Source organism: Onychomys torridus, chromosome 15 (genome assembly GCF_903995425.1).
Source record: "Onychomys torridus chromosome 15, mOncTor1.1, whole genome shotgun sequence".
Lineage (NCBI taxonomy): Eukaryota > Metazoa > Chordata > Mammalia > Rodentia > Cricetidae > Onychomys > Onychomys torridus.
Genome location: NC_050457.1, coordinates 66,444,312 through 66,732,669, shown reverse-complemented (window position 1 = coordinate 66,732,669; position 288,358 = coordinate 66,444,312). Strand labels below are relative to the sequence as shown.

At 39.4% G+C, this 288,358-nt stretch overlaps 1 protein-coding gene and 1 non-coding gene across 2 annotated transcripts; one reads left to right on the top strand and one right to left on the bottom strand.

Moving 5' to 3' along the window:
- Positions 1–55,378: 55,378 nt before the first annotated feature.
- Dnah5 (dynein axonemal heavy chain 5) lies at positions 55,379–287,537 on the bottom strand. The gene is given in 80 exon segments (XM_036206930.1): positions 55,379–57,080; positions 66,392–66,623; positions 67,037–67,189; positions 72,356–72,568; positions 74,088–74,303; positions 76,241–76,444; positions 77,033–77,238; positions 78,978–79,197; positions 80,226–80,471; positions 85,462–85,611; positions 87,541–87,662; positions 94,888–95,078; positions 95,548–95,662; positions 96,603–96,846; positions 106,006–106,188; positions 107,001–107,156; positions 107,745–108,061; positions 108,631–108,766; positions 112,811–112,948; positions 114,337–114,516; positions 118,807–119,010; positions 123,276–123,452; positions 123,601–123,715; positions 125,542–125,773; positions 130,085–130,352; positions 130,821–130,974; positions 135,632–135,762; positions 142,944–143,116; positions 144,271–144,469; positions 147,114–147,337; positions 148,686–148,899; positions 149,437–149,559; positions 160,096–160,230; positions 160,939–161,081; positions 162,558–162,759; positions 163,313–163,489; positions 167,751–167,992; positions 170,805–170,853; positions 170,855–170,952; positions 174,473–174,626; positions 176,745–176,852; positions 178,578–178,712; positions 188,686–188,880; positions 189,217–189,404; positions 190,088–190,266; positions 199,538–199,710; positions 201,040–201,264; positions 202,003–202,215; positions 205,797–205,953; positions 210,573–210,736; positions 212,910–213,063; positions 214,606–214,805; positions 216,274–216,514; positions 217,597–217,835; positions 218,128–218,190; positions 219,291–219,509; positions 222,578–222,813; positions 223,545–223,746; positions 226,052–226,185; positions 232,829–232,916; positions 233,007–233,197; positions 235,604–235,833; positions 236,494–236,675; positions 240,547–240,692; positions 245,026–245,197; positions 249,390–249,596; positions 250,804–251,125; positions 251,647–251,732; positions 255,389–255,496; positions 258,098–258,313; positions 258,931–259,053; positions 261,199–261,306; positions 262,085–262,198; positions 263,486–263,662; positions 264,722–264,859; positions 267,182–267,403; positions 268,152–268,312; positions 275,262–275,346; positions 277,903–278,037; positions 287,295–287,537. Coding segments are annotated over 80 exon segments (14,067 nt in total). The 3' UTR covers positions 55,379–56,928.
- On the top strand, positions 271,880–271,986 carry LOC118596605. Its single transcript, XR_004946715.1, has one exon. It is a non-coding gene; the product is annotated as a U6 spliceosomal RNA (small nuclear RNA).
- Positions 287,538–288,358: the final 821 nt, after the last annotated feature.

The window sequence follows — 288,358 nt, the reverse complement described above, 5'->3', positions numbered from 1 at the left end:
GAAACAATCAATCAATGGGACCTGTTGAAACTGAGAAGCTTTTGTAGAGCAAAGGACATGTTCAACAAGACAAAGCGACAGCCTACAGAATGGGAAAAGGTCTTCACCAACCTCACATCTGACAGAGGGCTGATATCCAGAATATATAAAGAACTCAAGAAATTAGACATCAAAATGCTTAACAGTCCAATTAAGAAATGGGCTATAGAACTAAACAGAGAATTCTCCATAGAGGAAGTTCAAATGGCTGAAAGACATTTAAGGAATTGCTCAACATCCCTAATTATCCAGGAAATGCAAATCAAAACGACTCTGAGATTCTACCTTACACCTGTCAGAGTGGCTAAGATCAAAAACAGAGAGATCCATCTGCCTCTGCCTCCCCAGTGCTGGGATTACAGGCATGCACCACCACTGCCCAGCAACCAAGCCCATCTTTAAATCACAGATATCAACCTGAATCTTCCCCGCAAGTGCTGGGATTGAAGGCTTGTGTCACCAAGCCTAAGTAAGGACTTGGGGATTAGTTCATTTTGACTGGGGTCCCTTACCCTTTGATCTGTCAGCACAAACAATTCAAAACCAGATGCTGGAGAGGATGTGGAGCAAGGGGAACTCTCCTCCACTGCTGGTGGGAATGCAAGCTTGTACAGCCACTTTGGAAATCAATATGGCACTTCCTTAGAAAATTGGGAACCCATCTCCCCCAAGACCCAGCTGTGGCACTCTTGGGCATATACCCAAGGAATGCTCAATCATACCACAAGGGCATTTGCTCAGCTATGTTCATATCAGCTTTGTTTGTAATAGCCAGAACCTGGAAACAACCTAGATGCCCTTCTACTGAAGAATGGATAAATAAAATATGGTACATATACACAATGGAGTACTACTCAGCAGAGAAAAACAATGACATCATGAGGTTTGCAGGCAAATGGATGGATCTAGAAAAAAATCATCCTGAGTGAGGTAACCCAGACTCAGAAGGACAAACATGGTATGTACTCACTCATAGGAGGATACTACATGTAAAACAAAGATGACTAGACTGCTACACAACTCCAGGGAGGCTACCTAGAAAACGGGACCCTAGGAAAGACACAGGGATCACCCTATGACAGAGAAATGGATGAGATCTACATGAACAACCTGGACGACAGTGGTAGTAATTGAAGGGCAAGTTTTGAGGGAAAGAAAGCTAAGGGGAGCAGGAGATCCCAGCTGGATCAAGAACAGAAAGGGAGAATGAGGAATAACAGACCATGATAAATGAAGAGCACATGAGAACAGGAATAGGCAGAGTGCTGGAGAGGTCCCCACAGAAATCCACAATGATACATCCTCTGTAGTCTGCTGGCAGTGGTCGAGAGAAAGCCTGATCTGACCTAGTCTGGTGATCAGATGACTAAACACCCTCACAGTCGTCTTGGAACTCTCATCCAATAACTGATGGAAGTAGATGCAGAGATCCTCAGCCAGGCTCCAGGCGGAGCTCCAGGTGTCCAACTGTCGAGAAAGAGGAGGGACTACAAGAGTGTGAATTGTTGAATCCAAGTCTGCAAAAAGCACAGGGACAAATAGCCAATCGAATGGAAGCACATGAATTATGAACTAACAGCTGAGGAGCCCCCAGCTAGAACAGGCCCTCTGGATAAGTGAGACAATTGAATAGCTTGATCTGTTTGGGAGGCACCCAGTCTGTGGGACTGGGACCTGTCCTTAGTGCATGAGCTGGCTGTTTGAAACCTTGGGCTTACACAGGGACACTTTGCTCAGTCTGGAAGGAGGGGACTGGACCTGCCTGTACTGAATCCACCAGGTTTAAATGAATCCCCAGGGGTGCCTTGATCCTGAAGGAGATGGGAATGGAGGGGAGGGGCTGGGGGGAAGGTAGGGCTGGGGGTGAGAGGGGGGAGGACAGGCAAACCCATGGCTGATATATAAAATTAAAACACATAATAATAACAAAAAAGAGAGGAAAAAAAAGAGAGAGAAGGTAAGGAATCATGGGGCCAGCCACTCAGGGTACATGGCAAGCCATGGAGTAAGAAGTAAAGAAAGGTCTATAGGATATAGATAAAAGCCTACAGGCAAAAGATAGATGGCATAATGAAGAAAAGCTGGCAAGAAACAAGCCAACCTAAGGCTGAAAATTTATAAGTAAGAATCAGCCTCAATGTGATCTATTTGAGAGCTGGGAGGAGGCCCAGAATAGCCAAAAGAGCCGGAAGAGTGAAAATCAACAACTACAAAGCACAGTAAAGAATAGCAATGATTCTGACCTAGAAATCGTCCCTCAGTTCCACCATCTGGTTTTGAATTGTTCATGCTGACAGATCAAAGGGTAAGGGACCCCAGTCAAAATGAACTAATCCCCAAGTCCTTACTTAGGCTTGGTGACACAAGCCTTCAATCCCAGCACTTGGGGGGAAGATTCAGGTTGATATCTGTGATTTAAAGATGGGCTTGGTTGCTGGGCAGTGGTGGTGCATGCCTGTAATCCCAGCACTGGGGAGGCAGAGGCAGATGGATCTCTGTGAGTTCAAGGCCAACCTGGTCCACAGAGCTAGTCTAGGACAGGCTCCAAAGCTAAAGAGAAACCCTGTCCCAAAAAACCAAAAAAAAAAAAAAAAAGATGGGCTTTGTCTATGTAGGGAGTTCTAGGCCAGTCAGGGCTACACAATAAGATCCTGTGTCAAAATAATTGAGCTAATTAATTAATTAATTAATTAATTAAAAATAAAGTATTATGGCTTGTGGGAGCATGATGAAACAGAAAATAACCTGAGGAAGAACTTCCAATATGTGAGACTCTAGGTAAGCTGGAAAACTCCCTATCTCTTTGAAGAATGTATTCAGGCACTATAAATCTCTAGGATTTTTTTTTTTTTTTTTTTTTTTTTTGCACAGAACAACCTATGAGAGAGTTCCCAACTTACTTCTTCCCCAAGCAGGAGAATAGTTTCCTACTTCATGCTATGATTTTAGCCACAAAGTAAAACTCAGCAGTGAGTTTTCCTAGTTCTAAATTGCTGTAACAATTCTTAGTGGTTTTTAAAGTACATAAACCTGATTGATTTTTATTTCATTAAGTCATTTGGGTAACATCCATATCTTTTCTCTCATCCTGGAATATAATTCTCTCAGAGCAAATATAACTCTTTGTATCTCCCAGCAACCTTGGCAAAGCACTTGTCAAAATTAGACTACCCTAGAAAGAAAGCCCATGGAAACCAAAGTCTCTTCTGTAGAGGTTAAGAGCCTGGGACAGTTTTCAGCTACTCACTGCCAAGAGGACTGAAAATTCAGGAAAAAAAATGTATGAACTGTCTTGGATTCAAACATCACAATGAATTTTAAATCCAAGAAGCCATCCTATTTTCATTTTTATTTCAAAACAGAGCTCGCAAAGCACTTGCAGAATTGAATAGACTTTTATTTATTTACCTTTTCACATTGTTGAATGAAATGTGAATTTTTAGTGGTGGCTTTTATTGATTTCTGTCAAGCCAGACAATGATTTGTAGAGTTGGTCTATCATTTCAGGAAGAACGGAAAGAAGGCTGCTATATCAACACGTCTTCTTTTCAACAAGACATCTGGAAAGAAATCACTCTGCATTGACTTCTAAAAAGGATATGGTCTACATTTTGGAATATAAGCAACACAGATCAGCTCCCTGGTCATTTCTAACATGCTACAAAGCAGAAAAATAAAGGCTGTCACATGTCACATATTTACAGTTCCCTAGTGGCTTGCATTGATGGTAGTCTAGAATGACAGTCTCTCCACCAACCAAAGCCAGAGAACTATGCAGTTTATGCTCAGTCACTCAGCCCATGGCCCATCATCTCTCAATGTTCCCCTCACAGAAGACTAACATCCGAATATGAACTGACAAGCTGGTGTCAACAGAAGGACACAAGCCACCAGCAAATAGGGAGCTCAGAACAAGTTTCCAGACTCAGGTCTTGGTACCACCTCTTCCAAAGAAGAAAATGCAAAGATAATAAGGTATTTGAACACACTCATTATAGTGTTTGAAGGATTTAATAAGTGAAGCTGAGATGAAAATTATTCCTGGGCACTGTATAACATTTTTGAAAAAAAAAAAATCATGCAACCCACACCTGATCTCAGCTAAAGGGCCTTGTGGGGATCATGAACTTTTGGAAGAATTTAGTCAGGTCAGGAGCCAAAGCCCTTGCATAGATAATGAATCTGGACAAGTGTTTCTAGGGTAGAGACAAAGGAATGTTTCCTATCCTGTTCGGATGCTGTACATCTACTAAAATCAGTGCAGTACACATTAACAGGAAGAAAAGCCATTACAGTTACTATGTACACAAGAGACTCACATGAAAGTGATTGCCCAATACACCAATGAGATTCAGAAAATGACATACTCCTCTTCAAAAAGGAGAGGATAGTAGACATATTCAAGACCCAAAGGATAGGCAGATGTTTGTAAAGGAGTCTCTCTGGATGTTGAGTGGGTGCAAAGAACAGGAAACAGCTTGTGCTATAGTCTGTACTGAGTCAGTTCTATTCTTCAGTTCTCTTTCCTGGTCATGAATATAGTCTCACCTGGTTAGTGACATTTGGGGCAAGGACTGAATGCAAGAGGATTCCTTTGGAGAAAAGCTTAACATGGGAGCTTCCAAGAGTGGCACTATGCTTAGGTTTGAAACAGCAAAGATTTCAAAGCTCTTCCTCATCTGCCTGGGGACAATATCTCCTAGATATCTCCTTTAAATATTTGTCTGTAATTCTATTTTCTAACAAACTGAGAGTATTTAATTTAAGAATTTTGGACTGAAGCATAAGTTAGAGCAAGTACCCGCCAACTGTACCAGATCCATGGGGAAATATGGAGATGCTGATAAAATTTATTAATTTTAAGTTAGGAGAATGTTCTTAGGAATGTCTTTAACTTCCTTCTTCAAGAACTCAAAATAACGAGGATAAAAATGATATTCCAAAAATAGATATGGCTACAACCAAAGGCCACAAATCCCAGAAGGGGAGAACCTCAGAACATCATCAAAAGTTCATATTCATCATTTCATTTACTTCATAAAAATGAATGTAGTAGAGGTAACAGGTGAAATTCCCATTACAGTGAACTTTATGTCCTATACAAATTGATTTTTTCTGCCTCAAAACGTGTACATTTCCGGAATTCACTCAAGGCACTAGACATGAAATTTTATGTCCAAACTCTGCAAAATGAATTAGCTAATATAAATGACTACTTTAAATGCAGTTCAGAAAAATAATAGACATGACAAATTCTCTAAACGTGTGAATCTTTGTGTAAATTGTGTCATTTCTTTTGAAAACAGATCAGGATGTTTTAGAAGGATGGGGAGGATGATAATCAAATGTGTAATAATGTGGGCCACAGGAATTTAGTGATGAATAATAATTGGTCCTTACTCTTGATGTAGCCAGTCTGATAGAAGAACAGATACATAACAATTATTTGATAGGATAATAACCTACCATTAGGGAGCTAGCAGATAGTGTGTTGTAAGAGCATGTTTCTTGGTTCACAGATGGCATCTTCCCACTGTGTCTTCCCATGCTAGAAGGTGAAGGCAGTTCTTTGGAATGTCACTTAAGAGATCACTAATTCAGTTGGTGAGGGCCCTGTCCATATGAGCTAACTGTTCCTCCTCCTAATACTGCAATGATGGTGATTAACTGAATGTGAGAGGAATACAAACATTAGACAAACATTAGTGGTGCATGCATGTAGACAAACATAGTAGTGCATGCATAAGAGACACAGGAAGATTTCCTTCATTTCTCAATATTTAGAAAGAACATTTTGTAGTAAATAACTTTGGACATTATGGACAATAGCAAAGGAAGGGCATTTCCAGCAGACAGGGATAATCCTTCTGATTGAAGATTGCCTCAGAAAGATCTTGCCTTGCCCTAGAGTAAGATGAGATCCTTCTGCCCTCCATGTTTACTGTTTGCAATGCAAACATACACCTGAATTTTCCTAGTGCCTTCCTTTTTTCCTATGTTTTTGGTTCTTTTGTGAAGTCATCTTAACCAACTTTATTCACTATGACAGTGTCTCTTAATTTTCAGTTGGAAAGTTCTGGGCCATTAAACAAAACATAACAAAAAGGGCTCTTTTAAAAAATATTATTTTACAGAGCTATTTGCTGCATTTATTTTATACACAGCATGATGATTACTTCTCCAGGCTTTTCCCCTTGTTTTTGCTTAGAGATAACTAGATGAACAATTTTTAGGAGATAGTCACATTACTAAATGCTGAGCACATTTGGGGAAACTTCAAGACCATTTGTAACACCACTGAAGACATTTTCAATAACTTACACAATTTAGAAATGGAAATTGCTCTTGATGTTAAATTTTAGAAGCAATTTTGTTTAGAAATATTAGTGCATTTTGCAAAGAAACATCAAATAATACAGTGAAGAGGACAGCAGGCTTTACTGACTGAGAGTTCTCATTCTGCACCTATCATAGGTTGTTTATTTTTTAGAACTAAGATCAGAATATGTGGTTTTATGTACAGGTAGGTATGTAGATATTTGGGTTTATGTAAGTGTATATAAATATTTTCATTGATTACATGACATAAAAACATTAAAAATTTTAATCAAGGCACACTCAGAAGTTGAAAATATATAGAGGGTGAGTTCATTTTTAGGCTATTTAGAAATTAGGAATAAAGAAATTTAACTAAGACTAAATAATTCATTGCACCAAGGCTCAGACCTTTCTCTCACTGCCCGGTCACTGCTCTCCCTTATCAGGCAGTGGCCTTACACTTACAAAGAAGCTTCTGCTGTCATGAACCACACCCAGACTATGACCCAAGTCACTGTAAAGCCTTATAGAGGAGTAGGATAACAATTCAACTTTTTGAAGCATGCTACTTAAATTTAAATAGGGGAAATCCTGAACTGAAATGGGGGAAAAGATGTGAATAAAATATTAGAGAGGCTTCTAATTGGATGGAATGGTCCTGCTCTACCATTAGAAATAGCCTTTTGATATCATAGATAGAAAACAAAAATGCACTCACTGTGTTACTAATGTGATTAAATAATAGCATTTTTGTTATCGTATAAGCATAAGTCAATGCTAAAACAAGCACAAAGTATTACAGAAGTAGCAATGCAGATATTTCTTATACAGATGATTCTTAAGATTGACTCAATCTTAGATGTTCCTTGTTCTTCATGTTTTATTTGGTTCCTTTCCCTCTGTATTACAATAAAAGTAAACTGCCTACAAGAAAAGAAATACTTATATAAGACAAAAGCAGCACTATACCTTTCTGCCACCTAAAAACAAGACAACCGAATTGGCAAGGGCACAGTGTAACTCACAAACTCATAAACACTTCCCATCTCACCATTTACTCACCACTCACCAAGAGGAAATAGGCATCCTGCAACATGTGAAGAAATGGAGCTTGGGTAAGGACCTATAGTCTCACGGCCAAATGAGACATATAGCTTATAAGGACAAAGTGCGGCTTAAACCCAGACACTTAGGCACTGCTAACTCGCAAGCTACACTCTTAAATAAAAATGTCCAGCCTGCCTTCTAGGACCTAACTGTAGACCAAGCAATAGAAATTATATGAGGACTTAAGTGGTCATGTAAATGTAAGGTAAACTTTTAATATAAGGGTCCCAGGATGGAACAAAACATCCTAAGCTAATGAATTCATATCCAAGACATTTGGTGAAAAGTCACATGACTGAGTGTACAAAATAATTGAGAAAGAGAAGAAAAAGAGCTTTGCCTATTTCCTAATACTCCTGACATTGTGACATTGTGTCTCACCATGAGTAATAAAGAGTCCTGAGAGAGCAAGGCGGCGGTGGTGGCGCACGCCTTTAATCCCAGCACTCATGAGGTAAAGCCAAGTGGATCTCTGTGAATTCCAGGCCAGCTTGGTCTATACAGCGAGATCCAAGATAGGCACCAAAACTACATGGAGAAACCCTGTCTCAAAAAAAAAAAAAAAAAAAAAAAAATAGTCCTCCCCACTCTAATGCCCTGAATAAAGTATACAATGGAAAGTATAACTTATAAGTCCTGTCATATAAACTCAGATTATAAATTTGATATTTGGGCTTACTTCATGCTCTAAGTTAAGTATAAACCACACAGCACATTGCCTGGTAGCTCCTAGGAAATTTTCCCTTGTTCACTGCAATAAACAATTGTGTTGCAACGATGATAACCAATTACACAATCTTGAATCTTGGTTTATTCTGCCAGTTAGAAAACAAACACCACAGAGGTAAGCTTTGATTACTATTTTCTGTTAACTTCGAAACCTTAAACTGTGTTCCATATTTTTTCTTATTTACTCACAAGTCACAAGATAATTATGAGAAATACATAGAATTGTTGAAAATCATTGTACATTAATGTAAAGAATCGTGATTTTTGATAATTATTTTGAAACCTGAATGATTTGATAGCCAGAGAATAGAAGTCATATATTTTAAAAACTTTTTCTTTCTTTTCACTGGTGGTATGTGAGGTTTTAGGGAAATGGTTTCTTTGAACTCTTTTCTAGAGCCTTCTTAACCCATCAAAGCAATTACCTTCACTCACCATTACCTAGGCCAGCAAGAACCCTCTGTAGAAAGTTGTGGAGTATCTGGTGATACAAATCAAAAGCCACCATGTAAGGTGACAAAAGCGGACTCTTCCAGGTGCAAATCCTTTATCCTTGCCTAAGTGTTTCCCCTCCCTCTGTGTGTGACTCCTGGGTAGCAAAACACTCACAAGAAAGCAGATTACTTCTAACATTAACTATTGAAAGAATGCAATGTATGTGGTGGTTTAAATGATAATGACCCCATATGCACATATTTGGAATGCTAGGCCCCCAGTTGGTGGAACTGTTGGGGAAGGATCAGGAGGTATGCCTTGTTGGAGGAGGTGTCATGGCCTTTGAGATTTAAAAAGACTCCTGAAATTCCCAGTGCTACCTCAGCCTCCCAGTTGTTGATCACAATGTGAGTGCCCAGCAGTTCCTGCTGCCATGCCTATGCTCTGCCATCATACCCTCTAAACTTCCGGAACCAGAAGCCCGAATTTAACACTTTCTAATATTGTAAGTGCCTTATCACAGCAAAGTAAAAGTAACTAAGGTAATATAAGTTTATTTTTGAGAGCTAAAATATTTATTACATTAAAAATAAAGTAAGGATTATGCAGAACTTATTTAAACATTAGCTCCATGTCAGTGCTGTATGAAGGGCTTTGCTACAATTAGAAAGACAGAGTGAGGCTCACAGCTGCCTCTACAGTGTATTTATGAAGAACCAGCTTATTAGGAAGTAGGATTGATTTTAGTAAGGTATTGGACGATGAATATGGGGTTTCTTAGAAGCTAAGAAAGCTCCTATTCGGTTTTCTGCACTAGTCTAGTGACCACTGATTAAATAGAAGTGAAAGACACTTTTCCTAACAGTGGGCCCCTTCCTAACACACTTAAGACAGAATTCCTAGTGAGACAGGACAAAAGTCCACCACTCACAAGGAAATACTTACAAAGCTGACATTCTCTCTTGATCTCTGGATGCCGCTGAGCCACTCACGATAGTACCACAGAGCACTTTACTCTCTTAGCAATCTCCCAAACACTTAATCTGAAGACTTTTTAAAAAGTTATCACACAATTCAAATATCTCTTAGATGTTTATGTTTGTTTGTACCTGAATAATATGTAGATATTCCATACTACACATGTAATTAGTGAAATATTAATAAAAGAGTTGCACAATTTATAATTGTTAGTTTTTGCTGCTTATGTTCAGCAGACACAAGTCTTCTTCTCTCCACCTTGAAGTTTCATTGAATTTGTTCGGCTCTTATATTAGTCAATATCATGATCACAGTGGACACCATCATGACTGGTAACTAAGAGTTCATCAATGCCAAATTTTGAGTGGAATACAAGTGTCTCACCAGGTCTTACAATATCCCCATAGGATATCTGCCAGCATATACCACACTTAACAGATGAGAAAGCTGAACATTAACTACTTTATTCTTCTAAATGACAATTAAAATGTTCAAGAATGATGATTTGTTTTTCCAGATGACAAGATTTCTAAAGCTCAAGTTTCCAACTTGTGTGACACTATTCCAGGGAGATGTTAATAAATTTCTATTCACCTGAGATAGGGAACCAAAAAGAGACCAAAGTAATGAAACTACCACAGTCCTACTTAGAAGAGTATGGGAGAAGTGTTGCTTACAAAAACAGAAGTGACTCAAAGATAAAGATAACCAAAAGTCCATGCCAGCATGGGTGACAGCTCAAGAAATCTGAAAATATGGAGCTCTCTGTACAACTTGTAGGCAGTTCAGCAGCTTAGACAATGTATACTCAGGTGGCTAGGCTGTTCCTCTAAGCAGCGCAGCTTCTCTGAGAGTGTCTTTCATCAGTCCTGACTACTTAAGAGCTTAGCATATATGGTCAGTTTCAGGGATTTCCTGAAGCCCTGTGCATAATGAGCCTCCCTGCAAGATGGCTGGAATTGTTCATGGCTCTCTAGAATATCCTGTCTCTTGATGAGCTTCCTTCCAAGAGGGAGGATTATCTTGCAGGAAATTGTGACATTACAGAGCTCTAGACCTCTCTGCTTTGCTAGACCTTGAAGCACATGGAAAGAGCTGGAAATAGTAAGACCTCTTACTAAGATTATGCATCAGGGTTGAGGAGAAAGGACAAATATTTCTCTTCCAGATGTACCCTGCAGTCCATATTGATAAGTATTGTCAGTTTCCTGGCATGAGTGCTTAGAGTCGACTGTGACCCTTGTCCTAGAGACCTTTGACTGGATCATGTTTATACACCAAGCTAAATGTCAAATGAGTTGTTGGGGAGTGCTTCTAGGCCTTGGACATAAATTTTATGTATATTTTATGTACAACACAGGACACTGCACAAAGAGAAGTCTAAAGCAACTTTCAGTTGAGGGATAAGGTGGAATCGTGATCAGAAGACAGATGTCCTGCTCTCACAAATTCCAATTCCCTCCTTCAAACTCTACTTATCCTCTCCAACTGTGATGGTATTTTATGCACTTCTACATCTTGCTTGACCATGGACACCTCATCATTCTTCCATATCTGCTTCACCACTTACCAAAACCTAGGAAAGGCTGACCATCTGCTTTTGCTTATGTCCACCCCACTTCTGAGCTCGTAGAAATTATAACAAAAGAAGTAAAGCTACACCAGGTGGCTGGACTATAAACTCCCATTATCTGATTCACCCAAGACTTCCATCCCGATCAGTAGCAAATTTTGTCCAGTTCAGTATCATTTCCACTCCCCAACATGCTGAGGTCGTGGAATTTTCCCTGTCATGCTGTCCTTCATCTCTTCTCCTGCATTCCTATGCAGAATGGCTTACCTGCATCCTGTTCTTTCTTGAAGACTGAAACAGTAAGATTTGAGTTTTTTCCATTTTCTTCTTTCCCATCACAAACTCTCTGATCTCTCACATCTGAAAACACTCATTCCCACATCTCTTCATTTAATCGCAACAATTACAGCTCATTACACTCTTTACTTCTTGTAGTCCCAAACTCTCTTGCTTCATCCTTTATCATTTTTGCTTTTGAAAATATGAGTAACCAACCTTAGTTGTACTTTCAAATTTGGCTACCATCTGCCACGTAAACCAAACAAAAGGTTTTCGTATGCTCTCTTTTCAAATTAGAGCTTAATATTCTTCCCCATATTACATTTGGTCAGTCAATTCCTTATCATGATTCATTCATTCAGCAAATGTTTGTGCACTCTAAGTATCTAGCCCCAGTCTACTAGATATAATGGACAAAATACCTACCATGTAATATTTACACCTCAGTGGGGAAACAGGCAATAAAATGTATTGAGAAGTGAAATATTCGAATCTTACAACATTAAAGTGATAAAATTAAAGCTATGAAGGATAAAACAAAGCATTGAGGAACAGGATACTGAAGAGACAGAACAGGCAGCAGCATCCAATGTATCCCTTGAGAAGACATTCTCATAAGCAACCTCTCAATGCATGCTTTTTCAATATCATGGATTGGTCCTATTTAAAATAAGAGACAAAATATAGGTGAGGTATTTGTCTAAGTACATTGATATCCCCACACATTCTGAGCCAATTTTTAGGGAAAGAAGAATGGTAAAGGAATAGTGACATATACTTTTTTTTTAACTTTTAACCCAAAAATTATGAAGTTGGGTACATTTAAAAGTGGAAACCTGAGTTTAGTGGTTATTTTTAAATGTATTAAAAATAAACAAGTAGACTAATTTTTGAGACAGGGCCCATAATGAGTATTTTAGCAGTGGGAAAATGCTTATGAAAATTTTAAGTTTCTTATTTGTGCTGTGGGAATACAACAAAAAACATGACTGCCCAAGAAAATAGTCAGGAGCCATGTATCTACTCTATATGTATGACCACAGGCAAAGTATTTCAGTTATGGAAAATGATTCCTCAAGATTCATACCAAATTTGTATCCCCTGAAAATCAAGTATCCATAAATACACAAGAAAGGACTTGGGCACAATGCTCTCAACTTTAAATACTATATACATGTTCCAGTCTCATTCAGAAGTCATGAAGAAAACAGATACAAGACATATACTAAGCTCTCATAGAATTAAACTGTTAAGGAAATATTAAGAGAAAAGCAGGATCTCTCTGCTGGCCTGATATGTGGCAGACAAAATGGGCTACATGTGCAATTTCAAATCATTCTTAGACAAGAAAACTCATAGCTTCTTATCCCTGAGATAATCTCTTGTGACCATAAAATCCCTTGAAGCCCATGGCATTACTATTTCTGGGCATGATTTATTTTGTGAAATATTTCCAGTTCCTGTAAGGTAGGTTTTTCCCCCCTATAACCAAACAACCTTCTCCCATTCAGAGAAGTTTTGCCAGTATCTCCAGGACGCTGTAACCCAGAGTCATTCTCTGTAGGCACTGAGTGAACATTAATTAATGATGACTGGAGGATACTTTACCATCTGCTCTGCACTAATTCAAGACACACTGTTGTTACTTAATTGGATTATTTTTAGTTTTGTAGTTTCAGCTGGATGAACACTGGTGGCTGCCACTCTGAGATGCCCTGGCAAATACCAACTGATGGCTGTCACTGTGAGATGCTCTGGCAAATCCCAACTCCTTGCTCTCCCTCCTTGTCTGGAGGGGTGGCTGCATTGAGTGACAAGCACATCCAAAGAACAATGAAAGCTCTGTTTTGACATTTTATTTTCTTAAAGTCATTAAGCCTTCTTCAGGATAATCATTCAAGTCGGGAACATCAACTGATAGCCTGGAGGATGGAGAGTCAAAGAAAAAAACATAAAGAACTATATTTTTAATTAAAATATAATTATATTATTTTCCCTCCCCTTTCCTTGATACAAAGCCCCCATGTCTCTCCCTTCAAATCCCCTAACATGGCTCCCTTACTCCCTCTCAAATCCACAACCCTTTTTCTTTTTTCCATATATATGCAAAATCTATAAATAAAATCTGCTAAGTCCTTTTAGTGTGTACTTGTAAGCTCTTTTAGGGGTGTATGCATGTGCGTGTGCTTCTGTGTGTGTGTGTGTGTGTGTGTGTGTGTGTGCGCGCGCACATATATGGGCACACACATGCATGTATAGAAGAAATTTATCTTTTTTAAAAAAAGGTAAAAGTTGGAATTTGCATATGTGAAAACTAGTCCTCTTTGTCTTTAAACCACCGTTTCCTCTTCACACATACTGTTAGACCATGTGATCTCCTGCAGCTGTGGGGTTTTTTTTGTTCGTTTGTTTGTTTTTTGCTTTATTATTATGTGTTTTAAATTTTATACATCAGCCATGGGTTTCCCTGTCCTCCCCCCTCCCGCCCCCCCCCCCACCTTCCCCCCAGCCCCTCTCCTCCATTCCCATGTCCTCCAGGATCAAGGCACCCCTGGGGATTCATTTAAACCTGGTGGATTCAGTACAGGCAGGTCCTGTCACCTCCTTCCAGGCTGAGCATGTGTCCCTGTGTAAGCTCAAGGTTTCAAACAGCCAGCTCATGCACTAAGGACAGATCCTGTTCCCACAGACTGGGTGCCTCCCAAACAGATCAAGCTATTCAATTGTCTCACTTATCCAGAGGGCCTGATCCAGCTGGGGGCTCCACAGCCTTTGGTTCATAATTCATGTGCTTCTATTCGTTTGGCTATTTGTCCCTGTGTTTTTTGCAATCTTGGATTCAACAATTCACACTCTTGCAGACCCTCCCCTTTCTCGACAGTTGGACACCTGAAACTCCACCTGGGGCCTGGCTGAGGATCTCTGCAACCACTTATATCAGTTATTGGATGAGAGTTCCAAGACAACTGTGAGGGTGTTTAGCCATCTGATCACCAGACTAGGTCAGATCAGGCTTTCTCTTGACCATTACCAGCAGACTACAGAGGATATATCATTATAGATTTCTGGGGACCTCTCGAGCACTCTGCCTATTCCTGATCTCATGTGGTCTTCATTTATCATGGTCTGTTATTCCTTGTTCTCCCTTTCTGTTCTTGATCCAGCTGGGATCTCCTGCTCCCCTAAGCTTTCTTTCCCTCAAATCTTGCCCTTCATTACTCCCACTGTCGTCCAGGTTGTTCATGTAGATCTCATCCATTTCTCTGTCATAGGGTGATCCCTGTGTCTTTCCTAGGGTCCCGTTTTCTAGGTAGCCTCCCTGGAGTTGTGTAGCAGTCTAGTCATCTTTGTTTTACATGTAGTATCCTCCTATGAGTGAGTACATACCATGTTTGTCCTTCTGAGTCTGGGTTACCTCACTCAGGATGATTTTTTCTAGATCCATCCATTTGCCTGCAAACCTCATGATGTCATTGTTTTTCTCTGCTGAGTAGTACTCCATTGTGTATATGTACCATAGTTTCTTTATCCATTCTTCAGTTGAAGGGCATCTAGGTTGTTTCCAGATTCTGGCTATTACAAACAAAGCTGATATGAACATAGCTGAGCAAATGCCTTTGTGGTATGACTGAGCATTCCTTGGGTATATGCCCAAGAGTACTACAGCTGGGTCTTGGGGGAGATGGTTTCCCAATTTTCTAAGGAAGCACCATATTGATTTCCAAAGTGGCTGTACAAGCTTGCATTCCCACCAGCAGTGGAGGAGAGTTCCCCTTGCTCCACATCCTCTCCACCATAAGCTGTCTTCTGTGCTTTTGATCTTAGCCATTCTGACAGGTGTAAGGTGGTATCTTAGAGTCATTTTGATTTGCATTCCCTGGATAATTAGGGATGTTGAGCAATTCCTTAAATGTCTTTCAGCCATTTGAACTTCCTCTGTTGAGAATTCTCTGTTTAGTTCTATAGCCCATTTCTTAATTGGACTGTTAAGCATTTTGATGTCTAATTTCTTGAGTTCTTTATATATTCTGGATATCAGCCCTCTGTCAGAAGTGAGGTTGGTGAAGACCTTTTCCCATTCTGTAGGCTGTCGCTTTGTCTTGTTGAACGTGTCCTTTGCTCTACAAAAGCTTCTCAGTTTCAACAGGTCCCATTGATTGATTGTTTCTCTCAGTGTCTGTGCTACTGGTGTTATATTTAAAAAATGATCTCTGGTGCCAATGTGTTCAAGACTACTTCCTACTTTCTCTTCTATCAGGTTCAGAGTAACTGGATTTATGTTGAGGTGTTTGATCCAGTTGGACTTAAGTTTTGTGCATGGTGACAGATATGGATCTATTTGTAGCCTTCTACACATTGACATCCAGTTATGCCAGAACCATTTGTTGAAGATGCTTTCTTTTTTCCATTGTACATTCACACATACTGTTAGACCATATGATCTACTGGAGCTGTGTTCTGATATGCACAGTAAGCAGCAATCCAGCTTAGTCATTTCAAGCTCATAACACAGATATTTCTTTGTGAAACAGTCATCAGATAGTTTCCAGTTACCTAAAACAAAACATTCTGAGAAGCTACATCCACTTTTCAAGCACTTAAATTAGGATTATGCATAAGAAGTAAATACATTCAGGTCTGGCTGGTGATTTATGGTTCAAATTCAGTGCCTTGTTTTCAAACTCTACGGTCATTGTTCTAAAGCTGTGGTTCTCAAACCCCATTTAGGAGTCAAACCACCCTTTCCCCTGCTTATAAGATCTGTACATTATAATTCATAACAGTAGCATAACTATAGTTATAAAGTTGCAACAAAAATAATTTTATTATTGGGGGTCACCACAACATGAGGAACTGTACTAAAGGGTTGCAGCATTAGGAAGTTTGAGAACCACTGTGCAAGTGTGATTTATTATCAATATCACTGAATACTATGGGCCCACAAAAGATTTAGTGTGACTTTTGCCTTAACTTCCTTGATCTGCTTTGGCAAAACATAACCATCTGAGGTATTTGTTAGCATCATATTTAAAAACTATGTAGAGCACACACCTAAGAGGCATATTCTTGTTAGCAGAGTAAATGGCAAGAGGTGATTTCTGGCTTTCAAATCCCAGTTCCATTCAGATCAGGTGTGTGCCTTTGGCCAAGCTGCTTAGCATCTAGACACCGCAATACTCTCAGAATAAAAATGAATATTTTAACAAAATTGACATCATGAAATTGCCTTCAGCATCACAATCAAAATTCATACAAGGTATTTTATACACTATCTGGATCTCTGTGTCAGTTTTCCCCAGGGAAAAAGAACCATTATAATATATATAAATATAAAAAACAACAACAACAACAATGCAACATGGGAAACAGGCTCATGAGATTATGCTATCTATGAAGTCCTAAAGTCTGCAGTCAGCAAACTAGAAGCATGGGAAATCAAATGCTATTGTTCTTGTGTAAGCCCAAAGGCATAAAAGTAAGAATGCCAATGACATACTATGTCCAAGTCCAAGGTCTTGAGAAGCCAGATCACCAATATCCTTAGCAGGCAGATGAATGCACCAGCTCAAGAAGAGAGAGCAGATTTGGCTTTCTCCTGTGTTTTGACCTTACCAAGGCCCTCTACTGATTGGAGTACCCCCCATGCACATTGCTGAAACTTATTCTGTACTTGGTGTATCAATGCAATTGTTCATCTCTCCCAGAAATGTCCTCAGAGATACACATATAATAACAACATATTAGTATATACTATATTATAATGACATAGTATATAATAATTTGATATAATAACATAATATCTTGTATATGCACATATTATATAATCATATAACCAACTAATATCATTAATGTATTACATAATTATAATTAATTTTTATTATGGAACAAATGTTTATTCTCTACAAATACTTTGCTAACCAATTAGGGTATATTATTAGTTTTAATCTGATGAAAGAATGAAGTGAGCATTATCCACATTTCTATACATACATATTATATAATTAATTAATATTGTAATTTATGTAAAATATACTATATTTAGTAATATGATATATGATCATGTAATTAATAATACTGTACAATTGTAGCTAATATATTGTTTTATATAATAACAATATATTACTATTGTATGTATATCTATAAAGACATTTCTGGGAGAGATAAACAATTGCATTGGTACAACAATTGTATTACCTCCAAGTACAGGATAAGCTCCCTGCAATGTGTGTGGGGGATGCCCCCCCAATCAGCAGGGGGACACAGACAAAGGCTGAATCTGCTCTCTCCTCTTGAGCTGGTGCACCCATCTGTCTGCTAAGGATACTGGCTTCTCAAGACCTTGGACTTGGATGAAGTATGTCACTGGCATTCCTAGCTCTATGCTTGGGGCTTACACAGGAGCAACACTTGACTTCCCATGCCTCTAATTACTATATATAATAACATAGACACATATAAAAACACCTCATAAGGTACCTGAGAATTCTTTAACCTAGTCAAGTTGAAATATAAAATTAACCATCATTTTTTATATACTTAGCATGTTTTCTATAAATCTGCATTACACCTAGTCAGCTGAAATTGTTCTCAATCATTTGAGCTAAAGACTCCCCATTATTCTATAACTCCACGGCATAGTCACCTCCTTAACTAATGGACTCATTCTTTCCTGAACTCAAATGTTTTTTACTTCTTTTTTTTCTGGACTCAGAGTTATGCTAGCATGAGAATACTGGCTTATCCTAGCAATGAGGTTTCTTTTTTTTTTTTCTAGTTTCCCATACTTGCCTCATGTATAAGAGTATACACACCACCACCACCACCACCACCACCACCACCACCACCACCACCAGCAGACTGAGTCCATTTTTGTTGTTTGTAGCCATCTGGTTTCAAGGCTGGCCACTCTGCAGGGCAAGGGGTGAGAGTGCTCATACCTGCAAGAGGCTCATTCCCCTCCCAGCCGTCATTAGTTCTAGGAACCATTTTTGTAAAAGATTGGAAAACTTTTTAATAAAAAGTGGTAAGTATGAGAGACCAGAATAAAACCTCTGCACTCCCACTGTATAAGCCTGAACTGAACACCAGCAGAGCCACTGTCTTGTGAGCCTGCTGTAATTTCTTAGTAAAGTGTTGCTGTGAAATGTTATATATTAATTTTGTAACTCTCTAAGAGTAATTTAATAACTTTAATTCCCAATTTCTTGGGGCTTACCTTATTAAAAAACCACCTACTGCCCATAAGTAATAAAGAGATACATATTTTCCGATGTTACAGGTGAAAATTGAAGCTCAGAGAAATTAAATGACTTTCCCGAAGCTTGCAACAAAAATTGGAGAAGGTCACACTAGGGCCCATGAAAACCCAAAGTCTGTGTTGTTTCTTAAATGTCTACACTTAAAAAAACTGATGTGAGCATTCTCTCAAAGCTGGGAATAGCAATCAGTGGAAAAAAACACAGCAAAGTTTGATTTTTTTTTTCTCCTTCCTTTAGGAAGCAATTGGAAGTTCATTGAGTTGTCCCAGAGAACTATGGTTTATTCTTTTCACAATACACCTTCAATGGATGGACTAGATTGATGCATCTCTAATTCCTCTTTTTTCCTAAAATCACTACCAAACCTTCTCATTCTAGTGCAAATGACTCTCCTATGGTGATATTTCATTTGTGCTGAAATGTGATTTTATTTGTATATTAATAAATAAAGTTGCCTGGGTGTCAGAGCTAATAGCAAGCCATAGCAGAAGTCTGGCAGTGGTAGCACATGCCCTTAATCCAAACACATGGTCGGCAGAGTCTGTGTATTCAAGGACATAGCCAGCTTGGAGACACATGCCTTTAATCTCAATACCAACCAAAGAGACCTGGAGGTCCATATAGACAGGCAGTGACAAGGAAGACATGTGGTTGGGTTTAGAACCAATGAGAAGGCAGAACAGAAAGTCAATAAAAAAAATACAGACACACAGGAAGTAGGCTTCTTTCTCAGGGGAAGGACAGCAGTGGCAGCAAGGGGTAAGAAGGTGGTCTTGGTCTCAGCTCTTGGCTACTGCTCTCTGATCTCTGGGCTTTTAACTCTGAATTTGGCTCCGTGTTTCTTATTTCATAATACCGTTCAGAATTACATCTATACTCTCCTTTGAAACCATATAAATATAGCAAATATAAACTCAAGCCATGAATCAGTTGTAGTTCTTCAAGTACTTACTATGTTATTCCACTTTCTGGATATGTCTTCTGATAAATCAAAAGCATTCTTGAAGGTAGGAGTTGTGTCTCAAGCAGTTTTGTATTTTCAGCAACTGCAACAATGTATCCAGCTCCTGAAAGATGCTCTGGAGATGATAATTGTGAAGCAATGAATGAATGAACAAGAAACCCACAAATGAATGTGATGACCTACCATGTGTCACTACTAGAACAATAATAATAAAATACCAAGGACAGAATTCCCCCAGATAGATTCCTCTTTTGTTCAGCTAAACCAGTCAGCAACTCAAAATACTGATTCCAATTCTGAAATACCTATAACTTTAAAAATTAAATATTAACTTTTTAATTTATGGAACAAATACTTATTCTCTACAAATACTTTGGTACATTATTAGTATTAGATACATTATTAGTTTTAACCTGACAAAAGAATGAAGTGTTATCCTCATTTCTTTCCCTATTAACTGATGCAATCTAAATACACTGAAATAAAGTCACACTGTTAGCCCACACCATCAATAGGATCTAGACCCAGTGTGCCTGATTCTAAAGTTCATGCTCTTCCCTAACTGTCAACAGCTCCTTTTAAAACATTACTAAATAAATCAAGCTCTGGGGTAATTCAGTGTGGAATAAAAGAATAAAAACAGATCCCAACACTTAGTGTTTTGTTTCAGTTCCCAGCACCATTTGTTTGGTTGCTTGAGGGTGTGTAGACCTGTAATGGCAATTTTATTAGGGACACTTAAAATGGCACTGCAGAGGATGTCTTTTATCACAGTGGCGCCTCAGTTTGGCACTGCTTCCAGTGTCTCTGATGAAGCTGTTTCATCTGAGATTTCTTTGCATTTATTGTGTGTGTGTGTGTGTGTTTTCCACTGTGTCCAGCCATTCGGGTGGTAGCATATGGTTAGTTTTGTTAATTGGACTTTCTCTTATGCTGTGTCTGCACAGTGTCTAGTAATTTATATTCAAATGTTAGTCATGCCCATGAAGTCTGCTCCAGGATGCCTATGTTTGCTTTGTGGTCCATGACTATAGCATGTATTCTGTATTCTGGCAGAGAATTTGAAGATTTCCTGATGTGTGCTGGCTTTGTATTGCAGTGTAATTCCTGCTGTTTCCTTGACCAGACACCAGAGTTATCACAGGGAAGGAGTAGATAAGGGGAAGGATCATCTTTTAGCCAATTCGAGGAAACAAACTAGAAGAAAGTAGTTTTGTTTATCAAAGGCAGAGTGCTAGAGGATTCATGTAGCATTAAACATTTATGAAAGCTTAAAGTGTGACAAGCACAGGCTGTGATCAAGGCTCAGAAGATGTAAACAATGAATATAGAGAGGCCAACAAGAGCTAAACTCAGCCCAGATTCTTAAATGCAAGTTAACTGAATTCAACAAGGTGAGTTCGGTATTCACCGTGTGATTGACACTGGGCAAGGGACTGCAACTCTCTGTGTATCTGTTTCCCACTCTCTTTAGTGAGGGTGATGATTATTTCAGGCCTGGGGGCAGATAAATGAGCTATTGTTTATAAGGAATTTATAACAGTGGACATAATATCACTTCTGGTGAGGAAGACCACAGGAGCAACTTGATGAAACAATAAGCTCTTAACCATGTTTCTAATTACTTAATATCAAATTCTTGGAAATTGGTATGAAATGGCAATTGTGCAATTAAGCAATTAAGTGATAAAAAGCAGAGGGAGGGAGGGACGGAGGGAGAGAGAGAGGGAGAGAGAGAGAGAGAGAGAGAGAGAGAGAGAGAGAGAATCCTTAAAGCAATGCAATGTCACCACTAGAGACAAGATCCTGTGGTATTTGAAGTATATTATCTTTTGATAAAATGATGACATTTCTCAGGAAAGCCCAAGAGCATCCAAATCCCACAATAAAAAGGACATAAAACCCATGCAGGATTCTGAAGCCTTCTGGGACTCTCATGCTGCTCATCTGAAATCCTGAAGAGAATTTTTCTTCTCCATTTCTACTTAGAGGAAGTGCAACATTTGTTTATTTCTTTATCCTGTAGTTTGCCATGTGCTTCTGTGGATGGAGGAAAGTTAGGAAAGAAAGGGGAAAGAGGGAGCCTAAAGGAATAAATTAAAAGTAGACAAAAATCAACATGTCTGATAGATATCATTATATGAAAACACAATCTCACCACCAATGAACCCATACTTTTCTTTCAAAACAGAAGTTGGTGTGGAAATACTTTGGCACCTTTCAGTGTCAAACGCTTAGGCCTTTGTATACCGTGTTAGGCATGAAGAGAACCTGGTGAACCTGACAAACACAGTTCCATAGCTGCCCTCACAGGGACAACCATGCGTTTTCACGCACAGATCTGAGCTGAGCTGGAAGGAGTGACAGAGGAGAAGGGAAGTAAGTGGCAGCTAAGAATTGGAGGAATGGGTAGAAATGAACTAAAGTAGTATGGGAGGGAGAAGTAAACAGAAGAGAGAGAGACAAACAGACAGACAGAATGACAGACTGGTTGCTGGGAACGAAATCTGGGCTTTGTACATGCTATGTAAACACCCAACAACTTAGTTAAAACCACCTCCCTTAAGAAGCACCCATCAAATTCAACTGTTTTAGGTGTTGGGGCAAATCGATAGCAAGGGCACACATAGGATGCAGAGGGAACAGGAGGGATGTTGTGGTATTGTGTTCCCCAAAGTATTGTGCACCCTAGTAAAATTGTCTGGGGTCAGAGAATAGAACAGCCACAATATTAAACATAGAGGTTAGGCAGTGGTAGCACATGCCTTTAATCTCAGCACTCAGGAGGCAAAGCCAGGTGGATCTCTGTGAGTTTAAGGCCACACTGGAAACAGCCAAGCATGGTGACACATGCCTTTAATCCCAGGATGAGATGGCAGAAAGCAAAAAGGTATATAAGGTGTGAGGACCAGGAACTAAGTTAGTTAAGCATTTGGCTGGTTAAGCTTTTAGGATTTGAGCAGTACAGTTCAGCTAAGATTCATTCTGGATGAGTACTCAGAGGCCTCCAGTCTGAGGAAACAGGATCAGCTGAGGAACTGTGGAGGTGAGGAAGCTGTGGCTTGTTCTGCTTCTCTGATCTTCCAGAATTCACCCCAATAACTGGCCCCAGGTTTGATTTTGTTAATAAGTACATTTAAGGTTCATGCTACAGAAGGGCATGCACTCAAGAGTCTGTGCTATAAATGTGGAGGGGTGGAGTAGAGAGCAATGATCATAAAAGGGGATTTCTGTTCACTCTTTTTAAAGAGGGAGGAAACTAGGTGTGTAAATAGTGTTGAGGAAAACTAGTAGAGAGAAACAAAAACCTAGAACATCAAGTAATGTCTCCTAGGACACAGAAAGTATGAGAGTGAAGAATCTGGAGCTAGATAGGGATTGATTTTTGTAATCATATGAAATACCATAGGTGTATCCATATCTGTGTAAGCCCTTTCTTATTCCGTGGGCTTTTAAATATCCTTTATAAAAGTGTCTAGAGTGAGTTCCATGTGAGCAGGAACTATGTCTCTCTTCCTTATCAGTGCCTTCATTGATGCCCATGGTATATGATGCGATGGTATATATTAATGGGGAGTTAGATATGCTGGAAGACTTTATGTATTCATAAATACAGGACAAAAGAAAGTGGACCTGGTTTAGGAAGGCTAAAAGATGACATTTCAAGGCCAAATGTGTCAAACAGCAGTAGCTCACAAGCATCCTTTTACAATTCAAATCTCCGGGCTCTATCAAGAGGCAGAATGGTTCGTACATAATTAATATGCCTCCTTCAGAACCCTCAATTCTGAGTTTGACTGAGATCTTCAAGTCCTCTAAATCTAAGTTTCCTAACTAGCAGAAGGCAAGAAAATAGACTTGATGGAGGACATGCCTATGGAGAAGAAACATCTATAAATTACCAAAATTGAAAATTGAGAACCAAGGGCTGTATATCTTATCACCCACAGATTTTCACACTCAGAACAGTGAGACCTAACAGAGCCATACCAAATAGGTATTTGTGTTTATCTTACTTATTTATACTAAAAATGATTTCCAAAAATGTTTTTACATGTATTGTTTAAATCTGTCTTTGAACAACTTCACATTTCTATCCAATTTCAATAATGCTTTTTGGTTAGAATTGAAAATGTAGTTAAGGCTACAGTGGAACATTTGGTTTTGTGATATGACTCGGGTTTATTCATAGTAAACCACCTATTATCATATGGGTAACAGGTAACAAAGATAGGTCTCAAATTCGTATCTAAATGAAATGGGAAGTCTTCCTAAGCGCCAATTAGGAAAAGGCTAAATATTAAAAAGTTGTGGGGCAAGAGACTAAAGAAAGACTGGGCAAAAGAGATAATAGATCCTAATAAATGTATTAAGTGGCAATATATTAATATGTATTAATACATATTTCTCCATATCTTTAGAGAGAGAGCAGAAGGAAGACAAAGAGAAGATACCAAGTTGAGAGAGAATGTGGGAGAGGATGCTCAGGACTTGGAGGGAGAACCACAGGTGTAAAGGGTAGATATTACTTAAATCAATTCTATTTATATATGAAATTACCAGAGAATAATTTTTCAAATAAAGTAAAAATTTTCAGGAATTGAAGAAAAAAATCATTATTTCTTTAAGTGAAAGAGACATAAAAAGCACATACAGCCTGGTGATGGTGGCAAATCCTTTAATCCCAGCACTCGGGAGGGAGAGCCAGGTGGATCCCTGTGAGTTCGAAACCAGCCTGGTCTACAGAGCAAGATCCAGGTCAGGCACCAAAACAACATAGAGAAACCATGTCTTCCCCCCCCCCCAAAAAAACCCAAAAGTACATACATACATTTGTGTTTTGTAATGTGTTTAAAACATATGAAAAATGATTCATGGTTATAGGACTCAGAATAGTGAACCATTAATCAGACTTTTGTCATGGTGACACATCACAGAAACTGTTTAAGGCAGGAAAGATTTATTTGGGCTTATGATTTCAGAGACTTTAGTCGATGGTTGGCTGGTTCCCTTGTTCAGGGCCAGAGGTAAAGTTGAATATGGTGGTGGGGACCTGTAGAGAAGGCTGCTCACCTCAATGCAGCCAGGAGGAAGAGGGAGAGAACACTTGTCCTAGCTTGCCTCCTGCTCATTCCTGTTTCATTTGCTGCCTGCATACCCAGCCAGAGGGATGGTGTTGCCGACATTCAGGGTGAGGCTCTGTTAGTTAATGATCCCCCAGAAGAACCCTTACAGACACAGAGTATGTGACTAATCTCATAGATATCAGTCATCACAAATGGGCGTCATAGTAAAGGGTAATGGGAGCATTAAGCCCTTCTTGATCTAAGTGGGGTTTACACATTGTGCTGATATGATGATGTCATAAGCCAGAGACTGCCAAGAACACACCTCTTCTGAACTCTTTTTTTTTTTTAAGGTTTATTTATTTATTATGTTATGTACACAGTATTCTGCCTGCATGTGTCCCTACAGGCCAGAAGAGGGCACCAGATCTCATTATAGATGGTTGCAAGCCACCATGTGGTTGCTGGGAATTGAACTCAGGACCTCTAGAAGAGCAGTCAGTGCTCTTAACCGCTGAGCCATCTCTCCAGCCCTTCTGAACTCTTCTTATACTTGGGGCAACCTGTAGGGAAGCTTGTTTTTCTGATTCATTTCCCTTTCACAGTCCAGCTGTGAAATTATATCTTTACCACTGGGAAGATATTTATTGTATATTTGTATATTTGTTGAGTTTTACATTGATAATGCACGTATTTTACTGACCTACATCATACCTCAGTAAGAAAATTAAAAACCAAAAAGAAACAATTTTCTGCATTTCCACTTGGCTGTTCTCTGCCTCTTCCCTGATGCCTATCCACTTTCCCACTGAGCAGCTGTTCCATAAACCCCAAGACACTGGCTTCCTCCAAGAATTGCCTTCAGAATGTTGCTGCCACTGATTCTATAATGTTCTTTGGGAAACAAGCTTCTCTTTTCTCTCCTGATATCCTGTCTGTCTCCTTCCTCAAAGAAACCATCTAAGTGCATGAGGTCTTTCCTAACACACTTTCAGGACAGGAGAAGCAGCACGGAGGGGCATCCCTGGTGCTGGTTCTTCACATCACATACCCTTTGGTTGCCCTCTGCAACTCCATACATTTCACAGAGATAGGGTTGTATTTGTGACTATTCCATGTGTTTCAGGAACTTTCCAGCTAAAATATCATCATCTGTATATCTCAGACGTTAACAGACAAATATACACACACCCACATATTCCTTAAACCTGCACACATCATGTCTTCTGTAAGCACATTTTAGGTACACCCAGTCCTCTGTCTTAGTACGATTTGAAACCAGGCTGTTTCCATATATGATGTTTCAGAATATAATTTTTATTACATATGAAAGAAAACAGTTTATTGTTTCATTTCATTTGGGCATCAGGAAGTTTCTTTTTCCTGTTCTTCCTTTCTTAATATCTTCCTCTGTAAATAGAAAAGTTCTTATCTTTTCCACTAGGTCATCATAAAGCTCATAGAAGAAGGCCCCTGCTCTGTGATTACATTTAAGGTTACTTTGCTGACACCTACTGGATAGGATCTTTTATACAAATATGTAACCAAGGCGGGGCACAATTCTTTTCCAGCTATGATGTACCAATATTTTTAAGATGAAATAAACTGGATTGGCCAAATTTAATCTTCTTGTGTTTTGTAAATAGACTTGTTTCCTTCCTTCCCTCCTCTGTTCTTTTTTTAATAAGTAGGGAAAATATAAAGGCTCAACATTTCAATATTTTGGGCTTGAAAACTAGAGTATTAACTTTTGAGCTTGAAAACTAGAGTATTAACTTTTCTCTAAAACAGTAATGGAAGAGAAAATTGGTGTATACTCAAGAGGCTGCATCACATTGTTATCTTCCTGCTGATACATCTCCCAGCTTAACAAAACAGATGAGATGAAAAATATTATGTAAATGAATCAGCTGGCTTCTACTGAGAAGTTAATGTGCTCTTCTCAGTCACCAAGAAAGGCCATTATAACCCCAGCCAGGCACTTAGGAGCATCAGAAAGCCCAAAACAAGTAAAGGGCTTATTTAATAGCTAACTAGAGGTGATGACATTATTACTCTGAGTTGTAACTCTAATGCTACAGAAAATGTACACCTATAATAGAACTTAACATTTTTCTGGCTCAAGATCTTCATTGTTAGGTTGTACAAGTAGATGTTTCTAATAATGAGAATGTCATAAAATGCCTGAGTTAGTTCTTAGTTTACAACCTAAACAGCAGGCCAACAATTCTCCCAGTTGCCACTACACACTTGGTCTTTAGGTGGTGACTTAACTATTTATATCTCCATAGCAACTCCTGAAATTACATGAGGGATTAAGATCTGTAGATGAATTTCTAAATGGTCTTATTAAATAAAAAACACAGAGCCAAATATAGGTGTCAAAGCCTTAGATCAGGGAAATAGGGAAAACCACCAGCCAACCTTAACTTACCAACTCTGCAGCTTCCAAATGCGAGTTACTTCCTGTCTACCCACACCTTTATTGCCTTGCTGTTCTGTCCTCTCATTGTCTATCTTAGCCCACCTACCCCACTTCCCTTTCCTACACAGTTCTGTCAGTTTCTGTCTGTCTGTACAGACCTCCAGGCCTCTATGGTTGGTACTGGGATTAAAGGCATATGTCACCATGCTTGGCTGTGTTCCTTAGTGTGGCCTTAAATCACAGAGATCCTGCCTGCTAAAGGATTAAGGGTGTGTGCTGACTGACTTCTTGGTTTACTTAAAATGGCTGGCCTTTTCCCCTGATCTCCAGGCAAGCTTTATTTACTAACATACAAATAAAATATTACCACATTTCAGCACACATTAAATATCAGCACAAAGATCAATTGTCACCTCAACTCACAGCTTGTACTAATGACAGAGCACATGACCTGGTGAGAAATTTGGTAAATATGCAAATATGCATGTAAATTGAATAACATTTTATAATTTTTATATATATTTATTACATAGATACTAATTTATTGCTGTAAGTCATCTAATATTTAGCAATTTCTGTATGTAATTGTAGCAGGAATCTTAAAGAGTCTTGTTAATAAAATCAAACCTGAGGCAGTTATTGGGGTGAATGCTGGAAGGTCAGAGAAGCAGAACAAGCCACAGTTTCCTCACCTCGCCAGTTCCTCAGCTGCTCTTGTTTCCTCAGACTGGAAGCCTCTGAGTCCTCATCCAAATGGCTCTCAGCTGAACTGCTGCTTGAAAGCCTGAATGCTTAACCAGCCAAATGCTTCTAATTTCTGGTCTTCACGCCTTATATAATCTTTCTCTTTCTGCCCTGACTCCCTGGGATTAAAGGCATATGTCACCATGCCTGGCTGTTTCCAATGTGACCTTGAACTCACAGAGATCTGCCTGGCTCTGCCTCCCAAGTGCTGGAATTAAAGGTGTGCACCACCACCGCCCAGCTTCTGCTATGGCTTCCTCTAATCCATTTTCTAGCCACCATTTTTGGCTCTGTATCTAGTGGCTGTCTGTTCTCTGACCCCAGATAAATTTATTAGGGTGCACAATATTTTGGGAACATAATATCACCACATGTAATATCTACAGCTGCTGTGCCTCTGAAATTTAAGCACAGCGTGGCTAGGACCTCTGCTTCCAAGTTCCACAGAACTCAAATAACTATGCTGGCTGGGGCTGTAGTCTTCTTATCTGACCCCATCAAGTCTCAGCTTGGGAATCATCTGTGTCCAGGCTCTCTGAGATTGCCAGACTCATTTTCTCAGCGCTTCAGAATGGGGCTCTACTTTCTGCACGTTGTGTGTCTAAGACTGACTCAGCAACATGAGCTCCTAGCTGTGTGAGCATACCAGCAGGGTTACTCATCTCCTGTTTCTTTGTCAAAGCCAACAGGAAAGAGACTCCATCTAGACAGGGTTACGCTTTTGTGGACCACAGTCACATTATGCCATCCATATAATCAAATAATGCCTTTGCTAAATTCTACATAGGAGCAGATGAAAGATTACATCCACATGAAAACCTGAATACCAGAGCTGGGAACACTGGGAACCAACCTTGACTCTTTACTTGACAACACAGTTTCAAAATTACCAAACTCATTTTCATGTGAAAGACATGAAGTGAGTTTGTCTTGGAAGTGCTGTGTGTATATTAATTTAATTGACAACATTCAAGTGATTCTGGGTCCTTTCCAGAGATGAAACAGCTCCAGTGAAATGCGTGAGGCCAAGGAAACCCCTGGCCAGCATCAAAAACTGCAGGAGATGGTGCAGATGTAGTCAGAGTAGTAGAGTTGCCTATCAATGCCATAGCATTGATCCTTAGTCTACTATAAGAAACACTACTTCTTGGATTATGTGTGCCTTTCAGGGACAGAATACGTATGTGTCTAAAGAAAATTTATCTCAGTAAAGCTACAAAATAGGCAAAAAGATGAAAATAGATCTGTTGGTATGGCTCAGTGATAGAGAATTGTGTAGCGTGCATGTGACCCTAGGTTTCATCCCCAGTACAGCAAAAGCCAAAATCATAAAGGAACCAAGTAGACCATTTTACATAAGCCTTACAGCCGGATAGCTATTTTAGTTTTTAAAATCACACTTTCCAACAACTACAGTCAAAAATGTTCATTGCTGATAGGATGCCACATATTTCAACACCTATTTCAATGGTCTTGAGTGTATTTTAAAAATAGCACACATTTGAAAAGCTCCCACAACAAGCCAGGCACTCACAATCTTGCCAACCTATTTGTCCTCCATTAATTCTTGAAATTCATAGCCATGGATGTAAGCAGAACTACAAACAATGCTGGAACAAATGTTGGGAATGTTTTATTAACATGAATAAGCAATGGTAAATTGTTTCCTCTATTTAGAGAGCTGGGCTATGATGATATGGGAGAGATGTTTTGTAGATTTAAAGGTGAGTTGCAGCCAACTTAACATCAACTCATCAATGCAAGAACACTGCCAGGTTGATAATGAATGCTAAATAGTCTGATTAAATCTTCAAGGTAACCTTGCAAGCCACAGTAATACCCTTACATTTAAAAGAGGTAACTTAGGCAAGTAGCCCACGTAGATAAAGGAATACATTGCATGAATGTATCCTTGATTTCAAAACACTGACACATCAGTGTTCTGTGGAAAGGAAAGGACACTAGGTAGGTTTGTGGCTATTGGGAACCCAGATTCTTGGGCCTGGCCTGTACAAGACCCAGAAAGCTGTTTAACTGCCCTACAGAAACCTTCCCTATTTCCATGGAAAAAGAAAACTTCCCATATGTTCCAGAAACTTTTAATATTTCCTTTCTGTAGCTCAGTTCTTATGGTACATCATTCCAGCTCTCCAGTTCATATTTTTTATTATGACCAAATTCTATCCAGGTCACATCTTTCAGAACACTTTTCTTATATATAGATAGGCACAGAACCAGAATAGATGAGGGCATTTTTGTAATTGTCCAGAGAAAGATAGATTCTCCTGCAAGGTTCTGGGACTTTAATATCCTGAACATCTGAATGTGTTAAAGGAGGGAAAAGTCAGAGTAGAGGAAAATATATGTAGTGATAACAAGGAAAGTAATGAGAGATAGGTGTAGCACACCTTTTAAATAAATTATTTTAGTCTTGAGGTGATGTTTGAGCCCCAAATTCCTTTGAATTCTGAAAAAGAAAAGAGTAATAAATTTTAAAAAGCTGGGGCTCCTTAAGTGACTATGCTCAACCTTGTGATTTTGAAAGTCCATCCACATTCAGGCAGAAGAAAAAGTTATCTAGTGATGGCAATCGAAATTAAATTCATTAAGAAAATAAGTCATGCGTGTATATTTTCTATTTTATTGTGTTTTATGCAGGATTCCAGCTATGAATCCTTTTTTATTTCCCTCTGTCAACCTCTATTGAAGTCTGTAGAGTTTAAGGGAGCCTACAGATAAGGAGGCTATAAGGTTTTATTCAGAAAACCTCCGTGATCAGAGCAACCAAGAGCTTATATTAGCATAAAATTCTCAGCAGCACCTTCTATGTTTACCAAAATGCATACAAAATGATGTCAACTAATTTGTACTTAATCCATTGTTGGAATAATTTATTTATGAAAGTAAACTTGAATAACATTGTAATCAGTGTGAGAACAGAGGAAAGTGAAGGCATAAACAGCTTAAATAAGTAATGGAGTGAAATAAATAGAGGAATAAGACCATCATTTCCCACTTAAAAGCACAATAGACCTGTATGTCTTCACCCCGTAAAGAAAGCGAGTACCAATGCTCTTTCCTGCAGATGTCACTAAAAGTAGAAAGGGAGGACTCCTTGGTCTTAGAGAATGGTTTTATCTTATCTTGAGTAAATCCTGCCTACAAATACGCTCTGTCTGTTTTACTTTCCCTGTCTTTTGCAGATACTCACAGGTCATGTCATCGTTTTCTAGTCACTTCCAGGTCCTGGCTGCTTTCAAACGCCATCACTTGGAGACCACTCATACTCCCACACAGAAAAGCATGCAGTAAGAAGGACCATACCACTCTTTGTTTTACTTTTCTTGCTACTTCTAAGCCGCAGTTGTTCAGCTCTGCCTGGGACTCAGTGAGTGATTAATTCCTGGAGTCAGACTTTAACAAAGTCATGTACATTACAGTAGAAGTCTCATTCTGCAAATAATGTTGACCTTAAGTTGAAATAGCCCTATATTTACATTTTCCCTCTGGCCCATTTTTGTTTATAAGATTTTAAGATTTATTTTTATGTTATGTATATGAGCCTTCTACCTGCATCTATATATGGACACTGCATGCATGTCTAGTGCCCAAGAAGGTCAGTAGAGGCTGTCAGATCCTCTGGAACTAGAGCTATAGATAGCTGTGAGACACCATGTAGATTCTGGGACCCAAAAGTGGGTCCTCTGCAAGAGTAGCAAGTACTTTTAATGGCTGAGCCATCTCTCCAGCCCTTCTGGCAAACTATTGGTTTATTCAGAACAGAATCAGACAAGAAAGAAGGATATTATCCCCTGAGTCTTGATGTAATCTATATGTATTGTCAGTCACTAGGTATGTGATGAGTCACTGCAGGTAACTTGAAACATTCCCTTGTTCTTGGAGCTGGCCTGACCCTCTGTCCACATGCCAACAGTGAGGAGAGAAGCCAGGCCCATTCTTTTACATACTCTTTCCTCTCCTGTTCAATAGAGGGTCTTCCCTTCCCAACTCCAAGCAAGGTACCTACTTCCCTTCCTCACTCTCTAGCATTCCTCATCCCATTCAGCTGCTCTCCCATGACGGTTCTTTCAGGATGGCTCCAGCCCAGTCTTCCACCAACAGACGCAGTATGGTAGCCACACTCATAACATTGAAACCTGAGTCTTATATCCACTATCCAAGTAAAGCACCTTGTAAAGTACCAGAATTATATACAATAGAATATTTATAAATCCAATAATATATAAAATCATGAAGCACAGCAATGTCCATGAACACTGTGTAGTTACAGTGGAAGGTCAGACTAGGCTCTCAGGGTTCTCTTTTTCAAAGCAGTCTCACTGTTTTATATTGTGGTGCCTCTTACTGCAACCCCTATTTCAATATCTCCCCTTTATCAGGGATTCCCTCCATCAAGTCACTATTCTCCTGCTCATATGGAATAGATGGATAAAAGTATAACTATCAAAAGGTGAGTTCAGTTACCTCTCAGTAAGTCCCAGGCTGGACAAAAATGGATATTCTCTTTGTGTTAGAAACTATTCAGTAACAACTTCAATACACCTCAGATATTGTAGACAATAATTAAGGAATTATTAATGGAGTTTGTGATAGAAAAGTCTTACATACCATGAGTGAATAAGACATCTCAGCCAATAAGAGTTGGTTAAACCACGCTTCATTACAGAAGCAGGCTTTTAGCTTGAAAGGCCATCACTGTAGGACCTTGATAATCTCACTTAACTGTTTATAACTGCTTGGCCCTCACTGTCACCTGCTTCTCTGTCTCCATACAGAAGAAACAGCCTCTGTTCCTTGACTGAAACTTGGTGAACTCTCAGAGCAAGTGACCCTCAAAGGCCCTTGCATGCATTGCTATTTTAGCCTCTAACCATAATTTCCATGGGTACTTTAACCATGTTACACTTCAAGACTACAAGCTTCTGAGAAGCAGGGACCAGTGGTCTGTCTTGCCCAAACACAGTACCTGGAAATTATGTAAAATAAAATTCTGTCAACTATGTCAAATGCATGTATTTTAGAATTGATCATGAGAGAAAATGGTTAACTTTGTTTGGTGCATTAGCTATAAGCTATTTCAGGGTGGAAAGAAGGATTAAGGATAATAAAGAAACTATCCTGCATTCAAAAAATGTCCAAGAGATGTTTGGGGAAAGAATAAGAACAAAAGAATGGAGTGAACAGCTCAAAGAACAGAGAAGGGAGGCTGAAGGTTGAGGGCAGAAGATAATCAATAAAAATGCAACAAGTGTTCTAGAATGGTTAGAAATGGGGTCTAGTGTGTCCACAACAACAGCTTAATTAAGCATACACACAAACTTAAATGCCATAAAAGTATTCACAGCAAATAGAAAAACGTATTAAAAAACTTCTTCTAAATGTCAGTGGGAACAGTGACAGTTTGTAGCATTTGAATCAGTCTTCTCCCATTCCACCCCAGTCTCCCAGTCTGTGTCATAGATTCACCACACCACAGTAACTATAACTTGCTGGGGTGGCCCCTACCCAGCCAGCTGCATATATGAGGTTGTGGCTTCACCCCCGTTATGTCCAGCAACAGCTCTATTCCCAGTGGCACGGTGTAGAGACTTTTGCCTATCTGAAGTGCAGTGACTCAAGAATATTGAGACCCTATCATGTCTTCTCAAATGTGCACATAAAGAAAAGATTCTTACACCAGGAAAGCAAGAAGAGAATATGAGATGTCATCAGAACCTCCCACTAGTACCCTCGGAGACAGCAGAGGGTGGCACTGTTTCTTCCCAGAGAAAGAAGCAGAGCAGAATGTAGACTTATGGACAGAGAATTCCACTGTTCCATCTGAGGGAACTGACTTGTTTTGAAACACAATAGTAAGAACATCATGTGCCTAAACCCTTGCAGACAGTAGAGTTAACAGTTAAGGGGGACAAGGAGTTCTCTGGTGTTTATATGTCAAACAGAAGAACAATAGGATTTTAGAGAGGGACATGGGAGAAGGTATAGCAAAGAGCCTTCCAGAAGTCACAGGAAAACTGTGTAAGCAACAGACTCCCCCATTCAAGAACAATCTGAGCAGGGTGGCTGCATCTTGCTCCCTATGTACCCTCCTACACATATGGCATTACTAGTAAATCAAGAAGCCTTCCTGGCTTAAAGGACTTAGTAATCATATCTAACAATAATTGTAAACTTAGCTGTTCTGTCCTATGAACAGTTTCTAGAAAAAGAAAAGCCCTATTTTAAAAAATCATATACTTACCTAAAGGCCTGGAGGATTGTACACAAGTTCAAAAATCACAGCTCTTTAGGAAATGACTAGAGATGAAATTTTTCAAGCTACGATCCTTGAGTGAATGTAGAATAAACTACCAAAACTCTTAGAACAGCTTGTAAGCCATATATTCAACCACTACTAATTGATACAAGTCTAACAGGTGTGGTGCAAAGTGCTTCATTTGGCCCATCAGTGGCTTATGTTGATTCAGGAGGTACTCCAACATGCTAGGTGAGAAGACAAGAGAAGACAAATTGCAGGAACATTGGAGGCTACATGGTGCCTGGAGAATTGATTCAGTCACATCTTCAATCAAGTAAGTAATAGAAGCAAATAACAGATATAAGTCCCATGGAAGACATGCACTAAGGACAGGAAATGTAACATAAATCCAGAAAAAAATTAATTTTTAGAGTATCAGATGTTGGACTTAATATACATTGTTCATGAGACAGATGATATGAATGAAAACACAGAAATGATGAAAGTGAATCTTTTAGATGTTCTTGAGTTGCAAAGTACAGCAACAAAATTATTAAAGGGACATACATCAGTCTGTTTGTTCTTACTACATGCTAAGACACCACAAACTGGGCATCTTAAACAGCAGAGCTTTATGATCTCATGTTCTTCAAAACCAAAAGTCTCAAATCATGTTGTCATTGGTATCTTCCTTATTGTCTCTCTCTCTCATGTACCTCATTTTTAGATGCTGATAGCTTGCTGTCAATCTAGAATATTCCTTGATTTCTACTGTCATCTCAGTGACTACCTTCATCTCCACATGTCATTCTCTTTGTGAGAACCAGGGTCAAAATCTCCCCCTTTGATAATGACAATGGTCATAGTTGATTCAATGTCCACTCTATTCCAAGATGACCTCATCTTAAATAATTATAGTCTTTTAAGTATTTTACTTATTCTTTGAAATTTTCATATGTGTAGGCAACATATCTTTATCATTTCCACTCCTCGATCTCTTCCTCCCACTTCCCTCATAAGAAAAAACAAACAAACAAACAAAAACAACAACAACAAAAACCCACCTCCCTCACAACTTCATATACCACTGGTTCCAAGTAGTGCTGCCTGGACAGACGTTTGTGGGTCCCACCACTGGATGCTTTGGGATAATCCTCTTGTACACTGTAAAGATGTGTCAGTCTAATTGATTTAATAAAACACTGAATGGCCAGTAGCCAGGCAGAAAGTATGGGCAGGGTGAGCAAACTAAGAGTGCTGGGAAGAGGAAGAGCGGAGTCATTAGTCACTAGCCAGATGCAGAGGAAGGAAAATGAGAATGCCAAATTGAGAAAAGGTACCAAGCCATGTGGCTACATGTAGATTAATAATTATGGGTTCATTTAAGTGTAAGAGCTAGTTAGTAATAAGCCTGAGCTAATGGCCGAGCAGTTATAATTAATGTAAGCTTCTGTGTGTTCATTTGGGAAGCAGCTACTGGGTATTTGGGAGTTGTCAGTGGAACAGAAACTTCTACTAACAACCGGTAGACTGCATCCCCAGGGAAAAGTGACGCTACCTTTCCCAAAATTAATAGCTGCCAATGGCTCCTCAGCCAAAGATAGGAACTTGGGGTCCCCTCCCCATCTATGCTTAGGTTTAAACTGCCTTGACCCTGTGAAGGTCATATGCACTTTATTACAGCTTCTATGCCTTCCTGTGTCCAGCAGCCATCATGTCCAGAAGACAGCATTTCACAGTACTCCTCAGCAACTCTATATTAAAATAAGATCACACTGTATGGCATAGTGTTACCAGTAGTCTGCATTTGGGGCAGTATCTCTAGATTCTCATCCTATTTAAGAAGGAAATAAAAGCCCATACATATTGCAAAGTAAGGAAACTTTACTTAAAACAAAGCAATGTGTCAGACCAGTGGGCCCCAAGAGTGACAATACACAAAGGCCTGGGACTTCTTTATATGGAGTTCTGAAAGACAAAAGGGATCATTACTAAGGGGTATAGTTTGGGTGATTTTATATTTTTATTAATAACCTAAATCACATAATCATTTTTCTTATGTTCATGTTCATAATGCTTCTGATTTTTAATCATATGCATGCCTAGATATGCAGAGACATAAGATGGTAAATAGGGCATGCTCCCTAAAACTTCATGAGTAAAAGTTTATGAGAGGACATAGTTCCACTTGATAATATATGCACACAAAACCAGTCTAGGCCAGACTGGTATTTTTGGTCTCATACTGGGCTTGAAGAGAATAAGACTAAACAGAAAAACCTCAGTTTGATAGTTGTCAGGGGCAAGAGACTTCTATTACATTTTGGGGAGCAGGGTATACATGTAGCCCAGTGCACATGGGTGTTCCAGGTGGCTAACAGGTTGTTAGGTATGTTGTTTGCAGCGTAGTACATTCACAAAGTACATTCAAGTAAGGGACCTAGGCTGCCAAGTGGGGGTGTGTGCCTAGCCCAAACTAAGTGGAGTCATTGGTTGCTGAACTATTTCCTGTATCTGCCTGCCTCGGCAGAACTTTTACACATCAATTTGGGGGTGGTAGAGTGAGGCTCATCATGGAGTACAAATACAGAGGCAGAGGAGAAGATCTTCAGACTTAAAGGTAAGTCCACATCGGCAGTAGAATCTAGAGTCAATAAGGTCGATGGTAGATCATTAGAGAAAACAGACGCTAAAGCTGATCAACAGAGGTTGTGGGGTCCGAAGAACAGAGAAGAGCATTTAGAAAAATCAGCAGAGCCTCAGAAGACTTGAAACCATGACTTTTATAAACCCACATGCCCACAGTGAAGAGAATGAATGGAAAACAGAAAAAGTATCCTAAGAGAAATATTGTCTGAAAACTAGTTAAGGTTGAAAGGATCGAGGTGAGAAGAGAAGAACAAGGAAACAAGTGAAAAAATTGGAAATAATTAAAATAGAAAGGTGGCTAGAAATGTGTAATGGCAATGTCTGTTCCATTTTAGATTTTATATGCGGTTACTTAATTTCATCACCATATCAGCCAGCTGTTCAAAAAATATCTGCTATACTCCACACAGTCGTATGTGATTAGTTCTGGGAGAAATTAAGAAAGGAAATCACTGAGATGAAGAAGAAAGCCATGAGCATAAAGAGAGAAACAGAAGAAAGATGGAGAAATCAGAGCCACAGCTGACTGAACAGAAAGTAATCAAAAGTCTCCTGATAAATGGCCAAACGTGTTGGCTTTTGCAACATGCTTAAGATGGAGTTTTGGCAAATCTTAATTGAATCTTCAAGGACAATGAAAATCCAGCCACATTGATTTTGATTATAACTATTATAAGTTAAAAAATAGAGAATGCAGTAATTGTCTAAGTGGTACTGGAGACTTAATAAGGAAGACCTAAAGTCACTACTTATCTTTAGCATGTGCCCAAGCATTAAATTGTAGAGCAAGAATCCATGTTTCCATCCTGCTTCACATAAGTGAGTATGTGTTCTATTTCCTTTTAAATGTATTTAATTCACATCATTTCTTTGTATACCTATAGGAATGGGATTAAATCAAACTTGCAACTGTCATTCCTTCCATGTGGTCATTCCCCATCTTTCTGTGTGAATCTTCACCAGTAGGAAGTACCTACAAGTGACTGTGAGGCTGGCATACCTTACAGTATATTAAAGCCTCAGGTGTACCTCAGCAGCAAGCCACTCCAGAATAGTAGACTACCATTCACATCATCATAAAGCTCCTTAAAAGCTGGGCACTGAGTTTGTTCAAGTTGAATCCTTATGCATAAATGATCAAAAATCTCATAATAAAGTCTTTATCCATTTATTCTGAAACTTGGCTTGGAGACAAACACCTGCAGTTGCTCCATGTTAGGACTGAAGTAATTTGGGACTGCTAAATGAACATATGTTAACAAACACAAGAGTGAAACAAACAAATAGAATTTGATTTCTGTGGTTTATGGGAATGCCATCATTGGGTGGTTTATGATGTCATAGACTTGTATGTGCTGCTGTCCTGGTGGCCTTGTTACCCGAGACTAGAATCCTTTTTCCTGAGAAGCACTAACTGTATTATTATCCTCTGCCTTGGCATAGATATTTTTTTATAGAGCTAATGAGCAACCAGTGTCTGAGATTCAGCAAACCCAAAGCACAGCAGAGAAACTGGCAGCACAGTTCTGTAACCATTAGCTAACCTGAAGGTCAAGGAGCTACTGCAGGTGTTTGTCTCCAAGCTGAGTTTCAGGATAAATGGAAAGACTAGTTAAGATTAGTGCAGGGAACACCAAACTGAATCTGGGACACTTGATAAATGAACATAAATTCCTCAGCCAAGCATTCTACACTTTTTTTTCCTACCTTTAACTTTGGCTTCTGTCCAGGTTAATACTTTTGAGCTAAAATTTTCTTATATATAAAATGAATACAACTTTTACCACATGAGGCTGTTCTGGAATGTAAGACATGATGGGTATACACCAAAACTGCAAATGCTGAATCTTTGCTTCTGCCATGCCAGCTTGTAAAGTAGGTCACAAACAAAATCTGTGAAAATGAGGGACTTGGCGGGATGTAAGTTTTTGAAAGGAAGGGTGTTTTTACCTATAAGAAACCCAATCTGTCAATGGGGAGGGGCTAGGCTCTCCTTCAACTTGGACTTTGTTGACTACCATGGGAGGCCTTACCCACTCTAAGGAGTGGATGGGGGTAGAGTGTGAGGGAGGTGAGGAGGTGGGAGAAGGGGAGGGAGGGGGAACTGGGGTTGATATGTAAAATGAAAAAAAAATTTAATAAATAAATATATTTAAATACAAAAAAAGAAACCCAATCTGAAGCATCTGTGAATAAAAGCATTTAGAATAAAAGGGGGCTTAGGCCAGCCTGGTCTACAGAGCAAGATCCAGGACAGGCACCAAAATGACACAGTGAAACCCTGTCTTGAAAAAAAAAAAAGACAAGAAAGAATATCTGTTTCATAAGACTATCATGCCTGATAGTAAGTCCTAGGAAATTAATTAATTCAATGGTCAGATGTTAAATGGAAGACAGAAAATTACAGAACTCTTGTGGCCACTTCCACAGAAAGTAAGTTGTGTATGCCATCTTGCAATTCAGAATCCACCTGTCAAAATTCTTATCTATGTAGATGAATAAAAGGCAGGCCGAAGGGATCACACTTATTTTATAGTTCTAATTGCCAGTTTGTTTGTTTTTTTAAATATGTCATGTAACATAAAAGCCATTTCATTAACCTACATTCAAGCAATTGACTGATCACTTTAGCAGAGACATTAGTGAGAATGTATGTAATATAGAAATGCTGGTTTGGAGAAGTCCTATAAGACTGGTAATGAATAACTGAACACCTCATTGAAGCTTACAGTAAACTAAAAACACCTGAAACTTAAGAGAGATGCTGGGAACTGGATTCCGTGTTCTGCCTGCAGAGGGGTGTTATCATTTGCCACGTGAAGAAGCAGAACACCTAATAGCACAATCTAGAAAGCTGTGGATTCTGAACCCATCTGGTGCTAATGGCGTGTCTTTGAGCAAGTTACCCAAACTCAGAGGACTACGGCCTGAAAATAACTACACTATACAACTGTGAGGGCTAAATAAAAGTTGTTACTGCAAAGGGTTTTCTCAAAATTGAATTTTTAACACTGTAGTGGGGTCCTAAGCAAAACATTCTTGTGGAAGAAGTACCATATAGGACCCGGAGTTCTGCAATTCTAACAATCTCCTAGATAACTTCAGGGCTACGGGTCCTCAGATCAACTTTTCAATAATGGAAAGTTCAAAATTACCTCAGTCCTGGCATAATGTAAATTATTTATAAACGTTAGCCCCTAAATCCAAGAATTCCACGTTAACTTCTTTTTTTTAATTTTGCGAAATTCATTTGACTTTCTAGTGACCCACAGGAGTAGTGCCTCTTAAGAAAATTTTGCTTTTGGTAAGGTAACACTAGCATTGCAGTATACTGAATAAGGGTTACCCAGAGCTATCAGGACCTAAATCCCAAAGACATGCCATTTTTAAGGAAAAGTGATAGTTTCAAGATATGATTAAGTTTGAAGTTTTGAGATTAGGTTATCCAAGACCATTTAGGATGCCCTGAAATGTCCTCACAGTGTCTTTAAGTGATAAAGACAGGCGGAGATTAGATGTACACATACGAAGGAAGGTGATGGGGTGCTGCTAGCAGCTGTCTTAAGCTGGAAGAGGCTGACAGGATCTGCCCTGTTAGGTTGGTGGGAGAAAGAGGAGAGGGTACTGAGACAAATGAAATCATCCTTCAGGGAAGAGATTTATTAACACCAGAGCAAGAAATAGAGCAGGAAGCTGAAGTGAGAAGCTTCCATCTGGTTACACAAAGCAGTGGTTGTTCTCAAAGGTTCCCAAAAAAAAGTCGAGGTCCTGCATTACTAGGAAACAGGCTTAGTTAAGCCATGAATCATACCAAGAAGTACCAGGTGGAACATTATATGAATGAAACAGAATACCTTATATGATAACAAAGGAGTGAAATCATCATGAAGATGGAATAGTTGATGTAACGACAGAGCTTCATACTACACACAGAGTTATTATGTGGTGACTTGAAGTCAGTGTTGGGACAACTCAGGAACATTCTAGAAATACCAAGTTACAAGTTCCACTCCTGACCTGAAGATTAAGGTCAGATAAATTATGAATCCACATTTGTAACAAGATGTGTGACTCCAATGCTGGTTAAAAACCAAAGGCACTGAAATAGTCTTCTGTGGCATTCTACACCAACATGGGGCATGTTGTCATTGCAGTTTAAAAGAGCCAGCCCTATGATTTTATAAGGCAATAGAATTCAGAAAAAAAAAATTGGTAATGTAGATTTGGGAAATAGGAAATGCATAAAATATGTTATCTTTAAATATTTTAAAGATATTTAATTGTTGTAATTATTTCAAATTGCTCATGCTTGTGTGTATGCTCACATGAGTGCAGGTGCCTGGACAGTCCAGAAGAGGGTGCCAGATTCCCTGAAACTGGATTAACAAGCAGTTGTGATTCATCTGATGGGGTACTGAGCACTAAATTCAGGTCCTCTGCAAAAGCAGTTTATGCTCTTAATCTCTGAGCATATCTCCAGGCCCACAGATTATTTATATAAGAAAAATTCCAACATTACTCTTTAACCTGTGAGTTTTACCACAGAAATACCTCTTAACTATGTGATTGCTCTAGATTTTGCAATCACAAAACTGCGTTTCTATTCAACATTCATTCATCATGAATGAATGGCTTTTATTGTGGTATTTTCATACATCCCTATAAAGTGCTTTAATGATACCCACAATTATATTTTGGAAATAACACCACCCCCAATTCCCAAATAATTCCCTGTCAATAGATCAGCTACTATCATGACATCTTCCTTAAAATTCAAGAAAACTCATGAATAAAACAAGACAATTACCAGAAATTCCACAAGGATGAAATTTAAAATCAAAGGAAAAAAATCTAAATTCTGCATATGAAACAAAACAGAATATTTAGCTTTTTAAATTCTAGCTTATATTGCCTATGACATTTGTTTATGCAAATGACATATTTTGTTATTCATTATGGCTGAATAATACTCCATTGTGTGTATGTTATGTTTTCTTTGTCCACTCACTGATGAACACCTAAATTGACTCTTTAATTACTAATGTTTATTGACAATAGCATATCAGTAAAAATAGGTATCTCTAATAGAGGCTAACCTGGATTCCTCTACCTGGGTGTGGTAGAACAGGATCATATGATAATTTTATGTTTAGTTGCTTAAGGAAATTCCACAATGACTTCCAAAATAACTGAACTATCTACAACCCTACACTAGTATGCTCTCAGTAGCCTCACCAACATTTGTTGTTTTCTTGATAAAGACCATTATGACTAGGATGAGACACAGTCACAATGTAATTTTGATTTTTATTTCAAATGCCTTAATGGCTAAAGATGATGAACATTTTTATGTATTTATTAGCCATTTGTGTCTTTTGAGAAATGTCCAATTCATTTACCCATTTACCGATCAGATTCCTTTTTGTTGCTGTATAGTTTTTAGCTTTTTTTTTTTTTTTTTAAATACAGCTCTTGTCAGATGAGCAGCTAGCAGATTTTCCTCCTTCTGTGAGTTGTTTTCCTTTGTTGTGCAGAAGCTTTTAAAGCTCAGGTGATCTCACTTGTCAGTTGTTGCTGTTATTTCCTGAAAAACCAGAATCCTTTTCAGAAACCCCTTGCCTACTCCTCTGTCTTTGTTTACCGTTTTCTTCTAGCAGTATAAAGTTTTTAAAGGTGTTTAATCAATTTTGAAATGATTTCTAGTACATTTCCACACCATATTCCCCTTTCTTCTTTTAGAAAGGGATTGATTAAGACCAATAACAATTTGTAACCAACACCCTAAACAAAGACACACATCCATAATCCATTTTTTGGGAAAGTGGGAATAGTTTTCTAGGCTACTTCCTGCTGAATGGGGGTGTTGGTAGTCTTATGGGGACCCAAAGAAAATTTAGGATTATGGTCAAGTCCAAATTGGAGTAGTTTGGAAAGCTGGATCATCTCAGCCAGCAGCCTTGAACCTGTTCTGGATGCAGAACTCTGAGGAAAGTGCAACAGGTATGAGTAAGGCAGAAGCCACTCCAGTTTCCTCCCAGAGTGTGCTGGTATTTTGTGTTCATCTTTTCACTTTCAGTCCCTATATGTCTTTACAAGAGAATTGTGTTTCCTGCACACAGCAAAAGGAGTTGGTTTAATAATTATTTGTTTTGTTCTTTCTCTTACCCATCCAGGAACTTTCTGGTGCACTGAGTTGAACATGTCTGATGCTTCCGTAATTTACATTTGTTCAGATATTCATCTCTTGATATGTACTCCTTTCTGAGTTCTCCTGTTTTTTTGACCACATCTCATCCTATCTGTGTATAAGATTATTTGAAATGCTTTCTGCATTCCTGGCTTTATGATCATGAATTGCTTTATCTTAGAAGATTTTATTTCTCAATCAATTTTAATAATAGCTTTCTGCTTCTTGGTTGGCAAGTATTTATTCTCATGGACTGAATATATAGTTGCATCTTTTTCTAGCTTTGGTCATTGCTACTGAGAAGTCTGGAATTCTTCTGAGTCCTAAAGACATTTATGGCTTTTTTATTAATGCTTTAAATATTTTTTCTGAGATCTTATTTTACTATAATTTTAAAAGAAGAAGTTCTTTTCAAGTTATATGTATTTGGGGTTGTAAACGGTTCCTGCATTTTGAAGTCCATATCGTTCACAAGATTTAGAGATGTTTCTGCTACAATTTTCTTGAATATGTTTACTCTGCTTTTATCTTGACTTTCAGTTCCTTTTACACCACGGATTCTTAGTTTTAGAATCTTGCTCATGTCCTACAGTTGTGAAAACTCTGTGGTCATTCTTGGGGTTTTTTGTTTGTTTGTTTTTGTTGGTTTTTTTGTTTGTTTGTTTTTATCTTCAGGAGTCCCTGGTATTGTTTCTTCATCATAAACTAGTTTATTGGCAATGCTCCCCCCTGATAATTCAAATTTTACTTATTGTTTTTAATGTATGCGATTTCTTTTTGTCTTACTTGTTGTTTATTTATTTTATTATAACAGAATCTTAATTTCCTTCTGGGATTTTTCATTGTACTTTTGAATCTATCTCCTCACTCCACTCATCCATTTGAATACTTTTGAATTCATTGATAATTTTTACTGCTGCACTTTTGAATTGTTTTTCCATAATTTAACCAGTTCATTTTCTTTGGACTCAGTTATTGAGGAGCTATGAAAATCTGGAGTGCAATATTGCTTTGCTTGTTCATATTGCTTGTGTCTCTAAATTAAAACTTACATATTTGTTAGGATTATCATCATTTCTGTTAATTGTTTTCAAATGAGAACCTTTATATGGGACAACCTCTCTTGGGATCATGATCTACCACTCACTCAAAAGGAAGGATGAAAATAGAAGACGAAAAAAATTAAAAATAACTTGGTATTTAAGTGGAGTAAAAGGTAATTGGAAACATTAATTATACCCCAAATAAAGTGAGAAAAGAAAGTACTATAATACTTAAAGAATGAATTAGAAGTTTGAAAATTACTAAATAAAAAATAATAGAAAGAATATAGATGACTTAAGGAGGTAAAGAAAAAGAATCCACAAAATTAAACACAAAACATTAAGAAAAATCCTAACAAGTAGAAAACAAATGCAAAAAAAACATAAGCAAACAGATAAAATAATTAAAGGAAAACACCATTCATTATGTCTTTCTTGCTGAGGAGAAAAGAATGAATTCTCCTCCAAACTTCTTTTTGAAGTTCACTTGGGAAAAGAGCAGTAAATGGCTATGCTACTTTTTTAATATGTTGCTTCATTAAAAAGAAGGAAAAAATACTCTCTTTAGAGTCAAAAAAAAAAATGTGCCAGAAGTTGCTGTCTGCAGGATGATCCCATTCTGCCTTCCCTGCTGAGCTGAATTCTCCTCAGTGTTCTTCTGTATACCGACCTACTATTTCAGGAAACTGGGGGGCCACTCTCAAACTTCTCTTGTCAGCAGAGCCCTGGGAACTCTTAATTATATTATCTTCTCACACAGAGGGTCTTTATTTGTGTAAATTTAGTGTGAGGAAGTCCCAGGCAGCAGCGGCTTCATTCCACCAAGTTTTTCTGAGGTCTTCTATATAAAAAGCAGTCTATCCTGTCCTGGCAAGGCACAATGTTCAGTGGGTATGCCCTGGACTCAGTTCTCTGCCCTAGCCCTCGTATGTGCCTCTCTATGAAGTCATTCATCTGCTGTTTTGTTTCAGATATAGAGATTCAGGAAAGAGCTAGATTAATCTACCTATTCCCTACTTGATGAATGTTTTTAGTAGTATTAATTAGTACAATAGTATTAATTAGTACAAACTTTAAATCAGTAACTCAATCCTGGCTGCTGTAACAGATGATCCGACTGCTCTTTCCACAGAGTTTGGTTTAATTAGACTATGGAAGGATCTTGTTAACGATATCTTTTAAAGGTCATTCAAATTACTATAATTCACAGCTCCAATTAAGAACCATTACTTTTTTCAATTAGCATTTTATAATAAAATATCAGAGTATTTTACATCACCTTTTCAACAAGTCTTGTGTATTACTATTAGTTTGTGAATGCAATGATCTTCACTAATTTAGGTGAGCAAAAAGTTACCTCTGGATTAACATTAGCATCAGATATCAGCGTTGAATGCCATAGTCTTATAATGCTGAGTGTATTTACATACTATACATCCTAACTATAGATGGTTGTCTTAGACAGGGTTCCTGTTGTTATGAAGAGATGCCATGACCAAGGCAACTCTTACAAAGAAAAACATTAGAGGTGGCAGCTTACAGTTTCAGAGGTTTAGTCCATTATCATTATGAGAGGAAGCAAAGCAGCATGCAGGCAGACATGGTAATAGAGAAAGAGCTAAGAGTTCTTTCCTCCTGACTCACAGGCAACAAGAAGTGGTCTGTCTCACTGGGTGTGGCTTGAGCATATATAAGTTTTCAAAAACCTGTCTCCACATTGACACACTTCCTCCAACAAGATGGCACCTATTCCAACAAGGCCACACCTCCTAACAGTGTCATTCCCTTTGGAGGCCATTTTCTTTCAAACCACCACAAATGGTTCAGATTGTTCTTTACAATTTACTCCACTCAAAACAGTGCAGACAAAAGGAAGCTTGGGCAATCAGTTTGCATTCAAAATCATAAGTAAGACTATCATTGGTGGAGATGAGACTGGGATTGGTATGCAGACTGTAGTAGAAAGACTATACTCACAAGACTTAGTCCATTCAAACTGCTGAAACAAAGTACTTTAGCTCAAGTGTCTTATTCAATATAACTTTCTCTCCTAGAGCTTGGGGGTTAGAAAGTCTAAGATCACAGTGACAGATGTGCTGTCTGGGAGGACTTCCCTTGCCAGTTCACAAATGGCCACTTCCCTGTGTCCTCACAGAGAAATAGCAGTAGGTCTTTTCCAGGAGTTCATTCATCTGTTACATGCAAGATCTATCTGTATGTCCTAACCACTTTGGGAGTGCCCTACTGCGGGTACCATCGCATTGGGAATTAGGTTCAACATGTGATTTCAGGATACAAACGTTCAGACAATAGCATTCTTGGTCATCAAAGGGTGCCTCCTAAAGACACATCATCATACCAAATGAAGGAAGTTTGTCCCCTATCTCTTCCATATGCAAATAGACTTGTAACAAGAAGCATGAAAGGAATTTACTTTGAGGAGGCACTCCTCTGTCCTGGGCCTTCATTGCTTAAACGTTGGGGGATGCCTAGAGTGCCTACATTTTCTAGGAAGCCACCATGTCACTGAACCTAAGAAAGAAATAGAAGTAGAGGAATTAGCAACTCCCCCAGAGCAGAGCTGGAAAGGCTTGAAGTAGGAGTGCAAATGGGAATATTAGTGTCACAATCTACAAGCACCTGTGTCTTTCTTTGCCTATAGAAAATCAGTAACTGTGTTACTTCTCTACCCCTGTATTATTGTCATGATTGCTTATAGAAGTGCTCAAAATTAACAGAGCCATATTTAGTGGGTTGGGAGAAGAAAAAAATAATGGGATCAATACAGTGAATAAATTGGCCTGGAAATTCCTGGTTGACAGTGCACTTTCCTGTGGTGGAGCTCAGTTTTGCTGTTCTTGCACTTTGTAGCAACATTTGACTAAATACAGTTTCTAGCCTAGGAGGAATGGAAACTATACTTTCTGTCCTGATCTTTCTGATGGTGAATCCTAGTTATCAGCTCGACTGCATCTGGAATTAACTGTAACTGAAGGTCCTGGGAGGAACTTTCTTAATCAGATTATTTGGAAGAGGAAGACCCACCCTAAATCTGGGTAGTACCTTCTGGTGGCAGCACACAGAAAAAAATTTGAAAAAAGGTAATTGCTTCCACCTTCTTGTCCTCATACTCTGTGGCAGTCCACTCATCCCATCACTGTGACATGTCTTCACTAATATCAGAACCAATTTCCTTGGAATTCTAACACAGACTAAAGACCAGCAGTGCTCTAGATATACTCTAGACCTTCAGCCCCAGATTGAGACTGCTGAGACATTCACCCTTATAGACTGAACAACTACTAGATACTCATCCTCTCCATTGCGAGACAGCTGTGATTGGGCTGATCAGACCACAATCTAATCAATCCTTTTAATATATATTTATTCTATAAGATCTGTTCTGTTAGAGAATCTTGAGTAATATAGTCTCACATGTGATGTGACTTAAAAATCATATCAGCTCTATGATTTTTTAATTTTTTTGTCAGCGTCAGAGAGGGGCCTTAAAACTCATAAAGACCCACCTGTCTCTGCCTGCTGAGTTCCAGTATTAAAAACCTGTACTACCATGCCCAGCCAGAGCTCTCCTTCTAACCTGTGGCTAAACTTCAAAGGTAACCTTTAATAGGCATTTTGGATTAACCATCTTCTACACTATGATGATGCTTTGGTGAACATTCTGACAGTTTTCTAGAGGACAGATGAATAGTGTAGGCCAATGACATTGGGTCACAGGTTTCTTCAAATCCAGATGTCTATCTAAATTCAGAATATTCCTTCCAGAGGCTATCATCTTAAACCTTTAGTGTTCAGGATTACCTGAGATGACAATGAGGAAGAAAAAAAAAAGAATATTTATGGAAAGATGCATGAGAAATCTTTAACCTGGAAAGGCTTGTTGGAATCTGTATACTACCCAACATGCAAAGGTTTACTAGGATCTATATGATCCTAAAAAGCACCCTAAGATTTAGCTGAGAGTCTAGAGATAACCCAATCCCAAGATTCACCTTTAAAGTCTCTCCAAGAGCAGTGATCCATGAGCCCCATTCCAGGAGAGCTGCTGTGATAACACTGCTTCAAGGTCACACACTGTAGGCTATGTGCAAGTCTCTGGTCTAATTTCTTCTATGAGAAGTACTGTTTCAATTACTAATTGGCTGTCATGGAACCATATTGCTAAGTCTATTTAATTGCCAAATGATGTTCCATTCTTTTCTACCATTCTCTTGAGGAACTCTTCATGATTTAAAAATGAAAATTTTTCTTTTTAAAGCTAAGCTAACTGGCTTGTGTGTGCATGTAAGACACTGATTTTAGCAACTTTTTTTTTTTAGCAATATCATGCTTACATATAACTACAAGCATACCAACATTAGCAGACATCAAAAGAAATGTATTTTCAACAATTCTGTGAAAGTTACTCGGAATCAAAATGGAGCTCTTGTATCAACACCAACAAAACCAAATGAAGTTAAGTTATAAAAGGTTCTTATTCTTTGTTGTCCATGACTACTATTATTATTTCTACAGAAGACTCTGACAAAAACTTAACCTTACAAAAGGCCACCATAACCTCATACAAATTTAATTCAGAAAGGGCATCTGTCCAGCAGCTCTCTGCCAATTCTTAGACTAATTTTACTCTTCTTATTAATGATTCTGCTCAAGGACTGATGTCTCAAAATATTTTACATACTCCAGCTCATTTTTGCCTTTTCAAAATTGCCTTGCCTCAAATTTTTAAATGTAATCTGCTGATAACTGTTGATAATTCACTATGTTACAATGCAATCACTCTTTGATTATTAGCTTGACAATCCATACTGCTACAACTTAGAAAACCTCTCACTATTCCACATCTATCTCAAATTTATCAGTGAAATCCTTATCCATGTAATATCAATATGAGTCAATAGTATATTCCCTTGGCTCTCAGCATGGGGAAAAAGGGTTAATAAAACAAATAATGAGTAAAAATAAAGTTAAAGAAAAATAGATGTACATATTAGTTATTGCCCCAGTTAGTGCTCACATTTCTGATTCCTAATACCATTTACAGAATTTTTTTTTGTTTTCTTAGAATATCATTCAATTTAACACTGATAATCTTTTTAAATCCCCTTACTTGTATCATTTATGAATCTTCAGTATCAGTTGTGCAATGGATCAGGAGGTTTGAAATGTGAACAAGTAATTTACCATGTTCCCAAACTACTAAAAACATTTTCAATACTCGCTAGAAGAGCAAAAAGTGTCACCGGTGCATGCAAATACTTTGCAAATGCTAAAACACTAAGATGTTTCAAAAGGTCTTTTCCTAAAAATCTCCAGGGATTTGCTTTATATATTTGCATAAATAAAGTATAAATGGATACATCACAGCTGACTGCACTGAGCAAGGTGAAATTCAGAAATGAATATTAAACTATCCTTGGCCACAAAGAGGAATGTTCACTATCCATTCCCAGCACAGGTCTTGATTCATAATCTTTCCTGGTCTCTTTACTCTGGTATTTTCCAGGTGTTCTCTTTGGTGTCTTTCATCACATTTAATCTTCCTTTCTCAGCTACTCAGAATGCACACTCCATGTGGCCTTATTAAAAGTGATTCCTGAACAAAGTGTTAGAGGAAACTTAATTGGCTTTCCAAGTAGGTCTGTTTGGAATAACATTTGATATGAATTCTGTGCATATTAGCCTAAGCAAAGAAATAAATAAAGAACAATATTACAGCAATCATAAAGCATTAGCAGAGCAGAGCAAGCATCAGGCTGCACAATGTGCCTTAGTTTTGCCCACGAGATGCATGGTGAGGTGCAATGATGTATTGCTCAATGAAAAATACCATTTGGCATGCTAATTAAAGAGCGGACAAGGCACTTGGTTCTGCATCCACCCAACATAAACTTTGACTTGGAAACAATTAAGCATACTTATAAATCCAGAACCCTGGAAAACTAAATGGAGCCCTAAATCAGAGAGGCCCTAAAGACTACAGTGAAAGCATAATTATTAGCCAGATCCAAAGTGTGTGTCTGGTTATTCCAAAAGGAAAGGATAGTAACAGTCTAATAATGATTTCAGATTAAATACTTTAAGGCATTGAACTTGCAATATCATATCACAGAACTTCATCATTTGAAAATACCATGTTCCAGAAGGTTAGATGCCCCCTGCTTTATTTGTACTTGCTAGTCAGTCATTCTGCCGTGACCTGGAGACACAGCTCCTGAAAGCCATTTTCCAGAGGATCATTTGAGGAGTTATGAAATCAGCCTCCGTGTCTCCATCTGCCAGATATACAGTTACATGCTTAACAAGAGAACTCCATGTCTAAGGAGAAGAAGCATCAAAGTCCCTGCTCCATTGTTGGCACTCACACAGGACATGCGCTTCCCCACAGCCGGTTCCTTCTTCCCCACATCATCTTCATTTCCTTTCTTTTCTGTGTAAATTAAAGGAGGATAGGACTCTGTCTATGCCACTGCCCACCTGTCCTCTTAGATTCCTGGCTTCCCAGATCAGAACCAGTGAACTCTCACAGGTACAGATTATAAACAACACACTCTACCTTTGTATCAGTCAAGGTAAGTTTGTGCAACTGAAAGCAGTCTCGCCATTGAAGATGGCTGAAAATATGTTTACAGGCTCTCTTTCTTATGTCAAATGATGTATCTGATTCTAAAGCTGACCTTGAACCATCTACTACCCTCTTCCTTTTGAGTTATTTATGGATAGATGATGACACTACCTACTAGACACACTCTCTGTTAATCAATAGAATACAATGCATGGAACTCAAGAGTGTGGCCTGACCTCTTCCTGTTTTCAAAGCCTACTTATTTGTTGGGTTTTTTTCCCAACCATTTATCCAATCTGGAGGATCATATTGTGAATATAAATATACCATTGTTTGCCATTAAAGACATTATTCTAATGTGTTGGTTGTGACTAGTAACAAAAGGTAAGTAGTTACACAATATATTTTGAAGTCACTCCTGCAAAACAATGCCTGCAAAAGAACTATTTAAATTGTAAATGTTGTCATGTGCCTCATGAGGAGCATTTCAGAAAGAAAAAAAAAAAAAAAAGACCACATTGCAGATTTTTGGGAAGTAGTCATTTTGAGAATGTTGCTCACAAGCATATATGTTATAGCTTTCCTAAAAATTTTCATGTCACTAAATCTTTATGTCATTATGTACTCACATTTAATTTTATATTACATTTAAACTTCAAATAAATGTTCATTGATGATAACATTTTTAGTGCTGTGTGGTTTTGGACTAAATCTTAAATCTGCTAAAGTATAGAATGTTTGGCTTTCTCATTAAGTTTCATGTTCTTTTTCAAGAGCTGATTCTATTGCAAACAATTTCTAATACTCTTCATCCCAATTTCCTAGAAACCTGATTCCCATCAGCTACACATCTGTCTCTGTACCTGCCAAAACAAGGTATGGCCTACCATTGACAAAGCAGCCTTCTGTATCCCTGCACACCAAGCCAGATGTTCCTATTGGTCTTCCTCCTTCCCCAGATTCACACTCCTTTTAGAGAGTTAGCTTTTCTGTTGTCAGAGGGAAACCAGGGCTGGATCTCAGGGCAGGAGCCTGGAGAGAATAACTGAAGTATAGACCCTGCTCACTGGCTTTCTTTTCACACCTGGCTCAGTTTCTTACGTGTCCCAGGCCCACCAGCCCAGAGGTGGAACCACCTACAGTGGGCTAGACTCTACCACATCAATGATTGTTCAAGAAAATCTTTGCATAGGCACGTCCACAGGCCAACCTGACAAAGGTGTTTTCTCAGTTAAGATTCCCTCTACACAGCTCTAGTTAGCTTGTGTCCAGGCAACAACAACAAAAAAAAAAGCAACCAGCCCAGGAGCAAGAGGACAGTCCCAGTACATGTGGGTCTGAGCTGCTTTCATTTCTCCTTGAGATCAAAATGTAGATGTCACCTCCTTAAACCTATCCTTGCTATCTGCCTCAGTTCTCTTTTTTATTGCTGTGATGTGACACTATGATGGTAACAACTTACAAAAGAGTTCACTTGGCTCTTACAGTCCACAACCTCTTACTCCTTTATGACTCTAAACCACGTGGCTTATGCTGCCACTTGGGGTTGGAACCTGGCACCTTCCTTGAATTATATTTGCATAGAGTTTGCTCGGCTGTTGCTCTTTAGGAACAGATAATTCCTTAGACTTTTTTTAAGAAGTTGCAGGACTACCTAGGTGGGGGGGTCTGCCCTTGAGCAATTTCCCTTTATTCCAATTTGCATCAAACCTCTTGGTCTTTCTTTCTTTCGTCACAAGCCTTGGCTCCAACATTACATTTTCTGATGTTCTTTCTCTCTTTAAATTGCTTATTTTGTATTTCTTTTGGCACAGCTCACTCTTTTTCATTGTAGACCTGAATGAGCATGATTACTAACAACCAAGCAACAGAGTTAATATTTGGTTTTCTTGAAATCTACTCAGCCAGTGACATTAGGCAAACTACTTCAATTTAGCCCCTGGTAGATTTTAAGTACCAAGGAAGAAAGCAACCACATCCTTCGCCAAAACATCACAAGAATTATATCTAGCCTGATTACTGGCATTGTTCCTTTTTGAAAGTCCTTGAGCTGGGCCTCTATAGTCCATAATTCCCAGCACTACTGTTTTCCTGGCACCTACTAGGGTGGCTTGTTAAGGCCTGCTTATAGCATTAAACCACTTTCCTAGTCCATAGTCCTGAAGTGTTCACATTCCTCATACAAAAATGAATAGATAGATAGATAGATAGATAGATAGATAGATAGATAGATAGATTAGACAGACAGATAGAACAGTCAGGCCTGTCATAGCAACAGCCCACTCCATGGTTCCCATGTCTGTCTTAGTTACTTACTTATCACTGTGCTAAGACTCCATGGCCAAAGCAACTGACAGAAGCAAGCAGATAGCAGGAATCTTAAAGAGTCTTATTAATAAAAATCAAACCCAAGGCTATTTATTGGAGTGAATTCTGGAAGATCAGAGAAGCAGAACAAGTCACAGCTACCTCACCTTACCAGTTTCTCAGCTGATCCTATTTCCTATGGAAACCTCTGTGTCCTCATCCGGAATGAATCTCAGCTGAACTGCTGATCAAAGCCTGAATGCTTAACCAGCCAAAAGCTTAACCAGCCAAATGCTTCTAGTTTCTGGTTCTCATGCCTTATATACCCTTCTGCTTTTTTTACCATCACTCCCTGGGATTAAAGGCACCGTGCTAGGCTGTATCCTTGAACAGATGGATCTCTGCCTCTGGAATGCTAGGATTAAAGGCGTTTGCTACCACTGCCTAACCTCTGTTTAATATCGTGACTGTTCTGTCTCTGACCCCAGATAAGTTTATTAGGGTGCACAATATTTTGGGGAACATAATACCATCACATTTCCCCTTTTTTGTCTAAAATTTTAAAAAGCTTATAACTAACACAAGAAAAACTACCCAATAAGTATATACAATATATACAGTCAAGAATTACATTAACAATGTCTAGTCCATTAACACAAGTATTTACTGAGGACTTACAGTTTCAGAGGGTTAGAGACCATGACCATCATAGCAGGGAACATGGCAGCTGGCAGGCACGGAGACAGGATTCTAGAGCCATAACTGAGAGCTTATACCCTGATTCACAAACAGGAAGCAGAGAAAGAGCCAGCTTGGAATGACATGGATTTTGAATCCTCAAAGCCCACCCTCAGCAACACATCTTCCAATAAGATCTTACCACTTAATGCAACCATGTGGTTCTCCCTCAGATATCTGATTCAGACTGCTGAGCACTTTCCCATTAGTAGGAAGAGATGGGATGGAAACAGATTAGTCACGCTCATACTGACTTCAGGACTATATTATGTTCATTTCAAACGTTTTATAGTTGTATAGTGTCCTTTTCTATTACACATCCAAACTAACAGCTTGTATCATAAAGTTATATGAGTTACAAAATTTCAAATTTGATTAAAATACAGTTTTGAAACTATTTTTCCAGGTACTTAATAGCAATCATCCTCTTTCAGAAAACAGTTCTAGCACCTGGGGAACAAGTATTTATATACGAGTCTATGGGGGCCATTCTTATTCAAACCACCACATGGCCCAATGATAAAATGTCACTTGAAGCCAGGCATTGGTGGCACACACCTTTAATCCCAGCACTCGGGAGGCAGAGGCAAGCAGATCTCTGTGAGTTCGAGGCCAGCCTGATCTACAAAGTGAGTTCCAGGAAAGGTGCAAAGCTACACAGAGAAACCCTGTCTCTGAAAAAAAAATGTCACTTGAGGCAAATAGCATCCAGGGTGTAGATGATGTTTAAGAACACGTAACTCTCCTTTGTCACATAATGGGGACATGCTCTTCCTAATTCTGGATTGATTTACTTTTCATCAATATCCCCTATACCTCAGTGGGTGGGGTAGATTTGCACATCAGACAGGCAAAAGCACACAGCCGTTGTCCAGTTTACAGGAGTACTTCAGTTATGTTCTATACACTTAGTAAAAAACAAATGTTAAGAGTATGAGGTTGCAACTCAATGAAGATCACTTGCCTAGCATACCTAAGACATTGAGTTCAAACCAGCAACACAAAACTTACTGATCCATGACATAATGTGAATTCTGCCAACCTTTGCTATTTGTATGTTTGGCATCCAGTGTTTTCCTTCATAGTCCTTAACTCATAATCTTGGCGTCACTTTCTATACATCCCACATATGTCATGCTATCCGCTCTAAAATTGAGATGCCTAAAAATTGCTTGTTTTCAGCATTTATACCACTTAGGCCCATTGTATCACCAGAAAAGCAGAGGGCCTCACACATATGCCCTATGAAATAAATACATTTTTAAAAACTCAGTAATGATACAGATGAAAAAGATGGCTCTATCACTCTGCGACAATGCTGGTCCCATGAAGTACTTCATACTACATCCTAAGCTGTCAGTAGACTCAACCATGTGGTTCTCCCTCAGATATCTGATTCAGACTGCTGAGCACTTTCCCATTAGTGGGAAGAGATGGGATGGAAACAGATTAGTCACGCTCATACTGACTTCAGGACTATATTGTGTTCATTTCAAACATTTTATAATTGTATAGTGTCCTTTTCTCTTTTGGGTCTCTGGAACTTACACATCCAAACTAACAGCTTGTATCATAAAATTATATGAGTTACAAAATTTCAAATTTGATTAAAATACAGTTTTGAAACTATTTTTCCAGGTACTTAATAGCAATCATCCTCTTTCAGAAAATAATAAACAATTTTGCCATTTACTAATTCTTTTATTAACTTGTATCACATTCTAATTTTTATTATCTGTTCTTAAAAATAAAATCAGTAAGTCACAATTCTCCAGCATCAGCTGATCTATGAATCCACACAAAAGAAGCTGTTCAAACAGAAGTAATATCACCCACTATCAGTGGGAGTCACACAGACTACACAGTATAATGAGCGGAAAATAATGGTGCTGATCACAGATCTGCACCTGGTAGGGAACAGACACTTTCTGCACCCACTACACACACAGGAAACCCATCTCCTCAGAAGAGACTGCAGTTAATCAGACCTAGAGCTAAACTACAATTCGAAGTATAATCCTGATCAAGTTTCTTAATCAATACACAATAGGTGAAGCAGAAGGTCATTAACAGCCAGAACTTAAAGCAAAAATAAATGAAGAGTTCCTTGGAGAACATTTTTCCTAATTAATAAAAGCCACTCTGGATTCCCCACATACATTTTAGGGCTCTAACCCTCCAATATTCTTCTTCTAAGCGTTACATTTTTAAAAGTACTGCTATATTTATTATGCCATCACACCTGGTTTTAGTTTTCTGTGTTGTTATCTAATTTTTTGTCCACATTCAAACTCATTCCGTAGCTGTAATCATGAGATCATAGTTTGTAAGTGTGTCTTTCGTTTTTTACTATGCTTGACATTTTCTTCTCATGAGCTCTCCAATACTGCATTTCACAGCTGTTCAGTCTCTCCTGTTATTGTTAGCATAGCTTTACTGCTGAACATTTGGAGCAGGTCCATTTATTTCCTTTATTAAATACAACTTTATATATAAAATTTGCCTTCAGCTGGTTTAACCCCTTGGTATAGAGCACTAAGAATCAAAGTGTTTAAATGTTTTTATGCTTCTCTGTTTAACTTATTTTACAGAAATTTTGGATCAATTTACATTGTTCTAACAATCCATGAGCATATCAGCAGTATGGACACCACACTTTTTGGGTAAACATCAATCAGTACCTCGTTACTAATTATAAATGAGATTGAGCATTTCTCTATGTGTTTGCACTCCAGGCTCACCTGAGCTGTCTATTTGCAATCTGAATCAATCTTCTATTTCATATTATTTTATAAAAAGATCTTTTAATTATCTGCTTGAAGCCTAGGAAACAAGTCTCCTGACCTGGCCAAAAGGCAAAAGGCAATAGAAACAAAATTGTCACAAGCTTCCCATGTTACCGTAGGGAACCTGGTTGCTACCAGAACCACATTAACAGACCAGTAATTCCTTAGAGGAAATAGCTTAACATAAACTTCAGATGGAAAGAAGAAGAAAATACATGATTGGAGATTTGATGCCCACAATTCATTAGGAGGTTGTTAATGACGCTTTTAAATCAATAAGTATTTTTCAAAACAAGAGCAAGGGTCGATTGCCAATGACAAGACAAGAAAATACAATTAAGCATCTAAGGAAGTATGCAGGGCAGTGTCACCTCATTAATTAGACACAGCCTGATTTATGCATGTCCAGCCGTGACAGAGAAATAAAGATTAAAATAATTTAGACTATGCATTTCTGTTACTTGACATCACAGAGAAGGGCAACCCCACGGAGAACCCAGTGTTCGGGGGCCTGGGCTGTCTTGAGGTCCACAGCAGCAATGTAGTTCAAGTCTGTTCGAACTGGCTTCTTGTAGATGGGGCAAGAGTACAACCGGGAATCTCTTGCAGCTACAAAACACAATTCATAGCAGAAAGGAATTTGATTAATTTCTAAGTGAATTTATGCATTTCAGAGCATAGAGCCAAGCTTCTATATTCTGGAAGTCATTCCAAAGATGGACAAGGTTAATAGAATGAAGAACCACCTTTTGAGATGGTAGGATCCCTGCATATGGCGGATACTATCATGTCAGCTACAGCAAGACAGTCAGTCAGCCTCATGTTGGCCTTATTAGTCTCTCATCCATGACCTTGACAACAACTTCCACTCACATTCTTTCCCTTTCTCTCCACATATGAATCTGGTATTCCTTTCCACTCCTTCCTCTTGACCTCAACTACTCAAGTATTGGGCACCTACTTCCTCTTCCTTCACCATCATGCCTTGTGTTTGGCACAAGGATCCATTCACTTTTAATCACATTGCATAGCATTTACTTTATCATTATCAGTTATCTACAACCTTTTTTCAACCTTCTACACTGTAGTTTTCATCATATTTAAATTACAGGAGATGGAATACCTCCAGCCAAGCAAAGTGTTGTGAATTTCCTTTATAAGCAAAGGACTAAAAATAGCTGGGAAATGGAAAGACAGCCATGGCCGTGAGATTCAATTCTCCCCAGAGAGAATTGGGAAACAAAGAAACAGCACAGTCTGAGAGATTCAATTCTCCCTTCTTTAGAGTACAGTGCTAAATGTTACTTCCAAAAACAACCAGTACATATGAAGTCCTAGTACATACATAAATCCTTTAAAAGTCCTCCATAAATCATCCACAGGCTCTCTTGTTCTCCATCCAGCCTTGGACACCCCAAGTCTGAGGAGCACTAAATTTACACAAGTTATGCCAGCCCTCTTTAAAGAAAAGTGTGAAATTTACAAATACTAATTAGACCTGGGAGCAGCCTGGGAATTGAAGCTGTGTTAGCTTTTTTTTAAAAATCCACTCTGCCCACAGCAGTTTGTCTTCATGTCTGTCTAACCTCCACCTCGGCAAGTAGCATGTTCTTCTGTGTACTCTTTTAGACTGTAAATCCTTTGCAAACAAAGGTTTTCACCCACTCCAATCCCTGTACTGCTCTGGAAGGCACATGGAGCATTATGCACAACCCCATGTGACTACTGAGAGGTTACCACGTGTCATTAAGCATGCAACTTGACTTAATGCGTTAATTTAATGAGGCTGGCACTGAAATAGTTATCACCTCCCTCACAAACTACAAAAGCAAGGTACTAGCAAAAGTTAAAATCCCATTATTTAACACAATAGAAACTTCATCTAGCTGTTTTTAAATATCCACCATAAATTACCTTGAAGGGTTATTAATATTTTATTATATTTTATGTATGTCTCAATACAATATAAGTATTCTGAAGTAATGACTCAGAACCAGAGGTGATCCTACCCTTAGTGGGCAAACAAGACATTTAGGGTTATCATAACTGCTTAGTATCTAGTGAGTAGATGCTGGGATACTGCAACATCCTATAATTCTTAGAATAAGACCCTGTGATGGAGTTATCCACACCAAAAGCGTATGTGGTGTCAAGGCTGACAACTTTGTGCAGAACAACAAAGTCATTTGTGTTATAGTGTTTAAAAGCCCTTCATGGACTTAATTTCATGAAAGTCATTATTACAAATAGTCAAAAGTAATATAATATCTAATTCTCAAATTCTTCAGTTACTATTAGGATAATGCTAACTGCAGTAATTGGGCAGATATGTAGAATGCCATGTCTGTGTGTGTGTGTGTGTGTGTGTGTGTGTGTGTGTATGTGTGTACGAGTGTGTGAGCACATGAGCATGAATGCACACGTGTGTGTAAAGTTCTGATCAAGTGAATGTCTGACAATGAATGAATCACAGAAAATTAACTATACTAACAGATATGTTTAAATACTTTAATTCTAGGACCTATACCCATCTACAAAATACACAACTAATTATTCCTTTTGTAAATTTGATTAACAGCCATTTTATAAACCTTAAAGAAAGCCATTAGAGTTTCACCTCTGAGTCTGATGATAATTATAATAATTATACCTTGTATAGTATGTGACTACTTGGATTTTAATTCCAAAAAATGGGATTATAAAATAATAGAGTCATTTTTAGTAAGCAAAGAAAAACAATTCTCTGAAATGTTTATCCAATTTTATTTATTTTTAATTGCTTCTTAACTGAAGGCATGCACGCCAAGTCACAGCATGTACCCTACATCTGAAACAGGATTAGAAGTCACCCAAAATATAATTTCACGGTGAAAATGCTACCACAAAAACAGATTGTGTGTGCCCAATCCCCTGCTTAGACAAGTAACTTTGAAGACGAATGTTCAGTGAGAACAACTTAGCTACATATGTTTCGAGCCTTAGGGTTCCAGAAAACAGATGGGGACATGAAAACTGGCAGACTCCACACTTTAGGATCCTAGATATTTTAATAAAATGCCTTGGAGAGATTCTGTTTTCTAGCCACTTAACATCCGTATCTATCCCATACATTCATTATACACACTGCATACGTTACTGCAAATATCCAAAGTAACCAAGTTCAGAATCTTTAAGCCATTCTTTTATTTGACCTCTCTGTTGCTAATATTTAGATTACTAAGCATTTTACTCCATAAATGTCATTTCTTCCCTCATTTTTTTAAATCACATAAAAACCTGTGATTTAAAATGGTAATGATAGTAATACTAGAAAATTATTTCATGTTATGTCTTATAAGTGCTCAACATTGTCAGTTTGGTTATTGCAACAGCTCTGTTGTGGGTACTGTCGTTAAGTCAGGTCCTTTACTCACATTACAGATTAGAAAGCTCAAATATAAGGAAGTGAAATAAATATGTCTCCAAGGTTGTCAAGACTTAGTGACAAGCTGAGAATCAAAGCTGGCCAGCAGGACCCACAGCCCACTAGGCTCCTAATCTTTGCCACACTTAGCATGAGCCATGCATGGGTGCCTTGGGTCTTTGCAGGAAGATGTGACAATGAAGTGGAGAAAATCTGACACCCTAGTTCAACATGTGGCATATTCTACAGCCACGTTATCAGGGTTTGCACGCATCACACCCAGTACTGCTGCTGGGAAGCCATAGTCATTGGCAAAACTAGGAACTTGAAACTTCAATTTCCCCATCTGTAAAGGGAGAAAATAACATTTTATAGATTTGTTGTGAAGTTTAAATAAGAAAATTACATGAATGCCCATTTTAGTATAGTACTCTGGATGTCACACATGCCTACATTGTGTCATTTGCATCCCTTCAACACACATGCATGCATACACATGCATACATATACACATATTCTCATGTTCACACAGGTATACACACACATGCGCACATGCATCAACATTCATACATGCACATACATGCAGGCACACATATGTATGTACACACACACACATACACACACACACACACACACACACATGCATGTGCATGTACATTCATGCATACCCATGCATGCACACACACATAGATGTACTTACAACAGTTTTACCTTGCACTAAGAAAAATTCCCCAAACAGATGCTCCTCATTTCCTTGACAGAGTTCTGTGTTTATAAGTTAGAAGTGGATTAACCACTGTGAGGCCCACGAATCAGGAGGTGGTCTCCAATCACCTTATGTGGCTTTCCCCATCTCACACCAATACCCATACCCATCTCACACAGTCTTGGATGTGAGTGGGTCAAGGTATACTGTGAGAGAACACATTTATCTGGCAGGAAACAACCTCATAAGCTTAGGAAATCCTGAACACTGAGTGTTCAAAAGAGTCTCACCTTAATCCCCCAAATGTTCCAACCCTTGTGTCCCCTCCAGCTCTTTTTAGCTACAGCCTTGAAGTTGGTTTAGATGCAACATTCTGCCCATGTAAGTAATTCCACAAAGCAGCACATTGTCTCCTGTATTTCCCTCACCACAGCTTCCCTTGAGAATAGAGAATCTGATTTGTGTATCTAGTTTTCCCAATTTGGAGAATCCTATAAAACTTTAGTGTTTCTCTGTAATGTCCTCATGAGAATCATGAACAGTTAAATTTAAGATTATGCCATTCACGTACTTCAATGTTAAAACAAATATCCAGATATCTTCCTTTTGAAAATAAATGAATCAATCTTGTTTCTGCGCTTCAATAACAACTTTATTTTAAAGTGATAAATTACCTTCCATATTAATGTAAAAGCTATTAGCTGAGAATTCTAATATTAAAGTGCTACACTTGGAGTGTCCTTCGGTCATTAACGATGCCATGTTTCCGTATCTCAATTAGAATTGTTATTTGGTTATCAGAATGAGATGAAATGAAATGTTCAGCACGAAAGCAACAAGAGGAGCATTAGGGTTTCCATTAGCAAATACAAGTTTCTTCAACCATAAAGCAAAACAGGTTTCCACCTACATCTACTAAAGCAAAGAAAGAATAACAAACTGAATTTTATGTTTATTTTTCAGTACCTTGAAACTAATCCCTTTTCCCTTTGCTTGTTTTATCTCCCTGCCCCTTACCTGCTGCTAATGACTCTCAGAACAGACTAATGCCCAGCAGGGTTTGTCACGGTTTTCCTGTAAAAATCTGTTATTAAATAACAAGGAATTGCTTGCATTATGAAATTATTGCTGCATTATGACCATGCTGAGATGTTCAATGTCAAATTGTTGTGGACTTTTACAGTTTAGTCACAAGGAAAGAAAAATAGCACTTAACTCACTGTAGGAAGGGCAGCTCTTTCTTTTTATGAGGAACACGTCTTCACAACACATTGACTAGATATGATGATACGATGACACAAGCTTTCAAAAAATATATTTTGGGCAAAAATAATACTTCACTAATATTTTTATAAAATGACTCCTGCCCCAGGCTTTCACACTGACAACACCAAAACCAACCATCACAAAGTCTCGGCTGGATCTTGTCTTGGCCCTTCCAGTCATAATGACTCTTCTAGCTTCAGCCACAAAATCCCAAGCAACACATGTGCCGAGCAGGTTGCTGAGAGCCTTCACCTTCCTCTCCTGGAGTTCAGCTCCTCCCTTCACAGGTGCCATTTCCTTCAACCCTTCAGTACTAGTTCTTGACCGAAAAAATTTGCAGCTCCTTGGACAGGAACTCTCCAGCTAAAGTCTGTCTAGAAAACTCTGGAAGAATCCACCAAAGAATCCACCCACCTATAAAATGATCTCAACAGATTCAAGTTCTCTTTTCCAACCCATGTTCACCTCCATCTTCTGCTTGAACAACCTCCTTCCTTTGTTGTACATCTAAATACCAGAAATACGCAATTGTTCTATCTTTTTAATCCCACATTAAACTTTAGAAGAAACTTCTAGAACAAAAGGAGTCCAGTTCGGAAGCCAGACAAACCAATGGTGACATCCCAGCTCTGCTGTTTACAAGCACTTATGCCATCCTGCTAAAGAAGGGATGAAGAACAGGTAAGAACAATGAACTGCTGAGTAATTGCAGAGAAAGGAGATGTTTCTAGAAAGTTCTGGGGGTCTTTGGTACATACCACAATTTAAAATGAAAACTGAAGGTATTCTTTTAATGTTGTCACTATTGCTACGGTTAGTGTTAAACATTAAGGAACAACTGTACCGAATGTATAGCAGTTCCTCCATATAATGCTTTTTAAAAGATGTATACAGACTTTATCTCTTGAATTGACCTCCACTTCCTCCTCCTCCTCCTCCTTCTCATCATCATCATCATCATCATCATCATCATCATTATCATCATCATCATCACCTAGCCTTTCTAGTCAAAGGGAAATGTATTTTCACTGAGATCTCCATGATCACTCCAAACTCTCCAGCTGACCGGATGTTAAACCAGAGTTCAAGAGTGAACAGTGGAGAGCTGGGCTTTCCTGTACCTGAAAATATAAAGATGCTGAAACCCCCCTGGTACTGCTCTTCCTTTCCCTCTTGGCCTCTGCAAGAGATTGTTCTATGATCCCACTGGCCTTGATTTTAATTCAAGAAAAGCAAGAATGTGTGGGATCCTATGTCTTCTATCTTCTCACCCCTCTCTAATCACAGGTACATTATTGACAGGTTGCATTGCTCCACAAAGGTGACATAAACTGAAATACGATGGGGTTGTAGCACAGCTGTGGTCCTGTTTCTCTCTCAATCCTGGCAGAACTCCACCTGGAGGAACACAGTAGCACTGTTGGGTGCCACATGTTCTGGGATCATTCTCTAAAATGGACCACAGCTGTCCACTCTGTGACTTCATTCCCCTGCACTCCTGGAGCTTGTGCCTTCTGTTTGAGAGATTCTGCATCCCAGGTTCACTGTGCTGATTTGAATGTCCTCACTGGGTCATCTACTTGAACACTTGGTCCCAGTTGATGGTGTGGTTTAGAAAGGTGAGAGAATCTTGCTGGAGGAAATATCCCACTGGGGGGGTGGCCTCAGCTTTTATGAACTAGCTCCTCCCCTCCTCTCTTTTCCTCCTGCCTCTCCCCTGTCCCCCCTCTGTTTACCATGTGCAGATGAAATACAATCTGCCTCCTAACTAATCACACTCCTGCTTCCATGTCTCCCCACTGTGATCAAATCTCTAGAACTATAAATGAAACATAAACACTTCCCTAAGTCGCTTTTGGGGGGGGGTCCATTAGTACAGCAACATAAAGTAACTAATACATTCATGACGCACATGCCATGGATGCCCCCAAACATGAAGTCCTTCTCTGTCCCCCCACCCACTTCCTCCACCTGTCATTCTAAGGACATACTTCTCTCTGTCTTGACTCTACAGATTCCCACCTCACGCTTAACAATTCTGCTTGTACTTTCCTGCAATGTGCCAAGGTACCCTGTTACCTCTTCCTGGATTCCCTCCTTCCCTCCCTCTCATAACCTCTTCTTCTCCATCTCTTAAAAACTGGTCTTCATAAGGAAAATACAGTCATGACACTCACAAAAAAAAAAAATTCAAATCTGGAAATCAACCACCTCCTTCATACCTGAGTACCCTCTTCCTTGGCACCCTGATCCCATGTCAGTCATCTCCAGCATACAGAATTCCTGTTCACTGTGTCCTCACTGCATTGTGGGTTCTCATGCACACCTACAGATTCATTCCCACCCCTTTATCACCCACCCTAGCTGCATACACCCACTATCTTTCTGTTCCTCATACAGGATATAGCCAATGCTACCTCGTACCTCTTCATACGTCCTTGTGCTGCTGGAGTTCAGCAGGGCTTGTTTTGTCTCTGAGACTCAGACCAGTGTTCCCTCCTTACTGAACTCTTAAGTTATTTCACACTCAACAATACAAATGTGTGATCTCCTTAGATGTTGAGAACTGCCTGTGCATTCACTTATGGTCAATGCTCGATAGTCACATCATTTAGAGCCATCATTAATGCGGGTTAACAAATGCTGAGCTGTCACCCCTACAGGAGATGACAGGTTAGCTTCCTGCAAACCTCTGAGCATATCGCATTTGTCATCAACAGATCAATATATAATCTTGTTTATGTGGTTTGCTGTTTGATAGCACTTTTTTAATGTATCCTGCTGATTCATTAGCATTCGCTATCACCAGCACCATAACTTGTACCTAAAGGAAGTCTGTCTAATATGTACATTTTCTCCATAAGATATGTTATGGAGACTTCCTATCCCTAGAAAAGTAAGTTGTCCTTAAGTACTATACTGGGAGGCAGCCATATTGAACAGAAAAATAAATTATATATAATTTACATTATTATATATACTTACATATAATAAATGATGATGTATGATAACATATAATTATAAAATATATTGATATGTAATATTGGATATATTTATATATATATAATATGACATATTGTATATAGAAGAATAATAGAAAATGGACCATGAAAATGGCATTTGTTTATAGCATAATAGCTCAAACCAAAAGGCTGAGCATCCCCATGTTCAGCCTCACCCAGGAACAAAGGTGTTTATTAGGCAGCTCAAACATTGTGCTTCTCTGTGCACATCTAGAGGTGACTGCAAGTACTGACATCAATATTAAGAATAAACTTTAGTATAAACACCAAATCCACAAGCAGCAAACCTGACAACATTTGCTTCCTGCATCTCCCCTAAGCACTGAAACTGAGTTCCACTAGAATGGGAATCCTGTCTGGTCTTTGCTACTGCAGCTTTAGCAGCAGAATGACATTTTTCAGATGGCAAGAATCAGGTAGATAGTCACTGAATGACTAGATGAACTCAGGCTATTTCCCTCTACCAAGAAAAGTCTTTCTCAAACTCCCAGCCATACTCATTCTTGTCCACATCAGAATCAGTCTAACTAATCCAAGCTCAGGGGCAGAGCTGTTTTCCCTCTAGGTTACCTAAACATTCTGAACACATCTCTATCACAATATTTTTCTAATTATATTTTAATATTAGTTTGTACTGGTCTTGGTCAATGGGCTGTTTTTCCTTACCATCAAGACCTGGTTCATAATTTGTGCTTATATCATTAAATCACTTCTTTCTAGGGACCCACTATCATGGCTATGTCTAGAGTTTATAGCACATGCTACCAAATGAACTTTTCCCTGGAGAAAATTGTAGAGAAGTTAGCTGGAAGACAGCTGCATCGATGCAACAAAAGCCTCTAGAAAATGTGAAGCCAGCAGTGGGAAACACTTGATGTGTTTTTAGATTTCAGAAATAGAACTTCAACAATGCAGAAAAAAAAATGTGTGCTTCATCGAAACAATATTATATCCATTGGATAAAATAGGAACCCACCATTTTTTCCTTTAAGCTACACAATTAGCCTAAATAGCCCCAGATTCCGTCGATATTTTACAACCTGACTCAAACCCACAAACTAGTATAGGCACTCCTCTTGGTAAGCCCTGTGTACAAAAAAACAAAATCATATTACTTGTCTCAACTCCCTCTTCCTGTCTATTCTTCAACACCAGGCCAGCGCCAACAGCTCCTGGTGCTTGGTTCCTGGCCTCTTGGTCCCATAGTTATCTCATACTTCTTCTCCCCATATATTTCTTTCTGATCTCATCTGTGAAACTATATCTATGGAGGTCCTATCAGTATTTCTCTGTATGTTATCTGCTTTACCAGGCAGACAAGAACAGACTATTATCTCTATAACAGCATTCAAAAAAAGGTCTGGAGATTAGTAGATATTCATTTAACATGGGCATGAATATGGAGCTGGTTGATAAAACAGTAAAATCCCTATTACTTGCTAGTAAAGTCATGAGACTATGTGTTTATAATGTCAGTCAAGGCTATAATACCAACCCTCTCTGAAGGTATAAGGCAACTTACTGTTGTTTTCTGCATAAATCCTTATGACAGGCATCAACTCAAAAAGCACTTTGGGCTTGGATTCAATGAGTCTCATGTTCCTTTTGTCCCAGCCAGCACCCTCAAGATATAAGCCATAGACATAGACCCCTTCTGTGGGAGGGGCAGAAACATCATCCTTCATCAGTTTGGTGACTTCATTGCAAAGAACCATATTGTCCAGAGCCCAGCCTTTGTTGGCCCGAGTTATTTCCTATTCAATTCAACAAAAAAGATACAGGTAACAATTAGAAGTTTGTCTTCTTCAGAGAAGCAAAACTATGATCAAGTTGTTCAAGTTATCCTCATTCAAAGGAACTGGGGTAGTATTTAAAGAATTTAAAAGATTCTCTCATTTAAAAAATAAATGCCCATTTCCGAAATTTAACCATTTGCACTTTGAAAGGGGAACTATAAAATTAAAATCAACACAGAAATAAAAATAAATATTTGAAGTTCAAGCTATCAGCCTGGGAATAAACAGTTATATTATACTGACAACAAGGTAACTGCTAGTACCAAACAGAGGTAGTCACTCTCTGTCTTATTATGTTCTTTAAAGCTATAAGGAAAGAAGAGGAGGTTGCAGAGGGAAATTACAGCAACACAATGAGCCGAAGTCATTACCTGTCTCATCGCAGTTAAAAACCCCTGGGGGTTAAAAAAGCCAGTCATCCAAAAGCAGTGGGGTCGACCATTGAAAATCCAGGAGGTGAACTGGCAGTTTCTTTCTAAGAGTTCAGTAAACCAGAAGCCCAGGGTACTTGAAACCCATGATGCCTGAAACACATTCATTATAAAAACAACCCTTCAATGTAGGTTTGATTCAGCCATGTAAACTAACTGTGCTCACTGGGGAAACAAGCAGGCAACTGTCCCGTCAGTCTTGAATTTCCCTGGAGCTCTGACCTGTAAACTTCTCAGATTATTCTTTCTGCCTCGCGTTAATGATGTGAACATAAGTTAATGATGTAAATTCGCAGAGCTGAGAAGCATGTCACTACAATCACCTTCTACCTGTGAGAACAGTCATCACTAATTCTGCTATGAAGAATCAAGACCATCTACAGAATGGAATTTAACAGGCATAGTTATCAATCATGATTACGCTACAATTTCAATAGATACTGTATAAAGACAAGATTTCTATTTACATAAATAAGCTCATGGCATCGTCAGGATAAGTCAACACTTTAAAATGCATTCTGTGCACAATACATCACAGAAGACATTCTCTGCCTATTTTAATGAAGTAAACATCAGTTGTGCTTTTGAGTGTGTATCTCGTTAAGGAGCAGAAAGGGAAACCTAGCTCCCTTTACCATCCGCAATTTATTTGTCCATGTTGCTCCTAACTTTCTCCCCAAATTCACTTGAGTAATTTCCTTTATGACAACGGGCATGGATGTCATTAATGCAACAGGAGCAGCACCGTGGGGAAGAATCTGCAAATCATAGGTTATAACATTTCACTGTAATTGCAACATTTTCAGTAGGAATGAATGTCGTAATCAACTTGGGTAGGTATCCCACTTGAATTTTAAATGTCATTACAATTAATTTGCCTATATTTCAAGAGCTTCTGTAATTCTACAGACTGATAGTAACATTAATGGAAGAAAACTGTATAAAATGATCATAACTTAAGAATTAGGTAGCTCATTCTAGCCTACCTTTATAGGTATGTCAGATAAAAAATGTGCTAAAAATCACATTTGGCCTCAGAGTAAAGGAGCTCTTAAATGAGAGTCTGCCACCTGCAAAACCTCTTGTTCTGTTCCAGCGCCTCTCAGGGGCTGGCAGGGCTGAGGGAGATGGCTTAGAGGGAATAAATTGGCAAGGCCAGTGACTTGGAAGATTCTCCATCTGTCGGCAGTAAGAATGGGAGTTCAAATGGGAAGTGTTCAGGCCTTTGCATGAATTTGTGAAAGATGAGAAAGAAGGAAAGTGTCTCTGGTCAATGCTGATTCAGAGTTCCTAGGCTATGTGACTCGAGAAGTCCTAGTTGGTCAATATCTGGGTAAGGTATGTGAGGCTCAGCACTGATAAGCCTTGTGTGTGTGTGTGTGTGTGTGTGTGTGTGTGTGTGTGTGTGTGTGTGTGTGTGTGTGTGTGTGTGTGTGTGTGTGTGTGTGTGTGTGTGTGTGTGTGTGTGTGTGTGTGTGTTTTGCACTCATGTGATTGTGTGGGTGTGCCTGTACCCACATACACTACACACTTTAAGAAACCAGAGGACATCAGGTGTCTTGCTCTATAACTCTCCACTTTCCACTTTACTGTCTGAGACAGGCTCTCTCACTGAACTGGAAGCCTGCAGTCTCTTAGGATTTGCCTGTCTACATTCCCCAATGTTGAGGTTACAGGTATGTGGATCCATGCATGTGTGAATTTTAACATGAGTGCTGGGGTTTTGAACTCAAGTCCTCATGCTTGTTTAGCAAGCACTGTTAGTTACTGACACAACATCTCTGTCCTAAAAAAAAAAAAAAATCTTTCCTCAGACACTGCTCGTTCTAATCCTGTCAAGATACCTTTCTGTTTTGTTGAAGGAATGCGAGCCTCCCAAAACCTCCTTCTGCCCATTTCACCTCTATCTAATGCCTCCCTCTGTATTCTCAGCATGGCCCCATCCTCAACAATCATGCTCTCCCATCTTTAGCATCTAGTGCCGTGAACAGAAGATACCTCCAGACCCTACACCTCTTCCCTAAGCACTGCCTCTACATCTTCTATATACTGATATCAGCCTCCTACAGGGCAGACTGCTGGCTTTATAGCCTTCTGTCTTCCTTGTACACCATAGCCCTCCAAAGAAGGGCTGTCACAAATGCCCTTATCCTTTTTGTTATCTGCTCTTCTTCGATTTGGAAGCATTTTCTTCCTTGGAGTCTTGTGCCTACACATTGCATTCTGTCACCTAATGATCATCCCCTGGTAGTCATGCTGGCTTACACTTACACTCAGTGACTCAAATACTCAACACAGCAATGGTGGTGATGGTGTTCGAAGTGGTGGAGGTAGAAGAGCTGAAGATGACTGTGGCGAAGGTCTGGAGGAAGAAGTGGTGCTGGTGCTGGTAGTTGTGGTGGTGGCCACAATAGGGGCAATGGAAGCAGATATGGTGGAGATGGTAGTGGAAGTGATGGTGGGGTAGCAGCAGTGGTAGAGCTGGGAGTCATTAGTAATGGTGCAGTCTGGCTAATAACCACAAACACTTACATGACACTGGCCACACACCATGCAATCTTACGAGCAAGGTAACATCAGCATGCATAAGAATGATTCATTTAGCATAGTGCTCTTTCAACTAATGATCATCTCAGCTCTAAGAAGACTCCAGAACATGTTTCTTTATTCCTCTACTCCCACACTCAAGCCCCAGATACATTCATCATCAAATACTGTTTTTGTTGAGAGGAATACACTTTCTACACTCCAGAAATTTCTCTATTGCCTAAAAGCTCCACTTATATAATCCTCTGGATACCTCTACACCCTTACTCTCATACCAATGAAGTAAAGAAACTTATTTGGCTGGAGATTTTTTTCCAAATATAGGTTATCAAACTGCCCATGTGCTTTCTATGTTTTGCAGGATCCCAAATAGTTAAGTTGGGTCCATGGCTCAAATATTGATTCATGGCCTATAAATGGAAAAGCCATGGGGCAGCTCCTGGCTAGGAAGCCTACATCTTGTGTTCCTTGACCATTCATCTGCACTCTGCTATCATAACTTTGGAGTCTCTATGTTCAGATCTCAGGGTCTCCACTAGGTTCTCACAGAGTAATTTGGTGGAACAAGGGACCCGATTGACTTCTGAGAAACATACCAAAGTTAGTAAATGATAATACAACAGCATCTCCTAAAATACGTGAAAATATGGTTCAGTGTGTCATATATGGAACAACAGCTTTTTTATGAAATATATAGATTCCTATTAAGGGGCCCAGCTCTTCCTGTTTTGTTTAGGACTGAAGTGCCTGTAGGCAACACACAGCTTGCTCAGTAGCTACTTGAGGATAAGCTGCCCATTGCAGTACTGTTTATGGGTAAACTTGCCAGTTTCAGGTTCTGTTTTTAAGAAACCCTCTTGTCAGCAAATATCATACATATTCTCTAACAGTAGCCTTTTCAGTAAATGCTCTATAATCTTCCAACACTGTGTTGACCTTTTCTGTTTGAAACCAAGTAGGAAAAGAGCCAAATGTTTAGTCTTAGCAATCAGACTCGTCTATGCCATCCCTAAAATTCCCATTTCTCATTCCATTTTCTAGCCATAACCTATAGCTTAAAGAATTTATGCCACTTGAGATGATAACTCTCCTCCCCAGAGTCATGGAATATCTAACACACACTCTAGTACCATGCACGAGAAACCTTCTTTCAGGTTGGTGGTCATAGGAGTCCAAGAGATACCACCCCAAACAATATAGGCTATGCCTATGTACTGGAGTGTCTCCCAGAACTCAAAGTTAAGGCTTTGTTGCTGAAGACATGATGCACTTTTGATGCAGGACTTGGAGTAATAGATCAGAAACTGATCTGGGAGACTCAGCCCTGAGGACTCACTCTTGTGCAAGCCTATCAACGGAAGAGGAACATCCAGGAGTCTTACCCAGGTGTAAAACCTATGAAGCAAAATTATGACTGGACCAAAAACATTCCCAGAATGGTAACATAGTGGCACATTCATCTTGGGTGTTACCAACAGCTGCCTAATTGAATTTAAGCCAACTCAGCAGGAAGAAAATCATTTCTGATACTATAAAGCTAGCCAGCTCACTACAGCAGGGGAGGTCACAGACCTAGGAGGAAAAGCTACTGTTGCCACTTTGCTAAAGCAGTGTAACTGTATTGTAAATATCCTTATATTCACAGACAAGGATAGATCCTACCCTCAAAAAGAAGTTTCTTTTTGCAGCAAAAGGAGACCATTATAGAAGGCCACAACTAATCAAAATGCAGAGAACAACAAACCACAGGGTGCTCAGCCCCAGTTGGTACAACACAATCCCTGAATCTAAGGCTCAGGAACATCGAAGAGGAGAGTGGAAAGACTAGAAGAGATGGAGGACCAGGAAGCTGTATCCATGAAATCTCAACAACACAGCTGCCCAAGCAAGACCTGCGCAATGTCACAACAGTTGATATCAAAATGTTCATGAAGAAATCTCATGGGCCCCACTCCTAGATGAAGAGCTGCAAGAGATTAACAACTGCTAAAAGAGAGAGATGAGGCCCTGACTGGTTATGTAATACCCAGTGATCAACCCCAAACACATATACATGCAGGAAACACTGCCCAGACTCAGCAGATTGTATTCATATAGTTATTCATTTATACGCGGATGTAACAACAATGCAAAAGAAGAAGAAACTAGGGTGTGGGTGGATGGGAGGAGCAGAAAGGAAGAGTATGAAGGGGCATGATGTAATTATATTTTAATTACATTTTTTTCTTTTCTTTTTTTTCAGAGATGAGGACTGAACCCAGGGCCTTGTGTTTGCTAGGCAAGCGCTCTACCACTGAGCTAAATTCCCAACCCCTTAATTACATTTTAAAATAATAAATAAATAAATGGAGAGAGGGTCTAGTGATTAAGAGCACTTCCTGCTCCTGCAGAGGACCTGGGTTCAGTTCCTAGAACCCATATTTGGTGACTTACAACTGCCTGTAACTCCATATAAAGGGGATCTGATGCCCTATTGTGACTCTGTGGGCACCTGTATGTATGTGAACCACATTTATAGACTTAGGCACCCGGTCCACATAAAATAAATAAATAAACCTTTTTTATTTTAAAATTAAATTTGGTAAGGAAGCACAGACTGAGGAATGGCCCCTAAGCATCACTAAGCCTAGGAACCAAACTAAGTCGGTGACTCTTCGATGGTCCCCACTGTGGTTATAGCCACTCACAAAGTAGGAACAGGATTGTACTTACCTTTTTCCATCTTGCAGGGATTCTGGCATCAAACATGCAATCCAGAGCATCTCGCAGATTTTCGCTCATGATAATGGTGCCATCCACAGCCAGTTTCAGCTCAGTCAGGGTGCTGCGGACGAGGTTGAGCACCCTCTGCATCCTGTCAATCTCCTGCCTGAGGAAAATGTTCATGGGCTGGAATGGCCCCATCTTCTGCAATCTCTCTTTCACCTTCCATGGAGACATTCAAAGTGCACATTAGGAATTAGATAGCTACTGCAATAGCATAAGATTGTGCCCTGGGCTTCGAAATAAGCCCTGCATTTTACAATGCCAAAAATAATAAGCTTTTAGTTTTCCAACAACAAAATAAAAAAGCAGATAGAAGAAATCAAGTATCTTGTATATGACAAGGACAAATTTTTAGAGCATGCGAGAAAGAACAGGGAGCCATTAATTCAAAGGAACCTGCAAAATGTATATAGCTATATTATAAAGTGTATATAACCACTTTATCAAATGAACTTACTAGGAATTATTTATTCCCTGCCAATGTGACATATGTGTGAGTACATGCAGACAGTGTATTCATGTACAGAACCACCATGCCAGTTGTCTCAAATAACTAGACTTCTATTTTTAAAGCACTCTGGTTTTGTTTTGTTTTGTTTCATAAGCACAGATACCTGTTCATTTTATGGGTATTTGTTGAGAATCTTCTATCTAGCTGATAATGTGTGAGGCTGGACTATTTTATGCTGGAGTGGTTCTGACAAATTCTGCAAAAGACTGTCTCTTCAGAAATCTAGTTACCATGTTTTGTTAGAGAATTATTCTATTTCAGATATTTTAATTGCTTCATAAATATTTCGACCTCCAGTAGATGCAATGACCTCTCTTCCACCACTGTAATAAAGAGACCTTACAGAAGCTGGTAACAGTATTGATTTTCTCCAAGCGAGTGATCAGAGATTCTCTCAGGGAAATTATTCCCTTGTCAAGCACAGTTTTGGTAGCCAAAATAGTCTGCTTAGTAGGAACGACAGGATGCCAAAGCCACTTGTGTGTGGCCAGGCGCTTTGTCACACAGTCACCTCTTAGACCCTATGGAAAGTAACTCGCTTCTTGTTTTATTAAAGATTTCTAAACCATATCAGAGTAATTTTCTCAAAGAAATGCATTAAATGCTAAAACATTAACTTCCATGATTGTAACTTGCTTAGAAGCTATTTATATACCGAAAGAATCAGTTTTCAAAGTTAGTTATATGAAAAACAGCACAGTGATGCTAGAAGATGCAGCCTCCCTGAAAGGAAGAAGTCCTGCATTAAATCACACACATACACCCCCATACATGCTCACACACAGTCACACACATACATGCACACACATACACACACTTGCACACACGTACACATACACTCACACACATATACACATACGCATATACACATAACTAACTGGTCCTTCACTCTGATAGCCCAATGCTTTCATTTAAACAATGGCAAGTACCTTAAGGAAGGCTCTACAAAGTAACCCTAATCCAGCAAGACACATATCAGCAAGTAATCAACATTGACATTCATGTACAGTTTCCTCGTGGTTTTTCTTTTGTAGTTTGTCAAGAAGCCCCTTTAGTCCTGAATGTTATCTTTCATTTCAGAAGCTTAATTTTGCCCTACTTCCCTTCCTCCTCACTCCCCCACAAACAGACTCATCTGAGGCGGATGCCAGGATTTCATGGACTCACTTCAAAAGGGCTGTAATCTTCTGGAAGCTTCTCCAGCATATCATCAGCCAGGCGGGCCACTACAGCCTCCCGCGTCTCATCCCCTCCACCAGAGCTGTCCTTAGGCTGGATGCCCAGGATGATGTCCAGCACATCCTTGGCCAGCTTGCTCTGGTAAGTAATGTCGGCATTGGGGTGCAGCCCAAACACCTCTGGGCTGTCATAGGCAGGCAAGCTCTGAACAGCAAAAACCCCAGATAAGCATGCACTGAGATCATCAATTCAATTATAGATTCAGGAAATAAAAAGGTTTCGATTAGGATAAACACTTATGCCTCACTTGTGACCCACTACAAACCCTAATAATTTCTCCACAGACCCAAAATGAAAAGTTGTAACATTGAGAAACACAAAACAAATTGAAGCAAAATTTAACTGGAGACACAGACCTCTTATACACATGCAAGATAAAAAAAAAAAAAAAAGGGAGCTTTTGGGGGCTGGAGAGATGGCTCAGTGGTTAAGAGCACCGACCGACTGTTCTTCCAGAGGTCCTGAATTCAATTCCCAGCAACCACATGGTGGCTCAAAAACCACCTGTAAAAAGATCTGGTGCCCTCTTCTGGCCTGCAGGGACACATGCAGACAGAATACTGTATACATAATAAATAAATCTTTTTTTTTTTAAAGGGAGCTTTTGTGGACAGTCCAGTTAAAATCATTTTATATGAATGTTGTATAATTCGTGGCTATTGTACGAATGGCAGGAAATCAGAGTTTTAGGAAGCATGGCTCAAATAAGTCTGAGGGTGGAAACTGTTCTCTCCTAGGGAGAAAATCGCTGACTAGGAGAAGAGAAATAGTCAGAACACAACAGAGAAAAACAGAGTGAGAGCATGAGATACAACCAGAAACAGAACAATCAAGCAGGATGTCTCCTCAACCACTGGGAAAGAGAAAATGTACCTACAATTTGACGTATTTCTAGATGTGGATCTCACCCTTGACTTTATTATCTTATTACTAGTCTGCCTCCTTCCTCTGCCTTATTTTACTCCTTCCACACATCTTCCTGTGAGCTGCCTCAGTTTCATTGTGGAATGAGAAATGCTGGTACAGGAATCCTTAAATTTACAATGTCTCAGACACTTTTCTATTCACTGCTAATGATTTAAAGACACACACAGTACAGTAAGGCAAATGTTATTTGTTGATTTGAATTAATAAAAATGTAGAAGTGGTAATATATGATAAACTCATTACATTTATATATCAAAACCCTATAAATATACTGATAAATGTATCCCTTTGGGGTGCTATGCTTTAGATTATTTACTCTGAGATAAATCTGAGACAGAGGCCAAAGCAACTGCTAAATCATTATCTAATGCATTCAGGACACAGAAAGGGAATGCAGATACCTCCAACACCAGATAATCTTTCCTTGCATAGTCCTGACTGCCCTATCAAAATCTATATTACTCTCTCCTACAGCAGTACTCCTCTGCCAAAGGTGGCTTTTCCACCAAGGATCATTTGGCAACACCTGGAAACATTTATTGATCTTAAAATCAGGTAGGGGATACTACTGGCATTTAGTAGGTAGAGGACAGGGACCATGCAAGACATCCTACAATGCACAACAGAGAATGACCTAGTCATAAATGTCAATGTTGCCAGAGTTAAGAAATTCCATCTTGAACAAAGGGCTCATGCAAGGCAAGTTCATGGATGTCATATCTATATCCTGCTTTAGGCCTGGGCTAAGGATGAGTGTCGAGGACTAACTACCTGGGTTTAAAGTAGAATAGACTGAGTCCTGAAACATTCCTTGGTCTACAAGTGTAGTAGCTGAAGTCTCATGAGCAGAGAACCCCACATGACTTCTCCATACATTGGCCTAATCTGTCATCTCACCAATGAAAATCCACCCCCAAGCCATTAGAACAGGAGTATGCAGAAAGGGTTTGCATACAACTTGTTTCTCAGAGCAAAGATAGGCATGATAATCAAGAGGTGATAAACTATAAAGAAAGCCTTCACAGCAGAAATCTTTGCTTCCGCTGTCCTTACAATTAATTTTCAAAACAGTATGAATAGTGTCAATACATTTTATAATGGTCCAAGAGCGGCAAAGTTTTGTTCTATAGCTAAAAGCGTTAAAGCAAACAAACCTGTATGTACTGAAGATAGCCATCCACTGTGCTGCATTTCGGAATGTTGTATCCTTGGTAAAAGGTGAAATCTGGTCCAAACATGTTTTCACTGAACCAAACCTTTGCAAATGTGTTCAGCAACCTCTTATCGTAGTCATCAGTGACTCTGCCTCCATACTGAATCTCTCCAATCATGTAACGGACAGTGGTCCAGGACACACCCTGGGAGCATTCACCACAGACAATTATGCACCCTCCTGTATTCACCATCATCAATGTCAGCAACACAGTCATTCTTAATCATTTCAAGATACAGATAGTGTAGAAAAAGAATCCAGCGAGCCGATGTGAAGAATGACTCCAAGGTCACATCTGTAACTTCAAATAGGCTCTCCTGAAATTCGTGTTTTCACACGTCAATATTTCAAAAGTTTACTTTTAATAATTTATGTCTATTTTTCAATTATGCCTATGTATATGTGGTGGGGGAGTACAGGTGCTGGAGGAGTCCAGAAGAGGGTGTCAATCTTTTGAAGCTGCAGTTGTGGGCAGTTATGAGTCACCTGACATAAGTGCTAGGAATTGAACTTGGGTCTTCTGCAGGAGCAATATGTGTTTTTAACAACTGAGTGGTTTCCCAATCTCTAAACATTTACTTTTTGAAAATACTTAGGCAGTGGACATGCCTTTTAAATACCCTACAACCTTATCAAACCCTCATAAGATTCACCCCTGAAGCTGGACCATTGTGTGAAGCTGGCCACATGTGTTCAGTACATGTCATGGAATGAAGAGCAGGCTCAGCAGTACCTTCTTGATGTCCATATCATCCAGATGGTTTTGAATGAACTGCACTGTGGCATTGAAGTCTGCTTGGTTAAATTCATAGGGGATATTCCACCCTAGGGGGCCAAACTTGCGCCTCTCCTGGACAGTAGAGTGTAGGAAGGCCACTGCATACAGCAAGGGTTTCCACTGGGCCCCCACACTCACATCCAGCAGGTCCTGGCTCACACCTGTTGTGGTTGGGCAGATGGAAGAACACATCATCTCTCAGGCACTTTCATTTATTATTCCTTATATAAGAAACCATTCTGGCAAATTATTTATGCTAAGTTCTAGTTATTTACACTACTTTTATTACATTCCTATAGTAATTATCATTTGAATTTAGACTGTTTGGAGACTTTTTCTCCTTGAAACATCTGCTAAAAGCCTAAGTCAGGGGAAGGCTGGCTAACATGAGGCAAGTTTTACAAATCCTGCAAGATAGTGTGAGGATGAAATAGAGATGAAAGAAAAATTGCTATAAAGTGAATACTACTATTATAATGAGTTAATAATAACTATATTAATATCTGAGGTATATACTTGGAGCATACATTAATTTAATTTATTGATTAAACAAATGTATGTAAAAGCCCATCTCAGTCCAAGTACATGCCCCAAATAATTATTATACATTAATAAATTATATTATACATACCAATTTATATTATTATATCTTTCAAGCTTCATTTTATCACCATATTATGTTATAGATTGGCAAGGTTTGACTCTTATTAACAATTCCCTTAAGCATATCTGTAGTTTAGAATTAAATGGAATTGGAATACAATCACATTATTATTATTAAGTATTTTCATTATAATTGTATCCTCCTAGATATGTTGTTTTTTTTATTTTATTTATTTATTGTACATCCTGGCCACAATTTTTCCTCCATCCTTTCCTCCCTGCTCTTCCTCCTTTCCCCTCTCTGGCCCCACCCCCCCAATCTACTTCGCCTTTGATTCTGTTCAGGAAAAGGCAGGACTCCATGGATGTCAACAAAACATGGAGCATCAAGCTACAGTAACACTAAGCACCTAAGGTTAGACAAGGTGACCCAGTATGAGAAGTAGGGTTTCAAAAGCCAGAAAAAGAGGCAGAAACTGCCCCTGCTCCCACTGTTACCTCCTAGACAGCTTTTATTGAGCCTACTTTACATATGAAAATTGACAAGTTTTTGAGTGAACAAAGTATGTGACTAAGATAACTGTCAATAAGCAGAGACAAGATGAAGGTTTCTGTCTCCAATCTCCAGGGTCCTTACATGACCGTGAGTTCCAGGCCTGGTAGGAAGGAAGAGGCAAAGAAAGGGAAGACAAAAGCATAATCTCAGGTCCAGTTGTGACAAGAGGGTCATCTTGGCCTTGTCTGTTGATACTTTGATTTTTATTGTTATTGTTGTTCACTTCTGTTTTCATTCTGTTTTTTAAGACATAATCCTACTGTGTCACTCGGTGTTTTAATCTACTGTGTAACTCAGGCAGGCATTTATCTTATGATTCTCCTGCCTCAGCCTGCTGAGTCCTGGGATTACTGCACGGTCCATACTCCACCACTGTCTGATTCTTAACGTAGCTGATGCTCTGATGTATGGCCCTAATCAGATGGATGGGGTCACACATTTAACTCAGATCTTCCTTTCAGAAGATGCTGTACTGCTACACTAATGTAGGAATGGAGTAGTAGACACAAACAACAAAGGTGTCTGGCTCAGGCTTAAGTAGAAAAATATTAGAAAGACAGGAAAACTGAAAGTAGAAACTCACAGGCTCGATTCACATCATTTTCCATGGAGTACAATACAAGCTGCTGGGTCTTTGTCAGGCAAAGGAAGAGTACTATCTTCTAATTCTGCTTTTATAATTTCTTTAAGAAAACAGCTTGTGTGCAAGTCCTGCAGACTCAGGAGCATTCCCCAACTTACCACCATATGTTCTTTTCAGGCCTGCCCGGAGGCCCTGCGGTGGCTCATTGGCAAATTTGATGGACATCTGAAGGAGAGTTATAGGGAACTGCTTGTGAACCTCAGTGGTAATCCACAGGCGGAAAGTGTCATGGACAGTCTCTGTGTCTGTAATGATGTCCATTAGTTCATCCAGGAAGTCAAGTCCCAGATGGCAATTCTGTAAAAGTACCCATCCACCCTAAGAAATACCAGCGGCAGATAGAAATTAGGTTAGTTCCATTCACCTGAAGATTTCAATGCAACTTTCTCCAGAAATTATGTCATTAAAATTTAAAACAGAAGCATAGCAATCACTTTAAATTAATCTAGGCCAACTCTAACAGTTCAATAATACTTACTTGAGATACACAATGTGATTTTGGGATATTGTTGCACACATTTGTCCCATAGCACCCTGTTATGCCAACAGACATAACAATCCTTTAGATCATTCATGGCAATAACCAGAGAAAAAGGTAACAGAACTTACAAGTAAAGCTGAGCTCAGTTCCCTCCCCCAATGCCATTAAAACTACATCAAAGGCCTTTAAGGCATGATCCCAAAATCAAAGATAGTGTGACTAAACAATACTGATGACATGTAAACAGATTGCAGAAAGCTGAATCCTAAGCTGCACTCAGGATGCTTCTGGGAGTGGCCAAGAGTGGCTGAAAGTATAAGACTGAAAGAGGCAGAAGAGAAGAAAATGGTACAAAGATCAAAGAGGAAGGTATCTGGCCTGGACTGAGAGGAGAGGGAAGTCATAAAAAAGGAGGTACAGCCCCCAGTGTGTCCACACCTCTCTAGGGGAAGATTAGAAGCTGGATCAGTAGAAGACAAACCAGGCAAGGCCTGGACTGAGGAACCAGCACCTTGCATGGAAAACCACACTGAAAACACTGGAAGAAAGTTGGCACTCAGAATTTTAAGAGTTTTCTTTCCCTTCCAGGTTCTCAACTGGCAACCAAACATATACTTCTAGACTATGGAAGAAACTTTCCTGTGTACCTAACTACGTTAAAAACCAGAGCCTTAAAATGGCAAGTCTTAATTTTCACATGAATTACTCTATAAATATGAGATTCTTTACATACAGCCACTTAATGTGTGGGCTATGTAAAAAATTCCCTAATATGGTATCTATGGGATATTTTTTTTTATAAAATCATCTACTGTGTCCATATCACAATCTCAAGGTTTTTTTGAATCTAAACATTTGGCCTTACATTTGCCATGGTCTGGTGCAACAGCTTCCTCGCATGGACCTCCTGGCCCTGGCCCATGGACACATAACGCGTTTCTATTTTTAGCCTCTTCCCCAAGGCAGTGATGGAATCTGTGGGATCAGAGCCCATGGACAGGAGGCAGATGAGTGGTGTTCGTGGGTCAGATTCCTCCCATGTCTTTTCCAAGTCCAGGATAACTCCCTCCACATAGTTCTCTCCCATAGAGTCCATGATGTACTTGCGAGCCTGCCAAAAATGGTACAAAGTCAGGAAAATATGTCTAGTCCCTTTGTGTATCGTAATACAGTATGACTTCTACAAATGACCTCAAAAATATCCATGTTAACTGCTAGGGAAATGGGGCAGAGATTTCTTTGCCTGGTGTTTGTTTGCTGTTTTGAGTACATTCCAAAGCTATACTCAGAAAGGCTGTGTTACTTGCCAGGTAAAACCACAGTTAGAACTTCAGAACCTAAGCTAAATGACCCTGGCTCCCATTTCAACACACTGATAGCTCTCTGCTGTTTACATAAGATTTGGAAACTTTATCATTTAGGATTCTAACCCTAATTCCCAATAGTTCAACAGTACAATGCTTGAAATTTAATTAGTATTTACCAAATAGATGATCATTGAATAACTATTACACTTATTAATGAATCAGTTAATTCATTTTTTTAAAGTATTTACTTAATAATCTGTCTGCTCATCATTTTCAACATTTCAACATCAATTTCTACTTTTTAGTTCTGTCTCTCTATTATTAATTTGTTTGAATTTTGAATGAAATACATGTTGATAAGATCACAGGTTTTTGTAACTTCATTTTCCATCATAAGTAATACCTAATATTCTTTTTCTAAAAGATCAAAGAGCAATTTTTTCAACTGTGAACCTTAATCACTATTCTTTCCCTCACAATAACTGGGTTGCCCCCTTTAAAAAAAATGTTCTCCAATTCCAGTGTCTTCTCTTAACTCATTTGTGACATCCACATGTCTCCACAGTGAGATTCCCCAGATCAATCTTCTCACAATACAAGCAGAGCCCAACTGTCAATACATTAACTTAACCTCCCTAAAAGCCAGTGATGAGTGTACTCAATCTTATTCCCAGGGGAATGCACATAGAGCTTCCCTTGACTCTGAGGCTTCAGACAGACCTGAGCTCTAAAGGTAACAATCATGAATGATGAACATTTTACCAGTGTAAACTCAAAGACCTAGGCTGCAGAATCATTCTGAGAATGAAGACCAAGATCTTAAGGATGAAAGAAGTATGCAGAATAGTTACTGAAATCAAATTCAGGATACTTTCAAACCAAAGATGGCTTAACTAGCCTTAAACTGGACTTCCTGGGTCCAGATCATGACAAGGAAATCTGATGGCCAGTGAAAATGTCTGGTATCTTCATAATAGCAGAAATGGGTGCCAACTGAGACAAGACAACTGAATTCCAGAATGTTCTACTTTTGGTTTTTCCTGATGGATAACTTTGTCCCTATGAAATACTCATCTCCTGCACAGGAATAGGAGACATTAGGTTCCAGTTCCCTAGTGGGTATGATCATGGACGATCCCTGAGAAAGCACTGGACCACTGTCCTATGGGCCTCTCTCCCATCATGTCAGCCCCAACTCTGCCCTATCATAAACCATAATGTCCAGTTCACCACCAATGCGAGATTAAACATATGCTGATTTGATAGAGTGCACAGTTTTCTTGCCTTGACAGCTATCTGTAAATGATTTTGGGAAAAGGCAGCCCACCTAGCTTCTTAGGGCGCTGTAAAGTTTCTGGTCAGAGCTCTTCCATGCTAGTAGGGCTAAGATAGTGTTAAGAAAACAATCAGTCAAGATTCATGCCTCTGCATCATGGAAGTCATCATTCATTCAGACCTTTCACTCCTTTGCTGATTTTAGTTTAGAGGTGTTCTAAAGATGTGGAGTTCAACCCAATTGAATTTGCCATTATATCTCTCACTATATTTCTAAGTTGGCAAGATCCAGTATGAAAGTCTCTATCCTTGCTCTAAATGCCCAAATATTTCTCTGCATCTTTCTGGCAAGTATTTAAAAAAGTTTGCTTAACATATCAACCAATGTCATCAAAAATCTACTCTATGCACATATTTGGAATCACTGAAGATCTGCAGTCAGGAATCAATTCAAAGTCTAGTCATTCTACAGTTGCAGTTCCTGCTCAGCCACAGGCACAGGCCATCACTACAGCATCTCAGTGAAGTTCATCTACATTCAAAGATCACATGTTTTCTATTTTAAGCTGGTGAGGTGCTTAATATCACCCAAACCACCATTGCAATTATTTAACTCATCCATATAGCACAAAAGCAGCTTGATACAATACATAAACAAAAAGATGTGGCTTTGTTCTAATAAGCTTCACAGCCTGATTTGAGTATCCCACAATATACACATGTAATGAAATCCTAAAAATGTGTACTATTATTTGATAATTAAGATAAAATAAAATTTTAAACACCTTACACTGACATTTGACTGTTATATAATTTTCACATCATAAAATATCATTCTTCTTATTACTTTTTATGTATTAAAAATATAAAAGTTATGCTTAGCTCAGAAAATATCTGAGGCATTGATCAATTTTGCTGGGGAGGCCAAGCCTTCATTTTCTAACTCCTTGATGAAGAAAGTTACTTTATTTAAAACAGAAATTATGATAGAATTTTTGGATAAAATCCTTGTTCCTGGGAAAGAGAGACATTCTCGGGATCACAGCTACCATTTCTAACTGGCTACAAGTCCAGGGTTTGCAGCTCATTCTGTGATGTAAGCCTCAAGACAAAACTACAATATATGTGAGAAACAATAAATTTCCTCTCCTCCATAAATCAGCCTAACATAAGCACCATCTCATTGGGCCAACAGGCATTACTGAGTCTCCCTATTCCAATGAATCTCTGTCTTACAGTAGACATGAAATTTCAACTTCCTCCTCTATCTAAGGATGTGTGTCAGGTAGCCCTACCAAGCAGTGACAGGATGATTTCCAGGCCTTTGTGAATCCTGCTTCTCCTCAGAATTAGACATAGCATAACCAAGTAATAGCAAATAAATTACATCCTCCAGAGGATGTACAATGACAAAACCAATTAATATTGCATAAATACATCAGAGCTTCTTTATTACCAAGCAAGTGTTTAAGCTGAACATAGAGTGTGAGTGGGCCTTGTCCATACAAAGGAAAGTCAGAGTGGGATGTACTTCACACAGTGAACACATGTGCAAGAATTTTGGAGCAAACAAGAATAAATTGTCTCATCTGCATAGAGGACATCCAGTACAATTTGTGTAAGTGATGATTTGGTGAGGGCCAGCCAGACTTCTACACAGCCTGCCAACCTATAAAAACTTAACACCTCATTGGCATGAATAAATATACAGTGCTACATTTTCACAAGTGATTCTGTCCAACTCCAAAGAACATTTTGTTCCATCTGGTCTCAATTAAGCAGGCTCAACCTTTGAGTAGAAGGGAAAATGAACTCAGAAGCTGTCTTGTGTGGACTGACCTACCTTTGTGGCATGTTTTTTAGACATCACTGTGTATGTAGCATTAGATACCCTCTGGCAGTGTGGTATTCTTGTGGCCAACCCACCTGACATTTCCTACTGTGGACTGTCACACCACACAAACTGCAGTGAATCAGTTGCAGCCTGATATTGCTAATTGGGAATGGGGACAGAGTATATGCACCTTGTAGTGATTATCTGGCACTAAATTTTAAAAAGACTCATACAGATATAAATTTCAGAGGGTATAATATATTGCCAGAGGACCATCCAGACCTTATTTGGAAATTCAGTATGATTGTAAGGGCCATGGTAAGCCACTGGATGACTTGAAAAGCTAGGAAATGGAATGTTCTTGCCGTTTCTTTTAGAATACAAAGGATGTATCAGAGTGACCAAGCAGATACACAGTGTGCAGTAAAGAAGCCATACTTGTGACCTGTCTGAGAACAACAAAGCCATACAAAGAGGGCAATGTTCCAGAAGAGTCTGAAGGGCTTCATTTTAACTTTGAAACTAAATGTTTTCTGTGGAAAAAGAGAAGGGAGCTAAGGAGGTAGAGATGGATAAACAATTATTCTTACACCTTCCTTCCTACACCACCCTGAAAAAGGCAATTGCTGGACCATTCATTGGGGCAGAGTGGAAATAATAAAGTTGATAAGGGAAACCGAATAGATGAGTGACCTCAGTACCCTAAGTGGCAAAATTCATTTTTTCTTTGTTGTTGTTGTTGTTGTTGTTGTTGTTGTTGTTGTTTTGTTTGTTTGTTTGTTTGTTTGTTTTGTTTTTTGAGACAGGGTTTCTCTGTGTAGCTTTGCACCTTTCCTGGAACTAGTTTTGTAGACCAGGCTGGCCTCAAACTCACAGAGATCTGCCTGCCTCTGCCTCCCAAAGCCTTTGGATCTAGCTGTTTTTATGATTTGTGGTACCTGAGTCGAGTTGTAAACTTTGTAATAGTCTTTAGAGAGGATAAGGTGAATACAGAGTCCAGAAGATTCCAGGCTATCATCGCTTTATGGAAGCCATTATGATGTCTACCTGTGCTAAAAGTTAGAGTTTTAATTGTGAAAACAAGACCTGTGGGCCTGCGGTGGGTGAATGCTTAGATGTAAGACCAGTATATGAAAAGCCTTGGGGAAGATGAAGCTTTTGGAGGAAGCATTCACATTTCAGCCATGGGCAGGACTCAGTTTTAGGACAACCTGTTTCCTCTCACTAGAGCTGTGGCATTACCTAGGGAACTGACTCCATGTCTGTCCTGCTAGATGACTCTCTCACGAATGTTTCTGATGTTTTCTTGCTTCTACAAGAGCTGATTTACAGCTGGTAAAATCGAGCAGCTATATCATTTCTGAGTTATTATAAAATGATACATGAGACTAATACACTACGTTTATGTTATTCTTACGTGCCAAGCTCAGAGTCATGATTTTCTCATTTGCTTTTGTTGCACTACTTGGACCAAAAGGGTTCAAGAAATCATTCAGGGAAGTATACACTTCAGTACTTCATTCACTGTTTACATTCCCATTCATCACATTTGTTTCACTAGGAAACTGCTTGGAAACCCACAAGGAAATTCTGGTTGATAATCACATTCAAAATACTTCTCTAAACTTAAAGGAAACTTCTCCTTTAGAACATTCTCTGTTGTTTCCTTTTAATACACATTTTACCTGGGCAATGGTTCTATCAGGACACCATGACCTAATGAGGAGAAGACGTCTAAAGCAGTCAAGAGATTTATCATAAGCATTTGGAAGAGGTTCTTCCTCTGGGTTTTCCTTGTCAAACCAAATTCTCCACATTTTTTCATGTCTTGATATCTGAAAATACCATGGGGTAAGAAGTAGGTCATGTTACACAAAAGTCTTCCAGTATGTACTCATGGACATTTTCTATCAAACTTTCTGACCATTCTAGGTGTATAAAAGTTATATACCTTCATTCTTTTTAAACTTTATATGTTCTAGTGTCAAAAAAGTCTAAGATCAAATATCACTTGCTTCAAAATCAGTCTGTGTTAACATTAGCCTATAGATAGCTGCCAAGGTAGGGAGAGTCTAGAGATACTTGATTTCACCTCTGCCTTTATGGTAATAAATTTATAAAGAAACAAAAAAATCAATGGAGCCTCATTTTCATTATCTCAGAGAAGTCTGATGTGCTCCACAAAATCCTCTTATAATTGGACCTTATTCATTCATGTTTCCTCATTCCCTAGGACCACTCTTGACACAAAGGAAGACATTTAATACATATTTGTTATTGAATAAACAGGTTTGGGATCAATATTCTACTGATCTGAAGTAATTTGAGTGATTACATCCAATATCATCATCACATGGATGAGCAGACACCTGCTACTTGTAGGCAATTGACAAAATACACAGTACATTACCCTCTGGAATCCAGAAACCAATAGGACACTAGTTTTACAGAAGCAAACACATCAAAAGCTTCAAACAAACAAATAACATCTATAAATTAATAGAATCTTATATCCCCTGATAATCTCTTTGATGAAAGCTTCAAGTATATTTCCTGGTTTAATCAAAAAAAGAACCTTTCTGGGTTCATGCTCAGAAAGCATCATACAAGAATAAAAACTAGCTGGGCATCAGTGGTGCACACCTTTAATCCCAGCACTCAGGAAGCAGAGCCATGAGGATCTCTGTGAGTTAGAGGCCTGGTCTACAGAGCAAGATCCAGGACAGGCACCAAAACTACACAAAGAAACCTTGTCTCAAAAAAAAAAAAGAATAAAAACTTTCAATCATAAAAGGCTGCATAACGGGGCAGGATTTCACACATGTGACACTTTCTCTAAACACAGTAAATTCTGATCAGAGTGATCCGGGGAAGAGTCCTGGACCTATCCTGGTGGAAGGATAAACTGCAGTACATTAATAATTCCAAAATCAAAGTATTTTTTCTAAAACAATTAATTATACCCAAATTACAGGTTAGTGATAATAAACATAGCCAGTTGTGAGCCAAAGTATAAAAACATATCAGAATTTAAACATCTGGTAGACTTGAACTACGGAAGTACAAATCCCATCTCAGGATATTTCTTAGTCAAAACAAATATCCATAGCCCCTGCAATCTGTCCCTGAATAAAGCCAACATGCTATCACTGTCACTTCTTTATGATCATCAGATCTCGAATAACCTCCTTGCAGCCTTGTTTTATACTCAGCTTCCACAATTCCTGCACATGATTGTGAGCAACTGAATGGTTTAAAGAACAGTGACAGCCACAGATCAAGGAACAAACGTCAGCATGAAGTTCAGACCTGGGTGACTAATTAAGAAGAAACTGGAAGGAAGGGCAGAGGAGGAGCAAGGAGAGAGACAAAGGACAAGAAGGAAAATTTAGTAGAAAAGGCTGTTTGTATTTCTTTCCATTTAAATCTCTAAAAAAGAGCACATATACAGAATTATGTGTGCATTTAATAATTATATCTAATTGGACCTATCAGTTTTTCTATAGATAGGCCTTTATAGGGACATGTAGGCTGAGACAGTGTCAGTTAAACTTCCTGAGCACAGTTCTTCTTGCGTCTCCATCCTTCAGTGGGTGCTGTTGTTTTCAGGGCATAGACGAGCTGCAGGAAGCCAAACATGTACAATACCTTCTAACACTGACAGTGTAGGAAGGAAGCATCTTCTCCCCCACAAACACTGCAGTGATGAGTCTGAAAGCTGTTCACCATGGCAGCAGCTTAAGAACATTTAAAGAACGTAGTACCTGATCAAGGATGTCTGAAAACTGTCTAAGTTTGCTAAGTTCCACCAAATTCAGCCAGGACATGTCTAGGATCCATTTCGATGGTTTAGGAGGACATGCTTTAAGATCCAATGAGGCACCACCTTTAAAATTAAACATGAGAAGTTGCTAGTTTTTCTTTCTTTACTTTAAAACAGTTCATTTAGTAAATGTTTCTATTTGAAGTATCTTGATTTCAACTATATTACTACTTTGACAGTTATTAAATTTGGAGATATAAATCATAGTGAGGAGTGTGCTTCAAACCTAAATAAAGGAATAGATGATTACAGAGAAACTCAATCACTCATTAGCATTACAGCTTTGGAAACAAGCTGATGCTGGATTCTAATCCAGCTAACCTGGCCAACATCTAGGACAAGCTATCTTATCGGCCTGGAACTCTCCTTCCAAATTTTAGATAATATAGCCTGCATGCCATACTTTAAGTGTATAAACCATGCAGGATTGAGGACATAGCAGGTCACTAAATGAACAGCTCTTGTTAATATCAAGAATGGCCTTATACTGGCATGCTAATTTTAAATACATCATTTGCCTACAGATGCTACTATCACTAAAAATATTTGAAGGATTCTCTTCCATAAACAATTTACATCTATTTTGACCCTATCCTAGGGCGTCTGCCACATTGTTTGTATTGGATAATCTAACAACAACAATTTCCATTTGCTACGGACTCCTGTCTTCTTTCTGATAACTGACCTAAGCACACATAACTTTTAACACCAAATGATGAATGACACCTTCAAAATACCATTGCTGCCACTTTAAAAAAAAAAAATCTCAGCAGGTAAGAATCATATTTTAAGTAAAAGAAAGCATTAGGGAATCTTTCAAATGATAAAATATGTTGTCTAATAAATAATAACCATTAAAGTATTTCAGGGGAAAGTGTTCTAAACATTATTCATAAAAGGAAAACTAACCCACTTGGTTATCTTAAGATTCTTTGTTTTATAGAGCAGATTATAGACAAATAATGTATAAGATGTTTATTGAACCATTCTCTACTTAATCTAGGCACGATGTACTATCAAACTGCATGCTTTTGTCAGATCAATCTTAGTTCATTTATAATAAGATAAATCGGGACTTGAAACTATTTTGATGCAAATATTAGCTCATGAAGTGAAAACAACTTGTAATACCAGGGAGGTGTTAAAGACCTAATGATCATTGCACGGTGATCAATAGATATTCCACCAATTTCCATGATAACTGCCCACTTTCCAGCACAATGGAAAAAATATGGAAGTTACCAGTGAGTTAATAAAAGACTTTTCTTGGAAAGAAATGAGAGAGCCTTGTAGGTTGAAGCACTGTTCAGTATTTAATAGAGGGCCACTATGTTGCAACTGTCTTGCCTGTTCCAAAAATGTACAGTTAAGCACAATGAATGGTTGTATATTGGAGGGGGAACTATTTTTGATAACATGACAGCAAATTAAATAGATTCTTTAAGAAACAGCTGAGAAAGGAAAAAACTGAACTCAGCAGAGCTCACATGGACTCACAGACACTGAAACACCAAGCACAGGGCCCGCCTGGGGTCCTCTGTATATATGTTATGGCTGTTAGCTTGGTGTTTGATGGGACTCCTAACAGTGGGAGTTGGTGTGTATCTGACTCTCTCGCCTGCCCTTGGGACTCCTTTCCTCCTATTGTCTGCCTTGTCCAGCCTTGATGAGGACTTTCACGTTGTCTTACTGAATCTTGTTTTGTCGTGTTTGCTTGTTGTCTCTTGGAGGCCTGCTTTATTCTGTTGAGGAAATGGATGGAGAGTGGATCTGGAGGATAGAGCAAGTGGTGGGAGGAGTGGAGGGAGGGGAAAATGTGGTTGGTGTGTATTCTATGAGAGAAGAATCTATTTTCAATTTTAAAACATTCCCAGATGGGCCAAGATTATTTTCTTCCTCTTCATTCCTTGAGACTCTTGAGTTGGGGAAAAAAAATGACCATTTCCATTTTATTCTAATATTTTCTTTTTAAATGACCCGTGTTTATAATGTAAAAGCAGAAGTTATTCCATATCATCATAAAATGCAACAGTTAAGAAGAATTTAGTCCATCATATAAGCTTTGTCATCTTAGAGATGAATAAAAAATGGTAGTGGAATAATGTTTCTTTTTCTCACAGGCTATGTGGGCAGCTGTGTAAAAGACTCCTTAAAAATTACAGAAATGAATTTATCACAGCTCTTGAGTATGGGAACTCTAAGATCAAGACATCAGTAGAGTTAGTGTCTGGTAAGGGCTCAATACTTACTAGTTCACAGAGCTCTTTATTTCCAACTTAACCTTCAGTGGTGGAGGCAATTAGTCACCAATATGAAAAGAATCTTCTATGATGAAGGCTGAGAGTACACTATCAGATGGTTACAAATGTAAGTATTTAGGGTGAAATTTAACACTATGTCCATACATTGGCAATTAAGGGCTGCTGTTACAGGGTGGTCATCAGGGATGCATCCCCGTGTAGCACGGCATGGCCCTATAATCATGGACATACAGGCTGTATTGAGTGGATATAAAAAGTGGATTCAGTGGATTTAAAAAGAGTAGTTGAAGTTGGGAGGATAAACTAATGAAGGCTTGTATGGGGGAAGTTGGAGAGAAGGAAAGTAGAGTTGTTATTCAAAAAACATATTTGTGTATGAAATTCTCAAATTGTGCTGGTTAGCTTTATGTCACTGTGACACAAACTAGAGTCATCAGAGAGGAGGGAGCCTCAATTCGGAAAATGCTTCCATAAAATCAAGCTGTAATCAAGCCTGTAGGGCATTTTCTTAATTAGTGATTGATGTGGAAGGACCCAACCCATTGTATATGCTCCCCCTCTCCCAGGGCTGATTCTCTAAATCCCTAGCCTGGGTTCTACTTTTTAAAAAAGGATATGCAAGCCATGGGAAGCAAGCCAGTAAGCAGTCGTCCATGGCCTCTACACCAGCTCCTTCCCTTATTTGAGTACCTGTCTTGACTTCCTATGATGACAAACAGTCATATGGCAGTGTAAGCCAAATAAACCCATTCCTCTCCAAGTTCCTTTTGGTCATGATGTTTCATCACAACATAGAAACCCTAACTAAGGCACAAACAATAAAAAAAAAAAATTACATCAGCAAAGCAAATGAAAATTATCCTTTGCTATTCTGTGGAGGATGATATTTTCTTTAAGATTAAAATATTTCAAAGACCTCAGAAAAGGAGATACCTTATAGTAAACCTAACCAGGAAAATAAAAGACTTCTACAATTAAAAGTTTAGACAAGTGAAAAAAAGAAATTAAAGATGCCGGAGCTGGAAAGACCTCCTATGCACACAGAGCAGCAGACTTAATGGCTAGATTCCAGGTGAGTACCAGCTTGCTCTCTCCATGTTCTACAACTCAAGTATGTAGTTCCTTCAGCAATGGGGTCTTCCGTCAAGTTCCGCATAGCATGGATAATAGCCTATAATGTTTGGGTGTCAACCAGACCTCACTAGCCAACAACTCCAGAAGAAGTAACCTGTTAATGGCATGGGAGTTTTTATTTGTTAGACCATGGAGACTAGTAGAGATACTGTCACTCTTATAGGGTGTCTTAGTTACTTTCCTATCGCTGTCATAAAATGCCATGCCCAATGCACCTTATGAAAGAGTTTAATTTGACTTACAGTTTCAGAGTATCGGAGTACATGATGGTGGAACTAAAGAAGACCCAAGAGCTTATATTGTGAGACACAACCATAAAACCCAGAGAGAGACTGGGAATGGTCCAAGTTTTTTGAAACCTCAAAGTCTACCCCCAGTGACACAATTCTTCCAACAACCATGCCTCATAATTTTTCCCAAAAAGCTGGGGACCAAGTACTCAAAAACATGAGATTGAGGGAGTCTTTTTCATTCAAACCACCCCATAGACCTGCTATCTTTTAATTTGTTTTATGTATGCACATATTTAAGGAAGCATTTATACTAGTAGGTTTCCAAATGAATTTTTGAAATACATTTAGTGTTAGTTATCCCTCCCCATGTTCCCTCCCCCCCCATCTTAACCCCTCCTGCCCCTTTATTCCATTTTAACCTTTTATTCCACTATGTTCTATCTCCCCTGGACTCATGGCCTTATAATAATTTCCTGAATATCTATGGGTTTTCCAAATTAAAAACACATATCTGAAGACAAAGCTAACAGCCATGAATGAGAGAAAACATGTGATGTTTGTCTTTCTGGGTCTGGGTTACCTCATTCAGAACATGAAGAAATCAAGCTGCTACTCACCTTGAAGCTTCATCCTTACTGGCTAGCTTTCATTGAACTCAAATGTGCTATGTATGCTATGGAGGATAAAGGGAATTCTTGATCTCACATAGCTGTGAACCTTGAGAACAGTAATAAAAACCAGACCGATACAAGACACCTACTCATTGATGCTATAGTAGCATGACTATCATGGTAGCATCTAACTACTTGCTGATTGAATTCAAGGCCCACTCCACAAGATCAAACCCACACCTGATAGCATTACTGGAACCAAGAACCCGTGACATAGGCTTTAGGGGAAAACCTGGCATTATTCTGCTAAATGTACACAGTATTATACAGAGTCCTAATAATGTACTGTTATGACTATTGATTAGTGCATCTTTCAATCCTCATCAGAGAAGCATCTTTTGTCAATAGATGGCAATTAACTCGGACCCACGACTGGCTAATGTGCAAAAAGTAAGAGACAGCAGAACAGAACACTCATCCCTAAATGGAGTATGAATACCCTCCAACGGCTCAGGGATCATTATAGAAGGGGGAGTGGAAATATTGTAAGGACTCCAATAATACAGGAAATAAAATGAAAAAATGAGAAATTAGATTGAATTTTTTAAAATATACTTAGCAAAAACTAATCAAGTCAAGAGAAAAACTACAGAATGAAAGAGAAATCTTTGTAAGCTATATGTCAGACAATTAGTATCTAGACTATGGAAAGAACTCAAAAATCTAAGTACCAAAAAAACTTAACAATCCAATCAATGAATGGGATGATAAGTAGTTTGAAGAAGAGGAGGTGGAGGAGGAAGAGGGAGAGAAAGAGGAGGATGGCAATAACAATGACAACAATAAGAGCAGGAACAAATGGCCAATAAGCAAATGAAAATGTTCAACATCCTTAGTCATCAGGAAATATGAACTTAGACTATTAAGATTCCATCACCCCAGTCAGATGAGCTGCCATTCAGAAAACAATAATGACAAGAACTGGCCAGGATACATTTAGACTCTCCTTGTGGGAATACAAATCACTCCGACCACTGTGGAAAACAGTATAGCATTTCCTCAGAAAATTCAAATTATAGTTCAGCTATTCCACTCTTGGGTATATATCTGGGGCCTTTAAGTTACCACACCATAGAGATTCTTTCAAGATATATTGCAGCTCTATTCATAACCAACAAATGAAGACTCTAACAGACAGACACATGTATATGTACTTACAGTAGAATTTTTAATTCAGCCATAAGGAATAAAATTATGTTGTTTTCAAGAAAATTGAGGCAAATACAGACTATATTAAGTGAAAGAAGTCAGATTCAGACAAATACCACACTTTATTTTCTTTGTCAACCCTGGACTTTTATAAGACATATAAAATCATGACACATGCCAGGTACATGCCTTTAATCCCAGTACTTGGGAGGTAGAGGCAAGTGGATCTTTATAAGTTCAAGGCCAGCTTGGTCTACAGAGCTACCTGTCTCGAAAAAAAAAATCATGACACATACATATGTCATGAATGTAGAAGTAAAATGGAGGCAATGAAGGGGAACAGGAGTAGGGGAAGAATAGGGGTAAGAGAATAAATATACGTATATTTATAGGAAAGTATCTTTATGTAATTGGGTTCAGTAGTATCAGAGTACTTGTCCAGAATGTATGAGGTACTAAGTTCAATTCCCAGCACTAGAAAGAAAACTTCATGAAACACATTTACTATGTATAATAAATAAATACCATTTAAAGACTGTGTGACTACAGGTCTGTGCCTCCTGGCTTTCCGTTCAACTGTATATCCTAGTAACCCAAAGGACTACTTGTGATCAATGCAATAAATACAGAAAAACAATCTATGGAATAGCTTGCAGATCACCTCACCCATTCTGCTCTGAGACCCTGGCAACATTGTTTTGTCTCCAACACAACGTTCTCATTCCCACTGGAAGCCTTTTGTTCCTTCCTTCCCCTTCAACACTCCTTCTATAAACTCTCCTCTTAGTAATTTCAAATCTTCAATCATATCAGCATTGTTTGTAATAACCAGAACCTGGAAACAACCTAGATGCCCTTCAACTGAAGAAAGGATAAAGAAAATATGGTACATATACACAATGGAGTACTACTCAGCAGAGAAAAACAATGACATCATGAGGTTTGCAGGCAAATGGATGGATCTAGAAAAAAATCAAATCTTCAATCAGGTACCATTCACTAAGGAAGATCCACTCTACTAGAGAATCCACTATATACCCAATGTAGAGCTTTTAACTGTCCTTATATTTCATACCCTATGTTTATCCATCCCCTCCTTCATATTTAGTGTTGTCAACTTAGCAGAATATAGAACCACGTAAGAGACAAACCTCCAGAGAGCCATGTTGGGGGAGGTATTTAGCCTCTGAGTATGCCTTTGAAAGACTATGTTGCTTAGGCTAATTGAGGTGGACAGACAGACACTAAAAGTGTGGAGGAGGACTATCCCTTGTGTTTGCATCCATGATGGTATAGAAAAGAGCAAATGCTTGAGCACAAGCATCCCCTGACCCCTGCTTTCCTACTGTGGATGTGATATGGCTGGCTCATTAACTTCTTGCTGCCCTAGTTTCATGCCGTGATGGACTGCATCTCAAATTATGCACCAAATGAGCCCTTAATTCCTTGAGATTTATTTGGGGTAGGGGGAGTTGGATCAAGGAAAAGTTGGATCATAGCAAAAGAAAAGTAAAAGCTCATTTCCTCCCATTTTTTTAAAGTGCTTGTTAGCTTCCCCCACAGTATATACTTGACTTGTTTCTTTACTTCGTACTTTCTCCCTCATCCCTGAATCAGGGACTCTGCAAAGGGTTTGGTTCAGTAAAACATCTGTTCCATGCCCTGAGACATAGTAGATCTCCAACAAATATCCATCATTCAATAGATGATCAAATAAAATAACTCATGTAAATAAGTCATAAATGAAATGCAAAGAAACTAATATGAGTTCAAAAGTAAAATAAAAGTTCTGTGAGGAGCAGTCACAGCGTCTGCTCTGTGCACAACACTTTCTACTGACCTTTAATGAGGGTGAGAAACTCTTCGTGTTTAACTTGGTTCCTCTGGATGTCAATCTTTAGGGTGAGCAACAATGTGAACAGGAATTTGTGCTCCTCATATAAGCCTCGGGCAGCATACTTGAAAACTTCATAAGTCATGTGCTCAATGATATTAGCAATCCTCTTGCTTGTAATTGGGCTCTTGACAGACCTGAGGAAGAGACCATTTAAGAGATGCTATCCCACTGCCCTTTTATTGTCTATAAAAACAGCATTTCCGGTGCAAAATAAAGGACTAATTTTTACTTTTACACATCAAGAAAGTGCTCCAAAATCTAAAATAACAAGAATTGTCTCAACATGAAACAACATAACAGGATTCTCATTGTTGTCTAAATCAATTTTACCCACAGGCCATTTTATTCACAACAATGTCTTGGAAATTTTCCCATTTAGTGGAACACATGAAACCAAAGGAGGCAAATCAATGGATGAGTGGCTGGCATGGCTTCCTCTGAGCCTAAGATGACAAGTCTGAATGATTTGTTAACATAGTGATAACTACATTAATCTCAGATTTAGGAAAAGAAAACATTCTTACAAGCAAAAAGGAGATTCTAATATTATCCTTCTAGTCCACAGATAAAGAATTTAGCTCGACTTCCTAGAGACAGATGTACCTGGCCAAGGATAGGTCAAACAAGCCCAGAAACTGACGGAGCGAAGTCTGATACATCTCATTAACCAAGCGCATCTCAGTGATGAGGAAGTAGAGGATGCTGCCCCGTGTGGCAACTGAAAGACAAGGATCAAGGATGCACACAGCATAACAATAGAAAATAAATGAGCTGTACAAGCACATCACCCCAATCTATTACTGAAAACATTTTTTTTTTTTTTTGCCTCATCGGTAACTGCCTACTAACAATGAGCTCTAGAACAATGCTTATTATTTAGTTCTTCCGTATAAGTTTTTCATAGTTTATTTATATTTATCAAATGGCACTAAGGATACCAAGACAGTTCTCATTTTAAACTCTCTTCACTCCTTTTATGAGTATCATTTTCTATGTTTTATCAGAGATGAAAAGAAAAGAAAATTTTAAAGGTTTTTCTATTCGACATTTAGCAAAGGATACAGAAGGTCATACAGGACCTTATTCTGAAGCTCACAAAGAACCAAGCCTAAGCTTGGCCTCAAGCTTTCAATACAAGACATCTCAAAAGTGATGCCATGAGGCCATACCATAGTTTCAACTCTTTGTTCAGGAAAATGGTTCAGTAGCAAAACGATAGCCAAGTGAATATTTCACATGTCCGAAATAACCCACTAACACAACCTATTCATTAAACAGGCAGCAAAATTAAGCACCAAAGAACTGGCTTCCAAATGAACATATTGTTGCTACATAGTCTGGAACTAACAGAAAGTCCACAGTACTAATTTCTCAGATTTCACTAATTTATAGCAGTATTTTAATCTCCTGCTTTAAAATAAGTTCATGAGTGCCTTAAAGATTTTCCAGCAACCACAGACAGTACCTAAAGTTTATACCATTACATAATTTTCCCATTTCTGATTTCTTAAACTTCCCCAAAGAAACGGCAGAAAGCATAATTGGCCACCCCACATTGCACAGTAATTTCTATAATGTCCTCATTTAATCATTGCTCTAATTCTCTTTCTGCCTTGCTCTATTTTCTTGTGACATTTGTCTTCCATTACCAGACTCACCAGGTCGGTACTCCTCCCGGGCTGAGTTAATTTGAATTTCTGTCTCTACAGAAATTTCCAGCTTCTGTGTCACCTCCTCGGCTGTCTTTTTGGTGTTGCTCAGTACAACAATGAGACTCTCATCTTCCACCAGTGACCCTTGAGTGCTCGTCAGGCGATAAAGCAAATTATCTTCCAACTCCTTCATCCTTCTTTTGTTTGCTGTTACATCCTCCATGAGAAGAGTCCGCTCTTTCTCTAGTTCCTGTTAATTTACATAAACATATTTTCATTATAACTTCACTTCTATTTTGAGGGCATTACTTAAAATATGGACCTCTTTGTCTGCTATCAGGCATCAGTAATGTACTGCATCTACCATCCTGGGCAGAAAATAACAAAACCAAAGAAAGACAAAAATACAGACATTCAAAAGAGAAGAAAAATAAGTAGAAAACAACATCCAATGTATTCAAATATATATTCAATATATTTGTTTAAATGATATATAAAATACAAACAAATACTACCAATACCTCTGTTCTTGTTTATGTATTCTCTAAGTCATTATTTTAGTGATTTTTTGATTATATACAGAGAGAAGTCAAATTTAAAGAAAAACATACAAATCTCTAATCACACATAATTCATCCTGTTAGCTTCTTTGAAAGAGTTCTGCTGTTTTAGTAAGATTATCCCTAACTTGTAGATTGAAATGGTACTCTATTTTCTGAGAAGCAACTCTCTGTAATCTAAGCTGTCTCCACAGTTACATTTAAATTGAAAAAACAAAATCTCAACTGTCCATCATGGTCACATACACCGGTAATCCCAGCACTCAGAAAGCTGAGGCAGGAGAATTACAAATTCTGGACTACTACAAGAATTTTTCTGAAAAACATATTAAAATTTTTTTTTCAATTGAAATTTTTTCTTGACCTGAAAAGGTACTATTCTCTTAAAAAAACTGTATAATGTTGGATGAGATAGTCAATAGGTAGCATGTTTGCCTAAAATACATGAAGTCTTGAATTCAAATCTTAGCACCCCCAAGCCAGGTATAGGTGCATGCCTATAGTCCCAGAACTCAGGAGGTAAGGCAAAAGGTGCAAAATTCAAAGTCACCCTTATACAACAAGTTTTAAGCCAGCCTGTGATACTAAAAGCCTTGTCTTAAAATATATCTATGAGTGTATGTGTGTGTGTGTATATATATATATATGCATGTATATACACACATATATGTGTGCATGAATGTGTGTGTGTGCATGTATGTGTGTGTGTGTGTGTGTGTGTGTGTGTTAAGAGACTGTCAGTGAGCACAAAGATTATAAGAACCAGAGCTTCAGGCAGGGACTAAAGTGAAATAGTGATTCTGAACATGGCAAGACATCCATATTCATGAACTCACAGAAACTATAGTTGACAGCCCAAGATCTGGACAAGATTAAGCCATTCATCATTCACATTCTAGCATGGACTGAGAAAATGTTCATGAAATCCCAATCCTAGATGAGAAGCTATGTTAGTTCGTGCCTTCTTGGGGAGAAAGGGTCAGTTTTATTTAAGGGTGTGGTTGATCATGCTCCAGTGGAGGGCCCAACATCTAGGAGTATATGGGAAGCACAAATGGAATCTATGAATTATTAAATTTAAAAAAGAGAGAGAAAGCACAAACTTGGGAATTGGAGGTATACCTGGAAGGAGTTAAGGGGAGAAACTGGGCAGAATGTGATCAAAATACATTTTATAAAATTCTCAAAGAATTAGTTATATATTATATATTAATTATACATATATATTGCACCATAATGTATATTAACTCCTCTGAGATATGTCTGACAGTTTAGACCTTATAGTTCAGAAGAGCAAAACTCTAAGAGATTATTGTCAATGGTGATTCCTTCCTCAGAAGCTCAGAGAAAGAAAGGAAGCAATGCATTGACACTGAGAAAGCCACAGGAGTGTGACGCTCCAGGCAGGCAAAAGGACAGTTGGGAAAATATACTGATGCTAAGGTAAGCTGTGCATGAAAGGGAGCCACATATGTGAAAGACTTTGAAATTAAAGAAAATAACCAAAAATGGAAAGGACAGTAAGTAAATAGTACTTATAACTGGTAAAAGAAACATGCATCCCAAGTTTACTTGAAAAACTTTCTAAATACAGTGTCAATTAACAATGTGACTGAACGTAACAACGTATAATTCCACATAATTACAATCAGGGGAAACCCAGAGTTAAATGTGAGGTCAGCAGCAAAATCACAGAGACAGCCTTTCTGTTATGAGTGTGACTCACTGCAGCTACCAGTCTTCACTGTACTGCTCCGATTCCTAGAGAAGAATCAGAAAAGAGCAATTCATAGGTATTCAGGATTCCCTCAGCCGGCTTCTAAATTCTACTCCCTTAGTCTATGCAGCAATGAATCATATGAAATAATATTACATAATAAAGTGCTAGTTAATTACTGGATGGTATCATCAGTCTGTTAGGATCCAGTGCTCATACAAGCCTCAGGAAAAAGAAACCAGACATAGAAAAGGGTCTTATTAAGCAATATTCAAGTCCCTTCTCTTTTGTGGCTAATATAATTCTTCATTTCTAGGATTTATCTTCTGATTGTGAGAAAAGAAACCCATAGCACTCTGCAAATTACGCCTTATTTTGATCACCATCAATATGCTAATCACTCAGCTGGGGATGTACTTCAGTTAATTAAGTATCATTTCCCCACCACACACAATGCCCTGGCTTTGATCCTCAGCACTGAAAATGAAAGACAGATAATGAACATATGATAGACAGCAGACAGAAGACAGACAGACGATGGGAAGGAAGAAAGAAAGAGAGAGAGGGAGAGAGGGAGAGGGAGAGAGAGAGGGAGGGAGAGAGAGGGAGGGACGGAGGGAGAGAGAGGGAGGGACGGAGGGAGGAAAGAAGGAAGGAAGAAAGAAAGAGAGAGAGGGAGAGAGGGAGAGAGGGAGAGAGGGAGGGAGAGAGAGGGAGGGACGGAGGGAGGAAAGAAGGAAGGAAGAAAGAAAGAGAGGAGGGAGGGAGGAGATAGATGAGAGATGAAGATGATCCATAGTAATATGATAGATATTGATATAGGTATATAGATGATCATAGGTAGTTGATAGATTAATAGATTATACACATATAATATATAGACAGATACATAGATGGTGGAAAGATGTATATATTATATACTGATAACTGCCAAACTATCTCAGCTTCTCATCAGCTCCTCATTGTACAACCTTTCAGTGTTTCCACTTGGGACTTCAAAGAGATGATTGCTACTTAGCACTGCCAGCAAAGCTGAACTCTGCTCAGGCTCAGCTTTCTTCATCCCAGCAAGTCATACACATTCCATACTTCCAGCTTCTCAAGCCAAGGCCTCTGAGGACTGTTTTTCTGTTTTTTGTACAAAGATAGTGAGAGTAGCAGTAGTAGGTGTGTGTGTGTGTGTGCGTGTGTATGCGCACGCGTGTGTGTGTGTGTGCGCGCGTGTGTGTGTGCGCGTGTGTGTGTGCGTGTGTGTGTGTGTGTGTGTGTGTGTGTGTGTGTGATTTTGTGCATGTAGAGGTCAGAGAACAGTTTGTGGAGTTGGTTCTTTTCTTTCATATTTAAATGGGTTCCACGGATTGAAGGAGGAACTCCCGGCTTGTGCAGCTATCACCTTTATCCAGTGAGTCATCTCACTGTGCCCAAAGTATGTTGCAGTTCCTTCCTTTTTCCCAGACTCCACAACAAATTCACCATCAAAGCCTACCATCTTTACATCAGAATCTAATCATTCCTCGCCATCACTACTCCAGTCTAGTCTCCTACGTCAGAAGTTCCCACATCTGGGCACATTGGAATCAAGTAGGAAGCTTGATTAGCAAGCCTGCAGCAGGGTTCAGTATCTGGAATTCTAACATCTTCCGAGACAATGTGATACAGCTGGTTTCAACATAAGTCTCGGAGACCTGTTAAATCAAATGCATGCATCACTTTCTTCTCTTGAGACCTCTGCACAGGCTACTGATTTCAGGTCTGTTCTTCCTCTACAAAATTAACTGTCTTCCCTTCTCAACTATTTCTCAAACGTACCTTCTCAATGAGGTGCACTACCCACCCTAAATGTGCAGCCTACCACCTAATTCCCCAGCTTTCCATCTTGTCATGCTTGGTATTTATTTATTTTGAGAGCATGTAACACCTTCTAACAAACATGAATACTTAAGTATATGCTATTCCCCTAGGAGAGTTGGAGGTTTGATTTTGTTGGTTTTGGTTCTAGTCTGTTTTGGTTATTTAATAACATCCTCTGATTCTTACAGTGATGCTTGGTACCCTTGTGTGCACTCCATTAATATCGTGAAACAAATGATCAGGTGTTGTGTCCCTATCAATCAAACTGCAACATAAAATGAACTGGAAACTCTAATCTCTGTGCTAGAAATACAAACATTAACTTCTCTTTCTATACAAACCACAAAGTTGAAAATAAGGGCTGTCATGACAAAATTGCATGAATGCAAACAGCAAAGACCACTGAGTCTACTTTATATTCTGGCCCATGAGTCCTTACTGGTAGAGTAGTTTGAGAGGGAAGGGCCCCCACCAAATTCTGAAACTCATGGCCTAAGCCCAATGAGCCAGTTACGAGGTCAGAATGGAAAAGAAACTCATCTTTAAGCAAAGCAAGAGTCTACACATCTACTATTTTGAATTCGCTAAGCTGTGGCCACTCAAGTAAAACGTGGTCTCCCCATCACCACTGCCATCTGTTGTGCTGCATCCAAAGCCTCCTTAGTAATCACTTGAATTCATTCATTCACCAAATGAGAACTTCAAATTTCAGTAAATGTAGAAATTAGTACCAAACAAGTGACATTCACGGGCTGCAAGAACACTGCTTTCCACCAGCAGTTTTCATAAAATCCCACATTTTATGGCTACAGTAGAAAATAAAATGAAAATAAATCACACAACATTTAAATGTATAAATTTCACCGTATGGCCTCTGAGCTCCTAGAGGTAAATGCTGTGAAATCTTCATCTACAGCAGGTACAGAAAGGAATGTAAGATGACAAAGAGACACAGACTTGAATCTGCATCACAGTGGCCATTTTATAAAACCATACAAGCCTTAGGGCTTTTACCCATAAAATGGACATGAAAATAGCAATAGAATGATGGCACAGTCAGCCCCAGCAGTGAAGCTAAGAGAGACACTACATTGCTGCTCAAATTCTCTCTCCTTCTCCTAGAAATATGTGAATTTCTACTAGAAATAATAAGTAGACTATTTCTTAAAAAGTAGAATAGTTCACAGAAACTTTGATTCTTCTATATATGTGCCTTTCTATCTATATATCTATCTAAGTATCTTGGTTTGCCAAAAAATATTCTCTCTGATGAGAGAAAGGTTTGCATGTTAGTTGAAAGATACTATCTTCTTGAATGTTGAAACTCAATTCATAACCCTGTGTTCATAAAGCACATTGAGATGGCTCATCTAAATCAGTGACTAGATTACAGCAAATGACTGTGGGGGGGGACGACAAATCATCTCGGACCCCTTATTGACACCCAGACTGAGAAAACTCAGCCTCATTAGAAGGTTCAGCGATAACAGTGGTTGGGAAGAATAGATATTGGGGGTGGGAGACCTCCTTGGAAAAAACAGGCAATGTTAATACACACAAAGTAAGTCATGGGACTGGAAAGAAAGCTTAGTCAGCAATGTGTGTGCCTGAGTTCAGATTCCAGCATCCACAAAAAAAAACCAGCTGTGTGTCCTATGCCTGTAATTATAATGATAGCCAGCTGGAGACAAAAGGATCCTAGGGCCCATTGGTCTGCCAGCCTCTTCTAGTTAGCAAGTATCAGGCCAATAGGAGACTCAGTCTTGCAAAACATAGGGCATGGTACATGGGAGCAACACTTGAATTTGACCACACACACACACACACACACACACACACACACACACACACACACACACACAGAGGCATGCATGCACGTGCCCAGCAAGTCGCTCCTTTCATCATTACCCTTTATTTGGGGAAAGTTAAAGGAAAAGATAACTGCAATTATTATACTGATGTACATAGTAAGATAATTCTCTGGTACTGAAAAAATAAATATAAGCAAATAGACTGTCATGCCACCTGGGCCACAATATTTGAAAGAGATATTTATTGTGAGTGTGTGTCCTGCTAAGGATAAATTAGTAAGGAATGATTTTCTCAAGATATTCAATTTTCCCAAGAAGAGGGAAAACACCAACCCTTGATACATATTGATTTTGAAAGGCTGATGAAAGTCTTTAAGAGACTGAAATCACCCTTTGATACTGTAACTCTTTCCCACCACTGACTAGGTGCTGGTGGTTTTGTTGTTGGTTTTGCTTTGTTTTACTGCAACCAGCATCAGTCAGACAAAATTGATTCTTCCAGAGAAATTGTATTCATCTCAACATAATATAAGAAAACCAAAGGCAATTACATTATGCAATCCACTGCCAAGGCTACTCATCTCCCTGAAGCCAAGGCTACAAGTGACATCAAAGCCTAGGGTTGCTCTGATGGATGCTGGCCCAAAAGATATTCAGGATTTACATGCTTAACAGTACATTCTGCTGATCAAAACCCCAATCCTTACTTAAGTAACAGTGTGGCATTGCTGCATCGCTCCAATCACCTCCATATGCTTTAAGTCAGGCCTAAAAGGTAACAGGTACACGGTGAAGGTTATTATTTCCTCAACAGCTACTCTGCTGGAATTACACTGGTTCCTGCCCCAGTAAGGTCAACTGCCTCCTCAACCAAGTTCTGAATTCATGAGTATTATTCATATTTAACAGCTAAAAATGCAGAAAGAGATGCAGGGAGAGAGAAGAGGAAGGAGGTAGAGACAGATATTTCCCCTTTTCCTTCCAGTGGTAGAGCTCAGAAAAGCAAGCCTGATACAGTATACAGACAGCACACAGACAGGAGGAGGTGCAGATCCAAGGAATTTGCCAATGATCTTAACCTAACAAATCTTCAGGTCAGTGTAGCATGGGCCATAAAGTAAAATAACTTCAATGCTATCGAACGCATGAGAAAGTCAATAGCAACTTCAGCCTCACCATGGTAGTCTCATTAAAACCTCCTACATCTCCTTGCTTAAGCTTCTCACGTTTCACAGAGGAAATGCTGACTCAGACAAGGAAAGTTTATAAATTATTGGTCTTCTTATTTTTCACTGAGCACTAAGCTAGCTATCTCCAAAAAAATAGGGGTTTCCAGGGTTTCATTAAGTCATTGGCTGTCCTGGCTAGCTATCACTGTCACCTTAACATGACTTGGAGACATCTGAGAGGAGATTCTTAGTTTAAGAATTGCCTAGACCAGACTGGCCATGGGTATATCTATGAGGGATCCCCTTGATTGTTAATTGATATGGAAGGACACGAACCACTGTGGGTGGAACTATCCCTGGGAAGGTGGTCTTGAATTGCATATGAAATCTAGTTGAGTATAAGCTGGTCTATGAGCCAGCAAGCAGCATCTCCCTCCCCCCTCCAAGGTTCCATCTGTGCTTCTTTGGCTGTGAAGTGAGTTCATCAGAGATAATAATGTATGGAATGGCAGGCAGGCTTGCCTTCAAGTTCCTACCTTGAATTCCTGTTTTGACATCCCTAAAGAATGGGCTGTGCTCTAGAATTATTTGCTGAAAGGAAACCTTTCTTCCCCTCATCTCTTTTGGTCAGAGTATGCATCACAGCAACAGAGGTCAACCCAGAACAGTAAACTTGAGGCTACATGAATTCTGCTTTATTTTGTACTCTATTTATTCACTTGTGGGACGGAGCATGTGTCATGCACACATGTTGAGATCAATTTACAGAAGTTTGTTCTTAAGTTCTACCATGTGTGTACTGGGGACAAACTCAGGTCAACATGCCTGACACCAGGAGCCTTGACACCCTAAACCAACTCAACCACCAAACAGTTCTGAAAGGTTTATACCAGACTTGTCAGGCACACATGGAGCTCTTTTAGATAACAGGACCAGACTGGGGGCCTAGAGAGATGGCTCAGTGTCTAAGAAAGCATACTGTTCTTGCAGAAGACCCAGATCCAGGTCCTAGCACTCATGCTGGGTAATAACAACTGCCTGCAACTCCGCTTCTAGGAGATCTGACATCCTTGTATGGTTCTGCAGACATCTCCATGCATGGGTTTCATATAGGTGCACAGAGGCACACATGTGTGTTTATACACCCACATAAATAAAGATCAAATAAATAAATAAGCTAAGATTGCTTATGGTCTAAGCACAAAGCTTAAAATCTTATATGCTAAGAAGAACCATAATGAAACAAAAGCAGACAAGAAAACTGAAGGTAAACAGGTAAATAGAATTCATAAAACATTAAGCTTTTCACAAAAATAAGACAGTGGAAGAATAGAATAACAAAACAAATGATAACCATGTCCTCAGAGTTACATTGTTGGTGTCTAGAAAAGTTACTGGTGGCATGCATAATCTATTTAACTATTTTAAACATGTGGCTGGGGAGGTGACTTAGTCAAGTGACTACCACAAAAGCATGGAGACCTAAGTTTGGAATCCAAGAATTCGTGTTAAAAGCCAGTCATTGTGGCATACGTGCCTGCAACCCCACTGCTTAGAGATGTGGTGGGAAACAGGTTACTCACTGAAGCTGACCGACTGGCAAGCAGAGCTGAAGTAACCAGCCTCAAGTTTAATGAAAGGCCACATCTTAAAAAAATATACGTGGTGGAGCTGGAGAGATGGTTTTGTAGCTAAGAGCAACATTTGTTATTCTCACAGATGATCCAGGTTCAATTCCTAGTACCTACAAGGCAGGTCACAACCCTCTGCAACAGCAGTTCCAAAGGATCCAATGGCCTCTTCAGGCCTCCACAGGCACCAAGCATGTATGTGGTACACAGATATTCATGAAAAGCACATATAAAAATAATCATTATTATTTACAATCATTATTATTATTATTATTATTATTATTATTATTATATGGTAATGATGATAAAATTTTCAATGGAAAAGGTGGGAAGAAATACTCAATGTCTATCTCTCTCCTCTACACACATTTGCACATATATGTACACGTACATGTACACACCACAGCCCACCACATACATACAAGAAAATACATGTGTAGATAACTGACTAATACTTTCATTACATGGAAGAAGAAAATACTGAAGAATTAATGTGAATTTAAGATTCGAGATTAATGGCTCCTAAAGCAATTCCAGTGTTATAACTAAGATTCAGCACATAGGAGAACCACTGAGATAAAAGAGAAATCAATTCTATGACAACTTTCACATTATTTTTATCAACAAAACACAGTGTAGTGCAGAAACAGAGTCAACCTTGATTTCCCACCTGTTTCTCCATGAGGATGACTCTCCCAAGTAACTGATCCTCCAAGCCTTTCATGGTGACAGTGAAGTCAATGATGGAGCTCCGAGCACTTATTTCTGGGGTGTAGGCTGGATTCGGCAGCTTGGTAGTAATGTAGAGTTTAAAGCCATCCATAACATCTACTTCTTTGTCACCAACTTTTACCTTTATATAAAAAGAAAGTTAAACAAAGGAGAGATACACCTGAGTCCTTTCCATATTACATCAGTTATTGATTTGATCAATTTGTTACTGAATATAATTTGTACAGTAAAACATAAAAAGAAACTGTCATTAGATACTCATGAGTTTCAAGACACTAGAATAGGAGAGAAGAGGCAGGGAGGGAAGGAGGAAAGGACAAAGGAAAAGAGAAGGGGTAGCTAAGAGTTCTAATCATACCATGAAATGGATAAAGAATTTGTTGTCAAACGTGTTAGGACTAAGCCAAGGAATTGAGAAAAAGCTAACCCCCAGTTTCCTCAGAGGTTGAGAATGACGAGAAGTGGTTTGCTACCAACATACTGAGATGTTGGAAGTCCCACAAGCAAGACCCAAAAATGGCATGGGAGAGCAGGGTGGTGGCATTGGCATTGACTTTATAACAGTCAAGGGTCAAGACCACGATGAGGGTTTGTGAACACACATGGACTTATGTGGCTTGAATTTCTGTCCAGTGCCATACAACAGAGTTCCAAAGATTTCACAAGTGTGCCCATATCTGTACAGAGGAAGAGGGACATGAAGGTTCTTAAAGGTTTCAACAGTCAAAAGATCAAAATAGAATCCATTTCTTTATTACAGAAGTAGAAGAGACAAGCATGAAAGTATTGTTCTTCAATTAATTTCATCTCAACTTAAGAAGAGCAGAAAAATATCCCCCACAGCCGACTCCAATTGCTGCTTCTTGAGAAAATGTTATCTCGTCTACTAGGAAGCACAGTTGCTCTGCATGTTGTTATCACGGTTAAACCTACCTTAAAGGTAGATCCAGATTTAATGAAGTTCTTTTCCAAAACATTGTCCAGAGCAGGATCTAGTTCCTCCCCAACATCTTCTATAAGTAAAGGCCGTCCAAGTGAAAGGCTATCCTCCAGATGGTTTCTAAAGTACTTATGGTTTAGAGATGTGATCTACATATGGGATGGGATCGCAAGGTTACTCGGAGGAACAGGCTCATGATGCAGTACACAGTAATCTCATGTGAGCTCTAAACACTCTGCCACAGGAAACAAGGACTTAGAAAGCCTTGGTGTTGAAACCATGCTATGTGAAATGGTGCAAAAAGCTTAAATGTTTCCATTCTGCCTTCAATAGACAAACATTATCACCTGCCACAAAGCATGTCAAAGTTGTATGGGAGGTGTCTCCTTCTGTCTGGCCTCCACTATCCCCATTGGTAGACAACTAGAAGTCTGCTTGTAAGCACAGCACATGCAGAGTGATGTGGCTCTGTTTTTTCTGATTATCAAAGACAGCCATAGTACTAACAGATAAGAGTCTGAGCCATGACTCACGGAAATATGGTGCTAGTAGATGTGGCCAAAAATGGAAACAATACGCTTGTGGAAAATATTTTGTTATTAGATAGAAGTTTGTATCTCTGTTTAGGATTCCAAACAAAATCTGTAAGACATTTAAATATTGTTCCCCTTTTGAGGGAGGGGACTCTATAGAGAAATACAATCTGAAGTGTTTAAATGTACTCAAATGAAAATCACCTGGAGTTCATTTTGGCTTTCTTTGTTTTTAATCCAGATCTTGCCTTGAGTCTGTGGATCAATTAGCAAAGGATAGCGTGATGCTTTTGTGACAATAATTCCATTCTGAATAGACAGGTCATCATTTGGAAGGCCTTGGAGGTTCCATTCACTGATAGTTGGGGCATCAATCAACATCTCATTAAGATTGAGATCATTCCCAAATGGAATGTTACGGGCTTTCATTTCCTTCTTCCAATCATTTAACAGCAGATCTCGAAACTCTTGGTTAAATGGACCAGAATATGACAGAAAAGCTGTTGCCAGAAGCACATCCCCTAAAATGGAAAGCAAGCACCCCTAAAATATTTTGTGACCATTCATGCAATACTCTAAGTCACTGAAATTGAAAAAGGAAGTATAAAACTGCAACCATTCTTTTAAACTAAATTATACAAATCAGTCCATAAGCACAGGCTGCAAATGGCTTCATAAATAAGCATGAGTTTGATTGACTGTTGAACAGAGTATAGATGTCCAATCAAGAAACAGCTGTCAGAAGTCAAGCATTGGGTCATCATAATTTTATTGTAATTGAGTGACCTCTAGCTCAAAAATGTAACTATAAAATCTGGAGAAGACAGAGTCTTCATCAAAGGGCCCTTGATCAATACCCCCACATTTACAGAAGCATTTGAAAGTGAACTAATAGGAATTGTGAAGGTCACTAACCCATCAAATCAGAACACACATGTACCAGACAATTACCCATCTCCTTGAAATGGTAGTAGACACACAAACATACATAGAAGAATTTAAAATAAGCAAGTGTTGTTTGATTAAAGCTTAAGGCTTCTGACTTCACCACACTCAACACACAGTCTCATTAATAAAAGAATTTACAGACCTACAAGTCGTTTAGTTTGTGCAGCAAATTCTTTGCTTTGTTCGGTCCATCGTTCCTTTTCGCCTGCCAAGCCACTGATGAGCGAGGATGCTGTCTGCATCTTACGCCTGCATCGCTCTGCATCTTCAAGTAAAGTCTGAAGAAGGGCAAAACCAGAAGGAAACCTTTACTCAGAAAAAAAAAAAGTAGCTTCTATTTCAAATGTGTAACTTTAAAACATCTATTGTCTGCCTTTCTGGGACATGGAAGACCTATTTCACAGGAAACACAGCTTCTTTTTCCACATGTCTGTTTGGCCCTGTTCTGTCTCTGGTTCTCTGTCCAGTGCCTTCAACCCAGCAGCCAAATCCTCTCAGGTGTTAATAACAGACAGGTGCTGGACATTCCTATCACTCACTAGTAAAATCACACATGATAGTATCATGTAGCACAAAATATGTAAAGAATACAAATTCTTAGGAAAATGCAATTAAAAATATCTCATGCTGAACCCTGGGGTCCTCCATCCTTTAGCTGAAGCCACACCTCATTTTACGTTAGAAAAAGAACTTAGATTACTTTCACCTCATTGTACCCCAGGGTGCCTGCATAAATTTCAGCCTCATTTAACTTATATGTATTTTTTAGATTCTCCCTTGAGCCTAATGCAGACTTCCATATATTACTGCCAATCAGAACCCAATCCTATCCTCAGTTTCTGGTTCTGGTGATGGAACCCAGGGCCTCATGCATGCTAGATACATACTGTACTGCTGAACTATACTGCCAGCTTTAATATTTCTTGTCTTATATGTTTAAGAGATGGCTGTTAGCTCTACATGTGAAAGCATAAGAAGTAAATTATGGACAAAGAGGTATACATCAGTAGATGCCCATCTATAACAAATACACACTATACATTTTTACAAGGTAAGTTCAATAGGAATATCTATAATGGTATGGAAAGTTTAAACTGTTTCAATACTTTTTTTTAGTGAGAATACTTAAACCACCACTTAAATTATTATAGTGTACTGATATAAATACTCTAAACTGATTAAAACTGTCTTGTAAGTTTTCATGACCAAAAAAGATCGCAATATTTTATGAAGTTAATAACTTAGATAATAAAACAGTGTGTACTGAGGGCTCTGTTTTTAAATGGGTTTAAAGTATATGTAAAATATATAGCATATGTTCAGATACAAGAACAAAGTATTATTTATATTCCTCTCCAGGATTGCCTAAATTCATTTTCTGTAATGAATAGACTGCTTTTCTAAGAATAACACAATACAGTGTCTTGCAAGAGGGAGATACTTAACCCAATTTGTTTTCATCTTCCTTCTGGAGTTTTGTCTTCTCATTTAGTTAATGAAAAATAACCAAAAACTCACTTCTGTGGCATATCCCACCACATGTGTCTATTGCTTCATCCCAAAAATAAAGATACCAGCTGTATGATGTTTGAGTCCATATAAGTTATTTAAAACAATGTTTTCAATTAAAAGATATTCTTAATTGCATTTTCTCTTCAAATTTCTCATCCTTATTTATACATAGCCAATTGAGAAAACTACTCGGGCCTCCCTCCCTGTCTTTATCCTCTTGGTACCCAGGTTCCTCTTATTGCGGCAACATAGGCCAAGAGTGGTTAGTGCTTATGGCACAGAGAGGCAGATTGTTCCAGTGGAATCAAATAAAGGTCAGGTACAGAATCCCCTTGCTTCAGCTCTGCAGTCTGGTCTCTCCTAAATGGCCAATATGCTGGCTCATTCTTCAGAAGACCAGAGAAATTGGATCCTATGACAAGTCACTGCATCCTTTATGAATAATAGCAAGTAATATTCTTTCAAAAAAAAACATTCAGGCATGGGTTACAATGAACTGGTGGAGACTAGAGCCCTTCTGGGAGGTCCACAAGCTCTTAGCAGCTTCATCCAGCCCTACCTGGGATAAGGAAAATGCAACAAAAATGAGTAAAGGTTCTTCAGAAGTGGGTGACAGAAAACTCATGGCTTTTTTTTTTTTTAACCTAAAGAAATTTGAAATTTGTTGAAATGTAAGTTTTCAAGCTATGGTCATATTTTTACAGTAGCAGTCCTTACATGTTCATTTATCTAAACCAGTGGTTCTCAGCTTGTGGGTGGTGACCCCTTTGGGGGCCCAACAACCCTTTTCACAGAGGTTACCTAAGACCATTTGAAAACACAGATATTTACATTATGATTCATAAAGGTGGCAATATTATAATTCTGAAGTAGCAATGCAACAATTTGATGGCTGGGGCTCACCACAATGTGAGGAACTGTAGTAGCAAGGGATTGTTAGCATTAGGAACATTGAGAACCACTGCTCTAAACCAACAACAGATGCTCCAGAACAGCAGTAACAAGAAGCACTGCAATGAGCCAATGCAAACCTGCTAAAATTTAACACAATGATAGTAGAAAGGAATTTTTTATTCATGAGTGCTTCTGGATACAAGTGACTATCCAGAAAGACAGAAATTAATGCTCTTTCCTCCTGCTTTTCAAAGTTGACTCTGAAGTTACAATGTTAATTTTTTCCTTATGCAATTGAACTCCCTGAGTATAAATATGCACATCCATGCAGGTGCTACTGACTTACTCCTGTAAACATCTTTGGAGACACTCTCACATGGCTTCCAGGAGACTTTGATCTTTAAGAGAAGCAGCATGTATTCTGCACACAATGAAACTGCAGAGTCACGAACAGGTGTCTTCATCTGAACAGGGGCCACTTCCATAAAATATTCAGAGGAAGAGTCAACATGGCTCCCAGTTGCCAAACACAATACAGGGTTCGCAGACACAGATGATATGAGGCTAAAAGCTTATGTCATCAGTATGGGGAGTGATTTTAAAAATGTATCATCTATATATACAAAATATACAGGTATTTAAAACAGTGTGGAAAGCATGGAAAATAGTTTTGTGACTTAGAAACTCCAGTGTCTTCTCTCTGAATCACTTCAGGCATTTTGTCTGAATGTTAATATGCAGGTGTCTGCTGAGCCCAGTCCAGCCTCCTGTCACCATAAGTCTTGGTGACCCGAGCACTCATAGCCACCTACACAAGTGAGGAACCCTGAAGCTTCAACTGCATGAGCTCTCTATTAAATCCACTTTGATTTTAGAAGGAAGGGGTCGTCATGGGAGCTGTGCTTTGTATAACAGATGAACCTGGAGTCTAACAAGTATAAAAATCTCTCTTCCCACAAACCTCATCTCTCTCTCTCTCTCTCTCTCTCTCTCTCTCTCTCTCTCTCTCTCTCTCTCTGTCTGTGTCTGTGTGTGTGTGTGTGTGTGTGTGTGTTGAGAAATTTGTAGACAACCACTGTCATTAGAGTATACTCCTGTGGTCAGCTACATCCATGCAGCAGGAAGGCCTTAAAACAATACCAAAATATCAAAGTCCAGTCGGGCCTTTGATTGATCAGCCTAAAGCCAGAACCTTCCCTTTGCATTTCTGAGCCTTGGCTACTATATGAAATATCTACCCCACCTAGTTATAAAACTGTTTGAAAGACTCGATGTAATTGTGTGGGGAAGGATAACTTGGGATGCACAGGTATCATCACTGTCCACATGTATATAGGAGATTTGGAACAGTTATCACCTATAAGTAGCTTATGTCAGATTGGACCATCCTGAAGCTTATCAATGGCTTTCAGTGTTAGTTAGAAAAAAAGCCAACAGATCAGAGAGTGTAGTAGAAATCAGAGGCCTCACACCAAATCAATGACTCTTTGCAATAAACACTTGCAAGTAAAGATATATGGACAAAGGGGTATACTGCATGACTCACTGTGTCACATTGCAGCTTTCATGATGAGATTTTTGTTTCTCCCCCTTTTTCCCTTTAATTTTTTTTTTTTTTTTGCACAATGGGGAGGGTACCAGGGCAGAGGGTCATTCAAGGGGACAGGGAAATTAATGGAAGCAAGATCTATGATGTAAAAGACACATAGAATAAATAGAAAGTAAACAACAACAACAAAAAAAAAAAACCAAAGGCAAGGGCTCACTGAAGGATCGTATGCTGTGTGTGCATTATGCATAAAACTCAGAGAATTCTTACAGACAACCAACGCTCCAGATAAAGATAGCATAGGAATGAGAGCACACAAGAGCCAAAGGAATGTATAAGCATCCCTCCCATGTCACGTTTTGACTACCTGCTTTTCAGTCATGGCCCGTTCATACTCTGCCTGCACCACGTCAAGCTCTGCTTGCTTGTCATCCAACTCGGCCTGGGCTTTCTGCAGGTCCTGCATGGCCAGCACATGACGATTCTCTTGCACAACCAAGTTGGCCTGCAGGGGACACAGGGTAAAGGAGAAGCAGGAAGTCCCCAAACACCCATAGTTTAGATGGTAGGAGTTCAACCATGGCCCATGCTTACACCTATGCTTTCTACCTCTACAATCACCTCAATTTGCACAAATCTGAAACGAATATTAATGTGAATTTGTCATCCATGTTTATAAGCATAAATTAATTATGAATCATTAGAACAGCAGTCATCAAATTTATTTTCTATAGGCAAAATAGCCTAAAAATTTGCCAAAAGGCAAAACCAAAGCTTTTAAATATTTGTTTAAAAAACATTTCATGAGCCACCAGTATAGATGACAGGCTAGATTTGTCCTTCACTGGAGCTGAAATATGAACCCTGGAGAAAAGTTTTCATTGTTCTGCCTTTTTGGAGGTCTTTGTTTAATGATTTCAGTTCCCTATTCTTAAAATAACTATAACAAAACAAAAATTATACATTATATGTTTGCTTGGGAAAGATAGAAAGAGTGTCACGTACTTCTCATGGCCAATCCTGTTCTCTGCTAAAAAATCTCCAATGATCACATTCTTGTAATGTCAGCAAGCATGACATCAATTATTTGCTCTGAAATTCTCTCATTTGATCCTTTACATAGTTCTGGGATCCTGAGACTCACACTCTCTATTCTGCACTATTCCCTTAAGAATCTTGATTATTTTATCACAGTCATTAAATTTCATAGGTAGTTGACAAATATGAGTAAGTTCTGGCTTACGGTTGGAAAAGATCAAATTTACAAAACCAAAATTTAAAAATTGTAAAAAGCCACAAGATACGGTCTTTCAGATGTGAATATTAGGGTTTGTGTATTTAAAATGTATTCACCTCTCTGTTTTCTCAAGTCTTTTTAATAGTTATGGTGAATATAGAAATGATGTACATAAACTAGGCTACCTGGGGAAATGTAGGCTTAGTCTCAAGATCATATTAAGTTACAAATAGCTGATATTCTTGCCTGAGGTGCAAAGAAGGGAAAGAGGAAGTCTACACCTTCCTTCATCAAACGCCAGCATTTTCTGGCCCCCGTGTCTATATCTTAATCCTATCTCATTCATTGGATTCCTTTGCTTAAGATCTTGCACGTTGTTGGAAAATTCTGTGCTATGACTTCTTTTATTTTTAAGTAACTTACAACAGACTTGGTGTCTTCACAGAGAATTTGTTCATGCTTAAAAGCTCCTGCAACTTCAGATTTGGGTTACAGAAGAAAGAAATATCCTTGTCTTTCAGAATCCCACTCTCCCTATGGATCTGAGGACAAATACACTGACCGCCAAAGCTCCTGAGCTGCTGTGCAAGGATGAAACCAACTAACCCACAGACTTTCCCAGTCAAGGGTCATACAGCTCCCTCTAGGAGTCCTACCTTCAAAGGCAGCACCTCCTTGTTTATAGAAAAAAAGGAAGCCATGGCTTTGGTCCAGGAACAAAGACCAGCAACATTCCCACATACTCGTCTGGCAGTCTCAATGTTGTAGTCGGCCATTTCAAAGTAAGGATTCAAAAATTCTATCACTTCTTCATTGATCGTGTCTTTGGGGAATTGCTGTGGAAGGAAAGAGTGAATCATGTCAAAACACTTATTTTATGAGGTATATCCAAACTCACATTCTGTTTTCAACGTAACTGAAACTAGTAAGTTGGATAAATGGTATGGCTTTTTGTCACTGTCTTGTGGTATTGGATGAAAGTCTTGCAGCTGAAAACACAGTGTGGAGTGATTGCAAAAGAAGTCTGCCAGCATGCACTTTGTCCTGGTAGTGCAGACACCATCCTGTTTAAATATATTGGGATCCATCAAAAGAGTGAAGTATTTAGGTGATGAATACTAATACAGTTATTAGAATTTCAAAAGCAATAAAAATTTCTTTCCATTAATCCTAAATAGGTGAATTACAAACCCATAATATCAACAATGAAAAACAAACATACACAGCTATATTCTGGCTGAGGACATATAGATTTAGCATTAATCAGCAACTAAATGCTTAATAGATTCAGACAGATGTTCTATTAGACTCACATGAAATGTGAGAGTAATAACTTGGACATTGCACCTTGAGAATGACGAATTAATTCTTAATCATGGAGCTATGACAAATATGAGAGAATTATTATCTCCTGGATAAATACAATTTTAAAACACAGCAGAAATGGATTTAGAATGCCTTCCTGCATCAGGAAGGTAAGTCCAGTTTCCTCTTCTAAAAGCATGATTATTTTCCAAGTAGAAATAAATAAAAAAAATTCCATGCAACCAATAATTGCATGAAATAAACCTTCATAGAACATGTGTAGCAGAGTAGAATCCCTTTAATTTAGACCTAGCCTGTCACAAGTTTCTTTCACGAGACTTAGAAAATAGTGGAGACCAAGCTCCCACAAGCAGTGAATTTTTCATCATATGCACAAGGGGGAAATCTGGAGTCACTCATGAGTATCAATGCAAAGTCCAATTACACTGTCATACAGTCTCACGTGTCTCATGAAGTCGCACATAGTCTCACTGTCACCTGTCCATATACCTAGAAAAGTCTATGGCCCACTAATTTCATAAGCCACTCGTTGCTGTAGCAGAGAGAAGGCACCTATCATAGCATCAGCAGCCACATGAGTGGTACTGAATTGAAAATGAAGAAAAGGTAGTGCTGAAGCTATAGCTTGTGAAATGAGCATGGATCAGGTATTCCCAATCAGTTGTCTCAAGATCTAAATCTGGAAGATAAGACAGAATAACTTCTAGAAAGAAATGAAAGAGAATTTATTCTTCCTCAGAGGGAAGCCAAGATCTAAATGGAACACCAAAAGTGCTATTAAGTTGTATATCAACAAAAAAAAAAAAAAAACCCATTAAAACTAAGAACTCCTGCTTAGCAAAAGACAGTATTGATGAAGTGAACAATTAAGCCAGGAAGCGGCTGGGGATATCAGGAGCACTCATAAAGTATTTGAGTCTAACAGACAAGCGACATTAGCAATGGGCTGGAGAGATGGCTCCGTGCTTAAGAGTACTTGCAGCTCCTGCAAAGCACCCAAGTTCCTAATACCCATGTAGTGGCTCACAGCCATCTGCAACTCCTGTTCCAAGAATTTGACTTTGTTTCTGGTCTCTGTAGGCACAGGACACACACATACATACAAGCAAACACTCATACACATAAAATGAAAACATCTACAAAACACTCCCACACCTACAGCTAAGGGAATATTGCAGAAGAGACACAAGAAATATTGTTAAGAGACAAGGAATCAGAAAGTTCACTGTGAGATCATATCTCCTAGGAATGCCACACACTGTACCCATAAAGTCTCACCCATATGACCGCCCAAATGTGAGCTGAACAAGGAGGACACCAACAGACGTGTCAAAGTAGACCGGGAAGAAACTCCATAAGTCTCAACGCTACACAAAGAACTACAGACAACTAAGATGTGGAGAGTGGCAGAAATAATCTTCCCAAGGGAAGAGCACACCAATTGGTTATCCAAGAGTGAATAGTTAGCCTGAAAACACATATACAGAGAACATTATACAGACAGAGCAAGTTACATTTAGGATATATGTGTACATACATATCTGTGTGTAAATGGATGAAAAAGAAGACCGTGAACCTGAAAGAGAGCAGGGAAGGATATATAAGAGGGTTTGGAGGGAGGAAAGGGAATGGGGAGATAATGCAATTATAAGTTCAAAATAGAAAAGAAATCATTAAAGAGAGAGAAAGGTCCAAACAAGCACTTAACACAAAAATTCCTGAAAAGTTTACAAACCCACCAGAAGATTTTCAGCATCATTAGTTGTCAGGGAATGCAAATTAAGTCCATAACAAAAAGAAACTGCTACCATCACACAAAGAAGAAAAGTGAAGAGCAGGAAATAATAAGGACGTGGTGTACTGTGCAATATGCCTTGGTGCTGAGTATGTAAAGTGACTCAGAAATTCTACTCCTGCAAATATGGCAAACAGAAATACATGTGTACAGCCCCCAAATGTTCTGTATATCAGCACAGACAGCAGATTCATTTATTTTTTTAAGAGTTTTTTCTTTTTTTTTAAAGATTTATTTATTTATTTATTTATTTATTTATTTATTTATTTATTTATTTATATATTATGTGTACAGAAGAGGGCACCAGATCTCATTACAGATGGTTGTGAGCCACCATGTGGTCGCTGGGAATTGAACTCAGGACCTCTGGAAGAGCAGTCAGTGCTCTAACGACTGAGCCATCTCTCCAGTCCCAGCAGATTCATTTATAATAGCCAAAACTTAGTAACAACCCCAATGGTTGTTTTTACCACAATGGTCCAGTAGACAAATCAAAGTATATCACATGTTTCACAAAGTGTTGATTCAAAGAATCTCATGGAAAATGACTGTAAATGTTTCAGAAAGTCTAAGCACTGGTTGGTAAGCCTATTAAAGGTCTGTTGCATACACTCACAATTAAATAATTTCATTTAAAATAAAGGCAACCTATGGTCACAACTCAGTTTCTCCTCACTTTATGAGGCTTCCTATCACCTACACTTTGTAGGTTGTTGGCATCAATGGCACCAGCATGGTGTAATTCTACAGAAGGTCATGTTGTTCTGCTTTCTTATCTCTGTCTCTAGCATCATTTTTGGAGTTTGAAACTGGTCTTTCTGGGAGTAATTAAACTGTGCAAAGACTAATAACAAATGTCTTTGTTCTCTTCTTATTTTTTTTCCTCCACAAAATAAAATCTAATTATTCTACCCTTCCACACAGCACTGAACATTCATATCCTGGAAAGCTATAACTGCAAAATAATGGAGAGTTGCCTTTTGCCACAATAAGAACAAATTTCATCTATCTAGTAAATGACTCTCAAAGCAAGGTTTTGGTATGTAATTTTGTATATGTCAATTTCCAAACAGACAATGAGGAGGAGGAGGAGGAGAACATAATAACAGTTACTTTATGGGAGGTAACTGACTGTGTTTAAGAATGAGAGAGATTCTAAATATATGTATTTTGCTTTTGGTGATGGTTAATATGTATATGCACATTAATCACATGGTACACTTAAAATTTATACATTATAATTGCAACAGAATTAAAAAGATACAAAGTATTCCTCCAATAGTACTACTATGGACATCAAATTATAAATGTGAGCACAGACAATGGATCCTTGGTACTTATAGACCCCAAAGACAAACCAAAAATATTCATGAAAAATATCATGTCTGTACTGAACATATACAGATGTCTTTCTCATCATTGTCTCCTAAGCAACACAATATAACAAACTGGACATGGTGGCACATGCTTGTAATCCCAGCCCTGGAGAGGCTGAGGTAGGAAGACCATGAGTTCAAGTGGGATATAGATAATCTAACAACAAGAACAAAATGTATAGTGACTATCTGTGTAGCATTTACACTGTGTTAGGATCATAAATAACCTAGCAGCCATTTGCAACACACAGGAGGACATGGAAGGACATATGCAAAACCTATGTCATTTTACATAAGGGACCTGAACATCCTCACATTTCTGCATCCCCTGGGAGTCCTGAAAACACTGAGGGATAACTGCATGTGTGTGCAGACAGTGCATACACCTACTTAGTCTCATCAAAACAATTTGATTACTTTTTTTGGAGTATGTGTCAACATAGCTGAAAGTGTCCAGAAAAGATCTAACACTCATGTCTTACATTTGAAAGAGAAAATTCTACCACAAAAGAGGACTCACGTGCATTTCCAAAATACATATATAGAATGAGTTACTTTTAGAAATGAATTATATTGAACGACTCAAACAACTGAGTCCGCTTCTAATCCATTAGCACCAAAAGACCAACCTGTAAGTTCTGGAGAAAGTTCCCTGCCGTCATCAGTTTTAAAGATTCCTGCCAGGAAGGCACAGTGCAGCTTTTTTCCAGGTCAATTTTCACCGGGTTGACCTTCCTCTGAAAGAGCAGCAACACACAGTCCATAATCCGCATGATGAGGTGAGGGGGTCGACCAAGCGTGCGCACTGTGGCGATGTCAGAGGGCTTGATGGTCTGTGGGATGGAATGGGGGAGCATCCAAACTCAGATACAGAATTCAGACGAACTGTCATGTATAAATGCTGCTATTTCAACAGAGCACAAACAATACTTTTAAACTAAGAAGTCATAAGGTATAGATGAACATTTAAGCCTAAAGAAATGAATGTCCTAAAAGCCAAAATTCTTTACAAATGTTTTATAAATTTTATTTTTTAATAAGCTTACAAACCTGCAAGTTTCATTTTTACATTTTAAAACATTTTATTTTTTATGGTTTAATGGTAGTGGTATGTGAATGTCAATGCAGGTGTCTGTGAAGGTCAGAGCACCAAATCCCTCTAGAGCTAGTTATGAGAAGTTATGACCCACCAAACAGGTGCACTAGCAACTGAACTAGAGTCTTCTACAAGAACCACTCATGCTCTGAATTGCTGCGCCATCTCTTCAGACCCTGGTTACAGTTCCTTAGTGGCATTTTTTTTTCTTCAAGACAGGGTTTCTCTGTATAGCTTTGCACCTTTCCTGGATCTCACTCTGTAGACCAGGCTGGCCTCCAACTCACAGAGATCCGCCTGCCTCTGCCTCCCAAGTGCTGGGATTAAAGGAGTGCACCACCACTGCCTGGCCCTTAGTGGCATTTTTATACATACTTAGCTTTGGTTGACCCTTGCCATTCTGAGCTCTCTCCTTCCCCCCACTTTTCTATCCCCCTTTTGTACACCTACACCCCTAGTAGTCTGCCTACCACTTTCATGTCAAATATATTCCATTATCCTTCCTACTTTATCCCTGTAAAACCTCAGTTTTTAATACATGGAATTGGAAAATGTTATATTTAGTGAGATGCCACAGGCTCAGAAAGGCATGTACTGCATGTTCATGCACCCTCACATTCAGATGCTAGCTTCTGACTTTTATATGTATATTTGTGTGGGATTAGGGTATGCAGAGGCCAAGTTTTTACACTTCTAACAAGCAGCAAAAAGGAGAAAAATGTTGGTAAGCAGATAAGGAGCTGTGACTTCCCTAACAGTGTACACACTTCTTTGTGTTTAAAAAAAAAAAAAAAGTACTCTAAAAAAAAATACTCAGCACTTAAGTAGTTATCAGGATTTGAAATGAGGGGAAAAAATACCATATTCACAATGCCTTTTCACTCGTTAGCTATATAGGTCAAGAATCTCTCTTTCTCTAAAGCAACTCAGGCTGTCACAGTGGACTGACACCAGAGGTTAGCCTTGGGGCTGACAGATTAAATAATTAGAGGTTTCTTAGCTGGGAACTGACCTTTAAATGAAGGGACTTGGGCAATCCGAATTTCACACAGCTCTCAGGAAGGTTCTGTTCCAATTCTGGTACAGATATTCTTATACAGTAAATTACTTAATAATCAGCCTCCTTTTGCTTGGTAACACTCTCTCTCCTGGACATTTTATGAAATCAGTATTGGGGAGAACATGAGTCTAACACAGGCTTACTTCTAGGATGCACAGTGCACACCCCTGTGTGTCTGTGTCTTAAAGGCTTATGTCTCATCTACACACACACACACACACACACACACACACACACACACACACCCATCAGAAGATGAACTTTCTCTGAAGATGGAGGACACACTCATACAGCACTTGGTGATTTGCTCTGAAGAGATGTATTTCAGCCTACCAGCATTTTTGAAAGTTAAGAAGCTAGAAAATTAAATTGGAGGTAAAGAACTAAAAATGGCAGACCTTTATTTGAGATACATGGGGGGAAAAGGAGGGAAAGAGAGTAACAGCCAGTGGGAAACTAAGGGTAAGTTACACTTATGCAAAAATGCATCAGTTATATATGTGGACAGTTGTGCTCATGTGTCAGGAACTTGGGTAAAGGAACAGGCACTAATGCTGTACCTAGGGACCAACCTGTTTCAGATAACTATTGAATTCTATTTTCTACAGATGCCATGAGGTGACAATTATGTAAGATGCTATAATGTAAATATATATAATATAAATCTATAAATATAAGTTATTTACCATTTGAACACACTTTCTTCTTGTGCTGCCTACTAGTTAACGTCTGATTAAACATTAAGGTAGGAAAAGACATGTTCTTCTTTAAATTGTTTATTTATTATTTACTATTTGTTTACTTATTTATTTAATGTGTATGGATGCCTGCATGTGTCATGTTCACTACTTGAATACCTCGTTCCCACAGAGGTCAAAAGGGAGAGCTGGATCCCCAGACCTGAAATTATAGATAGTTATGAGCCACTGTGTGGGAGCTGGGAATGAGACTGGGTCCTCCAACATCAAGTGCTCTAAATCACTGAGTTATCTCTTCAGCTTCCTGGGGCATATTCTCCATGGTTGGCTTTTCTTGGATTGATATAACCTGAGGCTGCAATGTTAGAGTCTAGCTGTATTGGGAGTTTTCTTAGGACAGATTGGCAATACATTTCCTCAGAAACACAAAGACCCAGTAAGAAACACATGGGATCAATAGAGGAAATTATATAATTCTCTTCTATACATGCTCCTGTGGCTTGGAGGTTAAATGTATTTTGGGAGGTAGAACATAGGGGAGAACCATTATGGAGTCCTGCCCTTTTGAAGGGGATGTTGGAACTTCGCTCCTTCCCTCTTCTTTTGCTTCCTGTCCATAAAGTGGGCAGCTTCGTTATGTGTCCCAGCCATATGATGCTGCCTCATGCCAGCCTCAAAGCAACAAAACAGTAAGTTAAAACGAGTCTTGTCTCTTCATACATGAATTATCTCCAGCATTTTGTTATAGTAACAGAAAGTTGTCTGACATCTTACTTCTGTTCCCACATATGTCTATACCAATCATTATATGATGCAGAATATTTTAGAACTACAATTTAGGGGAATACTAGAAACATCTGACAAGATGAAAAGAAGATGCCAACTCTTAACTCTTAAAAAGGAGGGAAATGCTGGCCTCCTTTTTAAAAACAATACCTGAGAAGACTTAAACTCTAGTCCTATGAGTATGGGTACCCTGAATGCAATGCAGTTTTAAAAGTTCTTGTTGATCAAAGACTATGTTGATCAAAGACTCTCTGAGGAAAGCCAAATTTACATAATTGTGGCAGAAGAAAGTCTGCCATGTCCACAGATCTTAGAGGCTAAAAACCCAGGAGAGCTTGAAGGATAGAGGAGGATAGTTTGGCCAGAACATAGGGAAGTGAGAAACAATTAGGGAACACACATCCAATGCAAGTGTAGTATAGAAAGTCAGAGAGAAAGAGGAGGCAAAATCTTCATTATCTCAATAGCAAAGAAATGTGTGTAACATTTACTCTTGTTGTTTGTGATCCTGGCAACTAAAGCTAAAGCCTCACATATTGCAAGCAAGTGCTCTACCACTGAACTGTACCATTGGGTCAGAAATGCCAAAAGAGAAGGAGGAAGACAAGGAGGAGGAGGAGGAGGAGGAGGAGGAGGAGGAGGAAGAGGGGGAGGAGGAGGAGGAAGAGGGAAAGAAGAAGAACAAAACAAAACCTAAAGACTTGGATCAAAAAGGACTTGGAAATTTCTCAGGCATCATGTTAAGAAAATGGTAAGAGAACAGACTCTCCTTATCAAGCAATGATCCATGCCCATCTGAGGTCAAATAACTCGAGTTAGCAATGAACATACAGCATAATTCTGTTGCTTTTCTTTGATCCACTTCTAAGCCAAGGATCAACAGCTTAAGTGAATAGATGAATAGAAATGAATTAATAGTAATTTTTTCAAAAGAATTCTACATCGATTCTTCAACATTGACCTGTCCTATAAGTCATTGTCTAGCTCATGAACCATGTTATATTTCTCAAAATATCACCTCCTTTGTCATTTATTATTTTTTTATAGGCACACAACTGAAGACTGGGTTGAAAGCCACTCTGCCTCTGCCATTAGTGGGCCACATTCAGTCAGCAGTCTTTATTTGGGTGTTTCACAAACAGACTCACAGGAACCTTCATCTCCTGGAGCACCCACTTCAAAGTTCTCAGTGAGTCAGGAAACATTTTGGAAACTTCATGCAACTTTCCCACTGTCACGCAGACTATTAATGAAAAAGTTGAAGTGATAACCCAAGACTCTTGGCTGCTATTCTGTGACAGGGCTCATTATCCCTTAAAAAAAAAAAAATGAGCCCAAGATGTTAATCTGTCTGCATGAGATCTAGAGGGCTGACAGTCTCTGCAGGCATGGTGGTGAAAGCTTTGGTCTGGCCCACATCCCTTCCCTATGAACACCTGCCACACCCCTCAGAGACACCTGCAGTGCGGCTTCTGCTTCTTCTAGAGCTGGCTTTGCTGCCTCTAGCTTCTCCTCAGCAATGGCTTTGTCCTTAGAGATGCTGTCTACAATGGCCTGGGCTTTGTCCTTCACCTTTTGTACCTCAGCCTTGACCTTCTCAGCAGCCTGTGCTTTCATTGTGACTTCTTTTAAGACCTAATTAAATAGAAGAAAAAAAAAATCGTCAAAGTTTATAGGCAACTTGGTGTACTGATTTTGTCCACTCCTCCAGTTTTCACACAGAACAATAAGTGGTTTACGACAACGGGAATAAACATCTGCAGGCCTGCGGCCATCCACCTACTGCATCAGCTTTGTCGTTGGCCACTTGCAGTTCCCTCTCTTTCATTTCCAGCTCTTTGCTCAGGGCTGCCACTGACTCTGAAGCTTCTTTCAGCTTTTCCAATCCAGTGTTCATTCTGGGGTTGAAAAGTCCATGCAAGCAATGTTAAACATTTGTAGCAAGTACCTTCGTTTCCAAGTGTCAATTCACTAGTTAATAATGGTGGGGTTATGTTTAAAGAAAGGATGTGTAATAAAGAAAACCTAAGAGGGCCTCACCTAGGAAGTACATCTTGGTTGAGTTCCACACTCACAGGTGGTCTTTCATCAACCATATATAGGAAGTGAACGTAGTAAAAAACATGAAAAACAACCATAACCTAGACAACACCACCCCAGGCCCAATAACAATGAACTTCAAATGCCCAAATGCTGTGTTGGGGAGAGGAAAATAACTTTCATTTTTCAAAACAGTCCAATGAAATTAAAAGGAGAAATATTTGCACTCAAGAGATAAAGTAAAGGTAAATGAGAATAGGTATGAACTGGCTACCTGTGTAGACCTGAAATGATGTTCTCTAGAAAATGAGAGGCCTTGGGTCATTTAGTCACCATCTCATGGATCTCTTACAGATAATCTAGTCTCCTACCCAGGGATTCCCTTACATGGCAATCCTGGCTAGCTCTGGCTGCTTTCTGGAAGAAAATGTGCATGTTGAAAAAAAATATAGTACAAAGCAGTGACATTTCCATTCAAACTTCAGTAACACAGGCTATTCACTTTTCTGTGACCATAATCATCAACCTGACTCTTCTACCTTAGTCACACAGGGAATTTGAATGCAATGGATAAGAGGACATAGAATGGGAATCTGTATTCTCACCTCCCTTCCACATCTATTATATAATTAGATCAATCAATATCATAAGAAGTGGCAGTCCATATAAGACACCTGGAAATTTCATCACATTAGGCCATAATAAAGACCCCCCAGGGAGCCCAGAATAATCCTCCACAGGACTCTAGAAGAGTATTCCCAGCCTCAGCACTAATGACTTTGGGCTGGATGATTCTTTGCTCAGGGGGCTGCCCTAGCCTCTGTCTTATGGTGATACAACATTATGAAAACATCTCTCACATTCGAAGAATCTGGAACTTTTGCTGAACCTCACAGCCAGACTTAATAATACACCTTGAGGTCACTTAAGACTGATATCCTACTGTGTAGTCTGCCTGCTTGTTTAACCTGCCTTTAAGCAAAATTTAACAACAAACCTTCCTTGCCTTGGACTTTGCATTTAATCAACTTTTACAATCTAAGCTAGCACATAGCTTTAATCTTAAAATATGTACTTTTCTATGCATATAGAGAATTGCATATCTATGTTATGGTAACAAATGCTGAAAACAGTATCTTAAAAGCAACACTAAATGATAAATATTCACCATAAGTGCTGGAAACTGCATATAGATATTAATTGGTGTTATTTACTTGTTTGTTATCTGGGTCAGTTGGAGTCAAATGAAATCAGTGACTTAATACCTTGGAAAACCCTGTTAAAGATTTCTATAAAGTGTCTCTCATTCTTCCCCATTTGATTCTCTCTGTGCTATTCAATAAATACAGAGCAAAAGCCCTTTGTGGGGGACAGACATGGGCTTTTTGTTTGGTGAGGTTTTTTTTTTTCTTTATGCAACACTGATACATTTTTGGTAGAGTGAGGCTATTATTAATGCATTTGAATTGATGCAGTTTGGTGGCCCATGTGAGGAATGTGTTTAAACTGATGCACTGTCCCTTGAGGTAGCAAGTGTGTTGACCTCACACTACCCTAACTTTAGAACACCAGTTGTGACAGCCAATAATGTCTCTGGTCATTTCAAAATGTATCCAACCAACAACTTGGCTCCAGGATGAGAACCAGTGCTTCAAGATGACCTTTATTTGACCTTCCCACTCACCTATTGGCCAGGCTCTGCACTTCCACAAGTTTTTCTCCATATATGAACTTATAGCCCTGAATAAAGGAGAGGTACGATTTGGGTGTCACGTGGGTAGAGCGCCGGAACCTCTGGAAATAATCAGCACATTTCTCAGCCACCCCGTCCTGAAAGGAGCCCATACACTGGACAACTTCCTTCTTGATTTCCACGCTGCAGTCAATGTTATAGGATGAGAGGAAATGCTCAGACACTAGGAAGAATAAAGATGACAGTGTATCAGACAGGCGTGCCAACGGCTGTTCGCAAAGTTCCCTGGCTGTGTTTAAAAGACAGTCATTTCCTAGGTCAGCGCACAACCTCCATTGCCCCAGGTAGAGATATCTCTCAGTACTTTGAACCCCAGGCCTAAGACATCAGCAATTCTATTGTCCCTTTCATATAAAACACTCTAAAAACTACAGGTCTATCATCATTCCTTGCTTTCTGGAACTTGTGTAGAGAAGTCTCCTCTGCACAGCTGCAGGGTCCAATGGCAGCCAGACTGCTTTATGGGTTACATAAGGTCAAAGTGATTCAAATAACAGACATCAGTGCCCTTGCCACTCAGACCCACCTATTAATAATTTATTATTCTTTTGTTAACTCCAAACCTGTCAATCCTTTAATTCCTTTCAACTCCGGTTCCATTGGTCATGTGGAAATGTTTATTACTACATTTGTTTGTTTGTTTGTTTAATGATAGTCATGTTGCTCTTAAAAGCAGTGACTGGACATTTGTGATCACACATAATTTACAGCATCCTTTAGATGTTTAGGTAAAAATCTCCTATTAGAGACCTTTACCTTGCCCACAGGATCTAATAGTGAATCAATTGTTAAGACACATTTTTCCATTATAAAAATAATCTAGCTCTGGGAATGGTAGCAAACATCTTTAATTCCAGTACTAATGAAGGAGAGTCAGGCAGATACCTTGAGTTCAAGGCCAACCTCATCTACATAATGAGTTTCAGACTATAGTGAGCCCATGCCTTAAATATAAACAACCAAAAAGAATAAGCCATAAGGAAAGATCAAATCTATTTTGTCACATATGTGCTGTGTTCTCACTGTCTATCCATCACTGAAATGGGTGAGAGAGAAATATAAAACACAGTCTTCAGTCCACAGAATTTTTCGAGATTATGCATAATGTATGTTTAAATTATGACATGCATTTTAAGTGTCTTGTGAGAAATACCCTATATATATGAGTTGAAAATAGAAATATCACTAGTGGAAGTAAGAGGGAAAGAAAAGGAATCGAGTGAGTACAAGGCTGACAGCACAGATTTAAAGAATAATGGCCTTTTATCACTAGTACCTGATCAGTAAATTCAGCTCTTCGTGGAAGAGAAGAGACCATTCACCAAATTGCTTGAAAATAAAGTTGAATAAATACTAAAGGGCAATAAATTAAGGTATCTATGTTTCCTTAAAAAGTTAATCAGATACAGTAATGAAGAGCTCTAATCCAATCAGTTTAAATCTAGGCATTGGAAACAAATTCATACCTACGACAGAATTTTTACTTATTAATTTTTGCAGTGTTAGGCATGAAAGCCAGGGACTCATGTATAATAGGCAAGCTCCCTACCATTGAGCTACATCTTCAGACCTTCCAATACATTTTTAGAGGTGTTAACCAGGATGCCAACCATTTACTTCAAGCTGCTTTAGTTGGAATTATGGGATGGGTTCTAGAAATGTACCATTATTTTCAGACTTCTTTATATTCACTACATAATGAATGTGTTTGAGTGGACAAAAATCTCTTGGTGAAAACATACTGGAAAGATGTTTTCTATTGTAAAACCCATGAAATCCTCAAATGGTCCCCAAAGCTGCCTGGTGGCTGGGTACTGAAGACTGCATGCTGGTGAGTTATCCTGAGATGAGATACACTGATCTGGATTGTTTAATTTTACCTGCTCCAGAGGTATCAGTGAAATAAAAATGAAAGTCCCTAGAATTCATCTTGTTTTACTTATTTTTATTCCAGGAGGGACAGAAAGACAAACATAAAGGAAATGTAATCCTTACTGATGTTTTCTGTTGACGTAATTAATACTAAACATTCCATGGTATTGGGCAGGGGTGTATATAAGTGAGAGAACACTTGATAGCATGAGCTAGGCCCTAGGTTTAATCCCAAGCATCACACACACACACACACACACACACACACACACACACACACACACACACACGCAAGAACAAGTGCAAGGGCCTGAAAAGGGCATTGTGGAGTTCTGCTTTATTACTCGCTGCCTCGTTTCTTTGAGACAGGATCTCTCACTGAACCTGGAGTTACACTGGCAGCCAGCATGCCCTAGCGGATCCTCTGTCTCCCTCTTCCCAGTACACACACATACAATGGCAGGATTGCAGAGGTACATACAGCCATACCTGGATTTTTAAGTAAATCCCAAGGATTCTCCCAGGCCCTTATGATAGAGCAGCAGTAAAGCACACTAAGAGAAAACACTCTGGTCAAGAGAACAACATCTATTGTCTAGGTAGAGACCTAACATTTCAGGTGGGCCTGGTCAATCACGTGGCTAAAGTTAAGAAGGTGAGTTCACCTTAAGCTATGGTAAGAGAAAGGAGTGATAATTAGTCCTTTAATTAGATGTACTTTTCCTTCCCACAATCCCCAGCCCTGGGCTACAACTACACAGCTCCATAAGTCTGCCTGATTTTCTAAATTATCCAGAAAAATGTAACTTCTCCCTTCCTTTTTATTTCTACTCTAAGCATGCTTTCCTTAACACTCCAGGCTTCACCAACATCTTAGGCTTCCTTACTCTTTCTTCAAAGTTCCCCTTAGTTTTCTTTTAACATCTAACATAACAAAATTGTCTTGAAGTTTCTGTTTGAATCTATTCTTAATTTTTTTTTTATCAATGAGACTCCAGAAGGAGACCCAGAGTTTCCCTGTATCACTTATACTTATAAAGCAAGTGTTCATAGCGAATAAGTCATTTCCCGAGCCCAAATTTTCAAAATACAATGAATAACAACCTAATCTCTATGTGTACCTGTTATATATGTATGTAAAATACCTGTGCTTCAAATACCTGTTGATGAAATTATTCCAATATGTTGTAAGGCAAGGTATTTTAAGTGTTTAATTGCTGACTTTCCAAAAAAGATTTTATATTTTCTAACAAGAAATGAATCATTTTGCATATGTTGTTGTAATTATTTTACCTGTTACTAGAACATATATGTCACTAAATAGTCATATAGTATGCAAGTCATGGGTATTACTCAACTCATTTGAAGATATCGAGAGCTTTGTGGTGGTATTGTGTTCCCCGAAATATTGTGCAGGCTAATAAACTTATCGGGGGTCAGAGGACAGCTACAATATTAAACATGAGGATAGGCAGTGGTAGCACATGTCTTTAATCCTAGCATTCCAGAGGCAGAAATCCATCTGTTCAAGGATACAGCCAAGCATAGTGACTCACGACTTTAATCCCAGGGAGTGATGGTAGAAAACAGAAAGATATATAAGGCATGAAGACCAAAAACTAGAAGGATTTGGCTGGTTAAGCTTTTAGGCTTTGGAGCAGCAGTTCAGCTGAGACCCATTCGGATAAGGACACAGAGGCTTCCCGTCTGAGGAAACAGGATCAGCCGAGAAGTTGGCCAGGTGAGGTAGCTGTGGCCTATTCTGTCTCTCTGATCTTCCAGCATTCACTTCCAATACCTGGCTCAGGTTTGATTTCATTAATAAGAACTTTTAAGATTCATGCTTACTGACCATAAAAGTTTCAAACTATTTAAATGCCAATGACAGTATATAAAATATAGATGTTATCGATACAGGAAGGCCAAGAAAGGGGGAAAATATGAAAATATTTTTAAATGTTTGTAACACAAAAGTATACAAAGATGTGATTGGGTCTTAACTAGCATTGGTACTTGGATAAAAAAAAAATGGGAGATGAGTTGTGGAAAGGTTTAAAGGACAAGATGGAATTTCTAAAGATAGGAGAGATGACATGCCAGGATAAAGAAAGACTATAAGTAAGTTAAGGCCAAATTATGGGAGGATGGTGAATGATAACATGGCCTGATTCATTCATTCAATACAATCCTATACATTGATAGCTGCTGAAATTGTCAACAAGAATACATCACCCTTGGCATCATGGGGAATTTCACCTAGTAGGACTAAGAAGCACAAGTCAACAAACACCCTACTATGTGTAGATCACAAACTGTGATCAAGGCAAAGCCTTTGGGTAGCATTGAAAAACTGAGGTCACTGGAGACTTAATCAAAGAGACATACATGAAATGCTTCACTCTCTGGCAACGTGTGACACTTCAGAAGGGGAAAAAAAGCTACCGAGTTAAAAAGAGCAGCATTTTGTAGCAAAGGTCCTCCAACACTGGGCAGAAGTTGTTCAGTCCAGTGCAGAGACAGCTGCTAGCAGAGAAAGTAAATAAATAAATAAGAAGTCCCCATGAACGAGAACACACAACAGGGTTATTTCCACCACACTAACCGGCAACTAAAGCATCCTTGGGCCATTGGCTGAACCAGTCAATTGTGCATCCTGAAATAAGGGCAGGGAACTTCAAAGCTCGATTTCGAAATTTCTCTCCAACAGGTGAAAAGCAGAGCACAATGTGAAGGTTCCCTCGAACCCTGCTCATGAAATACTCATACAGGTTGTCATTAGTGGGAGGGCGCTTGGGGTGTTCCTTTTTCATGATTGATGTCAGGTCACTGTTAATCTCATCAATTTCATCCCGAGCAAATAAGTTAGAGACCTCAGAAAGAAATACAAGTATATAAATTCAGCACATACATATAAAAGAAAACATAGTCTCAAAAGGTCTAAGACTTTTCTTCCACTTGTTCTCATAAGTTCACATTTTTTAAATGAACTTAAAATTTTCAAGATGGGACACATCACATCTTAATGCACATAGATGGCTTTATGGCTAACTGCACAGTCATGGTCTTAAAAGAGGGAGGATGGACACACCAAAAGCCCAGCCTTCTGAGCCTCCCTCCCACTCAGTCCATATTTCTCTTCACTCTTTTAAATGCCTAGCTTCACATCTTAATTGGGAGTTTCATTCTTTAAAAACCTAATAGAAAAAGCCATTCTTCATGTGGATGGCCAAATTCTTATCAACATTAACTCAAATCTCTAAAGGAAGGGAAAAAAATGGAGAGTTCTACTCTGGAAGGAATCTAAAGAGGCAAAGGTATGAAAATAACTGAGCTCCTACCTCTCCTGATGACAGAACGTTGTTCATGTATTCCAAAAATGACTCCTCTTTAATCTCATTGTCTGTGAAAATGAAAGTGATTCCTTTGCCTTGATGGCCAGCAGTCCTGTACAAAACCTTCAGGTCTTCCATCAGATTCGATGTGTTGTAGGATCTGAAGAAACACAATTGTTGTGTCAGTCACTAAAATAGTACCATGGGAAGGCAAGAACCTTATGCTACCTAGCCAACCAAAAAGTGCTGGTTTTATTCCATCATATGGATACATACTATCTGTGAGTGTGAGCTAACTGATTCTTTAATTCCATACACCACTGATACTATAATTAATGTTTGGGCACACAAAAAACAGCCCCAAGGGAAAGTTAAACCTGAAACTAATATAATTTAACAGAAGCAAATAGCATTTGCATACATATATGTCATATGACTGTGTACAGGTGCCATTTTGAAAATACATGTTGACAGGGGTAATATTTGTTGGACATAATAAATAGAATGTTTATCAAGGGTTAATTATCCATCTGCAAAGGACATATTAGAAGATACCTCATATGTTGAACTAAACTAAACTAAGTTGATTCAAGCTTTCATGATGTGGGAGAGAGAAGCCAAATCATGACCCACAGTGCCCTTCTCATCTCTCAAAACCACTATTATCCTCATTTCTTTGGATTCCACATAAAAGAGCTAGTTTCAGAGCAATCAGTACATTGTTTCAGACTAGCTGAAAACATTTGAAATACACCCTATCATAAATCTCCTTTCACTCCCCAAAGCAATCCTCAGATAGAAGTCATCCTACAATCAAGAAATGCTAGAGCAGTCTTCACACAGAATAGTCTAGTACTGCCAAAAGCATTAAAAAATGTTTCATTTATGGAGAGTTAGATTTATTAAATTATTCTGTGTGTGTGTCATTAAAACAAACTCAGAACTCATTAGTCATTTGATCTCATGTTTTAAAGATATAAAATAAATAATTAACATCTAAACTCTGTCATTTCTAATATTCATAAACTAAATCTACAATCATAGTCTTAGTTATGGTTTCTATTGCTGTGATTTAAAGAAATAAGACCAAAAGCAGGGTAGGAACTGAAACAGAAGCAATGAGGAATACTGCTTCCTGGCTGGCCCTTCCCATATCAATCACTGGTCAAGAAAATGCTCTATAGACTTTCCTCAGCCAGCCTTGTGGAAGCATTTTCTCAATTGAGGTTGCTCTTCCCAAATAACTCTAACATGTTAAGTTGACAGAAAATTGTAGATGTAACCATCTGTTAAATAAGAAAAACAGAGCCAATGCAGAGATGAAAGCCCAAGAGGTCAGAGTAATAGCTAAGCACTAAAAATCTTACCCTTCACTGCTGCTCTTGCCCTTCCCTCCACAAGAGACCTACTTCCTGTGTGTTTGTCTTTTTTATAAACTTTCTGTTCTGCCTTCTCATTGGTTGTAAACCCAACCACATGACTTCCTCGTCACTGCATGTCTGTGCAGACCTCTAGGTCTTCTATAGTTGGTATTGAGATTAAAGGCATGTGTCTCCATGCTGGCTGTATCCCTGAACACAAAGAGATCTGCCTGTCATGTGATCTGGATTAAAAGCATATGCCATCACCGCCTGGCTATTGCTATGGCTTGCTATTAGCTCTGACCCCCAGGCAACTTTATTTATTAACATACAAATAAAATCATTTTTCAGTACAAATAAAATATCACCATAGAAAGTTGAGCAGGACAGTCAGATATCAATGTTTTTAGAAGTCTTTAGAGAAGGGCCAAGTGAACATAAAATGAAAGTATTTTTAAAGACACAGTCTTCCCTTTAAAATGGGGATAGGAAGGCCTCTTGGTCAGTAAAGTATAATATAAGCCACAGGACCTGAGCTCCATCACCCAGAGCCCATGTTTAAAATAAAAATGGGCACATTGGGTATAGAACTCCCATCCTAGTACTCAGGAGACAGAGTCAGAAGGGATTACAACTTGCTGGCCAGCTAGTGTAGCTGAACTGATAGCTCTGGGTTCAGTGAAAAAGTCTGTATCCAAAATCTAAGATAGAAAGCAGTAAGGGAAATGCCTGAGATTGCCCTTTGCTCATGCGAATACACACACTCACACACATACGAGAGGTAGAGAATAAGAACAAGTGAGAGAGAATGTGAATCTCATCTCATCCAGCTTCTTGACTGGAAACAGGAAATTGCTGCCCTCAAATAGTATGACCAATGGCTGTGTATCCCAGATGGCAGGCTGCTCAGGTCAGCCTTGGCCACCCATCTGTGGCTTATGGAATTAGATGGTGTCTTTAAAACTAAGCTAAGAGAAGGTGAGTAAGACCTTGCCTTTCCTCATGTTGGTAATGGATCATTTTCAATGTGACATGCAGAGGAACCAATTTGTCAGCATGAGAGTTGTAGGTGTTTACTGAGCCATTGGGTTGCAGTAGGAGTCACACTTGACTAGACACCTGGATGGATTGCAAATCCTGCAGTGCAATCAATTCCCCTACTCTGTCTGATGTCAAGCAATTCTCAGGCTCTCTGAACTCCAGCTGCAAGATGGACTATTGTTGCCTGACCTCCTAGCAAACTTCTTCAGAAGATTTGATTAACTCAGACATGCAAAAATGATTTGAAAACAATAAGATTTTATACTAATGTTGGTGCCAAATATGTGAATCAAATCTCCTTCCTGTGCAGGTTTTCTCTTTTCCTAGTTTGGCTTCTACACACAGACCAAAATTGCACACATGGTAACCCAGGCTATTTCTATTATCCTATAACATGTATTAAACAGTAATCTTTAGATTTATTCTGCAAGGAGAGTCCTATAATTCAGACCAAGTATGACAACCTCAGCTTGAATAACAGGATCTCCAACTCCAATATTTTATAACTTTCAGCCTTCAAGCTAGCAGGTACATAAGGGTCTCCCTCAATGAGACAGGTCAGTGGCATGTTTTCCACGGATGTCAAATAAGCAGAACTTCCTACCCCCACATGTCTGAATTAACTGCTAATGATTTCATCTCAACTAAACTTCCCACACTGGCTTTATAAAACTTCATTCGACTTCTCTGAATCACCTCTACATGTTCATGTTCACTGTTCACTTGCTAATTCTGCCTTCTACTGATAACACACACACACACACACACACACACACACACACACACACACGACACAACTCACCTGGAATTCCCTCTCTTGAGGAATAGGGACTATCTTTATAATTGTCTATCCCAAAAACACAATTAGCAAGTAGAGCTCCAGTTTGCCAATAATCTCCTGGGTTTCCCCCTCTCACTTTCATTCTTCATGGCAATAGTATGTCTTATTGAGAGCCCTAAGATAGCTTCATAACTATATCAGTTTTGTTCTTTCCATCCATCTGCCAGACATACAAATCACACACACACACACACACACACACACACACACACACACACACACACACACACACACACACACACACACACACACACACACACACACACACACACTTACTGGCAAATCATCAATGCTTTCCTCTTACTCTATGGTGTTATATCAATTCCTTACTATACCTTCAATTGCCTCCACAGCTCATGCGTTCCCATTTGCCATCTCACATTGCACATTCAATCATATTTGATTCTTCCAGGGATCAAAAGTAACACGCCATGAAGTTAACTTCAAAACACCAATGCTTTTGCCTGGAAACTCCTGAACTCTTCTTCTAGAATTCCTACTCAAATGCAGGTTTCATTTTAACATCATTTCTCCCAGAAACCTTTTTCTGCTGTGTCTGCATTTATGTTCCTTTTAGACACAAATGGTACCTCCAGAGCACATTTTATTGAAATACTCATCACTTGTCTCCTTTGAGTGTCTATAAGTACCACAATGACACTGGCTAGAGGTATCTGTGCTATTCATTAGTCCAGGACTGTCTCCCAAAGACCTGTGTGTTGGTGGCTTGGTCCCCAGCCCATAGTGTCATTGGGAAGTGATAGAACCTTAGACAGAACCTTAGTGGAAAGTTTGGTCACTGGGCCTTGGGGGCTGCTCTTGAGGAGGATGTTAAGATATGCATGTGCTCCTCTTTCTCGTCTTCTATATCTCCGTCTCTCTTTCTTCTCTCTGTCACATTCTGTCTCTGTCCGTCTCTCTCTCTGTATGTGTATCTCCTCCTCTCCTTACCTATTTTTTTCTCCTTCTCTATTTCCATGAGGTAGGCAGTCTTGCTTCACCACATACCCATGCACGGTCTTTCATGATTTTCCCTCACTGCAAATCCATAGACAACAGAGCTAACCATTGTTTAAAACCATGAGCCAAAATTCATCTTTCTTCCTTAAGTTGATTATCAGTTATTTTCCCCAAGTAAAACAAAGCTAACACAGTCATGACCCCTGAGACAGTGTTCAGTATCTACTCAATATTCAACAAGTACTTCAGTGCTTGCACGTCATTTTTCCTCTATTTTTCATTATATTAATATTGCTGAAATCCACATTAACACTTATGATATACAAATGCCTTCTAAAAGATACAAAAGATACACTTAATGCTTATACTACATAAAACATAAAAACAAAGACGCATCGATGCTCTATAGTGAGAGGCTGAAATGTTTCAAAAGCAGGTTACTAACAGAAAATGTTCTGGTCCGTAACAAAGGGTGAAAGGGGAAGACGTGTCAGTATTCAAGGAGGAAAACTATTGTGATTCTTAGGGTACATAAAAAAATGCATTCTTAACTGCTGGTGACCTCTAAGAACCTTTCTTCAAAATCCATTTTATGGTAACATAAAAGCTCTTACCTTGTCAGAGTGATCTGGAAAGAGGTGTAGCCAGCGATGAAGGAAGCCAACCTTGTCAGGCTCTGTTTTCCTGATCCGCCCACACCAACCAGGAGGGAATTTCCCTGAGGGGTGCGAATGGCTCGGGAGATCTGTAACACAAAGCAGAAAAGACATCTTTCAACACATAAATTCCCCATTATATTATGTACTCGATGGAAAGAATAGAGCCAAATACAAATAATAACTGATGGAAGAGGGAGAATTAGCCTCTCCCTGAGATGACACCTCTTATTGGTGATCTGATACAAAGTGGTCAGCCCTAAACCACACACCACGCCCACACACACACACACACACACACACACACACACACACACACACACACATCACACACTGGATTCGGCAGCTTGTATTTTATATATGTGTGTGTGTGTAATAATCAAAAAAAGAAGCTAACAATTTGAGAATGGAAGGATATTAGGAAGAGTAGAAAGAGAGTACCTAGGAGAGATATAAGAAAGAAATGGAAGGAGAAATGATGCAATTCTATTCTAATTTTTAAAAAGTATTTTAAAATAATAAAATTTTAAGGCAAATCATCATTTGGAAGACAAAGGTGGCCCAAGGTCAGAGGAGAGAGCCATACTGCTGAAGACAATGGGACACTTCTGCGCTGTGACAGCACTCAGGTTGCACTATCAGGTGGCACCTGGGGGGTGAGGCCTTAAGATCGCATAAGGTACCAGCATCCTCCAGACTGTGACTGGCTCTGTTCACAGGTAGAAAAACTAAAGGAGACCTTGAGGTGTCCTTTTAGTCTACACAACCTAAAGAAGCCTGCTAGGAAAGACAACGGGAACGTTAGAACAATGCTTATCCTTAGAACTCAGAGCATGCCCGTGACTGGATTATGCTCCACATGTGAAAACAGAAAGCTCAAATCAAAAGGAAGAAACCTACCTAAGAATAACAGAGATTATGAAAGGAAAATGTGCATTATCCTCCTACTCTTTGACAAGATGTTGATACCCAAGGTTTCTATCAGGAAGTGATGAAAGGCAGGTCAGGAGTCTACAGCACCGTGCTCAGTAGACACAGACCATCCCCAGTCCCACTCCTGGTAGTTGTTCATTAGTTTAGCTTTCCTGGTATGGAATGAAGTGCTCCCAGCAGGCTTCCAGCTCTTTTAGAGAGGATACAGCATAGAACTCTGGATGGTCTTTTCACTTTATGTGCTAACCTTTTCCCTACTAAAATACACATTTAATCTAGAGTATTATTGTAAAAAATGCTTTTCTAAGTCCAAAGACAGTGAGAGGTGAGAGCTAAAAATAGGTCCCCTAGAACTCTGGCTAGGATTCCTGAGACTTTACATCCTGAAAAGGGTTTGCTAAGCACACTTACTCAAAATTTTCTTCTCTTAGCTCAGTAGCTTCCATTTCTGCTTGGAATACCACTGGGTTTGCAGCCAATTTCCAAAAATTTGAACATGTGGAAAACAAGACTATGCTACCTGCCTCTATATGATCCTAGAACCTGAGGACAGATGTGTGCTTCAATTTTTCTCATATTCTGCTCTCAAACTGTGACTCAGTAAAGTCACTGTGAGCAGAGGGCTGCCATGTGTCCCCTCATACCTTCCCTTGGTGTGAATTCAAAATGCTGATACAAGAGAATGAGTAGCAACCAGAACCGCGCTAGAGCCTTCCAACTTCCCTTGGTTGCCACTTCCACTATGATAAGCCTGTCCTCTGTTTGATGCATGTGAGTATATTAGAGGCTTAGGTAATTTTTATGTATTTGGCATTAAGAAATCTTCATTGCATTTTTACCTAGAATTGTCTAAGGTATTAATGTTTCTATTTCAGTTTCTGCCACAGGATAAATCATCATGACATTAGAAAGATGAACACACACGTGAACAAGCAAAAAGAGTGTGTTAATGCTAAAGTGGAATTAAAACACTTATCATCTTGTTGAAAATCAAAGATGATAGAGAAAGCACTCCAGGGAGATCCTTCGGTGGGGCTCGTTTGTCCAAGGTGTGGACTGGGATTAAGGTATTCATGTTTTGATTTCACTAGCAAATCTGTAAAAATTAATGATCTGTAGTGATATTGTGTTCCCTAAAATATTGTGTACCCTAATAAACTTACCTAGGGTCAGAGAACAGAATAGCCACTAGATAGACATAGAGGCCAGAAAATGGTGGCACACACATACCTTTAATCCTAGCATTCTGGAGACAGAGATCCATCTGGATCTCTGTGAGTTCAAAGCCACATTGGAAAGCCAGGCATGGTGACACATGCCTTTAATCCCAGGAAGTATGGCAGGAACAGAAAGGTATATAAGGTGTGAGGACCAGAAACTAGAGCCCGTTAAGCTTTTAGGCTTTTGAGCAGCAGTTCAGCTGAGATCCATTCGGATAAGGACACAGAGGCTTCCAGTCTGAGGACACAGGATCAGCTGAGGAATTGGCAAGGTGAATTAGCCATGACTTGTTTTGCTTCTCTGATCTTCCAGCTTTAACCCCAATACCTGGCTTCAGTTTTGATTTTATTAATAAGACCTCTTAAAATTTGTGCTACAATGATGCCCATAGTGGCCTATGGCATTCATGTGGGGGAGAATGTGGAGAGGGACCGGATGGTGGGAAATGAGTGAATGTCTGAGAGAGGAAGCAATGGTAACAGTGTGAGAAAGTAACTCCAAGGAAGCATCACTGCCTCAGAGAGTCGAGGCCAGGGGTGGGGCTTGGAATTTATCAAGTCTTGGAAGATGACTAGAAGTGGAACAAAAAAGAGGGCTCGCTGGCTGGGCAAGGAGACATACACCATAATTTTATCAAGAGAATAGAGTGGTTAAGGCTAGCCTTTGATTCATAGTTGAGTACAGGACCAACTGGGCTACACAGCAAAGACCATATATCTCCAAAAGCAGAACATAACACCAAAGAAGGAAGGAAGGAGGGAGGGGAGGGAGGGAGGGAAGGAGGGAGGGAGGAAGAGACATGGAAGAGCAAAGATGCTGGACGGCAGCTGAGACACAAATTCCCAGAGTCAGCAAAAGGCCCAAGGTGGCCCCACCAGGGTTGTAACAGAGAAATAGGGGGTGAGGCTGTAAAATATTGTTTGGGAACACACTGGGGACTTGTTTAAATTCCAAATAATCTGTCAGCATTCCATGTGTGGTCATCTTCCAAGCATTTTATCAGGAAAGACTGAAGTGACTCAGAGGAAGTACATAGTGAAGAGATATCCAGCTCAATGGCCCAGAATCCACACTGATGAGATGTTCTGAAATTAGATATGTGTAACTATTAAAAGTCCATTTTTCTAAATTATATACTAGGTAAACTGTCATCCATGGTTTGATTGCAATATCAGAACCTAGGTTATGATAAACCACTAACAATATAGCTTAAACTTTCACACACACAAAAGACACATATATCACTTTGGCATGTTTATTGTTGTTGAAATCTGGCAAGGCCTCTACCCTGCAGAGAACTACAGGCAACTAGGGAATACTGAGAGCGGAAGAAATAGTCTTCCCAAGGAAGAGCACACCAATTGGTTATCTAACACTAAATGGTCAGTTCTGAAAACACACATACAAGTAACAGGCTGAACAGATTACAATTGTAAATATATATGCAAATTCATATCTATATGAATTTGTTGCATGTAACAACAATAAAATTAATTAACTAATGAAAAGAGGCTTTGAATTTGGAAGTGAACAAAGGGATATATTGGAGGGCTTGGAGAAAGGAAAGAGAAGAAAGAAATAATGTAATTGTATTATCTCAATTTTTAATAATATTAATAAAGATATGTAGCACAAAGACATAGTCTGTGCATTTTCACAAATAAAAGAGCTGGACCTCATATCACAGCACATTTGGTTGCAGATTTTACCTCCATCTGACTCTGACTTCTGTCATGTACACACACACACACATACACACATGTTAAGGAAGAGTCAGCTTAGAACACAGTGAGGAATATACAATTTTGTCTCAAATATTCTGGACATGTATTCTTTGACCAATTCCAAAGCAACCAGGCTAAAGACTGAGAGCCAAAGAAAAAACCCTCAGAGCTAAGGCACTGTGCCTGCAATGGCATGCTCAGATAGATGAAGAAAAGCTTGTAATTTGTATTGTAAAACAGAAAATGAAGCAATTTCACAAGACTAGCAAAAATAAACTCTTTAGCAATTTTAGGGATGGGTAATCACAGGCCAACCAGACAATGTCTTCAGCAGGCATTTAGTCACAACGTCATCACTGGCAGAGCTCATTCATAAAATGTGAAGTGTTGGGGAGTTTTTTGTTTTGTTTTAATTTCTTTACCCTCCCTTTCTTTTAACCATTCAATATTGCAGAAATTCTATCCTTAATGAAACATTCTATTCTTAATCAACTATAAATTTGAAGTTCATTTCACAGTATTATTTATATTAGTATTTGGAAGAACATTGGGCCTCATCATTCACTCCAGACAGATGTCTCTAAGAATTCACAGAGACACCAAGATCCATCCCTCATGCTATGGAGACCTGATCTATGAATAATTCTTCTGTCCTCTCTTTGTCTCAGACTTACTTCAATCCTGCAGAGAGATCCTTGCCCTCATATGGAGAAAATAAACAGGTGAGCAAACCCCAATTCACAGGACAGGTCCTTGGATAAGCTCTTGAACCACCTCCACTGCTCAGATCCAATAACTATTAGTAGTGGGGATGTTTCCATTTGGAAGTTTGACTTCTTCTTGGCACAAAATGGCCTATTGGGAAAAGAACTGCCCTTGCCTTGACGGCTGACAGTATGAATGCTGTCCTTTCTGGACAAGAGGGACACAAGGAAAAGCAACTGCTGAACTCTGCCAAGACAGGGTAAGATGGTCTTTCAGAATTCCTGCTTCTGAAAATGGTCTGTCAGATACTCTAGGCCTGTAGCCAATTTGAATGCACCAATGATGCTGAGAAACATTAGGTGACTGTCCAGCCATTCACCTATCTCTGTTTACTCTTGCAAGACTCCCAAAAGTTGCTTGCATCCTTCTCCCATTTCTTGGGTATTATTACATTCCTTCTCAGGTCTTTGATGGGATTGAAGACTTAACAGTTACAGTTACAATCTTCTATCTTAGCTAGAACATATTAAGTATTAGATTCAGGTTCTTCAGGATAGGGCACCTTTTGGATTGATCTCTGTAAAGTGCTTCTCTGGATTTTAGTATGTGTCTCTTGTTTTATATTGTTTGTGTTGGCTGTAGTTCCATCTTATCTAGGTTATTATCCCTTATTACTCCTGGACAATATTTGATAATCATTCCTATTGTATATAGTTTTGTATTAGGTTAGAACTTTCTTATTTAGACAAAAGGAGGAGATGTAGTAGGTAGCTGTTCCAGCTTTGACCTGAAAGTATTATCCCCATTGAGGCTTCCAGTAACAGTCATGTCTATGAGGTGGGGCCAAAAGAGGGGCCCTTAAAACCTGAGATCTGGTTGTGCTGGCTCTCTTGGTTCCTGGATCCTGGACACCAGAGGAAGACTGAGCAGAATTCTCCAGAGAAAACCACCATACAGTACTACACCTTTCCCAGACCCTGTAACCTATCCCTTTACTTTTTGTTTTGTTTTGTTTTGTTTTGTTTTGTTTTGTTTTGTTTTGTTTTTTTCAAGACAGGGTTTCTCTGTGTAGCTTTGCGCCTTTCCTGGAACTTGCTTGGTAGACCAGGCTGGCCTCACAAAGATCCACCTGCCTCTGCCTCCCAAGTGCTGGGATTAAAGGCTTGCACCACCACCGCCTGGCCCTATCCCTTTACTTGTAAGTTACCCCACAAAATAAACGTCCCTTTTAACTATGTGGAGTTGCCTTACTACTTCCACCAATAGGGAAACTTGCATTTATGAGATCATTCTTCACCTAGACGATGGAAGACAAGCCCAAGCCACCTACGTTCTAACTGAAAGTATGTAACAGTCTGAAAAGTAACCGATGTCAACAAAGGAAGGAAATCGATGACATCTGCTAAATGGCAAATGGTGTAAATAAATTAGGTCATATAAGTTTCTAGGCAAAAAAAAAATGTATCTATATTTTGCTTCCAACATTTGAGAAATGATCAACTCTCTCATATAACAAAGTAGGATGGAATTCTACTTCCCTGGTGGCATTCATTGTAACAGAATTTTCAAGGTCAACTTTCTGCACTGCTTTGTTTAGTTGTTGCTGTTTTGTTTTTATCTTATTTTTACAATTATTAGCTTTGATTATAAAATACATGTGATTTCTAATCTTTATTTTGTAATTTGAGTGAAGTTATAGCCACCACTGAAATATACCTCTAAATATACTGTGAAAGACTTTCTAGATTAGCTTAACTGAGATAGAAAAAAAAAAAAAACCCAACATCCTAAATGTGGAAATTATCATTCCCTGGGCTTGGTTCCTAGACTACATAAAAAGCTGAAAACCAGCTGAACACCAACATTTCTTTCTCTCTCTTCTTCCTGACTGCAGACGCAATGTGACTAGCTACCTCAAGCTCTTGACACCATGAGAGACTGTATTCCTTAAAACAGTAAGCAAAAAGCCAGTCACCCCTTAAGCTATTTTTATCAGATATTTGATCATAGTGCCTTTCCAGAAAAGCAGATGATACCGCCAATGCATGTAACAAAATTTACTAACATAACTAATTAAAATGCATAATTTAATATATTAAATAGTTGTACACTGTTGTGCAACCAGTAGTACCATCTACTTCCATATCTCTTTTTTTCCTGCAAAACTAAAATTCTACTCACTTAAATGCTGACACCCAATTTCCTTCTCCATCCAGCCCTAGAACTCTCCATTCTGCTTCCTATCTCGGTGAATGACTGCACTGAGTGCCTAATGTGAGTAGAATGCTGTGGTATTTGCCTGCCTCACTTATTTCACTTGATGTCCATTAGGCTTACACACCACTTCAGAGTGCTATTCTTTAGCTGATGTAGAAATAAACAGACTTTGTTCTTTGAACTCAAATACACCACATTCATTCTGTGTAACAAAAACACTGAGCCAGAAGCTGGTTATCAACACTGAATAAAATTCTCACATCGCACACTGGAAATATACAGGCACTTATTTTAAGCCTATAATGCGTGACATGTTGCATTCAGCTTAGAAATTCCATGTAGCAATGTAACAATGAGTTCACTCTTAAACTGAATATTCTCCTAAGAGGTGAAAATGAAGGAGGGGGGTCATTCAGGGTAAAGCCAAATATCTGTCACCTGGGTGGCACTTCTTGGTGAGGCGACTATACCTTGACTAAGTGGACCATTGCGTCTGTGAAGAACACCATGTCCATGCCAGTGCCACGGATGCTCTCATTATAGAGCTGCAGGAAGACACTCAACCGCTCTCTCAGGTGATGAAGGGATTCGATTGGCTCATAAAGCTTTGGTATTTCAGCATCAGGCTCCTCAGATGTTTCCCCTTGGCAAGAAGCAGTAAGATTCCTCAAATCACTGAGCTTGACTAGTTCTACCTAAATCAGCACACTCAAAGTGCTGCAGTTTATTATTAATGTTTTTCATTAAAATACAGAACTGTATATTTTTAAGGAAACAAAAGTAGACAATAGTAGAAGTATTAGGATTTTCATAATCATAGGCATATTAGTTCTTTCTTTTCTAGAAGGGACCGGTTTCAAATGTTATTTTTTCATATAATTTAGTGAGAACTCACAATTCAACACTGTATCTTAAAGAGCATGCTAGAGACATGAGCCTACTAGTTAAGACGAAAATCAACAGAAATAGAAACTTAACATCAAAAATCTTGAGAGGTCAAGAATTACATGATGTTTTTAGGAGGAATATAAAGAAACCCTCTCATAAATGTTCAACTCAAGCTTTAAGAAATAAAGTGTTTTGAAGTCATGGGAGGTTAGACATTTCCCTGTGGCCTTGCCCTCTCCGCAGATGGAGCAGTTCTGCTTTGCTCCTTGAGAAGCACAATCTATCTAGTCATCCTCCTCAGAAGATATGAGATACAGATGAGTAAAATGAACACAGAATAGATTCTAGTCATTTCTCCAAATGGCCTCGCCAGACTTTCTACATGCTTGACTTGATTTACAAAAAAAAAAAAAAAAAAATGTGCCGCTTCTTTCCCACTGCAGAGGACGAAGTGGTGTCCTTCTGTAGTTGTTACTCAGAAACTTTCAATGGATCACACATTTTGTTACTACACAAATCAGAGACGCTATAGTCATGCTCAACCATTTAGAAAATATCACTGTATTAGCCTAGAATGCCCAGTAAATCAATGATGGCTTTAGCTCCTCCAGCCTTCCAACTGATGGGATAACAGGCTTGTGCCCCTACTCCCTGTGTATGAAGTCTAAAGCTTTATGTGCAGTGGGCAAGCACTGTACCTAACAACTGAGCTATAGCCCCAGTGCCAACAGTCCTTTACATATGAAAATTAAGAAACAGTTTTTAAATGAATAATAATGTTCATTTAACAACCAGTCAGCAATTCACCTTTAGGAACTGAAGCCCTGAAAATGTACAAATCTTCTATCATTAGCTCTCCCTTCGGGGACCACCTTTTGGAGAACTTCAAACTCCTCCTCAATAGTTTACCTGTAGCTTCTGGTGCATCCCTCAAGAAATCCACAAAATAAGCATCAACTCCACAATCCACCACCAGTGTTTTCTCTTCACCAAACTCCTCCTTGACCAGACTGACTAAAGCCTTATCAAACCAAGTCACATCACCAGACATGGTGAAGCGGTCAGCTATCACACGTTTGCACTCATGTTTCCACAGCCTGAGCAGTTCCTGTTGAAGGCATAATTAAATGAGTCATTAATCCTGACCGGGCCATAACTGAGGTTTCAAGTGATATACCATAGAGTTTCATCTCTCTGGCTTATAGATCAGATATACCACTTTAAAAATACATACAATACACTTAAAAATGCCCATGTTCCAATTTGTACTGATTTTATTCAAGTATAATAAAGAGAAATCAATGTATTCTTTTGTGGTCTAAAGTAAATGAAAATATCCCCACATTAAAAATAATACAAATTTGCCGGGCGGTTGTGGCACACACCTTTAATCCCAGCACTTGGGAGGCAGAGGCAGGTGGATCTCTGTGAGTTAGAGGCCAGCCTGGACTACAGAGCGAGTTCCAGGAAAGGCACAAAGCTACACAGAGAAACCCTGTCTCGAAAAACCAAAAAAATAAAAATAAAAATAATACAAATGTATCAGATCAATCAACAAACTAACTGACATTGTGTGAAAAGGTCTTCATTTGTTATTAAATCGGTTACAATGTTTCCTTTCATGGGCCATTAATTGTGTAATGTACAGTGTATGAGAAACTCTTATATGTGTGCAATTGAGATCTACGAAGGCATATTTAATTAGCAGAAATAAGGAAAATTTGTTGCAAATATAAATCTGGCATATATAAAAAAATTCAGGGACCAAAATTCACTGGTAGCTGGAGAAATTGATTAAACAACAGTCCTAGTCTAGTCTAAGAAAAGTACTATTTGCTGAAGCTCATTAGTTGGTTTAACATACTAATAGAAATTTCTTACCTTTCAAGTCAGGTTTTGTTACTAATGACAAAAAGCTATTTGCTTTCCAGAATATAAAAGTTTTTGTTAAGAAAAAGTTTACTATAGCGTCAATGGCTAAAAATGGTTTGTATTGACTTAAAATAAGTGACCAGAATGGCTACTGAAGAACAGTAGATGAGAATCACATTCCACAATTCCATTAATATATTAACACTGAGAGAGGAAAATGCAACTTGAGAGCAGGCCAGATGGCTAATAATGTAAAGGTACTTGCCCTGCAAGCTTGATGTCTTCAGTTTGACCCCTGGAAGCCATATGAAAGTGGAAAGAGAAAGCCTACTTCACAAAGTTGCCTTCTGAAATCCACATGGGTGCCATGGCATGTGTGTTTGTGTGTGTGTGTCCATGTGTGTGAATGTGTGTGAGTGTGTGTTTCCGTGTCTGTGTCTCTGTGTCTATGTCTGTGTGTCTGTGTGTGTGCATGTGTGTGCACATGTCCGTGCATGCACACACCTGGACACACACAGTAATAGTACATTTTAATTTTTATAAATCAACTTGAAATATTCATGGCTGTTAAACTCAATGTCAGTTTTGTCAAAAGGATTATGAGCTTTCTCCATGACTGTCTAGTTTTCAAGAGTTAGCCAGTGTGGCTATCTAGTGGTGAGCATCTGGAGCTGAGATGAAGGGATGTGATAGTGAGCACTGACGTGCTTACTAACTATTTGTTAGATGTCCACCCTCTGAGTGTTTCTGTAGCCAGTACTCCTGAAGCAGTCACCAAACTAAGTCCCCAGGTCCAGAAAGGCTGGGAAAATGGCACCTGTGACTTAGCCTAAGCACACAGGCATGCTCGGAGGGTAACAGACATATTGAGTTTTTAAGTTATTGTTCGAGCTTGAAAGAAATTCTTACAACACAGGAACTGTCATATTCACATACATCCACAAGTGCTCATTTTGGTTTTTGTATTAAATGAATTTTCTACTCTGCTGCCTCTTTTTAATTGCAGCACAATGAATAATTCTTTTTACTTCATCTAGTTACAAGAAAAAAATCACGGCTGATTAACAACAAAATGGTTTCTTTTCACTCTGACTGTTGATTTATAAATATAGTTACACTTTTTTTAAGTTTAAAAAGTCAATTTTAAAGTACCAGGACTATTATAGAATAAAGTCAACCATAATTGTGCCCATTATTTATTGAAGAAAAATAGCATATTATGAAAAAACAAAAACCAATGGTTTCTTCTATTCTACCCTGTGGTTAATATTGACTATCAACTCAACAGGAACTGGGGTCAGCTAGAACACAAGCCTATGCCCACGTTGAGTCATGTAGAACTGGACAGCTGAGGTGGTAGGACCCGCCTTAATTATGGGTAGCATCATTCCATGGACAGAGACTGACGCAAAAGGAGAAAGCGAGCTCAGCATCAGCATTCACTGCTGCAGCATTCACTGCTGTCTGCATCCTGACCCTGGCGGCCTCGTGACCCACTGCCTCACACCGCCACCATTACTTCCCCACTATGATAGTCTATGCCTTCCAATTAACAACCACAATAAATCCTTTCTCCTTTAAATTGCTTTTATCAGGGTATTTTATCACAAGAATAGGAAAAGAAACTAATATATACACCCTTAGATAATAATTCTGTTTAATATTTCCCTAAATATAAATTAATTTAATTGAAAACTATAATTCAAATTTTCTAATGTAATATTTAGGGGTTTTTTTTTAACAATGTTAGCCAGACAGAAGAAATTAACAGTATACAAAAGGATCCAAATTTTTTCAGACCTCACATAAAAATCAAATGTAAATATTTAGGATAAGAAAATAGCTAGGCGAATTGTTTTTATGTCTTAAGTATCTCTTACACTTGTGTCTTTGATGATCTCTGAAGTTACGTTCAGCATGCCCTGCCAGATCCTGGAAAGGTCTCGAAGGTTAAAGACATAGTGGAACTTTGCAGGGGTAGGGAGCATCTTCACTTTGGTCATCTGCCACAGGCGGCGGGTCAGGGGCACCAACTTCATCACAGCATCCCGCACTTCCTCTGAGAAGCCCCGCTGGGGACAGTAATAGCCTACCCCAATCACACCTGGAAATAGGAGGATCACATTCTGACTAATCACGTGACACAGTCCAATAGCACAATACAGAATTTACACAAATGTACTGGTGTATGTTAACAGGTGGCCAAGCAGTAGAGACAATCACATCAATTAATGATCTATTGATTTTTTTCAAATACTTGAAAACCAGTCATAGGTTTAAGTAAGTCAGCATTCAAAATATTGGAGTGTTAATTTTAAAATACTGCTAAAGGGCTGGAGAAAAACTGCTCAAGGGCAGAGAGAACATTAGCCTAATGTGCTCAAAGCTCTAGATTCTACCTCTAATAGAGTAAAATGAATTATTATTATTATTATTATTATTATTATTATATATTATTATATATTATTATTGAAGAAAACAAATACCACTGAAAACACTAGATACACTAATTTATTATTATTAAATAACAACAATAAGTATATAAATTGACTTATAAAAAGATAAATGGTTTTCCTAAGTCCTCTATGGTCTCCTCCTCTTTTGTCCCATGCATTATAAAATTACTTTCCTTATGCATCACATTTTCCAGGCTCCAAAGAATAATTAAAAGTGATAGTAGTCATTCCTTCTCATCTACTTTACTTTCCCCAAGTTTAGATAATTCAAATGTCATTTGCTCTCCAAACCTTCCCACTGCGCTGTCACACTCTCCTAGCCTGGGGTGATCAGCTGACATTTTATCTTGCCAGAAATTAATTAGGGTAATCTTAATGAGTTTTGTGTCAGTGGCACTTTCAGAAATTGTAAATTAATACTTAACAGAGCGTTGTTCACAACTTCACACTCTTTTTTTCTGCAAAGAGTAAGTCCAGAATAAGTAAAAAATATATATTATTTCATGGTTAAATTGAATATACTTGGCTATATATTGAGTTAGTAGCTCTTCAGTTTAATTACCTCTGAAGTATTACATGTTTAACCCATCAGTAATTGATTGCAATTATGTTGACTACCCTGGTGGCCAGATGCTGTGCACTGTCATTCCTGTGGCAAAACATTCATTATCTGTGTTAGTCAATCAGCCACGTGTTCTTAACAAAAGAATCTACAGGCTGCCCATGTGAAAACCATCTTATGTATATGACATGTTTAACATCCTCTCTTGAAAGGCTAGGAACAGCTAGTTAAATAGTTAATAATAATAATAATAGTAATAATAATAATAATAACAATAATGTTAACAAAGGAGACAACATAAACTGAGGCATCCACCTCCATAAATATCCAGAGTTAATCACTGTAGGAAAGAAACTAAAACAGTGAGAAGGCTGCTTTGGGCTGCCCTACAGAACGTGTCCCTCTTTTCCCTTGCCTTCTAAGAACCATTTTACCAAAGATTTTGTCCATGGAAGCATCTGAAGGCAAGGTACAGTTGAATATGGAGAACTGCCTCTTCAACCGCTGTGGTATGTCATTGCGTCCACCCCCAGGATGGATCATGGCAGCCAAGAACTGGATGTCTACCACACTAGTAAACTCGCCAGGCTTCTCCAGGTTGTAAAATCCATTTTGTTCCATCAGCTGTCGGACGATCTCATTAGTAACCTGAGAAAAATAACTTCTAGAATTAAAATGGCATTCCTTGGACCAAGGGAAGGCTCAGTGGGGAAACTGCTTGATGCTCAAGCATGAAGACCTAAGTCCAGATTCCCCGGCACCCACATAAAAGCCAGGTGTGGTCATGCACACCAGTCACCTCCGAGCTGGGGTTGGGGGTAGAGACAAGCAAACTCCAGGGTCTCAATGGCCAACCAGCAATATGGCAAGGCCCAGGCTCAGAGAGTTATGTCTGGAGAGTGGCCAAGAAAGCCACCTGATGACAACCTCTGGCCTTACAAGTACAGTTACAAGAGAGTGCGTCTACACACACACTACACGTGCAGAGTGAGGAGAGGAAATGCAGACAGATAGACATGCTCCTAGCACGTAATTCCTTAAGTTTTCTATAGAACAGAGTTTATTGAAACTCAGAAGTTGCATGCTGAAGAAATAAGAAAATAAATAAATAAATAAAAATTAGTCATCCAAGAATAACTCAGTCACAAATTAGCAAAATAAAAATATACAGTAGGCTCAATATACCTGATCACCCCATTCATTGACTACTGGCATATTCAAATCATCAATAAAGACAGCCATCTTCTTCCCCGCGGGAGGACCATATGTTGTGCCCATACGTTTATCCACATAGCTCTCTATTGTCCTCTGTTAAACAAGAACACCAAGAGAAACATCTGTCAAGTCTCTCCTAAGACATGATCAACTGCTGCAAACAGCAAACAAAACTCGAAACTTTCAAATGACAGGAGCTCCTTCCTTATAAAAGGTCAAAATGGCCCCCTTAATGTTGGCAAGCTAATTAGTACCTACATTGTTTTGCATAGTATTTACCACCTTTAAAAATCTGGTTTCATTTACCATTTTATGAAGTTCTAATCAACGTGAATAGATGATGTTCTTCCGCCCATTTATGAGAATTTATTTTCATTTCCTTGTGCCTGTATCAATGACTCCTACCCACAGGTCTGTAAAAGTTTTGTCACAATCAGATCTATGGTTAAACTGTGCTATTGTCTAATAGGCTTCTTAAGTCCATAGTCTGAGCTGCACAGCCTACCTTTAACTGCAAGTTGCTACAATGCCTGTTGAGTCGAGGAGCCCTATGTGATCCAGATGCCCTGCTGTGGGGCAGATGCAGCCACATGAGTCTTTCCCAAAACAGCACAGAGAACAAAGCCCACTGTCTCCTTACACTTCTGCACTCCTCAATGATCTAAGAGGAGGCCATACTGTGCTGTACAAAACCAAACCAATATAAAGAACACTGAACCTCTTAAAGGGGACTTTGAAGGTGTGGAGAGAGGGGATGAGAAAGATCTTGAACTCAGTTTTTATTTATTCTTGGAGACTTTTGTACATTATATTTTTGTCATATTCTTTCCTAACCCCAACTCCTTCTAGATCCCACTCCCTATACTCCCAGCTCATGTTCTTTGTCTTAAAAAGGAGCTTAGACTCTGGGCAGTGGTAATGTACTTGTTTCCATGGCTGGTCACAGTGGCTTGGAAATAAACCATCCAAATGTGCTCCTTAGTTGGCACTTAGTGACTGGGTCTTTGTCTTTATCTTAGGATTCTCCAGGAGACAAACTGCAGCAATAATCATTTGTGCTTTTCAGTCGTAGCTTCTTTGTACTGCTGTTAATAAATACCAACTGCACTTAAGTTAAAAGAAATGCATAGACCCTGTAACTGGAATTTAGCATACCAGAACAAACAAGAAATTCAAAGTTTTCCAACTCTATAAACTCAGAGTTCTAGAGTCCTCAAGTTATTGCTACAACTGTAGGGGCTATTTATGACTGATTTTAAATCATGTTAGAAGCTGTGTACATGCAGGGAGAGTGAAAGTGCTCTGAAATAAAAATGAATTCTCCTATCCAAAAATGTATTCTTACATCATATAAAGAGTAAACCAGTTAAAATTATTTTTATAACCAATATATAACTATAAAATGCAATAAAATATAAGGAAACAGCTATATATTTGCCTCCAGAAATCTTCAAAGTAATTGCAAATTGTAAGTTTCCATCATCATTTTAATAAGCAATAGGGAAAGATGTGAAAATGTTTTCATCATTTTCAATAGAAACACATGTAAATATATCACAACTCATTCAATTATAAAACAAATCTCCCATGAAATTATATAATAGAAAAGAGAATTACATCTTCCCCTGACATAAAAGCATACTGTTTAATGTACTAGGTTAAATTTAGCTCTACTTTTCAATGAATTTAAATGCATAAACCAATTAATAACCTTCCAACGACCCCCCATGGCAAACCAGAACCTCCCAGACATCCCATGTCTATTAATGAGAACTCTTGGTCATGTGAAGATTTTATGTCTTATGGGAACTTCCAAGAGCTAAAAATCCATAGGTGGGATAATTAGAATAATACAGAGTAAGACCCACATACGTGCACTTTCTCCCTCATCATCATGACCCTAATTTCTTTTAGATGGCAGGAAATGATGAATTCATTACATATCATAAAAATGGCTATGCTGACAAAGAAATAGAAAGAGGGCAGAAATGGAACAGTTTGTGAATGTGAAGCTGTGTTGTCAAATTTCTAAGAGTTCTCCCCTTGTGTAATTTTCTAGTGAATTTCCAAGTCAGAAAAGCCTGACACTAAACTGGTATGAATAACTAACTGAAGGGCTATGGAGGAAGCCCCAGTGGTAACTGCTAGTCATGTAAGCATGAGGATCTGCATGTGGAGGCACATACTTGTATCAGTGCTGAAGAGGGAAAGACAGGCAGGTGCCTGGAGATTTCTGGATAGTAAGTCTTTCTTCTTTGGTGAGCTATAGACCTGTGAGAACTGCCCCCACCCTAAGAACCTACAACAAAAGTTGACTTCTGACCTCCACACATAGACCACACACATACACATATAACTTCACACATGTGCATCTTCATGCACACACACACAAACACAAGCAAATAAATAACTGCACTTCCCCACTTGGGTGCCCACAGAATTATAAAAATAAACATAGACATCTATGTAAACTCCAAGTAGGTGCATTCTATTACTTAGTTACCATCTGTTCCCCACTCTAGAATGCAATCATACAGGCATCTTATCTATATACTCCTCGTTGTATCATTAGTATCTAGAAAAGTACATGAGACATGTACATTTGATACATTAGTAAGGAAATGCAGGAATCCCAGCATTGATTTGGTATCTCTTTATAGCCTTCAACAATATCCATTTAACTGACCACAAATCTTACCCAACCACAATGTAAATGAGTCCATGTGTTCTATTTCACTCCCTCTTCTGAGTCTTGGTGCTATCCAACCTCTCTATTGAATAGTTACTGCAACCGTCTCTGCTCTACATTCAGAAACATCTTCCTAAAGGGTGGTACAATCCTGCTCACTACTTCAAGCGATTACCATGAGTCACCTACAAGGAGCTCCAAGATGCTGGCTGCTTACTCTAGAAGCTCTTCTTCTGTCTCTGAACCAGTACTTAGAAATGGTGCTCATCCTATAGGCTAGTGTATAGTGCTTATGATGGGAACCTTGCGCACATACTCCTAGAGATATGACCCAAAACATCTCTCAGGATGGGTACTAGCCAACATGCCCAATAACAAAAAAAATATATTAGGTTAATGATCTTCCATAAATGTTACTGTCTTGGACTCAGATATTGATTGTTAAAGAGCTTAAAACTCTGACAGAAGACTGGATGCTTCTTTGAAAATAAATGCAACAACTTTACTCTGAAATTGGAGGTTATAATTACCATGGTTTCACCTTTTAATCAATAGACCCTAAACAAAATTCTGATTCCACTGTATTTATACTTCACAGACTTAGGAAACCAATATTACTGCCAGGCACAGAAGTGAGGATTGCTTTTTAATTTTATTTTGTATTTAAGATATTTTTATTCATTTTGCATACCAACCACAGATCCCCTTCTCATCCCTTCTCCCGCTCCTCCCCAGCCTTCCTCCCCCCCCCCACCTACCCTCTATTCCCTCCTCTGAAAGGGTACGGTCTCAAGTGAGTTTTAAACAGTTAAAAACTAGGTGGTTTGGAAACTAACTAGGCTTAGGAATGGAGTGAGAACATTTCTCATCCTCCATCTATGATAAGAGACCTAAAGCTCAGTGCAGTTCCGTTTTCTGAAAGAACTTCTCAGTAGACAATTCAGTCTTCATAGTTCCAAATATCGTTAAAACAGATGCGAACACCTCTCATACAGAAACGCAAAGTGGTCAGTTCTTCCATTACATTCATTTGTATAAGTTTTCCTAAAGTACTCACGCCTTTATCCTCTGTGATTCACAGTCCTTTCATTACATTGTAAGCAGTATTTATCACACCAGCCATACTTGGCATTATCGATGTGTCTGTTTCTCTAGCCAGAAAAGGGGAAGAATCTGCAGGGGCTTTGTTAGATCAAAACATTGTTCACTGATAGTTCTGGGAATTGCCGTTCATTCACACAGCTGTCCCCGTGAATGGAACATGACGTAAATCTGCATAATTTGCACGGCTTTATGTAACAGCTCTCACCGGGTCTAGAGTCATAAAAAAGAAGGTGAAACAACCCCTTCTGTCACTTATTAGCTTTGTGGCTTCATCTATCTCTTAAGGTTTCTGAGCCACAGGCCAGAATCAGTATAAACACACACTACAGAGAATGAAACATAAATGATACAGGAAAAGGAGTTAGAAGTTTAAAGCCATTGTAAAAATATTTTATTATTTCAATGTGAATGGCATTCAAGCAGTTAAGTCATTTCTCATAAGTAACACATACAATTAAACTAAAATATAAACCTGCTTACACTATGTTTCCATCTGTGTGTGATATGTATCTAAAAAGTAAAAGAATTGAGAGGTTTTGCTCTTTATTTAAAGATCTACAGCCTAAATAATAGAATCTTCCCACTCCATTGAAAACAGTCTTACATTGGCAACGTTTAAAAGGCCAGCTAGGATTACACAGTGAGACTTGTCTTGCAAAAAAAAAAAAAAGGAAGGAAAGGAAGGAAGGAAGGAAGGAAGGAAGGAAGGAAGGAAGGAAGGAAAGAAGGAAGGAAGGAAGGAAGGAAGGAAGGAAGGAAGGGAGATAGATGATAGACAGATAGATATTCATACAATGTTCCATGGGATATTTAAAACATAAAATCTGATACTAGAACTGGCATGGGAATATAGAAATTCATAACTAAAAGCTAGAAATAAAATCAGCACACTATTGATAACTCAGTTGTGAGTGTTAGAGCAGATAAAGAAAGTCCATGGAAAGTAGGCAGGAGAGCACTGTGAAAGGCACAGCGGAGTAATGGGATCTGGCTTCTAGCTTATGTGTCACCACCGACCAATGAACAGTTAGCAGAAACAGTGAAACCAGACATATTAATGATGTTTAAGCATTTGTAGGGAGTCTCCTCTGGAAACTACTGCCATGTTGTTCTGAGAAGCCAAAAGAATTCTCTATCACACAAAAGAGAGGACTGCAAGAAGCAAAGATCAGTGTGAAGGGGCTTGAAGGACCCGGCTCCATGCTCACCAAAAGAGCCCATGCTTTCCTGTTTTATAAATCAAGATTTTTCTTAACATGGCCTATACAGTTTGTTCTGATGTGAAAAGATGTGAAATGTGGTGCCAGACTTTATGAATCTCATTTTTTAAAGTTAATATTATGGATATAAGATAGTAGCTATATTCAAAAGATATTAAGACAATTTTGAAAGAGATCAAACATTTTAGAATTTATCTTCATTTTCTTTTCATATTTTTGGATTATTTAAATCTCAAAGATATAATTGATAATTTTTAAAATAGAAAAAATAAAACACTAAGCTTGGAGAAAAATGGGTTATTTGTCTTCTAAAAAAATAATAAATTCTCTTGGTCAAAATGTAATTTGGGCTGAGTATAAATATTTTATCCAAACTAGACACTTCAGATAGCCTTAGGAGACACGATTAATTATTAATAAGAGACATCGTATATAAACCTGAGTGTCCCAAGCAAAGAGGAACACATACACCTCCCACTGATACAAGATGCTGAAACAGCGGGAACCATGGTGAAGCAGCCAGGCAGGAGCAGTGTTCTTAGTGTGACTGCACAGCATCATGGTAGCACACAGGAGGTGGGCAGGAGCGCTTTCTCATCTACAATTTCAATTTGCTTGAGATCCATCGAAGTGGAAGACTAAGAGACAAATGCCCTCTGATCTATTGGCTCTGTTTAGTGACACTGACTGGAAATTATAGGGAGAAAGTTAATTACAGGAGTTTGGCTAATTGAACGCTTTCTTAAACTAATGAGTCTAGCTTGATAGACAGTGTTGATGGTAAGCAGTCAAGCAGGCCTGGTCAGGAAGCAGAGCAAGCAATGCTGTGGTGTTTCTGGGCAGGAAAAGGAACAGTGATCTAATGAAGCAGCAAAAGACAGGACGTTTCCTGTCCTTGAACATTGAGAACATACACATCCCAGCAGATGCCTGCCAGGCCCCTATATCCATCTCTAACAGTGATTTCCAGTCATTCTAAAAGCCAAAGACATACAGTGTTCTCAAGAACAGTGACTAGGTAGATAATTACTCTATGTAATAAAAAGAAAATCACATTTAGATTTTTTAAATGTTCGTTCTCAAATAAGGCTATAATTATAACCTTTAAAGGAAATTGTCCTTCTAAAGTAAAACTAATAAAAATTATTTAAATATGATGCAGTATCATAACATATGTGTATGGTAGTAGTATATGTGTGGGTATCTGTGTGTGTGTGTGTGTGTGTAGATACAAATGTACATCTATATGTCAATTACTAGTCTAGTATAATTTAATGTTCCATTCCACACCTGTATAATAATAATAATACAAAACACCACTACTGAATATCTACAATTTGGAGGTGGCATTTTATCTAGACTTCCATGCAAAGACACTGTATAGATGTTATTTATTTGCAGAGGGCTAGCCAGTATTGGAAATTTCATCTCCAGCAGAGGAGTATAATGAAGTTGACAGTCTTATTCAGAAATTCAATCAATAGTCTTAGTGTATTGGTGCTCTGATGTCATTGATTAAATTAAGCAATAAGAAGTCATGAATTATCCATGCCCTCAACAATTTTCATTGAGCTGATATTTTGATTTCAATAAGCAAAGAACAGCAAAGTTCATCAGAAGCAAAGCTTTATGAGCTTGCTTTTCCATAAATACTTGCCTTCCAATTACAACTTTTGATGAGTATCTTTTTCAAATTTTATTAATGTTCTAATAAAAACATTCAAATTTTCAGATAATTGTGGTATAGACTGACATTAAGAATTTCTTCCCCAAAATTCCCTTCCTAGACACCATAGGCTATCAAACAAAAAGCCAAGTGACAGATGCAAGTTACCACTTTCAAGTTATTGGTCAGTGGGGTCTCATAAACCACCAAATACTACAGGCTAATGACATTGATATGGATTACCCTCCAGACCATGATAGAATATCTGATTGCTGGAGACACAACATATTTGAGTTACATAACATGAAGAAATCAAGCTAGTACCAACCTGGCAGCTTCATCCTTACTGATTAGCTTTTATAGCGCTGGAAGGTGCTGTGCTTGCTACTATAAGAAAAGGTGATCGATGGTCTTACCCAGGGGTGAATCTTGTAAGCTACAATAATGACTGGCTTGGCAATACATACACTAGTGGCATAAATATTATGGAAATAACCAAACAGTTTCTGATTGAATTTAAGCCCTGCTTCACAAGATATAACTCATTCCTGGTACTATTAACTTACCCAGGAATCTATGGTGGATAAAGTCATAGGTCCTAGGGGAGAACCTCATACTAATATTCTGCTAAATGGACATAGAATTAAACTGACTCCTAAATACTTATCTCTAAACCTGTAGATAAGTGCAGTTCTCAGTGCTTATTAAAGAAGCTTCTCTTGCAGTACATAGTAATTAACATAAGATATTTATAATTAATTGCATATAATTAATACTGCAACTCATCAGTGTGCAAAAAAGAAACTAAATGGGATCTCTCTTTCTCTCTCTCTCTCTCTCTCTCTCTCTCTCTCTCTCTCTCTCTCTCTAACACACACAGAGAGGGGGGAGATGAACAAGCAGAAATCATATTGGAAGAAGGGGGAGAGGTAGCAGAAGACTACTGCAAAACAGTTTACTTCCCGACACTGCAGGGCCATTACACACATGACCTCCAAGTCCAGTAACTGTATGCACAAGGCCTGAATTTTCCAGCCAAAAAATCCCAGCATGGATGAGAGGGGAACTCACAAACTACTACCTCTAACAGAAAAGCTATTAGCAACTGATTGCTACTGAGAGAATGTATGTGTTAGTTTGCTTCAGGCATGTGACCCCCTGGTCATGGATGTGGCCTCCTGATAGGATGCCCATGCACATGGCCCTGTGCACATGCTGGCAGCACTAATTGAGTCAGTTAGCTTAAAACAAGCATCTGGGGGTTAGGAGGAAACCTTGTAGAGGGAAGACTTGCAGGGAAGGAGTAAGGTTAAATTTGATCTAGGCACAATATATACACACATGACATTCTCAAACCATTTTTTAAACCTATATTTATTTTTATTTTATGTGTGTTTGCCTGCATGCATGCATATCACCTTATGCATTCATGGTGCCCATGAAAGCCAAATAGTGTCAGATCCTCTGGAACTGGAGCCACAGTCTGTTCTTAGCTGCCATGTGGTTGCTGGAAACCAAACTCTGGTTATCTGCAAGACCAGAGAATGTCTTAACCATCTCCCCAGTCCCTCACACAATTGATTAAGTGTGGTGGGGGATTAAAAAAAGAATTTCTTTCTTGGTTTCCCAAAATGGTGATATATACCTTTAATACTTGCACTTGGGAGTTAGAGGCAAGAGGATCTGAGTTCAAGACTCACCCAGTATACTTATTAAGTTCTACGGCATATATCTGTAATATATAAAACCTGTCCACGTATCTATATTTTTTCTAACAAATGAAAATGTGGGTGAAAAAGAAGAGTAGAGAGAATATGCTCAGTGTGCAATATGTACACATATGAAAATATTCTTATGTAACATAATACAATATACAATGAACATATTCAACGATCTTGGTGATAATTAACAGCTATCTAAATGAATGTAAGCCCTTTTTTAACAAGAGAGAAGCTATGCCTGGTCCTGAAAACCTAGCCATGGATCTTAGAGAATAACCTGATACTGCCATGTTTTTAGACAGGCATAATTCCTAACTGCATTCTAAACTTTTCCTTATATCCACAGATAAATCTCATCCATCACCAAAGAAGCTTTTCTTTGCAATATAAAGAAAATTTATCAACATGCAGAAAATAACCGATCATTTAAAAACAATAAGGGGGCTGGAGAGAGATGGCTCAAGGGTTAAGGATACATACTGCCTTTGCCAAGGACCTGAGTTTGATTACCAGCACCCATGTCAAGTGTTTCACATCAGCTCATGACTCCAACTCAGTGGTAGCTGATGCTTGACCTCCACAGTCATTGCATTTATGTGTACATGCACACACACACACACACACACACACACACACACACACACACCATATGAGTGTACAGATATGCGTGCATAATTTAAATAACAATAATAATAATTGACTGTTGCTGTGCATAAAAGACACTGAGAAAATTTTTCCTCTCTAGTTGCAATAGTTTTATGGAGTTTTGTACCAGCATAAGAGGAACAGTCAGCCATTGCTAACTCAGGTCAGTCTTGGAAGCTTCACTGACTAAAGCAGTACAAATCTAAGTGTTTTGTCCTGTCATCATATGATGCAAGGATATATGACATGGCAAGTTTCATCTGCTAAGATTCTGGGATTTTATACACTGCTATAGTTTATCATGGGAGTTGTGTCAGAAAGTTACACCAGTGAAGGACAAGACAAACTGGCAATTTAGGAAATAGTTTGGTAAAAAGCATAAAATCTAGTGGCAACATACACTGGTGCAGCCCCTATGGAAATCAGCATGGAGGCTCCTTGAAATAGTTAAGGTAGAACTTTCATGTGGTTCAGATATAACCAGCTCTAAGTATCTACCCAAAAGAATCAAAGCCATTTCTTACTGTGTCCTTCCAAGTCTGGCTTATCTCGCTTAATGTAATGCGCTCCAGTCTGTCCTTTTCCCTTCTTCTATAGGGTGGAATAAAACTCCACTGCACACATATGCCACACTCTATCCATTCGTCTGCTAACAGCTACCTCAGCTGATTCTGTAACTTGGTTTATAGAAATTGTGTATTGATGAATATAACAAGTGAGCATAAAATCCACTCTTTTCAATTCTCTACAGTGTGTACCCAGAACCAGCAGCTGGATCATATGGGAATTCTACTTTTAATGTTTGAGACACCTCCATGCTGATTTGCATAGCAGCAGCCCTCATTTATATTCCCATGAACAGAATACAAAGGTTCCTCCACTGGCCCTGAATCCTCACAAATATTTGTTTTCATTTGTTTTCTCAGTAATAGCCATTCAGTGTGGTTTTATTTGCATTTTGCTATTCATAAAATATTTTGAACATTTTCTTCATGTTTGTACAGGTCATTCACATTTCTTTATTTGAGAAGCATCTGTTCATGTCATTTTCCCATTTTGTGATTGGATTATTTGGGGGTTTTGTTGTTTAGTGTGGGTTTTTTGCATTTTTAAATATTTCCCCATCTGATGAATAAGTGGCAGAGATTTTCTTGCATAGATTTTTATATGCCTTTCCACTTTATAATTTCCTGCACAGATATTTAATTTCATGAAATCCTACTAGTAATTCTTATTAGTGAGCTATTAGTGTCCTACTCAGAAAGTGATTGTCTCTATCTCAGGTTTAAAATGTTTTTCCTTCATTTTCCTACATTTCTGCACAAATATTTTAAACACCACTGAAGCCTGTAGCACCTTATTTACTTATTTTTTTATTTAAGAGTTTCTTATTTCTCCATAATTTAAGATTATATAATAGGACCTAACCAAAAAGAGAATTTACTACATTTGAATGATAGAAGACATTATTAGTATGATGTCATGGCTACAGAAGGTCTGACAAGATTCCACAGACACTGGAAACACCTGGAGCCTCCAAAACTGGCACAAACCTACACTTGTGGGAAACTTCAAAGGCAGTACCTGGAACATCAGGGGGGTGGTTGCCGAAGAAAAGTTCAGATTCTTGACCATGTGACTTTCAGGGTCATATTTTGACACAAATCCTTTGATTATGACTGTTTTGGCTGTTCCTTGTTCACCAATTAACAGCACGGCCTAAAATAAAGGAGTTCACAGGGAAAGAAATAAAGCAAACAGCATGGGTTGAACTGTGCCCTCCTGCCTACCAATTTCTAAAGTGAAGCAGGGATGGGCAGTACCGCCCAATGTGACTAGAGAAAGGGATTCCACAGAGGTGGCCGTCCAAATGAGGCTGTTAGGGTCCCTGGTACTGCCTACTGCTGGCCTTATAGAAGCAAAGGATCTAGATACACAAAGAAAACACCAGAGAAACATGCTCACAGAAAAGGGCCATGGGAACACACAGGGAGGAGGACCTGTCCATCGGTCAAGGTGAAAGGCCTGTGGAAAAACCAACTTCACAGCACCTTCATCTGGGGCTTTCAGCCTCCAGCACTGAGGAAAGAAACTGACATGGTTTAACCGCCCAAGCTTTGGTATTTTGTTATGACAGCCATAGCAAACTAAGTCAGTAACCAAGAGGGAAGGAGCTGTCTTAGCAAAAACAAGTCAAAATTCACTTTCTTCAGCTAATATATGAGGAATGGTAAATTAGGAATTGGACTCATACAACACAAGAGTGTGTCATTGTGAACTAACAAAAGGAGTTCACTCATTTGGGTATTGTTCTCACTTATTCTAAACAGAAAGTAGTATAAAACAAATGCAAGGTACTTTATGTTTTCATATTTTTATATGACCTTTTAAATTGCACTATTTAGAATAGTAGTTAAAAAGTCATACCTTGCCTTGTTTGGCAATGGTTTTAATTAGGAAGTCAGTCCTCACATTGTCTACATTTGGCACCAAAATAGAGCCGTATTCTGGGGTGGTATCAGGTGGATACATATATTCCGGGGTGCACGTGCTCCAATGCCTCCAGGAACCTGAGAAGAACAGGAAGTATTCACACCTTCCAGGAAATAGTGTATGTCCCTGTAATGATCAGGCACCTTCACAGTGTCACAAAGGTATCTTCAAATACTCGCCATAAAACAAAGGCCATTAAGGGAATGCAGATATAGCCCATCTTGTAGAGTGACTGTTGAGCATGCACAATATCCTGGCTAAACCCCTAGCACTGGTTAAAACAGGGTCTTCTACTTCTCTTTCTTTTCTATGATAAAATTCTGACCAAAAGCAACTTAGAGAGAATGTATTTCATTTTATACTTTTAGGTCACAGTTCACCGCTGAGGGAAGTCAAGACAGGAACTCAATGTAGGAGCGTGAAGTAGATACCATGTAGGAATACTGCTTCCTGGCTTTCTCGATGTCTTGATTTCTGGGCTAATGTTGAGCCAACTTTGTTAGACAGCTCAGAATCACCTATCTAGAGATGGTGTCTCCCACAGTGGGCTGGGCCCTTCTGCATCATTTATTAATCAAGACAATGCCCCATAGACATGTACACAGAGGAATATGATCTGGAGAATTCTTAAGGTGCTTCTTTCCTCTCAGATGATTCTGGGCTGTATCAAGTTGTAAACTAGAGCTAACTGAGACACCAGGTACAGTGGCATGCATTTGCAATATCAGTACTTGGGACATGGAAGCAGAAAAATCAGAAGCTTATGGCCATCTGCAAGAACATAGCAAGTTGGAGGCCTGTCTGTCTGAGCTATGTAAGACCATGTTCCCAAGAAATAGTCAGTAAAGTTAGCTCTAATGTTAGTTGGCTTTATCAAAACTTGCCAAGGAACTACTCCAAATAGAGTCCTCTATTTGGGCACACTCAGAAATGTTTTAGAATTGTTTTCTCAGTATGTAGCTTTTCAACTCTATAGCATACAGAAAAATACAGAAGAGAGTGACAGAAGCAATGTTCCTGAAGCCCTTAATCACTTTTGAACATCAAACCTCACAAGCTTTTCTCTTGGGGAAAGATACTAGATGGCATGTGTATGAATACACATAAAAATACCAAGTTGCTTCTGTGTATTATTGCATATATATGTGTGTATGCATTATGTATGTTTATGCACATATAAGTTATTTAAAGTATATTTTGATGCATATGAAGATGTATAGATAAGTAAATAGACATCTGTAGATATAGACACCTATATTTAAATATAATTTTTCTACACCAATTGTTGGTTCCATTGAAGGGCTGTTATGTATCTGAATAGGAAACTGATTCAATTCGCCTAAGTTACTAAAAGTCCCACCTGCCACACAAATGGAACTTGTATCTGGAACAGAAAGTAAAGTTTGGGTAAATAAACAATTACTATCTTTCTCTGTACATTAAAATTCCCATTTCAGTTTTATCATCAAGAGTTTCAGTTCTTACTTTAATAACACAAAAGTATGCTGGATTGAACAATCTTTGCTTGCATCCTGAATGCAGGGCATGCTCACCATCAGGTGCAACATAGTAGTCGAACATGGTGTCCTCGGGGTCTGTTGGCTGCGGCAGGGGCAGCGTGGGCACCTCTCGAGAACGTAGCCAGAGTTCCAGCCTCCTGCGACCTTCCAACTCCAGGACAGCACCCACACTCCACATCATGGCAAAGACAAACAGCCTCCCCAGGTGCTCTGAGCCCACCTCCCCAGCCTGCTCCTGAGGATGTACAAAGCATTCTCTTTTAATTGTTCACTTCTCAGTCTCCATCTAAATATTTGCTCAATGAAAACAATAAGCCTAGGAAAGAGACATCAGCTACACCCAGGAGAACAAAAACATTGATACAATTGGGGAGCAAATGAGAAACCGAGTTCCACGGATACTAACTGGTTTATAAAATAAATGAAAGCAAGCAAGATGGCACCATGAATAAAGGCACGTGACACCAGTCCTGACAGCCTGAATTTGATTCCCCAGACCCATATGGTAGAGTGAGACAACCAACAACCCACAACTTACCCTCTAATGTACACAAAATAAATAAATGCAAATACAGGAGAAATGTTTTTAAATGAAAAGAATGACATTTGTTATCTTGTTATGATAGCCAGCAAATCAACAGTTTGCTTTGTTCAAAGAAAGCTCTGGGGAAAAAAATGGTGTGTCTGAAACCTCTCCCAACCCACACCACACGCTCACCAACCCTAACCAAATCTAGTTTCCATTGCTGTGTTCTCTGCACAGTGCGCTCAGAAGGAAGGTACCTTACCTTTGGAGGGATCAGTCCTTGTAACACGTGGGTACTTTGCATGATCACAAAGGCTTCTAGTACCTCCATCTTGTACTCCAGGTTCTGAATGCTGAAACGATACAGGTCTGGGAAAGTCTCTGCATACAGCTGTCGCAGGATTTCAGCCTCTTGAGGAGATCGTCTCTTGAGAAAACCCTGTGAATTCACACATCTGTGCATTGGTGAAACCAGGAAAATGACCATTGGGGGAATAAACATTTTTACAGCATAATTAAATTAATTAGCATTAATTAACAATTAATAAATTAAGCACAGTTGTTGTGCTTAAGATGCACCAAGCCTATGTATAAATTCTTTCATATAATAATTCATTTAAATATTCCAAACGACTCCCTGAGATAGGAACTATTATTATCCCCCTGACACTTCAAGTGCCAGTAATCCACCCAGCATCCCACAACTAGTATGTAGCAAGGCCAGAATTAACACTCAATGAGTCTGTCGGCAGCATTCACATGAGCAGCTCCAATGCCATGTGTGCAGAAACAGCCCTCAACTAAATGTTAGTTAAAATGTACTTCAAGGAAATGGGGAGGCGTTCAGAGGGAGTTGCTAAGATGACCAACAGCAATGAAAGATGAGCAAAGGAACTCCACACTCAGGCTTTAAAAATCAAGAAACAAAAATGTAATCACAGTTACTTATTTCCATTTATTTCTTCTAACTTAATAAGTAATGTAGAAAATACCAAAGGTATTCAGAACATGGGACAATTTTGTCATTTCAGGTTAAATAAAGAAGTCTGTCATTCAGAGAGAAGTTGTGCTTAAAACTTTTCTCTTCAGGGCTGGGAATGCAACCAGAGCATTCCATTGCTGACCTACAGTTACAGGTTTCCTTCAGGTAAATTCTCACAGGGCCAAGAGATGAATGTACCCTTCATCTCAACATCCCAGGAAATAATTAGGGACTCAAAACAGAAGCACCAAATTGTAACTCTAAATTAGTCATTAATTTGTGAACTTACTGTGATTCCACATTAACAAAAACGTAACACAGAACGTTTTTAAGTTAAGGGGAAAATGACTTGTCTTCCTGGAGTAACGTTCTACCACCACAGTCTTCCACAGGCCCGACTCCTTCTAAGGCCACAGCTCCCTGCTCTAATATTTTCAGTCTGGTTCTTGGTAAATCCTGCTTCTTCCTGATCATGTCCAAGAGAATACTGCAATATTTTTTTAATTATTGCTTTTATTTTTGAGATTATAACACAACTGCCTCATTTCCCTCTTCCCTTTCCTCCCTCCAAACCCTCCCATCTACCCCTCCTTGCTCTTTCAAATTCATGATCTCTTTTTTTCATTAAGTTTTGCTACATGCATGTATGTATATATATACTCCCTAAGTACATAAACACAACCTACTCAGTCTGCATAATGTTACTTGTATGCATGTTTTCAGGGATGACCATTTGGCATTGGACAACCAGTTGGTGTGCTCTTCTACTGGTGGCCATGTCTGAGGAGCTGCAGACAGCGATGGAGCTTATGAGATACAACTCAAGTGATAACAAGCCTACTCTAGGTGCATCCTGGAGAGGCAAATCCCTGGAGGATTGTTTCCAGAATGCCCCTTGCTTCTGCTGTGCTTCCTTGTGTCTTGTCCTGCCATGATCCTGCTGTATCTGGCATAGCGTGATTACTGTTTGAAGGGATCCCACTGTGTCTAGTATGATGTGATTGTTTCTTGGGAATGTCCCCCTCCTCACTGGGCAATTTGCTTGCAGATCATAATGAAGATGAGTTTTATAAGAGCAATGGTGACTTATGATTTAACTGGACTTTCTTTGTTAGCCTAAAAGATACAGGTGGTTAGGACAGTTAGTGAAGATGATTAGGGACAGGGTTTAGGTTATTCTGCCAATTGCTCCAATAAGAGATACAAAAAAGGCAAATACAGGCTAAAAGTTAATTTCCCCTTTGCTAAATGTGAGACTTGCAGAAGATGAAAAATAAAAACAAGGAAGTTTCATGCGTTATAGACCCATGAACTCTGCCTGTAGGAAAAACAGACCAATGATCAAAGAAAGCAATTATGTCCTTACACCCAAGGTTAGCTAGCCCTGAGTTCTTTGGTCATGTAACTTACAGAATTAATCACAGGCCCAGGTATGCACCTTGAAAAAACAAAGTTGTGAAAGGAAATTAAATGACCCTATTGTGCATAAAGAAAAATAGGTGGTGAACTGACCACTCATTTAAAGTTTCTCTAGAGTAGAATTAAGAATAGAAATCGGCTACACTGAAGCCACAAAGAGCTGCCTGCCAGTACAAAGGAACTGGCTGAAATATACTTGGCTTGCTTGGACCTGCCTAGGCTCCGTGTGCCGGGCTCCGCTGACTCCCCATGGGAGATCTTGATTTGGGGCATGTGGGGATGTAGGGTGCCTTGGGAGAGAGGGCTGGGGCTGTCAGGAGATGGGATCTGTGGGTGGTATGTAGAGTGAGTAGATAATTTCTTAATAAAGAAAAATTTTAAAAAAGAAAAGAAAAAATTTTGTTAATCAATAATAAAAGAATCATTGCTTTGGGGTGAAGATGTTGTGGTGGGAAAATTAATACAAAGAAAAATGTTTAACTACTTGTGGGCTTCTAAGAAATACATGTAACTTGTGGTCTTAATGTGATTTCTTCCTGTGAAATGAAGAAATTTGCTCTTGTAAAATATTTTTGGTTATGAGGTAATCTTTCCTTGCATAGAAACCTTTGTCTTATGTAGTATAAAAGGGATGACAGGAAAATGTAAGGTAGTAGAAGAGAAAAAGAACATCCAGCAGAGAGAAAAATGAAATGAAGATTTGAGCTTTGGCCCTCAGAAATAGTCTCCTGTGTGTGTGTTCAGCTCTACCACACCTCCTTTTCAGTTTCTCTGTGCTGCTGAAAGATGGTCTTTACAGCAGCACTCTTCCCTGGGAAAGACTATTGCTCCCACTTTCAGCATCCCTTCATTACCTAGAGTACTGCATGTTGAGACCTAGCAGTTCCCCCGCTTCAGCTTTGAACTATTTATTGTTGTCCTGGTTCAAATAAGTCATTCATATTGGTGAGACTTTATGGCTGTATTTTCACAGCAAGCTCCTGATCTTTTGAGGACACTGCATTATTTAAAAGCATGTGAAGATGTGAGTCTGTGTAGTATTCCTGTAAAAATCCAGGTAAGATACAATAGAAGTATATTTTGTAAGGCACAAGCTAAATTTTTGTTACTTAATAAATTAATGTACTTTTCAAATAATCTTATAAAATTTAAATATTTGGGGGGAATCATGTAATTACAATTCACTTGCATTCCATTGTGTCTGTGATCACCAAGCACAGATATATGAAAAAATATTTACTGTGATACTTTAAGCATAAGGAGCCCTTGGTCCTCTCCCCGGAGATTGTACTTGGTAGGATTCAGATCTGATACAATTGCCTGTACTTTCTAAATTATCACTGATGAGTATGTTTGAACATCTAAGAGCACCTGTATCTCATTTTAATGGGTATAAAAGCTAATTATGCAGTATGAAATCCTTAAAAGTGATTTTTAGAGTAATATTCAAAAATGTCAGTATCATTTTGCTATAAAACATGCTCTTTTCTATTTCTATCTATATGTTATGAAGTCTAAATCCTTTTGTTTATATGCCTATATAGATAGAAGTCAAAAATATAATGAAAATATAGAATAATAGCTACCTAATTTAAATTAGGAAGTTTTAAAATAAAATCATTTTCAAAATATAAAAGCAAATGAAAATTAAAAATCTAGACAACTATGTCATAAAAGTCACATGGGTTCTCCAGTAGCATTTACTTTTATCTTATAATATGGATTTAATAAAATATATAAGTGTGCAAGGTATATAACTATAATCAAATTCTAATTAATATATTTTAGAATATATTGACACTAATAAACTGGTCATAAATTGAAGTGATATCATGTGAAATATTATTTCCAACCACAAAGTTAAAATTAATATTATGACTACTGAATCTCATAAGAAATTTTTATATGCAATTTTAACAAATTATCTTTAAATTAAATTTCTAAGATGGTTGTTCCCAAATTTTATGTGAACAGGTACCTTTCAAATCTGCCATAGGTCCACAAAGTGATGAAATTAAATTTTACTCTTCAGTCCTCAGACACACTTTGGCAGGATTATTGATTCAAGTAGGCCTGACAATTACCTGGAAATCACAGTTCTAAGTGATTAGAAGAGGACTGGAGAAGCCTGTGAGGGCCAATCAGGGTCTGAACACCCCTGTGCATTCAAGGGCCTTTCATAAACAGTACTATAAAAAGGCAATTACACCACCAGCTGCAGAAGAATCAGCATGCTCACAAAGAATGCTGAAGACTCTTTTCCCTTTTTAATTATACAAGAGAAAGAATTCAATCATACCTCAAGAATTGGGCTCCAATCAAGGACAGAGGAACTCATGAAAACCATTCCATTTCTTGAGACGGTGGCAGGAGAAGCATTGTCAATGTTATGAGGTTCAAACACAATCTTGCAGTTTGGAGCCATGGGAATCCGATCGCCATTGGCCAGAGTCAGAGTTTTATTATCATCCAAAACGGAATTCAGATTTTCAATCCAGATGGCATCAACTGGACCATCAAGAACTATCCAGATATGTTCCCCTGGAATGCCACCCAAGAGGAGAGAACGAGATCACACTAGAAGCTTCAGAAAGCACTAGAGCTGTATATAATGCCCATAGTTTTAAATAAAGCTTTAGTGTCAATGACGACAAAGTTGTATGAGCACAAAGGACCTTCTAAGTTCCTTATGTGGCAGTTATGCACAAACTATAGTTAAATCAAAACTCCTTTGTTGCTTAAACAAAGACTCACTAAGCACCCTGTACAAGCAGCGCTGTTCCAGGGGCCGGGATATAGCGGCAAGTGAGACAATGTACCACCTTCAGAGAGCTTACACTATGAGAGGGAAAGACAGACAAATCAACAGAGAAACAACAAAGAAATTTTAAGCAGATTCAGAGGCACTATTTTGGATTAGGTGATCAGTGAAGGATTTCACACAGAGAATGAAGTGATGTAAAGACCTGGAGGTATGAGGTTTTTTTTTTTTTCCCATCTATGAACAGAAAGTAAAAAACCCTGGAGCAGGAATAAGCTTCAGGTGATAAAATGGAATGGACGCTCTGTACCCTCCAAGGCGAGATGTTGAAATCTTATTTTCTTAAGATTAAATGTATAGGATTATGGAAAAAGGAATGACGTCAGGAATGAGGTTAGTGTCCTGGTATGAAAAAGAAATCCCTCACCCCTCTGTCCATGAAATGATACAACCAAGAAGTTGGCAGCCTTCAAAACAGTGCAAAGTAAACATCTGCCTGTAGTTTGTGGACCATCCTGTCTATTGTGTTGTATTATAGCAGCCCAAAGGGATGAAGAAAAGTAAATAAGACAGTCTAGGACAGGAAGAAACCAGACCTAGGTAACAAGATGAAAATGAGTGGTCCATCAGTGTGACAGGAAAGACAATGAGGAGCGACAGGCAGAGTTAAGAACAAATTCAGTTTTGCATATGTTAATGTCCAACGGAGATCTCAAGAGAGTTATTGAACTAAAAGTTTAAGAGAGAGAGAGATAAGGACTAAATATTAGAATATAGAAGCTTTCAGCTTAGACGTGGCATTTAAAGCCACAGGGGTTGTATAGGTTTCTTCTAGAAAAAAAAAGAAAAATGTAGAGAGAGACAGGTCTGAAAACAGAGACAATGCAATATTTAGATTTCTGTCAGGGACTCCATTGTTGCCCCTCCAGCCTCCCACCTCTTCCAGACACCTCATCCCAGTGAATGTGCGAGGAAAGAAGCCCACAGGATGAAGGATCTCTGAGACCAAGCATTCAAGATTCAGAAAAGGGTGACCGACTGTGAGAGAGACCACTGAAGGCAGAACCAGACTGAAAGAAAAGGTAGTCTGCATATGATATGCCAGAAACCACCCAAGTCCTTTGGAGTGAAATTTCAGGAGAGAGTGGGGACCAGCCTGACAGGAGTCACTTGAGGAGATAACTGGAGCTAGAGAATGACAAACAAGAAGACTCAACAAGAATGCAAATGTAGGGGAAGGTTATGTGGCTCCCATTGTAGCTCCTCTTCATGTCTGTCTGTCTGTCTGTTACTCACCAACAGTGTTGGTCTGCTTCTAAAGTTCTTTGCTGTGCATGGCTGTGAGTATTCTATTCAAGTTAAATGGCTTGGGATCCCTAATGAAACCCACTCAGCAAGCCATCAGTGAAATGGTGACCTCATTACAGGTCTCTGTGGAAGATGACGCTTCTGTGTCCTCTCTAAAGGAGACTGCCTGCTGAGCAATTCTGGGAAGGAAAACCCATCACTGGATCCACATTGATGCAGGGTTTTTTGAACAAATCAGAAGCAAACTTTTAATTTCCAGTAAAATAACTGTTACTAATAGGGGTACTTTCACTCCCTCTACCGACCAATGTTAAAGGGGTGGGGCTCCTTCCCGCCTGGGAGAGCTCTGAGCTGCTCTCTCAAACAGGTGTCAGCAGGGGGTCTGCTGCCCAAAGTGAAGGCAGGAAGTGTCTGCCAAAGGCTCTTCCTGTGTTCTTTGCCCTGCAATTGTAGTCACTGTCCCTTTCTCCCTCAGAAGTGAGAAGACACCATGAGAGGCGAGCTGCTGCCATCTCTTCCTGCTGAGCTTATATTCTGAGAACACTGCGCTCTGCTTACAGTGTCCAGAAGTGAGACCACTCAGACTGAGCAGCAAGCCCTTGAATGTTTGTTCTAATAACCCAATACCAGTGTCCCCTAAGCAGAAGGATTTGCTAGCTCACTTCTGGTACATATAATTTTCTGCCCTAAGTAACTCATTTCTCTACATGATTTCTTAGGAGAGTTGGTTTTTAAAAACAAGCTGTACATAAATAAATGTTATATTTTTAAACTATGCGGTGAACACAGTAAAAATCATTTTATTCAATGCTATCAACCTTCCTTAACAGCTTTTCTCTATTCCAAAATATTACAAGGATGCATAAGCATTACTTTAAAAACAAACATTCTTTTAAAGAGGAAACATTTAGAGCCTGCAAAAGATTTCAACAGATAAATGTCCCTGCCTCCAGGCCTCAAAACCTGAGTTGGATCCCTGAACCCACACCCAGTAGAAACCCACAAAACCAACCCCTAAATCTGTCCTCTAACTTCAACGTGCACACTGTGACATGTGCACACACAAAATAAACAAACAAATAAATAAAATGCAATAAAAATGTTAAAGGCGTGGTTTAAGTGTACTAATCAATAATGTAATCACTTCAACACTCACAAATGTACTGAAATCTTTTACTTAGTCTTGGCTAACATATGTGGTTAACACTGCTGCTTGGTAATTCTATCTAGCCATCTATGACTTTGTTTATAAGTGCATGTTTAAAATAATATTAATTCCTCTACCTTTCTTGGCTTTCAGTGTTTTCCTCCAAAGGGTAGAAAATATTCCATCCGGTCCAATCATTTGTGGCCACATCGAGTCGACCAAACATCTGTGGGGCAGTAATTGCTTTGGGATTCATCCTCATTTCTCTGTGCGGTTTTCCACAATCTGCAGCAAGTGCATCCAAATTTTAAACATCTCAGATGTGGCATGAAGCAACACTGTGCTAATTTGTGGTGTACTGTCAGTAAGTGGTCAAAATATGAAAAGTGAAAAATTACACTGAAAATATGTCATTCTGCATTCCAAGTCATAACTAGCCTTGTTATCCTTTATTGAGTACAGCACTTTGCTGTCTAAGAAATAAATTTATATTGCCTTGGGGACAAGAGGGATGCCATACTGGAACTATGAGCGTACTTCCTGTGTATAAGAATTATCCAGTCCATTGGAGGGTCCTAAGAGAATAAAGGACATGAGAAGGGAGGAATCTCCCCTTTTTGTCTCTCTTTTGTAACTGAGCCTAGGCAGTTGTTTATCTTCTACAGTCTTCCAGCTAGGATTGATGCCGTCTTATCTCCTGGTTTTCGGGTATAGAAGTACAGAACCAGCTCTCCTGAGTCTCCAGTTCATGACTAACAAGGGGCGGGGAGGGGGCAACTGCTTGTCATCCATCACCATTAAAGGTAACTTACAAAAAATCTGTGGGCGGAGGGGTGGGGGAAAGGGGGTGTGCATATGTGTGTGCGTGGGGAGGAGAAGGGAGGGGGTGGTACGTGTGTGCATGTGGGGTGTGTGTGTGTGCGTGTGTGTGTGTGTGTGTGTGTGTGTGTGTGTGTGTGTGTGTGTGTCTGTACTGCATTGGTTTCCCTAGAGAACCCCAACTAAAACACCCACTTAGGAAAACAGAACCAAATTTCTAATTTTTTAGAAATCACAAAGCAAATTGGGGTAATTATTTGCAGTATTCTATGTTGCTAAAGTTGAACTTAACTGAAGTGGAGCTTTCACAGTGGATGACATCCATAATGCTCTGGCTACACCACTTTTTTTTTTTATTTTCAATACAATCACACTTTATGAAAATCTTTAAGTGTATGTTGGTCGGTTTCATCGACACAAACCATATCTGTTCTAACACTCAAAGAATAAATACTTGACTTCCATAATGTTGCTGAAACAAATTCCTCTTGAGTCTTCCTCTGGGCGTTTCTTGTCAGAGTCCTGACCACTCCACCTTTGTGGACTCTGACCTAGTATGAATACCCTTCCTTACTTTCAATCTCCATAAGCCTCCTACCCATGGCCTCTTCCCTCCATGGCCATCAGATGGTTTTCTGTCTGCAGGAATGACCATGCCACACCAAGTTCAATGGCTTCTCTAGACACATGGAATGAAACCCAGGTATTTAGTGTAATTAGAAAGCTCCCATAGCATAGCTACTGCCCTAGTTTGGGCCCCATGAAGGCAGAGACCTAAAAAGGGAATTGGATTGGATTCTGACAGTCTGGAATGAAGGGACAAAGAAGCAGAATAAGTCAGTCAATAGCACATCACTAAACTAGTCAACTACAGAATAGACTTCAAAAAAGTAAAAGGTGGGACACTGGCCATCAACTCTTCTCCCCTGCTAGTTAAGGGTATGGCTGCCTCAAGGACATTAATTCCTGCTTTTTAGGTCACTACCTTGTCTAGAAATAAAGTGTGGAATTAAAAGCTGGGAGATATTTCTGAAGGTAGAGTGGGGTCTCCCCAACACAGGTACACCTACAACAGAGTGCTAAAGAGGAGTGATACTGGATGTTAAGAGTAAGCTCTCACTACACCTCTACACACAGCTTACCACACCCAGCCCCACCACCGCCCACAAACCAACTGTGTTTCAGCTGTGCAGAAGTACTACATCAGTGTATCACATCCTTCCCAATCACTCTTACCCTTTACAGGCTCCTCTTGTCAGGAAAAAAAAAAATGCCTTTTATCAACTAGCTCAACCCTTAAGTGACATGGCATCTTCTCTGTAAGACTCTCTGTCACAACTTAGAAAGTATTTCATCCCCTCTACTACTGTTCCCATTAGAGCAAACCTTCCTCATAACAATTAAATGTTCAGTTACAATGGTGTGTCTATGCCTGCTCTCCCTGCTTCATTGTTAACCTCTTCCTTGCTTTTGTATGCTTGTTTCCCTGCTTCTGATATCAAACCTGGCAGAATAGCAAAGTCTGGAGTATTACAAAACAATTAGTGTGAGTTGCATTGTGAATCAGCAAACAGCATGCATGGGTCATGCACCTCTTTAATAGGAGTTCCACCCAATTATCTCCTTTGTCTTTTGGATAATTAAACTTTTCAACATGAAACAATGTACTACTTAATATAATTAATGTTTATCTTATACACTAAAGCCAAGAATAAGTTAACAAACAGTAAATAGTCTAGTAATAAATTTATCTTTTCAAGAAACTCCTCCCAAACCCACAATGCCAAATGGATTCTATAATTCAAATGTAGCGTGCATATTGTATTTATATTCTTTAATATTTAGCATTTCATTTTGTTCAAGTCATTGTACCAGGTGCATATGTAGCTGATTGTTAACAGAAAGTAGCTTCAACTGTAATAAAAATATTGAGCAGACTTATGAAAACATCATCATTTAAAGACATATAAAAATCCTTAACAGAAGGTTCACAGCATACATGAAAAGGCATGTAATAAATGCTCAGGATGTGAGTTCTGAGTTTGGAGAGAGTAGTTGCTGGCAAAGAACACAGTTTGTCACCATCTGAGGACGTCTGGTAGAGCCCTCACATACAAAACTCATGTTATCCAATAATTTCTGGAAATGAGACCAAATCTATCATGTGAGGAGCTCTGCTGTAGGGACTGTCGATTTCCAGCAGTGAACAACAGTGTACCAGTGTCAGCGAGCTGGGCTCAGTTAACTGGAACCCTGTGGTACCTTTTCCCATTTTGGTATTGTATATTTCACTCCAACAGACCAAGTTAATAAAATTTTGTAATTTAGCTTTGCAACCACTCAGTCTGCTAAATGTTTGGAAGCATCAGTGCTCACTGAGACCCAGAGAACACAACATGGCAGTACCCATTATCCTTAGATGCAAAGCTGAGGGGGCACCTGGAAATAAAACTCATTTATTGAACTTCACTAGAGAAATGTCTACATTTGTGGTGTTTTAGGATTAAGATGACTCTTCATGACAGAATTTAAGGGTTGAGATTGGAATTATTTTTGTTTACTCGAAAGTAACATTATATTATGGATTTAATGGAAAGTAGCATGATATGTTGGGTATTTGCTGATAGGCCCTTATCCTAACTCTCAGTCCCATCACTTACCATTTTCTGACCTTAGGCATTTCTGCATCTGAGCCTTGATTTTTTTTTTTGTACTAAAAAACAGTTTCCTCCCGAATTTAACATGAAGAGGAAATTAAACATGTAAAGCACACAGCACCATGAAAATGCCACTTTAAAATGTTTCCTTTCTGTGGTGCATGAACACAACATATTATTTCTTAAATGTTCCCAATTAGTAGTAAATTACCATTCCTTCCTAAAAAAAAATGTGTTTACCTCTCTGTCTTCATGTCTCTCTTGAGCACTCAAATGTGCTACAACTGTTGAAATGTGTCCCCCAGGGCAATGAAATTGCTGCTCCATACCTGTCATGGCTTTCATCAGGGTGTGGATACATGTGGTCTTCCCCGCTCCACTGGGTCCCAGGGTCATCATTCCGTGCCTCACCCTCTGCGTTTCAAACAGCTGGATGACTTTCAGTTTCCAAGGAGGGTGGTTAATTAAGCCAGCTTCCTCAACCTGAAGCACAACAAAATCCCCATATTAGATAGCATCCACCGTGATCCAGATTTACTGAAGATGAAAGGTGGAGAAGAAATGGGGGGGGGGGGGCATTGTGGATTAACAGCTGTGGAGCTTCTGTTTGCAAAGAAAGAAAACGACCTGAGGGTGAATAATAGGGGTGACAATATAATAGACACCCAGGAGTGTGAGGACACTCACCGCAGTCAGACTGCCTCCTTCATAGCATTCAGATTCATAAACTTTATGGTGTGGACTTAACCACAACTTAAAAAACAAAAAACAAAAAAAAAAAAAAACTATCACACAGAACTAATGCATGCAAACACAGACAATGAGTAGACCAACATAACAATCAAATAATCATCCCAAGCAGGAAAGAAACAGCTACATTTCTCTTCAGGAACTGACTCATCAGTACTAATATTTTATTAAATATTAAGTCTGAGGAGAAACTTAAGAAGAGAGAACTAAATAGCCAAATGTATCTGGAACACTTGATTTAAACAATGATATTTATAACCAGAAAAATGTTTAGTAGGTCAGACTGATTGAAAGTCCTTGTAAATTCCAAGTCATCTCAATACTAGCCAGCACACTGCGCATTCATGGCTTCTACCTACTAAAAGCATGGAGTGAGGAGTTTCCAGACACTGTTCTAAGAGTAACCCGCAAAACAAGATGGTAAGAGCTCCTCAATAAGGCAGAAAACTGAAGCCGAGAAAGATCAGTGTTCCATGAGATACAACTTGTAGCCATGAAGTTGGAATCTGAGCCCAAAATATCCAGGTCTATGATCTATCTATAAAATAACAATATCATGCTTTAACTTGCTGTAAATCATGATTTTATTTTAACTAGAATAATTTTGAGTTCATGAACACAGAGGCTTTGTTGAGCCCAGAAGATGATATTCTGCACCTCTTCTGTCTTTCAGTTCATGCGTTCTTTCTGCACCCTCTTCCACAATGCTCACTGAGCTATAGAGAGGACGTGATATGTACAGTTCCACACCCATGGTCACGTGGTCAGCCCTGATTAAACTCAGGAAGTTGCAAAACCAAACAAAAGGACATGAATCCGGAAAGGGGATTTATAGTAAAGATGAAGGTGGATAGGGGTGGGAAGTATATAAAAGAAAGTATAGATGAGGGTGATAAGAATGCATCATTATCAAACAATAAATTTAAGTAATAAAATATTAAAAACACAAAAATCATTTTGGATAATGATCATGTATCTTTACATAATATACACTCTTGGGAAAGTTCATTCCTTACCAGCAACTAACATAAGTCATCTTATAAATTACTTAACCTTTCAGAAAGGGCTGTAATTAATTTAGCCAAATGATGAGGAAATATTTTTGCAGAATGAGTTATTACTATTATTGATCAGGAAATGCAGACTTCAGAGTACTAATTCTAAAGCAGAAATATACAGGAAGTACTACCGCATTTGAATTGTATTGCAAATATTTTTAAGAAAATCAATTTTATGTTAAAAACTAATGGCCGTGGGAATAAAACAGTATTTTTTTCCCCAAAACTCTTCTTCATGGAAGGCAAACTAAGCGGCAAGGCTTACACAGCTCATTTCCTCTCATAGAAACACTCTGGTCAATTAGACAGTAGCAAGTATCCATAAATCCAGACACTTGACTAAGCACATTACAATGGATCCCTCCACCACAGAGACTATGAAAGACTACCTAAGTGTCCAGAAGAAAAGAATGAATGTGGAGAAGTCACATGACATCACTGCAAGCAGAACACAGAAACAGAAGTCTGGAGACCACTGTTACAGACACCAGAGCCAAGCAGAGGTTGAGCAGGAAGCCATTCAAGTCCCCACAGACCCTGGCAACTGTGACATTTTATTTCTGAATCTGGTGGAATGCCAGATTCCCACTAATGCAGAGGTCATTTGGATGTGACTCACTGGACATGTGGCTGTCGGGGGAGTTTCATCAATGGCCTGCAGTTACTTCTTTAAAAAAGCTGCAGCCTCAGTGTCACTCTGGGGGCCATAGGTGAGGGTGAGGACGTGCCCCTTGATTCCCACCAAACTCAGAGAAATCAGACCCAGCACTTGATTCACCATGCAATGCATCACCTGTTTACTGATTGCTGTCTCCAGCTCAGGGTAGCCTGCTTTGTCCAAAAGAATATTTGGGAATAGATCTTCAATCAAACTCAAAAACAGGGGTTCATCTTCATCGATCTATAAAGAACAAATTCAAAAATAAGACCAACTATTTTAGCATAGACACAGAATATACAGAAAGTTTGAAAACACTCAACACAGGCCAATGGGACCACTAGTAGATGAAATATAACCTCGATCAAATTTGAGTAATATGCTCCTCATGTTTCCCAGAATTAAAATGTTAAAATGAGAAGAGAAAAGAAAGAATTAAACAGAAGGAAAGAAAATCCTCCCTACATTACAAATGTTCCATTAAATCCCCCATTCAGAAGACAGTAGTCTGCAATTCCTAATTTAGGCTAAAGAGATTATCTTAATGAAATATATTTGTAAATTTGTGAATTGGAATCTGGTTCATACTTCTTTTTGAAACAAAAACAGCATTTTGTCATTCCATAGTCATTGACACTAGGCGTTGATTATCAGTAGTTACTATAAGAATGAGAAATTAGCTGGGTAGCCATGGCACATGTCTTTAATCCCAGCACTAGGGAGGCAGAGGTGGATCTCAGTGAGTTTGAGGCCAGCCTGGTCTACAGAGCGAGATCTAGGACAGGCACCAAAACTACACAGAGAAACCCTGTCTTGAAAAACTAAAAAGAAAAAGAAGAAAAAAAAAGAAAAAAAAATGAAAAATTATTACATCCTTGTAAAATTTAATACAACTCCTTACCAGGCTCAAAGATTTTTAAAAAGCAAGTTTTTTGTTGTTTTGGTTTGGTTTGGTTTGGTTGGTTTTGTTTATTTGTCTGTTTGTTTGTTTTATCCACCACACAGAAATGATTTAAACTATTTGTGTCTTTAATGGATGGGTTTTGTGGTATTGTGTTCCCAAAAATATTGTTCAGGCTAATAAACTTCTCTGGGGTCAGAGAACAAGACAGCCACAATATTAAACATGAGGATAGGCAGTGGTAGCACATGCTTTTAATCTTAGCATTCCAGAGACAGAAATACCTCTGGATCTCTGAGTTCAAGGCCACATTAGAAACAGCCAGGCTTGGTGACACACACCTTTCATCCCAGAAATCTAGCCTTTAATCCCAGGGGGTGATGGCAGAAAGTAGAAAGATATGTAAGGCGTGAAGACCAGAAACTAGAAGCTTTTGGCTAGAAGCATTTGGCTGGTTAAGTTTTTAGGCGTTGGAGCAGCAGTTCAGCTGAGATCCATTCTGGATGAGGACTCAGAGGCTTCTAGCCTGAAGAAACAGGATCACCTGAGGAACTAGCAAGGTGAAGTAGCTGTGGCTTATTCTGTTTCTCTGATCTTCCAGCATTCACCCCAATAACTGGGCTCAGGTTTGTTCTTATTAATAAGGCCAGTTAAGATTCCTACTACAGGGTTTTTAAAATAATTTCTTATTATATTTCATGGAAATGTTTTGTCTGTTTATATGTGTGTGCCTCATGCCTGAGGAGGCATCCACCATGTAAGTGCTGGGAATCAAACCTGGGTCTTCTTGAAGAGCAGCCAGTGTTCTTAGGTGCTCTTGACTGCTGAGCCATCTCTCTATCCCTGTGGATTGTTTTTTAATCAATTCAATTCTACTGAAATAGACATATTTCTGACTAGGTGTAAGCCATTTGAAAAGGAACTTCTGAAAATGTACAATATAAACTCTGATCTTGAGCACTTGATCTGAGAATTAGGCATTCAAATCAATTTAAATAAATATTGCTAGGTCTGGTTCATTAAACTCATACTTAAACAAGTGGAATACTTCCACGTGTGAGTCTCACCAGTTTGGAAAGATTCATGTCACGCAGCACGCGCATTACAATGGTAGATTCCGTATCGGTGGGACTGGCTCTTTTTGCTGCCCCCAGGGTGCGCAAAACTGACAAAATGTTACGCAGACCAAAGTCATAGTGGACCTGAAAAAAAGGAAGTGCTGGGCTTATTTCCAATACTATCCTACTCATGTAAACACTATGAATTTGGTGGAACACACATTCATGATAATAAATTAATGCTGAGTCCCTTAATGAAGAAAAATACCATATTTTGTTGATACTCACAGGAGGCCTGCCCTCTCTTAAACAGAAATGGAGTAGGAGTAGATTGGAGGTGGAAACAGAGGGAGGTTGGGGGGGGGGGCTGGGAGGAGAGAAGGGAGAAGAAACTGTGGCCAGGATGTAAAATAAATGATTTTTTTAAGTAGAAAAAAAAATCTCTATATTTATATGTTTTTGGAAAAACTGAAGACTATCTGAGAGTCTTTCCTTCTACCATCATTAGCTTAAGTCCTTAGTTGAAGACTAAGATGTATCTAGACAGGGGAAAAGTAGATATTTTCTCTCAGAATGTGACGTCCTTTTGCCTTCCTCTCAAACATTCATACACATGAAAATGTATTTGTGTCTCTATAGCTAAAATTCAGGGCCAGAACTAAACGCAGACACTACACTCTTCAACTTTTGCTAATAATAAAGGGCTATTAAACATGAGGAAAAGAAGGCACATTCCAGGATCACTTGGAGGAAGAGTCCTGCTAAATCTGGAGCCATGCCCCAGCTTTGTGCTTAGTATAGTAATTATGAAAGTTCTACATTCCAAATGTTAGCATATATGAGGTGAATAATTAAAATGCCATTACCCAACCACTGTGGAATTATAACTGGCAGTTCTAAAAATTAAAAATGGAGTAACCAGGCCAGGTGCACAGGCAGAAGCCTATGATCGCAGCACCTGGAGACTGCAGCAGGAGGATTTCAACTCTAAGGCTAAATGGCAAGTTCCAGCACATGCTGAGTCACATAGTGAGACATTGTCTTCAAAATGTAAGAAGTTGGAGATTCAGAGACCAGCCCCCAGCTTCCATCCTGCCCTGGAACTCCCACCTGGACCAGAGATGAGTGCCTGGGGTCACACCCAGAGAGGACCTCACCTGGGTCCCAGCCCTGGGCACCAGCCACTCCAGGGAAGACTTGCCCAACTGGACCCCAGGTTCTTGCCATAGGGCAGAATCAACCCCATCCCCACAGGGAACATTCCCCCTCTCCAAGACCCTCCAGTGAACCCTATAATCTCCATGCCCTGCCCCTACATCCATCTGCCAGAGACTGCAGCCACTTCTGGAGACTTAGAAACCAGCCCCCAGCATTCCATCCTGCCCTGGAACTCCCTTCTGGACAAGAGGAGCTCCCATCTGGACTAGATAAGGAGACCCCCAGGGACTTCCTGAGACTCGGAGTTCAGCCCCCCAGCTCCTATCCGGCCAGCACTCTCATCTGGACCAGAGCTCTCATCTGGACCAGAGCTTCCATCTGGACCAGAGAGAGGCTCCCTAAATCTGTCAACTCTCCCTGGACCAAGTACACTGATAAGACTAAGAATGAATCCACAAGGAGATGGGCAGACATCAAGGCAGAAGTACATACAACAGAATAAAGAGCAATACAGTATCACCAGAACCTAGCCCTTCTCCAACAGCTACACCTGAACATCATAGAATGGAAGAAGCAGAAGAAAACAACCTTATAAGCAACATCATGAAGAGGCTAGAGCCTTATACAGAAGAAATCAAAAATAAAGAGGAGGAACAGACAAACAAAAAATGGTAAGAATGCTATAAAAAACTAGAGGAAAGGACAATTAAAGCAGAAGAAAACAATAAGTCCCTGAAAGAAAATCATTAAAAGGCAACAAAACAGACAAGGGAAACAGTCCAAGACCTGAAGAGGGAAATAGAAAAAATGAAGAAGACACTAGCAGAAGGAATGCTGGAAATAGAAAATCCGAGTAAACAAACAGGAACTTCAGAGGCAAGTATAACCAACAGAATGCAAGGGATAGAAGAGAGGATCTCTGGTGTTGAAGATACGTTAGAAGAAATAGATTCATAAGTCAAAGAAAACACTAAAACCAATAAAGTCATGACCCAAAATGTCCAAGAAATTTGGGACACCATGAAAGGACCAAACCTACAAATAATAGGGATAGAGGAAGGAAAAGAATACCAACTCAAAGGCACAGAAAATATATTTAACAAGATCATAGAAGAAAACTTTCCAAACTTAAAGAAGGAAATACCTATGAAGATACAAGAAGCCTATAGAACACCAAACAGACTAGACCCCCCCAAAAAAAGTCCCATAGCCACATAATAATTAAACAACTAAACATACAGAATTAAGAAAGAATATTAAGGGCAGCAAAGGAAAAAGGCCAAGTGACTTATAAAGGCAAACCCATCAGAATAACACCCGATTTCTCAATGGAGACTTTGAAAGCCAGAAGGACCTGGACAGATATAATGCAGACACTAAAAGACCATGGATGCCAGCCTAGACTAATAGACCCAGCAAAACTTTCAATCATCATAGATGGAGTTAACAAGACATTCCAAGACAAAACCAGATTTAAACAATACTTATCCACAAACCCAGCCCTACAGAAAGCACGAGAAGGAAAATTCCAACCTAAGGAAGGCAGATACACCCATGAAAACACAGGCAATAGATAACACCACAGCAGTAAACCCCAAAGAAGAGAAGTACACACACACTACCACCAAAAAATAAAAATAATAACAGGAACGAACAGTCACTGGTCATTATTATCATTAATATCAATGGACTTAATTCACCTATAAAAAGACACAGACTAACAGAATGGATACAAAAACAGAACCCCTCTTTCTGCTGCATACAAGAAACACACCTCAAATTCAAAGATAGACACCTCCTAAGAATAAAAGGCTGAGAAAAGACTTTCCAATCAAATGGTCTTAAGAAACAAGCTAGTGTAGCCATCCTAATATCCAGCAAAATAGACTTCAAACTAAAATCAATCAAAAGAGATGATGAAGGTCATTACATACTCATAACAGGAAAGATCCACCAAGATGAAGTCTCAATTCTGAACATTTATGCCCTAAACACAAGGGCACCCACATATGTAAAAGAAACATTACTAAAGCTTAAATCACATATAAAACCCCACACATTAATAGTGGGAGACTTCAACAGCCCACTTTCACCTCTGGACAGATCAGCCAAATAAAAATAAAGGACTTAACTGATGTTATGGCTCAAATGGACTTAATTGATATCTACAGAACATTCCACCCAAACAAAAAAGAATATACCTTCTTCTCAGCACCACATGGAACCTTCTCTAAAATCGACCACATACTTGGCGACAAAGCAAATCTCAACAAATACAAAACAATTAGAATAACCTCCTGTGTTCTATTGGACCACCATGGTTTAAAGTTAGATTTCAACAACAACAAAAAAACTACAGAAATCCTACAATCTCATTGAAACTGAATAATGCTCAACTGAATCACCAAGGGGTTAAGGAAGAGATAAGAAAGAAATTAAGACTTCCTAAAGATCAATGAAAATGAATACACCACATACCCAAACTTATGGGACACTATGAAAGCAGTGCTAAGAGGGAAATTCATAGCACCAAATGCCCACATAAAGAAGTTGGAGAAATCTCACCCTAGTGACTTGACAGCACACCTGAAAGCTCTTGAACAAGAAGAAGCAAAGTCTCCCAGGAGGAACAGATGCCAGGAAATTATCAAATTGAGAGCTGAAATCAATAAAATAGAAATAATGAGAACAATACAAAGGATTAATGAAACAAAGAGTTGGTTCTTTGAGAAGATCAACAAGATAGACAAGCCCTTATCGAAACTAACCAAAAGACAGAGAGAGAGCATCCAAATTAACAAAATCAGAAATGAAGAGGGGGACATAACAACAGACAATGAGGAAATCCAGAGAATCATCAGGTCATACTTCAAAAACCTCTACTCCACAAAACTGGAAAATCTAAAAGAAATGGGTAATTTTCTGGATAGGTACCACATACCTAAGTTAAATCAAGACCAGATAAACCATCTAAATAGTCCAATAACCCCTAAGGAAATAAAATCAGTAATTAAAAGTCTCCCAACCAAAAAAAGCCCAGGACCAGATGGTTTCACTGCAGAATTCTACCAGATCTTCAAAGAAGACATAATACCAATACTCTTTAAATGGTTCCACACAATAGGAGCAGAAGGTATATAACCAAACTCCTTCAATGAGGCTACAATTACCCTGATTCCTAAACCAAACAAAGATGCAACAAAGAAAGAGAACTACAGACCAATCCCCCTCATGAACATTGATGCAAAAATACTGGCAAACAGATTCCAAGAACACATCAAAACTATTATCCACCATGATCAAGTAGGCTTCATCCCAGGGATGCAAGGGTGGTTCAACATACGAAATTCCATCAATGTAATACACCATATAAACAAACTCAAAGAAAAAAAAAAACCACATGATCATCTCACTAGGTGCAGAAAAGGCATTTGACAAAAATCCAACACCCCTTCATGATAAAGGTCTTGGAGCAATCAGGAACACAGGGAACATACCTAAACATAATAAAGGCAATCTACAGCAAGCCAACAGCCAACATCAAATTAAATGGAGAGAAACTCAAAGCAATACCACTAAACTCAGGAACAAGGCAAGGCTGTCCCCTCTCCCCATACTTATTCAATATAGTACTTGAAGATCTAGCCAGAGCTATAACACAACATAAGGAGATTAAGGGGATACAAATTGGAAAGGAAGAAGTCAAACTTTCCCTATTTGCAGATGACATGATAGTATAAATGAGTGACCCCAAAAAATTCAACCAAGGAACTTATACAGCTTATAAACATCTTCAGCAACATAGCAGGATACAAGATCAACTCAAAAAAATCAGTAGCCCTCCTATATACAATAGACAAGCAGGCTGAGAAGGAAATCAGAGATACATCACCCTTTACAATAGCCACAAATGGTATAAAATACCTTGGGGTTACTCTAACTAAGCATGTGAATGACCTATATGACAAGAACTTTAAGTCCCTGACAAAAGAAATTGAAGAAGATGTCAGAAAATGGAAAGATCTCCCATGCTCATGGATAGGCAGGATTAACATAATAAAAATGGCGATCTTACCAAAAGCAATCTACAGATTCAATGCAGTTCCCATCAAATTACCAACACAATTCTTCACAGATCTGGAAAGAATAATACTCAACTTCCTATGGAAAAACAAAAAAACTAGGATAGCCAAAAGAATCCTGTACAATAAAACAACCTCTGGAGGCATTATGATCCCCGACCTCAAGCTCTACTATAGAGCTACCATAATAAAAACAGCTTGGTACTGGCATAAAAACCAACATGTGGACCAATGGAATCGAATTGAAGACCCTGACATTAACCCACACACCTATGAACATATAATTTTTTGACAAAGAAGCCAAAAATGTACAATGGAAAAAAGAAAGCATCTTCAACAAATGGTGCTGGCATAACTGGATGCCAATGTGTAGAAGGCTGCAAATAGATCCATATCTGTCACCATGCACAAAACTTGAGTCCAAGTGGATCAAAGACTTCAACATAAATCCAGTTACTCTGAACCTGATAGAAGAGAAAGTACGAAGTAGTCTTGAACGCATTGGCACCAGAGATCACTGTTTAAATATAACAACAGTAGCACGTACACTGAGAGAAACAATCAATCAATGGGACCTGTTGAAACTGAGAAGCTTTTGTAGAGCAAACGACACAGTCAACAAGACAAAGTGACAGCCTACAGAATGGGAAAAGGTCTTCACCAACCCCACATCTGACAGAGGGCTGATATCCAGAATATATAAAGAACTCAAGAAATTAGACATCAAAATGCCCAACAGTCCAATTAAGAAATGGGCTGTAGAAATAAACAGAGAATTCTCAGCAGAGGAAGTTCAAATGGCTGAAAGACATTTAAGGAATTGCTCAACATCACTAATTATCCAGGAAATGCAAATCAAAACGACTCTGAGATACCACCTTACACCTGTCAGAATGGCTAAGATCAAAAACACAGAAGACAGCTTATGGTGGAGAGGATGTGGAGCAAGGAGAACTCTCCTCCACTGCTGGTGGGAATGCAAGCTTGTACAGCCACTTTGGAAATCAATATGGTGCTTCCTTAGAAAATTGGGAACCCATCTCCCCCAAGACCCAGCTGTAGTACTCTTAGGCATATACCCAAGGAATGCTCAATCATACCACAAGGGCATTTGCTCAGCTATGTTCATATCAGCATTGTTTGTAATAGCCAGAACCTGGAAACAGCCTAGATGCCCTTCAACTGAAGAATGGATAAAGAAAATATGGTACATATACACAATGGAGTACTACTCAGCCGAGAAAAACAATGACATCATGAGGTTTGCAGGCAAATGGATGGATCTAGAAAAAATCATCCTGAGTGAGGTAACCCAGACTCAGAAGGACAAACATGGTATATACTCACTCATAGTAGGATACTAGATGTAAAACAAAGATGACTAGACTGCTACACAATTCCAGGGAGGCTACCTAGAAAACAGGACCCTAGGAAAGACACAGGGACCACCCAATGACAGAGAAATGGATGAGATCTACATGAACAACCTGGACAATAGTGGGAGTCATGAAGGGCAAGGCTTGAGGGAAAGAAAGCTTAGGGGAGCAGGAGATCCCAGCTGGATCAAGAACAGAAAGGGAGAACAAGGAATAACAGACCATGATAAATGATGACCACATGAGAACAGGAATAGGCAGAGTGCTGGAGAGGTCCCCCAAAATCCACAATGATACATCCTCTAGACTGCTGGCAATGGTAGAGAGAAAGACTGATCTGACCTAGTCTGGTGATCAGATGACCAAACACCCTAACAGTAGTGCTGGAACTCTCATCCAATAACTGATGGAAGTGGATGCAGAGATCCTCAGCCAGGCCCCAGGTGGAGCTCCAGGAGTCCAATTGTCGAGAAAAAGAAGGGACTGTAAGAGTGTGAATTATTGAGACCAAGGTTGGAAAAGCACAGGGACAAATAGTCAAATGAATGGAAGCACATGAATTATGAACCAAAGGCTGTGGAGCCCCCAGCTGGAGCAGGCCCTCTGGATAAGTGAGACAATTGAATAGCTTGAACTGTTTGGGAGGCACCCAGACAGTGGGACCGGGACCTGTCCTTAGTGAATGAGCTGGCTGTTTGGAACCTTGGGCTTACACAGGGACACTTTGCTCAGCCTGGAAGAGGGGACAGGACCTGCCTGTACTGAATCTACCAGGTTTAAATGAATCCCCAGGGGAGTCTTGGCCCTGGAGGAGATGAGAATGGAGGAGAGGGGCTGGGGGAAGGTGGGGATGGGGGCCGGAAGGGGGAGGACAGCGGGACCCATGGCTGATGTGTAAAATTAAAACACAAATATAATAAATTTTAAAAGGTTAAAAAAAAAGTAAGAAGTTGACCTTCCATATGATGCAACAATCCCAGCCTCAAAATGATGTTTGAACAACTATGTATAACATTCATATTTGACTAGTCACAAAAAAGGGAAGTAGGGAGCAGCCCAATGCCCAGCTGCCCTGAAGCAGATAAATGGAAAATCGAAACAGCATTTTCACACATTGGAGTGTTATTTTGACACATAAAGAAGGCACTCCACACCACCTCACAGATGAACCTTGAAGATATTATGCTAACTAAAGTATGTCAGCCACAGAAGAACCAACACTGTAGGATTTCATTTACATGAATTATCTATTAAGTTCCAAGACACAAAAATTAGAGTAGTGGCTACTAGGGGATAGAAGGGGGAGAAGGAAGCAGTCAATTTGCAGAGTTCAGTTATAATAGAAATTATGAAAATTATCAGTAGATCTATTTATTGTAAACACATTTAACACCACTGAACTGTATACTTGAAGTGGCTGGTACAGTAAGTTATGTGTTCTACTATAATAAAGTCCTAACTACATGAAAACAAAATTAAAATTGAAAGTCACTGGCTAACCCACAGGGAGATGCTCCACCTTGCTCAGTGCTTATGCTTTGAGGGTGGAGTATGTGAAAGCATACAAGGTCAGTTCCTGCCCTCAAGGACTTCAAGTTCTTAAAGAGAACAAAGAAATAAAAGTGTGAGGGAATGTGATGAAATTAACCAAGTGAAACTTCCTTTCAGAACTGGAATTGTGTTAAATACATGGGCCTGAAGGAGTATCTGCCAGGGGATGGCTGCTCTGTAGGCATGGATTCCTGTCGTTTCCTGAGGGCTTTGTGGATGTGACTACAAGAGTGAGGCAGATGGAACACAGATGCAGTGATGGGAGCTGATGACATGGAATGTTCTCTACATTCAGGAAAGAGAAGGAAGAAAATAATTCAGAAAACTGATGCCCGACCCAGAGTGAGATGACATCACAGCTCTGGCCACCACCTTCATAGCAGTCTTGGAACTTACATAGGACTCACTTAAGATGCTTCATTGCCTCAGACATTGTGAAATATTGTCCATTGTTTCAAGTCACTAAGCTTGTTGCTAAAATTGTTACTCAGTGATAGATAATTAATACAGATGTAATAATTAACTCTTGTCTCCTAGCCATTAACTCTCATGGGGGCTTTATCTGATATCCCAAACATATGGGAAACTATCAAGAGGTTTACATAAGAAAAGGCAATTAGTCAAGCTTGGTTAAATATATGGGTGAGCTTGGGAGTAAGAAGAGTCAATGATTCATAAGTTCCTGAAAACTATGCCATCACCTAGTACACCATGATTCGGATACAGGATATGTAAATTGCTAACAGCAATACCATCCATATTATAGCTCTTAAGTCAGTTTGCAGAGTAACTGCATCACTTCTATCCTAGAAGTAGTAATTTCTATAAATGCACTTCTTAACAAAAGTCTAGAGAATATCAATTTTGTTGAGGCTTGGGAGAAAGCTCTGTAGGCCACATGCTTACTGTGAAACCATAAGATCTGACATCAGTCTGGAAACCTATGCATAAAAAAGCTGCCAGGCATGGTAGCACGTACTTAAGTTCACAGCACTGGGAAGTCAGAAACAGACAGGTCCCTAGTGCTCACTGGCCCTAGCTTACTTAGTTAGCTCAAGGCCAGTGAAGGACCCTGTGTCAAGAGCTGAGGTGGACAGTACCTTAGAAACAGTGCATGGACCTGATCTTTGGTCTCTATGCATGTGCACACACAATGCACATGTACCTGCACACACACACACACACACACACACACACACACACACACACACACAATCAGCTTTGTCATTTTAAACATGGTGTCAGAGTTACCTTGTTAAGAGTTGAGTCCAAGCTAAGAAGCTATTGGTAATTGGTGCCTTCTGAGAGTGGGTGAGGTGGTTTTTAACAGGAATACAGCTGGAGAGGCTACCCATGTTCCTGTAGATAGCCCTACACCATGCACACACTGGCAGCACTAAGTGGACTCAGTTGATTTAAAAAAAAAAAAAAAAAACATGAAATTTGGAGAGAAAAGTAGTGAAGGGTATAAAGAAAGAATTGGAGACTTCCGGCAGTGGCGGCTGGGACGACAGGGGAAAGATGGGTCAAAGTCAGAGTGGCGGCCATGGTCCTGGGGGTGGCAAGAAGGATGACAAGGACAAGAAAAAGAAATATGAACCTCCTGTCCCAACCAAAGTGGGGAAAAAGAAGAAGAAAACCAAGGGACCAGATGCTGCCAGCAAACTGCTGGTGGTAATGCCTCACACTCAGTGCCGCCTAAAATTACTGAAGTTAGAGAGAATAAAAGACTGTCTTCTCATGGAGGAAGAATCCATTAGAAATCAGGAGCAGATGAAACCATTGGAAGAATTGGAGGTGACATAATGTGGGGTGGATTTATTAAAATGCATTATCTACATATATGAAATTCCCAAACAATTTTTTTCAAGAACTGGAAATATTCTAGCGAACAGAAAGATGAAATATGGCCAAACACATAAAAAAATAAACAACTTCAGAATAACACACCTGCTTTGAGAGCTGCTCCTCACACAGCTGGTAGAGTGTGAAAAATTTCCTGGCCAGAACTACATTATCAATGAAGCCACAGCTGGCTAACTTCACCCTTATGATAATCTGACGGTCAGGGACCATCATGGCCACAGATCGGAAGTTTATCTTCAAGTTTTCTGGGAGTTCCTGGCGCCCAGCATAGCCAGGGTTCTAAATGGAAGCAAAACCCAAGGATGAGTGACAGACAAATTCCTGGGACGACTAGGACACAATGGCATGATATTCAAAGATTCATTATGCACACAACACAAATCTGGAATGTCAATCAGGAAGCTCGTTTACATATCTCACTCTTCTATTGCCTGGACAGACTAAGTCATGAGTTATTAATACGATCTTTGTTTAGCACTTAAAGACTTTCAAACAGGAATGATAACTACAATCTCGATTTTCATTCCTAAAGAACAGGTGACACAGGACTGGGGAGAGGTATGGGCACCGTGACAAGAAGGCTGAGTTTCAGTGGCTCGCCTAGGAATTCCTCACCATAGTTAGAAAAAGTCCAAATTCTGGGTTCATGGTCACATTATCTCCATCAGTAAAAATGAAAGATCTTTTCCGCTCCTTTTTACATGTGAGGATAATGGAGATTTGCTGGGCTGCTACAGAGAGAACTGGTAGATCGATACGGTTGAATTCATCAAAGCAACCCCAGGACCCAGACTGTGCCAGCCCTTAGAAAGGAAATTAAACAGAAAATCCAATTAGTATATCATTTCTGAAAACCAAGAGAACGGATATTACGCAGCTGCCAAAATGAACCAGAGATCAGTTTATTCAAAACTGAAGTCAGGAAATAAACAGTGCATGGAAAGGCCCAAAACGGCCAACAAGTTGGCAGCTTGTCTGTAAACATCCAACCCATGGTACTGACAACAAGTGCCTAACAAAAGGCAAATTACATCCACCTAACACTGCTCAGACTGAGCTTGTCAAATAAAAAAACCTAGAAAAAGAACAGCAAAATATATCCAGTTCTTGAACAAAGTAAACAAATCTTGCTGTTCTTGTTGCTGCAGATTCAATCAAGTCTCCCACGCACTAAGCTTGTGTTCCCAGTGGGCTGCATCACCCACCCTGAGAGTGAAATCTTATCTTGAGGTTTGTTTATGTCTTTTAGGTATATGAGTATTTTGTCTGCATGTACATCTGCACACCAGAAGAAGGCATCAGATTCCATTACAGATGGTTGTGAGTTGCCATGTGGTTGTTGGGAATTGAACTCAGGACCTCTGGAAGAGCAGAGCAGCCAGTTCTCTTAACCACTGAGCCATCTCTCTAGCCCTGAGAGATAAATCTTAACAAGAAATTTCACCTGGCCTGGTATTTTTCAGTCAGTGAAAGACACAAGGCTCACCTTTGAATATCCGCCCAAGTCCTCGGAAATCCATCTGGTCTGAGCAGTTGAAAACCACAACATATTTCCCAAGACACCGGCCCATATCCTTGGTGGTTTCTGTCTTGCCTGTCCCTGCAGGACCAGCAGGGGCTCCTCCCATGCTCATTCCGAGAGCTTGAGCCAATGTGATATAGCACCTGTGGGGCCAAGTTGTCTTTAGAAACTTGCTATAGTATGCCAAAGGCACTCAAGTCATCACAGAGAAATGAGCCTCTGCATGATTAAAAGACACAGGAAGAGGGCCAGTCTCCCTATACCTAATTTCCAAAGCTATATCCTAAGACAAATGCCCTCATGCATGTTGAGATGTGCTATGGAGAAAGAAGGAGGAAGTCTCTGTCCAAATAAGTTTAGGAAGTCTGTAAAAAGCTGGAATTCTTTACTGACATTTTTCAGGCTTTATGTTCATGATAATTACTGGGAATGTATAAGCATGGAAAAAGAGTGTAGCGCATTGCCAACATTTACTTGGCAACTCTTCCCTAGAAATCTATCCATATCAAAAGAATGACATTTAGACAGTCTCACTGATCATGAGGGAAATGCATATCACTGTGTATCACCTGGCTCCCTAAAGGAAGGATGTTACTAAAAGAGTAAAGGCAAGCATTGCTGGGGAGATTACATACTGTTGATGAAGCTGAGGCTTGGTGACGTCACGATTGAAAACTAAATGAAGTTTCCCCCAAAAAAATGGAAAACAGCACTAACACACACCCTACCAATCTCCCATTTCAGTGCACACACAAAAGACTAATTCACCCCTTCATGAAGGTATCTATCCTGCTACGTTCACTGTAGGCCCAGTAGTCAGCTAATGGATATTTTGAGACCCACAAAAAGACCCAATTGTCAGTTAACGGATGAATGAACTTTTCAAAATATGGTTTTATACAATGGAATACTTTTTGGTCTTTAAAAAGAAAATCCTACCATTTGCCATACAGGAGTAGACCCAAAGAAATTTTACTAAGTAAAAATAAGCCAGACACAAAAATACAAATACTGCATAATTTCATTCACATGCTAGGAAGAAAGCAGGCAGAATACAGAGAGAATAAACCAATAGTGGCCAAAGGCAGAATAGAGACAGGAAATAAGACGTAGGGCAGATTCAACATATCTATATTGTAAGGTCAGTAAATGCAGACAGTTGATGTGCAACGGGATTATAGTTAATAAAACTTTCTTGTCCTAGGAGTCTTCATCAAAATTAATAGATTTTAGTTGTTCTCTCCAAAGTAAGTAACTGTGAACTGCTGGCTATGCTAACATGCATCACTGTAATAACTACTTACTATCCTTGTCTACTGTTACATTCTGTTGTAATCCTCAAATATACATAAGAAAGAACAAAAATAAATGATCTGGCCATGGTAACACAAGCTGTACTCCCAGAAGCAGAAAGATGATGAATCCAAGATCAGCCTGGGCTACATAGTGGATTCCAAGTTAGTTTGAGCTGTGTAATGAGATTCTGGCTCCCCAAAACTCAAACTCTTGGGATGCAGCTAGGTGGGAGAGTGGCTATCTAACATGCCTAAGGCTTTGGGTTCAATTCACATCATGAGAGAAACAGAAAAATAAGTAAATTCTATTTGTCAGATTGGGAATCACTTAAATAGAGTCCTTGTCTGATGAATCTAAGAACTCATAGTTCCACACCCTTGATTTAATTTCATTTAATGTTTTAGGAGTCTGAATGTATGCGTGTGTGTAAGTTTATGTGCACCATTCATGAGTGTAGTGGATAGCCATCCCAGCATTGGCCTGGAAGTTCCAACCCCCACTGAGGCTTCGGTAATGGTCACGCCCACAAGGCAGGGCAAAGGACGAAGCAGAAGACCAAGGATCGGGAAGAGGTCACTCTCTTGGTTCCCGGACTCTGGACGCTGGAGGTAGACCGAGCAGAGTTCTCCAGAGAACACGGCCGGACTGCACTATACCCTTGCCAGACCCTGTAACCTACCCCCTCATTTGTAAGTACCCCACAAAATAAACCTCCCTTTTAACTACGTGGAGCGGCCTTAATAATTTCACCAATACATGAGCAGGAACCCACAGAGCCCACAAGGAAGTATTGGATCTACAGATAGTTGTGAGGTTTGATGGGGGTACTAGGAAGTGATCCCACATCCTCTGCAAAAGTAGCTAGGAAGATGCATGACCTTGGTTTTAAACAACACACTGCTAAATAATAACATTCCAGCATCTGCAATTCCTTCCACACCTTACCATATGAGGACAACACGTGAAAGATTTGGTGAGCAAATACAAGAAAGCCTGTAAAGGAAAAAATTTACCCTAAAAGTATGCGGATAGATTCCTTGATTCCCAGCACCACCTGGTGTTGCCAGAGAAAACAGTCCATAAGCTAGTGCAGCTTCGTTTCCTATGGCTGAATATAAAGTGTTCAGAGAGACCTGAGAAAGAACTCAGAGGAAAAGAGGCAATTTACCCAGCTTACAAGTGGAAGTGATCATCAAGTACACAGACTGGGGTCTCCCAGGTTCTCTACTAGAAATAAGGTTCTGAGAACCAGGTGAGCAACCATCCTGGCCAAGGAGGAAGAAGCCTGGTGAGAAAGCAGACGGACACTTGCACTCATGTCCCTCTTTCCCTCTAGCTGAAGGCCTAATTCCGGACTTGCAGTTCACCATTCCTTTCTGAGCAGTCTTTAACAACCACTGCCTACACAGCGAGCTCCATGTCATCTCATTAAAACCCCAGACGATCCCACCTTGGGAAGGGGAAACAGATGAGATTCCATGTAGTAAATTGGGGATGGGGGGTGGGTCATTAGAGGGGAGGGGATAGGGGATGAAAACACAAGGTAACAGGATGGCCAAGCTAGGGGAGGGACAGAGTGGAAAGTATGAGTAAAGGAGAAACCTGGTGCTAGGGAAATTCCCAGGAATCCACAAGGACAACCCCAGATTGGACTACTAGCAATAGTGGAGAGGGTGCCTGAACTGGCCTACCCCGGTAATAACTGTCATCATAGAGCCTTCATCCAGTAACTGATGGAAGCAGATGCAGAGATCCACAACCAAGCACCAGGCCAAGCTCCTAAGAGTCCAGTTAAAGAGAGGCAAAAGGGATTATATGAACAAGGAGGGGGTCAAGATCATGATGGGGAAATCTACAGAGACAACCAAACCAAGCTAGTGGGAACTCACAAACTTAAATAGACCAACAGCTGTGGAACCTGCTTGGGACCAGACTTTGTGTATGGAAGATAGTTGTGTAGCTTGGTCTGTTTGAGGATCCCCTGGCAGTGGGATCAGGATCTACCCCTGGCACATGGAATGGCTTTCTGGAGCCCACTAGCAATGGTCAGACACCTTGCTTACCCTTGATGCAGCGGGGAGGGCCTTGGTCCTGCCTCAACTGAATGTATCAGGCTTTGCTGACTCCCCATGGGAGGCCTTTCCCTTTTGGAGGAGGGAATAGGGGAGTGGGTTACAGTGGGGAGAGAGAGGAGGGCTGAAAGGGGGATCTGTGGTTGGTGTGCAAAATGAATAAAAAAATTTAAATGAATAAAAAGAAAAAAATCACTGATTTCACTTCACAATGAGGAAAGAGGCTCACACAACAGAGTGATTTTGCTCAGGATCTCAGAAGAGCTGATGCTTAGTCTAGCCTGTGGCTGCAAGCCAAGCTCTTTCTGTCAGACACAAGGTGCATCTAGCCTTCAAGATAAATAACTTGCATAGTGATTTAAAAGATACTATCTTCCTCTCTGACAAAAAGAGCTGCTGGCCCCAGAAAATTGGGATCAATCCTGTCAAGTCTATGTATTACATTCACCTTTACAAAAAAAAAAAAGGTACATATATATTTATCAGCACACAAAAACCCCTCTGAGGTTTCTAGTGGTGACTGAAATAGTCCCATGTGCTCACCAGAAAATAAGCCATTCCTCATATCAAATGGAATAAATTCCTTGTCCTCAAGGGGCAGGAGTGCTTCTTGCTGTGTTTTAGGATTCCTCTGCCTTGTCCTGTAGAGGTGAAGTGCCCCTTGATCATGTCCAGGTTTTTGTCTTTCACTGTCTGAATCATGTTCTAGCTGCTTGACCCTATTATGTGGGTTCAGAACTCTTTCCAGACCAGTATAATAAAAGAGTGATATGCAATTAAAAAAAAAAGATAAGATAAGGAACCAACGCCGGCCACTCACTGCTGCCCCGCAGAGCTCTCTACATCTGTGAATATCGGGCAAATGTGTCGCCACTGCACTTAGGCATCCATAGCATTATAGGCGTTTCTTATCACATGTAAAGAGATGTGCTTTCTGTACCTATTGATTCTAAAGTGCTCAAGAGTTTCTGAAGGAGGACAACAGGGTACATGCACCAGCAAGAAATTCCCTGTGTTGAAAATTGGAGTTAGTTACAGACTTTGCACTAGGACACACATATGTGCTTCAGGGGAGCTGATAGGAAAGGCTGTAAACAATGTGTATTCCGTGATTAAGAAAAGCAATAAACCAGGTGTGGTAGTGCACTCCTGTAATCCCAGGACTCGGTAGACCGAGGCAGGACAGACAACGCTCTTGAGTTAAAGTCATCTTGGACCTATCTGAACTGCATCATTGGATCCAAGACAGAGAGAGAGAAACAAAGACAGAGACAGAGAGACAGACAGACACAGAGACAGAAGGACAGAGAGACAAGTAGATACAGAGAAAGAGAAATAGTGAGAAACAGAGAGAGACAAAGGGAAGAAGAGACATAGATAATAGATAGATAGGTGATAGACAGATAGACAGATAGATAGATAGATACATAGATAGATGATAGATAAGTAGATAGATAGATAGATAGATAGATAGATAGATAATGATAGATAGATAGATGATAGATAAGTAGATAGATAGATAGATAAGTAGATAGATAGATGATAGATAGATAGATAGATGATAGATAAGTAGATAGATAGATAGATAGATAGATAAGTAGATAGATAGATAGGTGATAGATAAGTAGATAGATAGATAGATAGATGATAGATAGATAGGTGATAGATAAGTAGATAGATAGATAGATAAGTAGATAGATAGATAGATAGATAGATAGATGATAGATAAGTAGATAGATAGATAGATAAGTAGATAGATAGATAGATAGATAGATAGACAGACAGACAGATAGATAGATAATCATCTATCTATACACCTCAGCTGAGTATATACAATTCCTCTTTATCCATGCACTCATCTTCTGAAGTTACCATTATCTAAAGTCTACAAACTGAATATTTTAAGAGAGATAAAGACATATTTGCATAACTTTTATTATAATTCATTTTATCATTAGTTGCTGGTAATCTCCTACTATGTATAATTTATAAATCAAATCTCAACATTAATTTGTATGTATAGGAAAAAGTAGTATACATAGAGTTGAATACTGTTTGTGATTTCAAGCATCAGCTGAGGATCATGGAACATACTCCCCGCAGACAAGGGGACACCCCTTTAAGCTCCTATAATTGATGGCACCAGATGATTGGTTTTGGAGCAATGGCTGGATCTTCAGGCCTCTATCCTAATGCATGGGTTAATACCTTGATGCATTTATAATGTGTTGGAATTATTGGGTGTAGTAAAAGATATGAAGTAAGGCCTAGATGGAGGAAGTAGCTCACTGGGGGGAGGGGATGTCATTAGGGGATGTATCTTGCCTTCTTTTTCCTATATTCTTCCTTCTGCATAGCTCCTGTCCATCATGAGGTAAATAAGCTCATCTACCACATGTTCTCACAATCATTATGTTCAAGTGCCCAGGGCCAGGAAATCATGTGCTGCCCCTCTGACAGCAGGAGCCAAAATCAAGTCTTTGGGTTCTTCTCTCAGATTTATATCACATCTGCTCCAAAGCAACTAATACAGGGGGTGCTTTTATGCATGATCTATAGTTCGTTCAAGGATTCCAAAAGAAACAAATGGGAAGGGTCGGAAGTCTTGCCCAAGACACCACAGCTGTGAAGGACAGAGTGAAGGAGTCATAGAAACTATGTCACTGTGTCATAGGAAAACATTGTGATTTTCCGTACCTCTGTCAACAGGAAGCTCTATCTACCCTTGATTCCATCTGGCCTCTGCCTAGGTGATGGTAATAGTGAGGCCATTCCAACCTCCTCTGCCTGCACTCAGAAGTGGAAAGAAGATGGTTATTAAAGTCATCATGAGTTTGGGGGAAGGGAATATGTGTTATTATCGTGTGATGATGGCCATTTGACCATCTGAAATGTCAACAAGTCTTTCCATGTGATGTGAAGCTCCTCAGCTGCCACAGTTGTCAGATTCCACAGGTCAGACAGCAAAGGCTGACAGTACATGCCAGTACCTCCAGAACTGTACCTTTATAAGACGTCTGTTTTCATTAGGAGCTTTCTTACTGTAAAGGACAGAAAGTCCTATACTCTGAACCAGCAGCCGAAAATGATCCCTCACTTCTCACACATTCAAGCTGAAGAAATGCAGATAAGGGGGCCCAGGGGTAAAAGTCTAAATGAAGTCAGAACTGTCTGCACTTACAGTTGCAAATACTTGCTTGGCTTTCAAGGTTCTCTGGTTTTTAATGGTGACATAATCAAGTAACAAAAAAGACTGGACCTGACACACATATGTGAAAGTTGGAATTTTGGCAAATAATGAGCCAATATGTGCGTAAGAATAGCAAATGAACTAATAATTTTAAAACCTAGAAAAGCTTCCCTCTCCCAACTTTCTGCTTTTCCTTCTTCTGTTTAACTTCATCACAAAAAGCTGATTAGCCAATGAGCATTTCCTCTATTCCTCCAGAAATATTTACTTAACAACTGTTATGTGACAGAGACATTTTAATGAATTCATCTCGTGAAGCCTGACTCAGGAACCTTGCATTTTCAAGGAAGAAAAGAAATTAATTTAAAATAATAGTTAAAAGGAGGAAATCTGGGTCAGATATTGTGGGGAGCAGGAATCACTGTATCTGGCTAACATCAGATTTACAAGATCCCTCCGAGGTGACATCTGAGCAGAGAAAAGAAGGCCATGAAGAAGGGAGGCAGTTCTCTACCAGTCAGAGTATTTCAAATGAAAAAGCCCTGAGCCACGACTGTGCTTGGTCTGTTTGAGAAAACCCCAAAGAAAATATAGATGGAAGTGAATAAGGAAAAAAAGACAGAAGTGGCCAGGGCAGCTTGTGCCAGGTTTCCTAAGATGATATGATGGTTACCTTGATTTCCTGTGACATGGACCAAAGTAAAGGGTTAGAGCAAAAAAAGTTACATAATATCACTTACATTCTGTTGTCTGTCCTGCGAACAGACAACAGGGCACAATGTAGGGAAACCAGCTAAGAGACTACACCAATAATCTAGGTGGGGGATTTCAGTGGAACACAAATGGTTACAGCAAAGGGTTAAAAGGGCCATCACATTTCAGGTACTGATGATAGACTGGGTAATGGATTAAGAGGATAGACTTTAAGGGTGCACCAAGGAGTTCTTGCTTGGTGAAGTAAAGGTAGCAGATTCCAGAATTAGGAGATGGATGCCGCCACATCGATAAAAATAGGATGTTCCACTACTAGCCTGAAGAAGATAGGAGATAACCAACCAAGCTGTAGTTAAATACTCTATGAGCATCCAGAGGGCCATGTCATGTCAGCAGGTGAATGGATATGCATCCCAGGAGCTCAGGGAAGATGCTCTGGCAGTGCTCAGTTTGGGGTCAGCATCTAGATGCTATTAAAAGTCATGGGAGATCTGTGCAGTGCAGCTAGAGACAAGAACCCCAATGTGCAACGGAGAAACAAGCAGTATGAGGAGCCACATGAAAATGCTAAATCAAAAAGGAGGCAGCCCAGTGATGCCAGTATTGATGATTACTAAAGGAAGGTCAGGCCAGAACTGACATGGGATGTGACAGCTTGAGGTGTGAGTGACTTTCACAGGAACACTTCGAGGGAATGGGGATGTGTGTAATAGATTAATGTTGTCCCCAAAAAATACCCATATTCTAACCTCTGAACACTATGAACATACCACCTTATATAGCTAAAGGGGCTTTGCAGACATTATCAATGTGAGGACCTTGGAGTAGACAGATTAATCCCGGGCTACCCAATGGATTCAGTCCATTCTGAGGAAACAGGAGAGAGAAAAGCATGTTAAAGACACAAGAGGGATGAAGGTGAGGTGCAAAGGACAAAGGGCATGAATTCAGCCCACTGTCTGTGCTTCTCAAGGCAAAGGAAGAGATCACAAGTCAAGGAACAAGGCAGCTCTCTGGAGCTGGGGTGGTCTTCTGCTCACAGTCAATGAGAAGTGAGGATTTAGGTCCTACAGCCGAGAGGATTTCTGCCAACAACCTGAAAAGGTGGGAAACGGCACCCCCTTGTGTCTCTAGGAAGGAATGCAGCCCTCTTGCGATTTACGGAAGGGTAAAATAGATTTGTGGGGTTTAAGCTTCTGAACTTGGGATGATTTGTTATGGTAGTAGTATAAAATTCCCACTGTGAGTCTGAACAGAGTACACTCAAGACAAGCAGGGCAGAAAGAAACTGTGCTTTTGAGGGGGGGCGGGGGTGGAGAGCACAGAAATGGGAAGGAAAACGAAGGGTTGCAGGAGGGTTTTCCAGACAGAAGCAGACGCATTATGTAATATGTTGCTGACAGTGACCTAACAAAAGATGGACACTGATGACTGCCTCAGAGAGGAAACAGAGCTGGAAGTTCGGATTCGGCTGCCCTTCTCCTTTTCACTTCTGATCCATCCTGAGACCCTCGTCCGTGGATGGCGAGAACACTCTCAGTTAGTTCTTCGTGGGAAAAACCCTCACAGACAACTAAAGGTGTTAACAATGGATGGCCTGGGTGTTTCCTAATCCATTCAAGCTGACAATTGTAATTAGCCAGCATGAGTGCAGGTGACGGCTAAGGAAAAATGACAGCTCCCGTGTCCCTGCCCACACACCACCAGTCTTCCTGCTCTCGACTGTGCTTTACTTCACTTTTTTCCTGCTTTTTAAAAAACACCTTAATTGTTTCTCCAAAGAACAATAGGTGCTGAAGTTAATAAAGTGACCTTCGCTGTCCACTGTGTTCCATGCCTAGTAGCACACAGTAATTAATTTCTTTCTTGTCCATCCACAGACACATTTACACGTTGCCTCTGTAACACTGAATGCAAAAGAAGTGAGGTCTATTTCAACCACAAACCTGAATCCCAGGTGAAGACACAGGAAAAGCTAGAAATACTAACTTTCAAAGGACTTGCTATAAAAGCGCTGTTGGCAAAAAAAAAAAAAAAAAAAAAAAAAAAAAAAAAAAAAAAAAAGTCCTCTGAGCCACCAGAGGGACTAAAATGGTAAGCAGAGGAGAAGAGGGCTGTGGAATGACAGAATCCTCCCATCACCTGTCTGTGAGTGGAGTTATGACAAGCCTGTCAGTGCAGCCTAAAAATTCATTCTGGTATATGAAAGCCACGTCTGTGATGTGGATCATCATCTTGTCAGAATCTTCCTTAAAATAAAATCGGCACTGTTTCAGCCACTCAAAGTCCGCAGGGCTCTTGACATGCATGTGGCACTGAAATTCAAAAGGTGTGTGTTAGACCAGAGATGAGTCGCTTGCTAAGTAGGCATATTCGCATTTGCACAGACCACAGAGTCGAAAAGAGAAAAACCAAGGTGAGAGACATCAAGTCTCTCGTCATCTGACCCAGTCAGTTCCTGATCAACAAAAAAGTGACTTGAGATGCTATGGGAATGGGAAGAATCAAGACCACTCCAGCTAGGTTGCTCAGATTGAAATGACATTACAGTTCAATAATATGAGAGTCATTTCTATAATTACACCCCTTCAGGCATAGCACCATATATCTGAACCATGAGACTCGATCTATGAGAGTACAAAGACAAAGCTACAATCACATCACAAAAAACGAATCTCTTAAGAAGATGATGAAATTGTATGCTTTTTTTTTTAAAGCCATTTTTTGTTTTGTTTTTTTCCTTTAAATTTTCAACAGATCAAAAAATCCTAACATTTAAATGGCAGGTTAATATCTGGCAATGGTTTCATTTAAAATTTTTACCAAATTTTTAAGACACTGTAATCATTTCTCTTTGACAAATAAGAAATCTAAAATTACCCTGTGTCCTCTCTTTCTCTGAGAATCAAACAGTGCGCTTAGCTATTAGGCAAGAAGATTAACACAAAATAGCACAAAAATGTAGTCTTTTGATTCCACTACACCAGGACCAATCTTTCATAATCTTCTTTTTTAACATAATGGGTCTGAGACACAATCTGAAAAATTATTATGAATGTAAGAGCTTCTTGCCTCTTACCTAATATTACATTTTATAGAAGAGGACAACTCTAATTTCTTTTCATACTTCACATAACTATAACTATGAATCTCCCTTTATCCGTCCCTTTATATTTTTAAAGGCAAACTCTGTGACATCTATTGCAGTAAGAAGGGCCACTTTGCAATCAACAACATAAAGGGCGGTACGATTTGTGAAGGATGTGATTTGTCAAATCCAACAAAGAAGCCTTAAACAGCTCTACTACCAACATGTTTATAATTTCTGCCCCCAAGAAACCAGTAATCTTCAATCAATAATTACAAGGGAAACGAGAAAGAGAAAAGCTTTTCAGGACACCACATGACATCTTAGCATCTGAAATAAACACAAAGAATGTTAAAGTAATGTCTCATTAAAGAATATAACTGAAATTTCAGCTTACAGCTGAAAAGAGAGTCTGACATGTACACTCTGATATCAGTATGCCTGTGCCTGAATTGGACTTTTTCACAAATTCAGTCTTATCAGTTCAGTGGGTGAACACAGATGGCATCTAGAGTTTGCTTTTCTGTTTATGATAGAACATTTATAAAGCATTTACCAAGTCATCAAAGATGTCCCTTTGGTGCACATGAATAGTAATCAGCGTCTCATATTTAACTCGTTCCGTGGAACTCAGGTCCTTTGTAGTAATGTCAATCAGCGTGTTCAGTAACTCTAGAAAGGACTGGTTGGTCTTTTGCATGATTTTCTTATCAAACTTGGCATTTCGAAGGGCTTCTTCTGAGTCCCGAGTCCATATCATCTGAATTCCTAATAATCCAACCTTGTAGAGATTTTAAACAAAAGAGGCTAAGGCTTTATAAGAGTGTATATAGTATATTTACAATTTGCATAGAATTCACATAGAAGTCACTATAATAAATCACTGTGGTTATTATGCAAATGGATGGCCCTGATTATATAAACTTCTTTGATTTATTTCAATGTCTGTGGACTCGATTCATGTTATTTATCTAATGCATAAGTGCTGGAAGCCTTCTGGTGTACATCTCTCTTGGGATCTTAGATCCCACAGGTTTAGCTCACACTTCTCTCTAAATAGACTTTTAAGTCACATGCAGATAAGGAATTAAATTGGCTTTACTCAAGTAGGCATGGTGTTTCTACATAGTAGACACCCATACAATCTTTATTGACCAAAAGGATTTTAAAAAAAATCATTTCCTGTATTTTAATACTAAAGAATATTTTTTCTAGTTAAGCGTGCTCCAATCTATGTACATTGTTACATAAGCATATTTGTTAAGAGAAAAACTGTTTTAAGTTAAAGAAAATATGTCAAATATCTCTGTAACCCCAAATCATATTTAAGTCTATAATTATATATGGCCAAATAATCAACAGTTGAAATCTTTAAGCTTTTCCATATTTGGTCCTTGTGAAAACCTTAATATTCAGCCAGAATAAAATTATACCATTTATGAGGCTTTTAATAGGCAATATCTAAGATTTAAAATGACTATTTGATCAAAAAAATAATTTCCAATTTCAATACACTAACCTGGGCAGGGAAGGAAGAAAGAAATTCAATCAGTTGGAAACCTGTTTCTTGAATATTTGCAGCTGCCTGGCGAATCACAAGATGTAATGAGGACTGAGATTCCTCCAGTAGGGAATTAAGCCAGACTTCTACATTGCCCTCTGCCATCACAGGTTTGTCCAATTCAATTGTCTCTCCCTCCCGAGAGGAAATTGACAGGATTCGATCATAGATCTACGTTAGAAGATGAAAAAGAGAGCCATATTCATCTAAAAATAAGAAATACTTTTCCTCTGTGTCCTATTGTCAATGTTACCCTGCCCACAAAAAGCTAGGGCACAAATCATAAAATAGACAGCAAAACAGGACATAAAGTCATTTCAAAACAACCACAAAGAGCTGGCTTTAAAATCAAAAGAAGAAATCCAAGTCAATTCCAGCTCATCAGTACTCTAAAGGACTGGGGTTATTTCTAAAAGAAATACTTAATACAAATGTGCTGATGGAAGAAAAAAAGAAAAGGAAAACCTCTAAAATCCTACAAGCAAAATGGAACTCACGAAGAGGCTGTAACTCTACACCACATGATTATTGGGTTGACATCAGGAACGGCCCAATCAATATGAGAACAAAGCCACTACAAAGTCCTTCTGGATTCTGTACCCAGCACGGTGCTCTCTGCAGGAGAGGACTCTCAGGTGTCTTCCGATCAAACCCAACCCCTGCTCTGCTCATTTCATTCAGTCTCCAGGCAGCACAGTGTCATGAGAAGAGCATGCTGTCTGGAGTTGAGGACCCAGATCTGACGGACCTTGCTAGGAGTAAATTAATTTCTTGTCCGCATTGGCCATTAAAAGAAGGTACCTGTCCTGCATCTGCACCTACCTCCCACTGTGCTCGACAAACAAAACAAAAGGAAGGAGATGCAAAGGATTGCTGCTGTTTCTCCTCTTTGGTTTGAAGAAATATAAATAATAATGTGTAAGGACCGCGTGTGTGTGTGTGTGTGTGTGTGTGTGTGTGTGTGTGTGTGTGTGTGTGAGAGAGAGAGAGAGAGAGAGAGAGAGAGAGAGAGAGAGAGAGAGAGAGGAGGGAAAAAAAGAAAAAAGAAGCCAACAAAACACCAATTCTTTGAGGTTGAAATTTAGTGCTATTAAGTCCTCTTCAGTTGTATGTGGATGTGATCTACCACGAGGGTCGCACATCTTAAACTTCAGTCTCCTCGCTTGCATTTGGTATTTATAATTTTATAAAATTTAGAACCCAGGACCTGATTCTTGATGTACCAACCTCATGGTGGGAACAAGGAAAAAAAAAACAAAGGCAGAGTGATCTGAAGATGTGGCTGCTAAACAGAACCTAAAGCTGAGTCGGCATTTAACCTACAACCTAGAGACAGACGGGCTTTGTTCCTCAGCCTGAGAGAGTGAAAAGCTTTTCTGTTGAACATGAAATCCCAGTGCTGTAGCAGAAAGATTTCCTCAAATGTCAGGAAGGCCTTTTTTAAAAGTATTTTAATGTTGATAAATATAAATACAAAGTACTGCCGGAAAAGAAACACTGTTTTAGACTACCTTCATAAATGACCTTTAAAAAAAAACTGGTAAGGCAGGCTGGCTACAGTCTCAGATGTCTATGATCCCAACACTGGGAAGCACAGGGCAGGAGAAACATAAGCTTGAAACCAGCCAGAAAGAGTTCTGGACTAGCCCTTGCTACACAACACGTCCATATTTCAAACCAACAACAGACACAAACAGCAAAACAGAATAAAAAGAGATTGTATAAAAGAGAAAAAATGTGTACAATAAAACATAGTGCCAACTCCATTAAGGGGTAGTTCCTAAATATCAGACAGGAACACTAACCTACCTGTCCCATATATTAACAAGAACCACTGTTCTTGAGTATTAAAACCCACCCTGTCTTCCCCTCTACACCCTCCTGTGAAGCCTTCTTCAGCAGTTCCACTTTCCCAACCCCTTCCATTCACCTGACCACTGCACCAGACAAACTAAGTATTCTACTTAGAAGCCCCCGGCAGTTTTCTGACACATGCTGATGTGACGGTCCATGGCATGGCACACTTGGCCTTTGGAATCTACCCATGACTTTTTGGCTCATCAGTTCCTCTTGTGACTTGAACCACATTCTCCAATACAAGATAAAATGGAGTTGCAAGCACTAGAGTCTGTGGATTTAAAATACTGGAAACTAGAATCTTTACACATCTCATCAGGTTGTGGTAAGGTTATAATGGATTTGGGTGTCCTGATAAGGATAGCTGACCTTACAAGAAGAACAGATTTTTAGACACAAAGGGCAGATATTAAAATGACGTCTAGTGGCCAAAAGCACCAAGGACCGCCAAAAGCAGTAAGAGACCATAGCAAAGTATAAATGAAGTTCTCTCTCAGGGTCTTCTTTGAACAACCAACTCTGCCGTCATCTAAGTTCTTCCTTCCAGCCCCCAGAAGTGAGAGAGAGCATGAAAACCTTTAGTCCCCCCACACACAGTTCTGATCTGGGCTGCACACACCTCTAGGCTCTTGCACATACTGCTTTCTGACCAAGCCACACTTTCCTTCTTCACCTTCCTGGTTACATCCCACTCATCCTCAAAGCATCAGTTGAAACTAATTTATTCCTTCAAAAAGTCTTCCTAACAACTGATACACCCACATTAGTGCTCCCTGGCAGGTTTTCTTATGTAGCATGTGCTTAACACAAGCACAATAATAATTTGGTCCAAGTGTATCAACAATTTAACAGTGAAATTTCAGAATAAGAAAGAAATCTGTATTAGTGATGATACATTCTCCCTGGGCATCCTACAGCCAGCCTCACTGTGGCACATAGTAAGGTGCCTGACCATAATGGCCAGCTTTTAATTGTCTGCCATGGAATCAATCTATCACAGCACTAACTGCACTCTGTAGACTCCATCTGTTTACTTCTCCATCTCTTCCATCAGAGCATGAGTTCCCTCAGGCTGGTTGGTATATTCCCATTCTTAAGCAAAACATCTGGCACATGATAGCTACTCAATAGCTTAAACTGGCTTATAGGGTGAATAAATGAATACTACTGAGCTGATATGAGGCACCAGAGGGCTGAACACAATGTCAAAAGGGAAAGGTCCTTTTCCTAGGAATTTGCATAGAAGGATGAACAGTGTATTCTGGAACTATGCAAATGAACTCTCCATCAGGTTGGATAAATTATACAACTCCACAAGCCATAAACACAGTAGGAGTATAAGATAAAATAAAAATCATTTGAAAGACACCAAAAACTTCTGAAGTCTGACAAAAATAACCAAATCCATGCAGCAATTCTGTTTAGTCATGACATTATATATAAGCAATTGATTTCCTTAACTTATTGGATTTCTGAATACTTAATATGTAAAATGTCAAGTATTTTAAAATATGTTTTTAAAGTGGGTATTTTATTTTGCTTATTTTTTTTTTACTTGCTTGTATGTTTTGAGATGAGCACTTGTATTATAGTCCAGGTTCGCTTTAAACTCACTGTGTAATCCAGGCTGGCCTCAAATTTGCAATCCTCATGCCTCATCTTCTTCATGTTGTACAATACATTCCTGATTATATTTAATCTGCATTTTGGATACTAATAAACCATAGAAAACTGAATGTAAATGTGGACACTGGCGTTTGCCTTTAATTACTGGTCAAGAGCTAATGGCAAGGGAGTAAATCTTTTGTAAACAGAAGTATTAAAGAACTACTTGCTAGAGACAGTTGACACTCTGAGACACAGAAATTGCAGGCAGTGATTAAAACTGGGCAGACCTTGTCATGGAACTTGACAGTCTTAATGTTGTCAAACACATTCAGCAAATGGGCCTGGATGGTGTGGGAGTCCGACGCCTGGCCCAGAATCTCCAGCAGAGCAGGGTCCGACACAAAAAAGAATCGAGGAAAACACAGCCTTTTCTTCTCCAGGTATCTGAGGAGGGAAAGGCAAAGCTCCTTTATGCAAATGATATCCCCTGGGTTCGAGAACGAGGAAAGATCATGCAAACATCTGCTGTTCCCACCTTCATGTTTTTGAAGTTGTTTTGTTGTAAGTATTGTCAAATAGCATTTCATATTCAACAGAAAAGGTAAGTTGTTTTTTTTTTCCAGAGTAAGTGATAGAATTTATTTATTCTTCTGTAAGTGTTAAGTTCATATTTTACTTAAACTAACATATCATTTATTTTCTTTATAGAAAGCAAGATAAAAAATACAGTTTACGGATTCATGTGGGATTTTGCTTTGCTTCTCGGCATTGCAAAAAGGCTTCAATCATTAGAAGACTATCTTAAGGGAGAAGTAAGTACACCCTTCCCCAGGACAGAAGCAAACTCCAGGGATCAATAAACTCTATGACAGGCCTGCTGCCTCTCAGTGGTATCAAAATCCTGTTACTATACCCCATCATTTCTCAGCACTTCAGATAGCCTATCCTCTGGGACCATGCCAGGATTTAAAATTCTCCCCAGCTATTGATGCAAGCCAAATGACCTTAGTTCAATCCTCAGGACCAGCATGGAAGAAGAGAAACAATGCCCACAAATTGTCCTCTGGTATCCATAAGGGCAACATGGCATGTGCCCACACGTGTGCACATACCAGAGACACACATCCTCATTATCACCATCATCATAACAATAAATAAAATATAATTAATTTTTTAATAAAATGCTCATTGTTGGGGCTGGAGAGATAGCTCAATAGGTACAGTGCTTACGATCTAAGTTAAATGCACAGAGCCATGTTATAAAAAACAATTCAGGTGTGGTGTAACACACTTGTAATTCTGAAGATAAGGAGATGAAGACAGACCCCTGGGGCCCACTGGACAGACCAGTGAGATACCTTGTCACAAAAAAAAGAAAAAAATAGGTGAACTGCACCCAAAGGACAATAACTAAGGTTGTTCTCTGACCTTCAAAATCATGTGTGCCTATGTGAGCACACACACGCACGCCAGCTCATGGTTGTGATGGGAACAGTGGATACACAGAAAACTTCCCCCAATGTATCAATTCAAGGACACAAAAACACACACACAAAGAAAAAACAACAATTATTTTCCTGGAAACAAGTATATTTTATGCTATGGAGCCTATGAAAGTTGTGCCTAACTATGTATGGTCTTTCACATTCCTTCCAAAGGACCTTTTTCATTTGACTGAGATCTGCTTATGGAAGAGGTACACCAATTTTCCCTTCTAATTATTATCCTTTCTTTTTCTTTGATCTTAACTTTGCAGCAGCTTTATTATTTTTCAACAGCCATTTCAAAACCAGTTTTTAGTGGGCAAGGATAAATAAGTGATCCATAGTACTTATATGTTATCATACATTATTTTTTTCTATTTTCATGGTAACCACTTTTGATTTTGTTCAAATCTGACACATTCATCTTTTCTTTACTTAATCAAAATAATTTCAAAGTTCCACTTGAAGCCCAGTGTTTTTAACTGTCACTAAGTCATTGAGAACAACCTAGCTAGGTTCCTCAGGGCTCAGTACAAGCTAGTCCAAACACTGTCACTGGTCATAAAGACAGAGAAGCACACATGGGCAAAGGCCATCTTTGTCCCAGAGTTAGGCAAGGAATCATCATTGCTCAAGTTCAATTCAGATTAATTTCTACCAGGAGTGTTGATATACACTTAGAAAAGTACTTTCATCATGTTTCTAGCTAAGTGATTTTCTGAGAATTATGGTGATATTTTATTTGTGCTGAAATGTGATTTTATTTATATGTTAATGAATAAAAGTACCTGGGGATCAGAGCTAATAGCAAGCCATAGCAGAAGTCTTGCAGTGGTAGCACATGCCCTTAATCCCGATCACATGACAGGCAGATCTCTGGGTGTTCAAGGATACCACCAGCACGGAGACACATGCCTTTAATCTCAATACCAACCATATAAGACCTGGAGGTCTGTATAGACAGGCAGTAACAAGGAGGTCATGTGGTTGGGTTTATACTTCTTCCAACAAGGCCACACCTACTACAACAAGGCCACACCTCCTAAGAGTGTCATTCCCTATGAACAAGCATTCATACACATGAGTCTATAGTGGGCATTCTTATTCAAACCACCACATTCCTCGCCCTTGTGCCATAGCATTAAGTCCAACTTTAAACATTCCCATAGTCTACCACAGTCTCAACAATGTTCAAAGTGTCTTCTGAGATTCATACAATCTCTTAACTATAATCCCCCATAAAATTAAAATCAAAAAACAGATTATATAATTCCAACATATTATGGCACAGTATTTATAGTACCATTCCAAACTGGAAGAAATGGATGATGGTGAGGAAATACTGTACCAAAACAAGACTGAAAATCAACTGGGCAAACTCCAAACTCTGCATTTCTGTGTCTAATGTCAAAGCATTCTTCAGATCTCCAACTCCTGTCAGCTTTGTTGATGGTAACACACTTCTTTCTCTTAGGCTGGTTCCACTCTCTATTAGCAGCTCTACTCAGCAGGTATCCCATGGCTCTGGTATCTCCAAAATTTTGGAGTCTCCTAGGCAATCCAGGCTTCACCTTCACAGCTTCACACAGTGGCCTCTCTGAGCCTCCATTCAGGGACACCCCTAACATACACCTAGCATCAGCAGCTTTCCTTAGTCACAGAGGAAGATTCCATAACCCCTTTCTTCTATCCTTGACTTGAAAGCCAGAATCATGTAGCCAAAGCTGCCAAGGTCTGCTGTTTGCTTTGGCTGGAACATGGTCCCCTTATTCAATTACATCTTTACCAGCTTTCTGTTTTCCTCACTGCCTAAGCTTGGCTGTCTGTGAATTTGCTCTATATAACATCCTGGCCTTGAACTCAGAGATCCTCCTGCTTCTGTGGTGCTAAGATTAAAGGCATGTACCAGCACACCTGGCTCTGAGCTTTTCTTTAAACCCTTTTCACAAGTTGGAAGCTTAGTCGGGTGGGATCTTGCCCTGAGGTCACCACTCTCTTTATTCCATTTCTTGACTTGTTTATCTCCTTTAACACAGGACTTAGCTCTATCCCACTTTCTGATGTCCCCTTTCTCCCCAAATTATACATTATGTATTTTACCTTGTTCAGTTTGCTCCTTTTCATTATAGATATTCATAAGATGAATGCTAATAACACATGACAGAGTCAATACTAGGCTGTTTTGAGATTTCCTCTGCCAATGGAACTAATCCAAAGCTCTTCAATTTAACCTCAGACATTGTTTTCAGACAAGGGCAAAAAGAAACCACATTCTTTGCCAAAATATCACAAGAACAGTCTCTAGGTCATGTACAAATATTCTTCTTCTCTGAAACCCACACTTCAAATCTCCTTCAGCATCCATGTTCCTACTAGGGTGATCCATTAAGCCCCGTTTATAATCCACAGTCCCAAACTCCAAATTCCTCCAGACAAAAAATATGGTCAGGCCTATCATAGCAATAACCCAGTCCCTGGTACCAACTTCTATCTTAGTCAGTGATTTATTGCTATGAAGAGACATCATGAACAAGGCAACTCTTATAAAGGAAAACATTTAATTGGGGATGACTTACAGTTTCAGAGGTTTAGTCCATTATCATCATGGAAGATCGTGGCAGTGTACAAGCAGGCATGGTATTAAAGAAGGAGCAGAGAGTTCTACATCTTAATCTGCAGGCAACAGAAGCAACTGTCCCACTGGGCATGGCTTGAGTATATATGAAATCTCAAAGCCTACCTGCACAGTGACATACTTCCCTCTATAAAGCTACACCTATTCCAACAAGGCCACATCTCCTAATAGTGCCATTCCCTATGGCCAAGCATTTGAACACATGAGTCTATGGGGGCTATACCTATTCAAACCACCACAGTTTGTATATTTGTGTATTTTATTTGTTTGCTTAGGAGAGTTGTTTTTGTTTCTGTGTTTATTGTTGGTTTGTGGTGTGTGTGTGTGTGTGTGAGTGTGGGGGTGCATTTTGGTTTTTTGTTTGTTTAGGTTGGTGTTTGGGGGGTGTTTTTGTTTTTGTTTTTTTGTTTTTTGCTTGCTTGCTTGCTTTGATTTTTTGATACAAGATCTCATTAGTTAGTATAATCTGTCTTTAACCTTACTATCATCCCACCTCAGCCTCCTGGGTGCTCAGACTACATGTGTATCCATTTGTACATGTACACTGTAGATATTAATCCATACACCCATATCTCTAGAGTCCTGACTGCTTTTCTATATACACTATTTCATATATAATAAATATAATGGAATGTTTCAGTTCTGTATCTATAGATATAGAAGAAGATAAACAAGAAGAATGATATAAAGGAGGTACAATGATTTTCAAAATGGGGACTATACAAGAATATTTATAAGGATTTATCACTTTAAGGAAACATTGCGAGTCCTGAGTCCAAGACCAGGATGGGCATGGAGCATGAGGCTCCAAATGAAGAACCTCACCTATGCAACAGTTTATATATGAAGCTAATAATAGCACAAATATGGATCTTATTACCTGCTCTTTCTGTTCCCTTTCATCTCCAAGATCCCGAGAGCTTTCAAAGAACTACTGAACTCACCCTGTGAGGGACTTCTGGCAGATTTCCAACTGGTCCATTAAGTGTGGCAGCAGTTGTCCCATGGTCTCATCTCCAACACAGCACTGAACAACATTGGATATCTCATGTGCCCGTGTCATAATCTTCACCCAAGACTTATCTATATTGGAAAAGCGTTTGGCTTCCTGTAGAAATGACATGGTGAATAAGTCTACAGCCTGTGTCAGTGATGAAGCATCTCACATGCCTCTGGATGAGGCCATCATTCCAACCAGGATATACATCCCAATGATACATGTCTAATGCCCCTACATTCTATTTAAAGCCTCCTTGTGTCTTTCCCATTACAGAATCTCCTTTATTGAACTTGGATCTGTAGCTTAACTTGCCCTGACATGTCTTCTATGTTAAGTAAAACAGGAATTGAACTAAAAAATAACTGTCTATACAAGATGACTTGGGAGGAAAAATAACTCCCAATTGTTCCCCTCAGTTATCCCTAAGTGAGTGAATTTGTTGTTTTCAAGAGTCCTAAAGAGGATTTGATTGTGTGCATGCTTAGAAAGGAAATACCAAGTATTTAAAAATAGCAAGACACATGAAGAAACTCACAACTAGTCAGAGTGTGGAGAATAAGTGTCAATGGAGTGTTCAGCCGCAAAAGTAACATCTATAGCACACCCCTTCCCCACAAGACTGGAGGGGGTAGTATTTCAGAGCCAGGGGTTGAGAAGCCTAGAATGGAACTATGTCTTCCGAACATAACAGGACCGCTGCACTTATTAACTCACAGCTGCTATGGTGGCCTGCAAAAGAACTGCATTCAATCAAGACAGACAACGTTGTAGCATGATGGGGGAGAGGGTTCATGAGCCCACCCCACCGTAATGAGCTTAACAAACAAGTCGATGGCTTCTGAAGGAGGGAGGGCCAATTTTTCTTAAAAGTGTGGTCCCTGGTAGGTCGGCCATGCACCACTGGATGACTCCATACCCAGGCGTATCTAGACGTAAATTGGACTCAGTTGGTTATTTAGAAAAAGGAAAAACAGAACAAGGAGTTGCAGGCAGAATAGGGCAGTAGATCCTGGAGGAGGTGGAGAAGGAGTGACGATGGTGAGTACGATCAGGATAATTAATTATTAAATCATTAAATAATTAAAAATTCTCAAACAATTAAAGCCAGGCTGTAGTGGTGCACTCTTTAATCCCAGCACTTGGAAGGCAGAGGCAGGTGGATCTCTGTGAGTTCAAAGCCAGTTTGTTCTACATAGTGAGTTCTAGGATAGCCAGGAATATACAAAGAAATTGTGTCTCAAACCCTCCAAAAAAAATAATAATTCTCAAAGAATTAATAAAATAATTTTAAATAACAACACAAAATTTTAATATAATCTTGAAGAAACAGTCATTTTTCAGAAGAAAATGAAAAATGAATAGATTCTTTGAGGACTGTTAGAATAATTATTTTTCCTTTTCTTCCTTAACAGCTCTTATATGCCTCTAATGATAATAGATTCCCAAATAGGAGAGCAAGAAATGACTCTTTAGACTCTAATTATTGTATGTAAATGTTTCTGCTAACACATGAAAAAGAAAAATCAAAAATGCATAAATGAACACTTAAATTTTTGGTATTTGAATGCATTTTCTGCTGACCAAAATAAAAATTCTGCACCTTACAAATGGTTAACAGACTTGCCTACTACAGTTCACTTAAACATCCAAGGAGAAAGTTACAGTGGACACAGTCATGGGCCTGAAATTCAAGTAGGGCATTAAATGTCCTCACCTTACAAGAAACTCGAGATAGTTAAATAGGGATTTTTAAAGTTTATTTTAAATGTCTTTTTAAAAAAAATCTCAAAATGCATCTAATGTGTGCATGGTAAGGTAATTACAATTTGATATATACACTCAACATCTCAAAGAGCCTTTCTTGCAGATTTCCAACCCTTAATTTTACAGCACATAGATAATTGGGTATATTCTATGGTGAGCATTATTTTAAAATACCAAATTATCCTACCATCATCAAGATAATGATGCCATACATTTACACTGTTCCAAACTCTACCTTCAAATTATCTGAAGACACATACCAATGACACAGAAATTCATTCTCTGGGTTTTTTTAATCCTCAGTTTCCTATCAGACATCACAGTTGCATAGCATTTTTATTCTCTAATTATCATCTTAGCATCCTTCTCCTTCCCATAATACCTCACTTCCTTTGAAAAATACAACATCAGAAAAGAAAGCTAAGTTGCCCAGAAACAAAGGTCCAGTGGAGATTAAAATTCTTAGATCTTTCTCAAACTGAATAAGCTGATGGAATCATAAAGAAAATTCCAGAACCTTGGGCAGCTGCTTGGCAATGTCTCCTCCCACGAAGACAGCTTCTAGATAAATCCACAAGTTTTGAACCGTCATCCAGTTCTCAATGATGTCTGTTGAGTTAGAAAGGCATTGAACCCATTTTTGAATCTGGGCTTTGAATGGCATGTTGTACCTAAAATAAGAAACACGTGGTTTTGTTGTGTTTAAAAATCAGTTTTTAACTTATATTTTTAACTTTTATCGTGCAGCCATCATAGCCAGTAAACAGGATGCTGCTGAATGCTTTGAGTTTAGTTGTTACTGCTTTGATCCCGAGTATAGATAGCCGCAAGAGACTGATAATCTAAGAAAGAAGTCAGGCATAAGATAACTCCACCGAGATTTCAGAGAAATATAATTTAGGTCATTGTTGTGATATCCAGGAATGTAACATTCTCTCTGCTGAGTTTCTGTGCCTATCACACAGGTGGTATGGATTGTCATTCACTGGTGGCAATTCCAGGGCTATTGGTGGGAACTTGGATAACAAATGTGAGCTCCAGCTGTGATAACATCTGGACTCTCTTTAGCCTTCTTCTCCCACGTCTCTTCCTAATTTCTCACCCTCCGCATGTCCAGCCATTTTATGCTATTAGCAAATCCATAATGTACAGATACCAAGCCTATAATAAGCAGTCAATAAATATATAATTGAATAAATGTTTCTCACACAACTCTTTGAGGTAGATGTCATTGGTCAAGAAAAAAATGCTCCTTCATCCCTAACACAGATCGTTTACTTGATATGTATGCTTGCCTTTTCTGTCCCTCTAGATGTGCTACCATTCCAATCACCACCATTCTTCCTAGGTATAGTGTATAGCATCCAAGTTCATTAAAAACTCACCAAGTGCTGAATAGTCCAAACAACACTATCAAGGGTCCAAAGACTAAATTTTATAGTTCATATCACTCACTCAGGTATGTCAAACAAATTAAAATAACAGGAATTTTTGAAATAACATTAAATAGGTATATTTCCCATACTTAAGCTATTGATTTATAGAAGGCAAATGCCTAAAATTACAGTGCTCAGGAGGCAGACCCAGGAAAATCATGAACGTAAGGTCATCCCGGACTACATAACAAGATCCTGTCTCAAAAAAAGCATTTTTAGAGATATATAGGAGGTGATATTTTAAGCGTAGAAAGGCACAACATCTTCATATCTCAGTGATAGCCATACAATTATCCTATCTTTGAGGTTTTGGTGTACAATAAACTCTTTGGGGAAGAGTAAAGAGAAGTAAGTTCACTGAGAGATATGAACCTGTGGTTTCCACGTCAACACGGGCTTGCTTTGCCGTTACACAGCCAAATGGTCAAACAGAAGTGCCAAGCCAGTTTCTGTCTGCACCCCTCATGCTGTCTTGATCTGCAATCAGTCAAGTACGCACACAACTAAATCCTTCCAGGTCAGAAATGTTTTTGACCAAAAGGCTTTGCAAGCAGGATGATTCTAGAATTCAGAATAGCGTTCCCATCGACAGTGCAACTTGGTGCACTGTCAGCTGTGCAGGGAGGCGTGTCAGGAGCCAAGATGAAATGTTCAGTGCAATCCAAGGGGCTAATTACAGGTACCATTCTGTCCAAATGATGACTCAGACACACCCCGCAGGGAACGATGAAATAAAACCATTGTAGATCTCAAGAATAAGGAAAATGGCTTCCCCACCTGTTGCTCAGGAGAGAGCCCAGCAGCATCAAGCTGTCCTCCATGCTGGCGATGACTTCTGAGGTACTGTCGCCTCTCAGGAGGAGTTCTCCACGGGTCTTAAAGCTGCCGAACGTTAATGTTTTGTTGTCCCACTCAGAGATCACTTGTTTCAACTTTTGTTCAATGTCTCTCTCCTTCACTGCGCTTATGCAGATGTCCTATTGACACAGTAAGCGCTCATTTATTCCAGAAAAGCTGCATGTCTTATTAATAGTCTAAGTCTGGAAGAGCTCCTCTTATCTAATTCATATGTATTTAAAGCATACATGTTTCCCAATATCAAATGCAATGCCGTAAATGGTATGAATGTGTACATATAAGTCGAGGGAGAGGAGAATAAAGGTATGTGTAAATAGAACCTTCAAAGATTCACTATCCTCTTATATTTTAAAACATAATCATAGACTTAAGATTTGCTGTCTCTGATTTTCCTCTCGGGTCAATAAATGCAATGTGAAAGGAGAGAATCAGCATAACTCTGAGTTCTTCTCTGCTCTCCTGGCACATTCCCAATTTCCTGTGCAGCTTCATCACCTCCCAGACTCATAGCTAAGCCCTATCTTTATCTAATTTCTTCTCACTGTGTTCCTTTTCTGGAGAGGTCATCTCTGTCCATGTATTCATTATCCTTTATCTCTCTAGTCAAAACCCACATCTATTTGCCTCCTCGTTTCTCTGTGTGAGTATTTCAACAGAACCACAAGCACAACCCATGACCCCACCCAAATTCAGGTTTGGCCTTTGCACCAATCATGCAATATGACCGCTTACAGCGTTGTCTGTCTCTGTGATCTATGCAGACCTGTGATCTATGCAGACCTCTGAAAAAGAAATCCACAGCTCATCACTGTCCCATCTTGGTTTTTCCCATTGTCCCCCGTCCTTCAACAACTTCTGTCCAATTTTACCCCCTAAAAATTCCATGGATCTTTCCTTTACCCTTCAGCTTCACAGCCTCTGCTGTCTGTCAACAACTCCTTCCCTCTCCCCTGATCTAGCTTTACAGTCTCTCGGTAGGTTTTCCCATCCCTTTCTTCTTATCCCCATCTCTCTGTATATAACTATGAGGTTGAACTTTACAAAATGCAATGCTGTGTCATCCCCAATGACAACAGTTCCCAGGTGGCTGTACATTGCTCTGCAGACCAAAACCAATGACAGGCTTAACACACACTCCACTTCCCTGGCCTCAACTGTCTCCCTTCTCTCCTCAACCAGAGGGCCACAGAGCCATCTTCTGATTCTTCCAACACACATGAGACACTTTACAAATGATGTTCTCTCTTCCTGGAATGGTTTTCTTTGCTCCTTCACAACCTCTCATCTCCAGAATATAACCACATTCCTTTCTTTCACCCAGACAGACTTACACCCAGATAATACAAGCCGTTTGTCACAGGCTTTCTGGGAGCAATCAGTACCCTTTTCTTTTGGTGAAATTTTCTACAGCTTACAACTATAGCTTCATTTGAATAACTAATTATACTCATTATTTACCAATCTACAAAAGCAAGAATATATTTCTATATTTTTAACATAGACTCTTTCCCACAATAGGTATTCAATAAATGAGGAATTGGTGGATGGATGCCAGGAATACATTGTTCTGCTCCCTATCAACTGTACCTCTATTTCCTCTTTGTATTTCAGAAGAGGAGCCTCCATGATATTTCTCAACTTAAAGCTTTCATTGCCCACATCTAGATTGTGTCCAGTGAGAGCAGTTATCCTCTGCCAGTGTCTCTCCATCATGGCTTTACTGGCCATGTACTCCAGCAATGGACAGCACTCACTGAAATCATCAATGGTCTTCTTCAAATCCAGAAAAGCCTGCCAATCCTTTAGGGCCCGGGGCAGCTTCCGACACCTGTGAGGGAAACCAACAGAAGAGATCATTGAATTATTCAAAACCCAGACATTAACAATGAAACATTGTCTGCTATCATTTCCATCTGAAATAATCTCCTCAGACACTATCTCATTTTGAAAGCACATGACTCATATATTAAAATAGCAGTGCAGCAGGAAGTGCCAGGCGTATTTCTGAAACACCTGCAGTGGCAAGAGAACTTGAAAGCCTATCACACGTGGATGTCAGGTAGCTGATGAGAGGCTTGGAGAGAAAGTGCTTGCAAGCATGAGGACCTGAGTTCAAGTCCCCAGCACCCACATAAAAAGCTGGTCATGGTGGCCAGTGTCTGTAATCCCAGAACTGGGGAGGCAGAAACAGGAAAGTCACGGAGACTCATTGGCCAATCATTATAGCCAATCAGTGAGTTCCATGTTTGTAGCACAAATTGTTAGAAGGTCTTATTAATAAAAAAAAAAAACAAACAGAGCCAGGTATTGGAGTGAATGCTGGAAGAGCAGAGAGACAGAACACAAGTCACAGCTAACCTTATCTTGTCAACTTCTCAGCTGATCCTGTTTCCTCGAACTGGAAGCCTCTGAGTCCTCACCCAAGTGGATCTCAGCTGAACTGCTGCTAAAAGCCTAAAAGCTTTACAAAAAGGCTTCTAATTCCTGATATTCATGCCTTATATACCTTTCTGTCATTACTTCCTAGGATTACAGGCATGTGTCACCATGCCTGGCTGTTTTCAGTGTGGCTTTGAACTCACAGAGATCCAGACAGATCTCTGCCTCCAGAATACTAGGATTAAAGGTGTGTGTGCCACCATTTTCTGGCCTCTATGTCTGTCTAGTGGCTTTTCTGTTCTCTGACCCCAGATAAGTTTATTAGGGTGCACAATATATTGCGGGATATAATATCACCACACAAGTTCAGTGAGAAACCCTGTCTCAAAAGAAGAAAGATGGATGATAAGAGAGGAAGACACTAACATGGACCTCTCTCCTCCATCTATCACACACAGAAGCCCTCTCCCCCAACAGACATTATATCGAGATTTCCATGGCTCTGGGAATGCAAAACATCTGATTTCTTACCTGTTCTGGAATTCTAAGAGTTCATTGTTGATTTTTTCAATATTCACTTCCGACCAAAGGCTGTCTTGATAACTGTTCACAGTGTCTATGACACTGTTGTATAGGCTGTATATTTTCTGTAGAAGATTCAGCTGCTTCTTTATCTCAAGAAGCTGGGGATACTGAGTCACTGGCAAACCAAAAAGTTCCTCTCCTCCAGTGTAGGTGATATATTTACGATATATGTTATCAAATTGATTCTGATAAAAAAAAGGAAACACAAGTGAGCTCTGTCAGGATGATTTACATACGGGCTAACACCCAGGCAAGCAAGAATGTGAATGCTGCATCTGAGGAACAGCAGTAAAGGAGTATAATCATTGATCTGAAAACACTTCCTTTTTCTGAAAGTACTTCTAATTGTAACCACAGCAAATTATATTTTTAATGTAAGTACTGCCTTATTTGTACAGTAGAATTTTTACCCTTTGTGTGTGCTTAAAACACAAGACATTTATTACTTAGGAAGTTTGTAGAAGTGTACACGATTACCTGAAACATAACAAGCCTGTCGCTGGCTTCCTGGGGCTTCAAGCCACTCGCCATTGGGCCATTCTGATGCAGATTAAACACAAAACAATTAAAATGAACATCAGCACACAAAATGTCATGAGATCAACATACTGATATATCAAAGTTTCTGTGTATGATATATGCATGATAGGAAGTTAGTTTTGTTTGTTTGTGTTTTCAAAAAGAGCTCGAATGTAATCCACTTTGGGAGATGTTTCTAGTCCAATAAAGCTAAGGAAATACCACAGTTTCCAGAGGTTAAGAAACCTTGAATTTTTTAACTATTTACCATTTACTTCTCAGGTGATACCAGCAAGGAGGAATCAATGGTTGTTCTGGAAAAAGCTTACTAGACTGGTTTTGAACAAAAGCACTGATGCCATTAGCTCACAGATTCTACAACTCTATCCACATGTTCTAACAGCTATTTGGAAATGAAACATAATCTCTATGGTCCAGTTCAGTGTTCCCGCATTATGACACCTTAAGTAAGTTGGCTTTTATGTTTCCTTGACTGTGACATGAGTACACAGACCCATCTTTCCACCTTTACAAGCTTTGCAGTTTGGAGTGCCGGTAGCTAATAGATTCAAAACTGACCCCATACTTACCTACTTCGTTTCTGCTGCGTGTTATAATTGGTTAGAAATGGATCTCATCACACAATACATTTGCACTACAAGTTTTTGCACTAAAACCCATATACATGATTAAAATATGGATACTGGGGAGACAAGGCCCCATCTGCTTTGTCTACCACTATGCATGTCTTCAGTACAAGGAACAGCATCTACACAGGCAGAGAGCTTGGAGAATTAATGTGCACTGTGGGAAGCGGGGGTCATGTTTGTATTCTATATGAACTTAGAAACCATTCTGGCTTTTACTTTAGTTTGATGTGGGGTCATACTGTAGCCCTGGAAGCAACAGAACAACTTCAGAATTTTTCAATCATCATTTCATGATGAATTAACTCTTAAGGGGAAGAATTCAAAAAGAGAAATATGTTTCTCCATGTAAATATAAAGTTACTATTCCTAGGAAATTTTATAGAATTTAACAAAAAGTTTTTTAAACAAATACATTTTGGTATCCTGCCCATTCTCCCCTAAATTCTCACAGAAAGAAAGCCAGAGTCATACCAAATCATAGTCCAGGTAAAACTGCTGACAGTCTTGGAGGAACACTTCAACCACACCAATCAGCTCTTGCCGGAAACTGGGCTGCAGAGAGACTAGCTCATTCTGAAGGTCACTGGCCCGGGCCAGCAGCTTCTCCCAAGCATAGCGCAGAGTATCAACTTTGTCCATCTCTTCCTTGGCCACCAGAAGTCCATACTTGTTAAGCAGGGCATAAGATTCCTATAGACAAGAAGGAAAACTGAATTTCTGGCAGTCAGATGCATAAATCCTTACACAGTCACAAGCTGGAGCTGAGAATGGGGGGACCAGCATGATGGAGAAGCCACCCTAAGGGCAATAATTATTCTACTCCTGAACTTTAAGGACCTAAGTGAGCAAAGGAGCCAGTCAGATCCAGTTCTCTCATCTGTGAAATGAAGAGACTCTGGCTATTTCCCAGAATGTCTGCAAGTATCTAAAAACATCACTTTAAATGCATTTTAAAAACTGTAAAACATGACACAAATAACAGATATTTTTACACAGGCCCCAAAATGATATCTGAACACTGTAAGATTGATTATATCAAGTGAATGGAAAAAAAACATAAAACTTAACTTCTAAGATTAGGATATAACAAAATAAGACACAATTTTAATTCAGTCTTAGCTTCCTTTGTTCTGAAGAATGTCTGACGACAGTCAGACACAAGAAAGTCCATTTCAACCAAAGCTTGAGCCAAAGCTTTTCACTCAGTCTGCAAAATATTTTAACTAAAATATTAATATAACAGGTTATGTCATCCCAAGTGGCCATAAACATAAAAAGTATTAAATGGACTTGGTAGATTATATGCAAATAGATACATACATATGTAAAGAGAGATAATAATTTTAAAAGAGGTTACCAGTTTAAGAGGGGAAACATTGGAGGAGTTGGGGGGATGAAAATAGTGTAAATACTAACTGCTAATATGGTAACTATTAATATAGGAAAAATTTTAATTCAGATGAGCAAAATTGGGATTTTTCTCCTTTGATTTATTCTTTTTATAATTTTTCATGTATGTATTCGTTCTACATGGTTTTGTGCTACACATACAAGGACATTTTCATATAATGTTCATGTAAGCCACTCTCAAAAAGACAAACATTGTGTGTTTGCAGTCATTTGTGACTCCTATACTTTATACAGATCCATAAAATTAGAAGACATGAAGGTGGAAATGAAACTGTCTGGGAAAACCAATGAACTAATGAAGGGAGGGGCGAGAAAAATGCAGGAAAATGTGGGTGGGGCATACCCTCAAAGTTTGCTTTCACAAGAAATTATTTTCCCTGAGTACCCCTGGACTCTTCTCCACCATTGTCCTCCCTACACAGATCTGGGAATATTTGATTGATGGTCTGGAAGTAGAGGAGAACACAGATTTAGGCAAACATAAGCTGTGCCTGTCTCCTCCTCCTCCTCCTCTTCCTTGTTGAAGACAGGCTGCAGTCTGTGCTTCAGTATAAACAAGATCAGAGTCACAGGGATGCCTAGAGCTGGAAGATCCAGAATGGTATCTGGATCTACTACATCTCAACTTCCAAATGAGACCGTTGACTCTTCCGTTCGTTGTCTTAACTCTTGGGTAGAAAGAAGTAGGGCTGTCTTCAGACTTAAGAGACACCCCAATAACACACAGATAACAGCCATTTGCCTTGATAGTTGAAGTCCCAAGAAGAAGATAGGCCACATAATTCCGCAAAGATGACAAAATATGAATGTGCCTTGGTCTATACCATTTTCATGGTAATATGAAAGTTTTCAAAATTCAAGGAGAGATAAGAAAATTCAAAAACGGAAGCTGCTCCTGAGCTTGAAAGTGTAAGTCCAGACATTTGAATTAAGTTTGATAAAAGGTGATGTTCTTACCTCTGGATTTTTTTTTTTTAAGACTTACTTATTTTTACTTTATGTGTGTGAAAGTCTGCCTACATGAGATTAAGTGCACCATTTACATGCAGTGCCCAGGGAAAACAGAAGATGGCAGTGGATCCTCTAGAGCCAGAGATACAAGGGCGTATGTGCTATCGTGTGGGTGCTGGGAACTGAACCTGGGTCTTCCACAAAAGTAGCGAACACTCTTAACCACTGATCTGTGGCTCTCCAGCCCCTTAAATCTGGATTTTTTTAATGCCACAGTTATAGTAATACATTCAAAACAATAAATGCAGTAACCCATTTTTAATAAGGTTTTTCAGGGGGAAATGTCAGTGTAGTTTGTAATAATAGGTGAGCAAGGTGGGGAGGATCAGTAGGTAAAATGCTTGCCATGCAAGCATGAGACCCTGAGTGTGGATCCCTAGCATCCACATAAAATCCAGGCATAGTGGTATATATAACACCAGTGCTAGGGGCTGAAATAAGTAAATATAAGATTCACACTGACTACCCAGTCTAGCTGAAGGGGAGTGCTTAAGGTTCCGTGAGCTACCATAACTCAAAAATTAAGGTGAAGATGTGATTGAGGAAGATATTTTGACATCAAAGTTGGGTTTCCACCTACACCCACATGGGCAGTCACACATGTGCACACATGCATACTACACACACATACACACACACACACACACACACACACACACACACACACACACAGTGACGGTAATGCAATATTTCATTATATGACTTGTTTGGCCTGTTTCCTTGTGTGAAAGGAGAGCTTTGGTAATGGTGGAATGGTACATGCATGCCTGGGTGCTATCAGACTGATAGCACATATCAAAGCTCTACTGACCACCTGGGATTTCCATCTCGCGCTGCTGAGGGTATTGGTTTTAGGGACTGCTGCTTCCTCTTCTAGAAAATTGCACTGGATGGATGATCAATTCCTCATGGAGAGGTTATGGTCAATGACCCACTGACTCAGAGTCACAAAGAAAAGGATCTCATCCCTCCAGAGGGATGTAACTGTGTGACAAAATTTACTCCAGAGTCCCCAGTGGTATCAGGCTGAATGAAGATGGTCCACAGCTGAGACCTCAGCCTCGCTTAGCTTTTCTCTAGTTATTTTTCTGGCCTCCACCACTTCCCTTCCCCCAGGAGCATTCATCTATAAATAATTTGTCCAGAAGCATAAACCTGGCTCTTGGGCACATAAACTCGAGCCTGAAAGGTTCCCCACAAAGGGCAATCTCAGTGCTGAAATTGCTGCTTTTAGCTTTAGTGCTCATTTGTCATTCCAGCACAGACCCAGTTAATATTCCTGCTAATGGCATCTAAGGTGTGGAAATATTTCTATAATGGACAAGCTGCCCACCTACCTCAATGGGTCCCACTTGGAAGTCCGTAGAGATCTGCTGCTCTCTAATTTCTTTCAGAGCAGCCATTGCAATCCGAATATCATCCAAGTCTTTAATTGGCCGGTTCAGTTTCTTTTGGAATTCTTCAACAACTGCAAAAATGCTTTCCATATCACTCCTGTATTTTTTGTTACAGTGACGGCCAATAACAACCATCCAGGCTTTTGTCTCTGCCGTCAGAGAAAACTTCAAATCAGCTGTAAAAGCAAAACATCCGCAGGTCAGTCTGAGAAAGCTGAACCAATGTAAAAATATGCAGAACATTGTTCACTCACGGTAAATACTGTGAGTTAGAGCCATGTAAGTAAAAGTAGAATTAAAAATGGTTTCCAAGCTGGGTGTACAGCTCAGTCAGTAAGTACTTGCTGTGCCATCAGCAAAGCTGAAACCTGTCAAGCTCCAGGTTCAGAGAGAACTCCTATCCCAAGGGAATAAGATGGAGATGAGTCCAACAGGCTACCTGATGTCCTCCTCAGACCTCCACACATCCACATGCAGACACAGATAAATACTGCATACAAAGAAACTTTCTTAATCATTATAACTCAGTCATCTTATAAATCTTGTTTTTACAACAATTCAAATCACATTTTAAAATCTTTACACACACATGTGCATGCATGAGATAAGCCTCAAATGTTTGTTATTTTTACTTATAAAAGCTAAATCCTAATTCTAACTGCAGCACACTCATCCCCTCTCTCTAAACTATCCTTTATTTCCAAGTTAAGTAACAAAGATAGGCCAGAATTAATAATTATGCAGAAGGGAATTAAAAACAAATCTATAAATTGGTCTTAAATCTTGAAGCTCATGAAAGGAAAACTTTCTCTAAGAAAGCTAGAACTCTCTGGAATACTAATCTAGATCAAGAGACACAGCAAATGCTGCTGGATTCCCATGATAGTCTGAAAGACAATTAACCAACCTGTGTACAGAGCAATGGAGCCCACATGGATGTATTCGGGCTCTGCATTAATTTCCTGCTCCAGACGTTGGAAATAAAGAATCCTAGACTCAAATTCAGAAAGCAAAGGGTTTTGGGCAATAAATGACATAATGGTTTCTTCTTTCTCCTTCTGCCAAATGTGATTGTAGCATTTGAAGCGATCCATGGATGTGATAACTTCCTAGAATAGAAATAATAGATTCATGCAGAAAAGGAAGACTCTGAAATGGCATGAGGGTACAATTGACAATTGGCCCAATGTTGACGGTTATCACAAAGCTATTCACATGTTTACTTAATGATCTGGGATGAAATGAAAATGCCATAGAAACAAGCTATATACAATAACTAACAGTAACTCAGGGCTACTATTTTGAAATCCCTAGTATGAAGGGAGAGGAAAGAGCTGAGCAAAAACTAGAAGGAAAGAAAGTCTTTGTTGGCCCTTGGAGACAGGAACCTCTTGATTAAAGGTCAACATTAGTTCAAAAAGAAGAAGCAGATGCACATGAAAAAAAAGTCCTGTGGGTCATTCTCTGCTCAGGTCTCCTCCAAGAATCCTCATTGGTTAGACTTTGTGTTTCTTTCCTGTGGCTAAAAGAAATACCATATATGTTTTCTGTTGTTAGCCCTAGGTCACTAAAACTACTGTGCCTCATCCTTAGACTGCCATGATAGGGGCTGGTTATTTTCAGAGAAAGCATTAGACTCTACTGCTGTTGACGATTAGTTTTTATTGTCAATGTGATTGGATTCTGAATCCGCCAGAAGACACACTTTTGGACATGTCTATGAGAACGTGAATGAGAGGTTTAACCAAGGAGTGAAAGCCTACCCTGAATGTAGGCATCACCATCCTAGGGGCTGTGAGTCCTGGACTGAATGACAATGGGGGAAGGAAAAGGGAAGGTGAGGACCAGCATTCATCTCTCGATGCCTCCTGACCACAGGTTCACCGTGGCCAGCAGCCTCAGCTGTTGCTACCAGGCCTTTCCTGCCATGATGGACTGTGCTCCAAGATTGTGAGTCAACATCAACCCTTCCTCTCTTAAGACACTGCTGTAGGGATCTCCTCACAGCAGAGAGAAGTAACTAACACAAGTAGTGACTTATTTTGATACAGTCTCTATAATTTCTGAAACTATATCTAATTGCCTATTTTCATAGACTACTTTTTTCTCCACCCTTTGGTACAGAGCCTGATAAACTAAGCACTAGATAAATAATTGTTGAAGATGTGAACACTGTCCCTAGAGGGAAGTTAAACACAGGATCTTCAAATCGATAAGAACAAAAGATTAAATATGCATAAATGCAAAGACTTCTTGTTCCCCGGGGAATACATTAAACAAAACTTAACAACATTTCTTCCTCTTGTTATAGTAACACAAGTTTTTCTGGTGCTCTCCAACATATGTAGCTCCTTCTAGTAAAACGGCCACAGAAAACATGTGCTTACTAAGCAATTCCTCACTCAACACTGAGAAACACCTGAGAGTCAACTGGTTTTAATGAATGTGTGCCTAATCTTTAAACAAAAACTGATTTCAGGATCTTAAGTTTTTTTACCCACAAGGGCAAATTTGTCTGAATGCAAAAAGAAAATTGAAGTGAGGGAGAGGGAGCAGGTTGAAAAAAAAAAAGAACTGGCTTTATAGCCAACCAGTATGAGTTTATGTTGGTGGCAGCAATCTTTTAAAACTTGCTTTTATCTGAATTTCATGTGACTGTGTGTGTGTGTGTGTGTGTGTGTGTGTGTGTGTGTGTGTGTGTGTGTTTGCATCTGATGTTTTTAAGATTTGCCTGTCCATATATAAGAAAAGTGACACACATCTGCTGGCCAGGATACAATTCCTGGTATGGAAACTCCCAAACTCTGAGTCTGGTAAAATGACTCAGTGGGTTAAGTGCCTGCTGTCCACACAGGAAGCCCTGAGTGGGCATCTCCAATGTTCACATTAAGCCTGGTGTAGTAGCACACCTCCATAAAAAAAAAAAAAAAAAAAAAAAAAAAATTAAAGGTGAGCCTTTTCTTCAGTGAGAGACCCTATGACCTCTATCTTACATGTGCACACACAGGTAAGTGCACCCATACAAACATATGATGAACACACATATATATGCACATACAACAGAGAGAGAGAGAGAGAGAGAGAGAGAGAGAGAGAGACTGAACACCTTATTCTGTTTTATTCTTTAATGGGGAACTATCACCTCCATCTGAAGGTATACTCATTTATGTTAACAGAAAAGGTTAAAGACATTAAACAGAACAGGATATGAAACAGAGTTCACAGCTCTTTTCCAGTGCATTCTAGATTAAAGGGTCTTTGGTGAATACTCAATCACTGAACACAGACAAGATGTCTCTCGTTGATCAAGGAAGCTATTGGGGGTGAAATTTTGCACGCAGGGTGAGCATAGGTGAAGTTCATGTGAGCACATGTAGGGCAGCCCCGGACATGTGACAGCCTCATGACACATACCTTCTTGGTGGAATTGATGATTGTGCTGAGCACGGAGACTAATTTTACAATCTCTTTGTTGTCAGAAATATTCTTATAGTAATTCTGGGTGTGCACTGGAATGGGCAAATTTACGGACGCTATTTCCAGGGTTTCTAAAGCAAAAGAGGAAAAGAAAAAAAAGAAGATGTACAAGTTTCTGGAATGACAAAGATACTGAAAATCTGCATAAAAGTGTTGAAAATAGTAGAGGAAACTGGCAGCCGTAGTAGAAAATAAATCAGAGTCTTCGACTATCCAGAGAGTATCCCTGAAATGCTGGGTCTCAGTGGCAACAGCAAGTTGTGTGCCGTGAAGTGCTCTCCTCTTCTCATTGTCTCCTCGCTGGCTGTGTGACAGCCCTGAAGAGTCACAATGTCGCAGTCTTACAGCTATGGAAACCTGCAGCACACGAGTCAACGGTGGGAAAAGAACTGGATTTGGGTCTTCTTGACAGGTTCTGAAGAACCGTTCCTAACTGGCGTGGCTGGAAGCTCCCTGCATGAACTGGATCCAAAGAACTGATCTTTGTCTAGCCTGAGTCAAAACTTCACTGAATGAGAGAAATGAAAACTTTAGTCACACATTACTTGTCAAAATAAAAGATAAATGACGGGCAATGGTGGCACACGCCTTTAATCCACCTTTAATCCCAGCACTCGGGAAGCAGAGGCAGGTGGATCTCTGTGAGTTTGAGGCCAGCCTGATCTACAAAGCTAATTCCAAGAAAGTCGAAAAGCTACACAGAGAGAAACCCTGTCTCAAACAAACAAACAAAAAAAAAGTTTAGAAAAGGGGGCTGGAGAGATGGCTCAGAGGTTAAGAGCACCAACTATTCTTCCAGAGGTCCTGAGTTCAATTCCCAGCAACCACATAGTGGCTCACAACCATCTGTAATGAGATCTGGCACCCTCTTCTGTATACATAATAAATAAATAAATAAATAAATAAATAAATAAATAAATAAATAAATAAATCTTTTTTAAAAAGATAAATGAATACACCATCAGCCCCAATCAGTTAACTTCACCATCGTCTAAGGCAATGGTGTTAGTTTGGGGTGAAGATAATGGGAGTCAGCCAGGTTAGTCTGGGATCAAGAAAGTAAGGAGAGACCAGGGGAACATTCCAGAAAGCCCTGGAAGGCTCTCGGGGGTTTCCGGAGTCCACACACACAGCTGTGAGCATGCCCAGGAAGGATGGGAAATGCCCAGTCTTCATCTCTGGTTAGCTCTGAGGCCATCATAATCATTATGTAAAGCTTGGGTAGTATTACTGTTCTCCTGCGCACAGAGTCCCTAAGCAAAGGGTGAAGACTTAGGGACTCAAAACAGTAAAGTTTTATTTTTTTTCTTGAAATCTCCACACAATCCTTAGCTGACCTCTAAACAACCAGACACTACTGTAGCTGATGCTGCAAAAAATATTTTTTTTTTCTTTACAGATTTAGGCCGTGGGGGCCAGAGTTGATGCATAATGTTCTTCTAGTGCTTAACTAGTTTTTTGTTCCTTTCTTTTGTGTGTGTGTGTGTGTGTGTGTGTGTGTGTGTGTGTGTATTTTGCTTTTTAAGTGACATGGTTCAGCATTCCGATTTTATTTTATTTTCTAACTTTTTTATTGTACCTCAATCCCAAGAATTCCTCTTTTATTACTTATTATTTATTTTTAATTATTCACATTTTACTCCCTTCCCCCAACTCCTTCCAGATCCACCCAATATCCCTACCCACCCAACGTTTTGTTCTTTCTCTTGCTGTCTTTCAAAGAAAAAAACAGAATCAAAACAAGCAAGCAAAAACCAAAAGACAAAATATGCCAAAACAAAACAAAAAGTCCATACACAAAAGAGTTCATTTTGTGTTGGCCAATGACTCCTGGGTATGGGACCTGCTGTGGGGTCTGATTAATACATCCAGTGATGATCCATTGGAGAAAAAAAGGTTTTCCCTTTCCTGGCATCAGGTCTCAATTGCAAATGTCTTCTTAGTTAGGGGTGGGACACTGTGTCTACTTCATCACCTCAGTCCTAGGACTTTGCCCAGCTTTAACTTGTGTAGGTCTTGTGCGTGCTGCCAGTTTCTGTGAGTTTATATATACATCAGTCCTGTTGTGTGATCAGAAGACATACTTTGTGTAATTTAAATCCTTTTCAATTTAAATACACTCCAAATTGATGTACACATTCAGGATAGCTCTATATAAATGTTTCAACTTTTTTTTTTTCATAGAAACCAACAAGCTGTTCCTAAAATTCATATAGAAACATGAAGGATCCAGCACAGATTAAGTGAATTTTGAAAAAGAATGGAATAACACAGGACTCACACTTTCTGACTTCATCCCTCCCAAGGAGCTAGAGATAGAGTAGGTGTGGGGGGAATATTTCTCAGTGGTGTGGCCCTACTTTATTGCCCCACTCAAGCAAATGAGTGTGGCCACCCATGCTATGAAGACAGCCCTATTACATGTCACAAAAAAGGAATGACATGAAATAGGGAGTTATTGGTGAAAATATTAAGGCCACTCCACATAGTTAAAAGGGAGGTTTATTTTGTGGGGTAACTTACAAATGAAGAGGTAGGTTGTAGGGTCTGGCAAAGGTATGATGCAGTCTGGCGGTGTTCTCTGGAGAACTCTGCTCAGTCTACCTCCTGCGTCCAGCTCCCAGAACCAAGCGAGAGCCCCTCCTCTCAATCTTGGATCTTCTGCTTCCTCCTCTGCCCCGCCTTGTGGGCGTGACCATTACCAAAGCCTCAATGGGGGTTGGAACTTCCAGGCCAATGCTGCGATGGCTATCCAATACAGGGAGTGTAGTGGTATTGTGTTCCTCAAAATATTATGCACCCTAATAAACTTATCTGGGGTCAGAGAACAGAACAGCCACTAGATACAGAGGCTAGAAAATGGTGGCACTCACACCTTTAATCCTAGCCTTCTGGAGACATGGATCTCTGTGAGTTCAAGACCACACTGGAAGTACCCAGGCATGGTGACTCATGCCTTTAATCCCAAGAAGTGAGCCTTTAATCCCAGGGAGTGATGGCAGAAAGCAGAAAGGTATATAAAGTGTGAAGACCAGAAACTAGAAGCTTTTGGCTGGTTAAGCTCTTAGGCTTTTAGCAACAGTTCAGCTGAGATCAATTTGGATGAGGACTCAGAGGTTTCCAGTCTGAGGAAACAGGATCAGCTGAGGAACTGGCAAGGTTAGGAAGCTGTGGCTTGTTCTGCTTCTCTGATCTTCCAGCATTCACCCCGATAACTGGCTTGAATTTGCTTTTATTAATAAGAACGTTTAAGATGCGTGCTACAAGGGAGAGGGAAAGGGTATAATGGGAATGGAATAAGAAAGAATGATGAGAAGAAACTATGAACAAGGAAGAATATGTGAATGAAGAGCTAAAAGAATAAATAAATGACTTTCTGAATGCTTACTTCAAAGCTATAGCAGGAAGGTCAATGTGGCACTATAATAAGCGTGAGTTGAGATTAACAGAACAAAACCAAGAGTCCAGAAATAAAGGTTGAGATGTACACTCATATTTAAGGGAGTTAGTAAATAAAATAAATTAAAATAAAAATAAATAATAAAGGTCTCAAGAAAATTCAATGATAGAACAATGGGTTTTGTTTTTTTGTTTTGTTTTTTGGTTTTTGGTTTTTTTTAGCTAACAGTAGAAGAACAAATACACACCCACATGGAAAATAATGAATTTAAACTCCAACTTCACTTGAAATGAATCATAGACTGAAATATAAATGCTAAGCTACGCAACTTTAAAAGAGAATAAGTCTTCCTAACCTTATGTTAAGCCACTGTTGCTTAGATACAAAATGAAAATACAACTAAATAGAACCTAAGCCTCAAATTTTATTCTTCCAAAGGTATCTACAAGAAATTGAAAATAAATCTATAATGTAATTGAAAATTTTACAGTTTTATTCAGAACATAAAAATCTTACAGAAATTTGACTGAGTGAATTTTTAAGAACATGGAAAAATTCATAGATATTGCTCCAAAGAAACATACAAATGACCAGAAACCACACAAAAAGGTACGTAACTTCACTGACCATTGCAGAAATTCTCAATAAAACTAGAGTGATGTGCCACTCTGTAGCTATTATAATGGCTACAGAGAAAAGGCAAAAATAACTATCAGTGACTAGAAGAGAAAAAGCAATGAACCCCTCCTGCATTGCCCGTGGGAAAATAAAATGAGGTTCTCACTTCCAAAGGTAGCTTGGCATTTCCTCCCAATGTCAAACATAAAGTTACCAAATGCTCAATAATCCTAATTGTCAGTATAATCCAAGAGAAATAAGAACATTTCCACATAAAATCCTGGGCTTGGAAGATGGCTCAATTGTTAAAAATGAGGACTTGAGTTTGGATTTTCTGCACCCACATAGACACTGGGTATGCAACAAGCATGTGTAACTGAGTGAGCACTGGGTGGGATGGGAAGAAAAAGGCAGATCCCTGGAGCATTCACACCAGGCAGCTTAGCCAATTGATGAGCTCTAGGATCAGTGAGACTCTGTCTCCAAACTTAAGAGTGAGTGCAATTGAGGAAAACACCCAACATCAACTTCTGACCTCCACACATCCATGTACACACACATGCACACAAATACCTGCATACACATGTACACATGTATAAAACACACAAACACCACTACACACTTAGAAGAATTATTAATAATAATGCAGATATAGAAACAACCTAACTGTTCATCAACTCTCTAACAAATAAATAAAATGTAATTTATCTGTAGTGTGAAATATAATTCAATGATAAAAAGAAATGAATACTATGTGCCTGCAATCCTAGCACTCAGAAGGTAGGGGGTAGGATAATCTTGAGTTCAAGACTAGCCTGGACTATCTAACAAGTTCAAGGCCAACCTAAGCTACACAATAAAATCCTGTCTCAAACAAGCAAGGTCTAAGAATGAAGCCAGTAGCAAAGCATTTGGCTGGCATATGCAGGGCCTGGGACCCATCTATGTCACTACAGTAGAGAAAATGTAAAGTGAATGTTTCCTGCTACACATGGATAAAAATGGAAATACTATGCCAAATGGAAGTAACCAGCCACAGAACACCACACACAGAATGATCCATCGTCAGGGATGGGAGATAGACCAGTGGCTGCCAAGGACTGAGCAGAAAGAGAAAGCAAAAGGAATGCTAATTGGAGCAGAGGTTCATCTTACGATAATAAAAATGCTCTAAAATTAGACAATGATGATACTCTGAGTATACAAAAAAAAAAAAAAAAAAAAAACAAAAAAAAAAAAACCTCTGAACTCTACAGTTAAAAGAAAAAAAACAGCCAGACTGTAGTGTGTTGCTTTAGTTCTGTGGTCATGTTTTTTTCTTCTCAGGCTGTGATTCATGATTGAACATATTCTCATTGGAAGATACTGAATTTTAAGGAATTCTAGGAACTAAATCAATGTTTCCAGATAAAAACAAAATAGAAGCTAATGAATAATAGCAAATGTTCTTTAATATTATATTTCTTTTTTAATTGTGTGTAAGTATGCGTTGGGGGCTGAGCATGTGTACATGAGTGAAAGTACCCACAGAAGCCAGAAAAGGATATCAGAGGCCCTGAAACTAGAAATGCAAGCAGTTGTAAGCTACCTGACAGGGATGCTGAGAACCAAACTCAGGTCCTCAGCAAGAGCAGTATGTATTCCTAATTGGTGAGTCATCTGTCCATCTCCAGAAAGTGCTTCTTAGCTTGTTAATAAATAATGATAGAAAGATGATAGATGGTAGATAGATAGATAGATAGATAGATAGATAGATAGATAGATAGATCATAAATAGATAGAGTAAATAAGTAAGTATGGGAAAGGATTTTCAGCTACCTCTACCTTCCTCATTAGTGCTATTTCAAAAAAGTACTGGCTTCCATTTCTTCCTTGTGGTTAGTCAATTTATCATCTCAGGGGAGAGCAATACCAACCAATTTCTACTATGTCTGTTAACTGTGATGCTGATTTAAAAGGAACGTGAGGACTGAAGAGGACATCTGATATCTATTGTTAGCAACTTGGAGTCCCCCCCCCCTTTTCCAGAATACAAATGAAAACTGCTGGATGCACAGTGACACTCAGAATGTGTGAACAAAACGGAACTCATAATAGGTCGAAAATACCTATAACGTGCCAGGAAGTATTCATTCATTGTGAGGGTAACCAGTTCTTCAGTAAAGTGTGAAATGAAAAACATTTCCTGTCTTCAGTCATTAGTAGGTCAGACCAAACATCATTTATGCACAAGCAGTTGTGATAGACACAACAGAAGCAGGAGATGTGTGATACTAAGGTATCAGTATGTGATTCTCAATGTTTTTAAACTCAAAATGGCTCAAAGATTAATACTCTGAATACGATTTGAAAACCACACACAGCACAGGAGCTATTGTAAATCCATATTACAGATACTATAATATCTATATTATAGGTACTATAAACATTTGGCTTATAATGACATTGTTTGAAAAGTTGGGTAACATGGCTCAGTGACTGGGAGCACTTGCTGAGAACCCTGGATCCATTCCCAGCACCGCATCAAGTGCCTCACAACTTCCAGTAATTCCAGCTCCCCTTTCTGGCCTCCATGGGCACCTGCATGTAAATACGCATATGCACATAGAGAAACACTCATGTACAAACACTAACATACAGAGAGAGAAAGAGAGAGAGAGAGAGAGAGACTTTTTTCAATGTTAAAGCATATTTACCTTGCAGCTCACTTTCCTCCGCCTCAACATCAGAATCACTGTCTTCACTGTTCTTCAGAGCAGCCATTTTTCTTTCGTGCAACTTCCTCTAGAATGCAAGGGGATGCTCTTCAACCTTGCCCCATCTTTAAACAGAGAGGCTCCCAAATGAAGCACCTTTTTCTCATACTCTACCTACCATGGACAGCAGCTCAATGCTCCACTGTCTAACCCCCTTGGGGACATTGATGATGCATTCCACAGCTTTGTTCAGTGTCTGTTGTATGTCTTCCAGGGTAGGAGTCATAGCAATGTTTGGAATGGCCAGAGTGATGCTTGCCCGAAAAATGGGAAGATGGTTCTGCTTCGTCTTAGATGCATTGTTACTGTCTGAGTTAACATACCATTTTTTAGTTGAAATATACTTAATAGAACCTACCCAAAAAAATTAAGAATACATAATACATATATAAGCAGACAAATATTTGTCAAATAACTGCATGAATATTTGAAGATCTGATTTTGCTCACTATAACAGTGATTCAGTGGATTTCAAGTCATTCTGCTGATCATAGTTTGCTGGTACATCTACATAAAATGTAGGAAATGTTCAGTGTAGAAGTAGCAGGGTGCCAGCAATGAATTAAATACAGAGTAAGCAAACAAGAAATGAAGAACAAACTATAATAGATGAAAGTGAGAACAAGTAATTTTTGGAATTTCAAATAAAATGCCTTCCACAGGGATATTTGAAAATTTGGGAGAGTTATCACACACAGGGAAAAGTTTAATGTAACTCATTATTTATAATAACAGTGCTTTTAAAGTTGGGTATATCTGTAAGTTTAAGGATGTAGACAGAGATGCATGTGTAGCATGTGCATGTGAACCATAAACAATTTTATATAGTTGAAAACACCTGCAATGCACAAAGTTATGCAGTAACTGTGATTTACTGTCTTAACATATGAGCCAACATCTGGTGAATGCTTTTAACAGCCTTGTGTCTAAAGAAGGAATTTTCTTCTATTCTGAAATAAATGAAAGTTATGACCCAAAACATTATTTCACAGATCTTTTTCTTCATCCACTTCCAATGCAATATTATACTTCACTTTAATTATATATCTTCAAAATAAGTAAGCTTTTTTTATCCTGTTATTTTTTTCTCAATTAATTGTTGTTTCCCTTTCTACTATTCTTTAACTAGATTTTAAGTTCAGAATATTCCTAACATTCATGGGGTTTTGTAGCATACTTAGAAGAGCCTAAGCCCTTCTCTGAACAGTGCTGAGAAAAAGATGAAGGCATTCAGAATGAAGAAGCCAGCTGAAATATCATGAAAATAATTAATAAATTCTAATTTTAGGGGGATGACGTCAAACTTTTCTCATTAATAAGATTGGTTAAACTCAGGAGAACAGGCCCTGCACCTCACCTGGGCAATATAATAGAGCCAACCTCATTGGCAGAGGTGTAGGTGAGCCAGCCCAGATGTTGTGAGCATGGGAGAGTAATGTCCCCATTACTCATCTGCCATGTGGTAAGATGGGTGGGGGAAAGATGCATGTCCCCCCATGTGCATCAATGCCTGAGGCAGGTGGTCCTGGAGTACTAAGAATGGAGAGCTGTCCCTACACCCTCATCAGCTGCAGCACTCAGGAGAGTGACCCCTACACCTTGCCTGGGCACCAGTAGAGCTGACCCTGAAGGTGTAGGTGTGGGAGAACCAACCCTGAGGACAGGGAAAACCCCAAGAACTGGTCCCATCCCTTGCTCATCACTGCAAGGGGTGAACTAGCCAGGGCAATGCTGAAGAGCTCACCCTGGTGGCAAAGTCGGGGGAAGCACTGGCAGGCTGAACAACCCTGCAACTATCCAGGCCCCAAACCAGGGTTATGAGGTGGCTCACCCCAATATCCACCCTATCTGTGATCTGCTGGAGAACAGAGGGGTGGTGTCAGTCCTGTGGACCTGGGGCTGCAGGATCTCCACAACACAGAGGAACAATGGGGTATTCAGGAAGAGTCCCACTGAGGGCCCAGTGTCCATGATGCAACAGAGACCAGGGGCCTCAAACCAGACCAATGATCCTTTGCAACAAATGCCTACATGTGAAAATGTACGGATAAGGGTTACTTTGTGACTCATTGTATCACACTGGAGCTTCCATGATGAGATTTTTCCCTTTTTCCTATTTTTTTTTCTTTTTTCTCTTAAATTATATTTTGTTTTATTTAGAGGGGGAGGGAGACAGGTGGGATCTAGTGACAGGATGTGAAAGACACAAAACATAAATTAATTAATAAAATATTAAGAAAAATAATAGGATTGATTAAAAACTAAAAATTCACCACTGAAAAAATTCTCCCATATGTCTTCTGTTAAAACTGCTTTTCTCTCTTGGATCAGTTTTCTTCATGTTTTCATCTTATTACAGGAGCATTTTAAATTATGTTGATTTTTATGTCATCAAGATCTCAGTAACATTGGCAAAATAATCTTTCCAGGCCCTAAGTTTCTCAGTTTAAATACAAGTGATGAGAGGACCCACATCATAGAATAGGTGGGGATGGGCAAAAGTCACGCCACTGAAACTTATCAGGAGGTGCATAATGAATGGAACATTTTTTTTGATTATTGAAATTTAACAGGAGTGTACACACATACCACACACACATACTCACACATGTACACCACAACACACACACACACACACACACACACACACACACACACACACACACACCAGCGTTCTACCTGGTCAACCAATAGGAAAATTGTGCGAGACCATACCCCGGAAGTTAACCATGTGGGAGAAATGAATACGCCTGCGAATGGCCTCCAGAGTATTCCTTGTCACTTTCAAGAGAGCATCAGCGTTTTGATGGTTAAAATGGGAAAGCAGCTCACAGGCTTCCTCTAACATCTCACTGTCTTTTTTCTTCCTTGTGGTTGCTGTCAAAGACAGAGGACAAGACCCAGAATTAAAGGAAGATGCCAACACCCCAGAATGTCCTTCTCTTCTTCCAGAGAGAGAGAGAGAGAGAGAGAGAGAGAGAGAGAGAGAGAGAGAGATCCATTAAATCACAGGGGAAATTAAGAAAAATTACATGTAAACTCAATACCAGTTAAATGTCCTGCGTCTGAGAAAAGATTGCTGAAGGATAGGAAGAAGAAATTGGGGCATAAGCTAGTCCAGTAGAAATCATCTCAATATGGGAAAACAGCCAATAACAGATCAAGGACTATAGGTTGTTTAAAAGTCATACTGGGCCTCAAAGACCTGTGTTCTGGGGTGTTCTCTCGCAACAACACCCCTAAAAATCTTAGGAAATAGCATCTTCCCCTCCTCTCTGGAGCAAACATTTGGCTTTAGTTTGTACGAGGAATTCCAACTCTTTTCTACCCTACCCTATACCAAAGGGAAACATAATACCAAACCTTACATGAATTGTAAAAGAGTCAAATGCCAGGTCCCTCTTTCACATGAAGCACATTTGCAGTTTAACACAAAATAATGAGAAGCACCCAAGTCATTGCCATTTGTGCGGAATCATAATTTCAGATTTGTAAATATCAGTTTAGAAATGGGGTAATGTTTTCTCGATGTATGAAAATGATGGTGGTGTAGAAAATTAAATTTTAGTTTCCAGTAACTATCCTGAAAGAAAAGAAAAACAGACCCTTTTCCTCCCCTCTCACCTGAAGGGTCGCCGTTAGAACCGGCATTCTTGTGAGAGACTTTTTCACCTGCTTCTTCAGCTTGGACATCCACATCCAGTAACATGTTTATTAGCTCATTGACTGCTTCCTCCACTAGGGAGCTTTTAAAATGGAGTCTCTGAGCACCATTCACACAAAGGTCCTAACAACAATAAGAACAAACGACAACAGTCACGTGTCATTTCCAGCTCTTGAGAGTTTGACAAGAAGATCAGCAAAGGCACAGATGCAGCCTCCAACTGATATTTTAGCTTCAGTTGATGGTTGGACACTGTGGTGGTTAATCTCAGTCATCAACTTGAGACCTAGGATCAGCTGAGGTAGGAAAACCTGTCTAGAGTGGTGGTTCTGGGGCTTGGACCCTGCATGATACAAAAGTGAAGAATGTGCGTTGAACACGAGCATCCATCCCTCTTCACTCCTTATCTGTGGAAAAATCATAAGCAGCTGCCTCAGGCTCCTGATGCTCTGACTTCCAGGCCAGGATGGATGGTACCCTTGAACTGCAAGCCACAACAAGCCCTTTCTCCTTTTTGTCATGATATTTTACCACAGCAACAGAAATAGTAACCTTGAGAGGTGGCCACTGACAGTTTGCCCTGTCCCACAGGTTTGTGTATGTACGCGATGTTAATTGGGCTCAGTATGTTACTTTTTAATAAGAACTTGAAGTTAGAGGAAGAACCAGCAGAGTTGGAGGGAAGAAGTTGGTATAGATATGATTAAGATGTATTATGTGTATGTATGAAATGTTTTAAGAATAAATTAACATTATTTTATGCATGCACTCCATATGACATGTGTGAGTGCCAGGAGCAGTGTCCAGAACAGAAGTCCTCAAGAAGTCCTTACTATTATTGACTAGCTAATAACATCCAACTAGGGGACTTGTTTGCAGAACTTGTTTGCCTCATTCTAAATCAACTAGCTCCTTGTTCTTTAAGAGATCATTAATATTTTCTTAAACTGCTTCTTGAGTCCTTTGACTCTAGGCTAAAGAGGTTCAAAATGGACCATGATATCATCTCCCATTCTCAAGGCTAGATCTCCCAGGAAATAAGTCCTCCATTGACCTCCTAGTAGTTGTTCAGTCCTCTCAGCAGCAGTAGCATGTATTCGAAATCCCAGAATTCCTTTCTGTTGGTGTTTTGGATAGTAACTCTTGACAACTAATGTCATTCCAACAAGATTACTCAAATCCCTCAACTTTTTCTAAGAGAAGCTATGGTTATAAAAGTGTAAACAACATAAAAATTAATAAAGCAGATTATGAATAGGATGAAAACAAAGTAATAATGGATTCATCAAAATGTCCCTGCGTCAAACATAACAAATCAAAGACATGGCCTCTAGCACCTGACACTTCATTTTAGTGACTCGTCTCCATGGTGACATTAGGCACGGAAACTGTCCAGAGGTTCTGCCCTTGAGTCCCCACCACCTCCCTCTTCACAAAGCAGCTAATGTGGAAAGAGAAAAGCCCGAGAAGCCTCAACCCTTACATAGAACACTACAAAAGCAGCTAAGGAGTGAAGAGAGCAGGAGAAATCGTCTTCCCCAGGAAAGAGCACTCAAATCGGTTATCCAAAACCAAATGGTGAGCCCAGACAACATACATAGAAGTAACATTATACAGACTGAGCAGGCTATATTTATGTCCTTAGGAATCTATGTATGTGTGTGTAAATATATACATACATGTATGCAGTCACAATTAATGAAAAAGGAGCCATGAATTTGAAAGAGACCGTGGAGGGGTGCCTGGGAGTATTTGGAGTCAGGAAAGGGATGAGAAAATGATGTAATTATAGCATAACCTCAAAAACAAAAGAAATAAAAATTTTAAAAACAACATATCTATACATGAAAAAATTAAAAATCATAAAACAAATAAACATTATAGAAAGTAAAACAGTCAACAGGAAGCACTTCTATGGGTAATAAAAACAGATTAATTTAGATTGTATGATTTCATCATTCAAGCTAAAATTAGTAAATTATAATAGAACAGTGTTTGTCTTGAAGGTAGTGACATTGGTATTATAGCATTATGGCTTTATACATTGGAATCACCCTTTGGAAAACAATTTGTCTATGACAATAAAGAGTTTTGAAATAAAACCATACAGTTTGACACAATAATCTTATTTGGGGCAATGATACTGAAGATCTAAAAAAAATATATACATATATATATTTATTATAGCTCTTGGCAAAACTGACTAACTTTGGGAGCCATTTAATGTACAGTAGTAAAAAAACAATATAGATCATTTCAATAAAATGTTACAAAGGTGTCATTGTCAAAGTCATATAATGCCATGAAAAAAAAATTTTACAAAGACACACTAGCTGAGAGGCAAAAAGCATAACCACTAGCAATTCTGCTGTTAGTACAAGGAGAGTCATGAAATACACAAAATTCACAACAATGATGATATGATGGGCATAAATGCTAATTTCTCCACTTTTAAAATCTAAAACTTGATTTAAAATTTTTAAGCTACATTTTATAAACAACAGAGCTAAATGATTTCTCTTATGATGAGGAGAAAACTTAAAGATTACAGGAAAAATATTAAATATCATTGCAAAGAGGGCAATCAGAATTCTACAAAGCAGTCATTAAGCTTTAATCAGCTAATAACAAGTTAATATAAATCGAAGTTCAATATATATGCAAAAAGGTGTTAGCACCAACGGGCCTATCCTCTTCAAGGGTCTTGGACTTTGAAACCCTCCTTGTACCAAGGAGGTCAGTATCAGATGTGTTCTCACTGCTCTCTAGTTGAGAAATATGGCTTCTGTGGCTAGAATACTTCTGTAAACAAGACAGTTTACACTGAATCCTTGATTCCTTCTAAGAATCTGAGCCTTTTCTTGGAAAGCAAAATGTACCATGGCGACAATAGCCAATAAAAACTTAGAGCATGGGGACTGAAGAGGTGGCCCAGTGGTTAGAAATGCTTGTCACTCTTCCAGAGTTCAGAGTTCAGGCCAGAAGAGAGCATTAAGAGTTCAGCTCCAGGAGTTTGATGCCTCTTCTGGCCTCTGTGGAGGGACACACACACACACACACACACACACACACACACACACAAATTTTAAATTAAAAAAAAAATGGACTTTAAATGTCAAGCAATGAACTTCACTCTCCATGAGTCTTCACAGGAAAGAGTTAGCAAAAGAAAGCTTCCACCCCAGGGTCTGTCCACCTTCTGTTTCACCTAGCTGTGGCTACCACTCTGTTTTAGTAATAAATCTGAGCTCTAGTATAGCCACAAGCTGAATGGAATATAATGGGTCCTCCAGTAAGTGCTACTGGCCAACAATATTAAAATCATCACTGAAGAGTTCATATCACCAGAATACCCATAGGGAATGTCATAAATGAGGCTAAAGTGCCATTTCCAAAAGGGGTAGAGCCTATCTGCCAGAAGCTTGGGCCTAACATAGGAAGAAAATGTGCCATTTGCAAGGATATTTGAGGAATTATGAAAACCTTTGGAGGGTTTTATTTTCATATATCAAAGTGTGATGAACCTGTAAATACAGTCTCCACCCTGTGTGGCATAAGCACAAGCCTCTGGCTTTTCCCAGCTTTCCTAGAGACAAGTCCAGAACTCTATGCTACAAAATATTAGCTTGGAAACAGCTTTCTGGAAGTGCTTAAAGAAGAAACTTTGCCCAGAATCTGCCCCAATTACTACATAATTAACTCTTGCTTACTGAAGTTCTTCTTTAATAAAAATACCTTTGCCCTTCATAAAACATGAAAAAAAATGGAAATTTGTGCCACAGTGATTCCGCCTTCAACTGATCTGAAAGGAACTAATTTATTAGTAGCAGCTCAGATAAAAATTTTTTTATCTTCAAGTTGTCAGAAAGTTCACATTTGAATAACATCTATCACAGAGCAAAATTTTTTAATTTTTTAAAATCCTAATTTATGATTCAAATATGCCTTTTATTAAAAAAAGTTTTTTGTAAAAAAAAATCAGTCTTCTGATAACCTTTGTCATTTGGAGGAATTCTTCACAAGTAAGGGGGTCCTCCTGAGGGAGCTGACAGAGTGGCATGCTGCTCATTTCTTCCAAAATGGCATTGATTCGGAACTCAATCAAATCATTAACCCGGTCAAGCAGCAACTCCAGGTCCTCTTTGGGAAAAACAAAATGAATGACTGATTAGGTAAAGCATTTCCTCAAACATGTATACACTATTCAATGACAGCAGGCGCATCAGGATTAAAGTTGCTTGGGTTACACATACCTGTCTTAGTTACTTTTCTATTGTGTGAAAAGATGCATGACCAAGGAAACTTATAGACAAAGTGTTTAATGGGGGATTTCTTACAGGTCAGGAAGTGAGTTGATGACCATCATGTTGGAGAGCATAGCAGCTGGTAGGTAGGCATGGTGCTAGAGCGGTAGCTGAGAGTTTGCATGTCAAGACAGCAACCATGAAGCAGAGAGAGCACACTAGGAATAGCACGGGCTTTTGAAACCTCAAAGCCCACTCCAAGGAGGTGACATACTTCCTCCAAGAAGGACATACCTCCTAATCCTTCCCAAATAGTTCCACCAACCAGGGACCGAGCATTCAAATATACAAGCCTATGGGGTTCGTTCTTGTTACATCACCACAATCTCCTTGGTACTTTTGGCTTTTCCACACATAGCTGTTGCACACTCTTTCTTCTTTAGCAGTTCCCAGCTCTCCTACCAGCCTGGCGCATCTTCCTAGGAGGCCACCTGTGACTGGGGTGGGGTGGGGGTGTCTCTGGTCCTGTCCTGCCTATCACCTAAGCATACATCCATCCCTGTGTGCATCACTTTGGCTACGCTTGCGTCTGCTCCTTTGGTAATTCGTTTTTCCATCTTTACATCCTGAACATTTATGTCAGTGCCCATCCCAAAGGGTGTCTTCAACAACTGTGATTGAAATGAAAGTCTGCTATTTTTTGACATTTCCTTAAATCAATACCTTTATTACATACCTTCACTACCTAAAAAATAAATACCTGAGTTTCAATAATTTTCAAGCTAACTATACAGGCAACTGCTCAATATACCAAATGGTTCTTCTTGGCAACAATAGTCAATGCAGAAAGAATGAACACTTCTCCTTAAGTGTTTACACTCCATAGAAATTTCTTGTTTCCTCCTGATTCTTTACATCTTTAAAGGCATTTGTGGCAAGTTGAAAAAATTATCTCCCTGGGGATTCCTAATCCTCTGGGAATATTACCTTATATGACAAAGGGGACTTTGTATTAAGGATCTTGTGATTCAGGGATTGTTCTGGATTATCTAAGCAGAGTTGTCATGAAGACTTTAAAAGAAGAAGTTAAGGAGGTCAAAGTTAGAGAAGAATATGGCTATGGAAGAGGAGGGGCTGTGAGAAAAAGAGTTGGCCATGGGAGACACAGTTAGCTCTGAACATGACATGGTCATTTTTCAACAGATGTAGGCAGCCTGTAAGACCTGGAAGGTGCTAAGGAAATGGTGCTTTGCAGAGTTTCTGGGAAGAACTGTCTCTGAAGATGCTTTGATTTTAGCCACATGAGATTCTTTGCATTCTAAACTCTGTAATTGCATTATGCAGCCATGACGCTTGGGGCAAGTTGTTACAGCAGCAATTAAAGAAAATGCAACTGCATTCATGCATAGGATACACAAATGATGCCCATCGAAGTTCTTCTGAGGACATTAAAGAATAGTGACGTTTTTTCCCAAATGTGTGGCCCAAGTAAACATCTGCAGTTCTAAAGGTTGGCTCATTTATTTCAATACAGAGTCCAGCTGTTCTTGAGACTTAACACAGTTTGTTTACCCTCATCAAGGAACTTCTCTATGCAGCATACTGAGACCATCACAGAAAAACCACAAATGGCCAAAGTACAGAGAACAATGCTCCATGAGGTGCCCAACCACAATGACTACGTCTATGATGACACTTCATTTTGTTCTTCATTATCATCTTTAAGTTACAAGAAGAAAACACCATAGAAAAGGAGAATTAAGATTTCTTTAGAAACTATCTCCTTGTCTCCAGCTAGCATCTAATAAAATATCTAAAAGTGCTAATACTCTAATCCTAATACCTCTCTAGGGAGAATACTGCTAAAGACTACCTTAGCAGCCAGTTCTAATTTGATTATGATAACTCTCACTATGAAGTTTCTATGTACTTTATAAATGCCTCCTTAGAGATTTTAACCCATTTACTCTTGCTGTATTTCCTAAGGAGAGATATTTTGGAAAGAATCCTGGCTTAAATGCAAAGGAACCCATCTTTATTGCTTCTATCTGCTCCACACTAAATGCCATTTGGCATCTCTGGGTTGTTGCTTTCCAATCTTTAAATTGAGGATCCTTTTGAAAACTGTTTCACAACTTTCTCCATCCTCTTGATGCTATAGTTATCCAATTGTGCACCTTTCAGCATCCCACTCACAAACTGTAATGAGCCTAAAATACACTTCTTTAATACACAAATATTCTGTTACAATTTACCTTTGACTCTAGTTACCACTTAGGCAAGCAGAATTAAAGCAAAAGTATGCAACTGTCCTAGCTAAGTTTTCTATTGCTGTAATAAAACACCGTGATCAAAATCAACTTAGCGGGGATGATTTATTTCATCTTAGAGTTTTTAGTCTATTATCCAGGGAACTCAAGACAGGAAGCTGGACGTGGGAGCTAAAGCAGAAGTCATGGACAAGTACCATTTACTGGCTCGGCCTGCTTGGTCACACAATCCAGGACCACCTGACACAGGGTGGCACCACCCACAATGGGCTGGGCCTCCCATAGCAATCACCAATCAAGCTCACACACAAACCAATCTGATGGAGAAAATTTCTCAATTAAGATTCCTCTTCCCAAATTATTCTAACTTTTGACACGTTGCGGGGGGGGGGGGGGGGGGACTAGCTAGTGTACTAACCATAATTCCTTACTTCATTCTCTGCTCCAACCCAGTACCTCTCAAATTTTCTTGAGTACAATGTGCCTGCTAAATTAGTATATATTAAATAATTTGTAGTTGTTTGGAAGGTGCAGTAAGATACCTACTGATAAAAACAAGCTCCTACTCATTAGTTATCAATAACCTAAGTCCTACTTTAGGTGAGACCAAGAGAGAAAGAAACAGAGACAAAGAGAGACAGACAGTACGAGCACAGGAGTTACCTAGTAGGGATCCAAGGAAAACGTGACCCAGAAAGGAAGTAACATGGCAAAGTGGGTTAGAAAGAGGTCAGAGGATAAAGAAATGGAAATTATGCAATTTTAATCTGTAAGTATTGGAGCACCTCCAACACCAGACTGACACAAAAGAAGTAGAAGAAACAGCCTGGGTGTTAAGCCCTTTGCAGCCAGTTTGGGAGAAAGATGGAGTTGGACTACACCATTAGATGACATGTGCAATACAGAGCCTCTGTTCCTAACTGTCAGCACAACAGAGGCCCTGGGAGGAGGTGGACTTGAGGTAATGTAGTCAGGCTAGGATCCTTAGACTCTGTATCCCAGACCATGAAATGGTAGGGTAAGTTGGGTCATGAAGAAGCCATGACAGATAACACTGGGTTGGAAAAAAGAATAGAAATGTCTCCTTCTAAAAAAAAAAATAAACAAAAACTTCTGCCATTATCTTCCAATCTGTATGTCCCTGTTTACACAGGAGATCTGGGCTAATACATTCTAGAAGGCAACTATGAAATCTGGAAAATACCTCATGAAAGAGCTCACTTTTACACATTGAGAGACTATGAAAAGTCGTATATGAAACAAACATTTCCAATTGTTTCACATCCTAGATGGACTTGAGCCCAAATTTTCTTTGTAAAATACCTATGCTTATGCTGGGAAGTTGGATTAAATGGAATTTTCTATCTCATATACATTTTAAGCTCTGCATCCCTAGTTAAGGAAAACCAGAACTTGCTTAAACTATTCTCACTCAAAATGTCCTGCCCTTCACCATACTGCTCCATCCAAATCCAGGTCCTCCAAACCACTGAGAGGTCTGCAAGTGAGCTCCGTGGTAGAGCTCTTGTGTACTATATGTGGAGCTCAGAGTTGGATCTAAAAGATGAGGATAAGAGGAAGAAGCAGAGAAGGAGAAAGAGGAGGAAGAAGAGGGAGAAGGTAAAAGGAAGAGGGAATGACTAAAAGAAAACAATTTTAACGATCTAATCAATTAGTATAGAAGTTAAATGGCCCTAAAGATCCTTTGGATACTAATGCACAGCAATAAGAATCAACAAAATTGCATGGATAACCTCTGGGAATGAGATTAAATAATGAATATTTTCAATTTGTAAGAAATTACTGAACTCATTATATTTTGCTACTGTTCATGGTAGAAGTTTTGAGCCTTATTTCTCATTTCATTATTTATAAAAGCATATTAATAACAAATTATCCAGTAGGCAATAAGAACTCAGCTCCTAAAACTGAGAAAAAAACTTATGTAGACAAACTTACTGATCTTTGCAAAAGCATTTTCTAAATATGTCCCAATATTCAGGGATGTCCAAGTCAGGGCAGCCAAGCCAGGCTGGAGGGCTTCATCCACTCTAGCCAAATGTGGGACCATCAATTGCTCAATGGCAGGAGGCATTTTCGACTTTACTCTCTGGTATTCAGACAGCATCATCTGCAAAGGTATGGGATTAAAACAGCCAGTTTACATATCACTTTTAATATGTATTAGTATTCTATCTAAAAAGATAACTTTTACTATTGGGATCTAATATCCTGACTGGAAGGATGTGGCAAACAAATAAGACAGATGTGACCAGCACTGTCTCTACAACCACCAAATCCTAACCCAGTAAGTTATGATTGAGAATGAAAAAGAAATTGAGGATCATTTCTCAGCATCTACCCAGCCCAAAACAAAGTAAAGATGTTGGTCTGTGCCTCACTGGGCTCACTCATTCCATTTCTTATGGAAACAAGATGCATCCTGCTTCTTTCAGCATCTTGTGTAGACCGTGTTCACAATCACAGTTGTCTGACTCACGAGGGCCTTGCTAGATAGAACTATCAGCTAAATCTTGATGCAAGACCCAAGAGAAGAGGGAGAGTAAAGAATCAGTGCTGATTTCAAATGACTTAAGTATCACCTCTTGTCTAAAACAGATGAGCACATTGAAGACAGGGTAGGTAGGCTAAGCCACCATGTTCATTAACTTAGATATAACAAGTGTATTCTTTACTTACAGTACTTCCAACCTCACCATAAGTCAAGAGTAACTGTGTAAGTAATACAAGGACAAGATTTTTACCTGGTTTTTCTAATTTGCTTAAAACATTAGCTAGAACACATGACAGGATCTATCAGCATTTTTTAAACTAATCAACTAGCTGTTATCAGAAAAGGAATTTGTGATCAGAAAAGTGAGGGGTGTGAGTTCTCCATTAAAAATAACCTACAAGGTAAGTCATCATAGGTCCGTAGTCTGTCCATGTACTGTCATTTTCAACTACATCTATTAGTTCATCCTGCCACTCTTTCTCACAGAGGGCATCAATGTGCTTCTTAAAGACAAATAGTTTTAAGTCTGTACTTACACAGGAACTATTGCTATTACCACAATGTTAGATTAACATCTGCCAAAATTTTTTTATTGATGTACTAGGACAGAAATGATGCCTGGGTGGTGATGTTTGCAAAACTCTGTATACAACAGTATCACAGTCAACATTCATGATTTTATAGAACCTGTCATAAGGGTATAGGAAGCCCTGGTGGACTCTGAGAAGGAAATTAAGCCTAACATCTCCCAAAAGAGCCTAGTCTTCCTATAATTCTTTTCTATGGTTTCCATAATACCCTTTCATTTTCCACAAAAGCCACTTGAGAAAAGCCTACATTTGATGATTCTATTAGCAGCTGCTTCCACATTTCCTAAAGCCTTTAGCCACTGCTTACTGCTGTTTTTTTCAATGTCCATTACTTATTCTATCAGAAAAAAAAATGGTTCTTAGACTCTGCCTCCAGCAGGCTTTCCGCTCCTTACCTTTAATCCTTTAAACCCAGGAAGTACAATTCATCCCTTTTACAAATGAGAAACTGAGGCTTAGACGGTAAAGTCATTTACCTAGAAATAATAGTTTGGATCCAGGTCATACTGGTTTCAGAATCTATATTCCTCACTATTAGCCCACAGTAGCTCATCTCGTTTTGGTTTCAAATATCTTCCAAAAAAATTAATAAAAAAAATGTCCAGCTTCTTCTGCGTATCTGTAAAAACCTGGAAACTCTGTAGATGCCCAGTGCAGTGCTCGAAAGCTGGGGGAGCTTTAGAGGGGTCCAAGGGGGCCAATCAAAAGTCTGCTTTACCAGATAGCCATGTTGCACAGGGACTTCTCTTTCCACCTCCAAGATATCAGAAATGCCAACCAGATGGTAATTTCCTTGTTCAAATCTCTGGTTGGAATAGTAGTAGCTTGCAAATGTTCTTTACCAATCTCAGGGAGTTGGGTCTATGTACCCTAAACTGAATCTGGATTGGCATTCAGAGTACTAACAGGGCTCAACGGAAGGATCCTGTGAGAAATCTGGGGCTGGCACAGGGACTATGTGGCCTCCTTAATCAGTATAGCCCTTGCTCCTAGACAGTGATATAAAGTATTTTACCAGTGGGGAGAGTCCATACCAGAAATCCTTGTAAAGATGTCCAAGTCCATAACCCCAGCTGAGTATATCATTCAACATCTGTTCAAACCCTTTAACCCAGAACCATGAAAAATATGCTAAAAGCTTTTATAGTTGCTTTATACTTATATTTGAAGTTATATGTTACCTCAAACACATAATAAAGAAAGACCCTGGGGGGGGGGAATATTAGTAGTAATTGTATGACTGTATAAATATGACTTCTTGTAAAACATTTATTTTGTAAATATGTAAATTGACCAATTTTTTTTCTGACACAAAAGAATTTAAAGAGAATGTAAGCATACTGACTACTATTTTGTGGGTCCACATTAAAGAACTATCTGCCCAAGGTAAATTTTAACTTTTCAACATAACAAGAAGTAGTGAAAAGACCATAGAAAACAATTCTGGGTTCTGTCATTTAGTTATGAGACCTTAACTCAGTCAGTTTCTCTGAGCCACATATCTCTCTGTCCCTCCTATCTCACATGGGAGTAAGAAATATGGCATTAAATAATGACCATGAAAAGGCTTTAAATGACCTGAGAATGGAGCCACAGGTCTGTAACCTCATCTACATAAGAAAGAAGTTCCAGGACAGCCTGGATTACAGGAGTGAGTGAAGGGTGAGCCCAGAGGACCAAGACTGTCCTAAAACACACAGTGAAGACAGAGCTGAGGATACAGCTTGGTAGTTAAGTACTTTTTAGCAAGCATAAGGCTCTGTATTCAATGTGCAGTACAGCAAGATGAGGGAGGGGAGGAGAAGAAAGAGTGACGGAGAAGGAGGAAGTGGGAGAGGCTTAAACCATAAGGCACCATGCAAGTGCATGCTCCTAGTGCCATCATATGATGTTAATCACTATAATTTCTTTGAGACAGGCTCTCGTGTATATTAGGTTAACCTCAAACTTGCTTCATAGTCAAGGATGACCTTGAACTTCTGGTCCTCTGGCTCTGCTTCCCAAGTGCTAGGATTACAGCATACTCCATCCCAGCAGGTTTACTATAACATTTTAGTAACAGTTTCTATGTGGCCCAGTACCACTTCGAACTTCTGTTTTTATCCTCTGGGCAGTGGATTTGTCAGTTATGATCAGTCCTTCCTTGCAATTTTTTCTTTACTCTTGGCTTCCTGATATTTGGTTTCATCACACCTCAAAGTCCAAGTCTGTTGTATGGGTTGTGATCTTCTACTAGACCCATTAATATTGGCACAGCCTTACGTCTAATCCAGTGGCTCTCTACTCATTTCTGTCTCTGTCCCTCCCTAAAAGTTCTCATCCAGGACAATGCCACTAACAGCAAGTACAGTCTTTCAGCTCCAAAAAGCATGCCTCCAACTTTGAATGCTCTACTGAGCCCAGACTTCTAGATCTAATTGCTTGAGTGCCATGGCTATGTGGATGTCTAAAAGCCATCTTGGACTTAAGATAAAAACTACAGATTCTAATGGGCCTGGAAAATAAACCATTTCAAGCCTTTATCTTCTTATAAATGAGACTTTCAGTCAAGGCCACTGCCTATTTTGGGCCAAGTTGTGTAGAACACAAGCTAACTGGCCATGCATGGTAGCCCTACTTCAATTACCCTTGAGTTCCATCTTAACCTGTCTATGGACACAACTTTAATTGTCTAACCAAGTCTGCCCATTCTAGCTCCGGTTACTTACCTGATTCTCCATTCCAGATCAATGCAACAAAATATTGGCTTCCCACTGACACTCTTATCCCAATTAAAGTGCAAAATTTTCTGCCTAGCTAGCCACCACGTAGCAAGGATTATACATAATGTAAACGAAACTGTGCCTTATTTTCCAGCCCAAAAATCCTCCAGTGACTTTCTGAAACACTTAGAATTAAGCCGACTTTCAATCATAAGAACTGGAATTCAAGTCTTAAGAACCCACATAAACAGGGCAGCCTGCCTGTAATTCCAGCCTCAGACAGTGGAGATGGAGAATACCCAGAGCAAGCTGACCAGTGATATTAATCATATTGGTGAGATCTGAGTTTGACTCAATGAATAAGGTAGTAGAGTGATCAAGGGTGATTACTGGCATCAACCATAGGAATCTACGTGCACACACACACATATATGCATGCATACACACCAAAACAAATGTAAAAAAGAAAAAATGTATGCTAGAAACATCCAGGAGGGGGGAACAAAACTACTATACCTTCATGTCACTGAAGCTCTTTTTGTACATATCCCGCTTCTGGAAGAGAGCAGCTGCAAATGGCGAGACTGGCAGACCCATCTGGGACATGCATTCTGTTTCTCTAAATAGGATTAATATCTGAGGATCAAAGTTCACAAACAATTCCCCTGTGCCTGGAGCCTTCACCAGTAAAGAAGCCTCAAGACCTATGTGAATTTCTTCAATCTGTGGGAAGAGGTCAGTATTATTACTATCAGAGTACGCTGTACACATGGTATCTGGCTCAACCATTCCTGGGACTCAATGAACACTTATTCAGTATTCTCTCACGGACTTGGCCTTGCTAAGTCCCCACAATGGGGTCACCCATTCTGCTCCTAAATTCCCTTTCAAAAACAGCTTTCAGGGTCTTGGTGGTGATATTGCATAGTCAACTGAGTGCATTTTCTTCAACCTTGAGACTCATGCATGACAGATAGGGCGAGACTGCAGTAGCCTAGGAGATTGTGAAAGAGACATTTAGCTCTCTGATGTCTTTATGCCTAATCAGCTGTATGTCCTAATAAAGGTTACACGAACCCAACTGAACTCAGTTTTTATTTATCTAGAAATTCAAAGGATGCAGCTATTGTATAGCTAATACTTCCTGCTGATCTACAAAGAAACACAAGTGTTGGTTGGCTGAATCTTGATTGAATGCTAGCACAACCAAATAAAATATAAGACTTTTTTGACAGACATACTTGTAAATACATTCAGGCATTCTCTCTCTCTCTCTCTCTCTCTCTCTCTCTCTCTCTCTCTCTCTCCTCTGTTTCTCTCTCTCTCTCACTCTCTTTTCTCTCTGTCTCTCACTCTGTTCTCTGTTTCTCTATTTCTTTCTGTCTATCTGTCTCTGTCTCTTTCTCTGTCTGTTTCTGTCTCTCTGTCTCTCTCTGTGTGTCTCTCTCTCTGTCTCTCTTTGTGTGTCTCTCTGTCTCTGTCTCTCTGTCTCTCTCTCTTTCTCTGTGTGTGTATACACGTGCGTGTGCGCACGCGCGTGTCCGTGTGTGTGTCCGTGTGTGTGTGTGTGTGTGTGTGTGTGTGTGTGTGTGTGTGTGTCTTTTGCTGACATGCTAGCAAATGTGCTACCACTAAGCTGCACCCTCAACCAGGATCTTACAAATTTTTAAGAGGAAAGAAAAGCAACCCTAACTGAGTAGCAAAATGCTTTGTGACTTTCTCACTTGGGAGATTATAAATTAAATAATCAGCTACTATTACCTAGCCTACTGTTTTTTCAATATTAATAATTATTTTCTTTCATGGTTATGTTATATACTTTGATGTCTTAAATTCAACCGAACTGATTTATAAAATATCCCTGTTAGAAGAGGGTTCCCTCTGTCCGGACACTGAAAACCACTTCAGAAGCTCCTATTCAGGAATTCACCTGCTGAAGCCATGCCCTATGGTAGAGGACCTCAAACTCCAAGAGGACCTTGGCTATCCTGTTGTAGCTCCGTATCACGGGCTTGGCCTCTGCAGTCCTCAACACAAAGGGGTGCTGCTGGAAGTGTTGCATTGGCTGCTCCAGCCTGTGGAATAGCAGCCGGGCCCACAAGATCTTCCCAGCTATGGGAGGCTGGTTCCGAGCCAAAGGAGGATCGTATTTCTGTCTTGTATACAGCTTAGAAATCATGTCGATGTCAGCCCCAAAATTCTGAAAAATTACTTGATATTTTTCCTCAATACCAAGGTTATGTATATTCAATCTGATTGAAAAACAAAAAGTACAAAGTTTTGGATTAATAAGTATAATATATATATATATATATATATGTTATTTATTAATCTTATTTATTAACATCCATTTTAAAACATGCCAGCTGAAAGCAATGGAGTAGCTGAACAGTGTATTTAAAGAACAAAAATAGTATCAATCCTTACAAGGCAAAATTGCTAACCTGGGAAGATTTATCTCAAATTATTCAGACATTAGGCAGTATTACTACAGGCAGCTACAGGCTACTTCAAAGCTAAGAGTATTCTCTATTGGCAGAGATGAAGCAAATCCTTAATCCTTCCAGGAATTAATCCTGTTAAGCCTCTGAAAAACTTAAAACCTGTGACCTTGTGACTCAGACTATAGAGAGGCTTTTCTTCACATTAGAATACCAAGTTATAATAAGAGTTATAATTACAATAAAAGATAAGCTATAAAAAGAAGCTAAACTGTGCTCACATTATGCCAAGTTTAGAAGACAGAACTTAGGAAGTTATTTCAAATCTTTACCTTTCAAATTTCTTCAACGTGCTCAGAGCTTGCCTTGTGCTTTGAATCTTTTCGAATGTGACGTCCATGAACTTCTGCAACTCATCCTGAAAATAGAACAAAACTCTACCATGAACAATAAATTAGCACTAAGATATTCTTTAGAGAACAGGTCATCCTACAAGGCCCAGACTAAACTCAAATTCACAGTCCCCCTGCCTGCGTCTCCCGAGGGCTGAGATTAAAAATGTGTGCCTCTGTACTGAGAAATAGTGAGGAGTCTGTATTTGACAATGAAAGAAAGGAAATCCACAGAAAATTGAGTGAGCTAAAAAGGAAAATAAATGACCAGAAGTCAGAAGCTCATAAGTTTTTTACTCTTGTACAATTTTGCACCTAAAAGGATTGCATGAAAAATAAGCATAATATGTTTGTTACTTATCTAAGATCCCATTAAGATTATTATTTAAATATAAATTTAATTAGATAAAACTCAGAAAAGCCATTATATTACTTTTTATTTATAAATAAATAAATAAATAAATAAATAAATAAATAAATAAACCATGTTCCCTCTCCTGGTGGAATCATTGCATCTATCCATCCACCCACCTGTGTGGTTTCACTATGCTGCTTCTCTCGAACCTGTTAGTGCCAGCAGGGACTAAGTCAGGACAGAACAAGGCTTCCATGCCCTCACCCGCACAATGATGATCACAATCATTCCCTGACCTCTGAAACCCCACATTCCTTCCCCATAACCCCCCACTCCTTGTCCCTGAGATCCATCAGCCCCACCCACTGGATCCAGAACCTTGGGAATGTGGGTATTTTCACTCCAGTTTTAAAGAGATGGGGTTTGAATTCAAGACAGTGGGTTTGTTTCAAAGATGAAGTGAAAAATGATCAGTTAAGGGAAAGGAGTGAAGACGTCAGATGTAAACTACCCAGTAATCCAAATGCAGAATTGGGCTATTTTTGAGATAGAAGAGATGGACATATGTTGAACTTTAAATGTATGTATGTATATGTATACATATATATGTGTGTGTGTGTGTGTGTGTGTATGTGTGTGTGTATGTGTGTACACACACACATATACATGAGCAACAGTAAATGGGCTCAACAGGTTATGTATACAGATATACATAAATATATATGTATATACACATATATATAAAACAGAAGAAGTTAATAATTTGAGATAGAGGGGGAGGGGTGAAATGGTGTAAACATGGTACTCAAATGTGAAATTCTTTTTCAAAAAGCCAACCCTTTTTTTCCATCGAAACAAAGAAGAAAACCCAAGGGAGAACAGGAGCTAGCGCACGTAGCTAATGCTTTAACATCAGATGCCAGAACATCTGCAGTTGTTTCTCGGACACATGCCTCTGCTCCTGTTCACTCCCACCTCACTTGCTGGGAAGTCCCTGACAGGAGTCACGGCCTCCTCTCTGAGACAAACACAGTGACAGCATTATTTCCTCCCAGGTTCTCATCCTGTCCCATGAGGTACAAGAGTGTTCAAGTTCTATGCACGTCTCATACCCTTCCAGTGAGTTTCTATAGGACTCTGTCTTTTTACCTTTGAATTCTCCTTTCAAACACGGTATCAGAACATGGTTAATTTTTAACTGATCATTTCCCTCCTCCATCACCCTTTTGATGTCACAGCCTCCCTTCCCTTTCCAGTTGATGCTGTAACCATCCCTCTTTCCTAACTTAAGGCCCATTTGCATTTAAATCATATCAGTAATCTCTCTGGCTGAGAGCGCTGAGGCCAAACCTACTTCAAGGGTGTATTTTCTTTTTCTTCTTTCCCAATCCATAGCACCGAAGCCTAATCCACCACTGCACAAAGAAATGGCTGCTTTTTTTTTTTTTTAAATAACTCCACATCTTCTTATTAAGCAATTGAGACGAGATATAACTCCTGCTTTCCAATACTCACCGTCTCTCTACATCTACAGAGGAACTACTGCAGACAAGTGAATGGAATCTCTATGGAAGCAACAGGTAGAAGCTGACTGAAGGCCATGGGCTGGGGAGGACATGGTAACAGTCAACTACAGTCTACCAGTGTCCAACAAGAAGAGGCAGGGTCCACTGTCCTTGTGTCTGAATCAGCCCCAGGATAGGTCATTGCTTAAGTTCTAATGGGATCTGTGTCTTCCCATCAAATGAAACACACCATATGACTTAAGAGTTCAATGAGTTCCCGAGCCAAACTGTCAGAGTTTGACTTCAACTTTACCATGCATCCTTCGTCTGCCTTGAACAGTTCACTTACAGTCATTCTGCCCCCCCTCTGGAGGATGAGAACAACAAGAGCAGGGACTTTCTAGGATTGTGGTGGTTATTATATTCATTTACAAACATAAAATACAGCAGCCAGTCCTTTCTTACAGCTCGCTCTTCCCTGGACTCACTGCACCCACACCTCATACCATTGTCTCTCCACGTGTACAAATTCAGTTCAGACCATAAGTTGTGGGAAGAGGTAGCTGAATGGCCATTTTACTTTTACCTCAGGAGGAAGTAAGGAGAGAGAGAGAGAGAGAGAGAGAGAGAGAGAGAGAGAGAGAGAGAGAGAGTACGTATTCATGTGTGTGCACATGCATGCATGTATACAGCTGTGCTGTGTATGCAATGCATTCAGAGTCATTTTTGTGTTCAAACATCACACGATGACTTCTAGTGTCATTCTTCAGCAACTATCTACCATTTTCAGAGACAAAACTCTCTCACTGGCTTAAAATTCACCAAGCAAGTGAGGCTACGGGCCAGCAAGTCCCAGGGATCCCCCTGTCTCCACCTCCCCATTGCTAGGCTTACAAGCCTATGCCACTATACCTAGATATTTTTGACATAGATTCTGGGGCTCAAACTCAGGTCCTCATGATTCCAAGGAAAGCACTTGCTATCTCTCAAGCCTGATTGTATTCCTCTAAAGATGTGCCCCTGCATCTCCTAAGGATGAGCAAGTCTCCATATTAATATGTCAGACAGCTACGAAGTTGTCTCCCACCTTAGCCTCCCTGACTCCCATTTCCTCGCAATGAAGATCCTCCCTGATTATCCCCAGAGTGTCCCACCTATCCTTGATTTATCACACGGCCCTACAACTGATAGGCTCTAGGCTGTGCACTCTTACCCCTAGAGCTGTCCCCCAGACCTTTCCCCAGGAACCTGGAGCTGCACCGTGTCTGTGGTGTGTTCTCAGATGCTGATAAAGGCCATGATGCCCAGGAGGGCTGAGAGTCAGGGTGGGTGGTTTATAATGCGTAAAGATGATTGGAAAAAAAGCAACTGAGAGCAAGAGAGGCCTCAGTACCATGGTTTTTAAGGCCTGCTCCAACCCTGCCTTTAGAATTAGCCAGGCATAGCTGACAGTCTGTAGGTTACCTCTGATCATAATCATTAATACTCCATAGTAACAAAGGGAAACAAATGTCACAGCTTAAGGAAGCTACAGAGCATTTCAGCAGAGGATGAAAGTTAAACTTCCTAAGAACTAAGACAGAAGACGCACAGAAGTCTGTGATTACGAATCATTAGCCAAGCTGCATTTATGACCCTTTAATCCAGGGGAAGGAGACCTCAATTATTCATCTGAAATCACAAAATGCAGGCTGAGGTTGCTGCCAGCCACCTCTGTGATGAAGATAGCTCTGCCTGCTGAATGGGGAATGATCATCAGGGTAACACAGAATGGATGAAGAAAGTATGTGGCTGCCACCGGGGATTTCACCATGCAACCTACATGAAGGTCATTAGTCCGCTTGCAAAACTCTTCATAATCCTGGTCAAACTCTGTTTTCCGCTGATCTAAGAAGTTATATTCCTTCTTCTTTATGGAAGCGACAATGTCCTGAAATAGATGGAAGAAAGGAGACAGTGCTTCATTATCCCTTTAATTCTCGTGACTTGTAGCCTTTAAATGCAGAACTTTTTAAAAACGATTCCCGAAGAGATGTCTGTTTGAAGAGAACCTTATTTTCTACTTCTCGCCTTGATTTGGTGCTACTTGCTTTACACACAGTAAAGTTCTGCCATCCTGCATCCAAAGGAATCATCCAGGAAGCATCATCACATGGTATTACAGATTATTTGGACAGATGTATACAACTAAATAATTCACACGTGACAATAAGCAGATGATTTCTCAAAAGTTTCATAAATTAATCACATCTGAAGTAAGCTAAAAAGAAGCCCAGAGTAGAATTTAATAGAACATTATTTTTGTTGAAAGTATTAAATAATCTCAAAGAATAGACAGAAAAGACTTGAACAAAATAAAAACCAGATAGGAAGAAAATGGGGGTGCTGTGACACCCACAGAGGAGATGTTATCTCCCAAATCAAATACTTTAAATGAGACGTCAAACACAGTCTACCACTTTCAACTGCCCTAGAATTAATTTCTTTTTGCTCTCCTGTACAGCTACAGTCTGTGACTAGGAAAGTATAAATTAGGCAATTCTTCTCCTTGAAAATACTATTATCAGGAGTTCTGTTTGCTCAGAATGATGAGCAGTAATGCTTTGTGATCATTCTTAACAAGGTGCTAAGCCATTCTCAAACTCAGAGCCCCACACTGTTGACAGAGGCATATAATTTTTATGAAGAGTACGGACCCTCCTCCCACAATCTTCTCTTCAAAGTCATTTCCACTCAGGCATCATTCAAATCTCTTTATATGCAAAAAAGAAATGTATATTAACTTCTATAGTCAAGTCTACTAGTGAAGACATCATACTCTTCCTTGCTGTCTCCATGCAGACAAGAGTATTTATTTGCATGTGGAAACTATGAGTGTACCTGTAGTATGTGACATGCTTAAGACACACGTGGAGAAGCTGCATTAATTTTTTCAACATATATTCCTTTGTTATTCAATTTTTTGAGAATTTTACATAGCATACTATTATTTGCAACATCTCTACACCTCTCTCTCTCTTGCTTCTGACTCCGTCCATGTTCCTTCCTCCTCCCTTTCAAATTCACAATCTTTTCTTCTGAAATTATTATTGCTACATATCTCTGTGGGGTTGTGTGTGTGTGTGTGTGTGTGTGTGAGAGAGAGAGAGACAGAGACAGAGACAGAGACAGAGACAGAGAGACACACACCTACTAACTCCATTTAGTGTTGTTCATGTATATCTATGTTTAGGGTTGACCACTTAGAATTAGATAACCTATCAGGGGCCTCATCCCTTGGGAAGACTGATTTTCTTCCTCAGCAACCACTGACGGTAGCTCATCATCTAAAGTGGGGCCTTGTGGGATTCCCTTCATCTACATTGGCATTGTTGACTGCCATGGCCATTATGTAGGTCTGGCTTAGGCCACCACATTGTTGAGACTGCATGGTTGTTATATCCTGGTCATATCTAAAAGACACTGTCTGGCAGTGTCTGGCCCTTTCGTTCTTACAGCCTTCTAACCCCTCTTCCACTGAGCCTCAGCTGGAGGGGCTGTGTTTAGCTATACCAGCTAGGGTTAGGAACTCCATGATTCCATAACTTACATACATGTGTATGTTCGATAGATACGCATGCAAGTGCAGGTTTGTGCATGTCACAATCTACCTGTAGCAGCCAGAGAACAACCTTTGATAATCTGTTACCTCTTTCTACTATGTGTTCTGAGGAGCAAACTCAGGTTGTTGGGCTTGCTTAGCAAACACTTCTGCATGCTAAACCATCACACCAACTCTAGCTCTTTATATATCTTTAACATGTACACAAATAAAATTAATTCAGGTAAATGCCACTCAAATCTTGTTATCAAATAGTGCCCACCCTACAGAATGTTCTTCATAAACTATCTCTGCATGAAGTGAGTAACAATAAAAGAGACTAAGAAAACCTAAATAAAGGGGGATCAGGAAGAAGTGAATTCAAGTCATGGACATGCATTTTGAAAGAGGATATAAAGCTAAGCATTTTTTCTAGTTCTAGTTAGGTCATGGATGTTTGGGTCTTGGAAGCCAGTAAGTGCATAGACTATATTCAATACTGAAAGTGTAAAATCTAATGTGAAGCTTCATAGCTTCCATCTCAAATTCCCATTCTAAATATACTTAAGTTCATTAAGTTCTATGACTTTGGGTCTTGTTACTTTTGGTGTGTGATGATTTTACTTATTTGTAAGTTTTTTTATAACAAAATTAATTTTTAAAAAGAAAAAAATTATATTTTAACAGTACTTTTGTGTTACTAATGAAAATGCTTTTTCATACAGATGATTAACTTGAAACCACTGGGAAAGAATCCTTGTAACCACACACCTGAAAAGAGTGTACTAGTTCCACTGTGCAATTCTCAAATAAATCCAATTTCCTTATTATTAATGAATCCAAACGTATTTTATATTATGTACTGATGGTTTGTCTAAATATCACTGTTTTGTAAAATGTTGAAGTTTAATTACGGACAGTGATAGGAAATAATATTTAAATGTATAATACCTGGTATTTAGTGACCATGTCTTCCAACCCCTCTATTTCAGAATCTTGCAGAACTGAGTATGTCTTGAAGGTTGAAAAGATGTTCATTATCTTGGCCAGACGTCGATGGAAAGTTTCAAATTTTCCAAATATATACATCTCACTGAAGTCAAATTGTTTTTCACTTGGATTTTGCTTAAGCTTTTGTTTTGTCTCGTGAAAGCAGCTCTGGTACCCCTGACAACCAAAAGCAAGGAGTATAAGGAAGATATGTATCAGGGTAGAGCATTTATGTAACATCTACACAACCAGGGTTCACCCCCTAACATGGAAGGAAGTGAGGGAAGGAGGGAGTCGGGGAAGGAAGGAATTCATCTTATTTCTCAAGTTAAGATGGAAACAAAATTAGACTGAAAACCCCGACCTTTTCATAATTGTATTACTTTGCATTTAGCCATCAGTCTGAACTGTTATCTTTCCTGATTTTCTAATCGAACAAACTATTATTCCTAGTGCAACTCAAACCTGTGTCCTGTCCTTGTTGACCCCATTAGCTCAGTAACAGAATCACTTTATGTCCATCTCCCCATTGTTCTATACAATACTTAAAACAATGTTAGTCACCAGTGTGTCTCAGAACTTTAGTAGGATAAATGAATAAACTTTCTCAGGAGGTTTATTAACACTCAATGTACTTAACAATGAGTTATTCTATAAAAATAAAATAAAACAATTACTATTCTATTTAGCAACCAAAATTATCATCGCCAGGTGATTTAACATGGCCTCAGAAAAGCAACACACAAAAAAACAAGACATGGGAGCACACAACTAACTAAGCTTACCATTCATACCTGCTTAAGTTGAATGGCAGATGATATCTTTTGCATAACAAGGTCCTGAGGCTGGCTCCAGATGGTGGCAGTCCCATTGCTGGTGATGTGGGCTTTACATGCAGATATCATCTGATTTGTCACCTGGAATTTTTCCAATGAAAACAAGGTTAGGTGCATAAAACTCTCATAAATTATACATCTGAATCGAGTCCTTGGGTCTTCCTCCTCTCAGAATCCACAGTCTGTGACCTTCATCTTCGGCTTTGCTTTTTCCTCAGAACTCTGATCAACCGGGACCCTACAGTCCTAGAAAGATGGAGGAGGAGTCATGGTCTTCAGAAGTCCTTGTCTTTAGTGATGTAATCAGCAGTAAGTGTTCATGCTGCAGTGAATGGCTCCACACCTACACCTAGCGAGTCACAAAGCAAGAGCAAAAATGAAAGACATGAAAGCAGGTTGGGTATTTTGATAGTAGGAAGTGGGGATTGGTAAATGTAGAAGGCGTATTCTACAGGATGGTGAGTGTGACTGAAATGTAGTGTGTGTGTGTGTGTGTGTGTGTGTGTGTGTGTGTGAGAGTGAGAGAGAGAGAGAGAGAGAGAGAGAGAGAGAGAGAGAGAGAGACTGTCAAAGAATAAATTTAAAAACAATCTGTGAAACAAAAGTTGGACATATCATGAAAAATCAACCATGGGGTTCACATGTTTATACAAAAAAATAAAGATCTTAACCAACCAAAGGATTGGCTCCCCCTGTCTAACAGTCACTAGGATGTCCCCTGTAGGTCCCCTTCTCTAATGTCTATCTCATAGTTAACTAGCACCATCAAAGTGCAGTCCAACTTGATAGTTTATGTCACCATGACCTGCAGTGAAAATATCAAAAAGAGGACAACTGAGAAACACTTATAAAGCTAATGTAGACATCCACTAATATCATATTCATCCCTCCAAACATCAAAAATATCTTCTTCAAACTTTTTCTTATTGCTTTTGAATAAATCAAAAGTACAATTAAATGGTTGTACAATATAAAAGGAATGGTACCAAGTGGGTCAGGAAGCAAGGGTGGGGCTGTGATGGCTCAAGCACTTAAAAGAATTTATTTTTCTTGCAGAGGACCCAAGTTTAATTCCCAGCACCCACATGGTGACTAAAAGCTATCTGGAACTCCAGGTCCAGGGGATCTGATCTACTATTCTAGCATATGCACCAAGCATGCACACGGTGCAAAAACATACATGCAAGCCTACCACCCATACACATAAAATAAAAATATTCTAGAAATGGGGGTATAGGCAAAGCAGTATTAGCCACATGTTGGTGCCCATTAATTTTAGGACTATGTGTATGTTGGGAGCTGAGGGTCAATATATAATTTCTCCTCCTTTTACACTACTTGAACATGTCGGCTATAAAATGCTTCTGATCATTGGTAGTTTCACAAGGACATACAAATAATATGCATGAAATATCAATTAATCACACAAATTGGGTTTCGTGTCTCGTTTACCCAGGGACTAACCTCTTTAACCCAAAATACCTACAAGTCAGAGTGTAGTCTTACAGTTTAAACATCATTGTGGTTTGGGGCAGCAACATTTTAATTACTTTATAGGATTCTGAGCTATTGCATCTTATTACCATGATTACTATTGTATTAATACAACCAAACAAGAATGGCATCAAAGAGATGAAGGACTACAGCATGAAAGATAAATACAGGATAGCCAGTATTATCCTTATATTCTTGTTCAGTGGGGCTTAAGGGGCATGGGGTGTCTGTTTCATTTTTGTTTTGCTTTGTGCACTTTTTGTTAGTTTGGTTGATTGGTTAGGTTTTTGCAACAGGATCTTACACTATTGCCCAGGCTATCCTAGAAGTCACTCTATAGTTCGATTAGTCACATAAATTCCCTCTTCGTCTCTAAAATGCTAGGATTACAGCCATGAGCCACCATAACTGGTTTAATAACATTTTTTCTTGATTAAAATTGCTATAGTAAGACATAATGGCAGGCTAGAAATCACATAGGAAAATTCTGAAAAGAATCTTAGTTTTTAATATGTAAAATAATAGAGTAACTATTGTAACAATGTCTTTGGGAAAAAATGCTTTGTTTGCTAAAATTCACCTGTCATATGAATTGAACTACATCCATTGACAAATTAAGTCCTCCTGAATATAAAGTGCATAGAAGTAGATCGCGCCAAACTAATAGATTTTAATTATCCAAAAACTGGCCATTGAAGACTTGGGGCCACAAACTCTCTCCTGTGCACTCACCTTTACAAACAGAGATGTGATCTTCTCAGAGGTGTTATAGTACTGGGAGATGCTGTAGATCATTTTAATTGCATTTATAAGTGTAGGAAGAGCATCTATCATAGTTATCTTGAAGAGATTCCAGAAAATGTCAAATTAAACAAAATTCTGATTACGATAGTCTAATCATTCTATTCTCATTAAAATAAAGTTTTGTTAACAAAAAATCTTAAATAGTGCCTGATGCTTTACACAGATATATTTTACAGTAAGTTCATTTTTAATATTTTATTCATAATGTGGTGAATAGAAATATATTTTGGTATAAAAGGTTTGTTGTTAATGACAAGTAAGTTATGCTAACAGTTGGTTTTATAATGTACAGAAGCAGACATTTCCTATAGCTAACAGATGTTTTTAGAACATCAGCCAGTGAGTTTCCCCATAGTTCTCTGAGGTATAATCTAGAATATCAGCTTCAATATTTAATGGGAAATGTAACACAATATATTTTTGAAATATAACATTTTTAAATATATAAAATCCAAAATAAATAGGTAGATGATAGATAGATAGATAGATAGATAGATAGATAGATAGATAGATAGACAGATGATAGATAGATGATACATACATACATACATAGGTAGATGATAGATACATACATACATATGTACGTACGTACATACATACATACACACATACATGGATACATAGGTAGATGATAGATACATACATACATGAGGGCATAAGGTATATATAAAGCTATGTGAATGTATTCTTGAGAACATGAGATTTCTAAGACCTTTCCACAAACAGTCACATGTGTCAGCTTAAACTCAGCTTTCCATTCTGCTAGTGCAGAAAGGGTCACCAGTGGACTTAAGGAGCAGAAACTTTAACTCACAGGGTCACTGCTATACAGAGGGTCACAACATTTCTCCAGTGTGTACAAATATTTGACGTTGTCCTTTGCTTCATTAGCTGCATTGGTGATCCTAATGTCTGTCTCCCGCCAAGCCTAAGCACAACATCAAAACAATTTTAACACAACTATCCTCAGAGAAACTTGTAAAGTAAGAGCTACTAATCACCACCTCCCATCCCTTCATCATCTCCGTTTGCCCTCTGTCTCCTGCATTTAAAAAATTAATCTTAGAAGGATATGGAAGAGCAAGACAAGAAATTTAACTAAATGTTTAAGGGTGTCCATTTTTGGATTTCTCTTGAATACTCTACTCTATCACAGAATACTCACAGGCTATCACAGTCCTATAAAGCCACAGCTTCCTGCTCTGAGGCCACCAGACTAGCTTTCTGTCTCATGCTCATGTATTCCATATTCTCTCCATTCTAACCTGAGTTCCCTTTCTCCATGGCCCTAAACTTGTGTCCATTTGGTGGTATAACAAGTATTTATTAACTATCAACTATTTGTCAAGACATTAAAATAGAAAGCTATCTAAAAATTAAAGGATGATATAACACACTGGATTGGCTTTATGTAAATCACATAATGCTAGTATTTCTGAACTGTATGGTATCACAAAATGAGAAGTTACTTTAAAGCACATAAGGTAAGAAAAATCTAGTGGCTTGCTGCTAATAAATAGAGTATGAAAAGGGTGCTGCTATGTTGCTCCAAGGATTAGCATGCAAAGACTATGGCCTCTGTGTTGGGTGCTCTCTTACACAGTCACTAGTTCTCTTTAAAGGAAGCCTGGTACCCCATCAGCTGCCTGTGGAGGGGAGTATGTGGTAAGAACTGAATGATGCCTCCAGCCAACAAGGAGAAGCCGTGTCCTGAGCAAACTCGGAAGCAGGCCTTTCCCATGAGAACCTTCAGATAAGCCAACAGTCCAGATAGAGCCTCAGAGGAACCCCAAGTCAGAGGCACCTAGCTAAGCTACACCTCAGTTCCTGGCCTTGGGTAAAAATGTTGTTTTCAGCTAATGAGTTGGAGGTTATTTGCTTTACAGTATAAAAATAGTATTTAAGGACTTAAGTTTGCATGATTGCTACACCTATATTGTCTGAATTTATTACATGTTGTGTGCATATGTACATGTACAGTTGCCTGATTGCATTATATCTTAGTTATTTGTAATGCTCACTAATAATGCATATACATACAAGTATAACAGCCAGTAAATTTCTCTAACTTGAAGGTTGTGACTAATATTATCCAGTCTTAAAAGACTTTTATATGGATAAAATAACACCTTTCTGTTCCTTCCTGCTCTGTGGAGTTGGAGGTGGAGAGCTCTCTTATTCCCTTATCATAAGTCATGGGAAAATGGCTAAGAACCTTCAGCAGTTTGGACTTGGCCGCAGCAAGCACTGCCAGTACAGCCTTCACCTCTGGGCTTTTCAATTGATCTAAAAGGTAATTAAATTTGGAGAGCCTTTTTTTCCAGTGTTCCAACTCTGCTCTGGGTCCAACATCATCTGCTTCCTTCCGCAGCTGATTGTTCTCAGCAAGGATCTGTGGATGCAGAAGAACAAGCAATTGCATGAGGCTTGAGGTATTGAAAACCATGCATGAGCAAAAAGAAGAAGGAGAAAGAGAAGGAGGAGGAGGAAGAGGAGGAAGAGGAGGAGGATTTGTTCGTTTTTTTTAATTTCAACAAAGAACTAAGATGACATTCACTACCTGACAATGACATTGACTTTGAAAGTGCTCCGGCTTCCAGGAATACATTTAGTTTCCTTGCCTGTTCTTTTACTGCACAAGCTGAAGCAACACAATTTCAAGAACCTTCATGAGTTAAACAGGTTAATTTTTCATAAACATATTGTTTGGATGGAACAGTAATCTCCATTTACAATTTTTCCAAAAATATTTTAAATATTTTTTATTTGTGTGTATGTGTATGTGGGGATGTTTGCAAGCAAGTGCAGGTACCTATGGAGGCTGAACAAGGGTGCTGGATCCCCTGAAGCAGGAATTCCAGTAAGTTATAAGTCACTTGATGTGAATGCTGAAAACTGAACTCAAGTCCTCTGCAAAAGCAGAAGATGCTCTTAGCCACTAAGCATCTCTCCAGTCCTCCACAAAAAAATATTGTTAGTAGCTAAGTCTCAAGCTCTCACTTGCAGGACACAATGAATTAGGAACCTCATCTATACTTCTACAGAAGTTTTCTCAAGAAGAATTAGCCTTCTAGTCACTCAAGTAAACAAAGTCACCAACTTCTACTTTGTCTTTTAATAAGAGCCTTATTCTTCCTTAATAATGACCATACACGGAAGCTACAGCCAGGAGGTGGTGGTGCACACCTTTAATCCCAGTACTCAGGAGGCTGAGGCAGGAGGACCTCTGTGAGTTCAAGGCAGGCCAGCCCAGTCTACAAGGCAAGTTCCAGGACAGCCAGGGCTACACATAGAAACCCTGTCTCAAAAAATAACAAATAAATAGAAGCTGCATGAGGCTTCCATCTTTTTAAGAGCATGTGCTATGCTATGTGGACAATGAGAATACCAGGGCAGACATTTCTCCAAAAGGGACTCCAGTGATGTGGCATCAGAATTTTCCAGGAATTACCTGCTCTGTCTGTTTGATCCACACCTTCATACAACATTCTGCCTTTTCCACAGTCTCAGGGTTACTAGCTAGAGCCAAGTAGTCCACAGGTTCCTTCAGGGATGTCAGTTCAAATATATCACATTTTTGAAGGTTTACCTAATTAAAATTAAGATTACAACAATAAGATTATGTTTATAAATGCCTATATACACTTTTTGGTCAATTTGAGTCTATGTGGAGTTCAATAGAATCTTCACATCTTTACTGCCTTGGACATTCGATGTACTTAGTGAAAGAGTGGTACCTAATAATAATGATAACAATAATAATATCTACTCTTGGCTATATCTTAAGTGCTACAAAGATTCTGAGGTCAAATTTGGGGGTGGGGTATCTTAGAGATAATGTATCATAAAATGGAGACATTAATAAGAAAATTAGTAATAGTCACTAAGTTATAACACCACAGAGAAATGAGTCAACCTGAAGAAAATTAGCACTGGGGATAGAAGTGCATAGTTCTCAGTCTATCACTGGATTCCATTGTGGAACTAACGAGAGAAAAAGATTCTCTTGCTGTCAAAGTTAGCAAACTCAATTGCAAATGCTTGGGTACAGTTTAGTCAGCAGAGACCCACAAATAAGTCTAATGTAGTTTTAAGCACACATGGCAGACCTAATCACAGTATGGCCCTCTCTGTTTCTACACATGCTTTTCTTCTCATGAAAGGGTTCCTTAAAGGTTTCCTTGTGTACATCTCAGAACTCAGTGCTCAAACTCATTTCAACTTTACCCTCGATAAAGATATGATTCACATCTGAACATGCTCAGAGCCAATTGGAGGACCATTGCTATTTTTTACTTACAAAACTGAAACATGAAGTCACTGCATGAAACAGAGCTCCAAACAATGCTCAAGAAAGACGGTATAGAAGCATATATGGAGGTACCTCCCGCTCCCAGGGTCTACAGGGAAGCCATCACACTGGAACTCCTCCTGAAGGTTGCTCATTGCTTTCCTTTGGGCTTCATAATAAACCCTGTCAGCCCTCCTCTGGTAGTCTCTGGTCCTGTCTTCAAACGCACTCCTGCTCAGTAGGATGATTATCTAGGCCTTCAGTTCCCAACCAAGATCTGCATCTCCCCAGCTCAACTAGTGAGACTCAGAAATCTGAATCCACAACCCCAGAACCAGCCTCATCCCCCACTTTCACTACCCTCCCACAGACCTCTTACAAACTTACTCAAATAACACATACATACACCCAAGCCACCCCCTGGGCTTTGGCTGGCAGTAATCCAGCCTGGACAGGCCTTCTGACACTCCGCCATAGTCCCACACGCCTTTGGGATTTGGCCTAAAGTTCAGGGGATCCTCCCAGCCACTCAGAGACAGTGCCTCTGCTGAGTGAAGACCTATCTTGTGTTTTTCATATCTCCATCACACATGAAGAAGAACCACATGAAAGCCCGGCTTTGGGTAAGGACTTCCATCACTTTGGTTTAACCTGCGTTTTGTCTGGCCTGTCGCCAAGTTAATTATGAATACAACTAAAATGTTGGCTGGAGTGAACTCCTACCCCTGTCTGGATAAAATTTACTCAATGTCCCAATTCTATATATTTGGTAAACAGTTTCCATTGCCTGCTCCCCTCTCCCCGTATCTCCCTCACCCTCTGTCTCTCACACACACACACACTCCAGATATAAATGAGTGTATAAACACCAATCTCTCTTAAATCATCAAGGAAACATGCTGCACAAGTCATAGAAATGACAAATCTCACATTTGCTAAGCTTATTAGTTATTAAAAAGCCATTTTATTTATAGGTTAAACTTCAGTACCCAGCCCCCTCCCTCCACGTGTATTAATTTCTCTTTCCTTCTTCCACAACATCTGGATTTTCCTCCCACTCCATCCTGCCCCTTCCTACTTACACACACACACACACACACACACACACACACACACACACACACACACTCCTGTAGCTCCAAACTCCTTTTCTTTCTTTTAAAAAGAAAAAAAAGTTTTTAATGCTTAAATTTATAAGGCTATCACACAATTTAAAATTTATAAGAAATTTTGTCATGATACCTTTGCTAATATATAATCTTAATAAATAGATAAATAAAAAGCTAAAACTTAGGACCACAGATAAACACCAGAGACTGTCAAACTCCTTTTCATTCTAGGATGCACATCAGTGACACAAGCATTCTATGTTCCATCTGGCAGACTGAGTCAAACCTTACTATAAACATTCTTATAGACCTCAAAAGCATTAAGCCCTACACACTATGTATTTAAATCAAGCCATAGTTACATCCTAAGAAGACACTGAAATTACCTGCAAGCACTTTCAAGACTTTTCAACACAGTAAAATAAAGTCCACGTAAGGAAAGTATCACCCCTCATATTTTGATTTGTCGGGAATCTGATCAATTTTTAATGTACCACTCACTCCTTCTTACCTTCTCCTTTAGACTTTCTTGTGCACCTGACAAGACGCCCACAAAACCTTCCAGGGAGTTCAGGAACTCCTGCCGAATGCTGGATGCATCCTGTAGTCCCTGGAGCTCACCCCAGCCATGGCTGGAGGCTCTGAGAGCTGGAATGAAGATGTCTGAGAGCAGACGCCTCACGCTGTTCAGCAGGCCCCCATCTGCAGTGTCTAATGTGTTGAAGCTCACCTCCTGAAAGACAATTTTATCATCCTGTGTTGTGAAAATTAACCTCAACTGCAGCATAGCAAGGAAGTCACTGCACATGTTAATTAACCAAATAGCGAGTGAATCTTTTTTATTTGATACTCTGTTTGAGAAGGATACTTTTATACCAGTCCAAATTATAATCCTCTAAATAATAAATGAAATAAATTAATTCTAGATATTCACCAGTTTATTTGCTACAAGAAAATAAGGAGGTAACACAGCCTCTGACACACAGGGAACATCTGTATAGGTGCATTTTGCTTTACACAAAACATAAAGTTGTATATCCACTTTTAGAAATCTTACTAATAAGTAAATTATGGGTGGGAGGTTCTTTTGGAAAGAAAAGAGCTCCCTCTTTACAGAGATACAATGTTGTGTGAATATTTATTAATAAATTGACTATGAATTACTCATTATCAAAAGATAAGAAGGCAATATCTTTTTAATTGCCTGTTAAATGCAAAAAAAGAAATGAAAATAGCAGCTTCTTTGCTGTCTATTTATTTATTTGCTTGTTTGTTTGTTTATTTATTTGTATGTGCATCCCAGGGATTAAACTGAGATCCTTGCATATGCAAAGCAAGCACTTGACCACTAAACTAAAGCCCCAACTCTTGAAAGTAGCTTTAGACACTTGAGTAAGCCTGTGGTTATTTCCATAAGAAGGGGTAGATATGAGCAACGTATGAGGTCTGGAGAAATTTTAAATAAATGGCTATCGCCTTACCCGGTGGATATTCTCAGCTGTAATGGCTTTGGATGGGTCAGACTTGATGAAGAATACACATACTCCTGTAAGAGCAACGTCTTTTCCTTCTGTCACGAACACCTTGGGCTTTTTTAGCTTCCCAGAAACAGGATTTACCCCTCCTGAAGAGCCAAATGGTCCTACCAATGCAAAACAATTTCAGTTTCACAAATGTTCTTTGTGATGCACAGGGTTAACTCCTCGCACAAAGATTCCTTCTAGAAATTACTATGGCTGACCTGCCCATGTGCTCCAGATACAGCCATCATTTGCATGACCTTTAGCCTCATCTTGAAAGAGATCTAAAAGGATCTGCTAGGTTCCAGATCACGAAGCCTATGAGAGAGACTGGAAGTAGAATAGGGGATAAAACACACTGGTTGGCATGCACTGTGCCTCAGGATTTCTTCTGCACACGATGTCTACACTACTAAAGCTATCCAAGGCTGTTCTGACAATGAATGGCAGAGGAAAGGTCAAACTACAGCTCTAACTACAAGACTCAAGACTCTCATTTCTCAGTGCTTCCAGGACACCATCATAATCCAGGCCACTGGTTAGGTCTGTATATTGCTAACATGAGGCCTGTGCAGAGGTAAGAAGGCAACTCTTATTCTTGCTGTAGAGTGAGACCCAGAGCTTTCCTGTTTCCTAACCACATGACCTTTAACCTCCATCTGTTTCCTAACCACATGGCCTTTAACCTCCATCTGTTTCCCAACCACATGACCTTGAACAAGTTACCTGTTCTTCCCGTGCTCCCATTTATTATTCTACGTGTATGGGTGTTACATATGTGACTGGTCCCCAGAGAGGCCGGAAGAGGGTGTCAGATCCCCTGGACCTGGAGTTATAGATGGTTGCATGCACCATGCAGGTGCTAAGGGCTCAACCTGCATCCTCTACAAGAGCGGCCCGTGTTCTTTATCTCACCAGCCCCTCCCATAATTTTCTAAAGGGAAAAGACTATTACAATTTAACAATTTTTTTGGTAAAAATTTTCGCAGAATTTTTGTGAGGATTAAAGGAGTTTGTGTGTAAATCACTTATACAATTTCATAAACTTATTAGCTCATCAAGATTATCGGAAGGATCTGAAAGCTCATGGTGGTTATCTAAACATGTTGTTTGTGGAGTGGATCGGTTAGGTACATCAGAACAGGTTCTGTGTTGTAGCATTGTTGTGTAAATTATTGTGTAAGTAAATTTTGTAGCCTTGAGTGATTTGAAGGTTCAATTTACTCCCACTAAGATGAGAGACTGGGGCTCAGGGAAGAATTTGGGGGAAGGCAATGAAACCGTTACTGAGTTCTGAGCCCTGAGAATACATCTTCTTCTCCCTCAAGGTGCTTCCTCCTCATGGCACTGAGCTTCTGAACAGGACTTTGGGGAAGGACCAGAAAAAAGGAAAGCCAGATACTCTAGCATTCAAATGAAGCCTCACTTCTCATGAATGCCCTCAGGTCTGACTAGCAGTAAGATGCAAGACAACCAAGTCACCAAGATATGATAGATACCAGGAAACAGTCTCTAGGAAAAATCTGGAGTGTGGGCAACAGTGCTATACACAGGAATTGTGAAATCCTTCTATGTCTGCTTCAGGTCAAGAAGGAAGCAAGCATTGTCCTAGCTGCCCAATGAGCTCCAGAGAGGTTCTCTAGGATGCTAGAACCAGGAAAGTCTCAGGCAAGGAAAGACAGTTTCACCCTTAGTAAGAAGCAGGATTTTCAATGCAACCTTCAGGCAAGTCTGAGTTATTTATGCCTCCTGAATCTTGGAGCTGTCATGGGCTGGGATATGATGCCTGTTGCCAATGAATCCAACACAGCACACAACATACACAGAGAGAGGTGGGCCTGGGATGGGAGCTAACCAAAGGCCTACATTTGAAATGATGAAAGAGTAAGTGCTTCAGCTGAATAGGATGGGGCAACTTCTGTGAAGAGAACCAGCATGGAGCCACGTGCTCAAGAGGCATACTGGGAGCACACAAAGCAGATGGAATCCAGCTGGCATCCGCTGTGAAACACCAAGGCAGAGGGCTGCTGTTATATAGGGACAGCACACCACTGTGGGCTATGTAGACCCTGCCCCACAGGGGACTCACCATGGCCACAAGAGCATGAGCTCAGAGAGCCCAACAGCAGCAGTCAAGTGTAAACTTCCCTCTCAGTCTCACTTTTTGTCTGTACCTGGCCTCAGCCCTGACACAGACACTGTGATTTACCTGAGCTGAATTGGAGTGGAGGATGCAGCAAAGGAGAATCATGAGTGCCTCTCATGCCACAAGTGGAAACCCTCGGGGGCTCCAGATGAGGGTCAGAGAAAGGAGAGAGTGAGTGCAGAGAACGGTGCGTTCACCCCACTTCTGACCAACTAGTTTTGGTCAAGTGGTCATTTTCAATTTGAAATGACCGTAAGAATTTTTCCTAAGAATGTCTAGTAAAGACATTCAGGGGCTGATTCTTACTCCAAGGTCAGAAGAACTATCCATGCTGAAAAAATTAAAAAGGAGAATGAGAGAGAAACAAAAAAAAAATCTTGCTTATATGTTGAGGTGCTGTGAGCCCTTCTCGTCTTGTGCAATTTATAGGGAACAGGCAATTTCCTGGTCATGGTTGTGGCTGAAGGTGATGCTTCCTGGTGTAACTCAAGTTCTGCAATCTGAGATGGAAATCAAAACTTCTGTTTTTACTCTTTTGGATTCTTTTTATTCAAAATGTAATAAGCATTTTGTGGGGGAAATCAAATTTAAGCTGGGCGGTGGCAGCGCATGCCTTTAATCCCAGTACTCGGGAGGCAGAGGCAGGCGGCTCTCTGTGAGTTTGTAGACCAGCCTGGTCTACAAAGCAAGTTCCAGGGCAACCAGAGTTGTTATGCAGAGAAACTCTGTCTCAATTTAAAAAAAAAATTAAATTTATAACTAAAGAAATATCAGCTATTCAAGATTTTCACACATAATTAATTTGTATGTATGTGTGTGCACATGTGTGCATGTGTGTGTGCATGCGTGTGTGTGTGTGTGTGTGTGTGTGTGTGCATGCGTGTGTGTGTGTGTTTAAATGTGCATATGTGTATATGGACACACATGATAGAGGTTGACACTGAGTGTGTTCATAATTCTTAATGAATTAATTGCTCTTACGTTTGTATGTCAGGATCTTTCATTGAACCTAGAACTCACTAACTGCCTAGACTTGCTGGCCAATGAGCTCCAGGAATCTTCCTGGTTTTGCCCTCCCAGTGATGAAATTATAGGCACAGTCTATACCAAGTTTTGTTTTGTTTTGTTTTGTTTTAAGATTTATTTATTTTATTATGTATACAGAAGAGGGCACCAGATCTCATTACAGATGGTTGTGAGCCATCATGTGGTTGCTGGGAATTGAACACAAGACCTCTGGAAGAGCAGTCGGTGCTCTTAACCTCTGAGCCATCTCTCCAGCCCTTGTTTTGTTTTTTAACGTGGGCTCTGGGGATAAGAGGTGACAAGTACTTTATCAATCGAAGAATCTACTCTGTCTCTATCCACAGACAACTTCTCTGTGAAACAAAGAAGCATTTTCACGCTACCTGACAAGGTCGATAACTACTTCCAATTTTCAAAAGTCTTACAAGGATGAATACAATAGTATAAGCATAATGTATTTGGTCATGCTCCTTCTTTGGCCTTAAACTGATATTTATCTAATTTCAACCAAAATGGAGAGCTCACTTTGACAGCATATATACTAAAATTAGAACAATGCAGAGAAAATTAGCATGGCCACTGCACAAGGATGGCACACAAATCCGGAAAGCATTCCATATTTTTATATAAAGGCAGACCTAATAGAATCACATGCAAGTTCTCAATGGAGACCCTAAAATCCAGAAGGGCCTGGACTAATACCCTAAAGAGTCTAAGAGACCAGGGATACCAGCCCAAATTACTATACCCAGCAAAACTGTCAGTCACCATAAATGAAAAAAAAAAAAGATATTTCATGACAAAGTCAAATTTAAACAATATCTATCTACAAACCCAGCCCTACAGAAGGTACTAGAAGGAAAACTCCAACCCAGGAACCATAAAAACACAAGCAATAGATAATCTCACACCAGCAAAAACCAATGAAAGGAAACACAAACAAACAAACACACACACACACACACACACACACACACACACACACACACACACACCAACAACAACAAAAAAAATAGCAGGAATTAACAATCATTGGTCATTAATATCCCTCAATGTCTGTGGACTCATTTCACCAATAAAATGATACAGGTTAATGGAATGGATATGGAAACAGGATCCATCATTCTGCTGCATACAAGAAATACACTTCAACATCAAAGGTAGACATTATCTCAGAGTAAATGGTAAGAAAAAGATTTTCCAATCAAATGGACCAAGAAGCAAGCTGGTGTAGCTATCCTAATATATAACAAAATAGACTTCCAACCAAAACTATCCTTAGTATATGAGCTGGCTGTTTGGAACCTTGGGCTTACACAGGGACACTTTGCTCAGCCTGGAAGGAGGGGACAGGACCTGTCTGGACTGAATCCACCAGGTTGAATTGAATCCCCAGGGGAGTCTTGGCCCTGGAGGAGATGGGAATGGAGGGGAGGGGCTGGGGGGAAGGTGGGGCTGGGGGTGGGAGGGGGCACAACAGGGGAACCCATGGCTGATGTGTAAAATTAAAACACAAATACAATAAATAAAAAGGGAGAAAAAATTTTTTTAAAAATCCACCAAGATGATGCCTCAATTCTGAACATCTATGCCCCAAATGTAAGGACACCTACATTTGTAAAAGAAACATTACTAAAGCTTAAATCACATATCAAACCTCACACAATAACAGTGGAAAACTTTAACATCCCACTCTCACCAACAGACAGGTCATCCAGACAGAAACTAAACAGAGAAATAATGGATCTAACAGATGTTATGGCTCAAATGGATGTAACAGATACTTACAGAACATTTCACCAAACACAAAAGAATATACCTTCTTCTCAGCACCACGTGGAACGTTCTGCAAAATTGACCATACACTCAGCTACAAAGCAAGTTTTGACAGATACAAAAAAAGAAAAAGGAAAAGAAAAAGAAAATTACTCCCTGTATCTTATCAGACCACCATGGATTAAAGTTGGATTTCAACAAAAACAGAAAACCTACAGACTCATAGAAACTGAACAATTCTTTACTGAGTTAACATTAGGTCAATGAAGAAATAAGATGTTAGAGACTTCCTGTAATTCAATGAGAAGGAAAGTACAACCCAAACTTATGGGACACAATGAAAACAGTGCTAAGAGGAAAGTTCGTAAGTGGATATTAGTTGTAAAATAAAGGATAACTATGCCACATTCCACAGACCCAGAGAGACTAGGTAACAAGGAGGGCTCATGGTTGGGGGGACACCTGGATCTCCCTAGGAAAGAGAAATAGAAGAGATTTTGTGAGTGAGCTGAGGATGGGTGGTGATGGGCACATGAGCGATTGGGTTGAGGTGGATAGAGAGAGAGAGTACTGAAAGGAGATGCATTTCAGGGTGAGGAAATAGCCCAGGAATCTACAAGGATGGCCCCAGATAAGGCTTCTAGCAGTATTAGGTAATGTAGCCTGAACTGGTCATCTCCTGTGACCGGACTGGTGCCTCGCCCAATTGTCATCAAAGAGGTACCACCCACCAACTGATGGAGACAGAGGCAGACCCCCAACAAACATTAGGCAGAGTTCAGGGAATCCTGCAGAAGAGGGGAAGAAAGGCTTGTACGAGCCAGAGGGGTCAAGGACACCACAAGAAAACTCACAGAATCAACTAAGCTGGGCTCACTGGGGCTCACAGAGACTGAATCTACAACCAAGGAAGCCATATGGAACAGACCTAGGCATTCTGCATATATGTTACAGTTGTGTAACTTAGTCCCCTCAAGGGACTCATAACTGGAAAAAGAGCCTGCCTCCAACTCTTATATAGGTTTTTGGGACCCTACTCCTCATACTGGGCCACCTTGCCCAGCCTTAATACATGGGAGGTACTTAGTCTTACCACAACTTGATATGCCGTGTTTTGTTGTTACTCTGAGATACCTGCCTTTTCCTAAATAGAAAAGAAGAAGAAGTGGATTGGGGGGATGAGAACAGAAGAAGGAGTTGGGGGAGGGACTGGAAAGAGAGGAGGGAGGTAAAACTGCATTTGGGATTAATTAATTTACAAAGCATAATGGGATACAGGCAGTTGAATTCATACAAAGGTGTATGTTTCCTTAAGTGCAATTATTAAATTCATCATTCAACATCACACTTTTCCTCCAAAGCCAGCAGAAGATGAACATAATGTGGTACTTAACTGAAGGAAGTTAATGCTATGCTTATTGAAAAGAATTCCTGTGTTAAAAATCCAATGCCTGCAAGAAGTTTTAGACTGTGGTTACACAGAAGGAACTGTCACATAAGAAAGGTAAGTATCAGAACAAAATCTGCCTGATTGTCCCCCAATTGCTGGCATGACAAATCAAAAGGAAGAGGAAACAATTAGAACACCTAGGCTGACTACCATTCTCCATGCTCTAACCTGAAGAAGAAAACAAACACCCTTCCACAGGGCCACACACATACACTGTACACACACCATACATACATACTACAGGGATATCACATACACACACACACACACACACACACACACACACACACACACACACACACATATTTACATATATATATGTGTGTGTGTATATATGTGTGTATATATATATATATATATATATATATATATATATCACATATACACAAACACTACAAGGACATCACACACATATACTACATACACATACCACACATACACACCACAAAAATATCACACACACATAGGCATCATACATATACAACATAAGGATATCATATACACATATGCAACACACATGCACCACACATACACACCACAAAAATAGTACACAACACAGCCCTAATACACCAAGGCATAAGATACTTGTTTAGTCCTCTGTTACCTTTCTTCTTTTTCCTACTCTCAGATGAATTTAATGACGTTTCTAGGCTGCCATGTCAAGTATCAATACCTGCTTCTGCTCCCTCGACATCCTGATAGTAAAACATGAGATGACGGAGTCCTCCAGCAAGAAAAAGCTGATCAATTCTTTCAATCTGGAAGAAAGCAAGGTAACATTTTTGTTTTAAATTAGAAAACACATTTAAATCAGTACTGATGGCATAGCAAATCAATTAATTACCATCTTCTTATTCAAACAGTACAGTACCTGATGCATCTCCTAGAGATGGAGTATTTTCCTAACATTAAAAAAAAATAAATAAATAACAACCAGTGTTTCACCATAGTAAGCACTCAATTTAAAGAAGTAATTTCACTGATCATAGAAATATTTGCTACATATGTATATTTGACAAAGACTCATTCTTCCATTTTTGCTAACTCCTCAAAGCATTAAGCTGTTGAAGGTAGACATAAATAAAAATGAATGTTTAATGTTTAGTAAATTGCAAGTTAGAAAGAGAAAGCAAAACTTCAAAACATAGTTAGCATACTGGAGACAATTAATATTTAAATGCAATAATCTTCTAATGCTGCTTTGAGAACATAGATAGCTGCCAAGTATTATTTCAGAAGCCACCAGGCACTTGGTCCCATCCATGAGGGCCAGTACACATCTATCTGATACATGGCCTGATCCCAACAGAAGCACTTCTTGCAAAGAGTCCACACCATGGTTTAGATTCATATTCTAAAGAAGAGGAAGGGTAGACTGGGGGATGGCTCAGTGTGTAAAGCACTTGCCTCTGAAGCATATGGATCTGAGTTTGGATCCTCAGAACTCTCTCATAAGAAGCCCATTACAGTGACACACGATTCTAACCTCAGGGACAGCCATGTGGAAGGTGAAGACAAGGGGATACATGGAAGCTTGCAGGCCACATGGTAAATCCTAGGCCAACAAGAAAACTTGTCTCAGACAAAAGATGGAAGGCACCTAAGCCCCAAAATCTGACCTCCACATTTGCATTGTGCATGGATGCACCCTTATCACATGTGCACACACACACACACACACACACACACACACACACACACAAAATAAATAAGGCAGACAGATGACTAATAGATGGATAGGAAGGTAGATAGATGATAGCAACAGATAGATAGATAGATAGATAGATAGATAGATAGATAGATAGATAGATACTTACATACATACATACATACATACATACATACATACATACATACATACATACAAGAGAGAGAGAAAGAGACAGATGATAGATAGATTGTAGTTGGTTCTTAATTTTACTCTTTGGGGGCCTACCACCCAACTCCCAAATAAATACATGGAGACTTATTCTTACTTATAAATGCCTGGCCTTAGCTTGGCTTGTTTCTAGCCAACTTTTCTAACTTAAATTATCCCATTTCTCTTTAATGTTTTGCCTCTAGGCTTTTTATGTTTCTTTATTCTATATATCTTTCTTTCCTTCTTACTCCATGGCTGGCTGGGTGGCTGGGTGACTAACCCCTGACATCCTCCTCCCCTTCTTTTCTCATTCCTCATTCTCCTCTTCCTTTTCTCTTCTTATTTTCTCTGCCTAGCAGACCCAACTATTTCTCTCTCATGCCTAGCTATTGGCCATTCAGCTCTTTATTAGACCAATCAGGTGTTTTAGGCAGGCAAAGTAACTTTCTCACTCACAGGAAACTCTACTTTATCATTGATTTGACCTTCCCTATCAAGGTCAAATCATCAAACACACATCATCCCAAATTTTGGGGAAAAAATTGTATCAGAGAAATCAAAGTTAGGAACAGAAGAAACCAATTGCAGATGCCAAATCAAAGCCACAGTCAGAAAAGCATGGCACAGTCCAGTAGTCAAACCTAGAATAGGACCAATAAGTAAAGAAGTAAATACCTCTCTATTCTACTGCCTTCGTGCAAGACTCGGATCATCACAGAGGAATGGATGGAAAGATTATAAGAGCCAGGAGAGTGAATAACTACAAAGAAACCATATTTTCATGGAACAATGGGGCATATATACTTATGAACTCACAACAGCTATGATCGTATGCACAAGATCTGTGCAGGCTCAGGCCAGACAAAATCCCAGCATGGAATGGAGAGGTGATTAGAAAGTCTCACCTGTAGCTAAGACCTACTGTGACTGATGGCTGCTGAGAGAAGAAGAGTGAATTTTCTTTAAGTTCCCTGAGAGGCACCTTCAATAGATGGTTCCACACCCAGGCACACACTGGCAGCACTAAGTAAACTCAGTGGATTAAAAAAAAATCAAGAGATAATGGTGGGAGGACAGGGGAGGAACTCAAAGGGAGGATGGAATGGGGGTGGACTTAATTAAAACAAATTACATACATGTACAAAAAATTTTAAACAATAAAAATAAATACATCTTATAAATAAGTACATACATATATGTTTACCTACATATATACATAAATCAGCAGCTTGAAAAGAGCTCAGCCTCATTGGCTATAAAGAGACATGGGCATCGTCATCAAACAGTGGAACTCAATGATGACTGTTAGTGCCATTATTCAACCTGGAGAGCTGGGGAGTCCTGAGTCTATCCTGCCTACCCCAGCACAGGCCCCGCCCATTAGGCTGGCACCACTTCAATGGCACAGCATAGGTTCTTGCCACTGGATGGTGAGGACACAAAAGCTTACTACCTGATTACCCTCAAGAAGAGCATCTTCCACTTCGAGTTTGCTCAGGTCCAAACAGGAAGCCACAATTGCAAACAGATAGCCATGCCTCCCATCCAGACGAGCCCTCTTGGCCTCCTTCTCTTCCTTCAGCCGTTGCTAAAAGAAAGGAATGAAAATGTTGCAATGCAACTGCTGTTGTCAGATGGTTCATTTTATAACAATTTCACACAATTGTGGTTTTCGAGTCTTCGGGATCCGCGTAACAACCAGCTTAATGGTGCCGCTTTTTATGGACTCTCCTCTATTTTTAGAAATAAATTTATTTCTCTTATACAAATAAGGTGTGGCCATTGTTCTGAAGTTTCACAATACAGACAAACAAAGAGAAGCCATAAACCTCATCTGCCATTAATAAATTATTACTGTTAACATTTTTTTTCTGTCATTACAGGCTTATTTCCACACACATAAGAAAATTTAACAGATAATACAAAAAATGAAATCCCATTTTTGGAATCATTTTTCTTAGCCATGAAGTAATATTCTTATCTCTTTACTATTTATAGATTTATATCTAGTCTTGGATTTAATTTCTGACTACTACCACTCATGCTTTTGACTATTAGTTGGTAATTACAATAGTGAGGAACACTCAGTGTAACTAGGGTTTGCAGCTTAATGCTCACCCTTCCATACTCTTTGCTCATATAACATATGCAAATATGTGCACATGTCTATGTTTGTATCATGATTTAAAAATTCTTCATGCATTTCTCCCTTAATGCATCAGGGTTACTTAAGTTTAATACAGACTTTTTTTCAGAACTTGTATAATAGCTACAAAATTTTAATTATGGGTATACCATAATTCATTCAACTATTTCACCATTAGTACACACTCAGATTCCAGTCCATTCCTTAATAAGCACTGATTGACCTTTCATGTCAATCAGTAACTCATAGCAGAAGAAGGAAAACTGTCCCTTTTGATAAACAATTATTAAATTTCTATATGTGCCAGTACTGCAGCAGTAAACACTACCAGTAACCTCAAAAAAGCACATCGTCTTATTGTCAGGGTATGAGTAGAAAATTTAAATTCTATAAATGGCATAAAAGTTTGGTGAAAAATCAAATTTGCGGGTCCCAGAAGACAGGGATCTTCAGAGAAGGAATAAGAAAGGACTATCCAAGTCTAAATTAAAGAGGGAGAGGGTAGGGATAATAGCAAAGCTTTCAGGAGAAAACAGCCAGAGCCTTGGGTTGACATCACTCTCTAGGATGGAAAACATTTCTGCACCTGCAAAGTGAGAGGAATGAGAAATCACAGCACCTTCTGGAAACACAGACATCCAGGGTGGCCAACTAACAGACTAAGAACACAATGGGAGATGAGAAAGAAGTCACAAGGTAAAATATTGTATTGGACACATTGAAAAGTTCAAACATTATCTAGAATCCACAGGGAATCACTGATGAGCTTCGAATAAAGAGAGATAGATAGATGTTAGCCATCTCTCTGCAGTACCAAAGCTCCACCATCCTGTGAAGCGCAATTCTAATTAGTCTTTACAATAAAAAACCTGGAATCAAATATTGAGGGTGAAATCTGAAAGATCAGAGAAGCAGAGCAGCCACGGTAATTTCCTACCTCTATGAATCCTCAGACCTAAGTGGGGAGGCAAGCAATCCTGTCTCTATGAATCCTCAGACTGAATGGGCAGATCCTGTCTCCACCCACCTTATATTCCTATTTCTACCTCCCTAGTGCTGGGATCAAAGGCTTGAGCCTCCCATGTGCTGGGATCAAAGGCACGCACCCCCACCGCCTGCTCTGTTTCTCTTTTAGACCAGATCAAGCTCATGTAACCCAGGGTGGCCTTGAACTCTTGATCTTCCTGCTTCCTCCTCCCAAGTGCTGGGATTAAAGGTGTGAGCCACCAATGCCTAGTCTCTATGGTTAACTAGTGGCTAGCTCTGCCCTCTGATCTTCAAGCAAGTTTTATTTGTCAGAACACAAACAAAATATCACACAACAGTCCTGGCATCAGTGTGGAGAGTAGAATGTACTGATACAACCTAGAGACAGGCAAATGGATCTCCACAGTCCCAGCCTCTGCGATTGTATCAGGAGGAGGGAATTGTGCACCACCACTAGTAGGCTTTTGGACCGTCTAGGTTAAGGTGAATCAATACACAGGTAAAAGAGACAGATCAATCATTGGGAACGTGTGTGTATCATTCAAGGCAAACTCATCTCACAAAGAGAAATTGGAATAGACTCCCAATCCAACACAACAGGCATTATAGGCCAGACCATTCTTATGAAGTATCTCTCTATACCAGTCAGGAGCCATCTGGTTCTCTACTTCAAAGATGCCGGAAGTCCCCCACCACACCCCACCATCAAGACACAGGAATCAAAAATGTCTCCTGACACTGCCAAACATCTCCTGTGGGGAAAAACATCACATCCCACTGAGGATTACCATAGACACATAAATAGGCACACACACACATGGTCACAGACATGTGCAAAACGTAAGATTACTGACATAAAACCACAATAGATGTGTTATCTGTAGTGATTGTGAAAAACAGGAACTGTAAAATTAAATGTGAGACAAGTAAGATGGCTCAGTGGGAGAAACGTGTACTGTGCAAGGCTGGCGAGTTGGCTCACATGCCTACAATTCAAGAAAAGAGAACATCCATCTACTCGGGAAAGTTGTCCTCTGACCTCCACATACATGTTGTGGTATGGGCATACCCACATTCTCACACACACACACACACACACACACACACACACACACACACACACACAATGTATCATACACACACATCAAATACACTACATAAACACACACATACACTAATTTAAAAAAAAACTAACTGAATCAGCAGCACTTTCATCCAGCATCATGGCTATTCAATAAATGTTTACCAAGTGAATAATTAAAGTTAAGACGACAGTTGCAAATAGGATTTTCCAACAAAGGAGCTAGAGAGATGATTCCCAAGTTAAAAGCACTTGCTGCTGCTCTTGCTGAGGACCTGGGTTTGGTTGCCAGAACCCACATGACAGCTCACAACCATCTGTAACTCCAGGTCCAGGGAATCTTGATGTCCTCTTCTGGCCTCTGTGGGCAGCAGGCACGCATGTAGTACATTACATACTTGTAGACAAAAATACTCATAAAGTAAATACATCTGCCGGGAAAAAATAACAACTTTCCAACAAAGATTGTGAAGAGGAAGAGACAAGGAAGTGAAAACCTTTGCTCAGGGAGGGAATGAAGTGCAAAAAGAGGTGGTAGAGAATGTGCAGCAATGTGGACGCAGGAGACAATATCATCGATCAAGCACGGCTAGTGGCCAGCAGCACTGGTGCCATAGATGATTGCTCCCACTAACTAGAATGTCTGTAGGGACTATGTTGACAAGACAGTTGCAGCATCTCACAGCTGTTTCGCAAAAGTGATATGGTAAAATTTCCCGGGCCAGCCATTAGATAACTTCAGCTTTTGCCTCTGCATTTTAGCCAAGGTCATGTGCCACAGAGCTATGCAGCTGAGTCCAGTCACAGAACCAAGAGAGATGATTGTTGCTGCTTTGGGCTCTCAAGCTTTCATGTGGTTTATAATGCATCAATGGGTGATACAATGATACTACTGTTGGAAAATTTTCACTGGGAGACAAAAAGCAAATGAATGCATGCTTGAGAAATGGGTGGTTGGGGAAAAAGAAAAACAAGCTAAACACAGGCTATTCTTTCCAGAAACTTTGCCGTAATGGAAAAGAGACATTGTACTACTTAAGAAGAATTTAGAGTGAAGAAAGAACTTTTGAAGATACAAAAGATTGACAAGAAAGTAAAGATGAAAGTGCTGAGGATTTCAGGAAACTGAAAGGTAATGAGGAAGGTAAGAGGCATACACCTGCATCCTGGAGCTCTGTAGAGAACAAGGCAGGAAAATCGCCAGCACTGAACCCATCCTGCTCTACACAGACCTGAAGAGAGGAGGGCAGAGGAACAAAGGAACACAGGGTGGCAGGGAGGAGACAGGAGGGAGGCCTGCTGCTCACTGCCAACCCTGTGGAGTTGACACTCATCTCTCTTATCCTGCAGGACTGGCTGGGAACAGCTTGAGGGGAAGAGTACAGATTGTGGTTTAAAAAATAAATAAAATAAGCAGTCTAGCTATTTTCTTGCTGTTTCTCTAAAAAGGTCTTGACATAAAGTATACGTTCCATAAATGTCAAGTAGAAGACCATGGAAGTGTATTTTCCAAAGTCACTAAAACCAGGAAGATGCCAATTTTTTTTCAACTATTTTCTACCTTCCTGGCAGGGAGACACAGAACACTTTTCTCAAAGTGATCTCTCGGAGTTTGTAGTAAATGTTTTAACAGCTTGAGAGCTTGGGGGTCAACCAGCAACAAAACAAACAGCAGATGCACAGAAGCCAACTAAGAAATAAAAGGGACAGAGGCAGAGGATTCAAGATTCAGTAGAACTGAAGGCTTGCAAAGAAGGCAGGATCCTAAATAAGATTCCACCATGGCAACATACTACTCCATGACCTGATTTTACAAGATTCCAGAGGGGAAGAAAATATGGAGAAAAGAGAGATTGGTCCCTAAAACAGAACACTAATTATTCTATTTTTACCTAGCTACCACAGAAGGGAAAGCTTCCAAAGTGGTTTTGTATATACAAAGAAAGTGGTCAGCATGTTTTGAATGTTTTGAAAGTTTTCACAGGTTATTTTTACGTGTGTTCATTTCCTAAAGACAAGCAGGATGAAGCCAACGCTGGCATCATGGAGATGAAAGTTTACCAGTCTCGATTTTCACTCCCTTCCATTGGGTACATCCTGAGGCAAGGAGAGTTTTTTGTTCTTTTTTGTTTTTACCACCATGATATAGTCAATAATATTAGGCAAATACTTACTTAGCAATCCAATCAGTACACTGTCAGGCTATGCAGTTAATCTGCCCCTTTCTGGCTACTCAGGGACCACAGAAGCAAGGTGATCAGCTATCTAAACTTCATGCTTCCTGATGGACACATGGAGGGTGAAGTCAGAATGTGATTAAGAAATTAAAAAGTGCAAATGAAGTGGTGTGCCTCTATAGTCCCAGCACGTGGAAGATGGAAGAGAGAGGATCATGAGTTCGAGGCATCCTGAGCTTCATGTAAAGTTCAAGACCAGATGACTGCTGGGGTGTGGTTAATTGAGAATGGCCACCATAGGTCCATATGTTTGAATGTTTGATCACCACTTGGTGGAATTGTTTGGGAAGGGTTGGGAGGTGTGGCCTTGTTGGAGGAGGTATGCCACTACACAGATGCACTTTGAGTTTTCAAAAGTCTACATCAATCCCAGTCAGCTCTCTGCCTCATGCTTGTGGATGAAGTATGAGCTCTCAGCTGCTGCTCCAGCACCATGCCTGCCTGCCTGCTGCCATGCTCTGTGTTGTGACAGTCATGGACTCACCCTCTGAAACTGTGAGCCTCCAATAAACTCTTTTCTTCTGTAAGTTGGCTTAGTCACAGTGTCTTGTCACAGCTAAAACAACTATACAGAGAGACGCTGCCTCCAAAAACAAAAGGCAAGAAGTAACCATGTGTGATAACTAATATTTTGTCAATTTTATGAGATTGGTTATCATCCTGGAAACATACCTCTGAACATGTGAGGAATTTTCTACATTAGGTTAGCTGAGGTGGGAAGATCCTCCCTAACTGTAGGCGTCGATATCCCACAACTGGAATCCTCCACTGAATAAAACATAGAAAGACAGATAAGCCTCCACAGTCATTTCTCTCTGCTTCTGATGACAGATGCAAAGTGACCAGCTGTCTCATGTTTTTGCCACCACCCCATGCCTTTTCTGCCATAATGGATGGTACTCTGAAACTGTGGGCCAAAACAGACCCTTCCTTCCTTAAATGGCTTTCCTTGGACAGATATACTGTGTGATGAGGTTGTTTTGTTTTTTTTCTCTCTCCCTGCTGAGACTAAACCTCCACAGCCTCACACATGCTACTGCTTTGCCACTGAGCAAGTGAGAGGGTTTGTTTTGTTTTGGTGTTTTTTTAAATTATATTTGTGTTTTAATTTTACATATCAGCCATGGGATCCCCTGTCCTCCCCACTCCCACCTCCACCCCCACCTTCCCCCCAGCCCCTCCCCTCCATTCCCATCTCCTCCAGGGCCAAGACTCTCCTGGGGATTCATTTAAACCTGGTGGATTCAGTACAGGCAGGTCCAGTCCCCGCCTTCCAGGCTGAGCATGTGTCCCTGTGTAAGCCCAAGGTTCCAAACAGCCAGCTCATGCACTAAGGACAGGTCTGGGTCCCACTGCCTGGATGCCTCCCAAACAGTTCAAGCTATTCAGTTGTCTCACTTATCCAGAGGGCCTGATCCAGCTTGGGGCTCCACAGCCTTTGGTTCATGATTCATGTGTTTCCATTAGTTTGGCTATCTGTCCCTGTGCTTTTTCCAATCTTGGTCTCAACAATTCACGCTCTTGCAGTCCCTCCTCTTTCAGGAGCTCTAGGACTCCAATTGTCTTGGTGTTTTAAGCACTCCATTGCAGTTGTTTTACACTGAGTTATCAAGTACCAAACTAAGGGATGAGGAGGTAGACAGAAATGCATTTAACATCCCAGGAAATCTGGATGAAGTTAAGACATTTGTGCTGAGGTTTGTGCCAGATGCCTTGGGATTGGAGGGTGGCTAATGCACTTGCCTACACTAAATGAGTGATACTCCTCAGGCATGGCAACTCTCTGCACATAGAAAAGCTGGTGTCCGACAGGGTCATGGGTCCTAGTCCAACTCCTCCACCAATTGCAACTCCTCCAGTCTGTCATGTAAACTTTCTGGCCTGCAATTCCCTCAGCTCCAAGACTCTAGTACTGAATGATGTAAACAGTAAAGATCCAATCCTCCTCTCTCATGTAGACTATTTCTCAACGGCCTCAAATTGAATACAAACTATAGTCCTGAGGTTTTAAAAATACATATCCCAGTTAAGTTCCTGATGCCCATTTGGTTATTTTAAGTCCTAATTGTTTTGCCTTGAGCTGTTCAGAACAGTCCATGTCTGCATTTGCACACACAAACAGGGGATAAACTGCAGATGCTCAGTCTTCTATTACCTCTAGCAGGGGACAAAGGGGATGGAGGCAAAAGTCCTTATACAGTGGGGATCACCAAACCAACCAGCACATCGGTTAAAATTGCATGACCAAGGGTATTACTCCAAACAACAAAATTTAAGTGAAACGGAGCTATCATCAGTGATTGTTCAATTACATAAATGTTTATAAGCTTTCTCCCCCATGGCATGACCTTTTATCAGGTGTGCCTCTGACTCTGACCCACCACACTGACCCCACTAACACCCAGAAGAAGTGGAAGAGGGCTAGAATTATGGAGCTGAGAGAGCCCCTTTGTGAGTGAGCAGGGATGCTCCTTTCCAGAGTTCTCCTGGAGGACACATTATAGTTCACCCTGTTTGCAATGCTGCCTAGACTTCTGCCTCACATCGTTTGCTATGATGCCAAACAGACCCTTCAAAGCACACACAGATAACTCCACACCAGAAAATTGAGACTATGGACCACTTACAACTTTCCTCACATATAAGTGGCAGGCAGGAGGTCAAGTGGTAGAGTCAACAGGACAAGGTGAATCACAGAGTGTCCGAGGGAAACTAAGATTGTTGAATGCACTCTATGGACCGTTTCTTTAAATTAGCAGTTAAGGATTATTCTAGGGTGTTCTAGACGGATAGCCAAGGGACTGTGTGCAAATCACGTAGGGAGCTGTGGGCAAAGACTGACATATTCTGGGTTGTTTACTGCCACCTTGGTACTGTCTCCCAGCCTTCCTGTCATGTGTCCAGCTCTGTCATTCTGCTCCTGAGTCTCACACTAACTGGGAACTCCCCCATCTTCCACCCTTAAAAATTCCGGGAGCTGAGTTCTCTGTTAATACATACAAGGGACTCGGCTCCGTGCTGTCTTGACTCGCAGATGCTTCTCTTCCTTGCTGCTGCTCCCAGTGGAAAGATGCCCTCTTATCTACATTGTATGTTGTATACCATGACCAACCAATATTTTTACTTGAGGAGGTGAGTGTGTGAAAGAACTGATTCAATAAAAAGATATATGATAGATAGATTGATTGATTGATAGATAAACAGATAATAAGCAATAGACATCTGTTAAAAAGCTTTTCTATACGACGTGATTAGCCTGTTACTTGTCTAAATCTCACAATTCCAGTTTAATGAAATCCAGTTCTATATTTTTTTTAAGTGAACACATTCCTACTTGTTTAATATGCATGTTTTGGTCTTTTATGTCCATGTACAGGTATAACAATAGAATTGCTATGCAACTTAGGTAGCATTTACTGAAGCGTCAAGCCCCCACCTGAAATAACTGTAAACAATATGGAATCTATAAATTGCTTTCAAGTCCTTATCTTAAATAACCAAAGTAAATACCCTGGTGATTGATTTTGATTTAGCTGTCCATATCAATCTCAAGCCTGTGGATAGTTAATCACTTGATGAAGACATTGAGCTAACAGGGCCAAGGACATGGGGCTGGTCAGGCCACTTAGCTATGCTTTATTCCAGTCTCCCCAGCTTGATGAAGCAGGACAATCCATGACCTTCCACCCATGGGAATTTATGAGACGTGACTATCCAGATGAAATGAATAGATATTGACAGAATATATATTTCTTTTCTTTTTCTAGGTGTACCCAAATGACCCACCAGGCTTAGCTTATCTATAAGCCGCAGACAAACCTGATCCTTCTTATCTATCTCCTGAGCAGTGAGGTAAAACAAATCCCAGCTGAATGCTAGCCTTACTTCAAGGGCACCAACACTGTAGCCAAGGATGGTTTTGTTTTGTTTTTTGTGATATCAATACCCAGAATGGTGTCTGGCACATATTTCAGGAGCTCTCAAAATGATAAATGCTAAAGCATTGGTTCTCAACCTCTGGGTCATGACCCCTTTAGATATAAGATACCTTGCATATCAGATATTTACACTGTGATTCATAACAGTAGCAAAATTACAGTTATGAAGGAGCAAGGAAATAATTTTATGGTTGGGGGTCACCACAACACGACATCACAGCATTAGGAAGGTTGAGAACCACTGCTCTAAAGTGTGGTGCTTCTGTGAAGAGAAGTAGACATGAAGTCCCACCCTAACCAAGACCCTATTTGCCATTGATACCTGCTGGGAAAGGGAACATCAGTTTTCTCCAATAGAGTGTCACTGGATAAATGAACCCCACTGCAGGGTGGGCCCCATCAAAACCACAAGTCCTTCCTTCAAAGTAAGCCATAGAAACTAGAAAGGTCACTCACTCTCCCTTCTGCCTTCTTCCTTGGAAAACTGTGCTCAAGGGGTGCCCACCCAGATCCCATACCCAAGGGGAAGGAAAGATACACAGAGAAGCCGAAAAAGAGCCGAACAGACAAGTCTTGCTGAGTTTCCCCACTCATGAGCTCACACTGTTTTTGCCCAGTTGACCACATCTCCACCTGACTGTCAGAAAAAGAGAAAGTTTCCCTGGGTCCTTGATTCTTCACTTCTGAAGGCTTCTGCATCATGCAAAGCTTTGATTAAATAACTCTGCTTTTCTTTCCTCTTGTTAGTCTGTCTTTTGTTATAGTCTGTGACACTGACCTTTAACAGGAAAGGTGCCTCACCTTCCCTCCCTACGATATGTGATCAATGGATAAATTAACCGGGTGATTTACTTTACAAGTCACTTCCAAGTAAAGGATTGAACCAATTATCTCAGATCAATGTGGGTCTGGGATGGGAGGCCAGGATTCAGTCAGTAGACTCCAGGTTAACTGATGCTGACGAGACCCAAGTAAAAAGTATCCCCTGAAATGATGCTATGTGTGGATAACTAGCCTAACTGAACCAACTCCCCAGTTACGTGTATTGAATTACAGCCGCGAAGGGAAGTAGATCTCTTACTCTTTTCAGACTCTTTCTTTGCCTTTTCCTTTTGACCCAAGGGGCCCACTTCTCCCAGTCTGCAGAACGCTTCCCAACCCATCCTATCCTGCTCTTTAATTGGCTGGGATCACCAATTTTAAAAAACTGGCTTTCACATCTTCCTTTTGCTCTCTCCACTTTCCTTCTATTTCTTCAAGTAAGGGCTACAGCTACCAAGAAGGCAGGGCTACTCCTTCATGATGAAGAACCCTTCAGCAAAGTGGCCTCCCTCCCAAAGAGAAAGGACTTCCCTGAGGCTAATCCCGCTCACAGCAGGTGCCCGGTGAATCCCTCTTTGATTCAGCACAACTGCACTCCCCATCTCAGAAACAGCACTTAAACATTGAGGCTGTGTCCAAGAGTATGCTTTGGAATTTCAACCATTTCTTTTGAGTTTCAAGGGGCCCTTAATCTCCTC